This window comes from Phyllobates terribilis, unplaced genomic scaffold (assembly GCF_046119375.1).
Source record: "Phyllobates terribilis strain yellow unplaced genomic scaffold, ASM4611937v1 Scaffold_10__3_contigs__length_209671492, whole genome shotgun sequence".
In the NCBI taxonomy this organism is placed as follows: Eukaryota; Metazoa; Chordata; class Amphibia; order Anura; family Dendrobatidae; genus Phyllobates; species Phyllobates terribilis.
The window spans coordinates 50,590,875-50,879,232 of NW_027362770.1; the positions used below are offsets into that span (position 1 = coordinate 50,590,875).

Below are 288,358 nucleotides of genomic sequence, written 5' to 3' on the forward strand. Positions count from 1 at the left end.
TAGTAAAGAGACATATGAGGAGACCACTGGAGCCCAGATACATTGAACCATTCCAAGTGCTGTTAACCACTGCCACTTCTGTCAAGCTTCAAGGCAAGGGCACTTGGATCCACGCCAGCCATTGAAAAAAGGTCTTGAACCCCAGCAACAGCAAAGACGATGACCCTGTTTGTTTGGACTATGGTGATAGTACCCCTTGCCCTAACTCTCCATGAAGTACTAAAAGAGAACTGGGATAACAAACTGATAAAGCATCACCAAGTCTTACTCCAATACATGAACTATAATGACCGTCCTAAGAACTGTTGGATATGCACCCATAGTCCAATATCCTCCAATACTATGCCTTATTTAGCCATTCCAGTGACTTTGAAAGAAATGTTTTACTTAAGTAACCACACTTCTCCTATAAACATATATGATGAGATTTTCAAGCAAGATATTTGTCGGTGAACGGGATTCGTCCCCTCCAGGCTTTTATAGAATGGGGAAGTAGCTGATGAATAAATTGTTTTGTAAAATAATAAAAGGGAGGAGTTGTTATGGTTAATATTTTATATCTGCCTTCATTATTATTTAGAAACAAATATATGCTTTTCTATGTCTGTAGTCTTTGTTTAAAACTTGCATCATAGAATGTCTGGCTAAGATACTGGTTTCCTGTGAATTCCCTGACAAGAAGGTTTTACGTTGGGGCACAGGAAGTGTGATATCACTGATAGTTTACTTCGGTTTCCTATTCAGTTGCATGTAACGGTTGTAGTTCCACTTTGTCTGGCTAATAAATATGGTGAGTCTTAGCCACCTCAGACAGACTCTACCTGCTGACAGTGCATGTCGCATGTATTTTCTCTACCTTCCTTCATTGATGAATTATTTTAATTTAAATATCACTGGCAATGTGAAGACCCTTTGCTGTCTATTCCAAAGTACTCCCTAAAGAAGAAGGGTTGCCACATCATGTGTAACTCTGTACCTCAAAACATCAGACTCTCGCCTACCGTGCAAACCTTGAAAAGGAAGCTGAAGACCCACTTCTTGTGACAAGTGTACAATCTGCAGTAACCCTCACTCCAGCATACCGCTGCATGACTAGCTGTACCCTGACCTACTGTATCCTCACCCATCCCTTGTAGATTGTTTGTGCGCCCTCGCGGGCAGGGTCCTCTCTCTTCTTGTACCAGTTGATGAGTCACCGATGGTGACTCCTTTTCAGATGTAAAGCGCCACAGAATAAATGTTGCTGTAGTAGCAATAATAATTATAGTACTTGTACTCTGGGTCAATTGATGGCACTTTCCAGGTGTCTAGCTCTAATTTAATGTGTTTTGGCAGCTTTTGGCCCCTTTTGAAGGTGTTGTGTATGCATTATTTTTTCCACCATTGAATCCTTTGGCGTTCGGTAACGTTTGACGATCATTCAACGAATAAATTGGCGAATATTGCAAATTCGGCGATTGTAATCCGAATCGAATATTGAAACATTTGCTAATCTCTATCTGCCATTAATTTTTGTAAATGTGGAGAATCCTGATTGGGTCTCCATCTGCTGGGTTGACTGTAGTGTAAGAGGTTTTGGTCTCTATTATACTACTTCTACTCTAGTGAAATTGATGCCCCTTCAGTGGTGTTAGGCCCTAATTTAGGAAAATGAACACTCCTGGTTAGGTCTCCATCTCCTCGGTTGGCTGTAGTGGAAGAGGTGTCGGTCCTAATTATACTATTTCTACTGTAGTGAAATTGATGCCACTTTGCTGGGGTCTGCCAATAATTTTTGGCTAATGCGGAGAATCCTGATTGGGTCTCCATCTGCTTGGTTGGCTGTAGTGGAATAGGTGTCGGTCCTAATTATACAATCTCTACTGTAGTGAAATTGATGCCATTTCGCTGGTCTCTACCACTAATTTTTGGAAATGTGGAGAATCCTGATTGGGTCTCCATCTGCTGGGTTGACTGTAGTGTAAGAGGTTTTGGTCTCTATTATACTACTTCTACTCTAGTGAAATTGATGCCCCTTCAGTGGTGTTAGGCCCTAATTTAGGAAAATGAACACTCCTGGTTAGGTCTCCATCTCCTCGGTTGGCTGTAGTGGAAGAGGTGTCGGTCCTAATTATACTATTTCTACTGTAGTGAAATTGATGCCACTTTGCTGGGGTCTGCCAATAATTTTTGGCTAATGCGGAGAATCCTGATTGGGTCTCCATCTGCTTGGTTGGCTGTAGTGGAATAGGTGTCGGTCCTAATTATACAATCTCTACTGTAGTGAAATTGATGCCATTTCGCTCGTCTCTACCACTAATTTTTGGAAATGTGGAGAATCCTGATTGGGTCTCCATCTGCTGGGTTGGCTGTAGTGGAAGAGGTTTTGGCCTCTATTATACTACTTCTACTCTAGTGAAATTAATTTTTTGGTGCAGATATTGTTCTCCACACAGGTGTACACAGACATGATAACTCAAACTCAAAAATGGTATATAAAGCAGACTACATCTCAGCTTAAAATTCTTTGGGGCAAATATTGTTCTCCATACACGGGGAAAAAAAGGTTGGGTCAGAGCAGCTTCCTGACCCTCAACTGTACTGTGCTGTCAGGGCAAGAAGAGGAGGATGACTCTCCAGGCGAGGAATGGGATAACACATTGTATGATGATGAGGTTGTAGATCCCACTTGGTGTGAACCCAGAGGCACGCAGCTGAGTAGCTCATCTGAGGAGGTGGAAGAGGAGGAATATGAGGAGGTTTCGTTGCATCCTACGGTGCAGACACAGAGTGTTAGAACCACGAGAAGCACTGCATCCTGCAGTGACCAGCACCGGTTGGAGGCTGCAGCTCACAGGATTGGCAAGGGTTGTCTAGCATGTGCCTTTTTTCACACCGCAAATGATGAGCCAACTCACATTATCTGGCAACTGAGAAAAAACTCAGAGGGAAAAGTGCAATAATTTGACTACTACATGCATGAACCTTCACAGGGGCAATCAACATTCATTACTCTGGCAATTTTACTGTGAAAAATGAGGACCTCAACAACTGTCAGCCACCCCATCAACCGCATCTGCTGCTTCTTAGTCCTTCTCTATTACCATGCCAAGTATTGTCACGCAGGTCTCCCACCGCAGTACCTCCAGTTCTTTACCCGCTCCAGGCAGGCTGAGTGAGAACCCATCAGCTGTAACGGAAACGGATATGCCTGCTGTTTTTGACCGATTCTAGAAAAAGAGCACACCACAACTTTATCAATCCATTGTCCAGCAGTTTGTCCGATTCACCATACTCCGTGCTCTCTCAGCACTGCAGCCAGCCCTCGGTCCCTTAGTTGCGGTCATGTAAAAGATTGTTTCCTCCTATGCATGACAAAGCTAAGAGATTGAACTCCACCATCTCCAATCTGTTGGCCACGGAAATGGAGGTGTCAGGCCCTAACTTTTTGAAATGTGAACACTCCTGGTTGGGTCTCCATCTGCTGGGTTGGTTGTAGTGGAAGAATTGTCGGTCCCCATTATACTAGTTGTACTCTAGTGAAATTAATTCTTTGGTGCAGATATTGTTGTCACAGGGGTACACATGATATAACCGAAATTGGTTTTCTTAGTACTGTGGTATATAAAGCAGGCTACATTTCATCTTTTAATTCTTTGGTGCTGATATTGTTCTCTATACAGGAGTACACCTTAGTGATGAGCCAGCACTAAATGTGCTCAACTTAGTGGTTCAACGGTTTCTCAAAACCTACCCAGATCTGCCAGAGCTGCTTGTGAAAGTATGCCGCATGTGTGCCCATTTCAGAAGGTCAACTGCAGCTTCCGCCACCCTGGCAGTGCTTCAGCAGCATTTGCAGCTTCCAGCTTACCGACTGGTGTGAGATGTGGCCACATGTTGGAAATCAATGTTGCAGATGTTGGGAAGGATTTGTGAGCAGAGGGCAGTTGTTGAGTACCAGCTTCAACATACCCATTGGAATTCATGTCAGCCTCCGCACATAACAGCTGATGAGTGGGCATGAATATCTGCCATCTGTTCTGTCCTCCAAAACTTTGAGAACTCCACCAAGATGGTGAGCGGCGATGACGCCATAATTGGCGTCACCATCTTGCTTCTCTGTCTACTGAAACGCTCGCTGCTCAGAGTTAAAGAGGAGGCATTGCAGGCAGAGAAAGGAACTATACAGTGTGATGCTACACAGCCCAGCCTCATCTCATCTCAATGCGGATTGGGTGATAATAAGGAGGAGGAGAACATGGACAGTCGTCCTCTTGGTGAGGACAGGGAAGTCTTGGCTGTCTTGGAAGTCTTGATACCCCTCTTTCAGTCTGTGGGAAAGCTGTATGAGTTTCGCTTAATGATGACCTTCAGTAGCCTAAACCCTGGTTTTGCTTATGCCTGTTATTTGTCAAAACGCATTGCAAATCAGGCCATTTCCCAACTCTGTAGTCATGAAATTCAAGGCATAAAGAAAGATCTTTCTGTGTGACTAAGCACCACCAAGAAGTATGAAATGTTGGAAGGGCTGCCATTGCTTATGGAACAAGCTGCATTAGAGGACTTCCTGGGAGAAATGACAGTGGGAGTAGATACGGTTTCTCTCTATGCCAGCCCTTTTACAGACCTAAAGAATATGGCTGAGGTGAAATACAACTCTCATTGAGAAGCAGTGTCAGACTGAAGAACATTGGGACCACCAGAGGGTTTGATTCTGAGGGATCACCTTTCTCCCCGTTCAAGAGCCCCATAGCAGCTGCAACTGCCCACCGGTGAATTCTCCAGTTCTCTGGTTGACCAATCCAACCCAAGAAGCAGCCTTGGCTAAGAAAACTCTGTGTGAAGGTTCCTGGACACGCTATGGCTGCTTTTTTACTGAGGAGGAAACCAGAGAACCCGGGGGACCCCTGCAAGCACGGGGAGAACATACAAACTCCTTGCAGATGTTGTCCTTGGTGGGATATGAACACAGGACCGCAGCGCTGCTCTAACCACTGGGCCACCATGCTGCCCTCTCTGTTCTCCCTCTGATATCTAACATGCTGGAGAAACTTGCACCTACTGCTACTCAGTGTCTTCAGCTCCTTTGTGAGAAACTAATGTTTGGGCAGCCACTCAGTCTACCAAATAAAATTCCTGAGAAGGAAATTGTGGATGGCTTCGCTTCTGGTACTGGATGTACTGCTAATACCATGACGTGCCATAATTCACTGGAAATATTCCAGACTGGTTGGAGACAAGCTCATTCCCACAGAAAAGTACCAGCAGGAAGCTAAGGAGATGGTGGCCTCAATCTTCATAAAGGAGTTATGTCGTTGTCTAGGAGACCGACCACCACTGCTGTCTACCTTGTGAACATTGAAGCTTGCAAGGTGTCACGGGTTTACCGTGACAGAGAGGAGCCAGAAGACCGCAGTGTCTGATTCCTCCCACGCCTGCACTCATTAGAAGCCTTTCCCCTTCATATTAATCGGTGCAGGTTTATTTTAGCAGTGCAGGGGTTAATCTCCTCAGTTGTGAGCTCCTGGAAGCTTACCTTCATTTAGGCTCACAGCAGATTTGTCCCGTGCATCTCCCGTACTGTGTAACGCTGTACCCCAACACATCAGACTGTCGCCTACCATGGAAACCTTGAAAAGGAAACTGAAGACCCTCTTCTTCTGACAAGAGCACAATTGGTGTTAACCCTCGCTCCAGCATACCGCTGCAGGACCAGCTGTACTCTGACCTACAGTATCCTCACCCATCCCTTGTTTGTGTGCCCTCGCGGGCAGGGTCCTCACTCCTCTTGTACCAGTCGGACCCCTTTTCACATGTAAAGCGCCACGGAATAAATGTTGCTATAATAATTAATAATAATTATAGTACTTGTACTCTGGGTCAATTGATGGCACTTTCCTGGTGTCTGTCCCTAATTTGATGTGTTTTGGCAGCTTTTGGGCCGGTTTGAAGGTGTTGTGTATGCCTTTGTTTTTGCCCCCTGTCAGGGATTATGCATGCACACGATCCCGAATACTTACTACACAGCTATCGGCAAGCGAGCAGTGAGCATATGGTGTACACACCTCCGTATTCCAGCGCATGGAATATGTGTATTTGCCCGCTTATGATCACTGCCAGCTTCACGATAACCCAATTAAGATTATTCGCTGCCACCACCAATCAGTTTAATTTTTTAAAAGATATAAAATCCAATACAGGCCTGATTGGACACCTGCTTTCTGGTAGCGTATATGGCTTTGGGGAAGGAACAATTACAGAACAGAAGAAACAGAGCTATTAAATTTTATATTTAATCCAAAGGGAGACAAAACAATACAACATATACAGTTGAACAAAATAAAAGGCATTAACAGAAGAAACTTACTAGACTGATCACAAAGACAATTCAGTTTAGCTGGGGGGATTCACTCCAACTCTGGCCGTTATGGAACGGGACCCCTGCATACACAAATATGTATCTCCCAGCATGAGTATAGATCCATATTCAGCTGGATCTTTCATGTCAAAAAGGGACCCTGCCCCGACACTCCCCTGTGATGACCTCATGTGGGTTGGTCTCCACCCTTCATGGTTTTACTAAATCTCTAATTTCTGCGATAACTTCTCGCTGGTTAATCGCAGAAGTTAGCAAGTGATGCCATAATTTTTATTGCGATTTTATCGTTCTTTAGAGACCACACATGACATAACGGCTGTTGGTTATGTTCTCCCTCTAGAGCTACAGCTCACCGGCGGGGCTTACAGATAAGGAAAAATATGCATATTGTCCCTTAGCTAACACCGCCGCTAAAAATATGTGTCCCATCGCAATCGGAATTATAGAAACTCCAATATTCCATATGTCATATTGGTGCCTAAAAGTCTGCCTGATGTATGGTGATTGCAGCTTGGAATGTCCTGGCTATTGTGGAGAGTGAGATAGATTTCTTTTGAGGCTTTAACAAGCTGTTTCCTCTTTACTCAGGTGTCTATTCATCACAGGTCTCCTCTGGCAGGAGCTCCATTTGTATGGTAATTAGCCTGGATCATTAAGTTTGTGGCTTCTTTTGTACACTGCTATTTGCATAGAAGCAACTTCTTAAGAGTGTTCACTCTTTCTCACTGCCAGTGGGTTTGGGGAGGGGTGCTGAGGGGTTTGGAGGAAGAGAGGTATTTTTAATAATTTCTATGACACCCCCCATTGAATCCAATAATGTTGGTAATGTTAGGTGAATATTCGACTAATAAATCGGTGAATATTGCAAATTCAACAATCGTAATCCAAACTGAACATTGAAACATTTGCTCATCTCTACTCAGCGTAGAGCACAGGATAAATTGGAACATTTTACATAATATTTCAGATCACAATAAAAACTTCGACTCAATCCACAAAAAAAGCATGTCCCCACTCAGGTCTGTCATCTATTAACGGAATCTGCGTTATCGGGAGAAATTGCACAACAAATTTTGGGGTCCTCTTTCTCCTATTACCCTTTTGAAAATATTTTTTTTTGGGCTAAAATAACATTTTTGTGAAAAAAAAATTATATTTATTTTCACAAGTCAAAGTAATAATTTTCTGTGAAGCACCTTGGGGTTCAAGGTGCTCACCACCCATCTAGATAAATTCTTTGGGGGGTCTAGTTTCCAAAAAGGGGTCACTTGTTGGGAAATTCCACTGTTTAGGCACATCAGGGGCTCTGCAAATATGACATGACGCCCGCAGACCATTCCATTAAAGTCTGCATTCCAAAACGTCACTCCTTCCCTTCCGATTCCTGACGTGCGCGCAAACAGTAGTTTTTTCCCACTGAAACATTTGGGGGTTCAAAGTGCTCACAACTCATCTAAATAAGTTCCTTAACGGGTCTTTTTTCCAAAATGGGGTCACTTGTGGGGGGTTTCCACTGTTTAGGAAAATCAGGGACTCCCCAAATGCGACATGGCATCCGCTAATTAATCAAGCAAATTTTACATTCAAAAAGTCAAATAGTGCTCCTTCCCTTCCGAGCCATGCCGTGCGCCCAAACTGTTTTTTCTCCACATATGAAATATCGGCGTGCTCAGGAGAAATTGCAAAAGACATTTTGGAGTCCATTTTTTCCTGTTACCCTTGAGAAAATAAAAAAATTTGGGTCTAAAAATAAATTTGCGTGAAAAAAAGTTAAATGTTCATTGTTTTCTTCCACATTCCAAAAATTCCTATGATGCACCTGAAGGGTTAATAAACTTGTTTTATGCGGTTTTGAGCACCTTGAGGGGTGCAGTTTTTAGAATGGTGTCACTTTTGAGTATTTTCTGTCAAAAAGGCCCCTCAAAGTCACTTCAAATGTGATGTGGTCCCTAAAAAAATAGTTTGGTAAATTTTGTTGGGAAAATTAGAAATCGCTGGTCAACTTTTAACCCTTATAACTTACTAACAAAAAAAATGTTTATCCATGATAAAGGCTGGGGCAGCACATGTGCAAGATACTTTTGCAGACAGCCACTCACTAACCTACCAATTCATGGATGGATGGGGTGGCTGTGTAGTATTATACATGCACACCAATGGAGCTTGCATAGGGCGCCAGTCACACAGATGTGTGTTGCAGAGTGTCTGGCTTGCAGCCTATTGATGACACCCATACTATTAGATCAAGCGGGTTGCCAGCACTATATACGTGCTCCCCCACAGGACAGATGCCAAAATTCTCCCAGCCAACATTAAAGAGGCCTGGCTGCATCCTGCATAAAAATGTGCAACAAAGATGAAAAATAGTGTATAAGATAAATGCACTACATGAAGTATTGGTTGATATTTTTGGCCAAAATACACAAGCTCGCAACCCAACGTCAAGGGTCCCCATACTTGAGTCCTAGCACTAAACATTAAAAATGGTGAACATTGGACATAATTTCAAAAAACATCACAGTAAAAGATAATGCCTGCTTTGATGAATTTCTGAGTACAGATCACCATAAAAATTGTGAATTGGTCAATGAGTGTAGTAAATAAATCAATCAAGTTATAGATAGTGGAAGAGATGTACGCGACCATAATGAACACTGTGGTATAGCGAGAAGCTTGGCTGTATGCGGAGGTGAAACACGGGATACTGTCTCTTTAAATTTTCAGGTTAGTTTATTTAGCAGTCAAACTACCCTGGAGTCCATAAAGAAAAACACAGCCTATTCGGTTAGAGACAAAACAAAATACAAAAACTTGCAACACAGTCCGTATCTCGGCCAAGGTCTGGCCACTCACAATTAGCCACACACAGGTTCAGAATAGCTCGTGCTAGCTCCTCTTCTGGAGACAGATATCCCCAGGTACTGAACTCACCTGAGTGTCAGGGCTGGCTATTTAAAGCCCAATCCACTGAAAACATTCCCTTGTAAATATGGTTCTATTAACTCTCTCTGCACCTACGGTGCAGGAGAACTTGCATGTTTTCACATCACTGAGGCTAACAGTCTCAGCGACATATACCTCCCTTCTGACACACTACCAGTGACTTTGTCACAACACTCATTTCCAGCAGATGTTACCACTAATGATGCGCGAGCATGCTCGTCACTGCTTGTTATTTGCCTGAGCATCACAGTGCTCCAGATTCTCCGTACTTGGCGAGTATTTTTTTAATGTTCGGGCGGGAGCTCAAGTCCCCTCCCCACATGTTTGGTGGTTTTTAGGTAGCCAATTAACATGCAGTCATTGCCTGACAGTCCCTGTAATGCCGTAGCCATGTTGGTAACAGCATACGGCCAGACTTGGTTGATTTGAATAGCATTGCTGTATAGTACTAGCGGAGAAACTTGTTCATCTGAGATGGTCAAATTTTACTGCGGTAATAATAGTGACATTTTGTTGAAGCTGCGAAATATTATACTCAATTTATAATGGGCAAGGAGTGTGGTAAGGGACGGGGAAGTGGAAGTGATGCTGATGATGTACGCAGAGGTAGAGGCCATGGGCAAAGTGAAACTGTGCCTGCTGCGGGAGCACAGCAAACACCCACATCATGTTGACAAAGCTTCCTGTGCCACTTTCTAGTAGGGCACGGAACACCACTCGAAGCCGGACCAGGGAGAAAAGGTTGTTGGTTGGATAGCAGATAATGCTTCCAGTCAGTTTGCCACCACCACCCGGTCTTCCACACGGTCCAGTCTTAGTAGCTGTGAGTCTGGACCACATAATCCTCACCCTGATCCTCCTTCCTCCCACCATGCTGAGTGCCTGGAGACAAGTGATCCCACACTTGGACACGCCAAAGAGCTGTTCACATTTCCATTTATAGATTCTAGCCTCTCGCCCTGCCCACTTCAAGCAGGACATGAGGAGATTGAATGTAGCGATGCCCAAATATTTGATCAGCCACGGTCACAAGAAGGCAACGGTGGGAAAGTGTTCTTACTGTCGTGGATGAGGTGGATGATGATGGGACACAATTGCCAGAAAGTCAGGATTAGGACCAGTGTGCGGGCATGGAAGATTAGGTGGTGGCAATGAAGACTGACGCAACCTGGGAAAGTGACAAGCAGAGCAAGGACCTCAGCACAGGGAGGGGGGATCCATAGCACCACAACAGACAGGAAGAGGCAGTGGGGTGGCCACAGACACAAGGCGGACAACTATTCCCCAGAACACCAATACTAGGGAAGTTGCCAGTCCAACTGTTAGGTCTTCCAGAGTTTGGCTCTTTTTTAAAGACGATCCAGTTAACCCAAAAAAGGCCATTTGCAACATCTGCCATGCGAGCATCAGCAGGGCTAGCAAAACTACCAGCCTGACCACCACCAGCATGCTCAGGCACATGACAGCAAAGCACCTGACTTGTTGGACTGAACGCCAGGGTCCAGAAACAGTGTATGTGAGTGACACCACTGCCACTTCTTGTGTTGTACGAGCATGCCAATCCTCTGTCCATGACATCCTTGTCCCAGCGCAGCATTCAGTTGTCCCTATCCCAGTCCTTGGAATGCAAGCACAAGCCACCCACCCACAGGCCAAAATACCAAAACTGCCACATTTCCAAACTGCTTGCACTAGAAATGTTGCCTTTTAGGCTTGTAGAGACGGTGTTAGAACTCTCCTGTTAGGTTTTTTCTATCTTGCTGGTCACATGACCTTGTTTGCCTATTTAGTCCTGCTCCACCCTCCTGGCCTTGCTGGACATCATTGTAATTTCTACTCTTAAGTTAGCCTGGTGCTTAGTTTCCTTTCTCAGTCAGTTTAGCTTGGTCTTCGGACCTTTTTGTTCTATGTTGTGTGTTTGTCTTTTACTGCTACAATTTCTGCTAGGAGGTGCCCAACTTTATCCCAGTCCCTAGTTCTTGTAGGGATCCCTCCCTTGCATCTATAGGTCTTCGTACAGACTAGCCGATGACTTTAGCGGGTCTGATCGCAGGATCAGGTTCCCCGTTACATCGTAGGGATCTAGCTTAGTTCTATTGAAGGGACAGATCTCCTTTCTTTCCTTAGTGCTTGTAGCAGATCATAACAGACGGAAGCTTTCCGCAACCTCATGGCGGCGGCCGTCCCTTGGTACTCGGTCCCCAGCCGCCATTATTTCTCCCTGTGTGCCGTCCCCGCCTTACACAACCACGTGTCCCATAACATTACCCATGCCTTCACCAACGCAGTTACTGGGAAGATCCACCTAACCACGGACATGTGGACAAGCTCTTGTACCCAGGGACACTACATTTCCCTGATGGCACACTGGGTGAATATTGTAGAAGCCGGGACACAAGCTATCGACGCCAATGATTGCAGGCCCAGGTTCAATCAGGGTTGCATCCACCTTCTACAGCAGTTCCTGCACCTCCTCCTCCTCACCCTCTATCTCTCAAATGTCAACATCAGCTGCAAGCTGGAAGCACTGCCTCTGCCAAGTGGCAACAGGCTCTGCTGAAGCTAATCTGCTTAGGTGACAAATCGCACACCGCTGCAGAGTTGTTGAAAACTAACAAAGCACACAGCTTCCAGCACACAGACTGGTGTGCGATGTCACCACGTGCTGGAACTCCACGTTGCATATGTTGGCAAGGCTTTGTGAGCAGCAGAGGACAGTTGTTGAGTACCAGCTCCAACACGCCTGTTGGTATGAAGGTCAGCCTCTGCACTTAAGAGCTGATGAGTGGGCATGGATGTCCAACATCTGTGTGGTTCTCCATAACTTTAAGGACTCCACCAAGATGGTAAGCGGCAATGGCGCCATAATCAGCATCATCATCCTGCTTCTCTGTCTATGGTGTCTAGCTGCTCACAATTAAAGAAGAGGTATAAAAAACAAAACTTTTTTTTGTTTTTTATACCTTGAGAAAGGCACCGGTCTGGTGCAGAAGCGCGTTGGTATTAATAAAAATGGTTTTGGAATACCAAGGCTCTTCATTCCCACAGCGCAGCCCGCCTAAATGTGCCAGCTTCCATGTTTGCCAACGAGAACTTTCTATCTCTCCTTCCCATGGCGGAGAGGTCTAATAAAATGTTGCAGTACCAGAAGGCCCTTGTTGAAAAATTATTAAAAAGATTCCCATGCCCAGGAGCGTCCCCACATGGCAGACCTAATGAAGACTCCAATAGCAAACTCAGCATCTGACCAGAGTCTAGCATTTCCACTAGGCCGGGGCCTACAGAGTGATCCTCACAGATTCCGGAGAGCCCTATTAACCGATGCAAGCTGAAATGCCTTGCAGACCAAATGCCTGCTGAGTTTGACAAAGGAGATATACTGGGACCAGGGCAGGCTGTATAAAGAGACTCTCTCCCATGGCACAACAGAGCTTTGGGACTGTGAGAAGCGTCTAGTTGTCCCCTATCCATTCCGGGAACAGTTCTTAAGGATTACTCATGAGATTCCTCTTGCTGGACACCTTGGAATACAGAAGACTAAAGCCCTTTTTATTGGCCCAAAATGGGGACGGAAGTAACCAATTACTGTTGACCTTGCGCAATCTGTCAAAAAGTTGACAGATACTGCATCAATTACTGCATTGATGCAGTAATTGATGCAAAAGGAGCCCCAACCAAGTATTGAGTGCATTTACTGAACATACATGTCAGTAGGCCAACATTTTGGAATTTAAAAACATTTTTCAAGCTGTTCTTATAAATTATTCCATTTTACTGAGATAATGACTTTTGTGTTTTCATCGGCTGTAAGCCATAATCATCAACATTAACAGAAATAAACACTTGAAATAGATCACTATGTTTGTAATGACTCTATATAATATAGGAGTTTCACTTTTTGCATTGAAGAACTGAAATAAATTAAGTTTTTGATGATATTATAATTTTGTGAGAAGCACCTGTATGTACGGAGACTCCGTGAATGCAGAAATTGAGTGACCTGGCTCATGAGAATGTGATCCAGGCCCAAATCAACCAGAAGGACTGGTATGACCATAATACCAGACTGAGGCCCTATGAGGAAGGGCAGAAGGCTTAGGTGTTGGTTCCTGTGTTTCAGAACAAATTGCAGGCCATGTGGGAGGGACCGTACACTGTATATAAGCATTTAAATTATGTTAGCTATGTTGTGACACTGGATGAACATACACAGCATCAGAAAAATGTTCATGTGAATATGTTAAAAGCTCATCATGACAGAGAAGCTTGTGTCTTACCTGTCTGCAGCATGACTAGGAAGGGGTAGGATGACCTGCTGCTAGACTTGTGGCCTGGGGCTCAGTGTATGGAGTCAGCAAAGATTAGCCCTGAGGTATCTCACAGTTAGAAGCCAGAGCTACTTGGGGTACTCAGGGAGTTCATAGAAGTCTTCACAGGGAAACCTTGGAGGACTCATTTAGCAAGTCACCATGTAGACACTGGTACTCACTCACCTGTGAGGCAATCGGCATATGAGCGGCGGTGAAAGCAAACATGAAGGAACAGATCGAGGATATGCTGGGCCTTGGTGTAATACAAAAATCCCAGAGTGCCTGGGCTTCACCTGTAGTTCTTGTCCCAAAAAAGACTATACTACCTGGTTTTTGTAGATTACAGGAAATTAAGTTTGCTTACAACATTTGAGGCCTACCCCATGCTGAGGATAGAGGAGCTGTTAGAACAGCTGGCTAGTGTATCTTACCTGACCATTATGAACTTAAGTAGGGGATATTGGCAGATACCCATGACAAAAGAGGCACAAGAGAGGTCTGCCTTTTTAACATCATTTGGTCTGTTTGCATTTCTGGTGATGCCATTTGGTATGAAAAATGCCCCTGCCACCTTCCAGTGGTTGGTTAATCAGCTACTGGAGGGATTTGATGGTTTTGCAGTTGGTTGTCTTGATATAGCCATTTTTACTAATTCCTGGGAGGAACATCTTGTTCATCTGTATCAGGTGCTGAAGAGACTTAACACAGCAGGTCTGACTGTTAAGCCAGGAAGGTGTCAGATAGCCACGCTAGAAGTACAATCCTGTGAACATCATGTGGCCTTCCCCATGAACCAAGAGGCAAGTAAAGTCCTTCCTGGTACGGCTGGCTATTATAGGAAGTTTATGCCAAACTACAGTGCTCTGGCTAACCCATTAACTGACCTGACAAGGAAGAAGCTTCCCCAAATTATTTCCTGGACTTCTCAATGTGAGGAATCCTTTGGTGCCCCAGATTTAACTCGTAAGTTTGTGGTACAGACTGATGCCAGCACTTATTTGCTAGGTACGGTTCTCAGCCAGATTAACCAGCAAGGAGAAGTGCACCCAATTCTCTACCTAAGCAGGAAACTCCTGCCCTGAGAGGTTGCGTATGCCACAATTGAAAAGAAGAGTTTAGAAATTCTGTGGGCTCTGCAGAAACTGCAGCCATAACCCTATGGGCGCAACTTCACCGTGATCACAGATCATAACCCACTGAGTTGGCTCAACAGAGTAGTGGGGGATAATGGGAAATTGCTCAGAAGGAGCCTGATTTTGCAGAAATATGATTTTACAATTCAACATAAGAAAGAAATTGATCATGGCAATGCTGACGGTTTATCCCGCCAAGGGGGTCCAGAACAGTAGACGTGCTAGGGAGCTGACAAGTAAGTCAAACTCCCATGCACGTTCAAAAGGGAGGAGGTGTGAAGGAAATATATAAATCAATAAGGGAAATCATAGCAGCAACAGTTACGTTTAGTTGACAAAATGGTGAAACTTGATATACCAGTATTGTAAGCACGGATGGGCTGTTGCGGGAAGTGTCAAATTGGACACCTTAGCTCCTAGACCATGAGCTTCAAAGGGGTTAGCAAATGGTCTGTACGAGGAAGAATATTTCCTATTGTCTGTATAGAGAGAGACACAGGATATTTGAAATGCCACAACTTGACTCATTGGCCATTTACAGACAGCATCTTTTAAATAGACCAATCCAGGTCGTCTTGGAAATATGAGCCTGTGGTCAAGACTATAAAAAGCTGGGTGACACACAGACGTGTTCACATGTGGGGGGCTTAAAGGCTGATGAGCTCCATGAGTCACTCTCCTTCCCTCATGAAGACAGGCAATAACTGCAGACGGAAATGGTTAGGTATTTTCTGTTATTTCTCCCTTTTTATTTTATAACTGTTTTGCACATTTGTGCGTCTTTGTATTTTTACCTTTTTATACATTTATTGTAAGCACTGTATATTTTTATATTAAGGCTTAAAACCTTTAATATGTTGACCCTTGTTTTCTCTAAAGAACCTATAGCCTTTCAAGTGTGTGTGACCCTTTGATTGTCTAACCATAACATAGATTTCGAGGACTCATCACCCCGTGTGTTTGATGAGTGGTGTCAGCATTAAGTAATTGGGGTGTGCTGAATGTGTCGGGGTGTGGTTTATGCTCACTTCATAGCCTAAAACAGAGGTTGAGAGCTGAATTGACTTAGAGGAGATAAATTAACCCATGCAGGCACACTCCACGTCATGTGCGGAGAAGCGTGTACATGACAGCAGGGTTTACCATAAATCCAAAAAATGTGCCATGAGGGAAGGAAGAGGCCAAGTAGTTAGACTACATTGTTGAGAGAGGCGAAATTAAGCAACAAATAAACAAGGTTGAGGCAATCCAGAAGTGGCCGCAACCACTTTCCAAGAAGCAGGTGAGGGCGTTTCTTGGTGTTGTGGGATATTACTGGAGGTTTATCCCAAATTTAGCTATGATTGCCGCACCACTGATGGAACTCCTTAAAGGCATCAAATTGACTGCTGAAACAGAAATGGCATTCCAAGAGTTGAAGCTTGCCCTATGTAAATAGCTGGTCCTGGTCACACCGTACTTAAGAAAATAATTTTTGGTCCAGATGGATGCTTCAGAAGTCGGGTTGAGAGCAGTGCTGTTTCAAGAGATAAATGGTGATGAACAACCCATCCTGTATCTAAATCTGAAGCTCTCTTCCTGCGAGAAAAATTATGGCTTTGTCGAGAAAGAATGCTTAGCCATCAAATGGGCCATGGTACACTGAAGTATTACCTACTAGGCCGTAGGTTTAAACTAGTGTTGGACAATGCATCTCTAAGATGGTTAAAGAGAAAAGAAAGGAATGCTTAGGTGTCTAGGTGGATCTTATGCCTCCAGGAGTTTAGTTTCCATGTAGAACATAGACCAGGGAAGTTGCACGGTAACGCCGATGCCCTCTCCAGCATTCCCTGTTTGGTGTCTGAAGGTGCCAAAACTCCTGACTTTGGGCAGAGGGGGGGGGGGTGTCACAGGGTCACTAGCAATGTAAGTGAGAGGAGATATGTATCACAAAGATTGCTATTTTCCGTGATGTGAATACCCAGAAGTTTTTCTCCAGCATGTTATGTGCTGAGAGGGGTTAATCAGCCATGTCAGGGTTGGGCTTCTTTGTGAGTAGCTGCAACAGATGGGTGGAAGGCCACTCACCATATCTCCACCTCAATGGTGTGGTTCAGCAAGTTAAATATCCAGCCACTAAGTTTTTTTTCTCTGTATGTCTGGATGCAAGAGAGCTCCAGAGAAGTGTTTATGTGCAACTGTGCTGGCCTCTGTTCATTGTTCCTTGAGCGGGCAGCTTCCGGCAGGCATAAGGACTGTGCTACACGTTATCTTTTTTGTTTCCTGGTTTTGCCAGAAAGGCCATATTTATGTTGTTGAACCCTGCACTGTTTTATGCTGTAATTTAAATAAACCAGCACAAGGAACGTTCCTGTGTCTACCTCAGTGAGTAGCTGAGTGAGTCACTTTACCAGAGTGTAGGTAAATTATATACACACACACACACACACACACAAACACTATTTAATAATTAATGACTTTAAAGAGATTGTCCAACAATGTATTAAAATGGACTGTCACATAATTCAAATGCAAGAACAGGTTTGGACAAATCATTGTTGCACAAGGACCCAAGAGGTAAGGGGCATTTCCACCTCTAAAACATATGGAATTGTGCTTTTTGATGACCTACTGGACTTTAAAGGGTCCACAGTTTGTTCTTGCAAAGGACCCTTTTCTCTCTGTGTTCGCCAGAATGTCCTAGCCACGTGTCAGGACGGGTTGCAGTCTGAAGAAACACAGCTCCCAAGACATGCATTTTAAATGACAGCATTATATTGAAAACACATATAGTGGTGAGCTGCAGGTGAAGGGCTGTGGCTGGAGATGAAATAATTCTTCTCCTTGACTGAATGAGCACAAAGGATATTTTTTTCCAGCCTCAATCCTCTGTGAGCAGTTAACCGAACAGATTTATTTCTTGTCATGTCACACTCATCCTCCTTGGCTTACTGAGATATGTGTGTTTAGGATATAGCTCTGTCACTTGAGACAGAGGTCTCGGGAGCGGTGTTTCTTCAGTCTACAACTCGTCCTGACTTGCAAGTAGGACAGGCTGCTGCTTGAATTACATGACATGGCAATTTTATCACATTCTTGGAGAACCCCTTTAAGTTTAATGCACTTCTTGTATCACTAAATGATACAAAGTTTTGTAATGGACTAATAATCTATTGAAAGTGAATTTCAAAATTAAATAAAATAGTAAATGGTTGCAAGAGGAAATTATAGCTTTATTTTGCACTTGGACCACTTCGATATTTATATAACAGATAAAAAAAAGTATTACATTACACAAAGCAAAGCTTGATAATTTATTAGGTAGAAGCAGCTTTTTCAATGAACTGAGCAAGTTTCACATCTTTTCTGGTCAATTTCCCACAATCATGTGTTGTCAGAGTTATTTGAACCTGTAAGGACAAAGCACACAATGTTAAAATGATTTCCAACATAAAAGAAAACACACATGCATATTATATTATATATTATAATATACACACACATATGCACACTAGATTGCAAAAGTATTCACCCCCCTTGGCATTTTTCATGTTTTGCTACCTCACAAAATGGAATTTCACTGTTTAAGGGTTTGCATCAGTTCTTGTAAAGAACATTTTTACAACTGTCAATACTGGGTTTTCTTTTTATTGTGAAGCAAACAACATATGGGATAAAATAACTGAAAACTTCAGTTTGCATAACTATTCACCCCCCTAAAGTAAGTGCTTTGTATAGTCTCCTTTTGCGGTAATTACAGCTGCTAGTTGCTTTGGATAAGTCACTGAGATTTTTGCCCATTTCTCAAAACTGCACCAGCTCCTTCAAGTTAGTCTTGTTGATAGATGAACCTTCGTCCTAGTCTCAAATCACTCAATCATGTTTCACTGTGGGGATGGTGTTCTTGGGGTGATTAGCTGTGTTGGTTTGGCGCCAGTCATAGCGTTTACCTTGGTGGCCAAAAAGTTACTCGATACATTTGGAGAGTCTCCAACATGAGTAGTTGGCTAACTGAAAATGAGCCTTACAATGTTTTTGTGTAAGTAAATGCTTTTTTTCTACTGACTCTTCCATAAAGGCTACCTCTATGGAGTGTACGTCTTATTGTGGCTGTATGGACAGATACTCCAGTCTCTGCTTGGGAACTCTGCAGCTCATTGAGGGTTACCTTTGGTCTCTGTGCTGCCTCTCTGATTAATGCCTTCCATGTTCGGGCTAAGAGTTTTGGTGGGCGGCCCTCTCTTGGCAGGTTTGTTGTAGTACCATGTTCTCTCCATTTTATGATAATGGATTTGATGGTGCTCCGGGGGATCATGAGAAGACCAGCCCAGGGGGGATATGGGGGACTCGGTACCCGGGCCTTTACCTTCTTGGGATGTCACGGCGGTCGGCTCCCGGGCCCGTACCCTGGGGTCACTCTTAAAAAGGGGTTATTACTTGAAGGGATGAATAATGGTTTTTGTCTCGTGACGCCACCTGTGGCTACCGGCGCTGCTACAGACCTCTCGGGCAGATGTTAGGGCAGCTGAGTTGGTGCGGCTCTCCACAGGCAGAGCACAGCTCCAGGGCAGAGTAGGTGCAGATGGTGATGCTGGGGGTTGTAGTGCAGGAGCGATAACGTGGTAGAAATAACTGACAGAAACAGTGGGGTGCAGTCATCCGTGTTTACTCACAGTTATTAGGTTCCTCAAGTTGCACTGTACAGGTGACAGCCTCCCATGTCGCTCTGCGTTTACCAGGCAGGGGTTCAGCATTCCCTCAAGTATCTCAAGAGCACTTAACGGGACCCCTCTCTGTATGTTCCTTTCTTAGCAGACTTCCCGTGCTGGGTCTCTCCCTCCTGCCCTGCGCCCCACCACACAAAGTCCCGATCAGGTACCTGGAGATCCCTCTGGGCAACTTGAAGTTCCCGGACCTTGCTTGGTGCCCTTTTCGGCAGCTTAGGTGCGAATGTGGCAACTGCACCTTGAAAGTGCAGACGCCTCCGGTTTTCTAGCTGAGACCTAAAGTAACTCGGCTAGTCAAGGGACCGGTTCCCTTCTTGTGGCCTGATCCCTCTGACGCCTGGCAGATTCGGACATATGGGTGCCGTCCTGCACTCACCGTACCCCCTGGGATCCCTTCTGTTACTGGAGCCTTCCTCCCTTGCACCCACTCCTCTCTCAGCCTTGGGCATGACAGGCTGAGCCTGCCTTCTGAGCAGAGCTCCTGAAGAGCCTCTGCTCCTTTCACTTCTCCTCCTCTCTTACTGACTTAACTTAACCCCCTAAAAAGATGGCTTCCATATATATATATTCTTCAAGTGCTCCCCTGTTCTGCGTGCTCCACCCACACCCACTACTTGGCTCCCTCTCACTTTTTGTTCCCCCCACTCCAGCCAGGGACGGGGCAGTAGAAGAAGTACATAATGCCCTTCCAGGTGCAGGTGCTGAGTGCAGGTGTTGGGGTCCCGGGCAGTACTCCATCCTTACCTGAGAGAAGGAGATGCCACACCTCTGGGTGAGGTGCAGTACCTTTCTGGCGACTGAACCCTCAGGGGCACCACATCAGAGATTGGAATATTTTTTTAAAACCCAATTCTGCATGTGACTTATGAAGGTAAATGCTTGCACCAGAAATTTTTAGGGGCTTAATCGCAAAAGGGGTGAATACATATGCACATGCCAATTTTTAGTTATTTGACCTCATCAATTTAAATTATGCCTATATTTTTCTCATTTCACTAACTTAGATTTAGTGCTGATGCATCACACACAAATCAGATTACAAAAATATTTAAACACAGGTTGTAATGCAACAAAATAGGTAAAAAGCCTATGGGAGGGGGGTGCAAATCCTTTCGCAAGCCACTGTGTATTTGATACACTGTGGATTTTGCAAGTTTTCCCACCTACAAAGAATGGAGGTCTGTAATTTTTATTGTAGGTACATTTCAACAGTGAGAGACAGAATCTTAAAAAAATCCAGAAAATCAAATTGTATGATTTTTACATAATTAATTTGCATTTTATTGCATGAAATAAGTATTTGATCACCTACCAACCAGCAATAATTCTGTCTCTCACAGACCTGTTAGATTTTCTTTAAGAAGCCCCCCTACTCTTTACTCATTACCTGTGTCAATTACACCTGTTTGAACTCATTACTATAAATCTAAGATGTCTCAATAAATATTTTGACAATTTGGATTTCATTCCAAAAGCTCATTGTTCATCTCATCGTCCAGATTATTGCAGTATCTACAGATCTCAGCGCACATTGATGATCTTTATTCGTGTTAATTAATGAAACCGAAGAAAAAGCAATCATAAGTAATTAAATGGGGGAAACAAGGAGAGCGGAGAAGAATCTATCCATTTTTACATGATAAATGTGATATTTCCAGGATACAGTCAGAAGTACGGCTTCTGTCTGACTATAGTAAAAGCCAAGGAGGCTGATGTTTCTGCTACTCCTATAGCTGAAGCCTGCAGTGAACACTGTGCCAGTGTATGTACTGACGGACGCCGTTGCTATGCTGTGTCGGATTGAAAGTACCAGTAGTGCAGAGGTGACAAATTCATTCCGACATTTGACAACTATTCCTGTGTTGTAACTTTGCATGTGCCAACACGGGATCTTGTAAGGCTGAGCAGAGAAAATCTTAGCAGGAAGCCCTATTCCCATCTGAGCAACAAAACCCAGTAAAGTGATATCCTGAAAAAAAATGCACCAGTGGTTTATGCTCAGGTGATGGAATAAAAATGTAATGAATTACCTTGTTGTACACATTAAACCATTCTGGGTGGTGATTCATTTTCTCTGCTTGCAGGGCTACACGAGTCATAAATCCAAAAGCCTTTAGGAAAAGAAGCAAAAATTATACAGACATTAGGCGAACATAGAAACACTGTTAATGGGAGGGTTTTCTTGTATAACCGATATGTATGCAGAGAATTTTTTTTTTTCACTTAAACATTTTTTGGGGAAATTTGAGGGCTATTCTGAACTCCCAGGCTGGTGTATGCAAGCGAATACAACATAAATGGTTTCACATGCAGTGTTGAAAGCGTTTAGGGCTGTAATATATATTTAGGGGCATATTATAATCACCACTATATTATAACTCTGCTGAAATTTACAAGATTGTCATTGAATTAAGAGGACGCTCCACCTCTGGAGACACAATATTTAAAGGGTGCATTTGTATGAGAAGTTTGTTACTGCCCAATTAAAACTGTAAAAAAAACATTTATAGCTACGTTTTTACTGGAAATTTACAGCAGCATTGTAATACAGTCACTGGCCGCTTGGTTCTACTAGGCAAAACACATCACAAATATGTTTTGCTTATTAAAAAATGCACATAGCGTCTTCACAGAGAAAGATTAGTGTCTCTGATGTTACCTCTAGAACAGGGGTCTCAAACACGCGGCCCCTCCGGCTGCTTCTTGCAGCCCGCAGGCACATAGACCCCGTAACGATCGCGGCTTTCTCCAGCAGCCGCCGACATCAGCGCTGTAATGCAGTGTATTGCCGCGCAGAGACCGGCTCTCTGCACAGCAATACCAGTGTCAGCTGCCGGCCTATCAGAGGCCAGCAGCTGACCTCTACGTCCCAGCGCAGCGGCGTATGACGTCACTGCCATGCGCAGATGTCAGCTGCTGGCCTCTGATAGGCCAGCAGCTGACACTGGTATTGCTGTGCAGAAAGCCGGTCTCTGCGTGGCAATACACTGCATTACAGCGCTGATGTCGGCGGCTGCTGTAGAGAGCCGCTATCATTATGGGGTCTGTGCCTGCGGGCCACAAGTGCAGAAAGGACGCCGAGGGAACGGAGTACAGATGAGAATCTTTTTTTTTTTCTGTCATGTGAAATTCAGCGCTCAGTAAGGGGGGACGGGGACCCTGAGCGCAGCATGGGGGGACGGGGACCCTGAGCGCAGTATGGGGGGACGGGGACCCTGAGCGCAGTATGGGAGGACGGGGACCCTGAGCGCAGTATGGGGGGACGGGGACCCTGAGCGCAGTATGGGGGGACGGGGACCCTGAGCGCAGTATGGGGGGGGGACAGGGATCCTGTGCGCAGTATGGGGGGGGGGGCTGTGTGCAGTATGGGGGGGGACGAGGACCCTGTGCGCAGTATGGGGGGCTGACCCTGTGCGTAGTATGGGGGGGGACGTGTCTGCAACATGGGGACGTGGATGGGGGACATGTCTGCAAGATAAGGACCAGGATGGGGGACCATGTCTGCAATATGGGGACCATGTCTGCAATATGGGGGACCTGGATGGGGGACCATGTCTGCAATATGGGGGACCTGGATGGGGGACCATGTCTGCAATATGGGGGACCTGGATGGGGGACCATGTCTGCAATATGGGGGACCTGGATGGGGGACCATGTCTGCAATATGGGGGACCTGGATGGGGGAACATGTCTGCAATATGGGGGACCTGGATGGGGGACCATGTCTGCAATATGGGGGACCTGGATGGGGGAACATGTCTGCAATATGGGGACCATGTCTGCAATATGGGGGACCTGGATGGGAGACCATGTCTGCAATATGGGGACCATGTCTGCAATATGGGGGACCATGTCTGCAATATGGGGGACCATGTCTGCAATATGGGGGACCTGGATGGGGGACACGGATGGGAGACCGTGTCTGCAATATGGGGGACCATGTCTGCAATATGGGGGACCTGGATGGGAGATCATGTCTGCAATATAGGGGACCTTGATGGGAGACCATGTCTGCAATATGAAGGGCCTGGATGGGGGACCATGTCTGCAATATGAAGGACCTGTATGGGAAACCATGTCTGCAATATGGCTAATCTGCATGGGAGACCATGTCTGCAGGATGAGGACCAGTTCAAAAGGTGTATAGAAAATAAAATGATATCACTAAAAATGTCACTTTGTCATGCAAATAATGCGGCCCCCCAAATTAAATGTTTTTCCGTGTGCGGCCCATATGCCCAGCTGAGTTTGAGACCCCTGCTCTAGAAGATAGTATTCCTAGAGGTCAATATCAACCTTTTAAAGAGCCTTTTAGGATATAAATCAAAGTCCGAATCTTCCCTTCCCCCCAGCCAACTAGACTCCTACATTGCACTGATGAGGAACAAGAACCCTGAAACAGCTGTCTGCAATTAGGATATAAAGGCAAAAAGAGCTCCAAGTCATGTGGTAAGTCTCTGTAAAGGGTCAATGCTGACTTCTAAATTCATTTTGCAATGGCTGTTGCCATTTTGCAAATTGCAGGAGATTGCATCCACCAGAGAGGGCTCACATGACCTCGGTTTGTGGCTAGTCAGACTTTCCCACAATGTTTAATCAGCAGACACAGTTATAGCCTGTATAAAAGCAGAAGTAGGGAATGGAGCAATCATTTTGTGGATACTAGGACGGACATCACAGCTCACTTCTTGGCCATACATATAGGGAGAGAAAGCCATAAAACACTGAACAAAAAGTACAGATCATGTGTGACAGCAGCAGTGATAAAAATAAGTGTGTGAGGAATAGCCTGCTGGTTACCATTCACTTACACACAGCCATATATGTTGAGTGCACTTTATATTACTAAGGCTGTGTTTGCATTAACTTGAAAAGAGTTGAACATTCAGTCTGAGGAGGACACCTAACACGTCTTTTTCAGGGCAGTTATCGGCATTGCAGAATTTTTTTTTTCTTTTTCGTTTTTATGCAAAATATAACATTTTTATTTTCAGTGAAACTGGCAAATTAAAATTTTAAAAAATGTGCTCCTCTCCACTCGTGGACCATTAGATGGCCTACAAGTCTCCCTTAACAATTTCCGATTACGCGCAGTGTGCCTCTCTGAAGCTGGCACACGTACACCCGGCTTCAGAAGATAAGTACAGTGAGGGAAAGAAGCCGCGAGCACGTGCGACGTATGTATAGCACTGGCGATGATGCAGGCGCTTGTAAGTCATATTAACACGCCCACAGTGCATGATAACATGCTAAGTGGGCCGACTAGTCTAGGGACACTAACACCCCGTTGACTAGTCAAAGCCCTCATTTACATATCAAACAAATCTTTAGAAAAAGTATTCCTAAAGTCTATTTGTGTGTGTAATGTAATAAATGAGTCTGCCCGCACTGTTCCCAGCGCTTTAACACCCTAAATGCTGCGATCACAGCATTTAGCAAGCAGTCAGAGGGACTAAAGCCCCTCTGTCCTTGGATTGGCGCCCACACGACATCATCGTGGGGACCCGATCATTGCCATGGTAATCCGATGTGGTCATAAATACATCTGGGTCACCAGGCACTAGCAAGTTAGTTAAATCATGTGCAGTGCATGATCTAACTAACTTCTGTCTGCAGGCCTGACAGGTTATAAGGCATAGCAGTGCTCCTGCATTGCTATGCCTTATAACTGCGATCAGACTGCAGAAAGTGAAAATCCCATAGTGGGACTAAGTAAAAAAAAAAAATCACAAAATTCTAAAAAAAAAATAAAAAAAAAAATTGTACCCATAAATAAATATTATGAAAAAAATATAAACAAAAGTACACGTTTGGTATCGCCACTTCCAGAACTACCCGACTTATAGAACTAGCAGAAAAACAAGAATATATAGACTTCTAGAACTGTCTCATTAGTTAACCCCTTTAGTGAACACTGTAAAAAAACAAAAAAAACGACGCTTTATCATACCGCAGAGAAAAAAGTGGAGTAAAACGCGATCAAAAAGAAGAATGTATGTAAATATGGCATCACTGAAAACGTCATCTTGTCCTGCAAAAAAAACAGCCACCAAACCACTCCATTAGCGGAAAAATAAAATAGCTATAGCTCTTAGAATAAAGAGTTTCAAAAATAATTTACTTTTTCTATAGTTTTGTGTGAAAGCGCCAAAACATAAAAAAGATATAAATTTGGTTATCGCTGTAATCATACTGTCCTGAAGAACAAAGCTGCCTTATCAATTTAACCACATGTGGAACAGCATTTTAAAAAAAAATCCTAAATTATTGGTTTTTGCATATTCTGCCTCCCAAAAATCAGAATAAACAGCGATCAGAAAATGTGCTCGAAAATCATACCGATAAAAACATCAACTGATCCACCAAAAAACAACAAAAGAAACCCAATATAAATCTGGCATCACTGTAATCATACCGACTCAAATAATAAAGTCGTCTAATCATTTATGCCGCGCGAGGAATGGCGTAAAAATAAATAAAACCAATTCTTCACCTGCTGTTGATTTGTTCATTCTGCCTCCCAAAGATTGAAGTAAGGCTTGGCTCAGGCTCACATTTATCCTATGCTCTGCGCTGAATGCTTACACTGGGGTTTCCGTACAAATCTCTGAAATACGTGATTCAGATGGAACCCCCAGTGGAAGATTCCCTATAATGAGGCAGATGGAGGCACTGTGGATGCAGTCTGGCCTATGATCCAGAGGTGTTAGTGTTTATTAGGCGTGCATAAAAGCACTGTTCACAGTTTTGTGCACCTCTAGAAAAATAAAAAAATAAAAAAGGACACAGCTGAACAGAGGCCAGACAGAGTCAGAGTAACTCTGCTGCCTCATAGTGAATGGATCCCTCGGGGGTTTCATCTGAATCACGTCATATCGGGGTTTCCATCTAAATCTCCGAGTAAGTGCCCAGCGTAGAGCTCCGGATAAAAGTGATCCAAAATGTTACGGAAAATGTTTTTAACAAAAGCTTCAAATCAATCCACAAAAAACGCCCACACTCAGGTCCATCATTTGTCAATGGACACACAGGGGCTTCCACGTTACTAGTAACACAAAGGCTCTGGAAAAGCGAAATGGCTCCTTGCCCCCCAAAAGAAATTCAGCAAATTCTGTGCTCCCAAATCCAAATGCCCCCTCCCTTCTGAGTGCCAGTGTGCCTAAACCACATTTAGCGCATGTTTCTGTAGCGATGCGGGCCTGCCTAATTTACAGGTGCATGTCTCCAGAAACATGAGCTGGGCACAACGTACTGGTCACTACAAAGTACCAGTCACTACAATGGCAATTTGCAGTTTTCACGCAGGAACATCCACTGCAGCTTGTTTCTGGCAAACACCCATGTAGTTAAAAGCCTCACCACACCTGTAGATAAGTTCCCAAAGGGGTATAATTTCCAAAGTGGGGTCATTTGAAGGGGAATTTTGCTCTTCTAGCACCTGGGGGTTCTTCATATGGAGTCCACATACTAATTCTAGGAAAATTTGCTCTCCAGGAGGGAAATCGTGCTTCGTCCCTCCGGAGTCTCGCCATGTCGCTAAGCAGTACGGTACAGACAAATATGGGGTATTTCTACATTCAGCACCAATTGTGTGACAAATTTTGGTGCCATTTTACCCATTTCCCAGTGTGAAAATGTAAAATCTGGGGATAAAACAAAACTTTGGTGTTAAAAATGTAATTATTCTTTCTCCATCGCCCAATGGTAAAAAACTCTGTGAGGCACATGTGGTGTCAACATGCTCACTATACACCTAGATAAAATCATTGAGAGATGCAGTTTATAAAATGGAGTCTCTTATTGGGATTTCTACTGTCCTGGCACCTTAGGGGCTTTGCCAATGTGACATAGCAGCGTCAAACCTGTTGTCACGGGTGTGTCAGGTGTGACAAACAGTCACTCTAGATCTGGCTGCAGAAAGTCACTGCACTTGGCATTGCAGACGCCTTCTTGATCCTCTCATCTCTGTAGTATAGTTATATCCTTCTCTCTTTAGGACCCAGCTGCGACCTCTACCTGCTGCTAATTGACACACCCTTGATTGGTAGTTAAAAACTCTGACTCCAGAGAGTCGCAGGTGATAGCTCTATGTTCCTCTGCGCAGGCTTGGAGTACTAGCAAGTCAGCTAGTCTCGTCTTTGGTGCCCTTGGAGGACAGTTGGCATTATCTGGTGTCTGCTCAAGCTAAGTGTATCCCTTTTGTTTGCTTACCTTGTTGCCTTTAGTTTGTAGTGGGGCCTGACTAGTGCTCACCCCGTCCCCTTGCAATCTAGGGCCTAGCTCTAGAGACATTCAGGGTTTAGGTTCCTGCTCAGCGTTAGGTGCAGAACCTATATAGAGACGATAGGGTAGGCAGGTTGATATTAGATCTGACTAGGGGTCTCCACTAGAGATGAGCGTTATTCTACTCGAACTGTTCGCCAATCTCAAATTCGAGCTGTTTTGGGCGGTGTTCGAGCCGTTCGGCGAACACGAACAATTTGATAAAAATTCGGCTGTTCGAGGTTATGTTCGATAACTGTTTGTGCACCAAAATCATAACTGGATTTTTTCTCAGTAATGATGAAAATTAATGTTAATACGCAGTTTGAGTGTACAGCGGGGTGGGGGGAGGGGCAGGGGATGGATCTCTGCAGGAACAATGAAGATCTCCATTTTTTTTTCTCTTTCCCGCATTTGCAGTGGGGAGGTGCAATCTGTCAGCCTATCAGCAGCGCACACACGGAGCGAAGTGATTTTTTTCACACAAGCAAGGGCATGTGTCATTGGCAGTGTATGTCACATGTCCTTGCCCTATAAGACCAAGCCATTTTCCCCGTCGCCACCATTTTCTCACTGCTGCAGCTGCGTGTTAGACGGCACCGCTGTTGCTGTGTGCGCTATACCTTGTTAATTTCAAACCAATTTTCGCACAAATATACAGATAGCTTGGGAGTAGGGAATAGTTGTGATTGCAGTCCTTTTAAGGACTAGGTTACAGCATTTCCTACGACTTTTATCAGGCAGGTCTGTGCTCTTAAATAGATAGATTGTGGGAGTAAAGACTAATTGTAATTGGAGTCCTTTTCAGGACTAGGTTACATCAGTTCCTATCAGTTTTTGCCAGGCAGGTCTGTGCCAGTGCTGTGCAAGTTTTTTTCACAGCATTTGGCTGAATCTAGCAAAGCTAATCCTTTTTGGCCTATTGCAGAGTGTGTTAGTCAGTGGAGTAGCCTATCTGTGTTGCAAGATATACCACCTGTGTATAGAATACCAATTTTTTTACTGCACCTAGTGAAGTAAAATCTTTTGGGCATAGCATCATTCTATTAGTCCATCTATACTGACCTCCATCAGGTGGCAAATTAAAACTAATTTTTATCTGCATCTCCAGTACCTCTGAAAAAATATTTGGGCTTCTAGCTGTGTGTGGGACTTGTTGTATTAGTCCATCTATACTGACCTCCATCAGGTTGCAAACTGAATATATTTTTTTCTGCATCTACCTCTGAAAAAATATTGGGCTTCTAGCTGTGTGTGGGTCTTGTTCTATTAATCCATCTATACTGACCTCCATCAGGTTGCAAACTGAATATAATTTTTTTCTGCATCTAGCTCTGAAAAAATATTTGGCCTTCTAGCAGTGTGTGGGACTTTCTCTATTAGTCCATCTATACTGACCTCCATCAGGTTGCAAATTAAAACTAATTTTTATCTGCATCTACAGTACCTCTGAAAAAATATTTGGGCTTCTAGCTGTGTGTGGGACTTGTTGTATTAGTCCATCTATACTGACCTCCATCAGGTTGCAAACTGAATATATTTTTTTCTGCATCTACCTCTGAAAAAATATTGGGCTTCTAGCTGTGTGTGGGTCTTGTTCTATTAATCCATCTATACTGACCTCCATCAGGTTGCAAACTGAATATAATTTTTTTCTGCATCTAGCTCTGAAAAAATATTTGGCCTTCTAGCAGTGTGTCGGACTTTCTCTATTAGTCCATCTATACTGACCTCCGTCAGGTTGCAAATTAAAACTAATTTTTATCTGCATCTACAGTACCTCTGAAAAAATATTTGGGCTTCTAGCTGTGTGTGGGACTTGTTGTATTAGTCCATCTATACTGACCTCCATCAGGTTGCAAATTAAAACTAATTTTTATCTGCATCTACAGTACCTCTGAAAAAATATTTGGGCTTCTAGCTGTGTGTGGGACTTGTTGTATTAGTCCATCTATACTGACCTCCATCAGGTTGCAAACTGAATATATTTTTTTCTGCATCTACCTCTGAAAAAATATTGGGCTTCTAGCTGTGTGTGGGACTTGTTGTATTAGTCCATCTATACTGACCTCCATCAGGTTGCAAACTGAATATATTTTTTTCTGCATCTACCTCTGAAAAAATATTGGGCTTCTAGCTGTGTGTGGGTCTTGTTCTATTAATCCATCTATACTGACCTCCATCAGGTTGCAAACTGAATATAATTTTTTTCTGCATCTAGCTCTGAAAAAATATTTGGCCTTCTAGCAGTGTGTCGGACTTTCTCTATTAGTCCATCTATACTGACCTCCATCAGGTTGCAAACTGAATATATTTTTTTCTGCATCTAACCCAGCCAATAGTTTTGGCCTAATACCACAGTTTGGCCACTCAGCTCTGCTCGGTTACCATCCATTGTTTTTTTGTGCAAACAACTCCAGAGTTGTGAATTAGTTAACCACCAAAATGAGTGGAAAAAGGCCTGCTGCTGGTGGAAAGGGGAATAGGCGTGTTGGGAAGGGGAAAAAAGGTTGTGTCCGTGGGGTAGGTGTTAAAGCAACAGTAACATCTGCAGAAGAAAGACCATCTTCCAGCCAAACTAAAATGTCTACTTCTTTTAGCGGACAATGTGATAAGATCCCTTTCTTACGGCCACGCCAATCGCTACAAATTCCAGATGAGGCACAAAAACAGCAGGTGCTTCAACGGATATCAAGTGCTCCTTTAAGTGGGCTCTCCTCCACATCAACTTCAACATCACAAATACTCCAGTCCTCAAAGGTGTCACCCAAATCGCACTTGCTTCCTCACAGCTCCCAAATCTCCAGCTGCCCGTCTGAGTATGAGGTAGAACAGATGGTTGAGTCTGCAGAGCTGTTTACTCATACTATAGCCTGGGAATCAGAGGTCGACTCCAGCGCTTCTGTGAATCCAGACGAGGAAATGATCTGCACTGATGCCCAGAATCTTTATGAGTCGGATCCAGGACCAGACGCAGAAGGTTCTGACCATAATGTAGACCCTCATTCCCAAACTGTAACTCCTGTTGGTGGAGACAATGAGGAAGACGATGATAAGACTCAAATACCTGATTGGAGCGACAACTTTAGTTTTTTGTCAGGGCAGGAACAGGTTGGCTCTGAGGACGACAGGTGTGATAACGCACAGGGTGATGATGATGAGGTCGGAGATCCCACTTACTGTCAACCCACAGTCAGCCAAGAGATGAGGTCAGCAGAGGAGGTGGAGGAAGATGCTAGTGACGACGAGGTCAGGTTGCGCCTTCCTGGACAGAGACGTAGTACTGGAAGCACGTCAACAACTGCATCCTCAAACACAACTCTGCCTCTCACCACAAGTCGTGGTGGCTCTTCAGGTCGCATGGGTGCTAAGCCTTGCATAGCCTGGGCATTTTTTCAGATCGATAAAGATGACCCAACTCGTGTTATCTGTAACATTTGTCAGCAAAAGCTAAGTAGAGGCCAAACAATACATAGTTTGAGTACTTCATGCATGAACCGGCACATGGACATGAAGCATAAGTTGCAGTGGGAAGCTCAGTGTGCTACAATGCGGCCTAGCCGGCCAGGCCAACCACCGTCTGCCATATCTTGTGCATCCGCGGCCTCTTCATCCTCTGTGACTGGGGGGACAGCAGTCACACCTGTTTTGGGGCGCAGACCTGCCACCTCTTTACCCGCAACAGCCAGCGTGATTGGCAGGTCATCATTTTCTTTGGAGGTGGTAACAGCAGCTGGTGTTGAGCGCTGTCCGACATCGATAGCACCACCTTTGGATCAAGGCAACCTAACATGTCCGCCTGCATCTTCCTCACAGACCGGCAGTTTGCCGGGGACACCCTTATCAACCCCGTCTAAGCACAATAGCCAGCCCTCAATCCCTCAGATGTGGACAAGTAAAAGACCATTTCCTCCTAGCCATGAGAAAGCTAAGAGGTTGAATTTCACCATCTGCAAGCTCTTGGCTACAGAAATGCTGCCTTTCCGCCTGGTGGACACAGAGGATTTTCGAGACCTTATGTCCGTCGCAGTGCCCCAGTACCAGATGCCCAGTCGGCACTACTTCTCAAAGAAAGGTGTGCCTGCGCTCCACCAGCATGTCGCACACAACATCACCGCTTCTTTGAGAAACTCTGTGTGTGACAGGGTGCATTTCACCACAGACACTTGGACGAGTAGGCATGGACAGGGGCGTTACATGTCGCTGACTGGGCACTGGATAACTATGGTGACAGCAGGACAAGGGGCTGCTGTCCAAGTCTTGCCGTCCCCACGAGTTGTGCGTCAATCCTCTTTATGTCAAAGTTCCTCCACTGCTTCTGCCTCCTCAACCTCCTCTCGGTCTTCCACCTGCACCCAAAGCCTGTCTGGTCATGCCACAAGCTTTCTAACTGCGCAGAAGGGATCCTGCACACCTCCTTACTATGCTGGCAGTAGGGCTCAACGTCATCAGGCGGTTTTTACATTGAAATGTCTGGGAAATGTGAGTCACACAGCTGAGGAGTTGTGGTCAGCTCTGGAGAACCAGTTTCATGAATGGTTGTCTCCACTGGACCTGAAACCAGGGAAGGCCGTGTGCGACAATGCTGCAAACCCGGGTGCGGCCCTTCGCCGGGGCAATGTCACACACGTGCCTTGTATGGCTCACGTGTTGAACCTGGTTGTCCAGCAATTTTTAGCCCACTATCCCAGACTAGATGGCCTTCTGCAGAGGGCACGGTCGCTGTGTGCTCACTTCCGCCGTTCGCATCCCGCAGCTCAGCGACTTACATCTCTACAGAAGTCGTTGGGCCTGCCACTTCACCGTCTAAAATGCGATGTGCCTACCCGGTGGAATTCAACTCTGCACATGTTGCAGCGACTGTGGCAGCACCGACAAGCCCTGGTGCAATACGTTCTGACGTATAGCCTGGGCCAACGAGATTCAGAGGTGGGGCAAATCACGCTGGAGGAGTGGTCTCAGATCAGGGACCTATGCACCCTTCTGCACAGTTTTGAAATGGCGACGAAGATGTTTAGTGCTGACGATGCCATTATCAGCATGACTATTCCGGTGATTTACATGCTGGAGCACATGTTAAACAGAATTCGGAGTCAGGTGGTGGCACAAGAGGAGGTGGAGGAAGTAGAGGAGGAGGAGTTGTATGCGGAAGGGCTAACATCTGCAAGGTCCAGACGGTCGGCAGCACCAAGGCGGCAGGCATGTGAGGGTGGGGGAGATGGTTTTACCAGGGCGCATGGTAGCAGCCAAACTAGTGAGGAAGGTGCAGGAGCCCAGGAAGAAGTGGAGGACGAACTGATGGAAGACTCATCAGATGAGGGAGACCTTGATCACATTTCTGTTGTGCGAGGTTGGGGGGAGAGGACAGAGGAAGGAAGCATGATTGTTACCTCGCCACCAACACAACAGGGACTTGGTGCTCCTGGATGCGCAACACACATGAGTGCCTTCTTGCTGCACTACCTGCAACATGACCCTCGAATTGTGAGAATTAGAAATAATCCTGACTACTGGGTTGCCACACTGTTAGATCCCCGGTACAAAAGTAAATTTGCAGAAATTATTCCTGCCATAGAAAGGGATGCACGCATGCAGGAGTATCAGCAGAGACTGTTGCAGAATCTTACATGTGCTTTTCCACAAAATACCAGTGGTGCACGTAGTGAATCTCACAGTTCCAACTTGCCAACCGTGGGACCGTCAAGTGTTCAGCACTCAAACCGTAACAGAACCACAGTATCTGCTGGTAACATCAATTTTGCGGAATCATTTCACCACTTTTTTAGCCCATCCTTTGCAAGGCCACAGGAGACAAGAAGTCTGACACATAGTCAACGCCTAGAGACGATGGTACAGGAGTATCTCCAAGTAAACATTGAAGCCACGACTGTGTCACTGGACCCTTGCTCTTTTTGGGCTTCCAATCTGGATAAATGGCCGGAGCTAGCCACTTACGCCTTGGAGATCTTGTCATGCCCCGCAGCCAGCGTTCTGTCTGAACGTGTGTTCAGCGCTGCTGGTGGTGTGCTGACAGATAAGCGCACGCGGCTCTCCACTGATAATGTAGACAGACTCACGTTCATAAAGATGAACAAATCATGGATCCGAAACGACTTTTCTACCCCTGTGTCATCCTAGGGAGAGTAAAAGCTTGATGATTGTTTAAAATCACCCTACCAACCGTTTTAAGCTTTCAAATTACTAATCATGTTTATCTGTATCTTGACTGGAAAATAATTTGGGCTTTGTAGCAGTGTGCAGCACTGATCCTATTAGGCCATCTATAATAAGCTCCACCAGATTTAAAATTAAAAATAATTTTTAGCTGCATCTAGCCCGGAAAATAATTTTGGGGCTCCGAGATGCGCAAGACACATAAGTGCCTTCTTGCTGAACTACCTGCAGCATGACCCTCATATTGTCAGAATTCGAAGTAATCATGACTACTGGGTTGCCACACTCTTAGATCCCCCAAACTTTTCGATCAACCTTTTCATTTTAATAAAGACCAAAAAAATGGTCATTTTTGAAATTATAAGCATTAGCAGGTTGTTAGAAACTGAAATCAAACAGTTTTCAACTCAAAACTTTATTCTAGGTGATGTTACATTTTCACATAGGACCCCTTGTTCGAAAGGAGCTTCTGAACTCTCTCGTCCATTGAATTTGTCAGGTTTTGGATGGTTTCTGCTTCAATTGTTTTGCATGAGGACAGAATACCCTCCAAGAGCTGTTGCTTAGATGTGAACTGCCTCCCGCCATCATAGACACTCCTTTTAATGATGCTCCAAAGGTTCTGAATGGGGTAGAGGTCAGGGGAGCATGGGGGTCACACCATAAGTTTGTCCCCTTTTATGCCCATATCAGCCAGAGATGCAGATGTTTTATGTGCAGCATGAGATGGTGCATTATCATGCAGAAAAATGATCTTGCTGTGAAATACACGGTTCTTCTTCTTGAACCATGGCAGGAAGTGCTGTTTGAGAAAATCCACATACATTATGGAGTTCATCTTTAGCGCCTTCAGGGATCCTAAAGGGGCCGACAATCTCTCTCCCCATGATTCCAGCCCAAAACATTACTCCACCTCCTCCTTGTTGGCGCTGTAGCCGTGTTTGCGTGGGGTGTCCATCAACCAGCCATCCTCCACTCCATCCATCTGGACCATCGAGCGCTGCACGGCACTCATCCGTGAACAAAACAGTTTTGAAATCAGTCTTCATGTAATGTTTGGCCCACTGGAGCTGTTTCTGCTTGTGTGAAGTGGATAGAGGAGGTCGACAGGATGGCGTATGCACAGCTGCAAACCTCTGAAGGACCCTGCATCTTGTTGTTCGGGGGACGTTGGAGGCACAAGCAGCTTCAAAAACTTGTCTGCTGCTATGACAAGGCTTTTTTGCCGCTGCTCTTTCAACCTGACGTAATTGCCTGTAGGAAAGAGTCCTCAATTTGCCCTTATCAGCACGCACACGTGTGTACTGTGAATCAGCTACATACTTCTTGATTGCCAAGACACTTCATCCTGATCATTGCACAATGTTGATTGTAGTCATGCCTTGACCTAAACACTCCACAATTTGTTGCTTCTCAGCAGCCGACACATCCTTTTTCTTTCCCATTTTGGCAGAAAATGTAGGCTGCTGAATAATGTGAGAGAGCCTTCTTAAGTAGTCTTGCCTTTCATTGGACACACCTGCCAAACTAATTAGCACTGGTGTCTGCAATTGCTTACAGTGATATAAAGAGCCCTGACACACATCACCATCAATGAGTTTAACTGACAAGCAAACAAATTCTTCCCTTATCACTCCTAAACACTTTTTGCATAATAATTTGGAACACAGTGTACATGTGCTTTTCCACAAAACACCAGTGCTTCACGTAGTGAATCTTACAGTTCTAACTTGCCAACCGTGGTCTGTATGGAGTTGTTCAATAAAGGGCCCAAAATTCAGATAACATAGATGGGAGAGGTCTCTATGAATAGGAATTCCTAAGTATTTGATACCCTGTGAGGGCCAGGCAAAGGGAAAGTTGGACTGGATGGAATCCTATATGGATTTGGGGAGGGAGACATCGAGGGCCTCAGACTTCGCTGCATTGATTTTAAAATGTTACCATGTAACAAAGTGATCTATTTCAGCCATAACAGCATGGATGGATATATGTGATTGAGTGATATATACTAGGACATCATCAGCAAATAGAGAGCACTTATATTCGGTGCCTCCCACCTCAATCCACCTAATATTGGGGTTATGGCGAATTGATGAGAGCAGGTGCTCCGTCACTAGGATGTATAAGAGAGGGGACAGAGAACATCCCTGCCTTGTCCCATTGGTGATTGTGAAAGGTGATGAAAATGTTCTGACGCGCCCCCTGGGCCTTGGGACACCCGGAGCCGGACCCTTTTTGGTGGATGCTGGTGGTTGTAGTCTCCGTGGCGGCAACCCGGTTCCGTGGCTCAGGGCGGTCAAACCAGTGGCAGAACTATTTATGTGGTTTTGATGTTTAAATGTCCGACTACGCCACCCGTGGATTGCGGTCAGAGTGAACCGCCGCTCCAGGGCAGACCGCTGAGGCTGGTGTTGTGGGTGCAGCAGAGCGTAGCATAACTCCCCACGGGAGGAGTATAGCCTCAGGGCAGTGTATGCGGAGGATGGGGGTGATGGTGCAGGGCAGCAGCAGTAATGACACGGAGTCAGTGATGCAGTCCAGGGCCTTTACTCACAGTTCTTATTATCCAGACCACGTCTGCAGGTAACGGCTGCCCACGTCGTACTGTGCTCACCAGGTGAGGGGCTCAGACAACTCCCAGATAACTTTGGAGCGCTTCACAGGACCCCCTTTGTGTGTCCTTTGTCTGACCTTTCTTACCAACCCTTCTGTCCGGCTGCCTCGGGCCTCCTCTTGGTAAACTTGGCGCCAGTTTCCCTGACCCTATGTGGTGCCTTCCTAGCGGGTGTAGCGAGGGGCTGCGCCACATAAAATGTCACAGCCTCCTGTTTCTAGCTGAGGGTCGTTTCCTGCCTCCACTAGTTTCGGGGACCGGTCTCCCCCTTTGGCCTGACCTCTCCACGCAGGTGGATTCGGGCGCGCGGTGGCGACTCGCCCGTCCGCACCCCTGAGATCCCTTCGTTCCTCGTTCCTGGAGCCTTCTCCGCTCCTCTTCCTTCCTTCTCCCTCTTCCAGGCCTGGGCCTCTGTTACTAGGCCCGCCTCCGGAGCAGAGCTCATGCAGAGCCCCTGCTCCCTGCCACTTCTGCTCAGACTTCTCTGCACTGAACTAAGATGGTGCCCACCTTTTATACTCCCTTCTCAATGCACCCAGGAACTGCTTCCTCCCTGCTCCTGCACTACAGGGTTCCCCTTCCTCAGTGTTCCCTCCCCCCACTCCAGCCAGGGACAGGGACTGTCGTGCCCATCTCAGGGGCATATTGGTCGCCCTGCCCCACGGCAATGTGGTGTAATGCATGCAGGTGTCGGGTCCTGATCCACACTACATCCTTACCTGAGAGTGAGATATCACACCTCTGGGTGAGGTGCAATACCTCTGTAGCAACCGAGCCCTCAGGGTGCTACAGTTCCATTTATCTTCAGCCTAGGTGACGTATTGCGATACAGGGCCGTGATTTTGGCTATAAAAGGGTCCCCTAGACCCCTACCCCAAGCTTTTTAAGAGAATCATATATGGCGTGCCAGGAGACTCTATGGAATGCTTTCTCAGCATCCAACGAGAGTATCTAATTACAAATTTTTAACTGCATCTAGCCCAGGAAATACTTTGTGCCTAGTAGCAGGGTCTGCTAGTCAGCGGATTATCCCGGCTGTTAAGCAAGCTACACCACCTGTAGTTTGGACACTTCATTTTTTCAAAGGAAATGCTTCGGGACCACGGGATACTCAGTGAAGAGCATCAGGAGGCACCCCAAGGCATAGGGGCTGGGACTGGCAGTAGGATGCCTTGCAGTGGACAGCCGAGCTCGATCCTTATAAAAGCTTTTTAACTGCAGCAGCTTTAGTGGACGCTACTGGAGCTGGAATTACGCGGCTGCTGGCATGAGACTTGCCCTCCAATAGATCCTTGTAAATGGATTTAAAGTGTATTCATTCAAATTAGAGAGACAATTTAAATTAAAAAGCTTAGAGCTGCCTCCACCACAGGGGGGCTCGCTCGACCCACCAGCGGACAGGCACCAGTATTGGGAGAGGGGGGCTGGCCATCAGGGTTCACCGCGGCTCTGGCACAAACCCGGCGACACGGAGGTGGCACGGGCAGGAGCGGACTGGCCGTGTCGGCTTCTCACTTTTTGGATTTTAGAAGGGCATGACATGCCTATATCTGTGTCTCCCCCTCCTTTTACTCCTCCACCTCTTTTATTTTCGCATGACTATATGTACTTGTCACTTTTCCATGTGTTAGTTATGTCTTCTGAGCAGTTTGTCAGCTTTTGGACACCTTTAAAGGTGTTTTCTATGTGTTTCTATGTGTTTTTGTTTGCCTGCCATTGGTTTTAACGGTGTTCGAAGGTGTTCGACGAACAGTTCGACGAACAGTTCGGCGAACACACGGGTGTTCGACGAACCGAACCGAACTCGAACACTACGGGGGTGGCTCAACACTAGTCTCCACTCCCCCTTTCCCTAGTTGTTGGGCTCCCTTCCACCTCTTCCCATCATTGTACACTTATTCCTTCCCTCACCTTGTGTGACACCAGTCCAGCAAAATCTGGACTTCAATATGGTGCTCCTTTACTTCTGAACTTTCCTTTGTGCCTCAAAAGTAGTTTTCAACCACATATGGGGTATCGGCGTACTCAGGAGAAATTTCACAACAAATTTTGGGATCCATTTTCTCCTGCTATCCTTGTGAAAATGAAAGAATTGGGGGCTAGAACATTTTTGTGGGAAAAATATATATATATTTTTTTCATTTTCATAGATCAATGTTGCAAAATTCTGTGGAGCACCTGTGGGTTCAAGATGCTCACCACAAATCTTGATAAATTCCCTGAAGGGTCTAGTTTCCAAAATGGTGTCATTTGTGGGCGTTTTTCCCTATTTAGAAACATCAGGGGCTCTCCAAACGCGACATGACACCTGCACACCATTCCATCAAAGTCTGCGTTCCAAACTGCTACTCCTTTTATGAGCTCTGCCGTGCACCCAAACAGTAGTTTACCCCCACATATGGGATATCTGTGTAATCAGGAGAATTTGAACAACAAAGTTTGGATCCCATTCTCTCCTGTTACCCTTGTGAAAATAAAAAAATAATGCTAAAAAAACATTCTTGTGGGAAAAATGTAATTTATTTAAACAACTCTACGTTCTAAACTTCTGTGAAGCACCTCGTGGTTCAAGGTGCTCACCACATATCTAGATAAATTCCATGAGGAGTCTAGTTTCCAAAATGGTATCACTCGTTGGGGGTTTCCACAGTTTAGGCACATCAGAGGCTCTCCAAACGCGACATGGAATCCACTAATTATTCCAGCAAATTTTACATTCAAAAAGTCAAATGGCGCTTCCTCCCATACGAGTACTGCTGTGCGCACAAATAGTGGTTTTCCCCCATATATGGGGTATCGTCATGTTAAAGAGAAATTTCACTACAAATTTTGGGTACATTTTTTCCTGTTACCCTTGTGAAAATAAGAAAATGTGGGTCTAAAGTAAAATATTGCTGAAAAAAAGTTAAAATGTTCATTCTCTCCACATTCCATTAATTCCGGTGAAGTATTTGAAGGGTTAAACTTCTAGAACATGGTTTTGAGCACCTTGAGGGGTGCAGTTTTTCGAATGGTGTCACTTTTGGGTATTTTATGTCATATAGACTCCTCAAAGTCACTTCAAATGTGATGTGGTCCCTAAAAAAAAAATAGTTTTGCAAATTTTGTTGGAAAAATGAGAAATCACTGGTCAACTTTTAACCCTTACAACTTCCTAACAAAAAAAAATGGTTTCAAAAGCATGTTGATGTAAAGTAGATATGTGGGAAATGTTATTTACTAACTATTTTGTGTGTCATAGCTTTCTGATTTAATGGCAGAAAAATTGAAAAAAAATTGCAAAATTTCCCAAAAATGTCACCAAATTTCCGTTTTTTTCCACAAATAAACACAAGTCATATCAAAGAAATTTTACCACTATCATTAAGAACAATATGTCACGAAAAAAAATCTCAGAATCAGTGGGATCCGTTGAAGCATTCCAGAGTTATTACCACATAAAGGGACAGTGGAGAATTGTAATATTTGGCCTGGTCATTAAGGTGCAAACAACTTTGGGAGGTAATGGGGTTAAACCTTTCCAGACATGACCAATTTCCATTTTCATGTTTGTTTTTTGCTCCTCTTCTTCCAAGGGCCATAACTTTTATTTTTAGGTCCACAATGACGTAGGGGGCTTGATTTTGGCGAGACAAGTTCTACTTTTAAATGACATCATTCATTTTACCACATAGTGTACTGGAGCACAGAAAAAAAAATCTAAGTGGGCAGAGATTGTAAAACATAAGTAATTCTGACATCGCTTTTTGGGAATTATTTTTACGGCATACATTGTATGGTAAAAATTAACCTGGCACCATGATTGTCTTGGTCAATACGATACCAAACTTGTCAAGTTTTTTTTATTTTTTAAAAAAAAAACAGAAGTTTAAATAAAAAAATAAAAAAGTCGCAACCATCAAATTAAGACCTGTAGCAGTTACATTTTTTGATAGATGAGGGCTTGGTTTTGCAGGGCAAGATGACATTTTTATTCATAATATATTGGGATAGATCTGATGCTTTGATCGCTTCTTAATGCCTTTCGTTTTGTTTCTTTTGACGGTGTTTACAGACTGGGTTAATTTTATATTTTGCGATATTGGACTTTTTTTTGTTTTTGTTACAGACTCTGCGGGGTGCCACATATGTTGACCAATGGAATACAAGATTAAGCTCTCTAGATTGAAAACTATACTTAGAGTTCCTTTTTTACTGGCTAAGAGGAGGGACTTCCTTCTATGATGTCTACAGTACATGTCCTAACAGAACATGTGGAGTGGTGTTCTTGTCATGAGACCACTTCTTTAATACTCTGAGTATAAGATGTCCATGTTTCAAAGCTACTTTGATGGCACAATCGCTCCACACTATAGATAACAAATCAGTTGGATATTTGACAGCAGCACAATCATTTATTACAGCCCTACAACGTTATGCATTTAGGGGTGAATTTACCTTCTTAAGACTTCATTCAGACATCCATGTTGCACATACGTGGTCTATCCATTTTTTTCACAGATACAGGTACCCCTTATAATCCATGGTGCTATGTACATGGTTGTGTTTTTTCTCGAAACGGGTGTCCATTCAAGAGTCACGGAGACATGTCTTTTTTTCTGGCATCATGGATGAAAAGTGTCAATATAAGTCTATGAGTCCATGAAAAATATGTACAGTGTGATGCCTCTACTCGAAAGCCCCTTTTTACCCTGGGAGATGGGGGACTCTGAGTCGGGTCCTGTGATGAAGAGATGGGGTGCAGCCATGGCCCGGACCCGCTCCGTGCCCAGGGCCGTCACATTAAAAGAAGGATGGTATGGGCTTATCCGGGTTGAGTGGCTGATCTCGACTACGCCACCTGTGGCACCTGGTGAAGGCCACCAGCGCTGCTGCAGTCCGCTGAGGCCTGGTGTTAGGGCAGCCGGCGTTGTTACTACTCCCCACAGGCGGAGCAAGGCCTCAGGGCAGAGGGACAGGATGACGGAGGTAGTAGTCTAGAAAGTCTGCATAGTGCGGTGTGACGCAGAATAATGAGTCCGGAGGCCATAGGGGTGAACTTCCAAGGCTTTACTCACATAAGAGATGGCAGAAGGAAGGCGACTCCCTGCTCCCCGCAGAGTTCTGCGGTCACCAGAGACGAAGGGGGTCCGACAACCTCCAAGTAAGTCCAGTATTCGATCAGGACCCCGCACCAGAGTATTCCTGAACTACAGGCCGTAATCTTTCCTGTCCGTGTGTGTACATAGGCCGGGTCTCCATCTGAACTCCTCTCAGAAAAAGGGCACGGGTGGCAGCTCCGCTCCTTCCGATACCCGGTGGGATCCTCAGGGCCTACCGGGCTTTCCCGACCAGGACATAGAGTAGCAAGGTCGGGTGTCGGGGGGGAAGGTACCCCTCTCGCAGCCGACTCCCTTTGAATATATCAGGTGGCGAGGACAGGTGGCGTATACTGCTCCGTCTGCATCCTCCCTGGGATCCATTTGCTGTGGAGCTACACTCTTAAGCTCCAGGCCTTCTTGGTCGTGGTCCTTAACCGGTTTGAGACATTCCTCATCTACAACCTGCCCCTCGTCCCAAGGCCAGGGTACGAGGGCTGTGTCTCCATCCGCTGCAGGTCCACACAGGATCCACTTTCAGGGTGGGAGATCACAGTAGATGACAGCCGACAAACTTGACTAACAAGGACCAAAAACCAAGATGGCTTTTTATTAAATATGAATTTTACAGTGTCCTAAAATGTGAGTCCTCCACCCTCACCCACTAAATGGTTCCCCTAACTCTTGGTTCCCCAGTCTCTCTGTAACCAGGAGGGCAGTACCTAGTGCATTCTAGCCCCCTCTGGTGGAGAAATGTGATGTTGGATGTGAAGGAAGGGTCCTGACCATCACACTGTTCATACCTCAGAGGAGGAACACTACACTCCATTAAAGAAGTGCAGCATCCCTGTGGCGGTCGAACCCTCAGGGGCACCACAACAGCACACAGATGGCAATCCTTGTTATGTCCGTATTTAAAATTGCAAAGTATAAGAGAAGTAGTGTATTTATCCATCCGTGAAAATCAATGACGACACTGAAGGTAAAAATGGACACGGACCATACACTGATGAAACCGATACCATTTTTTCATGTATGTATTTAAACACAGACGTGTGAATGAGGTAATGTCCTGCCCTGTACCTAGTCTTCAACTGATGCGTAAACTTTACATCTAAACAGTAATCTGCACTAGTCTTTAACCTGGGGCTCCTTAGTTTACGAAGAAAAAGAAAAAAAAGTTATCAACTCACTATTGTAGACAGTGGAAATGTGGAATCCATGTGTTGATACACAAAAAAAATGGTGCCAGCTTTCCCAGTACGCAAGTTACGAAAAATAATCAAAAAAATTCCAGCACCAAATTTTTAGAAAAATTAAAAGTCTTTATTGATATAATAAAAGTCAATGTAGCAATAAATAATGAAAGTTGGGGGGGGGGGCCGGGAAGGAAAGAGGAAGATTTCTGGCGGTCCCAAACTTATTCCATTTAAGGATTATGGAGGCCACTGAGCTTTTAGGAACCTTGAGTACTGCAGAAATTCTTTAGTAACCTTGGCCAGACCTGTGCCTTGCCACAATTCTGTCTCTGAGCTCCTTGGGCAGTTCCTTTGAGCTCATGATTCTCATTTGGTCTGACATGCACTGTGAGCTGTGAGGTCTTATATAGACAGGTGTGTGCCTTTCCAAATCAAGTCCACTGAAGGAGTAGAACCATCTCAAGGAGGATCATAAGGTAATGAACAGCATGTGACTTAAATATGAGTGTCTGAGCAAAGGGTCTGAATACTTATGACCATGTGATATTTCAGTTTTTCTTTTTTATTAAATTTGCAAAAATGTCTACATTTCTGTTTTTTTCAGTCAAGATGGGGTGCAGAGTGTACTTTAATGAGAAAAAAATGAACTTTTTAGAATTTACCAAATGGCTGCAATGAAACAGAGTGAAAAATTTAAAGGGGTCTGAATACTTTCCGTTCCCACTGTATATCAAACACTCTGGCACCGAAGTCTAGTTATGAATATTGTTGCTTTTTTGTCAGGCATAGGTTCTATAATAATGGGAGGCATATCTTTGGCATCGTGAGCCCAGGACGAACGCAATGGATGTAATTACATTGCGGTGAGGCCTGTCAAACAGACCCAAATTAATATTGGTCAGATGGATGATGATATATATGCCATGTTTTCCAGCTATGGAAAGCTAAACTCATAATGGAAAATGGCATCAATATCTCCCGCCTGGGACCTCCAGGTGGGCATATATCCTGAAAATCAGGGATCCCATTTTGTTTTGGGGACCTAGCCACATTACATTGACCAGCCCCAATCTGGGGGTCACCAAGGGGAGGTATGTGGGAGTAACTTATCTGATATAAGCAGATTTTGAAATTAGAATCATTGGTCAGTAGTGGGAGATGCAACTTGCTATAGGACTGCACCATTTTCCAATGAGCAAGAGGCCAAGACCGCAGCAGAAGACAGAGCAGGAGGAGGCTCCGATTTGTCATGCTATTTAAAGTGTGTACTCCACTGCGCCTCTTGCTTGGAATTCAGATGCCTTGTCATGCAGGTGGTGCTCAGGTTCAGAACATTTATTCCTCGCTTCAGGCTCTGACGGCACAGCGTGCAAACCACTCGCTTATCAACAGCACATTGTCTGAAGAAATGCTACGGCAAGGAGCTCCTTTGAGCTGCCCTTGGTGTGCTCATTTCGTCGGCGCGGTGGGAAGTAGCAGCCGACATATTGGCTAGGGGCTGCCTGCTGTGCTTTTGCACGCTGCTCCCTTTTTTGCTGTGCTGCTGGGAGCATCACCACCTCCTCTTCCTCCGAAATGCGCACGTCACTATGATGGCCTTCCCACCATGTGGGGTCTAGGACCTCCTGATCCCCAGCATCATCTTCCACCCACTTCTCACCGCTGTCCTCCTTGCTGGTCTACATACTACAGAAAGATGCTGCAGTTGGAAACTCTGTTTTGACATTCTCCGAGATGTGCTGCGGTGGTCCACTGACCATGTGCACTAGCCCTCTCACGTACTCATCTTCCAACCTAACAAATGGTTGGGCATCAGTTCACTTAGTCCCTTCACTTTTGTGGCAGGGCCAGATGGATGGGCCACGGATCCCCAGCCAACTGACTCATCAAATAGCAGAAGAGACTTGGGGTTCAGACTGTTTGGCCGATTTGTAAGAGGATTAGGTGGAAATCTGATGACCATGGTCCTCAGGAGCCAACTCTGCACTTTCTGCAGGGGACCAGGTGGAAGAGAATGCGAAAGAATGGGAGGCACTCTCAGTCATCCAATCTAACACCGCCTCAACATGTTTTAGCCTCACCATTCATGTAGCGGTACTCGGCCCTATGAAATGAGGCAGAACTTCCTATCGCCTGCATACACCAGAGGAAGGCATTTCATTTGGGCATGTAGCAGGCAAAGAACAACCATGTCCACTGCCTGCAGCAGCTACACCACCACCACATGCAGCAACTACACCAGCACCACGATGGCCACATTCCCTATTTGATGCTCTCCTCATTTTATTAAGGGGTTTTTACGTACACTACTCCCACAGACACAGGTGCAGAGTAAATAAATTTGTTTTAATGCACACTACTCCCACAGACATGGGTGTACAGTAAAACAATATGTGCCAGTAAGTAAGTAGTATAGGTATGTGGTCTACCATTTCCAAATTAGGAATATTAAAATAGGTTTGCAAAACCTAAAAGTATTTGTTTCGGTGTATAATTTTTTTTTTCCAATTTTTTTTTGGGGGGGGGAGGAGGAAGGGGAAATATATATTTTTTTATATTCTCCTTCCTCCTTAGCAAAAATTGGTTAACCCTAAAACACTAGGTTGCTACATAGGTACATGCACAGAAAGTAATTTGTGCTAACAGCCACCAATATTGTTATTGTCAGATGCACCTAGTAAACAATTGAAAAACCTTAATTTTTTTTGTGAATTTGCTATAATATATATATTTTTTTTTATTTATTTTAACTCCCACCCAAAAGTACAACATAAGTTATGTAATCCTAAAATGTGGGGTGTATGTTGTGCGGTCGATACATTGAGCAAATAACAGATTCAGAAACTCAAGAGCGAGCCTTCTTTAAAAGATTTTTTTAAAAAAGGCAATGTTTTAAAATTAGGACAGGACAAGTACAGCTATGAAGATTTAAGCCCCAAAAGCAAGTACCTGCAACAGGCTACTGTATCCAGGTGGTGTGTGAATGGGTTTAATATTGGACTCTTATTAATTTAATTTCTGGATTATGGAGCTCTTTCTTTAGAATGTTAAAAAAAAAAAAAGTAACTTGCCTGATGCACAATGTAGCAAGCACACTGTGACACAGCATTTGATTCAGGATTTGGTATCAGTTGCAAAAATAGCATCCTTTTGGATTACACTTGTGCTTTGGGGGAGAGTTGACGTGCACCCGGCAGGTGAGCTGATTGGATTATTTTTTCACATTTTTCTAAAAGATGTTTGGAGCAACCTCCCTACAGAGTTCCTTCAAAAGCTGTGTGCAAGTGTACCTAGAAGAGTTAATTCTGTTTTGCAAGCAAAGGGTGGTCCCATCAAATATTTTTTTTATTTAGATTTCTCTCGTGCTCATTCATTTTAATTTTATCAGTTAACAAAATACAAAACTATTGACAGGTCTACTTTTTAAAGCATTCTTAATTTGAAGCATTTTTTCCACATTTGCCCAAAACGTTTGACCAGTAATATATAATATATGTGTGTGTGTAAATATACATATCTTCAATTATTTGAAAATACGGTCCCTCAACATTCCATTTGAAAAGAAAAAAAAGGCTTCCAATAGAAAAATAATGTTTGTATTCACGCTGGAAAGCAACCTTCGAGGATCAGGGGTAGGCTATTAAGTCTACGCCGTGCCCGAATGTTTGTTTACATTTGCACAGCTGCTCAATACAGCCGAGCACATGGAATTGGTTCTTTATTGAAAATGAGTCTTTTCCCACATGATCGCCACAAGCAAATAGTGTGTAATGGCAGATAATGATTTCATGCCTCTGCGTGTAGAGAACTCACAAACACTTTGTGCAGGAATGAATCAAGAGCCAATTTGCCAGGGAAGAGAAAGGGCGGGTCACCATTGATCCCAATGAAGTTTGTCATTTGTGTCAGCAATTAAAATGTTTTCCTGAATGAGACAAAACCGATCCATAGGCCACTGGGGAGTACAGGCTGCTCATTCACGGACATGACATTCAGATGCTGGCACGGATGCCTCAAAAGGACTGATCTCTTATTTTCCCACCAGAGAAGAGTTTCTTCGTGAACTTTAGTGGATGTTCAGAGAAACAGTTTAGTTTTACAAATAATAGTGCAACTTTACATAAAATGAATGAATGAATTAAGTTGTTCCAGGGAATTTTTCAGGCATCAACAAATGAAAAGAGAACCCTATAATTCAAATAAAACTCATTTTTTTCCTTTCAGGTACATTTAGCACCAATTCACAGTTTATGTAATAAGTGTATGATCGCTTGGGGTCCCACTGCTCATTATATATATAAAATATCATTATTAAAAGATTTACGGTTTTTGGAATAGTTACAAAAGCGTGTCAACTACTCAGTTGGACTGCAGTTTGTTATTAAAAAAAAAAAGAAGCACTTTACTCCTCCTCCTAAGTCCAGCGCCAAGTCTCTGCCACTGCTCACATCAATTGTCTGTTACACTGAGCTCAGCAGCTCATCCGAGGAGCTCAGCAGCTCATCCGAGGAGCTCAGCAGCTCATCCGAGGAGCTCAGCAGCTCATCCGAGGAGCTCAGCAGCTCATCCGAGGAGCTCAGCAGCTCATCCAAGCTTGTGCTGTCCACACAGGCAGAGCTTTGCTATTGTCTGCAGCACTGTCAACATGACATCAGTGATACAGACAGACAATAACAGACACTCAGAGTAGCATTAGGGTATGTGCACACGATCAGTGTTTTCTGCGGATTGGACGCAGCACACTTGCGCTGCATGCAATCCGCAGCAGCCAGATGTTACAGCATAGTGGATTGGATTTATACAAATCACATGCCCACTATGCGTCTGCAGCACACCCGCGGAGACAGACATGTAGCGCGTCTTCACAGACCACAGCATGTCTATTTGAGACGCTGGTCGCCACAACAGAAATTCTACCACCGCAATGTATAGGATGCGGTGGACACAGGTGAATCCACAGGTGAATCTGCATGCAGCACTTTGGACGCAGCATCAGTATGCTGCGTTCAAAGCGCTGCCGGAAAAGGATCTTGTGCACATACCCTTATAGACTTTGTGCTGACCTGGGGAAAGTGAAAAAACAACATTTTATTTTCTTAAAACAAACTGCAGCCAAAACCAGAAAAATACCTTAAATCAATACAACATTTTAAAAATAATAAGTTTTAGCTACATGAGTTAGATTTATGAAATGTAAATTTTTATAAAATGTAATATCTTGTGCAGACAGATTACCAGGAACAGGCAGACAAATCTGAGCAAATAAATAATATTGACATCACCATGGCACAAAAAAAAGTTAGCCCAACAAACTGCTTTTTTCAGTACCAACTTACCATCCAATGTATAAAGGATCTCTAAACTTCCCTTCAGCAGAAGAGGTAGGGAAGGTTTTAGCAGTTTAGACTTAAAAAAATCAATTTTGTTCTTGGATATGAAGTCAGCAGAGGTGACTGACAGCGGCTTTCTCATTCTCCATATTGTGAACACAGACTCTCAACTGAGGCAACTGTGTATAGGGAAGCGGGAAATAATAGTTGGCAGCCAACAGCAATCTCATGTGTATGGGCGCCTGAAGTCATTGTAATGTCACTTCACAATTTATTATTTGGAAAGTAAGAGACCGAGAGGGGCTTGTAGGTTCTTCTGACTGATGAACCACTTTCCATCTACCGCACTGTCCAATGCAAACAATGATAACTAGGGATGAGTGGACCTGTGGAAGTTCGGGTTCTGGTACCCCACCCGAACTTTATTTCAAAGTTCAGTTTGAGTACGAGAACTGTACCCAAACCTGAACCCCTTTGAAAAGAATAGGGACCCGGACTTTTGAACTGGAAAATTTTCTCTCTCTCCTTCCCCCCACACCACCCGGAACTTCGAAGATTGCAACGGCCTTCTGGGAGAAGTGCTTGTTCGACATTTAGCACCGGACACTAACTGTCCAGTAAGAACCCCAAACTTTTTGAGTTTTGAGTTTGGGTTCGCTCATCTCCAATGATAACAAGAGTGGCAACTTAGAGAGTTATCCCAACTAGCAGAGATGGAAAAACCCTATCCAAAATTTAAGCCATCATATTAGTAAACTGAAGGCTCCATGTCCTGGTGATCATCTATAATTGATGTGGGATAACATGGTGCAGTTTCTGTGAAAAGTCAGATAGAGCCGTTGACACGCTTTGTAACATTATTGGCACTGGCCAATACTTATATTGACTATTTAGTAGGTTTTTAAATATGTCTTTTATATGTAAGTAGACTATCAAGGGTCTTTTCATTTCTAAAATAATCTGTTTAACACATTTGGGAAGAAATAGTAGTAATAAAAACATCTCTAAGAAAATCAGTAAAGCTAATTCTGGATTAAAAAATTTGTTTTTAACTTCACGGTAACCACTCATGCATATTTATATTGAAAATAGGAAAGGAACATCTTGTACAGTGCGAAAGCTCCAGAGAAAACAGCAGCTCACAAAGTGAAGTTCAGCAACATTGGGTGCTCTGTGAAGTATTAAAAAATGCATTACTCAAAATTAGAAAAAGAAAAAAAACAGACACGAGTCCAAGTTCAGAAAAAAATACACTCAACTTGGAAGTAATTTCTCCCATGCAATCTCCATTAAACTCCTAAATACTTCCCCTGTCATTACATTAATTGAAAAGTATTGTATCTGACCAACCTTATGTATTTAAAGGTCTGCAACTTTCTTACTTGCTATGATACTATTGGTGATAAAAGGAAATGATATTTATGTTACACTATGTAATCTTGTTTTTATTCCTCATCAGGCAGGGCATTTATTCACGTCTTGAAATCTGATCACTAATTTGGTCTAATTGGTGATCAGGGAAACTATCTTACTATCAATTAAAGTAATTTTGAGCTTCCGGCTGCAAAACCTATGTTAATTTTGGCAGACGTCTGTGCTTCTTCAAGTTTAATTAGCAATAATGAAAATTATCAAACAGTTTTGCAGAGTAATATTATTGTCAAACACATTTATGTCATACGGCATCAACCCAAGGTTTAGTAAGATCGCGTTTGTTTGTGGGCTCGTATCCTACTTAATTGCATTTTTTAAAAATAAGGTAAGAACCTTCTGGAGAGACTTTTATTCCCAATTACTCCATAACAACATGTATGACAGAGAATATGATCATATTTGATCATCAGTAATATTGAAATGAGTTTAAAAAAAAAAAATCATCTCTTTACTATAATACTCCTCAACATTGAAATTACATCATCATGAAGGAAAAGTCATGTAATTATGGAAATCACAGGATCAATAGTCATGTCAAGTCATATGCAAATAATGCAAAATGGTAGCAACAGCCTCAAAACCTCTCAATTTATTCAGTATTGAGTAGATGATCCATGGGCAGGTATGTGAGCACTTGCATGCTTGGCATGGCATCAATGAGGTTAATGGTTGTCTGAGGAATGTTGAGCCATGCTGAATGCACTTGGGCACACAAATAGTCAAGATCCGCTGCTGGCAGATCCTTTTGCAATTGCCAGTATCCAGAATGTGCTTTCCCTCTCTCATCTGCTTTCATTGTCCACATGCGCCCAGCATCCGCCGTCCACAGCCCAGTCAATCAGGGGGGTGCAAGCCTGGGTGACTCCAAGAAATCCAGAAGTTGACAGGACATCACCGGATGTCAGTGGCGGCTGCAGTTGGGGTGACGTGATCTGGACTGAGCGAACAGCGATAGCGCCACTCACAGGCACATATGGCAGCAAAAGGCATTTACAAAAATACTTTGTTAAAAAGGTGTAAATCGATGGGGGCATTATGCAGTGTAGTGGACCACCTCTTTAATAACTTTATTGATAGTAATTCCGATGCATGCAAGCGAGTGCATTTCTGCACATGGTGCTCATACTCATTACTGAATAAATCAAAGCATCTTGAATTTTTTTTTCCATTGTTTTCATCATTTGCTTATCATTAACAGGTCTATTCATACTGTGATTTCCTTAATTTCACAATGTTTCATTCTTGGTATTGCAATAAATGACCACATATACAGAATCTTACCAATAGTAGCTCTCAATGATGCCACCCTGACAGTTTTTCTCAGATGGGGAGTAAACTGTAGTGTGAACCTACAGATACACTCAGCTGTACTGCCCTTCCCCCCAAGACTGAATCATATAGGAGGTTAGACCAGGAGATCATAACCGTACCATTACATCTCACACACGGTTTTATGAAGTTTCGCCCCCAGAAGTTCGCCCCCAGGTACATTTCGCCCCCACATGTTTCGCCCCCGGACCGGGGCGAACTGGGAGCGATATGTGCGGGGGTGAAATGTGCGGGGGCAAAACATCCTGGGGGCCAAATGCTGGGGACGAAATGTGCGGGGGCGAAATGTACCCGGGGGCGAACTGCTGGGGGCGAAACATCCAATTCCCCTCAAACACACACACCAAGAACGCTGCTCTAAGCTATTTTGGAGGATGTTCTTCTTTGAGTGTTGCTGCCTGCTTGTGATTGGTCAGCATCATACAGGGTGAAGAAGTATATGCCCACAGTGAAAACCATCTAATAACACAGACTTGGACTGACAAAGATTAGCTCATTAGGGGTCAAATACTTTGATTGTTAATGTCTCTGCAATAGACAGACTAAATAAAAAAAATATTTAAAAAAAAACTGTATATTCCGATATACATCCATTACATCGTGTGTGGAGTTTAACATACAAAATGTGGTGAAAGATCCACTTTAAAAATGACCACTTTTTGAACAAGATTGGACTATTGCATTTCAAAATGATTGCAGGTTTAATTCCACTAAGGAGTCTAAAAAATATAATACTAAAAAAAAAAAGGTTAAAAAGTATTTAAAAAACAAATTAAACAGAAAAAAAAAAAATGTGGTGAATCACTATTTTTGACCTGCAGAAAAAAGAATGTACTAGATAAAAAACCAAACATTTAGCATTCTAGTGTCCATAAAAGTCAGATCTATTAAAATCTAGAAGTATTTAAACCATATGTTAACAACGAAAAAAACAAAAAAAATCTAAACACTAGCATTGCTCATTTTTTTGTCTCTGCACTTCCATCAAAATTGCAATAAAAAGCAATAAAAACACCATTTTGGGTTACATAAAATGTTTTGATAATAAACATTTCAGTCCTTGTACAGGTCCATCAACAGAAAAATAAAAGGTCTCAGAATTTTTTAAATAAACATTCAGGATTTTTTTTTTTATTACTACTGCAATATTAAAAAAAAAGTCATAAGTTCGGTATTGCCACAATCCTACCGACCTGGAGAATGAGGTTGCCAGGTTATTTTTTTTACCACACACATTTTGTAAAAATAAAACTCACATGCAATAGCAGAAATGCATTTTTTAAAGAGAAGGTGTCATAAATAAAAAAAAAATTCTTCAACAATTGAAAAAATGTAAAGATTTTTTTTTTAAAAAAATATCATTTGTTTTTAATGCACCTGTCAAATTTTGTTTGAATGCAGATTGCACATTTTCTGTTAGTACAATAAACCTAATTTCAAGGCAGAAACATTACTGTGTCCAACAGTTATTACATATATCAAACTGAAATAGCTGTTGCAAAAACACCAATTTTTATAAAACATTAAGCTTAAGATTAATAGGGGTGCCCAAACTTTTTCATATAACTAACTGATCATTGTATGGTGGATATACTATCTAAGCCTACAGAGTGTATAGCTGTATTACTGGGAAGTTGTTGTGTGGATATATACAACTGAATACACAGTAGTTAATACAATTTCTATTACTACACCTTCTGATAATCAGTGTATTATATATACAGTACTGTATTTGCACTGTGCACTTTATTACTATACTATCTTTGCTCACATAGCCTATGTAATTTGCAGTAAAAATTCACCCCAAGTGAAATCCCCCCTTATATTACTTATTTGCTTACATCAAAACCTGTTACAGTGGTGGTGTTTTTAGATGGTTTTAATCCTTGTCACATGTTATGTTTCAATAAAATTGTACTTATTAATTTTACATTGTTAGTGTATTCTTGTCCTTTTACTACAGTCTTGTGTTAATACACAATGTAGCACCCTATATTTATATTGTAGCTGCGCATCCTATTCTGCATTCATAGTAGACAGAGCAGGGTCACACATTACACCACTGCTCCCGTAGAAGTGAATGGAGCAGGGTCACACATTACACCACTGCTCCCATAGAAGTGGAAAGAGTGGGGTCACACATGACACCACTGCTCCCGTAGAAGTGAACGGAGCAGGGTCACACATTACACCACTGCTCCCATAGAAGTGAACGGAGTGGGGTAACACATAACACCACTGCTCCTGTAGAAGTGGACAGAGCGGGGTCACACATTACACCACTGCTCCCGTAGAAGTGAACGGAGCGGGGTCACACATTACACCACTGCTCTCTTAGAAGTGTCTGTACAGAGCAGTGCAGATGGATGATTTCCCTGCTGTGCCCTGAACATGTCGGCAGTGAGCGGTGATCGCAGCCTGCACTAGAATACTGATGACAGGCTGCAATCACCCCTCCCGCAGATACTCACCTCACCTGGGATCTCCACTCCCAGGCACCATCTCTCCCCGGCTGCTCCGGTCATTGCACTCACTTAGCAGTGTGCACGATGACAGGGGAAAAGTTAAGCCTGCAGAGTACACTGTGGGCTACAAAAAGATGGCGCTGATCTCCTCCCACAGATGTGATCTGGACAGCCCAGGGGGCATGCCCAGGTCACTGCCAGAGGCTGGAGGAGCAGCCTCAATATAAGAGATGTGGCCGCTGTCCTAACGCAGACTCTTATTCCCAGGGGCTGCTATATTTGAGGTGTGTAAGTTTCGTGCTCAGACACTTACCCACCCCCAAATGCAAATGGCAGCCCCCAGTGGCTGAAATAAAAATTAATGAATAAAAAACTATTAAAGTAAAGTAGTTCATTTAATGTTGTATTAAAAATAATTGATTATATAAATCAATAATAATTCATACAAAAATACAAATCACGGCAACACCCCTTTAACCACATCACCACCCCCATTTAGATTTTTTCCCCATTTTTCAGTACATTATATAGCAAGGGTTTCATTCAAAAATATAACTAATCCTGAAAAACCCCTCTTCATACAGCTACGTTGACAGAAAAATAAAAAGTTATGGCTCTTAGAAAAGGGTTGGAAAAAAGGAACTTGCAATACCAAAAAATTGCAAGTCATAAAGGTTAAAGGGAACTTGTCAAATAAAATTCAGTACAATCAGCAGGCACCATGTTATAGAGCAGGAGGAGCGGAGTAAATTGATATATAGTTTTATGAGAAAAGATTCAGGATAGCCTTTGTTTTCATTTTTTATTCCTCTGCTATTTCTGGGATTTTTGGTCCAGTGGGCGGACCTATTAGTGATTGACAGCTTTCTCTGAATGCACATTTATACAAAGGATGCTGTCAGTCACTGATAGGACTGCCCACTGGCCCAAACATCCCAAACCAGAGTATAAATGATAAAAACACAAGTTATACTGACTTTTCACACAAAACTATATATCAATCTATGCAGCCTCCCTGCTCTTTAACATGGTGCCTGTAGATTGGGCTGAATCACGGTGACAGGTTCCCGTTAAGCTCACCATAATAAAATAAAATAATAATAATAATAATAATAATAATAATAATACAAACCTAATATTAATGGAAACAGAAACATTTTACTGTCCTTCAGCATCCACTTGACACAAGAGGAGCAGCATCCATACAGCGAGCTGTCAATATAAATGCTGTTCTACTGACACATCCTTCTTCGGGTTACAAGGAAAACATTAGTGTAAAAGCAAATTAAAGACCATCTGACATGTCCTGGCATTTACTTACACACGTCTCTGCTATGTACTGTATGGCTATTAGTTAGATTACTTATTTCCTTCTCTTACCCATTTCCCTTTTTTGTGCAGAGTTCAGTCTCCTTTCACTAGCAGACATTTAATACGGTTAAATACCCAGCTTTTCTTTTTTTTTTTTCCAAGTTATTCACAGCTCAGCGAATGAATTGAAATGGAATGTGATAAATTGATAAATAGGTAATCCCAGATTACTCACTACAATGTGTATAGTGTGGGAACAGGCAGGTGGAAGCGCTGTCAGAATTCATCATAGCGTGGACTTACTTGAACTCACACGGCATAAATCAGAAGTATTGTATTTCTAGTTTACATTTTGGAATACTGATAGCATCACACATTTTATTCTAATTATGTAAATATCTAAAAATCATTGGAAACCATTAACCCAGCATTGGAAATATTTCTATACATAATTTCTGAGTCTGATTTATAAATCTATTGATTTGCTGATGATCTAGTAGGATTAGTGGTTGGGAAAATACTATTGTATTTTTACTCTCAAGGTTAAACTGAGTGGCGACACTTTGATTGACAGGTCGCTCTGCGGCACAACTGTGCAGATCGTGCTGTGAGTGAAACTGGTGAGGAGTGATTTCAGCCTATGCTCACAGTACAGTCAGCAGTGACTGCAACCACTCTGTGCACGCACCTATGACTGAAAGTGGCAGCTTCCGGGAAAACATATTAGCTTTTTCCCAGAAGCCATGCTTTCAGGATGGTGGCCAGGCAGCATTTTAGTGCTATTTTGACCCTATATCCGAATGTAAATGGCATCTTTGGACATGACAGGTTTCTATCAACAGCTGTCCAGAATTAAGAAAAAGGGCTTCATGTTACGGATTTCATTCACAGCTTCTAACCTTTAGATTGCACAATGTGAAATCTACAGTGAAAATTTACAACTAGGGATGAGCGGACCCGTAGAAGTTCGGGTTCAACTGAACTTTAGTTTAGTTTGGTTTCAGGTAACAGAAACCCAAATAAATCAGTCAATGGGGACCTGAAATTTGGTGCTGTAAAATGGTTGTTGAAAGGGCAATGGGGCTATGGAAACTCGTTCTCGAGGCTACATAGGTCACTCGCGGTCATGTCTCACGGGCGATGACGTTACTGATGGCAACACCCATGAGACATGACCGGGAGTAACCTGTGAAGCGTCATTATCTGAACGATGCTCCATAGGTTGCAGGAGAGAATCGCTGGACATCGTGGGAACCGCAATGGCTTACGTCGGTGCTGCTGGGATTATTTTTTAATAATAAATGGGTAAACCAGGGAACGTGTGGGGGAGTCTTTATTCAAATAAACTTTTTTTTCCTGTGTGTGTGTGTGTGTGTGTGTGTGTGTGTGTGTGTGTGTGTGTGTGTGTGTGTGTCTTTTTATCTTTAAATACGAAGTTAGTAATCGGGGAGTCTGATCGATGCCTCTCCATTACTAACCCCTGGGCTTGATGCCAGCTGACATTACACAGCTGTTAAAGATAAACTGTAGCACTGCTGGTAAGGTGCACCAGTAGGGTCCAAAGCCAATGGTATAGAAAGTGAAAACTGGGCACTCAAGTAGAATAAATTTCATATGAATTTTAATTGCAGCTCAGAAGAATCATAGAACAGATGTTTCGGTCAGGTTAGACCTTCATCAGTGTGTGCAGACTGCGTAAAGGAGACACTTATAAAGTAGAAACATAAGATACTGTGTCAGGGGTCGCAATATCAGGTCCAAACATGTGGATAAAGCAAGGTGCTGGGCATGGAACGCGGTGACTGACTGAAACGTCTGTTCTATGATTGTGCTGAGCTGCAACTAAAATTCATATGAAATTTATTCCACCTGAGTGACATTACAAAGCTGCCTAAACCCCAAAAACCATTAACCCGATTGCCACCGCACCAGGGCAATCGGGAAGAGCCAAGGATGAGCGCCAGAATTGGCGCATCTAATGGATGCGCTATTTCTCGGGTGGCTAGGGGCTGGTCTTAGTTGACTTTGAAGGGGCCAATATCCATAGACCTTCTCAGCATAATAATATCAGCCCCAGCGCTCTGCTCTGCCTTAGCTGGTTATTAAAAATGGGAAAGGCCCTACATTATTTTTTTTCTCATTTATTTATTTTACACTGTCCCTACGCTAGTCAGAGGACAATGGGGGCGACACCTGTGATCCGGCGTTAATACAGGCCGGGTCACGTGATGCACTGGCCAATCACAGCCATACCAATACTTGGCTTGGCTGTACTGGCTCTGGAAGTGCCCACAACCTAAAAGCTTGTTGATTGGCTGTACTGCAGCCTTTCAACAAACTTTATTTGGCCCTCATCCTGAACATTAAAACAGACTTCCAGGAAAAAAGTCTGTGTTCGGAGTTAGGTACCTGACACTAGGTGTCCGGGATGAACCACGAACTTTACAGTTTGGGTTTGTTCATCTCTATTCACAACATAAATTGAGATGCTGTATAATTCAAATCTGCTGCACAGGTTAAATTCCACTTTTTTTTTTTTAATCGTAGCCTTGGGATGCCATTTCTTAAATGGGAATGTGTTATCATAAAATGATCTTTTGTTTAAATCAGATTTGATCTAAAAATTTATTTTAAATATACATACATTTTAAAACACACATATATTTTACTTTTCAAATCACTATCTAGGAGTAAAGAATAAATTAATCTTGCAAATTTAACACTGGTCATAAAGTCTAATATTAGACTCCTACTTCCTGTTGTGCACATGGGCACCAATTTGTATAAAAGCATAAATTGTGCATGCTCTTATCTGGGCAAAGATCAATAAAGTGAAAGGGAAGGGGGCAACTGTGACATAACGTATTGGGAATGGTAGGTGTAGCATCGGCGTCTCTGCCCCCTGACAGGTAGACGTCTTCCCCCTTACCGCCGCGATCCTGTCCCGGCGTCTTCCTGCTCTCCTGCTGCTGCTGGTGCGTGCAGCTTCCTGGGCACTGTGCTTAGGGCGCACGCTCCCTCCCTCTTAAAGGGGCCGCGCGCCGTCCTAAGGAGTCCCCGGCCAATGGCCGGAGGACTTCTCATATAAAAGGCACCTCCTCCAAAATGGAGGTGCCCGTGCAAGGTTGTAGCTCTGTGTTCTAAACTCTGCTTCAGCCCTCAGGTCCCACTGCTAGTCTGACTACCAGTCCAGTCCGCCAGCCTGACTACCAGTCCAGTCCGCCAGCCTGACTACCAGTCCAGTCCGCCAGCCTGACTACCAGTCCAGTCCGCCAGCCTGACTACCAGTCCAGTCCGCCAGCCTGACTACCAGTCCAGTCCGCCAGCCTGACTACCTGGAGGCTCCTGCTTGTTACCTGCCGTCCCTACCAGCCTGCCTACCTGGAGGCTCCTGCCAGTTACCCGTGGTGTCTACCAGCCCGTCTACCTGGATCACCCGTCAGCCTGCCTGCCGTGCTCATCTGCTGTACCAGTCAGTCCCTGCCCTCTGACCCGTGAGAGTCACCTGCTCTCATACAAGGACTGGCCCAGAGTAGCACCTGGTCCCTCTGCTCGGTCCTTCCCTGGTTCATGGAGTCGATTGAGCCGCCATGCAACCTTGCTCAGTCCGAGTTGATACCTAGTTACGCCCCTCTGGTCCCTCCTTGTACCGCAGCACAGAGGTTCCACCACCCGGATCCGTAACAGTAGGTCCTGTGTCATCTACTGTATATGTATGTAGTGTCATTGCAATCTTGTCTGTGATGATAATGATAGTGCTGAAAAGTCTTCTGTACAGAGCAGGAAGTATGACTTTACTATGAGGTCTAATGGCAAGTAAAAAAAAAAAAAAAAATATTTTTAACAACTAGTGATATGGAAAATTGAAAAACACATCAGAATTTGAAAAAATATATACATTTAATGGAGTCTGCTAGCCCATACTGACAGAATAAAGTAAATATACAGCATTGCAAGGAATATAACCTCTGGAAAATTTGCACTTTTTGTGTTCCAATTACTGAATCTATCCTGCAGAAAGTGAAGTTTAAGCAAATATGTTAGGGTGCTCAGTGCACATGTAAGTCGTGTACCAGTGGTGTTCTTCAGGGCCCTACAGAGTTACAGATGAAGAAAACTGACTCCTACACAGTTCGTTCAAGAAAAACTATTTTAACCAGACAATAGAAAACATTCGTAACATCCTGCATACATTTGCCATATGTTAGGGTGCTCAGTGCACATGTAAGTCGTGTACCAGGGGTGTTATTCAGAGCCCTACAGAGTTACAGATGAAGAAAACTGACTCCTACACAGTTCGTTCAAGAAAAACTATTTTAACCAGACAATAGAAAACATTCGTAACATTCTGCATACATTTGCCAAACGGCTGGAACCTCTGTGCTATACAGCGTGACACTCCAGAGATCTGTACTCTTTTCTCTACAAATTTGCCTATTGGCATGTCTGTCTGAACCGACCCGCTATTACCGGCTTACACACTGGGAATTGGATTAATTGTTTGCGTGAAACGTAGATAGTAGACTGAGGTACAGCACCGGAGTTTACAAACGTAACAACATTTTTCTATATTTTCCCAACCAAATCTCCCTCTCCCTTCCCGTAATGTCTTCAGTGAACTCAGAGGAATAGTCCATCTTCAGATGCATAGAAAACGCCCCAAAAATTACTGTGACGGAGGTTTAGCCGTGAGTGAAGTCTAATCACAATCAAATAACTGTCCAATAATAAAATGCTCCACAGAAACTTTCTCCTGTAACAGAATGAAGTTCAAGTTTTGGTCCGGAGTCGGTTTTGTGCCATGTTGGCACCTGAGAGTGGATTTGGATTTTTAGTTATTAAACAAAAAACGTGGCAGCAGATACGCAAGTCCTGGATGATGAAGATACCAATAAACATATTTTACATCAGTCAATTTGCTTAACTATCTGTCAGGAACGACACCAGCAGGATCATGTAATATCCCACTGCTGCTACCAACTTGTCAGGGATTCATGCACTCGCACGATCCCGATTACTCACTACGTAGCTATCGGCAAGCGAGCAGTGAGCGTATGGCGTACACACCTCTGAATTCCAATGCATGGAATATGAGTATATGCCCCCTTACGATCACTGCTAGCTCATGATAACCCAATTAAGATTATTCGTTGCCACCAATCAGTTTTAAATATTCAAATACAAGACTGGCCTAATTGGACGCCTGCTTTCTGGTAGCATATATGGCTTCGGGTGTTACAAAACAGATAAAACAGAACTATTACATTTTATATTTAATCCAAAAGGGAAGCAGTGTTTTTGAGAAAAATACAAAGATTTTACAAAGAGGGACAATAAAATACAGAATATACAGTTACAAAAAATAAAAATGGATTAATGGAAGAAACTTACTAGACAGATCACAGAGACAATTCAGTTTAGTTGGAAGGAGGCACTCCAATGGACCGTTATTGAACGGGACCCGTGCTTACAAATATGCATCTTCTGGCATGAGTATAGATCCAGGCTCAGCTGGATCTTTTATGCTGAAGGGGGGCCCTGCCCACACACTCTCCTGTGATAACTTCACGTGGGTTGGTCCCTGCCCTTCATGGTTTTATTGAAATCTCTAATTTCTGAGTTAACTTCTCGCTGGTTGATCGCAGAAGTTCGCAAGTGACACCATATTTTTTATTGCGAATTTACGTTTCTGTAGAGATCAGACATGACATGGCTGCTGGCCTTTATTTTGGTACTTTAGCGTTATAGCTCACCAGCAGGGCTCTCAGATACGGAAAAATATGCATATTGTTCCTTGGCTAACCCTGCCGCTAAAAATATGTGCCCCATCACAATCGTAATTATAGAACTTCCAATATTCCATATTCCGTGTTGGTGCCTGCGAGACTGCAGATTGAACACATATGCAAATGGGGATGTCCTGGCTATTGTGTGGGTTGAAGTAAATTTCCTTTGAGGCTTAATGAGTGGTTTCATCTTTCTTTCAATCTCTGGCCCTTTGTTGGAGTGTCTATTTATGACAGGTCTCTGCTACTAGGAGCTACATTTGTATGCTAATTAGCCTGGATAATTGAGTTTGCCTCCTCTTTTGTACACATCTGGTTGCATATTAGCAACTGGCTAGAGTGTGAGCTCTTGCCCCTTGCCTGTACAATAGTGGAGGGGGAATGAGGGCTTTGGAGGAAGAGGGAGTCCAGGGGAGAGAAAGAAATTCCTCACATTTTCTATGACACTAACTACAGGCTGTATCTCAGCCTTAGATATTTTGGTGCAAAAAAGTTATGTGAGCAGTACCAATGATGCTTGTGGCTTGAGTCCTCAGTGGCATTCTTCGTCTTACTGTGGGTCCTGGTATTTATAGTCTTTTAACAGCGTTCCTGACAGAAATCTCCTCAAATCTGGACAGATTCTGGTCACGAGCAAGTTCAGCTCCAATCTGCCGCTCCTCTGCTGTCTGTGGGATGCTCCCAGATGCAGATGCTGCTGGATCCTTTCCCGGCAGGTCCTTTCACTGTTTAGGACATCTCTAAACTGCACACAAGATGGTCACACTTCCTCTTCCTGTGTCTCATGAGTTAGACTGTAACCCCTCCTTTGACACTTCCATATGCATTACATTGTCTTTCAACAATACTTAGGCAACAGCGACATCTTGTGGCCAGATAATATCATTGTAAAGAAGCAAAATCTATTTACAAGTACAGTGTTACAGCGGTATGAATACAGGTATACGCAATTATATCACCCAGATGGATTGACACACATCTCACACACACAAAAAGGACTGGTTGAGATTGGCAGAGATTAGGGGCAACTAATGTTTGTGAGGGATAACTGTAGGGGCATTATACTGTGTGGGGGGCATCATACTGTATTGGGGCAATGTAGGGTCATCATGCTGTGTGTAGGAGAGGCAATCTAGAAGCATCATAGTGGCAGTGTGCATGTTCGGCACATCATAGCGTGTGTGTTGGGTACTGTGTGGGAACACTAGAGTGCTTCAGTAGGAGCACTATTTGTGTGGGTGCTGTGATGGTGTGAGGGGAATCATTCGGTCTATGTTCATATTTTTACAGATTTTAGGAGTGATGTCTTGTTGCTCTGTATCATTATGTACTCCCCCATACTGTGTAGTGTTGTCGGGATTTCTGTTGCCCTTCTACAGTTTGACCACTAGTTGCCGCTGTTGTTCACTTTAATTGTGCTGCAGTTTCACTCCTTACCACTGGAGGCTGCTGCTTTATTAAGATGACGGATTCGGAATCTATGGAATCCATCTTGTTTCCTGTTTGAGCCTACTTAAAGCCACATGGACCTCTCACTTATTGCTTGAGTATTGTGTCCAGCTATTAGCCTAGTTCCGGTCTCCAGCTCCTGAAAATTCTTACCCAGACTGTTCTCATTCATCTACGGATTGTTTCCTACAATTTCTTGCTAACTCCACGAACTTCTACTTCCGCTTGCTGTTCCTGCATGTGCTCCTTTGGCCACAGTAGTTCTATGCCAGTATAGTAACAAGTGTCTTAATTAGCGTTCAAAAGGTCTGATAATTGAATTAGCAAAGTTACCATCTGCAATCTGAATGTGTCCATGCCTCTTAATAAACCCCTGCTGACATTTCCTGACTGTCCATTCATGATGACTCTTGCTTCTCAAATGCCGCAAATCACCCCCTGTAGTGCATTGATTTCTGAGGCACTGTTCTCAGGTCTGGTGAACCTGGAAACCATACAACCTGTCCGTCTAACCCAGGATAAAAGAGGGGGCCTGAGGAGGACAGAGAAGCCAGTAAGATAAATCCTTTGTGGGATGCTGATGTGAAGGCCAGTGCGACTTGGAGAAACCCAGATTGCCCTGGAAATACTGCTGGAGTAGTCTATATGGAGAAGTATCTGGACTATTTCATGCTCTGTTTGCTGGATTGTTTGACTCATCTCCTGGGGCATTTATCCCGTTACTGGACTGTATCCATGTTCCTGGACAATTTTATCCTCTGTGTGGTGGATTGTTTATGGACCTTTATGGTTTGCATGTAATAAAGGTTCTTGGGATTGTTCACTCATCTCATATTCTATTGATTGTGTGATGCCGGAGTAGGACCCAGCGCATATAAAGGACTGTTTGGAGCGTATAGAGCAAGGCTGCAGTTTTAAGAAAAGTAATTTCCCTAACCTCAAATTATGTGTCCCTCTTACTTGCTTTTCATAATTGGGAAGTATGGATTAATGTGTGAGGAATAAACAATAGAGAGGCAAAGAAACAGTAACAATAATAAGCACAATAGGGTATTATCCAATTTACAGTGGGGAGACCAAAGGCAATAGTACTCACCTGGCGTGGTTGTGTGACCCCAATCACTAAAAAGACTCAAGGCTGCTGCAGACCCCCGACTGAAGAACAATTGAAATGGAATGATCAGGTTAATTCTGTGCCGCCGGTATTTCGAGGATGGAAGAGGAGAGCGGTATCCAGGAATGTGGTTTGTCAACGCGTTTCAAAGTTTCAAATTAGTTTACCAATTCTAACTTTGAAAAGCTTTGACAAAAACCGCATTCCTGGATATGGCTCTTATCCCCTATCCTTGATATACCGGCGGCACAGAATTAACCCTATCATTCTATTTCAGAAAAGAGAATAGTGTCTGTGACAACACAGCTTTTCTTCCTAATTATTCAGACATACTTTCTGTATGCCAGGAGCAATATACTTTTATTTTTATGTTGACTTTTGAACCTGTGTTCTTCTTTGGTTGCTCAACACAGATTTTTGTTCGTATAAACCTGAATGTTGATCACTTGAGGTGATATTGGTAATTGATGAATGGCTGCTATTCACATCTTATATCAGCTCTTACAACATATCGTCTGCCAGTTTTCAACAATGGATGTTTGCCAAGATATGTTAAATACCATTGGAGGGTGTTTATCAGCCAACACTGGGTGGGGGGGATGAGCTGTGGATATTCAAGCATTTTAAATTAATATCATGATCCCTGACCCTTGACCTGTGAATCATGGCTTGAAAGAACAAATGTGAACTATAAGGCTGTGTGCCCATGATGCGTTTTTAATGCGTTTCTGCAGCATTTTTGCAGCTGCGGAAACGCTGCAGAAACGCATTAAAAACACATGGTAGAAGGGCAGCAATGTTCCCCAATGATAATCCGCATGTGCTGTGCACATGCTGCGGAAATTTCCGCTGCGGATTATCATTGCGCCATTGACTTGCATTAGACCGCATGGATTACGCATCACTGTATATGTAGATGCGTAATCCAAGCGTTCTAATGTGCGGATGGTACCCGGGTGTAGATGAGAGGAGAGTCTCATCCACACCCAGGTACCATTAAAAAATCTGTAAAAATGAATAAAATAAAAAATAAATGTATATTTACCTTCAGGCGGCCCGCGCAGCGCTCCTCCTTGCTTCCCGGCACTTTGCAGTGGATTGAAGGACCTGCGCTGATGTCAGACTCATGTGACGGGTCACGCGACGCTGACGTCGGCAGGTCTTTCAATCCACTGCTGCCGGCAGCCGGGACCAAGCGAAACAAGCCAGCGCGGGCCATCGGAGGGTAAGTATATATTTATTTTTTTATTTTTACCACTCTCTCGGTCACACTATATAAATCCATGCCGTTTGCATGGATTTATATAGTGTGACCTAGTTGTCACAAGTACTTTCCAAGTGATGCTAATCGCTTGGAAAGCGCTTGTCAATCCACATGCGGAAATGTCAGTGAATAACGCTCCATTTCCGCAGGTCCCTGGCAGGAAAACGCATGTACAATCCGCATGTACAATCCACAAGCGTTTTTTTCTGCCAGGGAGATGCAGAAACGCTCAGGAAAAAATCCTGAGCATTTCTGCATCGTGGGCACATAGCCTAAAAAGGGGGTCTTTGCGACTGTTCTAATCGACACTACAGAATGACAGCTTAAGGGACCACAACCCTGGCTGGAAAGAGACGGAACTGCTCCATTGACCATTGCTGAACTCTCAGATTATTTAAAGAATCCTGGTTGGGACAATCAGGTCACCTGGCTACATAACTCAGAACTCTAATCCCGGCAGGCCAGCAAAAGGGTGAGACTGTGTAATTTTGCGCCATCTTGGATATTTTCTGGGACTGTTCTATATGTTAGCGATTGCTGGTGATTCAGTAAATTATTGCCACACTGTTTACCATCACCCTGTGTTATCTGAATAGTGTTCTATCCACGGAAGACCACGTGTCTTCACAGTGTCATACGCGTTTTTCAGGAAAATGTAAGAATTTGGAGCACTTTTGATTTGCCGCGAATAGAATTTCAGCGATTTGCTCAGCTCTAATTGAAACCAATAACTATAACTTCTACATCTCATATACCCAGACAGTAAACAGATTGTCAGCTTTGTGTATCACAATCTAACAGGAAAGCCACAATATGATGTTACAGAAGCATAAGACCGCCTGCAGTTTTCTGTGATCTTAGATGGGATTTCCAGCTATGTCTCCCACATGCCGCCGTACAATGAAGTTTCACAGATTCTCTGTTACTTGGTTGACTGAGGATAGCCGGATTTAGCCAGCCACTAAAAGATGGGAGATGTGTTTCACTGCTGGCATGCAAGCGTTCAATTTGATCATCTTGCGGTATCCCACAGGTTTCTTTTATAGTGTTTGCAGGGTCTTATGGACAACAAAAGTTATTTTAATGCCACAAGAAACCAAGTAGAAACTTGTCTGGGGATGAAAGTTCTGTTGCAGGCAACTATGTAACATCTGTCAGCGGGCATAATATCCCCATAAAAGGCTCATGTTCACTCCCTGATAACAGTATAATTGTGCCTGAGGGGCTTAACAGTTATATAAGCTTTATGTCAGACTTTCCAAGTACTTAAAGGGGTTCTTCACCTTTGGGGACAATTTTCCTTTTTGTATCTAATGCATGTATTCAGGGCTAAAAAAAAATAATTCTTGCAATTGGTGGCCGTGTGTTGCACTGTCTATCTATTGCTGCAGAATGAGTTAACTGAGAATTCCTAAGTGAACTTATTTTGATGGTCTGGCAGGAGGGTTTGTAACTCTTTTACCTGTCCATTTATGAACTCTTCTCAGCTGATTTATGACCACAAGATAATTAGAGTATATATTGAAAGGTGCACAGCCAAATGTGTATTGAGAAAAACAATGAGTGTTGAGAAGAAGCATATTGCCCTTTCCATTTCTGAGTGTGCTCACAGTGTGCGCTCCCGCATTTTTTTTTTATTTTATTGCTAGAGTAGTGCCACTAATCTAAGTTCCCTGACCTTCGTATTATACTCACCAATCGTTGTCTTCAGCTATTTCCAGCACTGCACCAGTCCCGCGCTGCCATCTTGTGACCGCAACTTTTAACCCCTTTCTGACGCGCTCAGTAATAGTACGTCATAGCGACCTAGGACTATTGGACCAGGTATGTACTATTACGGGCACTGTGATCGCGCCTGCACATAAGCTAAGCTGTGCAGGGCGATCGCTGCCAGGTGTCAGCTGATTCTCACAGCTGACACCCAGTGATATGTGCCTGGAGTGGTGCCGCACAGCTCCAGGAACATTAACCCCCAAAATGCTGCGATCAAGGAGAGGCAAGTGTGACCCACTTACCTTCTCTCTGGCATCCCGCGCTGTTTGTGCCAAGTCCCGGTAGTAGTCATGGTGACCTGATGTCTTCATGACAACATCCGGGTTACCAGGTATCAGGAAGTTACTTTGATCATGCGCAGTGTACAATCAAAGTAACTTCTGCTTGTGCTAAGCTGACATGCAGCATAGCATAGAAATGCTGCAGCATCTCTATGCTATGCAAGTGATCAGCCTGCAAAAAATGAAAGTCCCATAATGGGACAAAGTGTAAAAGTAAAAAAAAAGTGTTAGAAAGTGAAAAAAAAAATTTTAAAATTGTAAAAATATTTTAAAAAATAAAAAAAAAATCCAAAAAAATAAAAATATACTGTACCCATAAATAAATATTATGAGAAAAAAAAAAAAGAATGAAAATGTCACATTTTTTTGTTATTACTGACCTGACCTATAAAACTGTCCCACTAGTTAACCCCTTTAGTGAATACGGTAAAAAAAAAAAAAAAATGAAGCAAAAAACAATGCTTTATCATACTGCCAAACAAATAATGGAATAAAACGCAATCAAAAAAGATGAATCTAAATAAAAAATGATACAACTGAAAACGTCATCTTGTCCTGCAAAAAACAAGTCGCCATACAGCTCCATCAGCTGAAAAATAAAAAGTTATAGCTCTCAGAATAAAATCGATACAAAAAAATATTTTTTCTATAAAATAGTTTTTATTTTGTAAAAGTGCAAAACATAAAAAACTATATAAATGTGGTACAGCTGTAAAAGTAATAACCCGAAAAATAAAGCTACCTTCTCGATTTTACCACACGCGGAACGGCATAAAAAAATACCCCAAAAAAACAATTCCTGAATTGTTTTTTGTTTATGCTGCTTCCCAAAAATCGGAATAGAAAGCAATCAAAAAAAGTCACGTGCCCAAAAATGGTACCAATAAAAATGTCAACTTGTGCTGCAAAAAACAAGTCCGTACATAACTGTAGGCTGAAATATGGAAAAATGATTGAAAAAACTAGTCTTGGCAAAAAAAAGCGTCTTTTAGTGTGTGACAGCTGCCAAACAAAAACCCGATATGAATTTGTCATTGCTGTAATTGCACCGACCCGAAGAATAAAGTTGTCTAATCACTTATACTGCACAAAAAAACGGCGTAAAAAATAAACTCTAGGGTTAGGGTTGTGCTAGGGCTAGCGTTGTGACGGGGCTAGGGCTAGCGTTGTGACGGGGCTAGGGCTAGCGTAGTGACGGGGCTAGGGCTAGCGTAGTGACGGGGCTAGGGCTAGCGTAGTGACGGGGCTAGGGCTAGCGTAGTGACGGGGCTAGGGCTAGCGTAGTGACGGGGCTAGGGCTAGCGTAGTGACGGGGCTAGGGCTAGCGTAGTGACGGGGCTAGGGCTAGCGTAGTGATGGGGCTAGGGCTAGCGTAGTGACGGGGCTAGGGCTAGCGTAGTGATGGGGCTAGGGCTAGGGTTGTGATAAGGTTAGAGTTATGCTAAGGTTAGGATTTTTTCAAATGTTAAGAAAAAAAAATTGATTACGATATGGCGACTAGTGTCGCTACTTGAGTTTGCATTGGGTGCTTGGGTATGCACCGAGTATCACAGGTGGTCGAGTGACATGCTCGAGTCTCCGTCCCATATGCTTCGCAGCCATAAAAAAACTTTGCGGGGAATGCCTGCCCATGCATGAGAGATCCCTGCATGGTTCTTTTGGGTGTCTAACAACCGTAAAACTTGTGGGGCAGGGACTCGAGCATGTCACTTGAGCACCCGCAATCCATGGTGCATACACGATAGCCCAATGCAAACTCAAGTAGTGAGCACTTGCGCTCAAGACTAATGACAACTTATTCAATATGATGACCTAATGTTATCAAATTCTGTGCTGTACCTCTGGGTTCAAAATGTTCACAATACCCCTTGATAAAATCCTTGAGGGGTCTAGTTTCCAAAATTGTGTCATTAATGGGGGGTTTCCACTGTTTTGGCACATCAGGGGCTCCCCAAATACAACATGGTGTCCGCTAATTATTCAAGCAAATTTTACATTCAAAAAGTCAAATGGTGCTCCTTCCCTTCCAAACCTTGCCGTTAGCCCAAACAGTAGTTTTCCCCCACATATGGAGTATTGGCGTGCTCAGGAGAAAATGCACAACAAATTTTGGGGTCCATTTTTTCCTGTTACCCATGCAAAAATAAAAAATATAAACATTGGGGGTTCAGTTTTTAGAATGGTGTCACTTTTGGGTATTTTCTGTCATAAAGACCCCTCAAAGTTACTTCAAATGTGATGCGGTCCCTAAAAAAATGGTTTTGTAAATTTTGTTGGAAAAATGAAAAGTCGCTGGTCAACTTTTAACCCTTATAACTTCCTAACAAAAAAAATGTTGGTTCCAGAATTGTGCTGATGTAAAATAGACATGTGGGAAATGTTATTTGTTATCTATTTTGTGTGACACATCTCTCTGGTTTAAGGGCATGAAAATTCAAAGTTTGAAAACTGCAAAATTTTCAAAATTTTCGCCAAATTTCTGATTTTTTCACAAACGCAAGTAATATCGAAGAAATCTTACCACCATCATGAAGTACAATAGGTCATGAAAAAATCTCAGAATAAGTGGGATCCACTGAAGCATTCCAGAGTTATTACCTCAAAGTGACCGTGGTCAGAATTGTAAAAATTGGCCTAGTCATTAATGTGCAAACCACCTTCAGGGGTAAAGGGGCTAACTGACCAGAAGTCAGAGATAACAGTGGAAAGCTCTCAATGCCAGTCTATGAGAGCCTCGTTCTGAGAGAATTTTGGCCTATTCATCCCGAAAAGCATTTGTAAGGTCAGAAACTGATGTTGGCAAGAGAGCCTGTCTCGCAAGCTCAATTCTTGTTCATCCCAAAGGTGTTGCGGTCAAGGCTACAAGCGGCTAGTCAAGTTCTTCACCCAGCCATGCCTTTTTTTTTTACCTTTCTTTGCACACTGAGGGACAGTGATGGGAAACAGAAGTGGGCCTTCACCAAACATTGCCACAAAGTTGAAAGCATACAACTCCCTTTACTGGAACTAAGGGGACCTGACAAAGCAACCCCATAGTATTGTCCATTATCCACCAAACTTTATATGCCCAACTACATTAAGCAAACTAATGTTTTACTAGCATTTGCCAAACCCAGACTTGTCTATTACACTGCAAGATAGAGAAATGTGATTCGTCACTCCACAGAACACATTACCACTGCACCAGTCCAAAGTTAGCATGTTTTATACTACTCCATTGTGCTTGGAGATCTAGAGCTTGCATGAAACTATTCAGGCATGGAAATCCATGCAATGAAACTCCAGGTGCACAGTTTTTGTGCTGATGTTAATGTCAGAGAAGGTTAATTAATCTGCAGTTATTGAGTGAAACAGAGCATTGGGGGAGCTTTTATAAACTGCGTTCACTGCTCTGCTTTTCCCTTCATCTGGCCACCGGGCTGAGCGCATGAAGCACTTCCAACTCTGCTGAATACCCCCGAGGTCTCCACATAGCTATAGAGGGGCACGGCCAGATCCTGTGTCCTACAGGCCTTAGATTCCCCAGCCACTCATCATCCAGCACATGTTATATCAGGCAGCGTCGCCCTCCACACCTTGCCTGAGCTTAGGTTCCAGTTAGAGATGAGCGGTGTTCGACTAGAACTGTTCGCCAATCTCAAATTCGAGCTGTTTTGGGTGGTGGTCGAGTTGTTCGACGAACCCGAACGATTTGCAAAAAATTCGGCTGTTCGAGGTTATGTTCGATAACTGTTCGTGCACCAAAAGCGTGTCCTGCATGTCTGGCGCTATTTAGAGCACCAATCATGCAGGGATTGTCTGCCACTCACTGTAATGCCACAGCCATGGTGGTTGTGGCATTACAGTGATTGCCCAAATCGATGGGAACAGTGCTCACAGTGAAACATGAAAAGCCGGCAATTCAGCAGCGGCATACACCGGTACCCGTCAATTTAGAACCGAAAGAATAGAGCTTCACACATAGATTAGATAGATAGAAACATGTCAGTCACACATATAAGAAGCACAGTGACAGTGTTGCTTACTGTACTTGTCATTTAGTGTAAAGGATTTATCAAAAAAAATAATAGTGTTTTCATGCACCGTCTCTTTAAAAAAGCCGGCCGGCAATTCAGCATCGGTACCCGACAATTTATAACAGACAGAATAGAGCTTCACACATAGATTAGATAGATAGAAACATGTCAGTCACATATATAATAAGTACAGTGACAGTGTTGGTTACTGTACTTGTCATTTAGTATTAAAATAAAGGATTTATTATTAAAAAGAATTGGCGTGGGGTTCCCCGTAATTTTAGTCTCTAGCGGAGGTTAAGCAGACAGCTGGGGCAGATGTTTGAAGCCTGGGAAGGGGTAATACCCACGGAGCTTCCCAGGCTACTAATATCAGGCCACAGCTGAATACCTAGCTTTTACTAGCTATTAAAATGGAGGACCCCCCCAAAAAAATGACGTGGGGTCCCCCCTAATTTAATAGCTAGCAAAGGCTAGGCAGACAGCTGGGGGCTGATATTAATAGCCCAGGAAGGGAGCCATGAATATTGGCCCCCTCCCAGGCTAGAAACACCAGCCGTCAGCCGCCCCAGAAATGGCGCATCCATAGGATGCGCCAATTCTGGCACTTAGCCTCGCTCTTCCACGCTGCCCTGGTGCGGTGGCAGGGGGTAATAGGGTTGGGGTTGATGTCAGCTTATAATGCCAGCTGACATCAAGCCCAGGTTAGTAATGGAGAGGCGTCTATAAGACACCCCCATTACTAACCCCATAGTCAAAGTTAAAAGAAAACACAAACACCCAGAATAAAGTCCTTTAATTGAAATAAAGACACAATTCTTTATTGTTCTAAATTAAACCATACTTACCGTCACGCCCATTCCAGCTGAAGCCAACGATCTCCTGCAATAAAAGAAAAATAATAAAGCAACCTCATCCTTACCTTTCCATGGTTCCCACGACAGCTTCAGCTCTGCTACATCGAGATAACAGGCTGGACCGCAGCAGAACGCTGCCATCCAGCCTGTCATCCCGCAGACACTGAGAAGCGCAGGCATGCTTGCGCTCTGCAGTGTCTGGCTGTGACGGCATAAAGATGAGACGAGTTCATGTCCAAAGAACTCGGCGCACCTCATGCACGTCACTGACAGCGTGGGAGAATTCTCCTGCACTCAGCACTTCAGCGTGAGAATTCTCCCACGCTGTCAGTGACGTGCATGAGGTCAGCTGAGTTCATTGAACATGAATGAGCTCACCTCATGCACGTCACTGACAGCGTGGGAGAATTCTCCTGCACTCAGCACTTCAGCGTGAGAATTCTCCCACGCTGTCAGTGACGTGCATGAGGTGCGCCGAGTTCATTGGACATGAGGTTGTCTCATCTTTATGCCGTCACAGCGAGACACTGAGGAGCGCAAGCATGCCTGCGCTTCTCAGTGTCCGCGGGATGACAGGCTGGATGGCAGCGTTCTGCTGCGGTCCAGCCTGTCATCTCGATGTAGCAGAGCTGAAGCGGTCGTGGGAACCATGGAAAGGTAAGGATGAGGTTGCTTAATTATTTTACTTTTATTGCAGAAGACATTGGCTTCAGCTGGAATGGGCGTGACGGTAAGTATGGTTTAATTTAGAACAATAAAGAATTGTGTGTTTATTTCAATTAAAGGACTTTATTCTGGGTGTTGTGTTTTTTTTAAATACTTTACTAGAAATTCATGGTGGTCATGTCTAATATTGGCATGACCCCATGAATTTCGGGCTTAGGGCCAGCTGATAATGCCAAGCTGGCCTTAACCCCTTTATTACCCAGTGAGCCACCGCACCAGGGCCCTGGATGAGTTGGGTACAGCGCCAGAAGATGGCGCTTCTATGAACGCGCCATTTTCTGGGGCGGCTGCGGACTGCAATTTGCAGCGGGTGGGGCCCAGAAAGCTTGGGCCTCCCTGCGCTGCGGATTCCAGCTCCCAGCTGCCTAGTTGTACCTGGCTGGGCACAAAAATAGGGCGAAGCCCCACGCATTTTTTTTTTAAATTATTTCATGAAATTCATGGAATAATTAAGAAAAAAAGGGCTTCCCTATATTGTTGTGTCCAACCAGGTACAAATAGGCAGCTGGTGGTTGGGGGCAGCCCATCCCTGCCTGCTGTACCTGGCTGGACACAAATATAGTGCGAAGCCCCACGTCAATTTTTTTTTAATTATTTCATGAAATAATTTTTTTAAAAAAGGGCTTCCCTATATTGTTGTGTCTGGCCAGGTACAAATAGGCAGCTGGTGGTTGGGGGCAGCCCGTTCCTGCCTGCTGTACCTGACTGGACACAAATATAGGGCGAAGCCCCACGTCAATTTTTTTTTAATTATTTCAGGAAATTCATGAAATAATGAAAAAAAAATTGATGTGGGGCTTCGCCCTATATTTGTGTCCAGTCAGGTACAGCAGGCAGGAACGGGCTGCTCCCAACCACCAGCTGCCTATTTGTACCTAGCCGGACACAACAATATAGGGAAGCCCTTTTTTTCTTAATTATTCCATGAATTTCATGAATTTAAAAAAAAAATACGTGGAGCTTCGCCCTATTTTTGTGTCCAGCCAGGTACAACTAGGCAGCTGGGGGCTGGAATCTGCAGCGCAGGGAGGCCCAAGCTTTCTGGGCCCCACCCGCTGCAAATTGCAGTCCGCAGCCACCCCGGAAAATGGCGCGTTCATAGAAGCGCCATCTTCTGGCGCTGTACCCAACTCATCCAGGGCCCTGGTGCGGTGGCTCACTGGGTAATAAAGGGGTTAAGGCCAGCTTGGCATTATCAGCTGGCCCTAAGCCCGAAATTCATGGGGTCACGCCAATATTAGACATGACCACCATGAATTTCTAGTAAAGTATTTAAAAAAAACACAAACACCCAGAAAAAAGTCCTTTAATTGAAATAAACACACAATTCTTTATTGTTCTAAATTAAACCATACTTACCGCCACGCCCATTCCAGCTGAAGCCAATGATCTCCTGCAATAAAAGTAAAATAATAAAGCAACCTCATCCTTACCTTTCCATGGCTCCCACGACAGCTTCAGCTCTGCTACATCGAGATGACAGGCTGGACCGCAGCAGAACGCTGCCATCCAGCCTGTCATCCCGCAGACACTGAGAAGCGCAGGCTTGCTTGCGCTACTCAGTGTCTGGCTGTGACGGCATCCAGATGAGCCGAGGTCATGTCCAATGAAATCGGCTCACCTCATGCACGTCACTGACAGCGTGGGAAAATTCTCACGCTGAAGCGCTGAGTGCAGGAGAATTTTCCCACGCTGTCAGTGACGTACATGAGGTGAGCCGAGTTCATTGTCGGCTCATCTGGATGCCGTCACAGTCAGACACTGAGGAGTGCAAGCATGCCTGCGCTTCTCAGTGTCTGCGGGATGACAGGCTGGATGGCAGCGTTCTGCTGCGGTCCAGCCTGTCATCTCGATGTAGCAGAGCTGAAGCTGTCTGGGAACCATGGAAAGGTAAGGATGAGGTTGCTTTATTATTTTTCTTTTATTGCAGGAGATCGTTGGCTTCAGCTGGAATGGGCGTGATGGTAAGTATGGTTTAATTTAGAACAATAAAGAATTGTGTCTTTATTTCAATTAAAGGACTTTATTCTGGGTGTTTGTGTTTTTTTTTTAACTTTGACTATGGGGTTAGTAATGGGGGTGTCTTATAGACGCCTCTCCATTACTAACCTGGGCTTGATGTCAGCTGGCATTATAAGCTGACATCAACCCCAACCCTATTACCCCCTGCCACCGCACCAGGGCAGCGTGGAAGAGCGAGGCTAAGTGCCAGAATTGGCGCATCCTATGGATGCGCCATTTCTGGGGCGGCTGACGGCTGGTGTTTCTAGCCTGGGAGGGGGCCAATATTCATGGCTCCCTTCCTGGGCTATTAATATCAGCCCCCAGCTGTCTGCCTAGCCTTTGCTAGCTATTAAATTAGGGGGGACCCCACGTCATTTTTTTTGGGGGGGTCCTCCATTTTAATAGCTAGTAAAGGCTAGGTATTCAGCTGGGGGCTGATATTAGTAGCCTGGGAAGCTCCGTGGGTATTACCCCCTTCCCAGGCTTCAAACATCTGCCCCAGCTGTCTGCTTAACCTCCGCTAGAGACTAAAATTACGGGGAACCCCACGCCAATTTTTTTTAATAATAAATCCTTTATTTTAATACTAAATGACAAGTACAATAACCAACACTGTCACTGTACTTATTATATATGTGACTGACATGTTTCTATCTATCTAATCTATGTGTGAAGCTCTATTCTGTCTGTTATAAATTGTCGGGTACAGATGCTGAATTGCCGGCCGGCTTTTTTAAAGAGACGGTGCACGAAAACACTATTATTTTTTTTAATAAATCCTTTGCAGTAAATGACAAGTACAGTAAGCAACACTGTCACAGTACTTCATATATATGTGACTGACATGTTTCTATCTATCTAATCTATGTGTGAAGCTCTATTCTGTCTGTTATAAATTGTCGGGTACCGCTGCTGAATTGCCGGCCGGCTTTTTTAAAGAGACGGTGCACGAAAACACTATTATATTTTTTAATAAATCCTTTACACTAAATGACAAGTACAGTAAGCAACACTGTCACTGTACTTCGTATATATGTGGCTGACATGTTTCTATGTATCTAATCTATGTGTGATTCTCTATTCCTTCTATTCTAAATTGTCGGGTGCAGATGCTGAATTGCCGGCCGGCTTTTTTAAAGAGACGGTGCATGAAAACACTATTATTTTTTTTAATAAATCCTTTGCAGTAAATGACAAGTACAGTAAGCAACACTGTCACAGTACTTCATATATATGTGACTGACATGTTTCTATCTATCTAATCTATGTGTGATGCTCTATTCCTTCATGTCTAAATTGTCGGGTACCGGTGTATGCCTCTGCTGAATTGCCGGCCGGCTTTTTTAAAGAAAGCGTCTTCTGAGCAGTTTGTCAGCTTTTGGACACCTTTGAAGGTGTTTTCTATGTGTTCCTATGTGTTTTTGTTTGCCTGCCATTGGTTTTAATGGTGTTCGACGGTGTTCTAAGGTGTTCGACGAACAGTTCCTCGAACATCCCGGTGTTCGACGAACCGAACCCGAACACTACGGGGGTGGCTCAACACTAGTTCCAGTCTGCCAGTAGCATCTAGATCCCAGTCAAGGTGTTTTATTGTTTATCCCTGCCTTTACTGACCCGGCTTGTCTTCTCGTCCTGTCTGTTCTCTCCACTGCTGACCTTGGCTACGCATCCCGAATCTGTGCTGACTGCCCTGACCATCTGACTACGCTTCTATCTCACCCCCTCTTTGCCTCACTACCTGCTCTGACATGGGTCTTCTGCAGGACCGGACACTGCCCTGGAATGGCTACCCTGTGGCCCAGACTATCCTCACCAGAGGCTCCAGTGAAGACCAGGTAGCGTCTTAGTTACGCCCCTCAAGAGTAAGTCCGGCCAGTGGCGTACTGGGTCCACACCCATCAGGGTTACAAGTTGAAAGCGGAATATTTAGGAGGGAAGAAATGTCATGCAATGACGTCTTACAAAAGTGACATACTATTAAAGGCCATGCTGGTATCTACTGAAAGAATGGCTCAGTATAAAGAGCCCACAAAGTAAAAGCAGATGCATGGCGAGGGGATGGATTTCATACACCTGTGACAAAGAGGGATTGAATGAGAAACCTAAATTCAATTATTAAAAGGTGTCCCAATGCTTTTGTTCATATTGTGTATCATACTTGGCAACGCTCTCAAAATGCCTGTTAGGCTATGTGTAAACTGTGCGTTTTTGATGCATTTTTGCAGCATTTTTTCCACGCGGAAATGCACGAAAAGCGCTAGGTAATCCGTGTGCCAACTCATGCAATGACGAGCCTGAAGAGCTGTGCACATGATCAGGAATTTTCCTGTCAGGATTGTCATTGCGTTTAAATCTGCAGCATGTCAATTCTTTGTGCGTTTCTGCAGCGTTTTTCACCCATAGACTTGAACGGAGTCAGTTAAATCTGCAGCAAAAACGCAGTTATAACAATATTTGTGGATTTGCTGCAGATGTTTGCTGCATATTTGACTAACTCAATTCAAGTCTATGAATCAAAAAAGCACAAAGAATTGCCCGCAGGAGACTACTACTACCATCATCCGACGGCTGCTCCCACTGACAATAGTGGGAGCAGGCGTCGCTGAGGGGAGAAGTAGTCTCCTCAGCCTCTGTGCGCTGTAAAAAAAAGAAAATTAAATAAACCGATAAAATTAATACCTTATTATTCTCACCTGTCCGCCATCCTCCCCATGTCCCACGGCAATCCGATCACCCATCAATACACTGACGGGAGCACAATCGCTCCCGGCAGTGTACATCGTTGCGCTGCTGTGACTGAGTTCACCGGAGTTCATCAGCTGAAGATCAGCTGACGAGCTCCACTGCCCTCACGACATCGGTGCTGCGTGAGAATTTTCCCATGCAACACTGATGCAGTAAGTGAGGTCACCAGAGCTGGTCAGCTGATCTTCAGCTGATGAACTCAAGTGACCTCACTGCTGCAGCACAGCACTATACACTGACAGGAGTGATAACACTCCTGTCAGTGTATACAGTGCTGTCTTCTACAACAGTAACATTAGTGATTGCTGATGTGTCTCCTGTAGAAGTGACCCGGATCACCGTGGGACACTCTGGATTACATCATGACGGCGGACAGGTGAGGAATATGGTTGTTTTTTATTTTTGGTTTCTTTCAGGAGACTAGGGCTTCAGGGATTGGGCTTTAGGGGAGTATACAGTGTTTTTTTTTTATTTTTACATAAAAGATTAAAACCATGTTGAATTTTGTTTAAAATAAAAGACTTTATTCTGGCCGTGTCTGTATTTATAAAACATCAAAAACCTTACTATGGGGTTAGTAATGGGGGTGTCTTATAGACGCCCTCCATTACTAACCTGGGCTTCATGTCAGCTGCCAATACAAGGCTAACATGAACCCCAACCTTATTACCCCACTTGCCACTGCACCAGGGCAAGTGGGAAGAGAGGAAGTTAAGTGCCAGATTTGGCGCATCTTAAGGATGCGCCAGTTCTGGAGCTGCTGAGAGCTGATATTATTAGACTTGGAGGTGGCTAGTATCCATGGCCCCTTCCTTGGCTATTAATATCAGCTCACAGCTGTCTGCCTAGCCTTTGCTGGTTAGATTTTATAGGGGGGCCCTATGTCAATTTTTTTCTGGGGTCCCCCTGTAATCTAGCCAGTAAAGGCTAAGCAAACAGCTGTGGGCTCTTATTAACAGCCAGGGAACATTTTTGGCCAATGGCCCCTTCCCCAGCTACTAATATCAGGTCTCAGCAGTCGGCTTTCCCTCTATTGGTTATGAAAATGATGGGGGAGCCCACGCCATTTTTTTAAAAATTTTAGGCTATGTGCCCACGATCTGGACGTAGTAGCGCTTTGGACACAGCATATTTTTGCTGGGTTCAAAACGCTGCATTCACTTGAACACAGATAAATCCGCATGTGTTCACTGAACCATGCGGATTTATTGCATTCAATACATTCTAGTGGTCAAATTTTTCTAGTGGTCAAATTTCTGTTGCAGAGGGTAGCGACTCCACAAGTGAATTTGACATGCTGCGGTCCTGAGACGTGCCGCATGTCAGTGTCCGCATAATGGACATAGGATTTCTAGAAATCCCATCCACTAGGCTGTAACATCTGGCTGCTGCAGGTTTGATGTTGCATAAACACGCAGCTTCAAACCTGCAGTGGCTCTTGATCGTGGGTACATACCCAAACTCACCCGATTGAAATGTCATTACATGCAATGGATCTACATGTATTGACAAAACCAGTGCGGTATTAGACCACAGCGTTTTGGATGCAGCAAAAATACCACAGCTGGTTGCTGACCGTGGGAATTTAGCGGCTAATGAAACAGCTGTGAGCTGTTATTAATAGACAGGGAACATGTTGGCCTAATGGCACCTTCCTAGGCTAAAAATAGCAGCTCTTAACTGCCCCAGAAATGACATGAATGGGAATTACTGCTAATGAGTTTAGGGTTTCCGGGATGTCACTGACCTCAAACACTTTGTTTAGTGATGAAGAGGTGTCAAGCAAACACCATCATTACTAAACAAACCTGTAAGTAAAGGTTTAAATAAACACACACAGAGTAAAACACTTTATTTGAAATACAACACATTCTTTAATCATTTAGCCAATACACTCACCCCAGGTCCGACGGTAATCCGAGGGTTAAAGTGATGGCCCAGGTTTTGTTTTTTTTCCAGATATCTTTATTTAGATTGAAAAAGCATTCATTGCTGTAAAAACACACATCAAAAAAGCAGAAATTTCTGTAATCAAATCCTGAATGTGCGCATATACCCTTGGGCTCCTGGATAAAAGGGAGACCTCATGGACTTAAAAACAGGAACACAAATCTCCCTGTTGGAAAGGTTTCCAAAGCACCCTGTAAAGTCGCACTGCTAAAAGAACAAAACATGGAGGGAGCAGTATGAGCGGCATAAAGAGGTATGTGGAGGGAAAGGGGGATTGAAAAAGCAATGCACAAAGCTGCGGACATTGGAGTGATGACAAAGGAAATTTGCATTGCCCCAAGTCTACCTGCCACTGATAACTATTGTGGAGGCCAGCCAGTGGTCCTGCGAATCTTTTTGCTAATAAACATTATACCTTATATTTAAAATTATAAAACAAAGTATCATTACATGGCCAAGAAAAGGGGAAAACAACAAAGACTTTCTTTCCCCTGCAGAGCAGTATTAACACAGCTCTTTGGAAAGAGACATACAGGCAGCAGATGTCGTGGACAGGGACTTTTTTAATACAGGGAAGCTGTTGACTGATTGAACCATTTTCACATTCTGTTGCGTGCAGTAGTTCTTCATGAGGTGGGTGGTCTGCATTCTGACACGTCTTGTCAGATTTGGTTATACCTTCACAGTCTATTTCATGCACCGTGCACTTGGGTCATTCTTATGTATTTCCACCATCATAGATGGATATGGTCAGATATCGCTTGTAAAACAAAACACTTTCCCTTTGTGTACTGCTCGTTGTCTAGGAGACTGACCACCTTTGCTGTTCAAAACAGTGCTAAAAAGCTCAACAGAAAAGAGCTTGTAAGCACTGCATGCATGCTCTGCTGTCTAGCAGCGGTGGTTGATCTCCAAGGCAACGGGCAGAAAACAAAAGAAGATTTTACATTTCTCAAGTGTTTTAATGAGTAGTAAATTGCAAGGGTGCTTGTTTTTATGAGCACTATGCAACAATACCCATTGATAACGATACAGTAGGACGTCATACTTAAAGGGAATCTGTCACCACTTTGGAGTTACCAGACCTCTACTATGGCCATACAGGGTATAGAAAAGTAAATCTATACATACCTGTATGGCCCATAGTAGAGATCTGATTGTAGAGAAAAGCGCTTTAATCAATTCTTGGCTTGGCGTCCGGGGATCAACAAGCAATCCCCGCCTATTTGCTTATTATTCCCTCAAATCCCCACCTGTAAGCTTAATTATCATATTCCCCCCACCCCTGCACGTCACAGGGCCCTGACTTCCCGGGCATGTGCAAAGCGCCGCTCACATATAGCGCGCTTTGCTTCATCCCGGCCCCGTTGGCCCGTGCTCTGCGCCGCAGGTTTCTATTGTGCAGGGTTGGGGAGTCACTGTCGCTTCCCGGCGCCTGCGCAATAGAAACCTGCGGCGCAGAGCACAGGCAGACGGGGCCGGGGTGAAGCAAAGCGCGCTCTCTGTGAGAATAATAATAAGCACATAGGCGAGGATTGTTTGGCATCCCCCGGACACCAAGCCTGTACAAAATAGAATTGATTAAAGCGCTTTTCTCTGCAATCAAACCTCTAGTATGGCCATACAGGTATGTATAGAGTTACTTTTCTATAAGCTGTATGGCCATAGTAGAGGTCTGATATCTCCAAAGTGGTGACAGATTCCCTTTAAAGGAAATCTGTCAGCAGTTTCTTTGCCATTTAATCTGAAAGGAGCATAATATAGAGCAAGACAACATGATTCCAGGGATGTGTCACTTATTAGGCTGCGCATTGCAGTTTCAATACAAATAGCAAGAAATCAGCAACAATCGCACTGAGAATTTTTTAAATGATTGGTGAAATATTCTACTGTAAATAAATACAAGCAAAGCGCTGGGTAGAAGACTATCACACCAATGCTGGAGCGCGTGCTGCGCAGTACACCCTATCCTTCTGATTAAAGCGATAATTGAAAAAGACCCTGGACGGGTCAAAACGTAAAATACGACTTGTCAGTCAGTATTCTTCTACCCAGCACTTTGGTGAAATATTGTACTGTAATTAAATAAATACAAGCAATAATTTAAAAACAGTTCCCAGCACAAGTGTGGCTGATTTCCTGCTATTAGACTTAATTTGGATTCTCCAGTTCAGCCTGCATCCCTCTCTACCTAATGCTCTCTATAGTTTCAACACAATCAGTGTTTTATCAGCAGGAGATCAACACTAGAGGACTACATCTCAAGTGCAAACCAGTCAGGCTAATCTGTGTAACCCCACCGCCACCACTGATTGGCTGCTTGCTGGCAATTCACAGTGTACATAGGAATCTGCCAGTCAGGGGTGTGGGTGGGGTAGCTCTGCTACATCTAAACAGAGATTTTATCAAAACTGCAACAAGCAGCCCAGTAAGTGACACATCGCTGGAATCAGTCTCTCTTGCCCTATATTAAGCAGCTCTCAAATTATATTACAAAAGCCTGCTGATAGATTCCCCTTAACATCATACTTTGCCACAGCACCGGATTCCAGTATAGGGGGTTGTACATGGGGCACCCAGTAGCCCCAATTTTAACTCTTCACAAGAATTTAATGTGCGTCCTTACTTTAACCCCTTCAGGACCCAGCCTATTTTGACCCTAAAGACCTTGGCATTTTTGTCAATTCTGACCAGTGTCCCTTTACGAAGTAAAAACTCTGGAACACTTCAACGGATCCTAGCGATTCTGAGATTGTTTTTTCGTGACATATTGGGCTTCATGTTAGTATTAAATTTAGGTCGATAATATTTGCGTTTATTTGTGAAAAAATCAAAAATATGGGAAAAATTTTGAAAATTTTGCAATTTTCAAATTTTGAATTTTTATTCTGCTAAACTAGAGAGTGATGTGACACAAAATAGTTAATAAATAACATTTCACACATGTCTACTTTACATCCGCACAATTTTGGAAAAAAAAAAATTTTGGTAGGAAGTTAGAAGGGTTCAAAGTTCATCAGCAAATTTTCTTTTTTCCAGCAAAATTTGCAAAGCCATTTTTTTTAGTGACCACATCACATTTGAAGTCCCTTTGAGGGGTGTACATGACAGAAAACACCCAAAAGTGACACCATTCCAAAAACTGCACCCCTCAAGCTACTCAAAACTACATTCATGAAGATTATTAACCCTTCAGGTGCATCACAGGAACTAAAGCAACATGGAAGAAAAAAATGAACATTTTAATTTTTCTAACAAAATTTTTTTTCTAGCCTAAATTTTTTCATTTTCACATGGGTAACAGGGTAAATTGCATCCTAAAATTTGTTGGCCATTTTCTCCTGAGTAAACCAATACCTCATATGTGGTCATAAACCACTGTTTGGGCACACGACAGGGCTCAGAAGGGAAGGAGCGCCATTTCACTTTTTGATTGGAAAATTAGCTCCAAAAGTCAAATTGCGCTCCTTCCCTTCTGAGCCCTGCCATGCGCCCAAACAGTGGTTTATGACCACATATGAGGTATCGGTGTACTCAGGAGAAATTGCCCAACAAACTTTAGGATGCATTTTATCCTGTTACCTATGTGAAAATTAAAAAAAATAGGCTAAAAGAAATTTTTTGTAAAAAAAAAAAAGTATTTTTAATTTTTACGGATTAATTTGTGAAGCACCTGGGGGTTCCAAGTGCTCACTATGCATCTAGATAGGTGCCTTGGGGGGTCTAGTTTCCAAAATGGGGTCACTTGTGCGGGAGCTCCAATGTTTTGGCACACAGGGCCTCTCCAAACGCAACATGGTGTCCGCTAACAATTTCGGCTCAAATTGTTAGCGGACACCATGTTGCGTTTAAAGAGCTCCTGTGTGCCTAAACATTGGAGCTCCCCCATAAGTGACCCCATTTTGGAAACTAGACCCCCCAAGGCACCTATCTAGATGCATAGTGAGCACTTGGAACCCCCAGGTGCTTCACAAATTGATTCGTAAAAATGAAAAAGTGGAAAAAAAAGTATTTTTAATTTTTACGGATTAATTTGTGAAGCACCTGGGGGTTCCAAGTGCTCACTATGCATCTAGATAGGTGCCTTGGGGGGTCTAGTTTCCAAAATGGGGTCACTTGTGGGGGAGCTCCAATGTTTTGGCACACAGGGCCTCTCCAAACGCAACATGGTGTCCGCTAACAATTTCGGCTCAAATTGTTAGCGGACACCATGTTGCGTTTAAAGAGCTCCTGTGTGCCTAAACATTGGAGCTCCCCCATAAGTGACCCCATTTTGGAAACTAGACCCCCCAAGGCACCTATCTAGATGCATAGTGAGCACTTGGAACCCCCAGGTGCTTCACAAATTGATTCGTAAAAATGAAAAAGTGGAAAAAAAAATACTTTTTCATTTTTACGGATTAATTTGTGAAGCACCTGGGGGTTCCAAGTGCTCACTATGCATCTAGATAGGTGCCTTGGGGGGTCTAGTTTCCAAAATGGGGTCACTTGTGGGGGAGCTCCAATGTTTCGGCACACAGGGGCTGTCCAAACACGACATGGTGTCCGCTAACAAATTGGAACCATGTTGCGTTTGGAGAGCCCCTGTGTGTGTAAACATTGGAGCTCCCCCATAAGTAACCCCATTTTGGAAACTAGATCCCCCAAGGCACCTATCTCGATGCATAGTGAGCAGTTGGAACCCCCAGGTGCTTCACAAATTGATTCGTAAAAATGAAAAAGTGGAAAAAAAATACTTTTTTATTTTTACGAATCAATTTGTGAAGCACTTGGGGGTTCCAAGTGCTCACTATGCATCTAGATAGGTGCCTTGGGGGTTCTAGTTTCCAAAATGGGGTGACTTGTGGGGGAGCTCCAATGTTTCGGCACACAGGGGCTGTCCAAACACGACATGGTGTCCGCTAACAAATTGGAACCATGTTGCGTTTGGAGAGCCCCTGTGTGTAAACATTGAAGCTCCCCCACAAGTGACCCTATTTTGGAAACTAGACCCCCCAGGGAACTTATCTAGATGTAGTGTATGTGAGTTTGGTGTGTGGTGTGGTGTATACACCACACACACACACAAACAACCTCACATACACTACAACACACACACCAACCTGACATAGGTTGGTGTGTGTTGTAGTGTACGTGAGGTTGTTGTGTGTGTGCGTGATGTTTTGTATGTCATGCTAGTGTGGGTGAGTTCTGTAGGGAAGGTCAGGATGTGTTTAGTCCGGGGACATGTGATGAATTTTGAAACATTCATTCAAACACAGTCCCGGTTTATCAGGACACGTTTCACATTGGAAACGGGTGACCTTTCTTATCCCCCTTTTATGGCAGACCCGGCACCTTTTTCTTACCGTGACCTCACCAGGAAAATGTTGCCCTGGTACCACACGGGAGACTCGAGTTCCAGGGGTGCTGGGGCCCGCTTCTTCTTCGCTTCTAAAAATCTGGGCCTTTATCACCGCCTCCTGGAAGTTGAGGAAGGTGTTGGTGGTCTGGCCTGCACATCGTGACAGCACGTATGCGTTATACAGTGCCATTTGAACGATGTGCACGGCCAGTTTTTTATACCAGACTTTCGCCTTCCTCATCGCACTGTAGGGCTGGAGGACTTGATCAGAAAGATCAACTCCCCCCATGTGCTTGTTGTACCCCAGGGCACAGTCCGGTTTGCGGACCGGTGCTGGGGTACCTCTAACGTTGGTGGCCGTGGTGCCGGGACCATGGATTGTGGTCAAGAAAAAGACGTCCCTTTTGTCTTTGTACTTCACCACAACCATGTTGCCGCTACATTGAGCTCGGCTCTCACCCTTTGGGAAAACCTGCTCAATTAGCGTCAAAGGGAGACCCCTCTGGGTTCTGCGCACAGTACCGCAAGCGGCGGTAGCTCTGGCAGAGAGGGACTGAAATAGGGGAATGCTTGTATAAAAGTTATCAACGTATAGATGGTAACCTTTATCAAGCAGTGGGCGGCTCAAATCCCACACTATTTTCCCACTTACCTTCAGAGCAGGTGGACATTCTGGGGGCTGAATCCTCGAATCCTTTCCTTCGTAAACTCTAAAGCTGTGAGTGTACCCTGAGGCACTCTCGCACAGCTTGTAGAGCTTTATTCCGTACCTGGCCCTCTTACTGGGCAGGTATTGTCGGAATTGAAGCCTCCCTTTGAAGTGGATGAGGGATTCATCCACAGAAATTTCCCTTTGGGGAACGTACACTTCAGCAAACTTCTTGCTGAAGTGTTCTATGACAGGACGAATTTTGAACAGTCTGTCAAAATTCGGGTCATCGCGGGGAAGGCTGTCCGTGTTATCCCTGAAATGTAAAAATTTGTGAATGACCTCAAATCTTTTGCGGGTCATCACCATTCCGAACACTGGAGTTTGATATAAAATATCGGTACTCCAGTATTGACGGATTTCTGGTTTCTTCACAATCCCCATGTGAAGTACCAGTCCCCAATATTTTAACATTTCTACTGAGTCAACGGGACTCCAAGTAGAAAACATTGAATTTGGGTTTGCAGACAAAAATTGTTGGGCGTAAATGTTAGTCTGCTCCACCATGAGACTGACAATGGCCTCAGAGAAATAGACTTTGAAAAAGTCTATTTCCCTGAGGTTTGCGGTCTCAAACTGGATTCCTGATTGGGGAAGGAAATCAGGAATCCGCGGAGCGTAATTTTCAGGGACGGGGGTCCACACCGGGGCACTGGTGCTAGGTTGGGCATGACTAGCACCAGGTTGAGGGTTACTTACAGATGGCTGTGGGTCTTCTTCCACGGCCTCCGGACGATGCCTTGACCTCTGACGTCGTCTTGGTGCCGGCTCGGTGTCACTGGAGGAGGAAGAATGAGAGGAATAGAGGAACGTGGGGTCCTCTCCCTCACTATCAGCTTCGGAGGCAATAAATGAATATGCCTCCTCAGCTGAGTACGCCCTAGGGCGGGACGGGCGGGACATTTTGTGCGCTGTGGGGAAAAAAAAAATCTAAACTTTATTATTAGTATGAGTGTACGTGTGTATGTGTGAGTGCTTTGTGTAAATCACGTGTGGGGGCGGTCAGGCGCACGGGGCGCAGGAGGGGGCACGGTCAGGCGCACGGGGCACAGGAGGGGGCACGGTCAGGCGCACGGGGCACAGGAGGGGGCACGGTCAGGCGCACGGGGCACAGGAGGGGGCACGGTCAGGCGCACAGGAGGGGGCGCAGTCAGGCGCACGGGGCGTAGGAGGGGGCGCAGTCAGGCACACGGGGCGCAGGAGGGGGCGCACGGGGCGCAGGAGGGGGCGCACGGGGCGCAGGAGGGAGCGCACGGGGCGCACGAGGGGGTGCAGTCAGGCGCAGGAGGGGGCGCAGTCAGGCGCAGGAGGGGGCGCAGGAGGGGGCGCAGTCAGGCGCACGGGGCGCAGGAGGGGGCGCAGTCAGGCACACGGGGCGCAGGAGGGGGCGCAGTCAGGCACACGGGGCGCAGGAGGGGGCGCAGTCAGGCACACGGGGCGCAGGAGGGGGCGCAGTCAGGCACACGGGGCGCAGGAGGGGGCGCAGTCAGGCGCACGGGGCGCAGGAGGGGGCGCGTTCAGGCGCACGGGGCGCAGGAGGGGGCGCGCTCAGGCGCACGGGGCGCAGGAGGGGGCGCGCTCAGGCGCACGGGGCGCAGGAGGGGGCGCGCTCAGGCGTACGGGGCGCAGGAGGGGGCGCGCTCAGGCGTACGGGGCGCAGGAGGGGGCGCGCTCAGGCGTACGGGGCGCAGGAGGGGGCGCGCTCAGGCGTACGGGGCGCAGGAGGGGGCGCGCTCAGGCGTACGGGGCGCAGGAGGGGGTTGAGGAGATGGAAGAGCCAGCAGTGATCACTGGGCAGAAAGGGGGGTAGGAGCCGGCAGGCAGCAGGGGGGGTGATCACTCGGATGGCGGGGGGGGGCTGGTGATCACTGGGGGGGTGAGATCACTGGGGGGGGTGAGATCACTGGGGGGGTGAGATCACTGGGGGGGGTGAGATCACTGGGGGGGGTGAGATCCCTGGGGGGGGTGAGATCCCTGGGGGGGTGAGATCCCTGGGACTGGGGGATGGTGTTGTGATCACAGGCGCAGGAGACCACCGGCTGTCAGAAGGAGAGCAGCAGCCGGTGGATGAAGACGTGGGAGAGAGCGGAGGGAGCGGTAGGAAATTGGGCTGGGGTGGAGGGGTGGGGGGTCGGGGGCTAAGTGGGGGCTGGAGTGAGACCAGGGGAGAAACAATTACCGGCGGCAGCAATGTGGGGCGGCAGGGGATCGCGGGCGGTAGCGGATCGCAGGAAGCGGGGGTCGCTGGCGGCGAGGGTCGCTGGCGGGTCTCTGGCGGGGGTTGCTGGCGGGTCGCTGGCGGGTCTGGGGTCGACGTCGGCGGCGGCTAACCAATCTCCTCAGCATCCACGGACAGGATAGAAGCTGAGGAATTTGGTTAGCCATTTAAATTTCCTCCTCCACATCTGATTGGAGGGCTAGCGTCACATGGAGGGGGGGGGGGCAGAGGTGACACTCCCCCCAGCCAATGGCTGATGCTGTAAGCATCAGGCTATGCCCAGATTGAAATATTTCACCAATTTTCATTGGTGAAATGTTTCATTCATTCCGATTGGTAGTTTCACTAAAAGTGAAAATGAAACTACCAATCGGAGGGGTCCCAGGCACGGGGGGGTTAATCCACCCCCCCTGGGGTCAACTTCAGGTTGTCTAGTTGCATCAGCAACTGTGACACCTGAGTGACCCCGCTCGCAGGCGCTGCAGGGGCTCTTTCCCTCCATGTCACAGACGCTGTGACATGGGTCGGGAACGAACTGTTTTCCATGTCACAAACGGTGTGACACGGGTCGGGAAGGGGTTAAGCACCTACAGTCTTTCTTCAATTAATCTAGTTTAGTTTCATGAAAATTTGCCATTTTATTTGTGATTTAGACTAAAAACATTTATCCATAATGGTGAACATTTTCTTTCCACATAAAATGTGTAATCCCGTCTCCCGGCAGCCATGTGCACACCAACCATTGCTCATCTCTTTCCCTCATTACCATATTTTAAACCATTAACCCTAGGCTGGCTTTAGCTCAATCCTAAATGGTATGGTAACTTCAGAAATTGACCATGCTCTGCTGAAGCTCTGCATTATTCCAGGACTAGGTGTGACAAACCACACACTACCCCTCAGATCAAATGTCTTCAAAAAGCTTAAGTCAACTTGCAAAGTCTTTTAACTAATCTCATAATATATCTGGTCGCACACTTTCTTAAAACACCGAGCCAAAAAAACTATTCCTTGCCCAGTAAAAGATATTATGCTTGTAGCACACATCGGGCCAGAAATGTCTTATTAATGCAACCGAATAATAATCCTATTGAAACGCATTGTATGGAATCAGCCTCTCACCAGCAAGCCAAATCTACTCAGTAACGTACAAGTTTTAGGAGGCCAAGTCTTAATAGGATTGGCTGATCACTTTATGGTAACGCTGAAAAAATTATTTTCTATAAACAAAAATATTAATACTGCCACAAGTGTGTATGGAAGTAACAGGATTAGCTGTTTATTCACTACTTGTCTGTCTATATTCCCTCCATACTTAGCTACTGGAATTTGAAGTAATGCATGATGACTTAAGAATACCCCTTTATCTCCAAGATCCTATCCCAATATATTGTAGGTGTAGTAATAATAATAATAATAATAATAATAATAATATTGGCAAATACCTCCAATTAGAAATGTAGTATAGTTTTCCTGATTTGCTATGTCTCATTCCTCGTGTGCAGGGCATTGCAGGACCTTGAGTATCCATGGTTATGACCACTGACATAGTAACAGTTAGCTAGTTTCTAGTGGTCGTAACCATGGATACCTAAGGCCCTGCAATGCCCTGCACATGAGGTAAGAGAGATAGCGAATCAGCAAAACTATACTACATATCTAAATGGAGGTATTTTATATTATTACATCTACTACATATTGGGATAGGATCTTGGAGATGAGAATACCCCTTTAAGCAGTTCTGATAGCAACAGCCCCCTTCTTGAATATATAATGCACTGTATCCTCTGACTCTACAATAGGTAGAACAATATATATTTGTTTCACCTAGGGTGTTTCTTTGGGCTCAATTTTTAACCCCTTAAAGACAGCCAGTTTTTGTATTGGGGTTTTTTAAACATTCCTCCCTTCTTCCAAGAGCCATAACTTTTTAATCACTCTAATGACATAACCATACAAGTTGTAGTTTCGATTGACACCATTCACTTTACCATATAATGTACTGAAAAAAAAAAAATTCCAAGTGAGGTGAAATTGTAAAAAATAAATAACGCACAATATCCACCATTGTTTTTTTGGGTTTTGGTTTTAAGGCAATTATTGTATGGTAACATTGACATCGCAACATAATTCTCCAAATTAGCAGGATTACAGCGAGACCAAATGGCTAGTTTTTTAGTTTTCTTTTTTATTATTTTAGTGGCTTAAAAAAAATGCTAAAAAATTTTTTTTGCTTGTATTGTCATTTTTCAAAAAGCCATAACTCTTTTTATTTTTCCATTGATAGGGCTGTATAAAAGATTATTACTTTGCTTGATAATATTTTTAAATTTCACATTTTATATAGTGGACTTCAACCTAGAATTGTTTAATCACTTGTACTATAAAACTACAATACTAACCTCTTAAATGCCACTGTCAATCACTGACAGCAATATTTAGGTTTCGTGAACCTGCCTTGACATCCATGCCAGATGACCATTGGTACAACATGTGATGCGACCACAGGGTACCGATTAGATGAAATGGCAGCCGGAGGCCTACTGAGAGGACCCATGGCACTGCAGTGTTGATTCTCCTATGAAGCACATGCAAAGGCAAGGCTCTATAAGAGACCATGATTGACTTACAGTATATACTGAAATACTAGAGTATTACAGGTCAGGGTGTGTGGAGCAGAGCTTTCTCCACGCACGGCATGTGTCAGCTGTGTTATGCAGTCACCATCTGACTTTGTTTAAATTCAATAGTACCTGCAAATGTAAGAAACTTTGAATAAAACATTATCATCTTATCAGAAAAAAAGACTTTTCTCCACTTCTTTCCCTAACTGCTGCCTCTTTCTCCACTTATAAGCCACTTTTTTCCCTTCTCACTTCCTCCTACACGTCATCCACTTTAAAATAAATAAATAATTCAGTATTGTTGAAGACGAGATTAACTGCCAGCATAATGAAGTGTCAGGTTACACAGCCAATTATAATCTATGGAGAGGGGAGAAGAGGAAAAGGAGTGAGGAGCAGAGTGAAAAAAATGAGCTGGTATTTTTAGGCTGGGAAGGGGACAATGTCCATGAACCTTTCCAGCCTGATAATATCAGCTGCCAGCTTTCTGCTTTACCTTGGCTGGTTTTTAAAAAATAAGTGGTACACTACATCATTTCTTTTTTTAAATGTATTTATTTATTTCCCAGCAGCGACTTGGGAGTCAGAGATGCATCCAGGGGTCTTCCCAATGCTGTTCCTATTACATTTCAGAGCTGTTTCCATCCATTTTATCCGATTTCCTGCACCCCCCCCTTGACCCTCCTGCTAGTGTCTGCTGGAAAAACGCTCGAGTTTCCCATTGACTTCCATTATACCCGTTACTCGAGTCAAACGGGTCAGAGAGTCCGACCTGCTCTATTCGAGTAACAAGCACTGGAGCATTTTAGTGCTCGATCATCACTACTGCAGTATAGTATATTTCATGTGGCTGCAACTTCTCTGTGTGTGGCAAGTAAGGAATTAAGAGTAAGAATTCATTCTTATGTGCTAGTTTCCTCCCACCAGCTCAGAGTGGATTGCAAATTAAGAGTTAAGAGATAAAGAATGCAGAGAGGAAAACTGGTGAAAATTCTGGATATAAGTCATGTTATGACCATAAATAGTGTTATTCATTATGTGTAAACACATGACACCTTATACTGAAAAGTTACTTAAAAAGTATACTTACCCATTAATGCTCATTTTGCACACAGAAAGATTATTCACATTGCAGAAAACCTATCGGGGATTGATGGGTTACTATGACTTCCAGAGGTCTGGTGAAGACCTCGGTCGCTGTCATCTCGGTACTGCTGAGAAGCTCAGCTGTAGACTGAGCTCCATGGGAGACCGAGAACTTCACTACATTGTATCTTATAGTATGAGCAATCAAATGATCGCAGGTTGAAGTCCTGTAATTAGACTAAACAATGTAAAACAAAATTTAAAAGGTTTAAAAATATAAATAAAGTAAAACATTCAAGTCACCCTCCTGTTCACGGTAAAAATAAAGGAACAGTGAAAGAAAAAATTTGTTTTTTCTGCATTAATAAAAGTCAGATCTAATAAAATAAATAATTATTAAATTAGAATTAAACCAATTGGTAAACTGCATAAAAAAAAAAAAAAAACGTCAGCATTGCGTTTTTTTTGTCACTTCACCTAATAAAATGTAATTATCAATAAAAAAAAAGCATCATATGTACACTAAATTGGCAAAAATAAAAAGGTCAGCTCACCATGCAAAAAACAAAAACTGAATTAGCCCCACAGGTCTTGGAAAATGGAAACTCAAAGCAAAAATACAGTCGAAATGACCCAGCAATTATGTTTCCAGGTCATTTTTACCATGCAGTAAGAGCCATAAAAACAAAACCCAGAAAAAAGGGTAAAAAATAAAATGCATTTTTTTTTTTCAGTTTTTTTTTTCCAGTTTTTCGGTGCATTACATGATAAAATGAATGGTGCCAATCAAAACTACAATTCGTCCTGCAAAAAATAAGTCAGTCAGCTCAAAAATTTAAAAAAAAAAAAAAAATTTATGGGTCTTGGAAAAAGGTGCGGAAAAAACGAAAGCACAAAACAAGGGAAAACTCCTTGTTACTTAAAAGGGTTAATTTACTGTCCAGTAGGCAGGGCTTTTTATGGGATCATCAATCTTAGCTGATGAGCAGCTTTATGACAAAAGTAGTGTTTTGCCTATGCCGAAGCCGCCAGTGTCCGTCAGATAGTCTTCATCTTGCTTTGGACCTTTCTAGACCAAATGTGTCCTCAAAAGCTAATAAAATGCATTAAAGTTATACTGTGAAGAGTCCACATCGCGCCAACAAGTGCTGGAGCCCCTTTTCTTCTGCTGATGGATGGAGTTGGCAGACACTGAAACACTGATGGCCAATCCTATAGATAGAGTCATCAGCTCTATTTACACAGGGACACATCCTCAGGATCGGTGGGGGTCCCAACAGCCATATCCCCAGTGATCATAAATGAAATAATAGGAATAAATGTTGCCAAGTATTTCTACCATTATGATGTGATGGTTCGACAGTTGAAGGCCATGACTAGAAGGCATTTATAGATTTCTGCACTTGGCCAATCGGTGGCCAATCTCCTTTTACATTCTCTGCGTGATTCATTCCTTTCATTGAAACAAACAGATCTTCGGCCAAACGGTCTTGATTTTACAACTGGCTGTATGCAAATAACAGTATGCGTATTAAGGAATAACATATGAGCCATAGCTCGTGTTAAATTTAATGCAGCACAGATCTCTGCCAAAATGCTGTGATATGCCCGTAAAAAATATTCCAATTTGTTGTTTCTACATTGGATGAAACATACTGTAGCAATCTTCATAATTTATGTCCTGCTGGGACGCAATGATTTAAAGTAACATAATACAGACCAGCATCGCGGCTAATCTAAACCACCTGACCAGATAAACAAAAGTTTCCCTTTTTCTTTCTGCAGACGGTATTTCTGTTTATTGTCGTGTCATTTGTTAATTTGAAGAATCTTGCCAATAATTGCTGTCAAACCGCCGGTCGATAGGCTCAGGGTTTGTTCTCTCCCTGTGTAGCCCAGCAAGGCATGTATTGTATGTGCTCAGCTACTAGCGAGTCTACCAGCGCGCTCCATGCACAGCCAATCTCTTCTCCAAAATCCTTTGCGGTTCAGGGTAAATCTTAAGTTCATCCTCTGCAATTTAGACCAGGTGCAGTGTCATAAACTACATATTTCTGCTGACACTATGGCAGCAGCTTTTGAAAAGAAGTTATGAAGTCTCAAACTGACATGCATATAAATATTTAATGTACGTGGCAAACAAATGTCGAATGGGGAGCAGCTATCCAGAAAGGTGTTAAAAAGGGATTTCATCCACGTATAGATCTGACCCTGGTTCATCACGAAGCAGTTTAACAGAACTTCTTTTTATCCCATGTCCTTCAAGAAAATTTGCATTGACGTCCTTTGAATTCAGAACAGAAAATAGTCATTCTGTGCATAAAAATGTGTCAAGGCATTACAAGTCTGCGGCCAAGAAATAATTTCCTTGGACATAAGCTCCCAAAGATTGTTGACTGTGCTTTCCTCTGAACGCATACACAAGTGACTTACACATGTATACAATGATCATATAGAATACATTGTCCTGTCTAGCAAGTATTACATCACTTATGTGATAAAAATATTCTATCAATAGCACCACAACAGCTTTTCTCAATGAAATGCATAGGGGGTGATTCATCAAGATCAGCAATTTTCTCGCCGGTCTAGATGAGGAGGTGTTTTAGAGCTGATGTCCCAGATCCATAAAGGGGTACGCGGAGTAAAAAAATTGCAACTTTTCAAAGCATTTTGCACCAGAAATCAGGCTACAAAAGCCTTGATGAATCGACCCCATAAGGTTTGAAAATCCAAGAACTGCTTATAAAAATGGTATGGACTGTAGTTTTCCTATAAATTATGGCCTTTATAATGTGCTCTCTCTTATGCGACAAGGTGGTCACATTTGGACAATAAGATGATTTGCCTTTTGCAAAATTAAAATGAAATGTTATAGTAGTTTACTTTGACTTTGTACCTCCGTGGATTAAATATGATCAAGATATAATATTTTTATTTTAAAGCACTAATAATTCCAAAGTGCTAAATATGTGAATAGGGTTTACACAAAATACAGATATAAAATACAAATAGAGTGAATGAACTAACTGTGGCAGAATGGTAGAGAGCCTTGTACTCACAGGCTTACAATCTACAAGGTATTGAGGTATTAGGCAGTAGGTCAAGGGTGATGGAAGGTTTGAATGGATTTGGTGGTAATGGGATGATTGGCTTTTCTGAAGACATAAGTTTTAAGGTTATGTGGCACCCCAGGGGTCTGGTTTTCCACAGTAATGTAATGTTATGTCTGAGAGCAGGTGGGAGGTCCTTTGGTCAGGGATCCTGTGCATGCCACACCTCCTGCCCAGTCTTGGGAGGGGAAGAACTTCCCCTGTATAAACCCGGGGCTGAGGCAGGGTGAGTCAGACAAGGAGAGTGGAGACAAGAAGCAGCATAGGAAACAGCAGGCTTACAAGGAGTCAGGGGCTGGCAGCTGCAGAGCTTGCCCTGACTAAGAAGATTCTTTACCGGACCCGGAGTCCGAGGCTGTGGGGACTAACTCCTACCCAGCAGCAGAATCCGTCAGGCAGGGGATTTCAGGTCCCCTGGCCCAGAAGCCCGAAGGCACGGTCACACGCGTGGGACCAGCACCGCCATCGTGGAGCGGAAGCCATTAGAAGGCCCCGAGTCACCGGCCATACGGGTGAGCACCACACGGTACACTCAGGGACGTGGGCTACGTACATCAGCTTCTAGCAAGGTAGCCAGAAGAGTACAGTCAGTTTGGGAGGCCTACAACTACGCCTGGCCAGGGGAGATCCCATCTGCTCAAAGACTGACCAGGCCCCGTTTGCTAGCAAGTACTCCGGGAGGGTCTGTCGTTGTTACCAGTAAAGACCCTGAACTACACCGTACCGTCTCTGAGTGGTTCCTGCTACCCCCATCATCCACGTCGGCTGCCCTGAGGCCATACCCCTCCCGTTGGGGGTTATACTATCACGCTGCACAATCCTACCACCGGCCTCAGCGGTCTGCCCTGCAGCAGCAGCTCCCTGGCTGCTCTCAACGGGTGGCGTAGTCATCAACTATTTACTACTAATAGACTGCCGTCTAGTTTGACTCCCTGGGCACGGACCGGGTCACCGCCACGAGACTACAACCCTCCACTGATCCGGCTCCGGGTAGGCTCCCGCGTGCGCAGCGCAGCGCGACACAGGCCCAGGGGCGCGTCAACTTTGGCGTAGTCGGCAGGATCTCGTGCCCGCAACCACCGGGTACTGCGTGCCTGAAAAGCAAAGACTGTTCAAACTTACCAGTGGTGAAGATTCCCGCTATCCGTGGAGTTTTCCCGCCGTTGGACGCCATCTTGGGGACGCCGCGCGGGAAGAAGAGGGGCGTGGACTCTGAAAGCGCGCGAGAACTGAAGCCCCGCCTCACGTCCGGACGTTGCGTAAGGTCCTGGAAGGAGCCCAACAGACGCCGACGTCACAGGAGCGCGACGGAAGGTCCTCAACCCTGACGATCCACTGCGGAGCCGCGGCCTACGGAAGAGGATCATCGCAAGGTAGGCCACGGTCCACTAGGGGGGAGGAAGATGTCGGATACGGAGGAGAGCTTCACTGCCCCAACCCCCGCCAGCGCTACCGCTGCTGCAGTTATGCCCTTCACAATGCCCTATATCCCGGGAGCAGCTTGGCTACCCCAGTACTCAGGGGAGTCACATACCCTGCATGACTTTAGAGAAAAGCTGGATAGCCTCTTCCAGGTGTACCCCCTCACAGAAGAGCAAAAAGTGAGCATCCTGGTGGCCCAACTAACCGGGGCAGCCAAAAGGGAAGTAAAATCCTGGCCACCTGGGAGGAAGACTGTCGCAGGAATACTAACCCGGCTGAAGGACACCTTTGATACCCGCACCTCAGCCGAGATTAAGCTTAGATTCTACGGGTGCAAGCAGCGAGCGCATGAGAGTATAAGGGACTATGCACTAAACCTACAAGAGGCCCTGAGGGCCATAAAGCAGACCGACCCTGATGGGGTGGGAAACGAGGACAGGCTGTTGACTGAACAATTTATAGAGGGTTTATATTGCAATGCCCACCGAACCCAGTTGCGGGCAATGGCCTTACAGGATCCCCATCTGGACTTTGCACAGTTCAAGGACAGAGCCATCCGGGTGCTCCGAGAACCGGCACCAGGTGGCGTTGTGACCCACAGACGCCCCACTACCACTTACTATCAGGAGGCGGCGCCCCTGTCAGCAGGGCCTGTGGGAGCGGATGCGCAGGCTTTGGACAATGACCCGGCTCCAGACCTACACCATCAGGTCCAAGAGCTAGCTAAGAGCGTTGCTGCGCTAACCCGAACTATGCAGTCTTTACAGGTTTCCACCCCAGGGAAGATCCAGCTGGCATCCGGACCGGAGGACATCCCGTGGCGTCGACCAAGGAGGACACCACCGGCCAGAGGAAGACCCAGTGACCGATACAGCGAGGACGGACGACCCATCTGCCGCCGCTGCAATCAATCCGGACATATGGAAAGGTACTGTTCTTTAAACGGGCACAACCTGGGGTAGAGGGCCAACCCCCAGGAAAAAGATCACCAGGCCCATCGAACTGGCGCGACAGATATGTGGGAGGACGTCCAGTCTTGCCTGTGGTACTGGATGGCATTCCCATGAGTGCCCTACTGGATACCGGGTCACAGGTCACCACCATCCCGTACGTGCTCTTCAAGCAGTACTGGAATGACTCGGAGATTACCCACTACCCTGACGACGACTTGAGTATCATCGCCAGCAATGGCCAGCCCGTGCCACAGATCGGATTTAAAGAGGTGGCCCTCAAAATCGGTAGAGTCGAACTGGCCGCACAGGGACTGATCATTGTAGATATTGATAAACATGAGAGTCACCCAAAAATAACTCTAGGAACTAACGTAATTGAAAATTGTCTTGCAGAGGTGATTTTCCTTTTACAGCAGGTTGCCAAGAACGCCAGCTCCGGCGAGCAGCGGGTGCTCCAGAAAGAGATCCGGGCACTGATGCAACGGCAACAAGTGGAACTCTCCGGCGGTGAGATTGGTAGCGTAAGAATGTGTGACCCTTTCCCTATTGCCATGCCCCCAAAAAGTGAAATGATGATTTGGTGCCGGGCAGCTATTGGTCTGAGAGGAAGAGATTACCAGGCAATGGTAGAACCAGTTTACTCAGACAGTAGGCCCACCATTTTGACAGCACGGGGGGTGGTCAATGTACGCCATGGGAGGGTGCCCATTCGCATAATAAATATCGGGGAGAGGGAAGTGTACCTGCCCCGGTATGCCACGCTAGCCAAATTATATACCACTAATCAAAATTCTATACAATCTGTGGAACCCTTGCCTCCATCTCACCCGGAGGAAGGTAACGGCTCTAAGAAAGACATGGAGGACTGGTGTCAGCAACTACATTTGGGTACTGATTCCACTCCCTCACATCAGAAACAAGGAGTCTATCGGGTGGTTCAAGAGTATGAGAGAGTGTTTAGTAAACACCCGTTAGACTTTGGGCGGGTCAAGGGGGTAGAACACCGCATCCCCACGGGAGATCATCCTCCCATAAAAGAGAGGTATCGACCCGTACCCCCTGCACACTACCAACACGCCAAGGGGATGCTTCGAGACATGAAGGAGGCTGGGGTAATCCGGGATAGCTGTAGCCCCTGGGCAGCCCCACTAGTTTTAGTCAAAAAGAAAGACAACACCATGAGGATGTGTGTAGATTACCGGAAAATCAACCGTATCACACACAAGGATGCGTACCCCTTACCAAGGATAGAGGAGTCATTGGCTGCTTTAAGATCTGCTAACTTCTTCTCTACCTTGGATCTCACTAGCGGGTACTGGCAGGTTCCTGTAGCAGAGGCGGACCGGGAGAAGACCGCATTCACCACCCCGATGGGACTTAGCGAGTTCACCTGCATGCCGTTCGGACTCTGCAACGCCCCAGGAACCTTCCAACGATTAATGGAGTGCTGTCTGGGCCACAGAAACTTCGAGACGGTCCTGTTGTACCTGGACGATGTCATCGTATACTCCAAAACTTATGAGGACCACCTGAAACACCTGGCGGAGGTGTTCGAAGCTCTGGCGAGTTACGGCCTAAAGGTGAAACCCTCCAAGTGTCACCTCCTGAAACCAAAGGTGCAATACCTGGGACACGTGGTGAGCGCTGACGGAGTGGCTCCCGACCCCGATAAGATCACCGCAATTAAGGGATGGCCAAGCCCCTCCAGCGTAAAAGAAGTGCGGCAGTTCCTAGGGTTGGTAGGCTACTACCGAAGGTTTATTCCCGGTTTCACCAAAAAGGCAGCGCCTATGCAGGACCTCCTGATAGGCCAGTCCCGGAAGGCCAAGAACCAGAAGCCGCCCTTCAAATGGGAAGAGCTAGAAGAAGAGTCCTTCCGCCAGCTGAAGATGGCCCTCACGGGGGATGAAATCTTGGCGTACCCGGACTATAGCCAGCCCTTCATCCTCTACACCGACGCCAGTAACATCGGGCTAGGAGCCGTACTGTCCCAGATTCAGCAGGGGAGAGAACGAGTAATCTCCTATGCCAGCCGAAAACTGCGACCCACCGAAAGGAACCCCGAGAATTACAGCTCATTTAAGTTAGAGTTCCTGGCCGTGGTATGGGCAGTCACCGAGCGCTTTAGGCATTACCTCGCTTCTTCCCGGTTCACCGTATACACGGATAACAACCCGTTGATACACCTGGACACGGCAAGACTCGGTGCCCTGGAGCAGAGGTGGATGGCCCGTCTGTCCAACTACGAGTTCACAATCAAATACCGGGCAGGACACTCCAATACTAACGCGGATGCCCTGTCCAGGATGCCCAACCTGCCGGACGAAGGAGAAGATCCGGAGGGACTGGAAGAAGTTGAACTCCCTGCGTTCCACCGTCATGGGACTATCCAGTATTCCCACCGGGTAAGGGGTAAGCAGGCTGCTACGTTGAACCCCTTACCCCACTACAACTGGGCGGAAACGCAAGACAGCGACCCTGCCGTCCGACTAGTGAAGGAGATGCTGACTCGGCCGGAGGCTCGCCTTGAACCAGACGCTCCGGAGGAAGCCAAACAACTATGGGCGGAGAAGAGTCGACTATTCCTTTACAAGGGGAAGTTGTGCCGCAGAATGGTCAACTCCCGGACGCATGAACTACTCTGGCAAGTAGTGGTGCCACGAAGAGACGCAGCCATGGTGATGGAGGCATACCACGACGGAGCTGGACACTTCGGGTGGAAAAAGCTGGAGTTCCTGCTGCGCGAGCGGTTCCACTGGGTAGGCATGAGGGGAACCATCGAGAAGTGGTGCAGAGACTGTGGCCCGTGCAATCTGAGAAGGAAGGACCGGGCCAGCCAGAAGACTCCCCTGCAGTCCATCGTCACCCGGCAACCGTTGGAACTGGTAGCCTTGGATCATGTAAAACTGACCCCAAGCAGAAGTGGCTACGTCTACGCGTTAACCATCGTGGATCATTACTCCCGGTTCTTGGTTGTCGTCCCCGTCAAGGACTTAACGGCTCAAACAGCAGCTAGAGCCTTCCAGCAGCACTTCTGCCGTCCACACGGGTACCCGGACCAAGTGCTGACGGACCAGGGACCTGCCTTTGAAGCGGAGGTCTTCCAGGAATTCTGCAATCTGTATGGCTGCCGGAAGATAAGGACGACACCCTACCATCCGCAAACTAATGGACTTTGTGAAAAAATGAACCAGGTGGTAATGGATCTTCTAAAAACATTGCCCCTGGAAGAACGCAGTCTGTGGCCTGAGAAGTTGCCCGATCTGGTGGACCTATACAACCACATCCCGGTAGGTTCCACCAACTGTACCCCGGCTTACCTAATGAGGGCGAGACCTGGTAAGTTACCTGTTGACCTGGAAATGGGAGTCCTGACACCTGAGGACACTTCACCAGAAACAGACTGGGACACAGAGAGGCAGCAGCAGTACCGGAGAGTACAAGAGAGCGTGGAGCGAAGTCTCTGTCAGGCTAGGGAAAGACAAGAGAAGAATTACAACCAGTATGCTCCCGCTGTTCCCCTGGTACCCGGAGAGCAGGTCTTGAAGAGGAAAAGACGGCTCCACAAGTTGGATGACCAGTGGGAGGAGGACCTGTACACCGTACTGCCCTCAAGCCACGAGAACCCGAAGGTCTGTACCATCAGTAAAGACGGAGGGGAAACCACAGCCATTGTATCCCGGGACCACCTGAAGAAGTGTCCCGAACAACTGAGGAACCCTGAAGAGGAACAAGAAGACCATCGACCCGTGGGAGAAAGGGAAGATATGGTTAGTACCGTGCTCGGGGACTTCCCTCGGTCTTGGACTCAAGTCAATGGTGCAGTTGTGGTACCCGTACTCACCTTCCTCCAACCATCATCCCAAGAACCTACGGAGCAACGGGTAGAGCTGGAAGAACAGCCGGTCCAGGAGGCAGAAGACTCCACACGAGTAGAACAGGAGAATCAACCCTCTGCTTATAGTGAGCCTGCCGTACCCCTAGTGAGACAAAGAGCCGGTAGACAGCTGCCCAGTTTACCCTTGACAGCTCCTACACCCTGTAGTTCAGGGCCAGACAGTCAGCTCCGTAGGTCCACTAGGGCCACTAGAGGCCAGTTACCCGCACGCTGGAGAATTTAAAGTGTATAAATTGTTTTATTTATGTTTTTCTGTGTCTTGTTGCTTGTGTATAATTTTGTGTTTCTAGTTATTTTTAGGAAACCTTGGTGGATTTACCGGGAATCCTTGTATATAGTTGGAGCGTAACCCAGGATGGACTAGAGACTGTTAAGGACTCGGGGTAGGACAGACCCCTACCTGGTTACGTCTCCCTGTGTTGGTGAAATGGACACCTTTGCTTTTCTTCAAAGACTGCATCCGGTTGCGGACACGCCGTAACCATCTTATGTGTTTTTCTTATAGTATTGTTATTGTTATACTTTGTTATGTTTTTCTAAATGTGTTTAGTCCCGGAGTACTAAATTTCACTAGGGGGGAATGTGGCACCCCAGGGGTCTGGTTTTCCACAGTAATGTAATGTTATGTCTGAGAGCAGGTGGGAGGTCCTTTGGTCAGGGATCCTGTGCATGCCACACCTCCTGCCCAGTCTTGGGAGGGGAAGAACTTGTATAAACCCGGGGCTGAGGCAGGGTGAGTCAGACAAGGAGAGTGGAGACAAGAAGCAGCATAGGAAACAGCAGGCTTACAAGGAGTCAGGGGCTGGCAGCTGCAGAGCTTGCCCTGACTAAGAAGATTCTTTACCGGACCCGGAGTCCGAGGCTGTGGGGACTAACTCCTACCCAGCAGCAGAATCCGTCAGGCAGGGGATTTCAGGTCCCCTGGCCCAGAAGCCCGAAGGCACGGTCACACGCGTGGGACCAGCACCGCCATCGTGGAGCGGAAGCCATTAGAAGGCCCCGAGTCACCGGCCATACGGGTGAGCACCACACGGTACACTCAGGGACGTGGGCTACGTACATCAGCTTCTAGCAAGGTAGCCAGAAGAGTACAGTCAGTTTGGGAGGCCTACAACTACGCCTGGCCAGGGGAGATCCCATCTGCTCAAAGACTGACCAGGCCCCGTTTGCTAGCAAGTACTCCGGGAGGGTCTGTCGTTGTTACCAGTAAAGACCCTGAACTACACCGTACCGTCTCTGAGTGGTTCCTGCTACCCCCATCATCCACGTCGGCTGCCCTGAGGCCATACCCCTCCCGTTGGGGGTTATACTATCACGCTGCACAATCCTACCACCGGCCTCAGCGGTCTGCCCTGCAGCAGCAGCTCCCTGGCTGCTCTCAACGGGTGGCGTAGTCATCAACTATTTACTACTAATAGACTGCCGTCTAGTTTGACTCCCTGGGCACGGACCGGGTCACCGCCACGAGACTACAACCCTCCACTGATCCGGCTCCGGGTAGGCTCCCGCGTGCGCAGCGCAGCGCGACACAGGCCCAGGGGCGCGTCAGTTATATCTGAAGACTTTGATCGTGGAAGACAATCAGATATGCTGAAGTATGGAATTCCAGACAATAGGCAATAATTATATAGTGTCAACATATTCCACACAGAAGGAGGAATGAGGGCCCTGCTCACAAGCTTACAATATATAAGGAAACTGGGGGGACAAATGTCATGCACAGTGTAGGAAAGATGAAGTGCAACATGAAGGGATGAAGGGAAGGGAGCCCAGACACTAGGGAAAGAAGGAGCGGAGACCTCCTAGGCTGATCTGATATCACCCAGTCTCCCCTATATTGGTTCCTCACCAATCGCCAAACAGGAAACCTAAGCCCTGTAAATCCCTAGAGCTAGGCCCTATATAGGAAAGGGATGGGGTGAGCACTGGTCAGTCCCCACTATAAACTAAATACAACAAGGGAGACAAACACAGGGGGAAGAAACTTAGCTTGAGCCGACTTCAGAGAGATTACACCAAACATCCAAGCACCAGAGAGGAAGTAAGCATACCGCAATAGTTCCAAGCCTTCACAAGGGAACATGTGAATATCACCGGCCCCTCCCTGCAGCAAACTGAAAGTATTTAAACACCAGGCCACGGTGTCAATCAGAGCAGGAGGGAGGTAGCTGCTGAGTCCTAAAGCAAGACAGATTTAAGAAGGCACCTGTAATGCCAAATAAAGTGATCTTTTGCAACTGACACACCCGTGACAGCACAATAAGTAAAAAGTGCTTCTCATGTATGGTCCAGCAATCATTATAATAGAGGTTTTGAAATAAGCTGCATGAAGAGCCAGATTCTGAATAAAATTTAGAAAAGGGTGAACAGGAAAGTTAAATTAGAGAATTGAGGTGATAGGCCTAGTGTTTTTAAAGCACAGTTAAAAATGTGGGGGCTAGGTATTAATCAAATTGACCAGGGTAGTGCATTCCAGAAAACTGGCAAAGCATTAGAGAAGTCTTGGATACAGAAGTGGGAGGTTCGGATTGTGGAGGATGTTTAATCTTCTATCAGTTGCAGAACAAAAGTACAGGTAGGGTTATAAACTGACGAGTGAGGAGATGTAGGGCGGTGCAAAACTGTAGAGAAATTTGCGGGTGAGACAGAGATGTTCATATTGTACTCTGTAGAAGATGGGTAACCAGTGCAATGACTGGCACGGGGTGGAGTTATCAGTGTAGTGGCTGGGCAGGAATTTAACCCTGGCCACCGCATTAGATTAGATTAGCCTGGAGAGAGTTTACTAAGAGGGAGACAGATCAGTAGAGTGTTGCAGTGGTCCAGACGAGAATGAATATGAGTGATAGTGAGAAATTTTGAAGATTCAAAGGTGACAAAAGGTCAGATTCTGGAGATCTTTTTAAATTACAGGTGAAATGAGAGTACAGAATACAGAATAAAGGAAAAGTGGTGTGTCAAATATGAATAAAGGAAAAGGTTTGTGTCAAATATGACCCCAAGATTGTGAGTATACTGCTTGAGAGTTATTGTTGAACCACCCGAGGAAAATGCAATATCGGGTATAGGTAGGGAGAAAACACGAGAAGTTCAGTTTTGGAGAGATTCAGTTTCAGATAGAGGGAGAACATGATGTTTGAGACAGCAGACAGACAATCCCTGGTATTTTGTATTAAGGTGGGGTTTGATGTCAGAAGAAAAGGAGCTTAATTGAATGTCATCTGTATGTACATAGTACTGGGAACCAAATCTGCTGATGGTTTGCTAAACAGAGGCAGTGTATAGAGAGAAGAGGTGGCCAGGACTGAACCTTGCGGAACCTCGACAGTAAAAGGAAAAGGAGAAAATGAAGAGCAATTGATACAGTGAAGAGCTATGTGAGAGGTGAGAGGAGAACCAAGACAGCAGGTTCTTTGAGGCCAAGAGAGTGGAGCATAGTGAGAAGGAGCTGGTGATCTACAGTATCAAATACAGCAGAGAGACCAAAGAGAATCAGTAGGGAGCAGTGACCATTACATTTATCTGTTAGAATGTTAGAGACTTTAGTAAGGGCAATTTTCAGTAGAGTGTAAAGAGTGGATACTGGATTTTAAGGATCAAGAAGAGCGTTATCTGAGATATAGTGGATTAGATGAGAGTAGACCAAGCTTTTCAGGCATTAAGTGATGAAAGGGAGATAAGAGACAGATCTGTGTTTAGCAGCGCAACTTTGGTTAAGAGATGGCTTTTTTTTTTTTTTTTTTTTTTTTTAAAGTAAAGGGGTTATGATGCCATAGTTGAATGTAGAGGCAGAGATTCCAGAAGAGATAGAGGTTGAATATTTTAGTAAATAGGATGTTCAGAAAAATTGAGACGGTTTGGTGAGAAACGTACAAGGAAAAAAGGAGATCTTGTGAGATCATCGAATGAGTATTGGGAGATTAGTTCAGAGATGTAGGTAAATGTTAGTAATTTATCTTACTTACATTGCACATTCCACAGCGCTTTACAGACATCATCACTGTTTCTGTTAGGCCCGCAATTTAATTTCAATGTCAGTATGTCTATGGTGTGTGGGAGAAAACCTGAGTACCCTGGAAAACCCCACACAAACATGAGGAAACTATGCAAACTCCTTGCAGATGTTGTCTTTTTTGATATTTTGAACCCAGGCCCCTGGCGTTGCAAAGCAACAGTGCTAACTACTGAGCCAGCGTGCTGCCCACTTAAACTGGATTCACTGGGCAATTGGAAGCAAGTCAAGCGATTGCGAGAGGACAGAAGCAGAGAATTAGCAAGGATGAATTAATTGGGTGAATTCATTGGGCAGCAAAGTTAAGGATAGATTGTAGGGGTGCGAAAGTGCTAGTCGGGAGACCACAGGCTGTCGATATTGCAGTAGTCGAGGTAGCAGATGATGAGGTCATCTACTAACATTTTAATTAATTTTGGGTTGAAGATAAAGTGAATTTTGGATATTTTTAGTTGGCGGTGATAAGAGCTTGGATGTGTGATTTTAAGAACAGGGCAGAGTTACGGGATACGCCCAGGCAGTAGAATTGTGATACAGGGGAGAGGGAAATGTCATTTACTGGGATAAATATAGTAGATCTGGTAGAGGGGTTAAGTGAGAGGGAGAACATATGATGAGTTAAGTTTTGTTCACATTGAGTTTTTGAGGGCATGATGAGAGAAAAGAGAATATGGCAAATAGACACACTGTCCAGATGTCACTTCTCTGCTGTTCAGAATCCCAGAAAAGTAGATTTGAGTGTCATCAGCATATAGGTGGTACTGAAGCCATGGAATTTCGAAGTTGGCCCAGGCCAAAAGAATAATTAGAGAAGAGTAAGGATCCCAGGAAAAAGCCTTGAGGTACAAAAACAAAGAGGGCGAGATGAGGATGGGGTCTGTAATAAGGCGTGGTCAACTGAGTCAAAAGCAGAGGACTAGGCTAGAAGGAGGAATACAGAGTATTATGTACTGGCCTTGGCAGTTAGTATGTTGTTAATTGCTTTGGTTACGGTCTTTTCAGAATGGTGGGGATGGAATACAGATTGTAGTTGGTCAAAAAGAGTGTTCAATGAGAGGAGAGTTAAATGTGGATGTGCTATTAAAAAGAGTTCTGATGTTAAGCTCTTGACACAAGACCCACCTATTAACAGTGATGGCCTGAAGAGAAGACCCCCAAATTTCAGTGTTCGTGACAAGACCCTTAAAACAGTAATAAAAACAAAAAAAAAGCTTTACGGTTGCTGTCCAAGTGGAAGGAAGTAACCACTATGGCTGCGGTTTGGTGGACAGTGGTAAGAGCAGTCAACACAGTTGATCCTTATTTCTACCTAGTGGTACAAGCACTGCAAAATCTCCTATCTTCCATAACCATTATCCACAGCTACACAATATGAGTCATGCTAGAAAATTACTCCTATGCAGTTTTTGTGACAAGTACCATACATTTACCAGCCATATTCTAACTGCAATAAAATCCTTGTATGCACTGTGAACAAACATTGCTCGACATCTCTCTCTGATGACCCACTGAATCTGGAGCACTAATTTCACTTATTGTAGGTGCAGACTTGAGGCTGCAGCTTTCTCACTGATCTATGCACATTAGTACATTGTGGTCCCAACACAACCCCACCAGGTTTGCAAGTCTGGCCATATTCCCCATTTTACTTGGATGATTACTTATTTATTCAGCTCGTGCTTTTTCTAATCTTTACATGTAATTTACCAGCATTGCTTTGGCTCATATGAGGTTACCATGCTCTGTAGACTGTAGTGCTACTATGTACTAATGCACAAACCCTCTCAAAGCAAGATTGATGCACCTATTTTTTGTTTGCTTGACCTTTAGCACATGTTCTTGTATATAATGTAATTTGAAGATACCACTTTACACGCATAGAGTGCTGCAATCAGAAACCCAGTTGATGGACTTTTGGAACCATATCTGCACCATGCCTCTCTCAAGCTTGGTAAGAAGTAACTACCCATTATTTACCATTAAGCTACTAATTATTCATTTATGGTTCTTAATCTTGTCACATTCTGACCTGATAGTGCAAATATTAAACTTTTTATTAGACACAATTATCGCTGACAGAATTACCAAGTAGCTTTCATTATACGTCAGCAGCACTAAAACATCTCGGAATTGGATAAGGTGCAAACAAAAATAAACGAGGTCAGCTGGAGATGACGCACCCCCTGGGCCATGTTGTTAGGGATACCCGGAGCCGGATCAGATGGGGGTTGTAGTCTCCGAGTGGCTGTGACCCGGTCCGTGCCCAGGGTGTCAAACTCAGTGTGTGGCAGTCCTACAGATGTTATTAGAGTTCTTTGTGTCGACTACGCCACCCGTTGATTTGCGGTCAAAAGGCCGCCGCTGCAGCAGGGTCCGCTGAGGCTGTTGGTATGTGTGCAGCTTTGGTAGTATAACCCCCAACGGGAGGGGTATAGCCTCAGGGGGTCAGATGTAGAGGATGGTGGTTGTGAAGGTGCAGGATGAATCAGCAAGAAGACTCAGAGTCGGGCTGTGCAGTTCAGGGGTTTTTACTTACGGGTGTTCTTATGGTCACTCTGGCCTGAAGCGACCACCCGAGCCGTGCTGCGTCCACCAGGTCCTGGACTCTGCTAACCCCCAGGCAGTTCTGGAGCGTGGTCCTGAGCTCCTGTCTGACTTTCCCTCTCTTCTGGCCGTTCTCACCAGGGATCCACCTATGTCCGGCTCCCTCGGGTCTCTTGGTGGGTACACCTCCTCTGGGTTCCCTGACCCTATACTTGGTCTGCCTTCCTGGTGGATTTGGTGAGGGTCGTGGCAGATCCTGCCCACGACCTCCGGTCTCTGGCTAAGGTGTGCTTTTCTCTCTGCCAGCTTGGGATCCGGTACCCTAGGTGCCAACCCTTCACCCTGTTGTTTGTATTCTGGGGTCTTGGGGTTCCTGCTTGTTTTCTCTGGGTCCTTCTGACTCCTCTCTCTCTCTTGGCCTTGGAGCTGCTCTTCTCCTCTGCTCTGCTTCTCTGACTCAGCTCTGACAGACTGACTGACCCTGATCTAAGATGGTGCCCACCTTATATACTCCCTCTATGTGTGAGCTCAGGTGACCAACACCCAATGAGCTCCTAGCTTTACCCAGGCTGCTCCCCCTATCTGCCCCTACACTACTGGGATGTTCCACCCCCCTCCCACTCCAGCCAGGAACAGACACTGTCGTACCTGCACATTTCTCTAGTGGGAGTACCATCGGTCTGTCCCTCGGAAATGGGATGTGTGTAGTGCATGCAGCTAACTGAGCTCAGTTCCACACTCCATCCTTACCCGGGAGTGGAATACCACACCTCTGGCTTGAGGTGTAATACCCCTGTAGCAGCCGAATCCTCAGGGTGCTACATTCCCCCCTGGTAAATCACAGCACGTCCTCGGGCTGTAAGATATAAAAACATCCAAAACATACAATTTTTTTTTTTTTCATAAACATCAACATATAAACATATAAAACATCATATATATATCAGCAATAAAACGTTTTCATAAATAACATTCCTGTAAACATTCCTGTCTCTGGTTCCTCCGGTCACGGTGCAACTTGTGACCGGGTAAAGTGCGACAGTCTCTCTTGGAAGAAAACAGTTTCCTATAAAACCGGTAGGGGGCGCTTTAGGAAGCGCAACTATATACAAGAGAATATGGCCGCTCTCAGTCCTCGGCCAGGTATTAGGGAGGAATGACCGCTCTCAGTCCTCGGTCAGTGGGAATAGGGACACACGGGATTCAGTTCAATTGGCTGGTCCCAACGGGGACTATATTTTAACTAGAACAGTTCTTATACCCTGACGGGTAACTATGTACAGTCTCTCTCTACCGTACTTCAACGACGGCGTCCTCCTGCTCTTTCTTGTTGGTTGGTTTCAGTTTCAGACCCGTCCGGGTCCTCTTGCTCCTCCTCACACCGCTGCTCCTCCTCCGTCAGGCGATGCACATGGAGGGCGTAGGGTCCTTTGGCACATTTGTGCCGGGTGAAGGTGACCTCGTCCCCTACATACAGGTCACGACCTCTGTGTCCCTCCGGCAGATGGCTTTCTACGTCTCTGCGGGTCACAAAGACGTCGCCGGGGGTATGATGGTCTCTGATAAAGCCCCTGTAGCGCTGGCGTCCCTGCCCTCTGCTAGGCAGGGATGCTGCTCCCCTCACCGCTCTGCTCCGTGCCCGGCGTCCTCTCCCCGCTCTGCTGTCAGCGCGCGCTCCTTCCCGGCGTCCTCCTCCCGCTCTGCTCTCAGCGCGCGCTCCTTCCCGGCCCCTGTGCTTAGGGCGCGCGCGCGCTCCCCTCCTCTTAAAGGGGCCGCGCGCGCCGTCCTAAGGAGTCCCCGGCCAATGGCCGGAGGACTTCATCATATATAAGGCACCTCCTCCAAAATGGAGGTGCCCGAGCAATGTTGTTTGCACCTGTGTCTCACCTGTGCTTCAGCCCTCAGGTCCCGTTGCCAGTTACCTGCCAGTTTCCTGCCAGTTACCTGCCTGATTCCTGCCTGAATACTTGTTACCTGTCTGCCAGTCCGAGGTCCAACGGTCTGCCTTACTACTCCTGTCAGTCTGTCTAAAGGACCAGCCTGCCCGCTCACCTGGGAGCGCATATCAGCTACCTGCCTGCTTTCCTGAGGTCCGACGGTCTGCCTTACAACTCCGGTCAGTCTGTCTATGGACCAGCTTGCCCGCTCACCTGGGAGCGCTTCTCCGTTACCTGCCTGCTTGCCAGCCCGGAGGCTCCGTTGTCACGTGCTGTGACCACCAGCTATTCCAGACTCTTGCCCGCTCACCTGGGAGCGCTTCTCCGTTACCTGCCTGCTTGCCTACCTGGAGGCTCCGCCGTCACGTGCTGTGACCACCAGCTATTCCAGACTCTTGCCCGCTCACCTGGGAGCGCTTCTCCGTTACCTGCCTGCTTGCCTGCCCGGAGGCTCCGTTGTCACGTGCTGTGACCATCAGCTACTTCAGACTCTTGTCCGCTCACCTGGGAGCGCTTCTCCGTTACCTGCCTGCTTGCCAGCCCGGAGGTTCCGCCGTCACGTGCCGTGACCACCTGCTATTCCAGAGACTCTCGCTTGCTCACCTGGGAGCACACATCTACCATCTGCCTGCTAGCCTACCCGGAGGCTCTGCCATCACAGGTCGTACCTACCCTTTACCCAGAGACTGCCCTGATCACTTGCCGTATCTCCCTGTCCGTTCATCCAGAGACTGCCACCCGCTCCCTTACAAGGGCCGCCCCCTTGTATAGTAGCTCAGAGGTTCCGCCTCCCAGACCCGTTACAGCCCCATCCGTGCTGCATATTGAATTTTATCACAGTCCCGGTGGAAGGGGGACCATGAGCTGCACGGGGATTCCTCCTGGTCCGGCTCTTCTGCTCCGCGCTCCTTATCTGCGCTTGCTGTTCCCGGACCCGCCTCTCTCTCCGCTCCCTCTCGAAGACCTCGAGCTGCTGCCGGCAGCACTCTGCACGCTCCGCTGCGGCCGCCCGAGTCTCCTGAGTGAACCCCATGAGGTCTTCTCCGGTGGGGTCCCACTCGAACTGGATCTCCTCCAGTGGGGGCGAGGTCCTCCTTACGGGCTTCGGAGCCGGAATCAGGGGCTCGCACATGGGCCTTGCTCTCTGGAGTTCCAGCTGAATATACTCCTGGGGCCATACAAAGGGCTGCCCATCCGGGCACGTGTGCTGGGCGAACAGGTCTTCACCCAGGTGCGGCACTCTAGATGTTGAGGGCGCGTTGATGGTAGCGGCGCCCGGGTTGACCAGGCCTTGCGACCAGGCTTGGGGCACCCTAAAGGCAAAGGGCACCGTAAGAACGGCGGCGCCCTGGGTTACTCGGCCCTGCGACCAGGCCGGTGGCTCCGCGGAGGTAGGGGGCGCTGTTGGTATTGCGGCGCCCGGAGGTACTAGGCCTTGCGACCAGGCCGATGGTATTTCCTGCTTTGCCGCGCTCAGGGTCGAAACGCGTGACGTCACAGGGGTCGCGGCCACGGTTACTGCTTGAGGCCTAGTCTGCGGCGGTGACGATGCAGCGACGGGCACGGCAGGGGGAACTTCGGGCTCTGCGACGGGGAGCTGGGGCAGGCACGCGGTTTCCCGGCTCGGGGTAGAGACGTCCCCTTTACCTGCCTCCGTCCGTTCAGCTCCCTTCTCGGCGCCGTCTCCTGCCTTCATTCCTCCTGCGCCATCCTCAGAGGCGGTCTGTCTCCTCGTCTCGGGCGGCGTGCTCCGCTGACGGGTTTCGGTCTGCTGGGCCATCTCTCGGCTCCACTCCGTCAGCGTGTCCTGCTGCACCTGGGCCATCCTCCGTGCGAGGCCCTCCAGCGCGGTCTGTGCACACTCCCGGTCTCGGGGGAGCTGTGCTAGGATCTCCACTAAGCCTAGTGGGGTTGTTGCTTGCAGCAGGCTCCTGACCACTGGGTCGGTGCTGCCTGTCTCTCCCTCCATCTCCGGGTACGCTTTCTCTGGACTCCTCTCCAGACTTCTTGTCTCCGGGTGCGCTCTCTCCAGACTCCTCCAGGCGACACCCATCTTTGCTCTCTTGTTCTGTCTCCGCCCACATCGAGGGTGGTCCCGGGGCAACTTTGTGATTGTCAGTTCCAGGGGCAGTTCTCTCACGCTGATGGACACTTCCAGCATCACAGTCTCTGTTGGTGGGCGCGGTTTCCGCTTTTGGCGCCATTCTTCGACCTGGCCCACGATGGGAGGTGGCCTTTTGCCACCCTCTGGCACGCCCATAATGGCGTCCGCTCTTCCAAGGCGGGAAATCTTCGGAAATGGCGGGAATCGTCTCCCAGTGGCGGGAAACTCCATGGATGGCGGGAAAAAGCTGCAAATGGCGGACAACCGGCGGGAAACGACCTGTGATGGGGTCCGTTGGCGGGGACCCTCCGGAACCGGCAGGAGACTTCTTTTTGAGGTAACGGTGAACTTTTCTTCAGGCACGCAGTACCCGGTTGTTGCGGGCACGTTATCCTGCCGACTACGCCAAAGTTGACGCACCCCCTGGGCCATGTTGTTAGGGATACCCGGAGCCGGATCAGATGGGGGTTGTAGTCTCCGAGTGGCTGTGACCCGGTCCGTGCCCAGGGTGTCAAACTCAGTGTGTGGCAGTCCTACAGATGTTATTAGAGTTCTTTGTGTCGACTACGCCACCCGTTGATTTGCGGTCAAAAGGCCGCCGCTGCAGCAGGGTCCGCTGAGGCTGTTGGTATGTGTGCAGCTTTGGTAGTATAACCCCCAACGGGAGGGGTATAGCCTCAGGGGGTCAGATGTAGAGGATGGTGGTTGTGAAGGTGCAGGATGAATCAGCAAGAAGACTCAGAGTCGGGCTGTGCAGTTCAGGGGTTTTTACTTACGGGTGTTCTTATGGTCACTCTGGCCTGAAGCGACCACCCGAGCCGTGCTGCGTCCACCAGGTCCTGGACTCTGCTAACCCCCAGGCAGTTCTGGAGCGTGGTCCTGAGCTCCTGTCTGACTTTCCCTCTCTTCTGGCCGTTCTCACCAGGGATCCACCTATGTCCGGCTCCCTCGGGTCTCTTGGTGGGTACACCTCCTCTGGGTTCCCTGACCCTATACTTGGTCTGCCTTCCTGGTGGATTTGGTGAGGGTCGTGGCAGATCCTGCCCACGACCTCCGGTCTCTGGCTAAGGTGTGCTTTTCTCTCTGCCAGCTTGGGATCCGGTACCCTAGGTGCCAACCCTTCACCCTGTTGTTTGTATTCTGGGGTCTTGGGGTTCCTGCTTGTTTTCTCTGGGTCCTTCTGACTCCTCTCTCTCTCTTGGCCTTGGAGCTGCTCTTCTCCTCTGCTCTGCTTCTCTGACTCAACTCTGACAGACTGACTGACCCTGATCTAAGATGGTGCCCACCTTATATACTCCCTCTATGTGTGAGCTCAGGTGACCAGCACCCAATGAGCTCCTAGCTTTACCCAGGCTGCTCCCCCTATCTGCCCCTACACTACTGGGATGTTCCACCCCCCTCCCACTCCAGCCAGGAACAGACACTGTCGTACCTGCACATTTCTCTAGTGGGAGTACCATCGGTCTGTCCCTCGGAAATGGGATGTGTGTAGTGCATGCAGCTAACTGAGCTCAGTTCCACACTCCATCCTTACCCGGGAGTGGAATACCACACCTCTGGCTTGAGGTGTAATACCCCTGTAGCAGCCGAATCCTCAGGGTGCTACAGAGACATTGGGGCCAATTCATCTAAGCTTTTACACTAGAAAGATGGAGAAAAGCTTTGAAAAGTTGCAAAATTGTTGCACAATGTGGAATTTTTGGCGTTTTCATGTTAGTTTGAATTAGCTCTGTCAAAATAGGTAGAGCCAGGGCAGGATGGTGGCGTGGTCACAGCCCTCTTTAAGTTCATCAAAAATGCCAAAGTTTTGTATGCCAGAAATGCTACTCCATAGCTTTTCTGGCATGGAGCTCGCCACAGAGGGGATGTGCGCCTCTTAATGACTTTAGTGCACTTTTTTATTTTAAGCAAGATTGGCGAGGTGCAAGTGAGCACTATAAAAGTCTTCATTCCTTCCCCCTCTGTATTTTCTGATTTGGCCAACAGTAACACAGTTACACTTGTGAGGTGGTTTTATAGCACAAAACTTGATTAACTCAATGGACTACACTATTGTTGCAGCCATGGCCATACACAACCTCCAAACTGTTTAGTATTCTGGATACAAAAGTAGGCTGCATCTTCCCCCAACACTTTTGACCCCGTTGTATAGCACTGCATTTTCCAACATTTAGAAAAAATTTTAAAAAAGTAATGGTAGAAAGGCCTTAATTATAGAATGTTTTTATTCTTATGAAACTCGCTAAAATGGAAGAAAATTAAAATTCAATATTAGTATCAGTCTAATTTATATAAATCAAATAATCACCATTAAAACAGAAATCTACAAAGAAATGTTCTCTGTCTCGGGAGATAAGCCATGTTGCCCCCACCTCCTTCTCTTCACTGTCTTGTGTGTGGCTGAAAGACAACTGGCTGCAGCAAAAGTCCTATGTGCAGAGAGACAAGTTCTCTGCAGGATTTCTACAAAATGGACTTTTAAAAAGGACCATGTAAGAAATGCTGCAGACTTACAAACAGTGAGATTACTATATTTCTTATACCTACAAAAGAACAAGGAGCTTGACAGCCAGAATCAAGTAAAATATACAACTTTTATTGGATGACAATATACGAGTATAACACATAAAAAAACAAAAGGTGGACACCACATAGAGCTATATGGAGAATAGTAATAATCGCTGCCGATAATAAATGTGCAACAGAGAATATATATAAGTTCTAAGCTCAGATATCAAGGGGATCTTTCCCTATGAGCCAGTATACAGAAATATAACAAATCACACCAAAGTGGGATCAAAATGAATTCACATAAAAAGCATCCACTGGCAGGAAGATGGATATAATAGTATTTTAACAATAACGAGGCCAAATGCCATTACAATATTACATCAGAATACAAAGGATTCAAGTCCACATGCATGCAATGTTATACCCACGCGGGCTAAATGGAGATCATACTGATAGGGACAGAATAGTTTGTGTGCAACAAAAAAGGCAGGTTGTTAAAAGGACATTAATAGATGATCAAATTATCAAAGAGATATGAAGGATGCACACAGAAACCCCAGAAATCCCACCGGGGATAAAGAAGGATCCTGTACGGAGCATTATATGGGGCCCATTGTTCTGTACGGAGCATTATATGGGACCCATTGCTCTGTACGGAGCATTATATGGGGCCCATTGTTCTGTACGGAGCATTATATGGGGCCCATTGTTCTGTACGGAGCATTATATGGAGCCCAAATTAAAAATATGCAATAAAAAGATGAAAAACAGGGTCATTGACGCAGGTTGCGTGCTGGCTTATTTTGGCCAAAATATCGACCAATACCTCATGTAATGTATTTATCTTATACGTTATTTTTCATCTTTTTATTGCACATTTTTTATCATTTGTAGGATTCAGCCAGGCCTTTTAGTGTTGGTTGGGTGAATTGGGGGCGTCTGTCTTGTGGGGTGTACATATATAGTGCTGGACAGCCCGCTTGATTTAAAATTATGGGCGTCATCAATAGGCTGTAAGCCAGATACTGTGCATCATACCTATCTGTATGACTAGCCTCCTATGTAAGCTCCATCTATATGCATTTGTAGTACTACACAGTCACTCGCCTATCTGCCAATTCATGGAGGGGTTGGCTGTCGCATCAGTATTCTGCATCGGTGCTGCCCCTGCTTTTATCATGGAGGTGTGCTGCATCCTGCATGTGCTTTGATAATCTGACCTGGTATTGGTAATACTACAAATAACAACGGGTTCTCACATTTCCCAGGTGAAAGGTCACTGATTCAAATCGAGGAGCAGCCATTTAGAATATTTTCCAAGGAAAGAGAAACAGCATCATCCAGCTCATCGACAGCGGTCTCTCGGCCAAGCACATTGCCAAACTGCATCACGTGAGTGCCATGACAATTGGAAGAATACGAAATGAAGTCCTTCATCCATTCTAAAGCCAAGAGGTGGACGTCCAGGCAAAATATTGGAGTTAACAAGGTCTATCAGTTCTGGAGCAAAGAACACGGCAGTGGAGGTGGCTCGTATGCTTCGACAATAGTGAGATCACAGACATCCATGCAAGTGTAGCACCCTGAGGATTCGGCTGCTACAGGGGTATTGCACCTCAGCCAGAGGTGTGATATTCCACTCCCGGGTAAGGATGGAGTGTGGAACTGAGCTCAGTTAGCTGCATGCACTACACACATCCCATTTCCGGGGAGCAGACCGATGGTACTCCCACTAGAGAAATGTGCAGGTACGACAGTGTCTGTTCCTGGCTGGAGTGGGAGGGGGGTGGAACATCCCAGTAGTGTAGGGGCAGATAGGGGGAGCAGCCTGGGTAAAGCTAGGAGCTCATTGGGTGCTGGTCACCTGAGCTCACACATAGAGGGAGTATATAAGGTGGGCACCATCTTAGATCAGGGTCAGTCTGTGAGACGTCGGTCAGTCAGTCTGTCTGAGAGCCTGAGAAGCAGAGCAGAGGAGAAGGAAGAGGGACCCAGAGGCGCAGGAAGAGGGGACCCCAAGAGCCCATAAGAGAGCTAATAGGGTGAAGGGTCGGCAACAGGGTACCGGATCCCAAGCTGGTGGAGGCTACAGCACTAATCCTCAGCCAGAGACCGGAGGTCGTGGGCAGGATCTGCCACGACCACCCACTAAATCCACCCGGAAGGCAGACCAAGAATAGGGTCAGGGAGCCCAGAGGAGGCTTGACCAACAAGAGGCCCGAGGGAGCCGGACTTAGGTGGATCCCTGGTGGGAACGGCCAGAAGAAGGGAGAGTCAGAAAGGAGCTCAGGACCACACTCCGGAGTTGCCTGGGAGTTGACCGAGTCCAGGACCTGGTGGACGCAGCACGGCTCGGGTGGTCACTGCTGTACACAGTGACCCGAGCAACACCAGTAAGTAAAACCCTGGAACTGCATTTTATGCCTCTGAGTCTCTTTGCTGCACCTTCACAACCACCATCCTCCACGGCTGACCCCCTGAGGCTATACCCCTCCCGTTGGGGGTTATACTACCAAAGCTGCACACATACCAACAGCCTCAGCGGACCCTGCTGCAGCGGCGGCCTTTTGACCGCAAATCAACGGGTGGCGTAGTCGACACAAAGAACTAATAACATCTGTAGGACTGCCACACTCTGAGCTTGACACCCTGGGCACGGACCGGGTCACAGCCACTCGGAGACTACAACCCCCATCTGATCCGGCTCTGGGTATCCCTAACAACATGGCCCAGGGGGCGCGTCACAAGCACTGTGCGATGCACGTTACACAAGTTTGGAATGGTCGTCTGAAAAAACGTGAAGAAGCCTCGACTTCAACATGGTCATAAGAAGCTTCGCCTCGAGTTTGCAAATAAGTACGAAAAGTGGACCGTAAAAGATTGGAAACTGGTGATTTGGAGCAACGAGACAAAAGTCAATAGCTTAGGCTTTGATGGGTGCAAACGGGTCCTGGAAGAAACAAGGGTAAAAGGGGCTAACGGATCAAGAAATTGAAGGAACTGTCAAGTTCGGTGCAGGAAGCCTGATGATATGGGGGTATTTCACAGCCAAAGGTGTTGGATACTTGACCAGGATCGATGGTGGTCTCAATGCTAAGCTATATATGAGTATGCGACAAGACTATTTGTTTCATACACTCGAGTGCTATGGGTATGAACAGGAAGACATAGTATTCCAGCAGTACAATGACCCAAAGCATATTTCAAGATTGGTGAATAAATGGTTTAATCACACGGAAGTAGAGGATCTGGTTTGGCCCCCAGAGTCCCCAGACCTCAACCCAATCGAACATTTGTGGGTAGAGTTCAAGAAAAAGCTATATACATACCCAAGTGAGTCGACCAGTATGCATCAACTTTGGGAACATGTAGAAGAGACCTGGGATCAGATTTCGTTCGAGACATGCTTGAGTCTGATCGAGAGCATGCCCAGAAGGATTCAGGCTGTGTTAAAAGCCAAAAGGTGGATTTACAAAATACTAACAAAATAATAAAAATTAAAAATTTAAGTTTTTAGGAGCAAAACAGTAACAATGCAGTGACATGACATGAATCTGCATAACTAATCATATGCTAAATAGTTGGATGTCAAATTTATGTATGAAATAGCCAAGATGATTGTCTATAAAATGATGGTAGTCTCGCGTTGGAAGCAGTAGTGAATGGTGAGATAAGGATCCTGAAAGTCAATACATTGTTACCCTTTTGCTCATCACTGTATATGGGGTCCAGTATTCTGTATGGAGCATTCTATAGGGCACATTATTCTGTATGGAGCATTATATGAGTCCCATTATTCTGTATGGAGCAATATATGGGGATCATTATACTGTATGGAGCAATATATGGGCCCATTATACTGAATGAAGCAATATATGGGGACCATTATACTGAATGAAGCAATATATGGTGCCCAGTATACTGTATGGAGGACTACGTAGAGCCCGTAATATGTAAAAAACAGAAAATCATATTGTAGGATTTTTAAATAATTAAACTGGATTTTAAATTGGATTTTATTACATGAAATAATTATTTGATCACCTACCAACCAGTAAAAATTCTGGCTCTCACAGACCTGTTAGTTTTTCTTTAAGAAGCCCTCCTGCTCTGCACTCATTACTTGTATTAACTGCACCTGTTTGAACTTGTTACCTGTATAAAAGACATCTGTCCACACACTCAATCACACTCCAACCTCTCCACCATGGCCAAGACCAAAGAGCTGTCTAAGGTCACTGGAGACAAAATTGTAGACCTGCACAAGGCTGAGATGGGCTACAGGACAATATGCAAGCAGCTTGGTGAGAAGGTCAGAAGGGTGAGAAAGGTCAAGAAACAGCCAGGAACTACATGGGAGGATCGGGTCAATGACCTGAAGACCCGTTTGAAGTTTGCCAATGACCATCTGGATGATCCAGAGGAGGCATGGGAGAAGGTCATGTGGTCAAATGAGACCAAACTAGAACTTTTTGATATTAACACCACTCGCAGTGTTTGGAGGAAGAAGAAGGATGAGTACAACGCCAAGAACACCATCCTACCCATTAAGCATGGTGAGGGAAACATCATACTTTGGGCGTGTGTGAAGACCTGGGGTCTTCCATGGGCTTAACACTACTCAGACAACACAGGGTGAGGGTAAAACAGCATGGCAATACTTTATTAAATCACAAAACAGGCAATAAACAGAAAAGTCCCAGCAAATACCCAAGATGGTACAGCATTACACAGTCTCACCCTTCCGCTGGCCCACCTGGGATAGAACAGTTGTGACTTTAGGACATCCAGGGCCAACTACCTCCACCAGTAGCCCCGGGCTTCTGGCGGGCTCCCACAGAGAGGAGATAGCGGCAAGCTTAAGAAGCCGACAGTCCATCGAGGTACAAGGCCAGGAGATCCGAGGGTCCCACCCTGGCCTCTCCGAGAGTTTCATGGGGCCAGGTAACCGGCTGGTCCCAATCTGGCTTCTCCGAATGTCTCCATGGGTTCCAGGTGTCCGGAGGGTCCTCATTTGGCTGATTAAGATTATAAGATGCATAGTCACAGGGTGCTTTTCTGCAAAGGGGACAGGACGACTGCACCGTATTGAAGGGAGGATGGATGGGTCACGTATCGCAAGGTTTTGGCCAAGAACCTCCTTACCTCAGTAAGAGCATTGAAGATGGGTCTTCCAGCATGATAATGACCTGAAACACACAGCCAGGGTAACTAAGGGGTGGCTCCGTAAGAAGCATTTCAAGGTCCTCGAGTGACCTAGCCAGTCTCCAGACCTAAACCCAGAAGAAAATCTTTGAAGGTAGCTGAAACTCAATGTTGCTCAGTGACAGCCCCGAAACCTGAAAGATCTGGAAAAGATCTGTATGGAGGAGTGGATCAAAATCCCTGCTGCAGTGTGTGCAAACTTGGTCAAGAGCTACAGGAAACATCTGACCTCTGTAATTGCAAACAAAGGTTTCTGTACCAAATATTAAGTTCTGTTTTTCTATTGTATCAAATACTTATTTCATGTAATAACATGCAAATTAATTATGTAAAAATCATACAATGTGATTTTCTGGATTATTTTTAGATTCTGTCTCTCACAGTTGAAGTGTACCTATGATAAAAATTACAGACCTCTCCATTGTTTGTAGGTGGGAAAACTTGCAAAATCGGCAGTACATTATACTTCTAGTATATATACTTATTTTCCCCACTGTGAGATAGAGATAAAGATATAGATACATATATTACACACTCACATATACACACATACATACATATAGACATACATATACACAAGGAAATTAGTGGGGATCTGCATATATTTCTGTGTGTATAGTTATAGAATTGTGTATGTGTTGTTGAGCCTACAAAGATATGTGGCCTGTCCGGCTGCCGTGCCCTCCTATTCGGTCCTCTGCACAGCTCTCTTGCCTCTCCTTTCATAACTGCACACACAATGTCCTCTTCTAGTATCGTCACTCAACACTGGGGCTTCCAGCATCACAATATGCATCGCCTGAGGAGAAGACTACTAGGTCTTGGGTGAAGCATGCTGTGACGCAAGAGGCCTTCTCAGTAATGGACATGGACTTCCATTGCCCCCACCCTGGATGTGTCCCATCCATTGTTCCTATAGTCCCTACCCATCACCCCCCCCCCCCCCCCCGTACACGTGCTTTGGCAATGCTAATGTTTATTTGGTCCTGCCAATAAAGCTTCTTTGAATTTGAATTGAATCCCCAGTGCAGAGTGAAGATACAGGAAAAGGACACCATAAGCAATGATGACAGAAAGGAGAGGCTGGAGGGAGCTGCAGCGATAGGACAGGTGAGTGTCAAGGTATTTTTTTCACCCTACATTTATTATGCTCTGGAGAGGCCCCCAGAACATAACAATGAATGTTCACTTTACAAAATTTGGATGCAAAATTAATTTCCTAGCTAAATTTGATCTGAATCAGATACACACACACACTATATACCCCCTTACACACATGTATACAGTATATACACAAGGCGCACTTGCATAGATAGTATATACACACACACTGCATACATGCATAAACAGTATATAGACACGCTTCATACACAAGTATAAATTGCAATCCATGTCATCCCAGTCACTCCACTGTAGATAACCCAGATTTTTTTTCCCAGGCACTAAAAGAGAGGCTTATGCATGGTAGTGACCCCAAGGGTTGACACAGTTACATGATTTATTACTACAGAAACAATGTCCATTACATATTTTGGACCTCAGTACCCCCCTCAGCGGCTGAATGATCTAGTGCGTTGCAGATTCTCATTTTGGTGTAATCGGTTATCCAACCCACACAATTCTCAAGATATTCCATATTGTTTTCTGAAATCTACAGCAGTTTACGTCCAGATGACAGTGGGTCTTCAGTCTTAAGGTTCGTTGATGCAAACCGATCGGCAGCATTAAACAACTACTGATCGCGGTCGCTTAATATCCCATTTACACAGGCAAACAGCTTTTAATAATGTGCACTGAGCGATTTGTAACAGATCTTAGGTTGCCCATTACTACCCCCAGTGAAAGTCCTGTTTACACAGGACAATGTGCTGCCGAGAATGATGAACTTTTGTGGTGCACCAAAGATAATTTCTTTCTAGACTGCAAGATTATCGTGAAACGAGCATTTCTAGGGACACTTTTTCACTATAATCTCTGTGAAAATGCACCTTTACTCACAATATTGTAATTTATCGAGTACTTTCAGAGGCTAAACTACTTTTCATGTTACAATGGGAGGAGGACATTCAACACACTGTCTGCTGAAAACTGGCCTATATGTTGGGATGTTCTTAGCAAGGGCAGCTGGCAGGTCTCACTTGTAGACCTAGCTTTAAAAATACTATATAGGGCCTATTTAGTTCTAACTAAACTTCATGCCATAAACCTTGAAGTTTCTCCTTCACGTTTTTGAGGCTGTTCGATTGGCTGCCTCTCTAAGGGTTTAAATGCAAATCATTGCATGGTCGATGAATGTTAGCAAGTGTATTTATAACTTTACCTTGCCTGAGAGCAAGTCGTCCCCAGACTGTACTACCAGCTTTATTGGCTTGAATGAAGCTCATTCTCGTGCACCTCGGCCCCTTGCAGAAAGTATGAAATAAGCAAGATCTCCTTGTTCAAATCCACAAGTTAACCTCAAATGAATAGCAACGACACGGGCCCATGGAAAAAGAGCTGTTTTACTGAGCAGTGCGACCAGGGGCTTGTGGATATTTCCTGATGAAATGTGCTGGTTCTAATATTTTTAGCTCCTGTTAACAGTACTGCCTGTCATTACATGGAGAACCTGTGACTATCCTTCCAATAGCTTGCTCGGGGAATTTTAATAGGAGCAGCGGGTGAGGTTTTCAACCACTGGTTTGAGGCCTGTCAGTACCAGGGATGCAAAAATATGGAACGCTACAATTTAGAAACCAATTTGTCTGGAATATGGGCAGCTCTGTAAAATAAATTATGATGTAACCATTTTCAATGCCCAACTAACAAGATCCCTCCTTTTATTACAGTAACATGGCCGGGTATAGGCTTATTCTATAAATGGTTTCCATATATATCAACATCATTTTTTAAAAAAAGCTTTGCAGGATAAATACTGTTTATCCTTAGACAGATTTATATTGCTATTCTTCTGCATGTGGCTATAAAACCTAATCAAGGACTATTGAATATTTGCCTTTTTAACCTTCCGCTTTTATGGCAATAGTTAAATTGACAACCCTGTGTATTACATGCATATTTAATACCAAAATAAAAACCAGGCAGCATGGACAAGCAGTCTGTATCACAGCAGTTGTGTTCATTTTATGGTACTTAAAAGGAAAATTCCAAGCACAAAATGCATTAATACACAGACGCCTCTGAGTATAAGTGCAGCATTAGGAACAATGCAGAGATCATAAACTGCTCCTCGTTCACTTTTTTATGGTCCCTATTCAGAATAATAATTTATTAGGTAAAGCATCATACACCAGAATTTTACTTCGTCCAGATTTCCATATAATACAGCTGAAAATTGCAGCGTAAACGGTGATTTTGTGGAAAATTTGCCTTTGTTTTCCCCCAATTACTTTAATGCTTCTAGAGGCATTGAGAAACCTGTTGCTCTGGAATGTTTTACATAGGACTATTTTTCTTCAAGGGGAATGTCTCACTTATTTATTTTATTTAACCCCTTTATGATCAGCCAGGTTTTTTTTTGTTTTTCCTTTTTACCGCTCCACTTTTCAACAGCTATAACTTTTTTTTTTTTTTTTTTTTTTTTTTTTACTGACGTGGCTTCATGAGGTTTTGTTTAATGCTGGACAAATTGTATTTTTTAGCACTGCTTTGTGTTTCATATAAATTACTGTGTAACTTAACACTTTTTTTACATGCAAATATTAAAAAGTAATTTTTTGTTTAGTTATTTTTCGTTTATATTTTTTTTTACTGTTCATGATTCACACCAAATAATTTATTGAATGAACTCTACGGGTTCTTATGGCTAATATGTGTAGGTTTTTTTTCTTACATGTATGTATATAAAGTGTATTTTAAATTGATTGCATAATATAATAAACACTTTATTTTTTAATCTGTTCCCCAAGAGACCAAAGAGATCTGAGAAAGTTTTTATTTTTTACTTTATTGATCAATTATTTCCAGTGTAATTGGGGCACCCATAGGAGCCCCAGTAACAGAGAAAAAGAGTACCCTTCTTTGCCATGTGTGTCTGCTGGGACCCAGTACAACAGCTATATCAGCAGACACCTGGCGATCATGTAATCACTAAGTCCTGCAAAATCATCAGTGGTGCTAATGCTTCTGCACACTGTATAGCGCTCAGTGAGCACCATGTAGCTGATAAAACATAAAACAGAACTTGTAATAAACCCTTTTTCCAGGATGTCCCTCCTGACAGCACCACCAGATGGTCGTCCTTCTTATCCTGGATAGAGACAGGAAACACAGAAGACCACCCTTCAGTGTTTTTCCTGTCCCTATCAGGGACATGATGCAGAAGATACCACGTATTTCAAAATTTCATGGAGGCTCAGGGGCTGAGGGGGGTTTCAAACCTTATCTTCCCTGCTGGAAGAGTCAGGCGGATATCTCCTAAGGTACCTCCGCAGATCGGTCGAGCTTGGTGCTCCCGGGATCAGCCTTATTCCTCTCTAGAGGGCTCTGGGTTCTTGCTGCCATACTCACATCAGCGAAAGGTGACCCGGGCGGCTGGACCACGTGGGACGCGCTCCGGAGGCTTTCTGGCGGGGGTGCGTATAGATCTGAGGACCCACGTGGCCAGCGTGCACTTCTGAGCGCGCGCTCCCCGATGACATGGACTTCCAGGGGCGGGTGCTCTGGCCGGAAGTTGCGGTGCCAGCCGGCACTTTTGGGAGGACCAGCAGCCCCTGCATCCCGGCGTGCATTCCAGCTTGGAACGCACATGGCGCAGGGCATAATCCCAGGACACGGTGGTGGCCAGCGTCCATATGAATAAGGCTTCCGGTCCCTGGAGGAACAACACTCTTTGCGCTCTGGCGTGCGTTCCAGTATGGGATGCGCAGGGGGGAGGGGATAGACCCCAGATGCAGTGGCAATGGACCTAATCTCCGGGATTGGCAGCAGATGGGGCTCAGAAGGATCTGACAAATCAGATGATCTGAAGCCAGGCGAGGCAACTATTTAAAAGTGCTAAAGGGTTAGCTAGGCTATCAGGCTTACTTTATCATGGAGGGCCAGAATGCTAGCAAGTCTGAGGTTCAGTCCATAGAACCATCCCTGGATCACGTGAGTAGGACCCAAGCAGGATCACCCTACCCTTCTGTCGTAGCATAGCCTGCATAGAGTTTATATTGTCTTTTAGGACAAGGAGACACCTTGGTGTTCCAATTCAGCTACTAGAAGGAAAGCTACCAGATGTACTACTTGTAACATTAGACTACCAGGGAACTACAGCAAGAAGCTCTGTGAGGATGTAGAACGAGCAAGAAAGCTTGTAAAAGAACTTCAACATGACGTTTCAAGGATGGAGCGAAACTGCCATCTACTGGCCAGAGGCAGTCAAGCGGAACCAAAATATACAAGGGAAGTTGCAGGGAGGGCAGATTCAGACACTGGACACGATCAGGTGACTTCCAGGAAGGAGTTCAGAGAGATACGAGGCCAGCGTGCCAAACCTGAGGGGTCTTTGGCGCCAAGCAGCAGAGAGGAGCAGACGTGCTCCCTGCGTCCTGAGAAACCCCGCATGACAGGCCAAATCCAGAGGCCTGAGAGGTGCTCCAGCCGGGCACCGGTAAAAGAGCTCCGGATCCCTCACAGTTGTGACTCGAGCGCTGTGCCTGCTGAGGATACTAGGAACCTGATCGCAGTGCTGAGTGAGTTCGCGGAACCCGACGTCGGCCGCCGACAGACGAGGCCTGGACCCCCCTATCCAAGGCTCGAGAGACTGCCTCCAACGGCCAAGCAGAGAGGAGCTGCATACGTGAGCAGGGCCTTCACTTCCACTGCTCACCCACGGTACCGGGGACAATTGGGTTTAAGTACTCAGGTTGGGAGGGGAACGGTTGGAGCTAAAGTAGCACAATGTGATTTAATTGAATTCATCCAGAAAGAGACTCACGGCCTAGCGGGAATAACCGGTGACCCCCGCTAGGGCCAAATTCGCGGTTAAAGAACTTGTGTGGTGTCTCTCATGCTTGAGGGCATCACCTTACTTTAAGAGACTGCGCCTTATTTTAGGAGACTGCGCCTTACTTTGAGAAATTTCGTATTTTTTTGATATTTCAAACCACTGTTCATTACCCTTGTTGCTAATCCCTTGTTTCAGTATACCTGTTGTATAAAACTGTTTACAAACATCTCTGACTGTTCTCGCCTTGTGTCTCTGTGCGTTGCATTCTGGCACCTGCATTACATTTGGCGTAGTCGGCAGGATGCAACATTCAGACGCAGAGATGGCAGATCAGTCTGTGGTTGGGTCCGGCCGGAGCCATATACCCCTGGGGGCTATGCTCAGCCATCTTCCCAAGTTTACAGGGGATGGCATGTCACTTTGGGACTGGGCAGAAAGACTGAGAAGTATGCTATGTATGTATCCCCTTGACCCTCTAGCCCAGGCGGAGCTGGCCCCCCTAACCCTTGATGGAGAGGCCCGACAGACTGTGATGTACCGCCCACCTGGGGACCGTGACACCGTGGATAAAGTGATGAAAATTCTAGAGGACATGCACAGTGACACTACAGATTTGGGACACTTGCGCTTACGGTTGTTTCAGCGGGTCCAAGGGGAAAATGAGACAGTAAATCAGTATGTTCATGCATTACAGGAAGTGACGGCCCATATCACTAAGAAAACTCGAGATGGGAACCGGGGACTGGGACCATTGGATGAGGTGTTGCGTGATCAACTGATTGCTGGCTTGAAAGACCCTTCCCTGAGGCAGATCCCGAAGGAGCGGCTGCGATTGAGCCCTGATATGGGCTTCCTGGAGGTAGGGGCTGAAGCTAGAGTCCTGGAGAGAGAAGTTCCTGTTCTCAAAGCCACAGTTAGAAGTCATGAGGCAATTGCTCCTGGATTCACCAACCAAGAGCCTGATTGGGTACAGGAAATAAGTCAGGAAATTCGAGACATTCAGGGTGAGCTGAATTCTGTTAGGAAGACTCCTACTGTCCCCTTGCCGACGGACCGTACTGCTCAACGCGGACGGAGACCAGAACGAGAAAGACGTTCCTCTCCGGCCCCAGCACGACATGTACCCAACCTATCGGCAGAACGAGGATCGAAGTGCTGGACCTGCGGAGGTAGGGGGCATATCTCCAAAGACTGTCCCAACCGAGAAAGGAGGAGGAGGGGACAGCAGTTAAACTAAAATGCCCCACGGTTGTGGAGCATATCGTGGGGTCTCGAGCTTCAGAGAAGAGGGAGCTCTGAAGACATTGTCTCCGAGAGGCCCAATATCTGGGCTGAATTCAATGGGCAGCAGATCCACTGTTTGATGGACACCGGGTCTCAAGTGACCACTATGCCTGAGACGTACTTCGAAAGTCACTTTCCTGAAGTCGCTCGTTCCTGCCGGGAACCCACTGTCAAACTGGTGGCGGCTAATCAACTACCTATCCCAGTAGCGGGAGTAGTATGGATGTCCGTGCGGGCATGTGGAAAGGACCTCGGTCGAAAAGGGATCGTACTGACCACCGTGCCCGGAGGCAATGGGCCCGTTGTAACCCTGGGCATGAATGTGCTGAAAGAAGTCGGACAGTTCCTGGCTGAGGGCTGTAGCAAAAACAAATGGACCCGCGCCACTCGAGACCCAGCTAACAAGAGAGTATTCCAGCACCTCGTGCGGGTCAGTCAGATTCAAAAGTTGCCCACTACCTCCCAGTACCTTGGTAAGGTATCGATACCGCCCGAAGCCACAATGACACTGCCGGTGGGACAGACTGTACTCACTTTGCCGGTGCTGGCACATGAGTCCTTAGAGGGCGTGGACATTCAAGTTGAACCAATGGAGGGATAAGAAACGCCCTCTGGACTCCTGATTGCTCAAACTCTGGCCACCGTGCGGCACGGTTGAGTACCCGTGCGCTGCATGAATTTAAGTGGCACCAGTTTACAGTTGTTGCCCCGACAAGAGGTGGCGCGAGTGTGCGTAATGCCGGAGCCCCTTACTAGAGCTGACGCTATAGGGCTGGCACCTGTGGAAGGAAAACCATGGACCCTAGAGGTGTCCCTCAATAGCCAGGAACATGGAAGAGAACCGTTGGCTGGACGCCACCTCCTGGAAGAAATGGAAGCTAACCTGACTGAGTTTTCTGCTGGACAAGTAAGGCAGATCGAACAACTTCTACAGCGATATCAGGGAGTGTTTGCACAGCATGAAGATGATTTCGGGTGCACTCAGGACTTTCAGCACTAAATACCCTGCTCCCATCCGAGAGAGATATCGGCAGATCCCGCCTCAAATGTACCAGGAGGTGAAAGAGCTGTTGGCCCTCATGTTGCGGAACGGTGTAATCCGTGAAAGCCAGAGCCCCTGGGCGGCTCCGATCGTGCTGGTCCGAAAGAAGGACGGTACCCTGAGATTCTGTGTGGACTATCGAAAGCTGAATGCCTGTACAGTACGGGACTCCTATCCACTCCCCCGAATCGAAGAGTCTTTATCTGCACTAGGGAGCGCCAAATTCTTCTCCTCCCTCGACCTGGCCAGTGGCTATTGGCAGGTCCCAGTAGCTGAGAAGGATCGTCCGAAGACAGCTTTTGTTCTCCCTATGGGCCTGTTTGAGTTCAATCGAATGCCGTTCGGACTAACAAATGCGCCAGGAACCTTCCAACGGCTGGTGGAGAGATGCTTGGGGGACCTCAACTTTGAAGCCACTTTAATATATCTGGACGATATAATTATCTATTCCGCAACGTTTGAGGATCATCTCCGCCGATTGGAACAAGTGTTAGAACGGCTGCAAAGGCACGGCCTGAAAATTAAGCCTCGTAAGTGTCGTCTCTTCAAACGAGAAATTGAATATCTGGGGCACACTGTGTTCAGTGCAGGGGTGCACCCCACTGCGGAGAAAGTAGCTGCCATGCAGAAGTGGCCCACGCCCGCTAATCTAAGGGAACTAAGGGCATTCCTGGGGCTTGCTGGACACTACCGCAGATTCATTAAAGACTTCGCTAAGATTGCGATCCCGCTCATTGAACTGCTGAGAGGAACAGCCGGGGGAGCCAAGCGGCAGCCCATTCAGTGGGGCCCACGACAAGAAGAGGCATTCCGAGCATTGAAAATGGTGCTAACAGATGCCCCGATTCTGACCTACGCTGACTTTTCACAGCCTTTCATGTTGTACACTGATGGAAGCTTGCATGGGCTGGGAGCAGTGCTGGCTCAAGTGCAAGGAGGAAAAGAGCGAGTGATCGCGTATGCCAGCAGGTCACTCCGAGATACGGAGAAGAATCCAGACAGCTACAGTTTGTTTAAGCTGGAGCTACTGGCACTGGTGTGGGCCATGACCGAGAAATTTGCTGAGTACCTGTCAGGGTCAGAAGTGCAAGTGCGGACAGATAACAACCCTTTGGCCCACTTGGAGAACGCCAAACTGGGCGCGTTAGAACAGCGGTGGGTCGCAAGGATGTCCAAATTCCAGTATAAAATCGCCTATCGGTCCAAGGCCCTGAACACACATGCAGATGCCCTGTCCCGGGTCACTCAGGCAGGGCCGAAGAAGGACAGATGAGGAGCTCGAAGGCGACGAGATCCCGGATTTCAGCCAGTTCGCCGCTGCTGTGGTCGACGCCCAAGAGACCAAAGAGGAGCCGAGGCCCACTCAGATTCTGGGCCATTAAAGAGACGAATGGATACATCTGCAGCAATCCGACCCGGAGCTAGCAAAGTTGAGAGAATGGGTCGCCCTTAATCAGAGACCCGACCAGGAAACCAGAGCCGCTTCACTTCCAACTACCCTACAAATACTAGGCCAGTGGGAGAGGCTCCTCCTGAAGGATGGCTTGCTATGCCGAAGAATCCAGCTGCCTCGAGAGTTTGATGTTACCTGGCAAGTGGTACTTCCAGGAGCGCTAGTAACACAGCAAGTCCAAGAAGCAAATAGAAGAGGTGCTCACTTCGGAGTAGAAAAGACCTTCCGGTGGTTGCAACGGCTGGTGTATTGGCCTCAGCTGTGACAAGAAGTCGAGGGGGTCTGCTGAACATGTCGCCAGTATGAGTTGAACAAGCCCCCGGAGCAAAGAGCTCCCATTCAGACCATCCGAACTTCTGCCCCCTTGGAAGTCTTGATGATTGACTACTTGATGGTAGGAACTTCATACAACGGTTATGGACACTGTTTAGTCATGACTGATCACTTCACCGAGTTTGCAGTAGTGACGTCCACTAAAGATCAGACGGCAGAAGCCGCAGCCAAGGCCATCTGTCAAGATTTCATCCGGATTTATGGGTGCCCGAAGCGAATACATTCTGACCAGGGGGCCTGCTTCCAAGGACGAGTGATGGATGAGCTATACCGCATCTATGGGATCGACCGTTCCCGGACAACGCCCTACCACCCGCAAGGGAACGGTGCATGCAAGCGCTTTAACTGAACCCTGTTGCAAATGTTGCGAACACTGGAAACGGACAAAAAGATGAAGTGGCCCGAATTCGTGTCCGAGCTGGTGTGGGTGTATAATAATCGAGTTCATGCAACCACCGGCTATACCCCCTACATGTTGCTGTTTGGAAGAAGTGGCCGAGAAATCACCGAACTGGAGCTAGACTCAGAAGACCCCAGTCCGGGCAGTAGCCCAAGTACCTGGATTCGAGAACACCAGCGTCGACTCCATACCGTGAGAAGACTGGTTGCTCAGAAGTTTCAGGAAGTAGAGCATGCAGTTCAGCCCCCGACCACAGGTGGATCGCTTCAGCGAGGAGACCGAGTGCTGGTGAGGGCTAAGCGATTTGGGAGTAAGCTGGACCATCGTTGGGAGGCAATACCATATCGGGTGGTGAAGAAAGTTCACCCAGACAACCCAGTCTACGAGGTTAGGCCCGAAGGGGATGACGCCGCGACATCCAGGGTGTTGCACCGTAATATGTTGCGACCTTGCTCCTCTGAAGCAGAAGTCTGTAACGGGGCTGGGCCCTCAGACATGTTGGCTGAAGTGCCACATACAGGAACCTTGGGGGATGAAGAAGGGTGGGCCACAATGCAGTTGGGCCCGTCAGAACCGTTGGTGCCACTCCCGAGTGGAAGTCAGAATGAGTCAGGAAATGATTTGCAATCCCCAGTAGTTGATTCCTCGGATCTCCCGGAGTCTCCTCCGCAAGAAGAGCCCCGCAGAACTGAGCGGGTTAATGCCGGAATTCCTCCTAACCGGTATGCTCAGGAAGAGTTTATCTGGTCTCGAATCCAACAGAAAACGTCTGAGCTTGCACTGCCTGGAAGGAGACATCAATTCTGCGAGGAGTCCACTCGCCCGAGGACTGGCGAGCAAAAAGGAGGAAGGAATGTAGAACGAGCAAGAAAGCTTGTAAAAGAACTTCAACATGACGTTTCAAGAATGGAGCGAGACTGCCATCTACTGGCCAGAGGCAGTCAAGCGGAACCAAAATATACAAGGGAAGTTGCAGGGAGGGCAGATTCAGACGCTGGACCCGATCAGGTGACTTCCAGGAAGGAGTTCAGAGAGATACGAGGCCAGCGCGCCAAACCTGAGGGGTCTTTGGCGCCAAGCAGCAGAGAGGAGCAGATGTGCTCCCTGCGTCCTGAGAAAGCCCGCGTGACAGGCCAAATCCAGAGGCCTGAGAGGTGCTCCAGCCGGGCACCGGTAAAAGAGCTCCGGATCCCTCACAGTTGTGACTCGAGTGCTGTGCCTGCTGAGGATACTAGGAACCTGATCGCGGTGCTGAGTGAGTTTGCGGAACCCAACGTCGGCCGCCGACAGACGAGGCCTGGACCCCCCTATCCAAGGCTCGAGAGACTGCCTCCAACGGCCAAGCAGAGAGGAGCTGCATACGTGAGCAGGGCCGTCACTTCCACTGCTCACCCACGGTACCGGGGACAATTGGGTTTAAGTACTCAGGTTGGGAGGGGAACGGTTGGAGCTAAAGTAGCACAACGTGATTTAATTGAATTCATCTGGAAAGAGACTCACGGCCTAGCGGGAATAACCGGTGACCCCCGCTAGGGCCAAATTCGTGGTTAAAGAACTTGTGTGGTGTCTCTCATGCTTGAGGGCATCACCTTACTTTAAGAGACTGCGCCTTATTTTAAGAGACTGCGCCTTACTTTGAGAAATTTCGTATTTTTCTTATATTTCAAACCACTGTTCATTACCCTTGTTGCTAATCCCTTGTTTCAGTATACCTGTTGTATAAAACTGTTTACAAACATCTCTGACTGTTCTCGCCTTGTGTCTCTGTGCGCTGCATTCCGGCACCTGCATTACAAGGACTGTATTGCTAAAATTCTCAAAGACGAACAAGCCTCAATCCTAACCAGTTTGAAAGATATAATTAGGGAAGAGGTAAAGAGTACAGTATCTGCCCTTATGCCAACGCAGTCTCCCTAGACCTAGGTGGAATATGGACTCAAGTTAAGAGGAAGGGGAGTTAACCTACTACTCCGACCATGAGACAGACGAGGGCGAAAATCCCACTGCATTTCTACATGAGGGGAAAATGAAATACCCGTTTTCATCACAAGATACAGATGCACTCCTACAGGTTGTCATAGATAGAGGAAACCTCTGAGCCACTATCCATCCAGGATGAGATGTTTAGGGGCCTAAGAGTCCGCTGAAACAGGGTTTTTCCGGTAAATAAACATATCTGGGCAATGATCCTGGAGGAATGGGAAGATGTGGGGAAAAAGTTGGTTACCCCAAGAGATTTTAAATCTCTCCTTCCCTTTGACCAGAAGAGATCAAGGTATGGGAAGAGACTATACCAGTAGCCAGGGTAGCTAGGAAGACAAATATTCCCTTTGAGGATTCTTCCAGTCAAAAGGATCCAATGGATAAAAGATCGGAGGACTTTCTTAAAAAGACCAGGGAATCCTCCTCGGCCATTATTAAAACAAATATTGCTGCTACTTCTGTCACCAGATCAATGACTCTTTGGGTAGAGGAGTTTGGAAATCACTTAAAGAGCAAAACTCCTAGAGAAGAAATATTGAAATCACTTCCCTTGCTGAAGAGGTCAACAGATTTCATGGCAGATGCCTCAGCAGAGTCGGTGCGGTTTGCCGAAAGAAACAGTGCACTGTCTAATGCGGCAAGGAGAGCTCTCTAGCTTAGAACATGGTCAGGTGATACACATTCAAAAAATAAATTATGCTAAATTCCCTTCTCAGGCCAACAGGTGTTTAAGCCAGTCCAGGATGAACTTCTAGAAAAAGCTTCCAATAAGAAGAAAGTATTCCCTGAGAAAAAACCAAGGAGGATGCCTTCCTTTCAGAAGACATGCTCTCACCCCAGACAGGACTATAGAGGAAAGGGAAAATCAGGAAGGTAGAGCTACCCCAAAGGCGGTTGAGGAAGATGCTCCTTTCATAACCAAGGATCCAGCACCAACAGACAATGATACCAGAGGAGTAGGGGGAAGACTTCAATATTTCTCTGGAGGCTGGCAAGAAATAACCAAGAATCAATGGATACTGCAGACAGTCTCTCAGGGGTACAGGATCGAGTTCACCCGTACACCTCCTGAAAGATTCTGCCTAACATCCGGCCAATCTCCAAAAGGACCATCAGAGGCTCTCAAAAGACGTAAAAAAACTCATGCATTTAGAAGTAGTAGTACACGTACCACGTGCCCAACAATATCAGGGCCAATACTCAAGTCTATTCTCCAGGAGGAGGGTTCCGAGCAATAATCAATTTAAAACCACACTAAATCAGTGGGTTCTTTACAAACAGTTCAAGGTGGAGTCCCTAAAATCCATCATACCTTAAATAAAGAAAAATTCAGTAATGAGCACGTTAGACCTAAAAGGTGCCTATTATCATGTCCTCATACATCCGTCATGCCAAAAATTACTCAGATTCACAATAAAGGACCAGGAGGAAATACAACATGTTCAATTCCGATGTTCGGTATCTCCTCCGCAGCCCCGAATTTTACGAAACTGATGGTAGAGATAATGGCTTTTCTAAGGCAGAAAAACATCATAATCATCCCATATTTAAACGACCTGATACTAATAGCGGACTCTCCGGACCAGATGAGTTCCCATTAGTGTTAAGCGAGCATGCTCGACACTGCTCGTTACTCGCCCGAGCATCACGCTACTCGGGATGTTAAGCGAGCACCAAGCATTTCCGGGTTACTTGGGCGGGAGCTAGGGTCTCCGCCCTGCAAGTTTGGCGCTCTTTACAGAGCCAATGAACATGCAGGGATTGCCAGCCAGTCACTGTAATGCTACAGCCATGTTGTCTGTGGGCATTACAGTGATTGGCTGGCTGCACAGCGTCACCTCGAGTATTTAAAACCGGGCACCGCCATCTTGGACACAGTCGCTCCGGATCAGCCAGTGTAGGGTCAGTGCTGCTGAGTTAGGGAGAGATATATAGTGCGAAATAGGTAGTGTAAGGTCTCTAAAGCCTGCCAAATCAAACAAACAGTCCTTCTCAGGACTAATATCCATCCCAGATATCAGGCAGGCAGGCAGGCTGTATAGGAGATGCAGTGGTTATACCAGCAAATGCTGCAATACAGTCCTGTGTGCTCCTGTTGGTCAAATTGCTAGACTTATCACCCCGGTCTCAGGGGCAAGGAAAAAATTTTTTTTTTAATCTAAATCCTGTATTTTTTTTTTTCCTCAGTCAGACTGTACAAATACCCGTCTTATTAACCTTTTGGTATTTTTTCCCCCTCCCCAAAAAAAATTGAGTGTGTCTGCGACTGTTCAGACACCAATATATCTGTTCAAAAGAGTCTGGTGTAGGCCAGAAAAATAGAACTGTGGTTTTGCAGTTCCACGGGTCAAATCTCTGTATTATCCTGTTTTGGGAATTTTTTGATGTAAAAAAAAAACAGTAATAGTGTCTCCTTGACTGGTCAGACACCAATATATCTGTTTAAAAGAGTCTGATCTAGGCCAGAAAAATAGAACTGTGGTTTTGCAGTTCCACAGGTCAAATCTCTGTATTATCCTGTTTTTGGCCTGTTTTACATAAAAAAAACAGTAATAGTGTCTCCCTGTCTGTTCAGTCACAAATATATCTGTTTAAAAGACTCTGGTGTAGGCCAGACAAATAGAACTGTGGTTTTCCTCTTCCACGGTTCTAATCTCCTTTTTATTACCCTTTTTCCATTGATAGTGCGAGTGTAAACTATTTTACTTCATTTACAATGCGCAAGGAGCGTGGCAAGGGACGTGGAACTGGACCTTCTGGTGATGGTGCGTGTAGAGGACGGGGCCGTGGCCAAGTTGAAAATGTGCCACAACCAACAGCCACATCTTCTTGCTCCCACTTCTTGACCGAATTACTAGGGAAGCACACTACAACACCAGTATTGCGAACTTGATCAGTGTGAACAGGTTATTAATTGGATAGCAGCTAATACTTCCAGTTACCTGGGCACCACCACCTCCAGTCTGTCTTCCACACGGTCAAGTCTTAGTAGCCATGAGTCTCGACCGCATACTCCTCCTCACCCTGATGCTCCTTCCTCCCACCATGCCGAGAGTCGTCAGACAGCAACTGATCCCACACTTGGACACTCTGAAGAGTTGTTCACTGGTCCATTTCCATATTTGGGCCCCTCGCCTGCTCCGCTTGAAGTGGTGGAAGAGGAGATCCCATGTAGCGATGCCCAAATATTTGAACAGCCACGGCCAGAGGAAGTCGACGCTGGCAATTTGTCGCAAGAGGTGGACGATGACGAGACACAATTGCCATGAAGTGAGGAGGAGGATCGTGGTGCGCAAGTGGAAGAGGAGGAGGTCGTGGATGATCTAGTAACTGATCCAACATGGCAGGAGGACACGCAGAGCGAGGCCAGCAGCACACAGGGGGAGGGAGGCAGAGTACCCTAACAGGCAGGAAGAAGCAGTGTGGTGGCCGCACACAGAAGGCGGGCAACAGCTCCCCGTAACACCAACACGAGGGACGTTGCCAGTACAACCGGTAGGTCTTCCAGAGTCTGGAATTTTTTTAAAGACTCTGCTGATAACCCTAAAAAGGCCATTTGTACCACCTGCTATGCCAGCATCAGCAGGGGTGACAAAACTACCAGCCTGACCACCACCAGCATGATCAGGCACAAGGCAGCAAAGCACCAGACTTTGTGGGGCAAACCCCAGGGTCCAAGACCAGTGTCAGCGGGTGTCACCACTGCTTCTTCCGCTGCTGTGCGTGTAAGAGAACCCCCTGTTGTGTGTGCAAGGCAATCCCCTGTCCATACTGCATGCAAAGATGCCCCCTCCTCTCAGTCTTCACTTGTTATGGCAGTTTCTCAAGAAACAGCATCAACGTCCACGTCCCACCGCAGCGTTCAATTGTCCATATCCCAGAGCTTTGAACGAAAGCACAAATTCGCAGCTAACGCCCCACAGGCCACAGTCCTAAATTCGCACATTTCACGACTGCTTGCGTTGGAAATGCTGCCTTTTAGGCTGGTGGAGACGGAATCCTTCCGCAACCTTATGGCGGTGGCCGTCCCTCGGTACTCGGTCCCCAGCCGACACTATTTTGCCCGGTGTGCCATCCCCGCACTACACAAGCATGTGTCCCAAAACATCTGCCGTGCCCTCAACAATGCAGTTACTGGGAGAGTCCACCTGACAACGGACATGTGGACAAGTGCTTGTGGCCAGGGACGGTACATCTCCCTGACGGCACACTGGGTAAACATAGTGGAAGCCGGGACCCAGTCGGACCTTGGGACAGAACACATCCTCCCCACACCGAGGATTGCGGGCCCTATGTCAGTCAGAGTTGCCCCCACAGTGTACAGCTCCTGCGCATCATCCTCCTCCTCCTCCTCCTCATGTTCAGCCTCCATCTCAGATATCACCACATCAGTTACAAGCTGGAAGCACTGCAGTACTGCCTCAGCCAAGCGGCAACAGGCTGTGCTGAAACTCATAAGCTTAGGTGATAAACCTCACACTGCTTGTGAGTTGTGGACAGCTGTGAAAGAGCAGGCAGATATGTGGCTGAGACCGCTGAACCTACATCCCGGCATGGTCGTGTGTGACAATGGCCGTAACCTGGTGGCGGCTCTGAGGCGAGGCGAGATCACACACGTACCATGCCTGGCTCATGTGCTTAACCTCGTGGTTCAGCGGTTTCTTAAATCGTACCCCGAGTTGCCAGATCTGCTCATCAAAGTACGCTGCCTGTCAGCTCATTTTCGGAAGTGGGCTACAGCTTCCGCCGCCCTTGCTGTGTTGCAGCATCGTTTGCAACTTCCGGCACACCGACTGGTGTGTGATGTCCCCACACGTTGGAACTCTACCCTCCACATGTTGAAAAGGATTTGTGAGCAGAAGAGAGCAGTTGTGGAGTACCAGCTGCAACAAGGCCGTCGATATTCAGGTCAGACTCCACACATAAGACCTCAGGAGTGGACCTGGATGTCTGACATATGTACCATCCTGACAAACTATGAGGAGTCCACAAAGATTGTGAGTGGCGATGACGCCCTCATTAGCATCAGCATGCCACTTGTCTGTCTTTTGCAACGCTCTCTGCAGAGAATTAAAGAGGAGGCATTGCAGCCAGAGTATGATGAGATGGATCAAGAAGCGGTAATGGGCGATTACACACAGCCCAGCCTCATTTCATCCCAATGTGCATTGGGGGACAATGAGGGAGAGGAGGAGGAGGAGGAGGAAGAACAGGAGCTGGTATCATGCGCTGTAGACGGTAGTACCTGTACAACTGTCATACAGTCGGTTCAGCGTGGGTGGCCTGAGGACAGGGGGGAGGAGGAGGAGAGCATGGTCTGTCATCATCTTGGTGAGGACACAGAAGTCTTGCCCGTTACCAGTCTGGCACGCATGGCTGACTTTATGTTACGCTGCCTTAACCGTGACCTTCGCGTTGCCAAAATGTTGGGTGACAGTCATTACTGGTTGGTGACACTTTTATACCCCCACTACAAGGAGAACTTTCACTCTCTTATTCCTGAGGTGGAGAAGTCTACAAACATGTGGAAGTACCAGAAGGCCCTTGCTGCAGAACTGTTAAAAATATTTCCTTCTGAACATGCTAGCGGCAGAGGTCACAGTTCGCTGACCAACCAAGGCGTACAGGCGAGAGAGACGCAACTCCAATCCAGCAGAGGCAGGGGAACACTGTGAACATTCTGGGACAATTGTCTGAGACCCGCCCAGCTTACAGGCCCTGAGGCGCGGGGTACTCTCACAAGGAGTAGAAAGTTTAAAAAGATTGTGAGGGAGGACCTTGCCGACCATACCAGCATCCTCCATGATTCCTCTGTGCCTTTTAATTATTGGGTATCCAAGCTGGACACTTGGAATGAACTCGCTCTGTACCTTGGAGGTCCAGGCCTGCCCTGCCGCTAGCGTGTTATCGGAGTGTGTTTTTAGTGCCGCTGGGGGAATTATAACTGATAAGCGCACTCTCCTGTCAACTGACAATGCTGACAAGCTGACCCTTATCAAAATGAACAAGGGCTGGATTGGGCCAGACTTCTCATCACCACCAAATGACAGCAGAGTAACATAAAGTCAAATCCACTGTGTTATTTCGGGAGGTGTATTCCCATGCACCGCACACATGGGTACACGCTTCCTCATTTCGGCTTTTTTTTGCTCTTCTCCTTATCCTCAGCCTCCACCACCACTATCCCACCAGGGTGACCGTGGTCCGTGTTGCCAGCATTGCAAGTTCCTCCATCCTAATTTTTGGCAGCTTTAGCTTGGAAGGCATAGGCAAAGACTATGGGAGACCCACTCCCCAATAATGGGAATAATGTTTTTAAGATGCTTTACTGCATGGCTCTTGTAAGGGGCATTAAATCATCTTGTTAAGCTACTGCGACCTCCACCGCTCTTCCAAGAGGCATTAAAACCGTCTTGTTAAGCTACTGCGACCTCCACCACTTTTCCCAGGGGCATTGATATTGTCTTTTTATTCCACTGCGACCTCCACCACTCTTCCAAGGGGCATTTAAACAGTCTTGTTAAGCTACTGCAACCTCCACCACTCTTCCAAGGGGCATTAAAACTGTCTTGTTAAGCTACTGTGACCTCCACCACTTTTTCAAGGGGCATTGATATTGTCTTTTTATTCCACTGCGAACTCCACCATTCTTCCAACGGGCATTGCATTTCCTCCTAATTTTAGTCAGCTTTTCCTTTTCAATGCATAGGCGAACACTAAGGGAGACCCACTCCCCAATAATGGGTAGAAGGTTTTTAGTATGATGTAATCCACGTCTGTTTCAAGGGGCATTGCAGTTCCTCAATTTTTGGAAAGCCTTCCATTCACTGCTTAGGCCAACAGTGCACAGGAGACCCAGCTGCTATAAATGGAAAAAACGGTTTAGATAAGGCCCTCTGACCTCCATGTCAGTTCCAAGGGGCATTGGAGTGCCTCGAAATTTTTGGTAGGCATTGCACTCACTGCATGCCCTATAACTGTGTAGCCGAACCTCTCCTTTTGGTACAGAAACATATCCTACTAGACATGTGTGGTTGACTGGCCTGATATTGATGTGAATGATCCCTGTTCCTCCTGCTCTTTCTCCTTTGCCACCACCTCATCCATCATTCATCACCTGAAGCTTTGTTTTAACAGGAGTCATAGAACTGGGATAGTAGCAGGAAAACATCCAGAAATCCTCTGAGGAGGTAGGATATGCGCCAAAACGCTGACCACCTCAGGCCTAGCCGCTACTACATACATGCGCTTGCATTCCAAGAAAACAAAGCAGATGCTAACTTCTATCATCATCATCATCATGCTCCTCACCTTGGCACTCTCAACTCCCCTGATGGAGAAGCCAGGGCCCACCGGAGGAGTCTGGTTCTCTGGTGGGCTCGTCCAATGCTGCCCTAAAGCAGGCCGGGCTAAGAAAAGTGTGGGGGGATGTTCCAAGGAGAAATAGGGGCAGCTGGGGACCGTGTGTGGACACCCGGCCGCGGGGTGGCTGGGGTCAGAGTATGGACACCCGGCCGCCCCCTGGCGGCTGGGGACCGAGAGTTGACACCCGGCCGCCGGGCGGCTGGGGACAGAGTATGGATACCTCGCTGCCAAAGCAGCCATGAGGTAGTGGCCAGCTTCGGCCTCCTCCAAACTAAAAGGCCCCATTTCAAGTGCAAGCAAGCTAGCAGTATGGTATTGCAGCCTGGGGGTGAGTGGGTGGCAGGCTGCATACTTGCACTTGCATTGCAAGGAATGGGGGAGGTACAATTGAACACTGCCCTGGGACAAGGACTCGCATGGGGATAGTTGCAAGTCTGCATCTTCTGATGCGGAAAGGATCACTTCTGATGGGCACACTTTTAGGCAGTGACCTGGGTGTCAGAAATGCTTCCAGGGGTCTTCCCCATGCTGTTCCCATGTCTTTTCAGCACTGTATGCATGTGTCACATAGCACATGGCCAGATAAGATTGTAAAATGTTAAAATGACATTTCCCGGTGAATGCATTTGTCACGGTTGAAAGCAATACAAACGTGCAAAAACGCATAAAAAAATGCTACTTGCGAACATAGCCCAAGGTGTGGAGGAGTCTTTTTGTTTTGGGTTATTTATTTTACCTTATACACAAGTCTTTACCCTGGAAAGGAAGTTCCTTAACATATTTCACAGGAAAACCGTTTCAGTTTCGTTTTTGAACGTTTTATTGTGAGCCCGTTAAAGTGACTTAATACCTCTGACCACGTTGTTGACAGCAGTGACCTGGGGGTCATAAATGCTTCCTGGGGCGATGCCCATGCTGTCCCCATGTCTTTTGAGCACGGTCACTATCGTTTTGGGCACTTTTTAGGCTTTCTACAGACTGCCGGGGGTGCCGCCGCAAAAATGCTCGGGTCTCCCATAGACTAACATTGGGCTCGTTGCTCGGGTCGAGCACCCGAGTATCACGGCGAGCTCGTCCCGAGCGTCGAGCACCCGAGCATTTTAGTGCTTGCTCAACACTAGTTCCCATCTATCCACAACTATTACAGTTCTGGAAGGTCTAGGATGCTTGATAAATCAAAAAAAATCAAAACCCAAACCAGAAAAGAGGAAGATTTTCCTGGGAGTTCTTCTGGATTCCGAGCTGAAGTACTCCTTCCTGCCTCTACACAAACAGGAGGCAATCAGGAGAGAAATTCAATCCATCCGGAAAAATAAATGGATCTCGATAAGGAAAGCAATGAGAGTCCAGGATTTGATGACCTCATGTATCTCCTGCATCCAATGGAGTAAATTCCATTCAAGGACCCTACAGCGAAAGATTCTAAATAGAGATGAGCATTGTTCGAATCGAACTGTTCGCCAATCTCAAATTCAAGCTGTTTTGGGCGGTGTTCGAGCCGTTCAGCGAACACGAACGATTTGAAAAAAATTCGGCTGTTCGAGGTTATGTTCGATAACTGTTCGTGCACCAAAATCATAACTGGATTTTTTCTCAGTAATGATGCAAATTAATGTTAATACGCAGTTTCAGTGTACAGCGGGGCGGGGGGAGGGGCAGGGGATGGATCTCTGCAGGAATAATGAAGATCTTCATTTTTTTTTTCTCTTTCCCACATTTACAGTGGGGAGGTGCAATCTGTCAGCCTATCAGCAGCTCACACACGGAGCGAAGTGCTTTTTTTCACACAAGCAAGGGCATGTGTCATTGGCAGTGTATGTCACATGTCCTTGCCCTATAAAACCCAGCCATTTTCCCCGTCGCCACCATTTTCTCACTGCTGCAGCTGCGTGTTAGACGGCACCGCTGTTGCTGTGTGCGCTATACCTTGTTAATTTCAAGCCAATTTTCGCACAAATCTACAGATAGCTTGGGAGTAGGGAATAGTTGTGATTGCAGTCCTTTTCAGGACTAAGTTACATCAGTTCCTATCAGTTTTTGCCAGGCAGGTCTGTGCCAGTGCTGTGCAAGTTTTTTTCACAGCATTTGGCTAAATCTAGCAAAGCTAATCCTTTTTGGCCTATTGCAGAGTGTGTTAGTCACACCTAGTGAAGTAAAACCTTTTGGGCATAGCATCATTCTATTAGTCCATCTATACTGACCTCCATAAGGTTGCAAATTGAATATAATTTTTTTCTGCATCTAGCTCTGAAAAAAAATTTGCCCTTCTAGCAGTGTGTGGGACTTGTTCTATTAGTCCATCTATACTGACCTCCATCAGGTTGCAAACTGAATATAATTTTTTTCTGCATCTACCTCTGAAAAAATATTTGGGCTTCTAGCTGTGTGTGGGACTTGTTCTATTAGTCCATCTATACTGACCTCCATCAGGTTGCAAATTAAAAATAATTTTTATCTGCATCTAGCTCTGAAAAAATATATTTGGCCTTCTAGCAGTGTGTGGGACTTGTTCTATTAGTCCATCTATACTGACCTCCATCAGGTTGCAAATTAAAAATAATTTTTATCTGCATCTAGCTCTGAAAAAATATATTTGGCCTTCTAGCAGTGTGTGGGACTTGTTCTATTAGTCCATCTATACTGACCTCCATCAGGTTGCAAATTAAAAATAATTTTTATCTGCATCTAGCTCTGAAAAAATATTTGGCCTTCTAGCAGTGTGTGGGACTTGTTCTATTAGTCCATCTATACTGACCTCCATCAGGTTGCAAACTGAATATAATATTTTTCTGCATCTAGCTCTGAAAAAATATTTGGCCTTCTAGCAGTGTGTGGGACTCATTGTATTAGGCCATCTATACCACCAGCTTTTAAATTAATAATAATTTTTAGCTGCATCTAGCCCTGAAAATAATTTTTCTTCCCAATAGTGGTAGCAATAGAAATATGGGGCGCGCTCCTGGCTTACAAAAACATACGCTTCATAACAAAAAACACCAGCCTAGCGCACTGCATTAATAAGATGGCATCATCGTCTCTCCCAGTGCTAGGCCTACTACCCAGGCTAGCATTCCTGTGCCTAAAACACAATGTATGGGTCCGCGCTAGCCACTACGCTGAGGGGTCTAAAGCTGCTGCTAACGCTTTATAACAATTCAATTGGCAGATTTTCACAGAGCTCTTCCACAACGCCCACCCATCGGGCAACAGTTGCCCACCTTCCCTATGGGATCTAGTGGCGAATAGTTGATGCCATTAATCTGAGCGTCAGTTGCCCCGTCGACGTGGCAAGCATACGGTAAGGCAGGGTAAGAGTGGACATGACTAGTAGCAGGCAGACGGGTTGACCAATGTGAACAAGCCAGATCACAAGTCACCATAGAATTTCTCCACCAGCTAATGATGAGGGGCATATCAGGGGCGTCAGCGCAGCGGTGTCTGACCGGAGTAGCATTTCACTTCCAACTACTGAATTGGGGAGATGCGACAAAGATTCATCATCAGACAAAACATAAAAGGGTGGAAAAGGGGTCAGCCAAGTCAGGAATGTAGACGTCCCGTCCCGTGTCACTAAAACTGATTTCTCACATCATATCCCTAACACCATTAACATGACACTCACAATTTGAAGCAACACTACTGTCTACTGCACTTGTGATCGCCTTCTTCGGGGCGCTATGCATAAGCGAATTAGTCCCTCAATCCAAAATTACCACCAGTGGAGGCTTATTACACCAGGACGTAGTCATAGCCAATAATGCAATACGTCTACGCATACACAAATCGAAAACGGTTCCAGCGGGCAGGGGCACTTGGGTACTTCTACAACCCACAAACGGTACACTGAGTTGGGTAACAATAGTAAAAACATATCTAACCATCAGATCACAAAGTAATTTCTTCCTATCACACATTGATGGAACGCCATTATCAAGATACCAGTTCCAAGCTATATTTAATAAATGCATAACATTGGCAGGGAACCACCCCAAAGATTACGGGACACACTCATTCCGCATAGGCGCGGCCACGGAAGCAGCAAGAGCAGGACTGTCAGAAACGGAAGTTCAGAGGATAGGGAGATGGCGATCCACGTGTTTGGCAAGATGCATAAGACCGGACTTGTTATCCTAACGTGGTTTGTTTCTTTTACAGGTGACGCTAAGGCAACAGTGTGGGTCATAGGCCACTCGTATATATATTGGGCAGAAAAAAGGGCGAAAGTCCGCCCAGGCAGGAGGAAACTAGAGTTTCATAACACATATTTCAACTGGAGAGGTATTCGAGGCCTGCTATGGCCACAGGTACTAATGGAGGTAATCAAGGTAGGGAGAGAGGCAAGATGTCCGGTCATCTTAGTTATACAGGCCGGAGGAAACAACCTAGGTCATCACAAGAGCGCATAACTAATGGCAATATTGAAACTAGACACTGAGCGCTTCAGAGAATTTTTCACAAAACTAGCTATAGTATGGTCAGAGATTGTGCCGATAGCGGTATGGCAAGGTGCGCGAGACATCACGGCCATCGAACGGACAAGGCAGGTAATAAATATTCGGATGGCAAAATTTAGAAGAGACAGAGGCGGTGTAGTGGTACGACACCGACAACTGGAAGGAGATAAAGCAGGCCTCATACGGCCCGACGGTGTTCACTTAATGGATATTGGACTGGACATATTCCTGTCAGGACTCCAGGACGGAGTGGAACAAGCGTTAAGACTGATGGGTGGGGGTCAGAGTCCTGCATACGAGTACGCAGGATCCTCCGTGGCCTGGAAATAGAAAGGACATGTTGGAGAGTTACACTTGTTGGCCAAGTTGCCAGAGTGGAGACCCAGGGCATGCTGCAACAAGCTGAATTATTTTAGAAATAAAATGCCCTTCTAATGGAATGAGTATGAAGAGTTAATAAAGCTGTGACCGATCCTCACCCATCCAGTTGTAAGAGTTACATTATTGTATTGTCAAGGAAAGGGGGGCGGTAGGGGGGCTGAGCGTCTGGGTTTGGTTGGGGGTCCCCACAGTCTGCCTAGGCTAGATGCATTTAAAAATTCTTATTAAATACACAGGCGGTGCAGCTTGCTTCGCAGCTGGGCTACTACGCCCAAAGTATTGCCTAGGCTAGATGCAGTTAAAAATTCTACGCTGACTAGCAGACACTGAAGATTTGGAGCAGACCTCTGAGTAAACAGCTCTTCAGACTCAACCATCTGTGTTACCCCAAGCCATAGTGTATGTAGTTTCTTACAGTTAAAAGGGGGGGGGGGGGAGCGACCCAACCCACCTGGAATTGACGATGCCAACGTCACGTAAGACACAGCAAGGGGACTCCAAAAAGAGTCTCCATTTTTTCCAAAAATTGTGGCACAGACACCACTTAACCCTAGAACGCATACCTGGGGCCTCGCAGTCCCGCCCTCTTAATTGTTTTCTATTTTCTGCAAGATTACTTTAGTTAGAATTTTGAAACTCTAGGTATTCTTCATGTATATAGTTGTTTGTCATTTGAGTTTGAGTTATTCCATATTATTTGCACACAGGCCTAAAAGGCCCCAGGTATATGAAAGTGTAGATTTTTATGGTCATGCGTTCTAGGGTTAAGTGGCATCAATTGCCCCACAGTTGCTTAAAACAGTTGGTGAGGTGATATTACCGAATCCTCAAGCTTTTAGTCTCCCAAGGATAACACAGGGTTAGAAAAGTCCTTGCGAATCCATGATTTGTTCATCTTTATCAACGTGAGTCTGTCTACATTCTCAGTGGACAGCCGCGTACGCTTATCTGTCAGCACACCATCAGCAGCGCTGAACACACGTTCAGAGAGAACACTGGCAGCAGGGCATGACAAGATCTCCAAGGCGTGAGTGGCGAACTCCGGCCATTTTTCCAGATTGGAATACCAAAATGAGCAAGGGTCCAGTGACACAGTCATGGCTTCGATGTTCACTTGGAGATACTCCTGCACCATCCTCTCTAGGCATTGACTATGTGTCAGACTTCTTGTCTCCTGTGGCCTTGCAAAGGATGGTCTAAAAAAGTGGTGAAACGATTCCACAAAATTGCTGTTACCAGCAGATGCTGTGTTACTGTTACGGTTTGAGTGATGAAGACTCGACAGTCCCACGGTTGGCAAGTTAGAACTGTGAGATTCACTTCGTGCACCACTGGTGTTTTGTGGAAAAGCACATGCAAGATTCTGCAACAGCGTCTGCAGATACTCCTGCATGCGTCAATCCCTTTTTATGGCAGGAATTATTTCGGCAAATTTACTTTTGTACCGGGGATCTAAGAGTGTGGCAACCCAGTAGTCGGGATTACTTCGAATTCTGCAATCTGAGGGTCATGTTGCAGGTAGTGCAGCAAGAAGGCACTCATGTGTCTTGCGCATCCAGGAGGACCAAGTCCTTATTGTGTTGGTAGCGAGGTAAGAATCATGCTTCCTTCCTCTGCCATCTCCCCCCAACCTCGCACAACAGAAATGTGATCAAGGTCTCCCTCATCTGATGAGTCTTCCATGCCCATCGCCAGTTCTTCCTCGGCTCCTGCACCTTCCTCAACAGTTTGGCTGCTACCATGCGCCCTGGTTAATCCCTCTCCCCCACCCTCCCATGCCTGCTGCCTTGGTGCTGCCAACCGTCTGGACCTTGGAGATGTTATCCCTTCCGCATACGACTCCTCCTCTACTTCCTCCACCTCCTCTTGTCCCACCACCTGACTCTGAATTCTGTTTAATGTGTGCTCCAGCATGTAAATCACCGGAATAGTCATGCTGATAATGACATCGTCGTCAGCACTAAACATCTTCGTCGCCATTTCAAAACTGTGCAGAAGAGTGTGTGGCGCCCCTGAGGGTTCAGTCGCCACAGAGTTACTGCATCTCACCCAGAGGTGTGGTATCTCACCCTCAGGTAAGGAAGGCGTATGGCTCGGGACCCTAACACCTGCATCCAACACATACCCGCAGTGGGGGTAGGGCGAGATTGCTCCTAAGGGAGAGCACAGTCCCAGGTCCCTAGCTGGTGGGAGGGTCCTATGTAGTGGGTGCTTAGGGGAGCAGCTTAGGGGAGCACATGACAGGGAGAGTATAAATATGAAGCCATCTTAGAAAGAGCAAGCCAGTCAGAGGAGAAAAAGTGACAGGAGCAGAGGCTCGGCATGAGCTCTGCTCCGTAGGCGGGCCTAGCCTGGGAGGCCCAGGACTGAAGGAGAGAAGAGAGGAGTGGGAGCAGGAAGGCTCCAGGAACCGAAGGGACCCTAGGGCTACGGGCCGTGCAGAAGGCCACCCGTACTCCCGCTGCTACCAGGAGGTAGAGGGGTCAGGCCAGATAAGGGGAACCGGTCCCTCAACTAGAGGAGAAACAGCAAGGCTCAACTAGAAACCAGAGGCTGCAGCATTTCATGTACTGCAGGCAAAAGTCCACACCAATCTCACTAAGAAGGTAGCCACATAGGACCCAGGGGACGGAACACAAGTCGCCCGCCAAGGCCCGAGGATACCGGATAAAAGTGTCACAGGGTGTGAGGTGCAGGGAGAAGGCCAGAGAAAGGATACACAGAAGGGGGTCCTGCTAAGTACTCCGGAGCTATCTGGGGGTGGACTGAGCCCCTCACTGAGTATGTACAGCACGACGGGTGAGATTGCTCTGGTACCTGTAATCTGGACTGCAACAACTGTGAGTAAAGATCTTGGGACTGCATCACACGGACTCGGTGTTCATCACTGACTCCCTGCACTACAACCACCATCATCCACCCACACTGCCCTGAAGCTACACTCTTCCTGTTTTGAGTAATAATACCATTGCTGCAAAACCACCAGCTTCAGAGGACTGTTCCACAGCGGCGGCCCCTTTGGCCGCACTCCACAGGTGGCGTAGTCGGACATTATAAAATCCATATATACAAATTACCGTTGGATTGACCGCCCTGGGTCACGGACCGGGTCACCGCCACAGTGACTACAACCTCCAGCGTCTACCGGCCCGGCTCAGGGTACCCCACGGCCCAGGGGGCGCATCAACTTCATAGGTCCCTGATCTGAGACCACTCCTGCAGCGTGATTTGCCCCACCTCTGGATCTCGTTGGCCCAGGCTATACGTCATAACGTATTGCACCAGGGCTTGTCGGTGCTGCCACAGTCGCTGCAACATGTGCAGAGTTGAACTCCACCGTGTCGGCACATCGCATTTCAGCCAGTGAACTGGCAGGCCCAACGACTTCTGTAGAGATGTAAGTCGTGGAGCTGCGGGAAGTGAGCACACAGCGACCGTGCCCTCTGCAGAAGGCCATCTAGTCCGGGATAGTGGGCTAAAAATTTATGGACAACCAGGTTCAACACGTGAGCCATACAAGGCACTTGTGTGACATTGCCCCGGCGAAGGGCCGCACCCAGGTTTGCAGCATTGTCGCACACGGCCTTCCCTGGTTGCAGGTCCAGTGGAGACAACCATTCATGAAACTGGGTCTCCAGAGCTGACCACAAGTCCTCAGCTGTGTGACTCACATTTCCCAGACATTTCAAAGTAAACACTGATGCTGTTGAGCCCTGCTGCCAGCATAGTAAGGAGGTGTGCAGGATTCCTTCTGCGCAGTTAGAAAGCAGGTGGCATTACCAGACAGGCTTTGGGTGCAGGTGGAGGACCGAGAGGAGGTTGAGGAGGCAGAAGCAGTGGAGGAACTTCGAGATAAAGAGGATTGACGCAAAACTCGTGGGGACGGTAAGACTTGGACAGCAGCCCCTTGTCCTGCTGTCACCATAGTTACCCAGTGCCCAGTCAGCGACATGTAACGCCCCTGTCCATGCCTACTCGTCCAAGTGTCTGTAGTGAAATGCACCCTGTCACACACAGAGTTTCTCAAACAAGCGGTGATGTTGTGTGCGACATGCTGGTGGATCGCAGGCACACCTTTCTTTGAGAATTAGTGCTGACTGGGCATCTGGTACTGGGGCACTGCGACGGACATAAGGTCTCGAAAATCCACTGTGTCCTCCAGGCGGAAAGGCAGCATTTCTGTAGCCAACAGCTTGCAGATGGTGAAATTCAACCTCTTAGCTTTCTCATGGCTAGGAGGAAATGGTCTTTTACTTTTCCACATCTGAGGGACCGAGGGCTGGCTGTTGTGCTTTGACGGGGTTGAGAAGGGTGTCCCCGGCAAACTGCCGGTCTGTGAGGAAGATGCAGGCGGACAAGTTAGGTTGCCTTGATCCAAAGGTGGTGCTCTCAATGTCAGAGAGCGCTCAACACCAGCAGGTGTTTCCACTTCCCAATGAACTGACGACCTGCCAATCACACTGGCTGTTGCAGGTAAAGAGGTGGCAGGTCTGCGTCCAAAAACATGTGTGACTGCTGTCCCCCCAGTCACAGAGGATGAAGAGGCCGCGGATGCACAAGATGGGGCAGGCGGTGGTTGGCCCAGCCTGCTAGGCCGCATTGTAGCACAGTGAGCTTTCCACTGCAACTTATGCTTCATATCCATGAGACGGTACATGCATGAAGTACTCAAACTATGGATTTTTTGGCCTCTACTTAGCTTTTGGTGACAAATATTACAGATAACACGAGTTGGGTCATCCTTATCGATCTGAATAAATGCCCAGGCTATGCAAGGCTTAGAGCCCATGCGACCTGAAGAGCCACTACGACTTGTGGTCAGAGGCAGAGTTGTGGTTGAGGATGCAGTTGTTGACGGGCTTCCAGTACTCCGTCTCTGTCCAGGAAGGCGCAACCTAACCTCGTCATCAATAGCATCTGTGACGCCCCGCTGCGCTTGGTATCACAGATCCTAGAAGAGTGTATTGATGGAATCCTCCACAAGAGGCCCCCATAAACATTCACACATCTCCACCTTCCACCTCAGACCAGCAGAGGGAGCCTGTTAGGGATATAAATAGGGAAGGTGGAGCTAGGCAGTTCAGTTCCTCTGAAGAGTTCCTGCAGTAGAGAAGCCTAAGAGAGGTCAGTCTGCAGTGGAGCTCAGTCTAGTCTAGAGAACTCAGTTAATAGTTCAGCAGTGGAGCACGAGGCTCCTGCTAGCTAGATTCAGGGAGCCCAGATAGAGCTTAAGGTGTGCCGGCGCCATAAGATCGGTGAAGCGCGGCAAGCTGCCGTTAGTGTGTATAGCCTAGTGAGGGCCCGAGTAGGCCGAAGGCGAGTGGCGAGTTAGTACATAAGGGGCAGAGGAGCTTAACCAGCTCACCCCGAAGCATTTACCGGACACCGGATCCGAGCTTACCGGAATCTCTATGACCCAGTAAGGCATAACCGGAATCCCTGGAGAACTACAAGTCCCAGGATCGCTAAGGTGCTGATACATAACAGAGCCAGGAGACGCTTAGGCCCCGCATACTGGGAGCGTGAACTCCAAGAGAAGGCCCTACCACAAGGTCAGGCAGCGCAGGACAGAGACAAAGTTAGGCCTAGCTCCAGGCAGGTCAGAAACTTACTACGCAGAGGCAAGAAACAGGAGGCCCTACACCCGCTCATTGGGGAGGATCCTGATATGCACCCTTCACCCTACAGTGCTCCGGGATGTGCCTGAATTTCCTCCAGTAAAAGGTACTGAAGTGACTACAGTGTCCGTTCTTGTTCTTGCTCTTACCCAGCTGGGTCTCGCCTGTCCTGCATTCCCCCTGCATACGCTGCCCTGAGACCTAGCTCCACCTGTGGGGAGCTATACCATCGAGCTGCCTTATCACGGGCCTCAGTGGACTACTGCAGCGCTGGTGCTTCTCACCAAATACCACAGGTGGCGTCACGAACTCTTATAAAATTAACAATTATTCACCCTTTTAAAGGGTGACCCCAGGGTACGGGCCAGGGAGCCGACCACCGTGACATTCCCAAGGCCAGGCAAAGGCCCGGGTGACCTCATCGACTGGCTGACTGTGGGTTGACAGTAAGTGGGATCTCCAACCTTGTCATCATCACCCTGTGTGCTATCACACCCGTCGTCCTCAAAGCCAACCTCTTCCTGCCCTGACCGAAAAGTCAAGTTGTCGCTCCAATCAGGTATTTGAGTCTCATCATCGTCTTCATCATTGTCTCCACCAACAGGAGTTACAGTTTGGGAACGAGGGTCTACATTATGCTCAGAACCTTCTTCATCTGGTCCTGGATCCGACTTATAAAGATTCTGGGCATCAGTGCAGATCATTTCCTCATCTGGATTAACAGAAGCTCTGGAGCAGACCTCCGTTTCCCAGGCTATAGTATGAGTAAACAGCTCTGCAGACTCAACCGTCTGTGTTACCCCATACTCAGACGGGCAGCTGGAGACTGGGGAGCTGTGAGGAAGCAAGTGCGATTGGGGTGACACCTCTGAGGACTGGAGTATTTGTGATGTTGAAATTGAGGTGGAGGAGAGCCCACTTGAAGGAGTACTTGATATCCGCTGAAGCACCTGCTGTTTTTGTGCCTCATCTGGAATTTGTAGCGATGGGCGTGTCCGTAACAAAGGGATCATATCACATTGTCCACGAAAAGAAGTCGGACATGTTAGTTTGGCTGTAAGATGGTCTTTCTTCTGCAGATGTTGCCCCCCCACCCCCACCGCGGGGGGGGCTCGACCCACCAGCAGACAGGCACCAGTATTGGGAGAGGGGGGCTGGCCGTCAGGGTCCACCGCGGCTCTGGCACAAACCCGGCGACACGGAGGTGGCACGGGCAGGAACGGACTGGCCGTGTCGGCTTCTCACTTTTTGGATTTTAGAAGGGCATGACATGCCTATATCTGTGTCTCCCCCTCCTTTTACTCCTCCACCTCTTTTCTTTTCGCATGACTATATGTACTTGTCACTTTTCCATGTGTTAGTTATGTCTTCTGAGCAGTTTGTCAGCTTTTGGACACCTTTGAAGGTGTTTTCTATGTGTTTCTATGCATTTTTGTTTGCCTGCCATTGGTTTTAACGGTGTTCGAAGGTGTTCAACGAACAGTTCGACGAACACACGGGTGTTCGATGAACCGAACCGAACTCGAACACTACGGGGGTGGCTCAACACTAATTCTAAAATCCTGGGATGGCAGAACAGCGACACTGGACAGCAGGATGAGATTATCAGAAAAAGCAAAACAGTCTCTATCCTGGTGAACAATTCCAACAAATCTCGCAGGAGACAGACCCTGCATTATCTCACCTTCTGAAGACATCACTACAGATGCAAGCCACACTGGATTGGGAGCCCACATAGAAGGCTGTTCTCTTCAGGGAATATGGCCTGCAGCAGTAAGAGAAAGATCTTCAAATTACAAAGGGCAGTGTGGGAAGAGTTACACAGATGTCAGGCGCATCTAAAAAATCAGCACATCAAAATATTTTTGGACAATTCGACCACAGTCTCCTTCCTCCATCAGGGAGGACCAAAGCACTATCATCTTCAATCGATATTGGAAAGAATATTTTGTTGGGCAGAGGACACGGTCAGATCAGTCACAGCAGTACACCTAAAAGGAACAAGAAATCAGGTGGCAGGCTTCCTGAGCAGCCTAACAGTTCAACCCTCAGAATGGTATCTAAACAAGGAGGTTTTTCTTCAATTGACACGAAGCTGGGGTATTCCGACAGTAGATCTCTTTGCCTCAAAGGAAAACACAAAACAAAGGGGTTCTTTTCACTAAACCCAAGGGACAATCCAGCTGGAATAGATGCTCTGTCCCAGAGATGTCAGTTGGATCTAGCATATGGTTTTCCACCACTCGCGTTAATTCCAAAAGTGTTGAAAAAAATTCAGGAAAACCAGGCCACGGTAATTTTAATCGTTCCCTACTGGCCCAAGAGGAGCTAGTTTTCCCTGTTGAGGAGCATATCGCTAGAAGACGACATACTCCTGCCTACAAGACAGGACCTTTTGTTTCAGGGTCCGCTGTACCATCAGAATCTGGAGATGTTACGTCTTTTGGCCTAGATCTTGAGAGGGAGATCCTAAAATCAAAAGGAGTCTCTGAGACATTCATTTCCACAACGCAGGGAAGCAGGAAGTCAGTCACTTTGGCCATCTAGCTCAAGATCTGGAATAAGTTCTCTTCCCAAAGTAAGACTCCAGTTTCCATCGCTTCAGGCCCAGATATTCCAGGGATACTAGATTTTCTTCAAAAAGGATTTGATAAAGGACTGAGACCTAATACTTTAAAGGTACAGGTATCAGCCTTGGGGTCAATCTTTGACTATCCACTAGTAAATCACCCTTGGATAGTCAGATTAATTTAAGCTATTACACAGCTTAAACCTACAATAAGGAGCTCGGTACCCCCATGGGACCTCAATCTAGTATTAAACGCTCTATGTACTCTATGCAAGAAACCATATGAGCCTTTAGATCAGGCAGAATTCAAATTCATATCCTTAAAAGCTGTTTTCCTTGTTGTAATAACTACCGAAAGACTCCGTGAGATCCAGGACCTTTCTATTAAAGATTCATACCTGAAGATCCAGGAAGACTCTTGTCCCAAGATTAGACCCAACATTCCTACCTAAGGTAGATACCGATTTCCACAGAAGTCAGGAGATTGCTATAATTTTGGCAGAAGGCAGGCAAGACAATCAGAAAGAACTTTTTTTTCCACTCCTTGGACGTTAAAAGAACAATTCTACAATATCTGAAGATCACGGAAGATTGGAGAATAGATTCAAACCTTTTTAGCCCATTTGGTGGAAGAAACAAAGGAAGGAAAGCCTAAAAATCTACGCTCGCTAGGTATATAAAGTCAACAATCAACTCAGCTTACATTGAAGTAGGACAATCTCCCCCGGAAAACATCAGAGCTCACTGAACAAGAGCAATGTCTGCTTCATGGACAGAGAGAGCATGGGCTTCTGTGGATCATATCCGTAGAGAAGCGACCTGGTGTAGTCTAAATACTTTTTGTAGACATTCCAAATTGGACATTCTGTCAAATCAACATACGGCCTTTGGGAAGAAAGTCCTCCAAGCAGTAATCCCGCCCTAAAGGAGTTATTGGATATTTCTCCTTGTGGTTCTGTCAGGCGTGACGTCCTGGAAAGTAGGAATTAGTCCTATCGGTAATGGTATTTCCAGGAGTCCATCATGACAGCACCATTACATTCCCTTCCCTTTGATTTCCTGTCTGTTACATGAAGTAAACGTGTATGGAAGGAAATTCAATAAACACATTTGTAGCATTTATCCTGGTGTGGTACTTGAAAAGTCACTGGAGGGTGGTGGTGGGGAGGGGCTATTTAACCTCTTCTGTGTTTCCTGTCCCTATCAAGGATAAGAAGGACGACCTCTAGGTGGTGCTGTCATGATGGACTCTTGGAAATATCATTACCGGTAGGACTAATTCCTACTTTTGCCTTCTCAGAATTCCTGGGTGTGTGACAGCCAAGCACTAGACCTGCTTCCTGGTAGACTGCAGGAGCTTTAATCCTGCGACACAAATTTACAAGGGTGCAAGGGTTAAAGCCCAGAACTAGGCGTTGTAACTTTATGCTACTTCATTCTTATGAGGGTGTAATTAAGCTTAAGGGGGTGGTCAGGAATCAAATTTATTTTTATCCTAAATCCCTACCTATTTAATGCCATAATCTAAACTATTTTCTAATGTACTTGAACTGAAAATTCCCTATCTAATATATATAATTGTCTTATTCTGTCTGTCTGTCTGTCTGTCTGTCTGTCTGTCTGTCTGTCTGTCTGTCTGTCTAGGAAATCCCACATCGCTGATTGGTCAGGCCGAGGCCAATCAGCGACGTGGGATTTCAGAACAAGATGGTGGCCGTTAGCGACTCATCCTCACACCCTCACCCACCCTCACACACCCACCCTCACACGCTCTCACCCTCACACGCTCACCCTCACCCTCAGACGCTCACACTGTGCTAGCCGGTCATCTCCCTCACACGCTCACCCTGTGCTAGCCGGTCATCTCCCGGCTGCTCGCAGCAGAAGTACCCCGACCGGCGGCCTCGCTCCCCGATCCTCCAAAATTCATTAGGGGCCCCGGGGGGATACATTGGGGGGTTAATTTAAAGTAGTGCACAACCCATTTAAACACTGCTTCGCTGATTATGCATGCGTCCAACCGGGCGCGACTATTCTAGAACAGTGGTCCCCAACCTTTTTTGCACCAGGGACCGGCTTGAAGCAAGATAATTTTTCCATGGCCCAGCAAGGAGGGGGTGGGGTGGGCGGGGCTTTGGTCATATGGGGGCGGGGTAATGGAGGGATTTGGAGTTTAGTGCATACTTATCATATAGTGTAGACCAGGTCCCCGCCAGGAGCTATGCCGGGAGCCCCACATAATGTGCTGTGCCAGGAGCCGCATCACTGAGGCCCCATCACACCCTGCAGCAGGACAGGGCAGCTGTCCTGACAGCTGCTGTTCAGCTGCATTTACTTCATCCCAGGGGCGGACACAGACTGTAGTGGGCCCCTGTGCAAGAAATTTTTGGGGGCCCCCCCGCCCTTCATAAGGCAACAAAGTTATGTAAACATAACCCCCCCATGTGCATCTCTCACCCCCGTGCATCTCTCATCCCTCTCCGTGCATCTCTCATCCCCCTCCGTGCATCTCTCATCCACCCCCCGTGCATCTCTCATCCCCTCCCCGTGCATCTCTCATCCCCTCCATGCATCTCTCATCCCCCCCGTGCATCTCTCATCCACCCCCCGTGCATCTCTCACCCCCCCCGTGCATCTCTCATCCACCCCCCGTGCATCTCTCATCCCCCCCATGCATCTCTCACCCCCCCGTGCATTTCTCACCCCCCCGTGCATCTCTCATCTCTCCCCTCCCTCCCATGTGCATCTCTCATCTCTCCCCTCCCCCCATGTGCATCTCTCATCTCTCCCCTCCCATGTGCATCTCTCATCTCTCCCCTCCCCCCCATGTGGATCTCTCATCTCTCCCCTCCCCCATGTGCATCTCTCATCTCTCCCCTCCCCCCCATGTGGATCTCTCATCTCTCCCCTCCCCCATGTGCATCTCTCATCTCTCCCCTCCCCCCCATGTGGATCTCTCATCTCTCCCCTCCCCCATGTGCATCTCTCATCTCTCCCCTCCCCCCATGTGCATCTCCCATTCCCCCCACTCCTAGTTAATTGTATTTAAAAAAAAATAAAACTTGTTATACTTACCCCCATGCGATCCCTGCAGAATCCTGGCGCTCGTCCAAATCGCTGACACCAGGTTCTCCTGACTTCCGGCCATGTGACGGCGCCGTCACATGACCGGAAGTCAGGGGAATCATGAAGGTGCTGCCGCAGCAGCGCAGCGCTAAGATGTCCCGGACCCGGCGCTTAGCATGGGGCCGGTGGCACTATGAGGAGAGAGACGCACAAGAGGGGGGCCCCTACCGGCCGGGCCCCATACTGGAGTCAGGGCAGTCATGCCCTGATGGCGGCCCTGCTGGAGGCTGGAGGGGCCCCCTCTCCCCGCGGACCGGCTGAAAAACCCCAACGGCCCGGTCCTGGTCCGCGGACCGGCGGTTGGGGACCTCTGTTCTAGAATACCCGATGCGTTAGAATCGGGCCACCATCTAGTACTTTAATAACGATACTATTTTTTTATTGTTTTTTTTAAAAAACTTCTTCTTTGATGACACTTTGTTTGAGAATCTCAGTGCATACTGGGATACTGAAACTAAGAGTCATAAGGGGGCAGAGGCTGCGGTCACTGCCACAGCATCTACCCCCTCCATGTAACTTCATCATCAGTGGCGCTCATTTCAGGGGCTGGACTAGCCCTGCTCTTTCCCTGTACGATGTGCACAATGACCGCGCTCTCGCTCCCCAACTCAGATCAGCAGTAATGAGCCAGCAGGAGAGAGAACTAAGTGTTTGTTGTAAGACAAGATGAAGGGAAAAAAAGGGGGTCCACCTTCAAGATCCAATTGCAGATAAAGGCGTGATTTTATTGTTAATTCATTAAAAAGATACACAAATTGAAAAATTAAAATAAAAGGGGAGACCTCTGTGAAACCTACTTATTTCGTACGCCAAATGTTCTTAATCCTTGATACCAGGATTAAGAACGTTTGGCGTTTGAAAAGCATAGGCTTCATGGAGGTCTCCTCCTTATGTTATTTTTTAATGTGTATGTTTTAATGGATTAACAATAAAATTATGACTATCTGCAACTGGATCTGGAACCTGGACCCCTGTTTTTCCTTGGACTTGCATCTACAAATGCTGAGTAGTGGTGTGGACTCTTGCTTCCTCAGTATTCGGAACATATTTTGCTTTGTTGCAAACGACCCGGCATGCAAAGAACAGTGCCACTGTCGCAAGTGAAGTCGTTCTGCGGGGCAGAGCTGTTCTTTACAAGCAGGGTAGTCTTACAACACCAACTAACAGTGCGCTCCCTGCAGACTTGTTACTTCTGCTGAGCTGGCGAGAGAGTGCACTGTCATTGTGCACATCACACAGGAACAGAGCAGTGACTAGTCCAGCCCCTGAAACAAGGCACCACTGATGAATCTTTGATTCTTTAATAGGGCAGAGGCTGTGGCAGTCCATCAACCAAAAGAAGACCAAAGTCATGGTGTTTCAGAGAAGGAACCAGAACAAAACCCCTACTCCCTCCCTCACATTAAATGGCTTCACGCTGGAGAAGAGCAGCAGCTATACCTACCTCTGTCTGGAGCTAAGCCAAACTGGGAGCCTCAAGCAAGCAGCAGAAACCGTGAAAGGAAAAGCATGCAGAACCTTCTATGCCATCAAAAGACAACCATACCACCTCAAACCACCAGTGAGAGTCTGGCTCAAGATATTTGACAGCGTCATCACTCCTATACTGCTCTACGGCAGCGGAGTATGGGACTCAGAGATCTAGCCAGACCAGACAAAGTGGGATCTCAGCCCAACTGAAGTCTTCCACCTGGAGGAGTTCGGCAAATATCTCCTCCAGGTCCATCGCAGCACCTCAAACATAGCCTATAGGGCTGAGCTGGGCCGATTCCCCATTTGGCTCACTATACACAAGAGGGCGCTATCACTCCAGGCACACATACAGAGCAGCAACCCCAGCTCCTACAATCATAAATCCCTGCTGAGCAGGAGCCCAGAGCAAGCCAGGAACCCTGGCAGCCAGTCCAGCCAAAGTCAGTAACACACCCTGACAAAAGGCCAAGGGACCTCGGAGAGCTGCAAAAAGCAATACATGAAGGAATGGAAAAGTGAACTAAAGAAAGCTCAGAAACTCGCCATCTACCGGTCACTGCAGAGGGAGTACACTTTGGCCCCGTATCTGGAGAGGTTACACCACCCCAAAGACAGGCAGACCCTGAGTCTGTACAGACCGAGTGCCCACAGACTAGAGGTGGAAACAGGGTGGCACCGACAGACATACAAGCCGCGGGAGAACAGACTGTGCTAGCGCTGCCAACAGGGGGCGCTGGAAGATGAGGCACACTTCCTGCAGCACTGCAACAAATAATCAGCAGTGAGGGCCTCCCATTTCCAGAGACTTTCCACTCACATCCCGGACTTCCCCCAGTAGGATGTGGAGTTTCTTTTCCTCATCCATGGATGGGAAGAGGAATCAACTGTGTAGATCGCCTCCCAATATGTCACAAGCTGAGAGGAACGCAAGACTCCCGAATGGTTTATTACTGCCCAAATTGTGCCCCCCCAACATCCCATCCCCACAAGCCCCCTCCCCTGTCACATTTATTTTTTCTTGCTTTGGCAACACTAATTGTGTTTTGGTTCTGCCAATAAAGCCTATTTGTATTGTATTGTATCTATCACTAAATAAGTGGTCATAACCATGGATATCAAAGCTACTGCAATGCCCTGCACATGAGGTAAGCGACATACCTAATGAGAAGAACTATACTGCGTGTATAATTGAAGGTATTTGCTATTATTATTATACCTACTACGTTATGGGATAGGATCTTAGAGATGGGAATAACCCTTTAAGGCTCATTCACATACAGTAAAAACGGACCGATTATTCTGATCAGAGTGTTGTCTGAGTGTCATCTCGTATGTGGAAAAATAAAAAAAAAGTTTCTCCACTTTCTCCATTCTGACTAATTATTCTCCAGGTGGTATGAGCTCCCGGAACACAGTAGGTACAGTAGTATGCGGTGATATATTAAATAACCAAAGTTTATTAACATAGCATGCAACGTGTTTCAGCTCTTATGAGCCTTCTTCAGGTATTACATATAGGCTACTACTGCTTTGTGCATTTTATATATAAAGAAAGTCAGTGCATATCATTTTTGGGCGTTTTTTTACCAAGGTTTTAACTCTTTCACTCCCATTTTATCAAGAGCTTTACAAGCATAGAAGTATAAACATTAAAAACTAATCAGAATGAATCCAATTTAAAAAAAAAAATTTTTTTCATTGTCATGTATAAAGAAAGGGATAATACGAACAGTACAATAGAAATATTTAATCTATCCAATTACTCATTAAAAGAATCTGAGAAAAGCATTCTACAAAAAGGATTGGGCTTCTGTCCAACACAGAGGGCAAATGCATTTGATCTATTCATTGATTTGAACAGTTATATGCGCAAATTGACAATTGAACGACATTTTGCCATTCTAAAACGTACAACAGGTTATAAAGAACAAAATGGGAATGAAGTTACAGATGAAACAGATAGGACAAAAGTAACAAATTGTGTACATAAAAAGGTTTGCTCTAAATCAAGATTTAACCCCACGCATCATCGTGGTAGTAATTTGAATACGTTCTACTCACTAGTTTTGGAAGAGTTCCAGAACCTAGAAAAAGATATAGCTGGAAATAAAAGGATAGAAAATAAACTGTTAAAAGGAAAAGCCGTATGTAGAAAAAAACACCCACGAAAAATGAATATTTCTAGAGATGAAAAAATAGCAATTAAACAGTTAAAAGAGAATAAAAAAATAGTGATTAGGGAGGCTGATAAGGGTGGAGACATAGTCATACAAAATCGTGCCGATTACCTAAGGGAGGCATACAACATACTCTCGGATGAGAGATACTATGGGAAATTGGATATAGATCCCTCAAAAAATTTTGAGGATTATGACAGCCTGATTAATAATGCCTTCAAACAAAACATCTTAAATAGAAAAGAAAAACAATTTTTAAACAAATAAACACCCGAATAAGGCCCTATTTTATCATCTACCAAAGGTCCATAAAGACCTATTGAATCCACCAGGGCGCCCGAATTATATCAGGCATAGGATCTCTGACCTGCTACCTGTCACACTACATAGATCTGTTCTTACAAGAACAGGTCAAGAAATTACCATCTTTCCTGCTAGATTCTAGTAAACTTGAATGTAGAAGTGTACTCTAATCTAATATAGAGCATGATTTGTGTATACAATTAGTTGCATATTATTTATCAAAAATAACTGATATGCCAGAAAAACAAAAGGGTGTTTTTGTTGGATGGTCTAAAGTTTATTTTGGGGCATAATGTGTTCACCTTTCAGGAACATCAGTATATACAGCAGTTTGGCACCACAATGGGGACTCTGGTAGCCCCAAGTTTTGCAAATTTGTTTATGGGGAACTTCGAGTCCACATCGCCAATCTGCCAGCCGCCCTATTGCCATCATATAACATATTATCGCCGCTATATAGATGACTAGATCCTATTTTGGAAGGGTGACGAGAAGGCGGCACAAGAGTTAATTAGAGCAATGAACAGGAATACCTGGGGTATCCCTTTCTCGGCAGAGTTAAACAAAGAAAAAATAAATTTTTAGGACCTAGAAATTAGCCATCAAAACAATAAAACCATTACAAAAACCTTTTTTTTTTTAAAAAAAAAAAAAAATGATACTAATGGCTTTTTGGATTATCGCAGTTCCCATTATCCTAAATGGAAACAAAATATTCCTTTTAGTCAGTTTCGCCATATCAGAAGAAATAATACCAATGATAAAGACTATATAGAACAATCTAAAATATTGTATAATAGATTTATGGATAAAAAATTCCCTAAAAAACTTGTTATGGGGGCATTTAGATCCAATTTAGAAAAAATTCAGGATGAATGCCTCAGCAGTAAAGGGGTTAAAGAATATCAAAAAACAAAATCACAAAGGGGAGGAAAACACATATATTACTTACCGGTAATGTGTTTTTTCGGAACCCATGACTGCACAACGAGAGAGGGGATCCGCCCTTCAAGGACAGGAAACCTTCAAGACAAAAAGGGCGGCACCTCAGTGGATTACAGAGCATGAGAGGTTAGAACACATAATTTTATTAACCATAAACGAATTTCACCCATGTGAATACTCAACACCCACCAACCGGAAGGTGAACACCATAGTGATAGGGAGGGAATGTAAAGGTGCCATCATGGGTTCGGAAAAAACACATTACCGGTAAGTAATATGCGTGTTTTTCTGTCACCCATGACGGCACAACGAGAGAATTACAGAGAACTAGGTATGTAAGGGAGGGACCACAGCCTGCAGAACCCTTCTCCCAAATGTGAGGTCAGAGGAGGCAGAAAGGTCAAGTCTATAGTTATTATAGAAAGTGGATGGAGAAGACCATGTGGCCACCTTACATATTTGCTCAATGGGCACGTCCGCTCTTTCTGCTCAGGAAGCAGCCATGCCCCGTGTAGAGTGGGCCTTCAGATTGTTAGGAGGATCTCTGCCTGATCCCGTATAGGCCATCGTGATGGCTTCCCGGATCCACCTTGATAGAGTGCCTTTTGAGACCTTTGATCCCTTTCGGGAGCCCTGAAAGGAGACAAATAGAGCCCTATCCTTCGTCCATGAGCTTATGGATGCTAAATAATGTATAAGGCATCTCCTGACATCCAAGGTATGAAATCTTTCCTCCTTGCTATTTTTTGGATCAGGACAAGAGGAAGGTAGGGCTATCTCCTGAGACATATGAAATTTAGAAACAATTTTAGGAAGGAAAGCAGGGTCTGGTCTCAAAACTACCCTATCGTCTAGCACTAAGGTAAAAGGTGGATCTGCAGACAAAGCCTGTAACTCCAGAAGTATTGTTTTTAGGGTGAGTAATTTTATGGACCCTGAGCTAAGGGGCTCAAAGGGAGAACCCCCACCCCCCCAAGGGAGAATTCCTGAGATGACAAGAACTTCTTCCAGACTCCACTGTAAATTTTAGTAGTGATTGGTTTCCTACTACCTAGAAGAGTAGTAACTAGATTCGTTCGATGAGAAACCAGACCCTCTAGCAATGACCTCTTAAGTTCCAGGCCGCTAAGTGCAATCCTTTCACCTGAGGATGGAATATAGGACCTTGAGCAAGAAGGTCGGGAATCTCTGGAAGAATCCAGGGGTTCGTGACTGACATGCTTCTTAGCAAAAAGAACCACGGTCTCTTGGGCCAGAAGGGGGCTATGAGGACCACTCGAGCCTGATCTTCCCGGATCTTCGTCAACACTGCTGGAATTAGGCACATTGGGGGAAAGGCATAGGCCAGACTGAAATCCCATCTGCACTGGAAGGCGTCTACTACTAAAAAGGGTTTTCCGTGAGATTCAAGGAGCAGAACTTTTTTAACTTGCTGTTCTGACGGGTCGTAAACAGGTCGACCTCTGGAGACCCCCACATGGCCACTAGCTGGCGGAAGACTGAGTGATTTAGAGTCCATTCTCCCTGCAATAATGGCCTGCGACTTAGAAAGTCTGCCTTCGTGTTGTCCTCTCCTCTGATATGAAGGGCCTTTAAAGAGAGAACTTTTCCTTCCACTAGAGAAAATATCCTCCCCGCAATCTGCATTAGTGATTTTGAGTGAGTTCCCCCCTGGTGGTTTACATATGCCACCGTGACCTGATTGTCGGACAGAATTTTTATGTGATGTCCTCGTAGAAGGGGTAAGAAGCTGATAAGTGCCTTCTCTACTGCTCGTAGTTCCCACATGTTGGAAGACTCCAGACTCTCCTCCTCTGACCAAGTCCCCTGTATCGGGCGGTTGTCTGGGTGCGCCCCCCACCCCCTGGGGCTGGCATCCGTAGTAATCACTCTGGTAAATTGGAGAACCAGGGGACACCTGTCTGGAATGTGTTTGTCTCTAACCACCAATAAAGAGACTGAATTACATTTTGTGGGAGTGTTAACCTGCCCTCCAGATGTCCCCTGAGGATGATTTCATTCTTTAGGAAGTCCCATTGCAATTCTCTTGAATGAAATTGGGCCCAGCATACAGCTGGGATGCAGGAGGTGAGGGACCCCAACAGAGACATGGCCCCCCCGAGAGTCATTACTGGGTCTGTTATGGCTGTCGAGACTAAATTTTTTATTTTCTCTCTTTTCTGCTCAGGCAGGTGGCATTTCTGTCAAACCAAATCCAGAGTAAGGCCTAAAAAGATCTGAGTTGTATGCAGGATCAGTTTTGATTTTTCTAGGTTTAAACACCATCCTAAGTTTTTTTAAGATGGTGCACACCTGATCCACTTGGGCCAGGCAGTGATCGTAAGTTTTGCCCACTATTAGGAAGTCGTCCAGGTACGGAATGATCAATCTGTTTTCCTCCCTGAGATGAGCCGTAACTTCCGCTATAAGTTTTGTGAATATGCAGGGCGCCACTGCTAGGCCGAAGGGAAGAGTTCTGTACTGGAAGTGCTTGACGACTCCCTGTACAGTTACGGCTACTCTGAGGTATTTTTGAAAGTCGTGATGGATTGGCACATGGTAATACGCATCCTCTAGGTCCAACACTGCCATGTAGTAGCCGGGGAATAGAAGGCTTATCGTTGATTTTATTGTTTCCTTGAATGATGGAATGTTCAGGAATTTGTTTAGGCCTTTCAAGTTGAGGATGACTCTGTATGAATTGTCTGGCTTCTTTATAAGGAACAAGGGAGAATAGAACCCTCTTTCTTCTTGTGGTCATACCTCCAGCAAGACGTTCTTTTGCAGGAGACTTGAAATCTCTTCCTCCAGTGCCCGCTGTTCTGGTAGAGAGGATCTTATGGCAGTCGGGATAAATTTCTCTGGTGGGTTCCTCAGAAATTCCAGTTTTAAACCTGATTTTACTAAATTAAGGATCCACTTGCTGGAAGAGATCCTTTCCCAGGCTGGAAGGAAGAGAGAGAGCCTCCCTCCCACCTGGGATAGAGCATCATTTTGGCGGTTTGCGACTATCCTGGGAGGGCCCGCCGAACAAAAACCCTTTCCCTTTCCTGGAACGATCCTCCCATCTAAAATGTTCTGTGGACGTCCTTCTGAGGACAAATTTCTTCCTCCGAAAGGACTGCTTAAAAGTTGAGAAGGAAGATTTAGGAAATCCTTTTTTGTTGTCACCTGCTTTCTCCAGAATTGTGTCAAGACAGGCACCAAAAATAAAATCTTCACACAGAAGAGAACATAGCTTTCCTTTCGTTTGTATGTCCCCGGGTCAACATTTCAGCCAGACTGCTCTACGGCTGGCATTAGACAGGGCCGCAGATCTTGCTGCTAATCTGGCAGAATCCACAGCGGTGTCCGATAAGAAGGCCGCTGCTCCTTTCAATACAGGTAGAGAGGCCAGAATGGAGTCCTGTGACTCGTTGTTCTTAACCTGGTCTTTTAACCTGTCTAACCAAACCATAAGAGATCTTGCGGTACAGGTTGCTGCTATGGCTGGTTTCAATTCCCCTGCTGATGACTCCCAAGTACACTTAAGGAAGGTATCTACCTTTCGGTCCAGTGGGTCCTTCAGCATCCCTGTGTCTTCAAAAGGGAGAGAAGATCTTCTAGAAGCTTTGGATACCGCAACATCCAGCTTCGGGGCTTTATTCCAGGAAGCGGTATCTTCCTCACTAAAGGGATATTTCCTTTTGAAAGAGGATGGAAGGGGACCCTTTTTCTCCGGCCTATCCCACTCCTCCTGATAAGTCCCTGCACCTTATCATTAATCGGGAAAACTATGTTTTTTCCGATCTAAGGTACCAAACATAATATCCTGTACCGATTTTTTTTACTTCTGGTCAACTAACCCCATTGTGGACCTGACAGCTTTTACTAAGCTATCCACACTTTCCAGGGGAAAACAACGACCTGTACCTGCCTCGCTATCCGAAGAGGAAGAGTCAGTGGAGTCATCCAGTATTCCCTTGTCGGATTTAGAGTCTGAAAGGGTGGGTGGGGTTTTTGCCCTAAGGGTCTGGGATGCTTGGGAAAACGACTTAAATGATTTTTCTACCTCAGACCTAATAAGGGCTTTTAGATTTGAAGAAAAATCCGGGGTTCCTTCCGAAATGGTTTCCTCAATACATGGCTGGCATAATCTTTTGGGTCAGTCTTTAGTCAGACCCCGTTCACACAGGGCACATACTCTGTACTCGGATTTCTCCGTACATTTTTTAGGGACATCCTGACCATATAAAGGAGGAAGGAGAGGGGGAGAGAGACAAAACAGAAAAAAGTCTACATTAATATGTCGACTTTCACGTAGCTCACTCACCACCAAGTAGATAAAGACAGGGTACCGGAATGGGAGGCAGGACGGTATCAGATACTTCTCCTCAGGAGACCGTGGAATCATCGATCCTGCAGGAGCTATGCTGGCTGGATCTTGAATCCCTGGTGCTGCGAGTCCCAGAATGCCCACTGCTCCTGCTCTGCGGTGGACGCTGCTCCTGGGTGCGCTTCTGGCGCCGAGGCTGCCGCGGCTGCTCCATCTCCTCGGGCTTCTGCAGCTGCAGCATGGACTGCTGCTCTTGCTGCTGATACGGTGGGGAGGGCTGCTGTGAAACCATTACGGTGCACTGCCCCTGCCTGGCCAGTGATCTACCCTTAAGTACCCTTACTGTGCCAGGGAGATCACCGGCCGGCATCCCCGCAGCTTCCGGTAGCTGCCCCGAAAATTACATCCGGGGGTCAGAGGTCCCGGTGCGCGTTATCGGGGCGCGACTTCCGGTTTCGTCACTTCTGGTCGCTCCCCGTGACGTCACATCCGGGACGCGGGGTTTGCTGGCTACCATACTGTGTAGGTGCCGCAAACCCCCGCCCGCACGTGGGGAGACCACATGTCGGCGCCCCCCGCGGCGCTTCCAGGAACCACGGGACCGGCCGCAGCAGAGACTGTGCCCGGCCACCACCGACCGGCCCAGGTAAGCTTGAACTTGCTGCTGTCGCTGCCGACAAGAAGGAAGGTCCCCCATCAAGGACAGGAAACCACTGCGGCGCAGAGAGGCGCCACCCTTTTTATCTTGAAGGTTTCCTGTCCTTGAAGGGCGGATCCCCTCTCTCGTTGTGCCGTCATGGGTGACAGAAAAATAGTGGGAAGTGGTGATATAATTTTATTACTGCCTTCAACAGTGACAACATCCAAATAAATATTTTAAACAAATATTGGTATTTGTTGAAGAATGATCCATTTTTAAAAAATTGTATACCAGAGAAGCCCGGGATTACTTTTCGCAGGGGTCATACAGTTAAGAGTATTATAGCACCAAGCAACCTCAGAAAAACATCGAACGAGGGACAAAAACTAACAAATAAAGAGAAAAAAATTCTCTAAAAAAATATGGATGTAAAACCAGGGGTGTATAGATGTGATTCTAAGAAATGCTGTAATTGTAACATCATTGGACATAATAGCAGATTCATTACATCCTTCTGCACTGGAGAGACGTATGAAATCACACACGATTTAACATGTGATAAGGACTGTGTCATATATGTGATTATCTGTGCCTGTGGACTACAATATGTGGGCCGCACAACACAATCCTTGCGTGCCCGCATGAATGGCCACAGGAACAATGCCAAAAATGGAATATTAGAACATAGTCGATCTAGACACCTATGTTTAAAACATAACAATTTTATGTTATTGTCACCCCAATTGACAAATAAGAGATGACAATGAAGTAGGTGGGGGAGATGACAATGGTGGATATATTTTGATTGGTGCGTGGCTAATAGTATATTAATGGTGGGGTACATATCTGTATTCAGGGGAGCAGTGCGGGGGAGACACATGTATGTATGTATGTATGCATGTATGTATACAATGTAGGGACCTTGTTATTTTTAGGGTTGCGGTGATCATCGTGAAAAGACGAGTCGTGGCTGGGAGATGTCGACATGAAGGTCTGACCAGATGGAGAAGCAGCAGCAGAAACCGACACTAATCAGATGAGCTGTCAGCGGTAAGTGCCTGGATGTAAATTTTATTCTGTATCTGCACTGTGTGACTTGGAGCGATAATGTTACATGTAAAATCCCTTAGGCAGCATTCTCATATTTGTGTGATATGTCTGTGTGCTGCCAGATTTTTTTATCGGACGGCACACTGACTCATACATTATTACGTGCCATCCTCTCTAGTTATATATGGTGCCGTCTCTTATTATATAGCTTATTCTGCTGTTATGCACAGTGCTGTCCCTTACATAGTGTAGTCTTGTTATTTTTGTCAGTCACAGCGCCCTCTACTATTACATAGTCATTTAATATCTAACAACTACTGATAGAGGAGCTGGTGAGGCAGCATCTGACCAAAAGAATAGTCCATCAGAAAAGAAGCTTTCCCATGCTCCATCAGCTGTCATTGCATTATATATCTAACAAGAGAGGACGCTATATAATAAAAAAAACTTGGCTCTATATTATCCGATATGTAAGGGACGTTGCTGTACATAACAAGAGAGGGCACTGTGTAATAAGGGGCAGCAATATACATAATAAAGGAGACTACGTAAGACAGATAGATATAGATATCTTTATCTATCTGTAGCTTTGTCGCCATAAAAGAAGGAGGGCCCAGACACATTTCTTGCACAGGGGCCCCCAAGCTGTCAGGGTCCACCCATGGGTATGAGTGATATGAGCAAAAATCACGGAGAGCCTTGTATGCAAAAATTGGATGTGTGAATGAGTCCTTAGAGAGTGTTTCAACTCTCCTCTGATTAATAAGGACATACAGGAGAATTAATCTCCTGAATGACATATGCATAGTGCCTTACAAACAAGGGTAATTATTAATACTGTATTAGGCATTGATTACCTATTTACCAAACAAGTATGAGAAGGTAGTAGGGAAGGATATGTTAATAATACGGCACCCAAAAGATCACTTTCCTTTCGATACCATATTCATGGATGAGTGAAAAAACTCCTTCTGAAATAAGAGCAATACAGAGAAACATTAAGGGGCCCATAGACTTCCATGGATGACAAATAATGGAACTGTAGAAATCAGAACTTGTATTAAGCCATAATGCAGCCTTGTGCCTGAGGCCTAAAGTTTGTTACTTGGTAAATTTTTTTTTTTTTTTTTTTATATGCCGCCTATATTGGATATATCCGGACTTTTTTTTTTCTTATAGGAGTAAAAAGAATAACCTGTACAATTTTAAAATTGACTGTCCGCATTGAATTTTGCAAATTCCGAAAGCATCTTGTGATGAAATAACATTAACAAGGGTTGTCAGATCTGCAGTGTACAAGCTGAAATGGTGCCAAATTCCATGTTAATGGGAATACCTGGTGTTAGCATAGTGTTTGACCCATGGCTATATTTATTTAATAGACCTATAAAGGGCATGCCGGTAAATTCCTAACACTTCATTATCAGTGCTCCGACAGCAGAGCTATGTGTACCCCGAGAAATTCACAGAAAAACAGGGCATCAGTGAGTTACTGTATTACAGTCAAAATATGGTTAATACACAACATCAATCGATTGACCCATTGCTAAAAATATAGGTCCACCATTGTTTCACAATGTAACAAATAATCATCAAAAGCAGCTTTAGACTGGGTGCACACGATGCAGTTTTAATGCGTTTTCGTGACGGTATTTCCTCCGCGGAAACGCATTAAAACCGCTTGGTAAAAGGTCTGTCATCTATAGCAATGATAATCCTCGTGTGCTGTGCAGATGATGCGGAAATTTCCACTCGGGATTATCATTGCGGCAAAAAAAACGGCATAACAAATTCAGGCGCGATTCCGTGGGGAATTCGCGCCCATTAACTTGCTTTGAATCGCAGCAAACCCGCATTTATAATATCTATACATGCGGATTTGCTGCGTTTCAATGAAAATCAGTAGGGGCAAAATCGCACCGGAATCGCGCTGCGGCTGGTACCCAGGTCAGGAGAGGAGACTGCTATTCCTCTCATCCGACCGTTGCTCTGGCTGATAACAGCGAGGGCAGCGTGGATGGGAGGAGCAGCAGTCTGCTCTTCCCAGCCCGCGTACCCGCGGTTGTTAAAAAAAAGCATAAAAAAGTAAAAATAAAAGAAAAAAACTTTATACTCACCTGTCTGGCGGCCCCTGCTGTCCTCCTCGTCCCTGGCAGCGGTACACTGCAGGGCGTGGGGCACTGCCAGGACCTGTATTGATTTCACTGATCACCTGATGGTCATGTGACCATCAGCTGATTGCTGACGCCGGTAATCAGCTGATCGGTCTCATGACCGATCAGCTGATGCTCACCATGGGGATATCCACAAGAATGTTCCCACGAACTCTAGCTCACCGGGGCTCATAAGCTGATCTTCAGCTGATGAACCCCAGTGACCTCCTGCAGCCTGTATACTGACAGGGGGTGATTTTACACCCTTGTCAGTATACAGTACTGTATTCTATAGCTGTGACATCAGTGATTTCTGATGTCACTGCTGTAAAAGTGACCCGGATCATCGTGGGACACTCATTGGCAGGACGTGGACTGCGTTGTTGACAGCGGACAGGTGAGGAATATTGTTGTTTGTTTTTTAAAAAAAATTTTCAGGAGATCGAGGGCTTCACAGAATGGTGTAAAAAAAATTGTAGAACAGTGTGTGTTTTATTTCATTAAAATACTTTAATCTGGCTGTGTCTTTTATTGAAGAAGCGTCAACCATTTTACCATGCGGTTAGTAATGGGGCATCTAATAGATGCCCTCCATTAGCAACCTGGGCTTCATGTCAGCCGCCAATACAAGGCTGATGTGAACCCCAACCCCATTACCCCACTGGCACCACTACAGGGCAGTGGGAAGAGCGAGGCTAAGCGCCAGATTTGGCACATCTTATGGATGCGCCATTTCTGGGACTGCTGAAGGGTGATATTAATAGCCGTGGAGGGGGCTAGTATTCATGGCCCCTCACATGGCTATTAATATCAGCCCGCAACTGTCTAGTTTAGCCTTTGCTTGTTAGATTTTATAGGGGAATCCCATGTCATTTTTTTCTGTGGTCCCCCTATAATCTAGCCAGTAAAGGCTAAACAAACAGCTGTGGGCTGATATTAATAGCCAGGGAACATTGTTGGCCAATGGCCCCTTCCACAGCCACTAATATCAGCCCCCATCGGTCGGCTTTCCCTCTGCTGGTTATAAAAAAAGACGTGGGAGCCCACGCCATTTTTTCTTTAAGTTTTAGGCTCTGTGCCCACGATTCGGACGTAGCAGCGCTTTGGACACATTTTTTTGCTGCGTCCAAAACATTGCATTCTATTGAACGCAGGTAAATCCCTAAGTGTTCACTGTACCATGCGGATTTACTGAATTCAATACATTCTAGTGGTCAAATTTCTGTTGTGGAGACTAATGACTCTACAAGAGATATTGACATGCTGCGGTCCTGAAAGACGTGCCGCATGTCAGTGTCCACGGGTGGTTTGCAGCCTCTGATGCACGCATAGTGGACATGGGATTTCTAGAGATCCCATCCACTATGCTGTAACATCTGGATGCTGCGGGTTTGACGCTGTATAAACACGCAGCGGCAAACACGCAGCGGCAAACCTGCAGCAGCTACTGACCGTGGCCATGTACTCAAACTGACCCGCAGCGTATCAATTTCTGTAGCGGACACGCTAGTCTCCGCTGCAGATTTTGACCGATTGAAGTGTCATTATATGCAGTAGATTCACATGTAATTACAAAAGTGCAACATTAGAACTCCGCGTTTTGGACGCAACATCAGCTGAGTGCTGATTGGGGGGGCGTAGCGGCTAACAAACCAACTGTGAGATGTTATTTAATGACCAGGGAAATGTTTGCCTAATGACACCTTCCCAGGCTGAAAAAAAAAACAGTTCACAGCAGTCGCTTAAATTACATGAATAAAAATGCTAATGAAGACTTTGTGAATGGGACTAGCTGACACCCAGCTCTTTTGTTTGGTGATGTCAAGGTGTCAATCAGACCTTTTCATGACCAATCAAAGTAAAGAAACACATAGACACAGTGTAAACATTTTATTTGGAATACAACAGACCCTTTCTTTAATCATTTAAATGAACCAATATACTCACCCCAGTTCTTATGGTAATCAAAGGGTTTAAGCAATGTCCCCCCCAAATAACTATATTTAGCTCCAAAAATCATTCATTGATGCTCAAAAAGGCTTCAAAAACACATGTAAAAATGCATGTAAATCCACATGCGTTTTTTTTCTGTCAGGGAGAGGCAAAAACACTCAGGCAATTTCTGCTTCAATTCCTGAACGTGTGCACATACCCTTGTAGGGTTGCTGCCAGTTGGGTGGAAAAAAAGCATGCACAATAACAAAACATTTCTCATTTGTATAATGCTAAATTTACAATTTGTCAATTACGATCACGTCATAGGATAGGATGCATTTGCCATTGACAGCCATTTAATATTTCATAGGACACAGTGTAACTGCTGCATTAATAAGAGTAAAAAAAAGCGCGAGAACTCTGCCCACAAAGAACGTAATACAACAATGCATACGGCACAGCGTTCAGTAGTGAACATTGCAAGCACACAGTCTAAAGAAGAATTAAAGGTCCAGCGGCAGGAAAAAAGGGAGAGTCTTCCAAACATTGCGGCCCCTGGGAATCTGTGCATGGCCTGATTTATGGGCACGTTGGCCTATACATGGGTAGATTTCACAGGAATTTATTCCAAACATAGGTTGAATTTAGTCTAGATGGAAGCACAACCTTGCAAAGTGGTTTCAACCAAGTACACAAGAGCAAGTTTCTCTAGTCCCTTTCTCTACAAGCCAGTAGTCTAACATGTTCTGGCCACAACTTAGTAGCAGGAGAATGTGTCCACAAGCACCAAAGCCAAATCTCCAAGCTGTTTTGGAGGTAAGATTTAATGACTTCTGGATGGAGAGGAGCATTTCTATTAAGTACAGGTTGCAATGTTCTCTCTTTTATATATAAAAAAAAGTGATTTTATCAAGTTTGTGAAATACAGTAACAAAAATGTAAAACTATGACATTTCAAATAACAGAGTATACAAATAAAAAGCAAGTTCAGGGTGATCCACTCGCTGCTTTACCAAAAAAAATTGCTGTAACTTCTAGAAGAGACGATCTATTGTACTGTAATTTGGACTGTAGATACCTTGGTTCATGAGAAACCGAGGTTTTCAAGTTGATGTTGAGAATGTCCATCGTTGGCATTCAAGTACGCCTGCACGCGCCGTTCCATATTATTGGATATATTCTGCAGGATGTCTGGGGTCGTAGCCTGAATTTCTCGCTATTTTCTCTCAGAGTGCCTGTAATGTTCGTTGCTTGTTACTGCATGCTCGACTTTTCAAATGACCCCAAAGGAAAAAATCCGGTGGTCTTAAATCAGTACAGTGCACCTTGTGAACATACCCTTAGAGAACTAAAGCAAGAGCCATTATCACCAAGAAAATGTCTGGACAAGAAAAAAAAAATTCACGTGAAAGGTGAAATGCAACATCTAATATTTAATAGTTATAACTCTTTGTCATAAGACTTGAATGATTCTGAAATTTGCATTACATCAAGATTTGCCAGTGAGCTGAAGTGGGATTGGATTATGTCACACAATGAAGGGCACAATGCAAAAGTTATATCTGAATGGTTAAGGAAATGTCCTGAAACAAGCTTCCATTCACTGAAAATAGTTATTGGTAGTGTTATTGTATACTATCCATTTTACATATGGACAGCACAAATATTTTAGTGTCAACAACTTCTCAAATGCCAATCTATGGAAAGTGGAATAACACATTATTTTCACAATGTAAAAACCCTACTGCACTTGCATGTAGCTTTGGACGTTGAACACTTAGTATAGTTGCTAACTATACATTCCTGTCCTGACATTACTGTACCATTCATTATTATTCGGTCTAACAATTAACATCTGTTTAAGCACACATTGTTTCATTAAGAGGGAACTAAACCAGTAAAACACAAGCTCCATGTGCACCAGTAGATTATATGGCTAACACTCCATTAATATTTGATTATTAACCAAGTCAGATTTTCACATTTCAACTAATGACCTAAGATTTTTTCGTTTCCAGAACAAATGGTGTGAAACATATGATCAATAAATATAAAACACGCCCTTTTCCCTATGTTCTGAAAGACTTTTGACACTATTAAATTCCAATTTATGATGCATTGCACTGCCTATATGAAGTATTATTTGCAGGTTGTTCTTCACGTTACACTATGCAACAATTAATAAAAGTGTACAGACTTTGGCACCATAAACCATACATTTTATCACTAATGTCAAGACAAAAATTAGATAACTGAAGAGGTGACAAAGAACGACTTGGAAATGGCCAAAACTATCTGTACAGTATTTGCTGACATAAATGCCCAAAGGATGCTCAGCTCTAACTATTGGCCCATGGAAACAATCAGCAGCTGACCAAGCAAACATTCGGCTGATGGCATCTTCTACGTGGTCTAACAAAAAACAAACGTGTTGTCTGCAGCATAGCTCTCTGTGCAAACAGAATGGGGACTGTTCTTCCCAGTACAGTTTACATTGGCCCTTGTTAGATTGTCCAACTGTTCCCATTATGCGTAGAAAACTGCAGAGTTAAACAGGTTGTCCACTACTTTATCATTGATTGCCTATCCTTAGAATAGCCAACAAATAAAGTAGTACTCTGCAACGCTAAGTATGCAAACATGAAATTTGAATTGCATTACTGCTCTAGAAAATAGAAATAACTGAGAAATTTTAGCATTATTTTTTGATATTTCTATCCTTAGGATAGTCACCAATATCTGATCGGTCGGGGTCAAACACTCGGCACCCCCACTGATCAGCTGTTCTTGGAGTCGGTGGTGTTGGCCACCGGCTGGAACTGCTCGATTGTAGAGCTGTACTATATTCTGATAGTGGCGTGGCCAGGTACTGCACACCCGCCTCTTATTAATTTGAATAGGAGGAGGATGTGTAGTACCTGGCCGCTGCCACTATCCCACTATCCGATGAGATGATGGAGCAGCTCCAAAAATTGAGCAGCTCCAGCCGGCGACACCGAGCGAGAACAGCTGAACGGTGGGGGTGCCAGGTGACGTAACATGTCATCAATGATAAAGTAGTGGACAACCTTTTAATACATAAATGTAATGTTTATATTCTGATATGTAAAGACGAATGGAGGCAAAAGATGGATTTAGGAAAGGCAGACAAAACAATATATACTCCTCCACACTGAAACTGCAAACACCAAGAAGGGAGAGTTGTGGAATTATAAAAATCACATAAGTTATAGACATGCTAATGATACGCAAATTATGAAAAAGGGAAACAAAATTTTCAAGTCATTTCCATTTATTCAGTATCAGCACCATGCCCAGAAATCCCAGCACTTACACACTTTGGTATGACATCAATGAGGTTATTCATGGTTGTCTTAGGAATGTTCTACCATGTTAAATGCACTTAGGCAAATCATCAAGATCGGCTGCTGGCAGCTTCCCTTTGCAATTGCTGGCTAATGAAGTCCAAGATGTGCTCGATGAGAGACAAGTCTGGAGACGCTGCAGGCCATATGTGATGTTTAGGCCACACAAGCTGCTCACATTAGTGCAAGCAACATGCGGCCTGGCAATATCCTGGTGAAAAGCGGCTCCTGGGACACTCTGGAAAAATGGTCATATCACTGATTCAAATAACCATCTGAAAGCATTCAAAGGCGTGTAAGTGCATGTGTGTCTGCAGGTGTACCAAGTGAGCATACAGCGTGTTTAGCGCTTACAGAACATGGCGCTCAACAATAAAACATCTGGTGAAGAATAGTTCTAAGGGTCAAAAAAGCTTATAGCAGAGGAGGAGAGGCGATAATGCTTTGCAATGCTGAGTAGACCATTGTATCCTAGCAGTTACATGATTACATTTAATCATTAGAGATAATAATTAAAACAGATTTTAAATTAATTAAAAGTGTTCACGGTAAAAAAAATAAACCTCTGATACAAAATGCTTCTATTTTGCAAGCGTTAAAACAGAAAAGCATGAATATATGTTATCCCCCAATTGTAATAACCGATATAATATCATTAAAAACATTGATTTTTTCCTATCTTCACTCGGTTAAATATAACATTGAACGTTAATCAACAATATATGCACCCAAAATGGCACTATTAAATAAGAATCACTTGTGTCACAAAAAAACAAACCCAAAATCCGGTTACATCTACAAAAATAAAATGTTATGACAGCTACAGAAAAACTATTTTTTTTCCATGAAATGTTCTAATTTTGTGCAAAAGCAATTACAGAAAGGAAAAAGAAACCGGACCCATTGAACAAAAAGAAGCCTAACCTGGCATCTATGCCACACTGTAAACAGGAAAATGCAAAAATAAATGTGGAATTTTTTATTTTTTATTTTTTTTGAGGGAATAAAACAGCATGTTGCTTTTGAAAAATACTGCTTGTTCTGGAAAAACAAAAACAAAAAAAAAACCTATTCTAACGTTGTACGGGAGGCCACTACTCCAACTTGCAGAATAACATTATAGCACAATTTTATATTTGACTGTTGTAATGTTTGTGTTTTAGGAATAGAGGCTTAATGCAGATAGCCTTAGTGTGTCCTGGGTCAGTTTGTACCTGAAATACTGCCACCAAGTGGTTGGATGAACACATGATACTCCAAGACATTAGGTATTGTATTTGGGCCAATATAGGGAGGACTCGACACCTAATTATAAGTATATACTGTAGAGGACACTTTGGTCACGCTCACTGGCCGGACAGATTGAGGGGGAACGATGTCACACGTCACACACATCCTTACAGATACTTATAGTGTCAATCAATTCTTTACCCCACCCCTTATTTAACGCCATGTTGGGCTAACATATAACCTCTCTACAGTTTTTTTTATACGTCTTTGTTCTTTTAGGCCTCATTCACATTTCAGTATTTAAAAACAAATGTGAAAAAATGGTACTGGTGTCATCAGTGTCTCAGTGTGTCCATTTTTACCACCCGTGTGTCATCCGAGTGTTATTTTTCACCATCCGTGTCAGTGTTTTTCATGGTGGATACCTAAATAAATGACAAAGCTTCTCCTATACATTGCAATGTGAAAGACGGACAGCACACGGATTGTACACTGATGCCATCCATGTGCTGTCTACGGGTTTGTGAAAAACACGTACTTGTATTGGCCCTTTTAATCTGGATGCGGGAAAAAAAACACAGACATGTCTCCGTGAGTTTTGAACAGACATCTGGCCATGAAAAAACACAGAAATGTGAATAGCACCATAGATTATAATTGGTACGTGTTTCCATGGAAAGAGCGGATACAACACATACTTGCAGCTCAAACAAGTGAATGAGGTCATAAGAATGTAAATTCACCCCCAAATGCATAACCTTGTAAGACTGGAATAAATGATTGAGCTGCTGTCAAATATCCATCTGATTTGTGGTATCTATACTGAGGAGCGACAGAGCCATGAAAGTAGCTTTTTTCCATATGCTGAGCTACCCCTACCAGTGGATAACATCTCTATTGATCTGGTTGAGGACCTTGCTCCAGGCTGCTGTGCAACAGCACTCACCCCCTCTTATCTACAGCTAAAAGGACCATATATGCACGCACCTACTAGAATAAAGACCTGGTGTTTAGTGGCACTACACATTGAAATTTATTACATGAGGTAGAGTCCATATCTGACATGTTTCAGATCCAAAAAATGTTCTGTATTCTTAAAGAGCCATCATTGAGGACCATGTGTTCGATATCAGAAATTTTAGACCTACTGTCTCATTCGCATATTTCTTTATTATGAAATAAAGAAAAAAAAAAAAACATTGATATGTTTTTATTAAGAGACCAATTTATAAATTTGAACAGCTAGTAGAATCTACGCCATGATAAATTGCTGGGGTTCTGAAGGCCAAAGGAGGTTCTATTCACTACAGATGTCTCTAGATATAATATAGCCTACGTCATCATACATAAGATGAGGATTCTTATATGGCAAAGATGGTAGACACGTGTAATTACAGACTATACAGCATTTGTGGAACAGCACCTGGTTGCTAAAACCTTACTTGTGCCTCTTTCACACATCCATGTTTCGAGTACGTGTGGTGTCCGTTTCCACACGTACTGGAGATACTGACACAAATGAATGGGTCTGTGCACATGACCATGTGTCCGTAGGCAAAACACGCTGACATCTCCCTTTTTTTACTACACATCTGTGTGTCATCCGTGCTGTGCACATGCTGCAGAAATTTCCGCTGCGGATCATTGCGGAAAAATACGCAGCATGTCCATTAATTTTGCGGACACGCAGCGTAATCGCCACCATTGACTTGCATTGGACAGCGTGACATTCGCATCACTGCATCTGCACATGCGAATATCACACGGTTCAATGTGCGGATGGTACACAGGTCTGGAGAAGAAGATACTCTCACCCACACCTGGGTACCATAGTACCTGTAAAAAAAAGAATTGAAAATAAAAAACAAAGATTATACTTACCTTCCGATGTCCCCAGGCCTCCTTAGTGATGCGTCCGGTCTCTTGTACAACTCGTGGTGGTGTGAAGGACCTGCCATGACGTCATTTAGTCATGTGACAGATCACGTGACCGCTTAAGTCAGCGGTCGCGTGACCTGTCACATGACTCAATGACGTCACCCCAGGTCCTTAAACACCACCGCGACCCATACAAGAGACCGGACGGAGCGGAGATAATACTGGGAGCCATCGGAAGGCAAGTATAAATTTTTATTTTTTACCATTCTTATTCTTTTTTTTTAACTATTTCTTGGTCACACTATATAAATCCATGCCGGCTGCATGGATTTATATAGTGTGACCAAGTTGTCAAGCACTTTTCCAAGTGATGCTAAAATAGCTTGGAAAAGCGCTTGATAATCCGCATGCAGAAATGCATGCAAAAACGCTTGACAAACGCTTCTACCTGGCGGGAAAAACGCATGTAAAATACGCATGCATTTGTCCTGCCAGGGAGAAGCGGAAAAAATATGCAGCATTTCTGCATCGTGGGCCCATAGCCTTAAATTTAATTCCTTAAAGCCATTGTCACCTGAAAAAAAATAAAAAACAACCATAATACTCACCGACATACTGTAATCCATCTGACCAACAATTCCGCATCAGCATCTGTAGTGTCTTGAGGCAACCGCACACATTGAGGAGAATGACTCACTATCACGCGGGCCCCTGAATTGCGCCTAGCTCACAGAGTGACAGGACACTGCTCAGTGAGCTCAGCGAAGGACAGGGTCCCGCTTGCTGCAGAGCATCATTGTCATGCACAGTGTGGGAAAGACTAAGTGCAACACGAAAGGGATAAGGGGAAGGAAGCCCAGACACTAGAGAAAGGGGGAGTGGAGACCCCTGGGCAAATCTAATTACACCCTGCCTACCCTATCATCCCCTATATTGGCTCCACGCCAGTCGCCGAGCAGGAATCCTAAGCCCTGTATATCCCTAGAGGTAGGCCCTAGATAGGGAGGGGGTGAGCACTGGTCAGTTCCCACTATAAACTAAAGACAACAAGGGAGACAAAGGAGGGAAAACTTAGCTTGAGCAGACACCAGAGGGATAACACCAAACGTCCCGCTGATTTCCAGGCACCGGTACTTGCGATATGGATGCAGCACATGGTTGCCACATGTATCATACACACGGACACATGTACACACGGACATCTCCCATACTGTTTTTTCTAGTACCGGAATTTTCTGGACGTGTGAAAGACCCTAGCAAAGAGAAGTCCAGCCATCGTAACTCAACATCATTGATGATATACTGTACAATACATGGGAGCAGTGGATTCTAAACCAGGGTCAAAATACATTTATGACATGTAAAAAGTAAGAGAATTTCAATTATATTTTTACAAGTTAGAAAAAGAAAATATTAAAATGTAAATCCCAACACCCCCCATGACCCCAATATGCCCATTTACTGACTTGTGAAATAAAATAACAGCAATCCTTGATGGGTTAAAACGAAGCAGGTGACACCTTTATGCTATAGCCGATACCCTGCTACAATGGCCATAAGCAGTGTTGGCACCAATGGCCATTTAACCCCCTTCATAATGAGGGAAAGGACATCCTCTTTAACCCCATCTGCACCCCGAAAGTCATAAGTTACTTACCGGTAACGGGATTTTTTGGAGACCATGACAGCACCACGAGAGAGGGGATCTGCCCACCAAGGACAGGACACCTACAGGCTTAAAAGGGGCAGCCCTCTCTCGCCTCAGTTTGGATTACAGAGCATTGAGAGGACCACTAGGTTAGTAGACATAGCAAACAATCATAAAAATAATATTTTTATACAACACCACTAAGTGAGAAAATTTTAATTAATAGATGAGGAGTGCTCCCATAAAGTGAAGGGAGGGAATATAAGGGTGCTGTCATGGTCTCTGAAAAATCCCGTTACCGGTAAGTAACTTATGACTTTATCGGTCGACCATGACAGCACCATGAGAGAATTGCAGAGGTGAAGTCTAGGGAGGGACCACAGCCTGGAGTACCCTTCTCCAAAATGGGAGGTCAGATGAAACACCCAAATCCAGTCTATAGTGCCTATAGAAGGTAGATGGAGAAGACCAGGTAGCAGCCTTACATATGTCTTCCATCGAGACACCAGTCTTCTCCGCCCACGAGGTCGCCACTGCTCGGGTAGAGTGAGCCTTCAACCCCTGTGGCGCTTCCCCCCCCCCGCTGGAGATATAGGCTAGAGTAATAGCTTCCCTGATCCACCTAGCTATGGTGGACTTAGCAACCTTAAGCCCCTTTCTAACCCCTTGGTAGGAGATAGTTCCTTGTTTATCTTTCCTGAAAGCCTGGGTGACCGAAAGGTACCTAATCACACATCTTCTTACATCTAAGGTATGGAATTCTGCCTCTTTTTGGTTACTTGGATTAGGACAGAACGAGGGTAGGATTATTTCTTGGAGTCTATGGAAACGGGAAGCTAATTTAGGGAGATATGCTGGGTCAGTTCTAAAAATTATTCTATCGTCCAGGATCTGAGTGAGTGAAAGGTGAAGCTGAAGACAGAGCCTGGATGTCATTAATCCTTCTAGCTGATGTTAAAACAGCGCTTCTAATAGCTCTAAGGGAGATGGACTTAAGGGATGCTGAATCTATTGGTTCAAAGGGTGAACCAGTTAATGCTTTTAGAGCTAAATTTAGATCCCAGGGTACTAAATTGCTTTTGATAACAGGCCTGGGTCTAAACACAGCTTTGATAAAGCGAGAAATCCAGTAATTTCCTGCCAAGTCAGTTATATAGGGCACCTAAGGCAGAGACTTGGACTTTAAGGGTACTTGTTGCCAACCCCAACTCGAGGCCCTTCTGTAAAAGCTCTAAAATTTTACCAATTGGCGCCCCCTCATTAACTATAGAACCAGAGAAAAACAAAAATTTCTTCCAAGTTCTAGCATAAATCCTGGTAGTGACAGGTTTTCTACTACGCATTAGTGTATCCACTAGGTCTCGGGAGAATCCTTTGCGTTCTAACTGAGACCTCTCAAGTTCCACACCGTCAAGTGGAGGCCAGGAGCTTGAGGATGGACTATTGGACCCTGGCCGAGGAGATCCGGAATTTCGGGTCGGATCCAAGGATCGGAGATGGACATGTTCCTCAGGCATGAGAACCAGGGCCTCCAGGGCCAAAAGAGGGCGACCAGAAAGACCCTCGCCTTGTCCTCTCTGATCTTCCTTAGGACCATGGGAAGAAGATTCAATAGGGGGGGGGGGCATAGGCCAGACTGAAATCCCAAGTTATTTGAAGAACGTCCACTGCCAGGGGGTTTTCTCTGGGATTTAGGGAGCAAAAGAGCTCTGTCTTTCGATTTAGCCTTGTGGCAAAGAGATCTACCACCGGAAGCCCCCATTTTCGGACTATTTGGGAAAAAAATGTCCTGCTTTAGTTCCCATTCGCCCTGCCTCAGAGAAAAACGGCTTAAGTAGTCTGCCTTTAGGTTTTCTTTTTCTTTGATGTGGAGGGCCATAAAAGGAAAGGAGATGGCATTCCGAAATCTGAAAAAGATGATCCGTCACTCTCATCAGTGATCCAGAACGTGTACCCCCCTGATGGTTCACGTAAGCTACTGCTATTCTATTATCTGAAAGGATCTTAACACATTCTTATCATGAAGGATAGGCAAGAAATGATTAATCGCTTTATCCACTGCTAGCAGTTCTTTAGTGTTGGAGGAAAGACCCTTTTCAGCATCTGACCAGGACCCCTGGGCAACCATATCCCCCAGATGGGCCCCCCACCCACGGAAGCTTGCATCGGTTGTAATTATCTTAGTGACTCTAAACACCCAGCAAACTCCTCGTGACAGGTTCGCCTCGTTCACCTACCACTGTAAGGACTCAACTGATCGGGGTGACAAGGACATTCATCCTTCTAAGTGCCCATCTAACAAAACCTCATTATGTAGAACGTCCCATTGTAGAACCCTGGAGTGGTATTGTGTCCACAGAACCCTGGGAAAGCAAGATGACAGGGTTCCCAACAAGGACATCGCAGCTCTAAGGGACATGACAGGGTTTGATAATGCTTTCTCTACTAGAATTTTAACCTTTTGTTTTTTGGCTTCCGGCCCAAACTTTCTAAGATGGAGGATACTAATTTTAGGTGATTATCACATTGGGAGGCTGAGTCTCCAACTATCAAGAAATCATTCAGGTAAGGGATAATTAAAATATTATGTTCCCTAACATGAGCCATGACTTCCGCTATAACCTTAGTAAATACCCTGGGGGCTATGGCCAGACCGAACGGTAAGGCTCTAAACTGGAAATGTTTAAATTCTCCATCTATGATCAAAGCCACCCTAAGGTATTTCTGGAAATCCATATGTATAGTTACATGGTAATAGGCGTCTTTTAGATCTAACACTACAATGTAACAGCCTGAAAAAAGTAACTTTATTGTAGATTTAATGGATTCCATCTTAAAGGAGGGAACTAACAAAAACTTATTAAGGGCTTTAAGGTTAATGATGCACCTAAAAGAACCGTCAGGCTTAGAAACCATAAAGAGAGGCGAGTAGAATCCTAGCCCCTTTTCTACTGTCGGGACTTCCAATAGGACCGCCTGATGAACCAAGTTCAGAACTTCCACTAGTAGGGCGTCTGCTCTAATACTGAGGAACGGTTTGGGGTCAAGAAGAATCTCCCACGTGGAATCTGTCGAAACTCGAACCTCAGACCCGAACCTACCAGATCAAGGATCCAGTTACTAGTAGAAATTTTTGTCCAGGCAGGAAAGAAGCCCAACAGCCTCTCCCCCTACCTGGGCTGCGAGTCATTGACTCGGTTTCCGGGGCCCTCGGTTAGAAGGAGAAGAGCCGAATAGGAGCCCTCTACCTTTCGGTCTGCGGTCTTCCCATTTCTCCTGACCCCTCTGCAGTCTTTTTCGCAGAAACCTTCTCCTATGGAAAGGACGTTTATAAGCGGGGATAGACAAGCTAGGGAAACCTTTCTTTTTGTCACTAGCTTTATCCAGAAGTTTGTCCAGAACAGGCCCAAAAAGATGCTCTCCTTCACATGAAATAGTACAGAGTCTCGTTCTTGTCTTATTATCACCTGGCCAACATTTAAGCCACAAGGCTCTACGGGCTGCGTTGGACATGGCGGCTGACCTCACTGCCAATCTGACTGAATCTGCAGAAGCATCCGCCAGGAAGGCTGCTGCCCCCTGTAGGAGTGACCTATTTCATAAAATCTCCTTCCTGGGGGTGTTATTTCTCAGATGGGATTCAAGTTGGTCCAACCATATCATTAGGGACCTGGCGGTACAAGTAGTGGCAACTGCTGGCTTTAAGGCCCCCGCAGACGTTTCCCAGGTCCCTTTGAGAAAGGTGTCAGCTTTCCTATCCAAAGGGTCCTTAAGAGCCCCCATATCGTCAAAGCGGAGAGAGAGGATCGCCTAGATGCCTTAGCTATAGCCACATCTATTCTTGGGGCTGAGTCTTCAAAGGGGTATTTTCTTTTAAAGAATGGAGGGAGAATACCCTTTCTCTCTGGCCTTTTCCATTCTCTACGAATCAAGTCCTGAAGTTTATCGTTAAAGGGAAAACTTCTTCTTTTCCTTTGCCCCAGCCCCCTGAACATTACATCCTGGACTGATTTTTCTGGTCTGGCATCTGTAATACCCATGGTTGAGCGAATCGCTTTAATCAAACCATCAACTCCATTAAGTGGGAAACAATGCTGACCCACACCACTGTCTGAGGAAGTGGATCATGAAGATGCTGAGTTGTCCGAGTCCAACACATAAGCCGACGACAGGGAGTCATCAGAGGCTGGGGAGATCTCACGGTCTGTATCCACCTTTCCTTTAGTCTTTTTAGAGAGGACTTTACAAATTTCAGACTTGACCAAGGTTTTCAATCCTGAGGCCAAACTAGGGGTCTCCTCTGCTAGCGTCTGATTTATACAGGACTGACAACTTTTTGGGATACGAGTCGGGAAGGACGGTGTTACACAATGCACATTGAAAATGCTTGGTCTTGGAGGTAAACTTCTTCTCCTTCTATTTTTAATAGGGGAAGGGATACTCCATTACTAAGTGAACTTTCTCGAAGATCACTTACCCGGGCGGCTCAAAAGGGCTGGTACCGATTTGGAGGAAGGACCCTTCTCAGGCGGGGGATCATGCCTGGGGGCTGCAGATTTGTCCATCCTGCTGGAGCTGTAATGACTGGACTTAGATGCCGAACCTCATTTTCCTGAGGAACGGGCATTACCAGTAACAAGAGGGCAATGCACTTTTTGGAGCTCCCCAAACAGCCGCTGAGATGGTGGAGATGACGGCTGCTGAACTTGCCGCTGCTGCTGCTCACTATCAGACTCCATGATAGGGAGAATGAAGCTGGGAAGCCCCGAACAGTGGAGCCTGGGCCAGTTAAACAGCATCTGTTCCACCCTTCCCTCAGCCACCTGATTTTAATCAAATATATCTCCTTTTTTTTTTCTTTTTTTTTTGTATCGCTCCCTTCAGGGACGACGCCGCGGTTAATACCACACTTACAATTAGATGCACGTGACCGGACTTCCGGGTCCCGGTCATGTGACCGCCCCGAGGCGCAGTGACATCATCAGGCCGCGACTCTCAGGAGGAGGCCGGAAGTGCGCGCCCCCACGAGCCTCGCGCCAGGAAGTTCCAGCCGCCACTGCTCCAGGTAGGCTCTGCTAAACCAATGGGCCTGCTACCCCAGATCGGGGCACAGCCGCCCGAATATCCAGAGTGCCGACCTCCGCCGGGTGTCGATGGGGACGGCATCCCACGCAACACGCATCTTCTTCAGGGCGATGGTGGGCCTGCCACCCCAGATAGGGGAGCAGTCCCACTGCAGTCCGGATCAGTCCAGGGGCAGACCCCCCCACAGAAAGGGTCGCAAACCTGGCTGAAGCAGATGATGAAAGGGCTGCCACCCCAGATAGGGGCGGAGCCCACTGCTTATCCAGATGCTGGAGCTGCCAATCCCAGATAGGGGTGCTGCTCGACAGCTGTCACAATCCAGTTCTTCCACGAGTCTGCTATAGGTTCCCTCCATCAAGGACAGGAAACCAAACTGAGGTGAGAGAGAGGGCTGCCCCTTTTAAGCCTGTAGGTTTCCTGTCCTTGGTGGGCGGATCCCCTCTCTCGTGGTGCTGTCATGGTCGAATGATAAAATGTGATTTTTGTGATCCATGGCAATGTGAGCTAAATAGCAGCTTTGTTCTCTACCAGCTATGGTGGCCTGTTTGGATGTTTGCAGCATTTTAGTGGAAAAAAATACTTTTTAATTTCATTTTGTGTTAATGCCTGTGGAGCACCTTAAGGGTTAATAAATTACCTAATGGCTGTTTTTAAAACTCTGAGGGGTGTGATTTTTGAAGCCATGTGACCATAGGCAGATTATAATGAGGGCAATCTGGCCTATCGCCCAGGACCCGAGGCTCCAGGGGACCCATGATAATGATTGCACTCATTATAACGTTGCGTGTGCTGCCAATGCGGTGCACATATCCCATCAGGCAGGCAGGGTCGCTTCCCCAGCAGCTGTGCAGGGCTGCCTGCTTCTTCGGCCGGGCGAGCACTGCACCTTTACACTTGCTTGTGTGCTGGCCTGGCCGCGTCACAGCTAGCAGACACGGCCCTGTGCGTGGCAGTGTCTGCTAAAGTGACATCACGCAGTGCGCCCTGAACTTCTGCTTCCCAGCGGAGAGGAACTGAACATTAGCCACATACCAGTTGTGGGGGCCACATACCGGGTATGGGGGGGCTACATGGAGGCCACATACCGGGTATAGGGAGCTACGTGCGGGCCTCATACTGTATCTAGGAGGCATGTGGGGGGCTTGTACTGTATATAGGGAGGTATGTGGGGGCTCGTACTATTTAGAGGGGGATTATGTGGAGGCTCATTCTGTATGTAGAGGGCTATATGGGGCTCATATTGTATGTAGGGGGCTCATACTGTATATAGGGGAATGTCAACATACTTAATTGTGCCAAGTATTAAGTAATACAATTAATATAAAAAAAATCATTATAATTAATATGTTAATATTAATATTTAGAAGAATTAATTTCAGCCTATTGGTTCGGCCTCCACAACCGTCACGGGCTCATGTGAAGCCTTGGGAAAATTAATCTCCCTCCTCTGATCTATTTTATATAGCGCTATGTTAGGCATAGTGCTGTACACAAGGGAAAAAACTTGTGCTGGGCGCCACTATCTGTCTTTTTCCATCTACAGATGTGCACCAGAGCAACTGTATGTTACTCACATGACCAATCACATGATTTATCAAAGGGGATCATGTGACATGTCACGTGATACTTTGGGTACCAGGGGGGGGGCCAACACCTTCTAAATTGCCCAGGGCCCTGGCTGCTCTTAATCCACCCCTGCATGTGACTGAGGTTTTCCAATATGTAGGCCCTTCAGTCATTTGAAAACTAAATAGGTCTTGAATAATTGGAAAAAAAAAAAAAAAAAAAAAAAAAACACTGCTAAACTTTGAAACCTTCTAAAATTCGAACAAAATATAATAAAAATTATGACAAAGTAGACTTATTAACTATTTTGTGTGGTATATAAGGATATAAATATTCAAAGCTTGAAAATTGCAAGTTTTAGTATATTTTCGTTAAGTTTCTGATATTTACCTAAATAAAAGCAAAACACTGACCTTAGTTTACTACTAATAAAGTAAAATGTGTCATGAATAAAAAGTTTCAGAATAACGGGGATATGTTGGAACAATTCCAGAATTACTAACAAAAAGTGAAATATCAGATTTAAAAATAAATTGGTTTGGTCAATAAGCGGGAAATATCTAAAGAACATCGTCCCAATATCTAAAGTTGTGTTGAACATGTGCATGCCTTCATGGTCCCCATCCTCCAATGGCTGCTGTTAGATAGATTGTCTCAAGCTACTTGTTCCATGAATTTGCTCATGGGTTTAGTCAAGTGCATTTCCACCATAAATGCTAGTGCGTGTGTGAAGACCCGGGGTCTTCTGTGGACGTAACGCTACTCAGACAACACACAATACTTTATTGAACCACAAAGCAGACAATAAACACATAGAACAGTCCCAGTAAATACCAAAGATGGTACAACATTACACAGTCCTCACCCTTCCGCTCCAGCTGCCTGGGATAGAACAGCTGCGACTTTGGGACTTCCAGGGCCAACTACCTCAACCAGTCTCCCGCTGCTTCTGGCGGGCCTCCACAGAGAGAAGGTAGAGGCAAGCTTAGGAAGCTAGCAGTTCCTCGAGGTACAAGGCCAGGAGACCCGAGGGTCCCACCCTGGCCTCTCCGAGTTTCCATGGGGCCAGATGACTGACAGATCCCAATCTTGCTTTTCCAAATATCTCCATGAGTCCCAGGCGACCGGTGAGTCCCTCCTGGCAACGCCAAACAACATATCCATGGGGCCAAGTGACTTCATCGTCAGAACCTTGTCTCCCCAAATGTATCCATGGGCTCTGTGATGGTCAATGGAGCAGATCCGTATCTTTCCAGTGAGGGCTATTTACCCTTAGACTAGAATCATGTAGAATCCAAATCTGTGTCTCTATGGGTGGAGCCGCCATGCTATACATCTACTTTCCTAAAGGGTGTCTCTCATTCTCCTTGCAAAGTCTTTCTGACTCTCGGTCTCAAGTCTGACTGCTACAGAAGCACATGTCCCTTTAAATAGTTACAGTTGTCCTTCAAGTACACATTTACAGGTAAGGGGTTAGGGAAGGCAGCCTCATGTCTCACTGTTTGAGCATACAAAGAATTTGCTTAGTTTGTCCTCCTGTCTTGTAAGTCAATAAGCCACAGGATCCACAAACGTTAATCAACATAATTAGCAAACATTCATTGTTACAGAATAAAAGAGGAGACAACAATCAGGGTTAAACAAATACTGGTTTGTTCTTCTTTACACATAGATTTACAAGTCAACAGAAACACAATAGTGTATTTCTCTTAGATTAACAAATCTAAATGTTTAGTTTATTAAGATTATAGGCTGTATCTTCACAATATGTAAGCCAAAATAGTGTCTAACATGTGATCACTTGTATATGCAGTAGTACTGTGTAATACGTGCTATAGACATTTTTATGAGGTCTACACAAACTAGAACACAGCATGCCTTCAAAGAAATTGAATAAAGATGTAATGCTGTCAGTGGCAGAAAGCACACTAATATTCAGTGAGTCACAAGAGACGTCATTTCTGATTGGACACATTGTTCTTCCTCTTCATTTCACCCAGATCATCAAGAATTCTTCCAGGTACATCTTCACAAGTTTGCCATACAGATATTTGGCTCCTCACTTTGGCAGCACATTTTCCCCTGTATACAAAGACAAGCTTCACATAGTGCCAAACACTGTGCCCACTGAATAAAATACTGCCACACATTGTGCTCCTGAAAATAATACTGCCATATACACTGTATCCCTTAAACATAGTATTACCACACATGGTGCCCCTAAATATAATATTACCACACACTGTGCCCTTTAAAAACAATGGCTCTTTACACATGGTGGCTCCACTTTTACACATGGTGGCTTAGCTGGTACAAGGTATTTTGGTGCCATAAGCAGACAAAGTCAATGGAGACAACCCCGTCCCAAAGCAAGGGAATGAGTCAGACACTAAGGTAGCAGGACAAACAAGGAAATCTCACAATAATAAATAGATCCCCTCCTACAATATATAGTATACACATACAGGGACAGAGGGAGCAAAAATTATCAGAATCATAAAAATATTAAAAAAATTTACAAATATATATAAAATGGTATGCAAAACATAATCATAAAATGCAGAAGAGAGAGTATAAACAAAAAAATGAATCAATAAATCATGGAACAGACTCAAGAGGCATAACATGAAAGACTATAGACCCCAAATAATTTAAATTCCATGTAGGTAGTCAAATCACTGCACATGACACAAGCATAGGCAGGACAAATCAAGGTAAAAGATGGTGGTATAATAGCCACATATATATCTCAGTGTCAATATATTATACGGTGTCGGAATCGGCGCATGCGCATATCACGCTATCCGGCGCCATTTTACTGAAGACACATTTGCAGTCTGTCTTCAGCAAAATGGCGCCGGACAGCACGGTATGGGAACGCGAGTACTCCTGCACCATATTCCTCCCCCGGCCTCAGGCAGAACAGGACGCAGGGCTGGAGCACAGGGAAGAAAGGTGAGTATAAGTGCTTATTTTTGTGTGCGTGTGCAGCGTGATAGAGATGAGGGGTACCATACATACCAGGATGAGGGGGTGCCATGCATACCGGGATGAGGGATGGTGTACCATGCATACCAGGATGAGGGGTGCAATGCATACCAGGATTGGGGGGATGAGGGGTGCCATGCATATCAGTATTGGGGGATGAGGGGTGCCATGCATACCAGGATTGAAGGATGAGGGGTGCCATGCATACCAGGATTGGGGGATGAGGGGTGCCATGCATATTAGTATTGGGGGATGAGGGGTGCCATGCATACCAGGATTGAAGGATGAGGGGTGCCATGCATACCAGGATTGGGTGATGAGGGGTGCCATGCATACCAGGATTGGGGGATAAGGGGGGCCATGCATATCAGGATTGGGGGATGAGGGGGGCCATGCATACCAGGATTGGGGGATGAGGGGGGCCATGCATACCAGGATTGGGGGATGAGGGGGGCCATGCATACCAGGATTGGGGGATGAGGGGGGCCATGCATACCAGGATTGGGGACCATATACCAATAAAAATGCTTGCATAGTGTGTATGCAGCTAATTCATACATCAGATAGATGATGCACATGCCAGAGTCTAGGTAGCAGGAGCCCTATTGCATGCCTCTTCCGATGTAACAAGTTCTGATAACCACTTCTACTAGATTTGCTGGTATTTTTTGGTGAAAAAAAGTAACAATAGTAAAAAATGTAGTGTACTTTAGGGTGAGGCTCAACAGGGAGTGCAATTTAAAAGTTTACTATGGAATTATTCATTGTTTATGGACCATTTATACAATACAAGGGACAAATAATGATATTCATTCCTGTCGCCCTGTATTTTAACCCCTTAATGACATGGGGCGTATTAGTACGCACCACGTCATCACCCCGTTTAGCGCAGGCTCCAGCGCTGAGCCCACACTGACACGTGCCCGCAACAGCCATGGGTGGAATCGCGATCCACCTGCGGCTGTTAACCAGTTAAAGGCCGCTGTCAATCTCTGACAGTGGCATTCAACACCGCTGCGCCAGAAGCGAGTCATTGGCCCTGCCCTTCCGTGACCCCGTCACATGATCGCAGGTCACCGATGGGTTGGCATGACAAACCGGGGTCTGTAGCAGACCCCTGTGGTTGTCATGTCCAGATTGCTATAAGTGCCGCCTAGCAGTCGGCTCTCATAGCAAGTGAGCACATCTGCTGCATACAGGCGATCTGCTGATCGCCTGTATGTAGCAGAGCCGATCAGGCAAGTGCAGATTTTAGTGTACCATGGAGACTATTGAAGCAAGCAAAAAGTAAAAAAAATGTTTTTAAAAATATAAAAAACAAAAATATAAAAAGTTTAAATCACCCCCCTTTTGCCCCATTCAAAATGAAACAATAAATAAAAAATAAAAAAACACATACACATATTTGGTGTCGCCGCGTTCAGAATCGCCCGATCTATCAATATAAAAAAAAGAATTAAAGGGGTATTCCCATCTCCAAGATCCTATCCCAATATGTAGTAGGTGTAATAATAATAATATTAGCAAATACCTCCAATTATAAATGTATAGTTTTTCTGATTCGCTATCTCTCTTACCTCATGTGCAGGCATTCCAGGGCCTTAGGTATCCATGGTTACGTCCACTGATATAATGATAGTTAGTTATCTAGCTGCCAGTGGCTGTAACCGTGGACCTAAGGTCCTGTAATACCTGCACATGAAGTAAGTGACATAGCGAATCAAAAATACTACATTTCTAATTGGATATATTTGCTAATATTATTATTATTATTACACCTACTACACATTGGGATAGGGTCTTGGAGATGGTAATACCCCTTTAATCCGATCGATAGAAAGCGTAACGAGAAAAACAATTTGAAACGCCAGAATTACATTTTTTTGGTCGCCGCAATGTTGTAATAAAATGCAATAACGGGCGATCAAAACATTAGATCTATCCCAAAATAGTATCAACAAAAATGTCAGCTCAGAACACAAAAAATAAGCCATCACCCAGCCCACAAAAAATGGAGACGCTGCGGGTCTCGGAAAATGGCGCCATTCATTTATTTTATTTTTTTAGCAAACTTTGGATTTTTTTTCCACCACTTAAATAAAAAAGAACCTATACATGTTTGGTGTCTACAAACTCGTAATGACCTGGAGAATAATGATAGTGGGTTAGTTTTAGCGTTTAGTGAACGTGGTAAAAAAAACAGCAAAATTGCATTTTTTTTGCAATTTCACCGCACTTGAAATTTTTTCCCCGTTGTCCAGTACACGATATGTTAAAACCAGTGATGTTGTTCAATAGTATAACCTGTACCGCAAAAAAATAAGCCCTCACACGGCCATACTGACCAAAAAATAAAAAAAGTTATGGATCTGGGAACAAGGGGAGCAAAAAACTAAAACGCAAAAACGGGAAATGCTCCAGTCATTTAGGGGTTAAATGTCAGACCCAAGGACAGTCATGGAAACTATATTGCTTAACTATAATAGGGGATGCTTGGTTTCAATTAAGGTGTCCAACATTTGGCAAATACCCTAATGGAAACTAAACAAACCCCATTATAGATAAAGGGATACATATGAAGGTTGTTGCGACAGTCATGAGACAAATACAGCTTGCACAAAACTGATAGTGGCTCTGCTGATGTATTCATATACTGATTGTGGCTCTGGTGACATTCACGTAGTGATGATTGTTCTGGTGCTGCATTCATGTACTTCTGATGGTTCTGGTGATGTATTCTTGTAGTGATGAGGAAACTGGTGATATATTCATCACCAGAACCATCAGTACATGAATACAAAACCAAAATGATCATCAGTTCATAAATAGAACACCAGACCCATCAATAATACATTAATATGTCCTCTGAAATGAGGGCTGCCACTAGGAATTTCAGGGCCCCATACTGGCAAAATTTTCAGGCCCCCCTGAGACTCCGCCCAGGCTCCACCTCCATCCTTCAAACCTTCCATAGTCCCACCGCCCAGTCTTGGAAAAACTCCACTTCTGCATCACGTCCTCACCAATCACACATTGACAGTTCTCATTGAACACCAAATCACACACATAGCCAGCAGCTTTTGTTTTGGCCAAAAGATTTCTTAAGCTGCTTCCAGGACAAGGTAGACTCTTCTGGCCAGATCCTACTCTACTCTAACCTATTAAACATTTCTTATAATACCCAATACTCTTAAGTATATTTTTCTTTAAGGGAATGTGTCACAAAGTTTTTTAATATGACTAATTCCACGTACAAGGGACAAATACTGTGACACCATTACCAGACCACATATTACCACCACATAGTGACTGAATAATGTCACATACAAGGAACAAATACCGCCACACCATGGCCGGACCACATATTAACATGACATAGTGACTGACTACTACAATACTGATTATTAATAAAAAAAACACAATACTAATATTACCATAAGTGCCATTATACACAGGAGCTCTGCACATAATATACAGTGTATAGTGTCAGTGTACAGGTAATACACTGACATCTCTAGGTGAAGTCCTTCATCTTCGCTTTTTTTGTGCATCCAACACAGACCGCCACCACTTCCTCCATCCAGGACACGTCTCAATGTAGTAAAGGGCAATAAAGGAGGATTCTTGCAGGATGTGTCAGAGATGAGGAAAGGCTGCCATCTGCTGGCCAGAAGAAATAAAGCGGAACCAAGTTATGCCAGAAGAGTTGGTGGGGGAAGAGATGCAGATGCTGCACCTGATCAGGTGACCTCCAGGAAGGATTTCCTGGATATAAAAGCCTAGAGCGCCAAGACGCAGGGAGATTTGGCGCCAGGCTGCAGAGTGGAGCAGAGGTGTTCCAGAGGGACCGCAGATCCCAGCGCGGCAGGCCCCAGCCAGAGGCCTGCGCTGCAGAGTCTGATGACGCCTGAAGTCCTGGACTCCTCACAGAAGCGCCCGGAGCCCTGCACGTGTGGCCCAGAGTCAGGACCTGTGCCCCACACAGAGTAAATTCCTGGGACCAGACGCCGCCCGTAAAGAGCCAAGGTCTGGATCCCCGTACCCCAAGCGTGAGAGACTATCGTCGACGGCCAAGCCGAGAAGAGCTGAGAGAGGACTGCGACAGGAGAGACGCACCAGCAGTAGAAGAGAAATCGCGCAAGTGAACAGGGCGGTCACATCCAATTTCCACTCACAGTACGGGGGACAGTTGGGATTAGGATTTCAGGTTGGGAGGGGGCCATTTGGTGCGTGGGAGGCTAAATGGGAGCTGATAGACTTTATCCGGAAGAGACTTGCGGCCTAGCGAGAATAACCATTGATCCCCGCTAGGGCCATACAAAGAATTCACGTGGTGACTCCCACGACTGGGTGCATCACATTTATGCAGAGAACTTTACCCTTATTCACTGAAACAGTTTCTCATTGTTATTCCAAGTTGTTATTATCCCTGTTACTAACCCTCTTGCATAATAGTTGTTATACATATAAAGTGTTTTTAGCAATCCCTGACTGTTCCAGCCATGTGTCTGTGCGCGTTGCATCCCGGCACCTGCATTACATTTGGCGTAGTCGGCAGGATGTAACATTCAGATACAGAGATGGAGGCCGAGTCCTGCAGGGGACATATACCCTTGGGGGCAACGATCAGCCACCTACCTAAGTTTACAGGGAGCAGACTGAGAAGTATGCTATGCATGTATCCCCTGACCCCTCTCGCACAGGTTGCACAGGCTGAGCTGGTCCTCCTAACCCTTGATGGAGAGGCCCAGCAGACTGTGATGTACCACCCACCTTGGGACCGCGATACCGTGGAAAAAGTGATAAAAATATTAGAGGACATGCACGGTGACACCACAGACCTGGGACACTTACGTCTGCGGCTGTTTCAGCGGGTCCAAGGGGAAAATTTGACCATAAACCAATATGTTAATGCATTGCAGGATGAGAACCAAGGACTAGGGCCATTAGACAAAGTGTTACGGGACCAACTGATTGCAGGCCTGAAGGACCCCTCCCTGAGATTAATTCTAAAGGAGCGACTGCGTCTGAGTCCTGATCTGGGCTTCCTGGAGGTCGGGGCCGAAGCTAGGGTCCTGGAGAAAGAGGTTCCTGTTCTCAAGGCCACAGTCCGGAGCTCTGTAGTGACTACTTCTGACTTAACCCACAAAGAGCATGACTGGGTACGGGAGATACGTCAAGAGAGCCGGGATATCCGAGGTGAGCTGCACGATATTAAGGGGACCGCCATGGCCCTCTCCTTGACAGACCGCACAGCCCCACATGGACAGAGGTCAGAGCGAGAGAAGTATTCCTACCATACTCCACCACATCGTGTACCCAGCCCGTCAGAGGAGCGAGGGCCGGAGTGTTAGACCTGCAAAGGCAAAGGACATATCTCCAAATACTGCCCAAATCAAGAATAGAGAAGATGGGGCAGCCTTTAAACTAAGGTGCCCCATGGTCGCCCGAGTCTCAGAGAGTGGAAGGGGGAGTTTTGAAGACATTGTCTCAGAGAGGCCCATCATCTGGACTGAATTTAATGGGCAACAGATTTCTTGTTGTTTAATGGACACAGGGTCTCAAGTGACCACTATGCCTGAGGCGTATTTCCAAAATCATTTCCCTGAAGTTGCTCGTTCCTGGAAAGATCCCACTGTCCGGCTGGTGGTGGCTAATCAATTACCTATTCCAGTAGCGGGAGTAGCATGGATGACTGTCCGGGCGTGCGGAAAGGATCTCGGTCGAAAAGGGATAGTGTTGACCATGGGGTCTGGAGGTGGAGGACCTATTGTGACTTTGGGCATGAATGTGCTGAAGGAGGTCAGACAGTTCTTAGCCGAGGGCCTCCACAAATACAATTGGACCCGTGCCACTCGTGATCCGGCCATCAAGAAAGTATTCCAACATCTCGTGCGAGTCAACCAAATTCAGAGCTACCTGCTGCCTCCCAGTATCTCGGTAAAGTATCGATACCGCCCGAAGCCACATTGACACTGCCAGTGGGACAGACTGTACTCACTATACCAGCACTGGCACATGTATCCGTAGAGGGGGTGGATGTTCAGGTTGAGCCAATAGAGGGAGAGGAGGCTCCCTCCAGACTCTTAATTGCTCGCACCCTAGCCACAGTGCGGCAGGGGTGGGTACCCTTACGCTGCCTCAACCCAAGCGGAGCATGTTCACAGTTATTGCTCTGACAAGAGGTGGCTCAAGTTTGCATAATGCCTGAGGACCTCACCAGAGCTGACACTATAGGACTGACACCTGTGAAAGGAGTACCGTGGACTCTAGAGGTGTCACTCAACAGCAAAGAGAATGGGCGAGAACCATTGGTTGGACCCCATCTCTTAGAGCAAATAGAGGCTAACCTCACTGAGTTCTCAGCAAGCCAAGTCAGGTAGGTTGAGCAGTTACTACAGCGGTGTCAGGAAGTGTTTGCCCAGCATGAAGATGACTTTAAGTGTACCCAGGAAATTCAGCACAAAATACCTACAGAAATTGCTGCTCCCATTCGAGAGAGGTATCGACAGATCCCACCTCAGATGTATCAGGAAGTGAAAGAACTGTTGGCTCACATGTTGCTAATTGGCGTGATACGCGAGAGTCAGAGCCCCTGGGCAGCCCCCATCAGGTTTGTCCGGAAGAAGGATGGTACCTTAAGATTTTGTGTAGACTACCGTAAACTTAATGCATGTACTGTGCGGGACTCTTATCCCTTACCCAGGATCGAAGAATCTCTATCAGCACTGGGAAGCGCCAAATTCTTCTCTTCCCTCGACCTGGCTAGTGGCTATTGGCAAGTCCCTGTAGCTGAAAAGGACCGCCCGAAGACAGCTTTTGTTCTCCCTATGAGTTTGTTTGAGTTTAACCGGATGTCGTTCGGGTTGACAAATGCGCCAGGGACATTCCAAAGACTGATGGAAACATGCCTGGGGATCTTAACTTTGAAGCCACTTTGATAGATTAGATAATTATCTATTCTGCAACATTTGAAGACCATCTCCGCCGACTAGAACAAGTGTTAGAGAGACTTCAGAGACATGGATTGAAGATCAAGCCTCGCAAGTGTCATTTATTCAAGCGGGAGATTGATTATCTGGGACACACTGTGTACAGTGCAGGAGTGCACCTGAGCGCAGAGAAAATAGCCGCAGTACAGAGGTGGCCCACACTCACCAACCTGAGGGAACTGAGGGCATTTTTGGGGCTAGCCGGATACTACCGCCGATTCGTGAAAGACTTCACTAAAATTGCGGTACCACTCAATGAGTGGCTAAGAGGAATGGCGGGGGGAGCCAAGCGACAACTTATTCAGTGGGGCTCATGACAAGAGGAAGCCTTCTGAGCATTAAAGATGGCACTAACGGATGCTCCATTTCTGGCGTACGCCGTTTTTTCACAGCCCTTCGTGTTGTACACTGACGGAAGTTTGCATGGTCTGGGAGCAGTGTTGGCACAAGTACAGGAAGGAAGAGAATGGGTGATCACATATGCCAGTCGGTCACTGCGGGATACAGAGAAGAACCCAGACAATTACAGTTCATTCAAACTGGAGTTACTGGCATTGGTGTGGGCCATGACCGAGAAATATGCGGAGTACTTGTCGGGATCAGAAGTACAGGTGTGGACAGACAACAACCCATTGGCCCACCTGGAGAATGCAAAGCTGGGCACGTTGGAACAGCAGTGGGTCGCGAGGATGTCTAAGTACCAGTACAAGATCTCCTATCGGTCTAAGGCCCTGAATATGTATGCAGACGCCTTGTCCCGGGTCACCAAAGCGGGGCCAAAGAGGGACAGACGAAGAGCTTGAAGGCGACGATATCCCGGATTTCAGTCGGTTTGCCGCTGCTCTAGTAGACGCCCAGGAGGCGGAGAAGAGCCTAGATCCACTCAATTCTAGGACGATCAAGAGACGATACATCTACAGCGGTCTGACCCAGAACTGGCGAAACTGAGACAATAGGTCACCCTGGGGGAAAAGCCCGATCAGGAGGCCAGGGCTGCTTCGCTCCCAACTACCCTACAAATCTTGGGCCAGTGGGAAAGGCTCTTCCTGAGGGATAGCTTGCTATGCCGAAGGATCCAACTACCTCGAGAGTTCGATGTTACCTGGCAAGTACTGGTTCCAGAAGCACTAGTGGTACAGCTGGCCAAAGAAGCTCATGAGAGGGGCGCTCAATTTGGTGTGGAGAAGACCTTCCGGTGGTTGAAATGACTTGTGTACTGGCCTCAACTGCGGCCAGAAGTTGAGGGAGTTTGCCGAAAATGTCGCCAGTGTGAGCAAAGTAAGCCCCCGGAGCAGAGGGCTCCTGTTCAGACCATCCGAACTTCTGCACCCTTGGAGGTCTTGATGATTGACTACCTGATGGTTGGAGTGATGGATGAGCTGTATCGTATCTATGGAATCAATAAATCCTGAAAAACGCCATATCACCCCCGAGGGGAATGGGACCTGCAAACGCTACAACCGTGGAAGAAGACAAGATGAAGTGACCCGAATTTGTGTCTGAGCTGGTGTGGGTGTATAATAATCGAGTTCATGCAACTACTAGCTACACCCCTTACATGTTGCTGTTTGGGAGGAATGGATGAGAAATCACCGAACTGGAGCTAGAATCAGAAGACCCCTGCCCAGGCAGCAGCCCAAGTACCTGGATTCGGGAGCACCGACGCCGACTTCACACTGTGAGAAGGTTGGTTGAACAGAAGTTCCGGGAAGTGGAAAATTCAAGCCAGCCCCCGACCTCGGGTGGACCACTCCAGTCAGGAGACCATGTGCTAGTGCGAGCCAAGCAGCTCGGAAGTAAACTGGATCACCGTTGGGAGGCGATACCTTATCGAGTGGTGAAGAAGGTCCACCCGGATAACCCGGTCTACGAGGTCCAACCCGAAGGGGATGATACCGCGGCATCTAGGGTGTTGCACCGTAACATGCTGTGGCCCTGCTCTTCCGAAGTGGAGGACTGTCACGGGACTGAATCTCCAACTGAGGTGGCTGAGGCACCACAAACAGGTGCTTTGGGGGATGAAGAAGGATGGGCTACAGTACCGTTGAGTCTGCCAGAGTTGCCAGTGCCACCCTCAAGTGGGACAGTGAATGAATCGGGAGGCGATTTGCAATCCCCAATGATTGATTCTTCAGGAACTCCAGAATCGCCTCTGCAGGAGGAGCTCCGCCGGACTGGGTAGGCTAATGCCGGAATCCAACCTAACCGGTTTGCCCAAGAGGAGTTTATCTGGTCTCAAATTCAACAGAAAACAGAAGAGTGCTGAACTCTTGTCTGACTGAACTTGTGCTGTCTGAAAGGAGACGTCAACCCCGCAAACAGTCCACTCGCCCGAGGACTGGCGAGCAAAAAGGAGGGAGGAATGTAGTAAAGGGCAATAAAGGAGGATTCTTGCAGGATGTGTCAGAGATGAGGAAAGGCTGCCATCTGCTGGCCTGAAGAAATAAAACGGAACCAAGTTATGCCAGAAGAGTTGGTGGGGGAAGAGATTCAGATGCTGCACCTGATCAGGTGACCTCCAGGAAGGATTTCCTGGATATAAAAGCCTAGAGCGCCAAGACGCAGGGAGATTTGGCGCCAGGCTGCAGAGTGGAGCAGACATGTTCCAAAGGGACCGCAGATCCCAGCGCGGCAGGCCCCAGCCAGAGGCCTGCGCTGCATCAGAGTCAGACGCAACCTGAGAAGTGCCCGGAGCCCAGAATCAGGACCTGTGCCCCACACAGAGTAAGTTCCTGGGACCCGACGCCGCATGTCAATAGAATTCTGGATCCCTGCACCACAAGCATGAGAGACTACCGTAGGCAGTCAAGCCGAGAAAAGCTGAGAGGACTGCGACAGCAGAGACGCGCCAGTAACAGCGGAGGAATCGCGCAAGTGAACAGGACCGTCACTTCCAATTTCCACTCACGGTACCGCGGGGACAGTTGGGATTAGGATTTCAGGTTGGGAGGGGGCCGTTTGGTGCGTGGGAGGCTAAACTGGAGCTGATAGACTTTATCCGGAAGAGACTTGCGGCCTAGCGGAAATAACCAGTGACCCCCACTAGGGCCATACAAAGAGAACTCACATGGTGACTCCCACGACTGGGTGCATCACATTACATAGTAACATAGTCTTCCTTCAACCTTAAAAACTAAAACTAAGTCCATCTAGTTTAACCCATAGCCTAACTTGTTGATCCAGAGGAAGGCAAAAAAACCCATGTGGCAAACACTAAGCTCCACATTGGGGAAAAAAATTCCTTCCCGACTCCATACGACAATCAGACTAGTTCCCTGGATCAATGCCCTATCAAGGAATCTAGTATTTATAACCTGTAATATTATACTTTTCAAGAAAGGCATCCATGCCCTTCTTAAATTTTAACAGTGAATCACTCATTACAACATCATGCGGCAGAGAGTTCCATAGTCTCACTGCTCTTACAGTAAAGAATCCCCGTCTGGGATTATGATTAAACCTTCTTTCCTCCAGACGTAGAAGATGCCCCCTTGTCCCCGTCTCAGGCTTAAGCGTAAAAAGATCAGTAGAAAGGTCTTTGTACTGTCCCCTCATATACTTGTACATAGTAATAAGATCACCCCTAAGCCTTCTTTTTTCCACAGTAAATAACCCCAAGTGTAATAACCTGTCTTGGTATTGCAGAGCTCCCAGTCCTCTAATAACCTTGGTCGCTCTTCTCTGCACCCGCTCTAGTTCAGCTATGTCTTTCTTATACACCGGAGACCAGAACTGTACACAGTATTCTAAGTGTGGTCGCACTAATGACTTGTATAGAGGTAAAATTATGTTCTCCTCATAAGCATCTATGCCTCTTTTAATGCATCCCAATTTTTTATTTGCCTTTGCAGCAGCAGCCTGACACTGGCCACTAAATGTGAGCTTGTCATCCACCAATACACCCAGGTCTTTTTCAGTGACAGTTTTGCCCAGTGTTTTACAATTAAGCATAAAATTATACATCCTCTGCCCAAGTGCATTACCTTACATTTATCCCCATTAAAGCTCATTTGCCATTTATCAGCCCAAGCTTCTAGTTTACATAGATCCTCCTGTAATATAAAATTGTCCTCCTCTGTATTGATTACCCTGCAGAGTTTAGTGTCATCTGCAAATATTGAAATATTACTCTGTATGCCCCCTACAAGGTCATTAATAAGTATGTTAAAAAGAAGGGGGGCCCAATACTGACCCCTGTGGTACCCCACTGTTAACTGAGACCCAGTCTGAGTGTTTTCCATTAATAACCACCCTTTGTTTCCTATCACTGAGCCAATTCTTAACCCACATACATATATTTTCCCCTATCCCCAATGTTCTCATTTTATGTATCAACCTTTTGTGTGGAACCGTATCAAAAGCTTTTGAAAAGTCCATATACACACCATCCAATGCATTTCCTTGGTCCAGTCCAGAACTTGCCTCCTCATAAAAACTGATCAGATTAGTTTGACAGGAACGGTCCCTCGTAAACCCATGTTGATATTGGGTCATGAGGTTATTCTTCTTCAGATACTCTATCATAGCATCTCTTAGGAAACCCTCCAGGATTTTACCCACAGTAGAGGTTAAGCTTACCGGCCTATAATTTCCAAGTTCAGTTTTTGTCCCCTTTTTGAATATTGGCACCACATTTGCTATATGCCAGTCCTGTGGTACAGACCCTGTTGTTATTATGGAATCTTTAAAGATTAAAAATAATGGTCTATCTATGACATTACTTAATTCTTGCAGTACTCGCGGGTGTATCCCAACCAGGCCCGGGGATTTGTCAACTTTAGTGATTTTTAGACGCCGCCGTACTTCCTGCTGGGTTAAGCAAGTGACATTTACTGGAGAATTTTTGTTATCACTAATCATGTTTTCTGTCATGCAATTTTCTTGTGTAAATACGGTTGAAAAAAAATCATTTAGCATATTGGCTTTTTCCTCATCCTCATTCACCATTTCACCCAGACTATTTTTAAGGGGGCCAACACTGTCATTTTTTAGTTTTTTACTATTTATGTAGTTAAAGAATATTTTGGGGTTATTTTTACTTTCTCTGGCAATGATTCTCTCTGCCTCAATCTTTGCTGCCTTGATTTGTTTTTTACATAATTTATTTAATTTTCTATATTTATTTAATGCCTCATCACTACCTACTTGCTTTAGTTCTCTAAATGCTTTCTTTTTGTCACGTATTGCACCCCTTACAGCTCTATTTAGCCATAGTGGTTTCCTCCTATTTCTAGCATGTTTATTCCCAAGGGGTATATATTGTGCACAGGTCCTATTCAGGATGTTAATAAAGGTCTCCCATTTGCTTTGTGTAGCTTTATGTCTCAGGATATCGTCCCAGTTTATTGCACTAAGATCGTCTCTTAACCGTTGGAAATTTGCCTTCCTGAAGTTTAGTGTCCTTGTAACCCCTCTACTACACATCTTATTAAAGGTTACATGAAAACGTATTATTTTGTGATCACTATTACCCAAGTGACCCCCAACTCGTATATTTGATATGTGGTCTGGCCTATTGGTTAACGCAGAGAACTTTACCCTTATTCACTGAAACAGTTTCTCATTGTTATTTCAAGTTGTTGTTTATTATCCCTGTTACTAACCCTCTTGCATAATAGTTGTTATACATATAAAGTGGTTTTAGCAATCCCTGACTGTTCCCGCCTTGTGCCTCTGTGTGTTGCATCCCGGCACCTGCATTACAGCTGGAGAAAATAACACACAGTTATCTAAAGCAGCTTCCAGAGCATATTCCCCACTTTTTCCCCAACTTCTACACTACACCAGATGAAGAAAAAAAGTGACAGTCTCGCCCTGCACAGTAACAGGACCCCCCCCTCACTGAAAACAGTATCTTCAAAAATAAAAAATACATAACAGCAGTAAAAATATCCCTTAAATAGCCCCTACAGTAATAATGTCCCACATCCTGCCCCCATGTGACTTGATCCTGCCCTCATGTCATGTCTCAGCTCACCCCTCCCCCATAGGTCTCAGCTCACCCCTCCCCCATAGGTCTCAGCTCACCCCTCCCCCATAGGTCTCAGCTTACCCCATGTCTCAGCTCTGCACCCCATGTCTCCAACAAAAAAAAAAATTCTCCTTACCTTGCTGCTGCTCCAGCGACGACTCTCCTTCCTCCTGATGTGAAGATCGGACACCAGCCAGTCACAGGCCGGAACTGACATCATACGCCAGCGACATGCGCGTGACTTCAGCTGCTGGCCGTTAACTATTGCCGTGCGGGAAAACTCCCGCACGGCAATAGCTTTAAAGTGAACCTGCGTCCGAGCGAGGACGCAAGTTCAGTTCCCTGGAGCCCGGTGAGCAGAGGGGGGGCACCGTTCGGGCTCATACGCCAGTAAGGGCAGTAATGCCCTGATGGCAGCCCTGTCTGAGCTAATCATTGCATATCTAGCCTCTTCTGGCCATGGCCAGGTCTCTCTCCTATTGAAGGACACAAGCGACGTGATGACATCATTGCTCCAAATGCATCAAAGAGAAAAAGTGTCAAATTGTAAGTTAGGGACTCCCTTATACCTACCAGTTCTGATTATTCAATTTTTAAAAGGACATGGATACAGTTGAGTGAAATGAGGATAGATTCAGGATCCATTTTCTCCCTGATGTCTCGCAAGGTGTGGGAAAGACTAAGTGCAACACGAAAGGAAGAGGGGGAGGAAGCCCAAACACTAAAGAAAGGTGGAGTGGAGACCCCTAGGCAGATCTAATAAAACCCTGCCTACCCTACCGTCCCTATATAGGTTCCACACCTATCACCGAGCAGGACCCTAAACTCTGTATGTACCTAGAGCTTGGCCCTAGATAGGGAGGGGAAGGGGTCCGAACTCATCAGGCCCCACTACAAACTAAATACAACAAGGCAGACAAACAAAGGGGATTAACTTAGCTTGAGCAGACACCATAGGATTAACACCAACTATCCTCCAAGGGCACCAAAGAAGAAGCCAGCCAACAGCTGTTGCTCGAAGCATGCACAAAAGGTACAAAGAAGTATGACTGGCGATTGCCTGGAGCAAACTGAGGGTTTTTAACACCCATGCAAGGGTGTGTCAATCAGCAGCAGGAGGGAGGTCGCCGCTGGGTCTTAAAAGCAGAAGGATTAAGAAGGTGTCTGCAATGCCAAGCGCAGTGACCTTCTACAGTCAGGTCAAGAGTTACTGTCTATTACACCTGACACACTCGTGACACCCGATCGACTAACCAAACCAACTGTCATATAAAACTGGCTTTGAAGAACCAGAAAATACTGTCTGGATTCCCCTACTGTGCAGCTTTTATGTGATTTAATCTCCTATAATTTTTTCATAAAAAATACAGTATTGAAGCAAAACACAAAAGAAAATTGAACGAACCTTAAGAAATATTTGAGAATTTTTCACTTTTGCTTGAATCTATTGCTTTTTTAGGGCAGAGGACGCGAATATTGTTCTCCCAAACTCCATGTCAATAATGGTGAGGAGTCTGTAGGATTTAGTTTTATTTATTTTAAAACTCTCCCTATTGTCCTACCAATCACTGCAAAAATTAAAAAAAAAAAAAATTGCACAGAAATTGAGGTCTATAAAAATGCATTGAGTAGCTTGCTATATATAAAAATGAATTGAGTAGCTTGCTATATATAAAAATGAATTGAGTATCTTGAAAATCTCTTAACCATTCAAGTCAGCAAAACTTCAAAAAGTCAAAGTTACATTTTTCATTATACAATAAACCTCTTAAAAAAGCTTCTTATTACTCTGTTGAAGAAAAAAAAAATCTTACTATGAAGTCCGTGTATAGCCTTAGCCAAAGAATGTTTGACGTGAGAAATTAACCAGGGATTTGTTCTGATTGCAATATCCGCTTTTTCCCCCTTACATAAAAAAATAAAGTATTCACCGTACAGAACTTTTTCTTGTTTTCTCTGGATATATACAGCATGAAAATAATAGCAAGACTGAATACGTTTTCTGAAACTCAACATAAAAGCCTTGTGGAGAGTGACACATCGGCTCCGGCATGTTAAGGTAAGGAGGCTTATTCGCCATGCAATGCTCCTCTGGGAAATTTAATATGCAAATTGCCTCTTCAAAGAAAAAGAGAACTTGAACTCTATAGCGCCACCTACTGAAAGCAGCAATCCTACAAGTCACAATCAACCCTTTAACGAGTCGTGCAATATGACTTAGGATAAAAGCCAAATCAGAATCTCAATTTGCAGACACTGTGTTTCGGGCTGTTGGCCCTTGTCAGTGCAAAGTATGAGAACGGATTTGGCTAGGCGAGATATTAAATTTCCCAGAGGAGCAGTGCACGGCAAATAAGCCTCCTTACCTTGAAGTTCCAGAGCCAGTATATCACTCTTCACAAGGAGAAACGTTACCCCTTAGACCTCAGTCCAGAGCCTCTCACCTAGCCAAATCAGTTTTCATACTTTGCACTGATGAGGGCCAACAGCCTGAAACACCGTGTCTGCAAATTGAGATTCTGATTTGGCTTTCATCCTAAGTCATATTGCACGAGTTGTTAAAGGGTTGATTGTGACTTGTAGGATTGCTTCTTCCAATAGGTGGCGCTATAGAGTTCAAGTCCTCTTTTTCTCTGAAGAGGCAATTTGCATATATAATTCAAAAAATTTCTTGCCAAACGAGTGTAATACAGAAAGAACAGGAATAACCTGCTGAAAGGACAAATATGACAGTGACAAATGTGGCAAAATATTGACAAGCCACAATTATACTCAACAATTGAGTTGTGCAGGTCATACCACCTTTAACTTTTGGCAGGGATCAGATTTCTAAAAATGTACATTTCTTTCGGTTTCGTCTATTCCTATATTGTATTATCTTTAGTGAAACATTAAAATAAAAAATGAAAAATTTTATTCAAATTGGGCATTATAAACAGGTAATGGATTGGACCCAACTCTTTATACATATTACGGAAACTTTTTTGGAGGACAATGTGGATCCACAATCTTTAAAAGTGTAAAACTTGCCAGACTAGATGAAAAATCTAAAATATATCTACAGTAATTAGATTTTCATGAATTGCAAAAGAAAAAAATTTACATGTGTCTTCACTGATGAACTGCGGCTCTGCCAGCATTTTTTTTTTCCTGACGAGCAGATGTAACATTTTAGCCAATGTGATTGTTTGTGGAAGGAATAATTCTGATCAAGAAGTAAAATGCAGCCAATGCAGGTCCTGCGTTCTATCACTTGTAATCTGTTCTGACAGGTCACATTAAGTGGAGATTCCTACTGTGAAGAGCGCAGATGTGAAGGGTCAGCGCCAGACTGATGAATCAAAACTGTTAAAAGTGTAAAACAGAATGTATCAAGGGTTAAAAGACGCATTGGATAGATTAACGGATGACCATTACAGAGATTGACGTGCTTTGATGGATAAGTAGTGGATGCATTAGATACATTTACCTTTTCAGTCATTATATGTCGGAAGACAATTTTTATTTTTTATTTTTCAATTGGTATTTTGCAACGGCAAGCTATCTAAATGAGAATTAGGCTGTAATATTGAGAGTTAAAAATAAAAAGAATATTTCTAAAATGTATTTTTATATTTTTTTTTAATAATGAAGGCATGAATACAGGTCAGTCTTTCCAGAAAATAGAGATGGAAATAGCACCATATAGGAAGCAGCTTGGTACTTTGTAGATCAGTATGCCAAAAATACCTTACAGACCTCAAGGATGTCATAGCTGATTACAGAAACCTTACAACCACCCCTAAATTGCTTGAAAGGCAAGAGTGTTCCTTAAAATGGTTCTAAATTGCTGCAAATCAAGATATTTTGGGAAGACAGACTGCAGATTAGACTCATTTCCCCCCAAAACTGCAGTGCAGACCAGTCAGATTACTGCAGCAAGAGGGAGCCTTCTGGTTGGTGCTGATTACAGACAGGGCAGATGAGCCTCAACGACGTCTAATTACATTGTAATCGGATGAAGCAAAAACATTCCAGTTCCTTTTTAAGAAAGAAGACCGCAGTCTTACTGGAAGTCAAAAGCACAAAATAAAGGTTTGATGCCCCAACATTGACCACAGAGTAAAGAAAAATATTGCTAGGGGATTTATCGATTTGCCATGAGTCCTGGTTACGGTACATTTTCTACATTGGCCACTTTTTACATTTTTCCCCAAGCTCATCTTTCTGCAGAAAATAAAAATGTACAAATTGATGCTAATAACTTTTTCCCCACTCTAGAGAAATCTAAAAAGGCGGTGATATGAAATGTTAGAGGCATTACACACAAACTGAAACCTAATGCTGTCAAGGAATATTTACCGACCCGTTTGTCTTTTAGAGACCCACCTCACTAAAGAAGCGAGGCTACTGGATTAAAAAATTAGATTCCAGACTTAAAGGGGTATTCCCATCTCCAAGATCCTATCCCAATATGTAGTAATAATAATAATAATATTAGCAAATACCTCCAATTTGAAATGTAGTATAGTTTTTCTGATAAACGGTGTCCCTTACCCCATGTGCAGGGCATTGCAGTCGCTTAGGTATTCATGGTTAAGACCACTAACAATTGACTGAGTGGTCATCATAACCATGGAAACCTAAGCTACTGCAATGCCCTGCACATGGGGTAAGTGACATAGCAAATCAGAAGAACACCATTACATTTCTAATTGGAGGTATTTGCTAATATTATTACATCTACTACAGGATCTTGGAGATGGGAATACCTCTATAACTGTAACATTATCACTTCCACGATAGATGTGGATGGACAATATATTTTATTGGCATTCAAAACTTAGGACATCAAACCACCATATATTTCTCTAGAGCTGTTCTATCCATAAAATCATTTCCACTAGGCAGAGCCAATTCCCCTGTCTTCATATTGGGTAATGTTACAGATAATGGGCTAGTAGATGTAGATTTTCTGGTTCCCAGTCCTCCAGAGAGAGGACAGCTATGGAAGAAACTAGATTTCTTTGCTATTTGAAGGTTTCGTAATCCTGAAAATCAACATTTTTTTTTGTTTATCTTTAGTTAGCTCTTAAAAGGAGTTGTCTGGCCTTGGGCTACAAGTCTGCAAACTTGTGAATACTCACATCGCACACTACGCGCTGTGAGTGACTATTCTCTGGTCCACACGCCGGGACCGTGTCCACAAGTATGTGATTTGCATACTTGCATAGATGTGTGCAGCCTCAATCAATGCAAGTGTATTGAGCGAGCTTGGGCTTAGAATGTGGCCGGAAGTAGGAAAATTGCAAATTGCATACTTGAGGTCACATGACCGCCCACTACCGACACCGGAGAATCCTGACAGCGAGCTGTGCACGCGATGTGAGGATTCACAAGTCTGCAGTCACATAAAGAGACAGCAAACATGTAGCCTAAAGCCAGACCAACCTCTTGAAGGTTGTATTTGAGAACAATTTGATTATCATGGAATTTCTTATATCTTTACAACAAGAACTATTTCGGACCACTATCTAATTCTAACTATGTTGAAATTCCAGGAATTATCTAAGAAGCAAAAAAAGTAAAAAGGTTAAAGGGAATCTGTCACCCCCCCTGGGCAATATCAGACCTCTACTATGGCCATACAGGTAATAGAAAAGTAAATCTATACTTACCTGTATGACCCATAGCAGAGGTGTGATTGCAGAGAAATCTGGTTTTATAAAGTCAGTTTTCCCTCCTATCTGCTTCGTATTCTCCTAAATTGCAACCTCTATGCTAAATTACCATATTCCCCCCCTCCCCTGTACGTCACAGGGTCTTGCTCTGCCTCCCCTCCCGCGCATGCGCAAAGTGCCGCTCTCATGGAGCGCGCTTTGTTTCCCTCCAGCCCCGTTTGGCTTCATACTGCCAGCGGAGCAGAAGTCTCAGTGACTCACCGTCGCTTGCGCAATACAAGGCTGTGGCGCAGTACGCAGCCAAACGGGGCCAGAGGGAAACAAAGCATGCTCCATGAGAGCGGCGCTCTGCGCATGCGTGGGAGGGGAGGCAGAGCAGGGCACGTCACAGGGTCTGTCACAGGGCACTGTGATGTGCAGGGGAGGAGGAAATATGGTAATGTAGCACAGAGGCGGCAATTTAGAGGAATAGTAAGCACACAGGAGGGGTTTGTTTGGCGTGCCCGGACGCCAAGCCTCTGGAAAACAGACTTTATAAAACCAGATTTCTCTGCAATCAGACCTCTGCTATGGGCCATACAGTTACGTATGGATTTACTTTTCTATACCCTGTATGCCCATAGAGGTCTGATATCGCCCAGGGGGGTGACATTTCCTTTAAGCACATGTGGCTTTGGGTTATCGATGATCACAATAATATCCTAACAGAAATTAAAAATATTCTGTGACATAAATATTTCATTCTCTATCAAATATATGAGAGAAATTCTATATTGAGAAACATCATATATTTAAAAAGATTTGAGGAAAAACTGAACAAGACATGCCAAGACAGACAGACCTCTATAAGTGGAAAATGTTATTCATCTCTCCTGCTACTAGAGAGGTTTGTAAAAATTAACATTCATAGCATATTGTACATAACATACTATAACATCCTGTACTGTGCAAAGCCTTTCTAGCATAAATAGGAATCAATTCCTCAGTCAAGAAAGAACATAAGGCAAATTCTTGGCCAATTTCATAAACAAATCAGAGAGGTTCGATATATTGCTGCCCTAGAATCACAAGAAGAATTAGAGATTAGAGAAAGACACCACAAGGAAATGCAAAAGGATCAGGCAATTCAATTCAAATTGACTGATCCTTATCAAATGTCAGGAAGCCCCCCAACACTTTAGTTGGGAGACAGATGTTGCCAAAATCGGAAGGTTTGGCCAACTTTTAATCTTCTAGTGCCTGAAGTATTAGAACAGAGCCGATCTGATGTATCTACTGTGTATTGGGGAGCTCCAGAACTGCACTCACACTCAGAGCATTGTCTCTCATACTAAAAGAATTGTCTACTAGAGGACAATTATTCCATCTCAAAGGCCGCAAGTTGCAGAATGAAATTAAAAAAAAAAAAAAAGCCACATGACATAATATCACATGAACACCAAGGTGACACAGTGCCATCAGATGAACCACAAAAGGAGAGAACCAAAAGAAAAAGCAGCACAAGACAATTGGAATAGTAGTATAGAGGGGGAAAAAAAAGTTATTGAAATAAAGAGGAATGCATTTGATCCAGACCTTTATCTGCAACTTTCATTGCGCCAATACCTAAGAAGTTGAGGGACAATATTTCCCTATGTTATAGTCTGTAAACATAAGAACCACGCTGGTCTGGGAGGTAAGAATTGCATGCTGTAACTTGGGGCAATTCCAATATGGTTGTTGTCCCTTATGGTTTTCTTAGGTTACGTGCACACAATCAGTAATTGCTGCGGATTGTATGCTTGCGCTGCTTGCAATCCGCAGCAGCCAGATGTTACAGCATAGTGGATGGGATTTGTACAAATCCCATGCCCACTACGCGTCTCCGTGCACCTGCGGATCACCCGCATACACGGACATGTGGCGCATCTTTACAGACCGTAGCATGTCAATTTCTCTTGCGGAGAAGCTAGCCTCAGCAAGAGAAATTAGATCACTGTAATGAATAGGATGCAGTGAATCCGCATGGTTCAATGAACACATGTGGAATCACCTGTGTGGAGCTTTGGATGCAGCATAAAGTATACTGCATTAAAAGGGCTGACAGTACCAACCGTGTGCACATACCCCAATAGCTCCAGTTCTAGCTCTCTATAGAAAACCACAGCTTTTATTTTATATCCAATCTGCCCACGCACATGAAAGACTGAATGACACGTCTGACGTACTTGAACCGTAAAGGAAACCTGTCATCAGAACTTTGCTAAGTAAACTACATACACTGTCAGGGGGGTGACATTACCCTGATTAAAATGATACCTTGGTTGATGAAATACATCCTGTGGTTCTGGTTTAGTCTGTATTTGTAGTTTTCAGTTAATTATATTCCCATGCTCCAGGGCGGCCTGTGGTCTAGGCATTATGTGGTGCTCTTTTCTCATCCTTATGAGCTGAAATGACAGGTTACTGAACCTTCACGGACTGCCTCCTATATTAAATATTGTGCTTGCGCAGTTCATAGTGTTGTCTTGGGAAAAAAATGTAACTACAGCAAAATGGCGCAGTAGCAACTATCGCTTGCCTATAGCTGCTACTGTGCAAGTACCGCCGGCAGCGCCATTTTGTTCGAGGAAAAAAAAATTGCCTGCAGCAAAATGACCCCACTGCCGGCTCAGTAGCATCTAAAGGCAAGATGCTACTGTGCATATGCACCCGCCAGAAACAATTTGTTGTAGTTAAGAAAAAATTAAGACCACAATATGAACTGTGCAAGCGCAGTATTGAAAATAGGAGGCAATCAGTGAAGGTTCAGTGAATTGTCATTTAAGCCCATAAGCATGAATAAGTAAGCAGAGTACCAAATAAAGCCCCGCCAACAGGGCGTCCCAAAGCACAAGAATATCATCTCCAAACTGCAAATAAAGCTTAAACAACAAGAACCACAGGACGGATTTCATCAACCTAGGTATCATTTTAATCAGTGTAACAGCACCAACCTGACACTGCATGTAGTTTACTGAGCACAATCCTGCTGACAGGTTCATTTTAAGGCTATGTTCACACGTTGAGGAAGAATTTCCACTGTGGATTGGGTTACAAATCCACTACAAAGAATCCTCAAACAGAATCTGCATATGTTACTTTTATTTCATTGTGGATTTGGCTGTGGATTTCACCCCAACTTCCTTTTCAAAGTACTGGGTAGGGTGAAAACCGCAATGAAAACCTGCATAATAATGAGCATGTTGCAGATTTGAAATCTCCATCTTGCCTTCATTTTCATGCTGATTTTTTTTTCACGGCATGAGACTGGAATTTTGAGAAACTCATTTACTGAAATTGTTCTTTAAATTGCTGAAACTGGCAGTGCAGAATCCGCGACATGTGAACTTGGCTTTAGTCACCAGAGCACATCAGACAGTCAATCATGTATATGTGCCGATTTTAATGGATATGAACTAAAAACTAACACTTGATATTCCTGTATGGATTTTGTTAACCTGCAACTAGGTTTAAGCTTTGACAAAGTGTTACATCTAGTTACAAAAAAAATTCCCAACACAGTGTTAATTATTTGTCCACTAGGTGGTGCCCCCTGCTATACGAATTATGCATTGCCAACTCATGTTAATACTTATAAATGAAAAATGCTAGAAAATAAGCTCATCTGTGTGGAATAACTGAAGACCATATGTTTTAGTGCAAATTTATGAAATATACTTAAGATACAATTTCCTTTAGTGATTGTCATAATTAACCACATCTCTGTAATAGGTTCTGTTACATATAAAAGATGATAGGATGGTGACGTTACAGTGTAGACTTATTAAGCCGATCAAAGCCCTCTGGGGTTTAAATAAGGACAGCGAAAAAAAAAAATGGCCTGAATAAAAGGTCATAGGAGACCCTTCAGCAGTAAAATATTCTGCAGATTTAGGCATTACCCAATCCATTTTTACGTCTCCTGACATGTAATTGCAATGCTGGACTGTAATAGACGCTGACCTCTGACCTGTAAATGGCCAACATGCGGGTATCTTCATGACGTCCACATTTTAGAATCTGGGTTGCTTTTATGGCTCTTGCTAAATATTAGCATCTGTAATACACTGATATGACTAGGAAATGGGGTAATACAATTTATGATAGATAAGTGTAACTCATCCAAAAAGTAATATAGGTAGTGTGACCATGTAGGTTAAAAAGGTATCTACCATGATAAATCTACCATAACATCAGTAATTGAGAACAGATCTAGATTTCGGCATATTTAAAGGGATATTCTCAAGTATGAAAGTTCTCCCCTATATGTGGTGCAGTGGATAACTTCCTGATCGGCGGGGCCCCCAACGATCCCAAGAATCAGGGCTCTGAAGACTCCTGTGTGAATGCAGCAGAGGTCGATTCATGCGCACTCACTGCAGCTCTGTTCATTCTACTGGAAGTGCCAAAATCCGCCAGGCACATCACTTGGCGATCTTAAATTCTCCCATTAAGAATGAATGGAGTGGCAGTGCACGTGATCAACCTCCACTGCATTCACACGGGACTCTTCAGAGGTCCGGCTCTTGGGATCAGTGGGGGCCTCAGCAGTCAAACCCCCAGCGATCAGGAAGCTATTCTGTATCCCACTGACACGGGATAACTTTCAAACTTGAGAACACCCATTTAGTAAAGTAATCCCAAACAATGGAGGTTATAAGGGCTGGCGAACAACATCTAAACTGCAAAAAGACCATAAATTCCCATAACCACATTGGACAACGATGTTTAGAAACCATGTGCAACCAAGAATGGAGTTGCCCAGAGCAACTTTTTATTTTTCAAGCGCAGCTAAACCACCCATCCCATCTCATCAGTCCCTTTGTTGATATCCTGTTCCTGTACAGTCTCCCATTTTCTTGGTACCAGGCACTCCTGTAGAGTAACAGGATGAACCTAAATGCAGTGCCGTCTCTCCAAATGCCGAGGCTTCAGTATGTGAGGCATTGCCACTTGCCAGGCAACACTAGAGGCTGGTGGCCATGTAGAGATCTTTGGTAACCATTCTCTAAAGAGCTGGTACCATAAGGGTGGGACTACACGATGACTCTGGCCATGACACCGGTGGCACGGCCAAGGACCGCTATGTGTCGCTGGTACATTGCAGTGCAATACAAGCAAAGGTGGTCACATAACGATCCCTATGGTGTTGTGACTGGGACAAGTGGCGAAAAAATCCAACTGGAGTTGAATTTTTCATGGTACCCTTGGGGTTTCGATGCAACCCTGATCACTTTTAATGTGCAGCAATGTAGCAGCAACACATAGCGATCTTTAGTTATGTGACCTGTGTCATGGCCAAAAGTCGTCATGTAGCCCCAGCCTTAATGATCTGTGCATGGGGATTGTAGTGACAACACAAATCTTGTACTCCCTACAATCCTGAGCAAATATAGTAAAACATTGAATATAAATTTGTTAATGCATATTAATAAAATGACGAAAAATAGTAATATAATATATATACCCTCGCAACAAACAAACATATCCTTAACCCAGATGTGCCATTGTGAGACTCTGCATGGTTATCAGGTTCCCAAACATTAAAAGGAATCAGTCTCCAGGTTTTTCTTCCCCATCTGAGAGCAGCATATTGTAAGTGCAGAGACCCTGATTCCAGTGATGTGTCACTTACTGGGCTGCTTGCTGTCATTTTGATAACATCATTGTTTTATCTGCTGCAGATCTAGCAGTTCTCTGAATGCTGCACTCTGTATAGCCCCGCCCACACCACTGATTGGCTGCTTTCTGTTCATTTACAGTGTACATAGAAAGCTGCCAATCAATTGTGTGGATGGGGTAATACAGAGCTCATGTTTACTAGTCCTCTAGTGATAATCTCCTGCTGATAAAATAGTGATTTTATTAAAACTACACTAAACAGCCCAGTAAGCGACATCACTGGAATCAGGGTATCTGACATTTTCAGAGGAAATTGACTCACAGGAGTCAACTGCTGGGTAAGGCCGGTGTCACACATCAGTATACGGACCGCGATGCAGACTAAGGGCGCTGCGATCAGGTCAGGAGACCAGCAGCCAGACCATGCATTGCAGTTCAAGTACAGATCGTAAAACACACAGGCCTTAGATGTACTTGGGCAAAACAAAAACTTCAGTCCAGAGCACAGGCTCTTCTCTGCATCCAGGTGGTTATTGTGATGGGTTATTGCGGTGGACAAGGTCCTAGTAATGGTGTAAAACACTTTGACAAGTTGCAAAACGTTTGCGCAACTCAAGGTTGCACAAAAAAAGTGGCAACTTTTGGTGTTTTCATGCTGGTTTTTTCCTTGCTCTGCTAAAAATGGGCAGAGCTGCGGTGGGAATGAGGCATGGCATCACAGCTCATCTAATTCATGATCTGCGACATACATTATGTCAGAAGTCTTACTCGTGTCAGCGACTGGAGGGGTGCATGCAACTTTTCAGACACGCCTAAATACTTAAGAGGCGTGTGCCTCTTAATGAATCAAGAGCGCCTAGCAGCAGGTCTCCTCAACAAGACCGGTGTTGTTTATTCTGGTTTTAATGAATCGGGGTCTTTGTCCTCCTACTAGGATGTTGTGAGTGGTTTCCTGACACACTTGAGGCACTGTGATACAAAAGTATTGCAGTGTACTATATCGCCATTCAAATCCTCTATTTTCTATAACGTGTTTAGTAATCATTTGTCATCTTGTAAAATATAAAAAAATCTTAAAAAGATAATTTCCATAAATATGTATAACATACAAACACGTATAAAGTAAAGGGGTTTTCCCACAAACAAAAGTTCATTTTAATCAATAGATTTTGGAATAATAATGACTTCCACAATTGGATGTGTTTAAATAAAATGTCCCTGTGCTGAGATAATCTTATAAATGTTCCCCTGTGTAATGTCTGTCTGACCGTACAGGGATATGGTCTGATCATACCACAGCTCCTGGGCAGGGGAGGAAGCAAAAGAGTATACAGACATTACAGCAGGGGATCACAGATTATTATTACCCAACATGTTTTAGATTTCTGCCAACCATGATCCCCCATCCCACGGAAAAACAGCAACTGACAGATTCTATTACTTATAATGGAGTTTGGCAGAGTTTCAGAGAGTCTTAGTGGACGCCTACCATGGCTTTTTAATGTAACAGGACTCAGTCCACTGGGTAACCATAAATAACTGGAATTTCTGCCCCCTCAGGGGTTGTCAGCTTGCCGGTCAGCCTCTTTGTCCTCGTGGCAAATGTTGGATAATGGGTAGGTGAATGGCGGGGAGGAGAAGAATCCCAACATGTATAGCTCCGGAATGGATAGAACAGGATTGCACAAGGCTTTTGTTTTTTTTTTATTATTTTAGGAGTACAATGCTTCACTAGGTAGCCATTTCAATAGGGTAAAATATTTACAAGAAACCATTTATATACTGAACTACTTTCTTATAAAAGATTTGCAGTAAATGACATCGAATAGCAACCTGCTCATAAAAGAAAGAAATTCGAAAGCGCTAAACAATGTTGTACCCCTCACTTCAGTGCCACTGATAGGTTTATGGCTATTCAGAGGATCATAAAACACAATAACGTCGTTTTTTTAACTTTCAACTTCATAGTCACCCGGCACAGGACTGGATGCCTCTCAGAAAACTGGAAATCAAATTAAACATAGACTTTTTTTGAACAGTCATGACAAGCCTAATCCTCCTTACCATGTAAATTTATGGTAAACGGCTGCAATATCAGGCACAGGTGTTGCTTTTAATATATGGGGTGCAGCTGGCTGGGAATATCAGTGCTCACAAGACTGAAAATGACATCACTATCAGACATGAAAGATAGAAAAATAATAATCCAACATTTTGTGCTATATATATATATATATATATATATATATATATATATATATATATATATATATATATATATATATATATATATATATATATATATATATATATATACATACATACATACATATACACATACATACATATACACACACATACATAGTACAGATATTCAGGTTAAAAATGAAAAAATTAAAGGTGGTATAAGGTGAAAATTCCCCAAAAATATTAAGATTTTGTATGCTTCTCATTGTTCAGTCTGAAAACTTTTGGAAGTAACCCTATAACTGAAATTACTTCAGGTCGTTAAACAATGGTTCACGTTTCACGGTTTGTCTGTCGACTTTCACTTGATCTGCTTGAACTTAGAAAATTCTCCTAAATCTGAAAAGTTCACCTTCACAACCCATTTTTCTTTAATAGGTACAACGCTTCCAAAATGAAAACACTAAAAGGTCTAATTTTGTGTTTCCATGGTAACAGACTACAAATAAACTCTCTGTGGTCTGATTCTTTAACCATATTGCCATCTCTCCTACAGTTTGCTAACCTAACAAATGTAGATTAAAATGGATTATAGGTGCAGACTCCCGATTGTAGTATAAGATTCCTAAAACACGAAAGACTTTGTAAGCAGTGACCACAACTACACACTGGCCTGCCTAGAAGTAGACAGTTTGAGACTGTTAGTGAAGTCTGTTTGCAAACTTGCTTAATTTTTCATTTTACTTGGAAAAAACCCCTCTCAATCAGTATGTTTGCCCCCAGTAAAATAACAACACTTGTACTCACCTCCGGTGTCGTTCCAGTGGTGTCGGCACCTGTCCTCTCGGCAATCACATGACAATGTCATGCCAATCAGCAGCCACTTCTCTCTCCCAGCGCTCACTTCCTCTGGGATGTATGCGATTTGTCCGATGGCAGGGAAAGTGGAGTGGGTGCTGACTGGCTGCACGGATCGCGTGAGGTGGCAATGTCACACGATTACTAGTGCAGACATGGCTGGAACGGCGCCGGTACAGGACGGGAGAATAAGTGTTATTATTTTACTGGGAGCAAACACACGGATTGAGAAGGGTTTGTCCAAGTAGTGGACAACCCCTTTAACATTACAATAGCGCATAACGGAGTGGTCTTACGGGTGGAAAGTAACAGCGGAATACAAGGCTTGCCACCAAATTTCCCCTTCGACCAGACACTTCCCTCAGTTACAAGCCACACACCATCCCCAAGCTTCTCCGAAGACCCTGATTGTATGTATGGATTTTGGGGCTATGCCTGTTGGTATGTAATAGAAGGAGAAAAGTCTATCAGCGAATCAGTGCGAGATGTATGTAATAAGGAGAAAGAGCGCCATCTGGTGAGCATTTCAAGTTTGGACGCTGGACCCAGTCAGGTGACCTCCAGCAGAGAATTTCAAAATTTAACAGTCGAGCGCGCAGTGCCTGAGGCGATTTCGGCGCCAGACACAGGAAGAGACGTGACGCAGGCCAGACGCGCTGAAGGAACCAGTGGGGTGAGAGACCCATAAGGTAAGATGGGTGGCTGCCGGTGAACGAGTGCGGGATTCAGCGCAGCGGTCCCTCGGGTGTCATGGCTACGGAAGAAGACCGGGACTTGGATACGACATTAAGGAAATGTATAAGACCCTTCTACCCACGACATGGTAAACCACCCTGATTGATAGGACAAAGAGGATAGAAACGAGTCGTACAGGAGAGATCACGTCAGCAAAAGCCGAAGAGTGTCATCACTGAACAGGGCTGTCACTTCATTCGCTCCCTCACGGTATCGGGACCAATCAGATTTAGGGTATCAGGTTGGGAGGGGGACGGGTGAGGTGGAACAAGCCAAACGGGATCTAATGGACTTTGCCAGAAAAAGACTTAAAGACCTAGCGGGAATAACCGGAGACCCCCACTAGGGCCATTTGCAGAACCGATGGACTTCAGTAATTAATCCCATATTTGGGCTAGATACAGTATTTTAGAGAAAGATTTTATTGTTATTGCTATTGTAATGTATTGTGTGTTATTGCTATTGTTATTGCTATCGTGATATTGCTCTCATTACTAACCCCTGTTGCAATTCCTGTCTGCTTTGTTTAATATATATACATATATAAATTGTTATTTATAGCTATTTGACTGCCCTCATTTTTTGACTCTGCACATTGCATTCTGACACCTGCATTACATTTGGCGTAGTCGGCAGGATGCAACATTCAGACGCAGAGATGGGGGATCAGTCTGTGACTGGGTCTGTCAGTGGACATATACCCTTGGAGGCTATGCTCAGTCACCTTCCCAAATTTACGGGGGATGGTACATCACTATGGGACTGGGTAGAGAGACTGAAAAGTATGCTACACATGTATCCCCTTAATCCCCTAGCCCAGGCTGAGTTGTCCCTTTTAACCCTTGATGGGGAAGCCCGACAAACTAACGTACCGCCCACCCGGGGACCGTTACACTGTAAATAAAGTGATCAAAATTCTGGAAGACATGCACGGTGATACTACGGATCTGGGGCATTTACGGTTACGGTTATTTCAGAGAGTTCAAAAGGAAAATGAGACTATTAATCAATATATTAATGCATTGCAGGAAGTGACAGCCCATATCATTAAGAAGGCTCGAAATGGGAATCAAGGACTGGGATCATTAGATGAAATATGGCGTGACCATGTAATTGCTAGCATAAAAAACCCTCCCTGTGACAGATCTTAAAGGAGAGGCTACGCCTGAAGCCCGGCCTAGGTTTCTTGGAGATTAAGGTGGAAGCTAGAGTCTTGGAGGAAGAAGTTCCTGTTCTCAAGGCCAATGTCAGAAGTCATGAAGCAATAACCCCTCTTCCGCCCAATTCTCAGCGCGCTGCTTTCAGTCAGTTGCCCGATTGGGCACAAGAGATACGTCAAGAGATTTGAGACCTTCGAAATGAACTTAGCACTACTAGAGAGACCCCTGAAGCCGCCTTGTTAATGGACGACTCTGCCTCACGTGGATGGAGACGAGAGCGAGGAAGACGTTCCTATCAGGTTCCAACGAGTTGGACCTGTGGCGGTAAAGGTCATATCTCCAGAGACTGTCCAAATAAAGAAAAGAGGAGATGAGGGCAGCCGTTAAACTAAGATGCCCCACGGTCGTGGAGCATACCGTGAGGTTTCAAACTTCAGGGCGTGTAAGGAGAACCTCTGAAGACATAGTCTCCGAGAGGCCTATTATTTGGGCTGAATTCAATGGACAATGAATTCGTTGTTTAATGGACACTGGGTCTCAGGTGACCACTATGCCTGAACCGTATTTTCAAAGTCATTTTCCAGAAGCTGCTCGTTCCTGGAAGGAACCTACCATCAAATTGGTAGCGGCTAACCAATTACCTATCCAGGTGGCAGGGGTAGTATGGATATCGGTCCAGGCATGTGGAAAGAACCTCGGCCGAAAGGGGATAATACTGACCACAGGATCTGGAGGCGACAGGCCCATTGTAACCCTGGGCATGAATGTGCTTAATGAGGTCAGACAGTTCTTGGCTGAGGATTTTGACAGAAATAACTGGACCCACACCACTTGTGACCCAGCCAGCAAGATTGTCTTTCAACACCTCATACGAGTCAGTCAATTTCAAAACTTGCCTGTTGCTTCTCAGTATCTTGGTAGAGTGTCTATGCTGTCTGAAGCTAGTGACATTGCCAGAGGGACAGACTAATACTCACTCTGCCGATGCTGGCACATGTATCATTAGAGGGTATGGACATTCAGATAAAACCAATAGAAGGGGAAGAGGCGCCTGCTGGACTTCTGGTTGCTCGCACACTGGCTACCATGCATCAGGGTCGAGTACCCTTACGCTGCATTAACCTAAGCCTTCAGTTGTTGCCCCGCCAAGACATAGCGCGGGTTTGCATAATGCCAGAGGACCTAACCAGAGCGCATGTTATAGAGTTGGAGCCCATGGATGGAGAACCATGGACCCTAGAGGTGTCCCTTCACAGGCAAGAAGTCAAAAGGGAACCTTTGGCTGGGTGTCGCTTCTTAGAGCAAATGGAGGCTAATCTCACTGAGTTCTCGGCTGGACAAGTTATGCAGATTGAGCAACTTTTACAGCGTTACCAGGGGGTGTTTGCACAACATGAAGATGATTTCGGGTGCACTCGAGATATTCAACACGAAATACCCACAGGAAATACGGCTCCCATTCGGGAAAAGTATCGGCAGATCCCACCTCAAATGTACCAGGAGGTGAAAGAACTTTTAGCCCATATGCTGCGGAATGGTGTAATTCACGAAAGTCAGAGTCCTTGGGCAGCTCCTATTGTGCTAGTTCGAAAAAAAGATGGTACTCTGAGATTTTGTGTAGATTATCGGAAATTGAATGCATGTACAGTGCGAGCCTCTTTACCCTGAATAGAAGAATCTCTATCCGCATTAGGAAGTGCTAAATTCTTCTCTTCTCTAGACCTGGCAGGTCCCGGAAGCTGAGAAAGATGGTCCAAAAACTGCTTTTGTTCTTCCTATGGGTTTGAGTTTAACCGGATGCCGTTCGGGCTGACAAATGCACCAGGAACATTTTAAAGATTCATGGAGAGATGCTTGGGGGACCTCAACTTCGAAGCTACTTTAATTTATCTGGATGATATAATTATTTATTCAGCCACGTTTGAAGATCATCTCCGCCGACTGGAACAAGTGCTAGAACGACTTCAGAGGTATGGATTGAAAATCAAGCCTCGTAAGGGTCATCTCTTCCAACGAGAAATTGAATATTTGGGGCACACTGTGTATCCCACTGCTGAGAAAGTAGCTTCAGTGCAGAAGTGGCCCACACCAGTCAACTTAAGGGAGTTGAGAGCATTTCTAGGACTCGCTGGATATTACCGCAGATTCATAAAAGACTTTGCTAAGATTGCGGTCCCGCACAATGAATTACTGAGGGGAATAGCTGGAGAGGCAAAGTGGCAACCTATTCAGTGGGGACCACGACAAGAAGAGGTTCGAGCATTGAAAATGGCGCTAACGAACGCCCCAATACTGGCCTATGCTGAATTCTCACAGCCTTTTGTATTGTACACAGATGGAAGTCTACATGGACTGGGAGCAGAGTTGGCTCAAGTGCAAGAAGGAAAAGAGTGGGTGATAGCGTATGCCAGTCGGTCACTTCAGGACACTGAGAAGAATCCAGATAACTACAGTTCGTTCAAACTGGAGCTACTGGCGCTGGTATGGGCCATGACTGAGAAATTCGCGGAGTACTTGTCAGGTTCAGAAGTACAAGTGAGGACGGACAATAATCCTTTGGCTCATTTGGAAAACGCAAAGTTGGGTGCATTGGAACAACGGCGGTTTGCAAGGATGTCTAAATACCAGTATAAAATGGCTTATCGGTCTAAGGCCCTGAACACCCATGCAGATGCTCTGTCCCAGGTCACTCAGATGGGGCCGAAGAGAGATATAGATGAAGAGCTGGAAGGTGACGAGATTCCGGATTTTCGTCAATTCACTGCAGCTGTAATCGATGCTCAGAACTCCAAAGAAAAGGCAAGGCCCACTCAAATCCTGGGTCACTCAAGAGACGAGTGGATACAGTTGCAACAGTTCAACCCGGAGTTGGCAAAGCTTAGGGAATGGGTCGCTCTAGGTCAGAAACCCGACCAGGAGGCTAGAGCTGCTTCACTCCCAACTACCCTACAAATCTTAGGTCAGTGGGAAAGACTCTACTTGAAGGATGGCTTGCTATGCTGGAAAGTCCAGCTACCTCGAGAGTTTGACATGACCTGTCAGTCCCAGGAACACTAGTAACACAATTAGCCCATGAGGCTCATGAAAGAAGTGCCCACTTCGGCGTGGAGAAGACCTTCGGGTGGTTACAACGACTGGTAAATTGACCCCAAATTGGCAAGAAATCGAAGAAGTTTGCCGAAAGTGTCGGCAATGTGAGTTGAGCAAGCCCCCTGAACAAAGAGCTCCCATTCAGACCATCCAAACTTCTGCACCATTAGCGGTTCTGATGATCGATTATCTGACGATCGGAACTTCATACAAAGGCTACGGGCATTGTTTAGTAATGACCGATCACTTCACCAAGTTTGCAGTATTGACACTTATTCGGGATCAGACGGCAGAAAATGCAGCCAAGGCCATTTGTCAAGATTTCATTCGGATATATGGGTGTTCGAAGCAGATACATTCTGACCAAGGGCCCGCTAGAGCCATTTGCAGAACCGATGGACTTCAGTGATTAATCCCATATTTGGGCTAGATATATTATTTTAGAGAAGGATTTTATTGCTATTGTTATTGTGATGTATTGAGTGTTATTGCTATTGTGATATTGTTCTCATTACTAACCCCTGTTGTAATCCCTGTCAGCTTTGTTTAATATATATACATATATAAATTGTTATTTATAGCTATTTGTCTGCCCCTATTTTGTGACTCTGCGCGTTGCATTCTGACACCTGCATTACAGGTAGAGCGTCCCAACATCCCACACAAGAAGCCTTACAGTAGTGAAGAAAAACATTTTTCAGTAACCCGCTTTCCAGAGTTAATGAGGTCCCCTCTGTTCCTGATCATAGATGTTCCGGGAAAGTTGGCAGATGTGCCAAAAATACCCTTCCCTATTCATTGAATGATCCAACTTGGGGGGCTTAAGTAATATACTGTACATCATTTTTACTACTAGGTCAGCACTTTTTTTAATTGAGAAAATATATCAAAAGTAGGTGTAAACAATCATTCTCTCTTTTCCAAATGGCTATCCTGTATTGGAGAATATTTATGTGGTATTTATTTAAATTTTAGAACAAAAACATAATAAAAGTATATCCGCCATATCATATAAGCCAGTAATCGGAGAGAGTGCTTCCAGTGACACAGGACTATATTACTGGAACAGCAAGATGTCTTATTCTTCATTCATGAAGCCCAGATATACATGACTGTGCTGTAAACTTCCCCTCAGCTGTAATGCGTATATTTATTAAACTGCTATTAGGGCCACCATGTAAAACGCTTTGCGTTCCTATAATGAGCCCGAAAAAGTGACGCCTTGAAAAAGAGGTTTAATAATATAGGGATTCAGAATGGGTTTCTTTTCTTTGGCATGCGGACGAGTAGTCGGCTCATTTTATAGAGTTACCACGGCTTTGGAAAGTATAGATTTTAACACATCTTACATATAATAAGAATATTTTGTATTATATAATAATGATCATAATAAAAGTAGCTATTAATACTGGGGTATAGTAAACTGGTCCTCTAAAAATATGATCTGAGAAGCGGTAAATATGTCGCACATTAAGGCCTTAAAAAGAGACAGTAAAATAAAAAATATATATATATACATATTTATATTTTTTCTGAATCTTATTATATTTCATTAGAATCTATTGGAATAAAAAAGTCAACCTTCATCAGCTTTAGAAATCCAGGTTTGGGCAATATGGCAAAGCTAAACTGGAAAGCCAACTACAACTTAGTCCTTCCGCCAGAGATGTGCAGACAACGGAGACCAGGGAAGAGAATCCCAACCCCATTCAGCAGGGTTTACTACTGAAGTATTTACCAATACGTCCCAGGTAAGAAAAAAAGATGGATCCGGTCTTTCAGAAACAGCGCCACCTATAGCCATGTGTTGTTACTGGTAGCGAAACTCAGCCCCACTTAAGTTAATAAAGGTGAGCTGCAATACCATGCACAACCCATAGTCAGCGATGGCACTTGTTTCTAAGAGAAAGCAGCTATGTTTTTCAAATTCTGGATAACCCCATTAAGGGGCCCTTTAAAAGGATCACTGATCAGCCGTATGACCATTCTTAAGACCCGGAAATGTATCTACCCGAGTGAAAAGACCATATAGGCTACTTTTAAATGGCAGTATTTTGTCTTAGAAACACGGATGAAAAATGTAAGGCAAAAATGGTACTGTGTGAATGTGGCTTTAAGATCAGTTATACACAAAAGTATCAGTAAAAACTTATAATACAGATCCGCAACACAGATGCATTATAGATTCTATTTTATCAGCATGTCATCAGTTTTGCATCAATATAAGGAGGTAATGGATTTATGAAAGACCACTTACTGTTCCCGTTCTCTGATCATGTCATTCAATCTTTAACTCCAATAGCCATACTGGGAAATGTCTTCATATACATTAATTTATTTAACTTCATAAATCTTCAAATGAAAACAAACTGTCTTTCACAGGCAAAACAGTATAACATAAAATAAAAGTCTTTCCGGTGTACGGGCTCACCCGTCAAGGGTAAGTGCACACATGTTGTGTTTTTTCTGCACCGAAATCTACTGATAACTTTTCTCTGGCAGGAGATCAGCTGCGTCAAAAACGCAGATTTAGCTGCGTTTTTTTGTTGCGTTTTTGCAGCATTTTTTTCACTGTCCTTCTGTCTCCATTTAGTAATGCACATAAAGTTCTGTGAAAAAAAAGGACTCCCATTCTATTGTGACATCAAAAAAGCTGCAAATACGCAGCAAAATACGCAGGTGCGTCTTTTGGTGCGTTTTTGCAGCTTTTTTTATCCCCTTATTACTTCCTATTGGTGAAAAAAACTGAAAGAAGTGACATGTCATTCCTTTCAGCTTTTTTCTTATCACTGAAAATACGCAGAAAACAAAAAAGCAACATGTGGGAACAGTGAATTCTGGTTTCTCATACACTTTGCTGGTACTGCCAGACGCAGCTGAAAATTTACATAAAAATCTGCTGCAAATACGCAGCAACACACAACGTGTGTGCACTTACCCTTACAATAGTCTCCAAGATTAGTCAGTCTTAGCTGGAACTGAGAAGAACGGAGGCAGTTGAACTGCCCTAAATAATCCTCTAATCAGGGAGATGGAGATATGGGAAGAGGCAGTCCCACCCAGTTCTTGTGGCCGTTCCTAAAACCTTTACCCAAAATCCAAGCCTGTTTAAAAAAAAAAAACTCTCCGTACTAATGGTGCTGGAGCCTGCTTTTTGGGCTCACATCACCTCAGTGACACATATCTCCCATCCAGGACCTCTCCAGCTGCCACCTTACAATATGTTTTTCATTCCGTCTCATTGCCACAGGTCTATAACATCCACCCCTCGCCATGCAGTCTGCCTTTAAAACATTAGTAAAAGAATGTTTTTTTCTAAAGAGCTCACCAAAACTAACGTGGTCATGTAACTGGAAGTCACTTTTGAAACAAATCAATTTATGAAATTATTTCCCTTCTAAATATTTCATGAACCCCATTGAAAAATGGAAGTGTTTAGGAACCACAGCTACTCAGTCAAAGTTACAGAGTGGGCGATGCCAAGTGACGTTAGTGTATGAAAGTCACCAACAATCTGCTAACTCAATACACGCAGAGTTAAAACCTCCTATAACATTAACACAAAAACTGTGCGCTGGGAGCTTCATTACATGGGCTCCTATGGAGGAGCAGCTGCATGCAAGCTTTACATCATCAAGCACAATGCAAAATATCAAAAGGAGTACTGTGAAGTACACTGTCACTGGACTATGGAGCAGTGGAAGCATGTTCTGTGGAGTGAGGAATCACGCTTCTCTGTCCTACGGTGTAATGGATGAGTCTGGGTTTGATGAATGCTAGAAGAATGTTACCTGCCCAACTGCATCGAGCCAACTGTAACAATTTGGTGGAGGAAGATAATGCTATAGGGTTATTTTACAGAGGCTCTTTAGTTCCAGTGAAGGAAAATCTTAAAAAGGAAATTTGTCACCAGGTTTTTACCAATGCATCTAAGACTGGCATAACATGCAGACAGAGACCCAGATTATAGCAATATATCACCTACTGGGCTGCTTCCTGTAGTTTTCATAAATTAGGTTTTATCAGCAGGAAATCATCAGTAAAGGACTAGCAAACCTGCTGCCATAGAGTCCTCCATATTCATGCGCTTTGTATAATCCCGTCCCTAACACTGATTGGTATATTTCCGCCTATGCACAGTGTACATAGAAAGCTGCCAATCAGGGTTGCGGGCAGCATTACACAGACCTCAACATTCAGAGAGGTTGTAGATCTGCAGCAGTTAAGACAGTGATTTTATCAAAATTACATCAAGTAGCTTAGTAACTGACACATTGCTGGAATCAGGGTCTGTCTCCATATTATGCTGCTGTTAGATTAAGGGGCAAGAAACCTTGTGACAGATTCCCTTTAATGCTTCAGCATAATACCAAGACATTTTGGACAATTGTAATCTTCCAGCTTTGCTTTAACAGTTTGGGGAAAACCATTTTCTGTTCCAGGATGACTGTGTCCCAGTGCACGAAGTAATGGCCATAAAGTCATGGTTGGGAGAATTTGATGTAAAAAAAAAAAAAAAAAAAATGACCAACCACACAGAGCCCTGACCTCAACCCCATCAAACATGTGTCACCCAGGGGGATATAGGGGACTCAGTACCCGGGCCTTTTACCTTGCTTAGGATGTCATGGCAGTCGGCTCCCGGGCCCGTACTCTGGGGTCTTTCTTGAAAAAGGGTTTTTTAGTGTATGGTTTGTTTCGTGACGCCACCTGTGGTTTCCGGTAATGGTTACCGGCGCTGCTGCAGACCTCCGGGGGTGATGGGATGGCAGCTGGGGTGTTTCTGCTCCCCACAGGCGGAGCGGGCCCCCGGGGCAGAGTTGATGGAAGGGATGCAGGTGAGAGATGGCCAGGTCAGGGGAATGACGGACACGCACACAGGGGATTCGCTTCAGTACCTTTACTGGTGTAACGGCAAGTATGGTCCAGGGTACTTGCTAGGAAGGGTGCACTCCAGGACTTCTCCCCAGTGACCGGGTATGAGGCCTCCTGATCCATGTCTCCCTCTCTCTAAGCTTCTAGCCAGCCTGGAACTTGGCCTAGCTTCTGTGTTGTGTTGCTCTCTCACCTGACTGCTTGGTAGTAGGACCTTTCTTTGGCAACCACTATCCCTAAACGCCGGGGCCTTCGTAGTTCCTAGTCCTGTTATTGCTGGTAGCTTCAGGATGACCAGGGGTCTGGAAGCCTCCTGGTATGCCGGTAGTCCCTACTGGGTATAGAGGACCCTGTAGGCGCGGACCGGGTGTCCAGTTTGTGTCTTGGGGTGAGCCTATGATGCTCCTCTGCCCCCTCAACTCCTCTCCGCCTCCGGCCACACTAGGGGCCCTCAATACAGCAGCAGACGTGCTGCGTCTTCACTGATCTCAGTGGCAGCACACTATCTGACTTTCTGACTGCCTAACTCCACCCTCATATTATATATATATATATATATATATATATATATATATATATATATATATATATATATATATATATATATATATATATATATATATATATATATATATATATATATATATATATATATATATATATATATATATATATATATATATATACCTAACAGAGCTCCCTCTGGTGGTATGAGGTGGAAGGGTGGAGGTGTTTATTTGTAGTGAGGGCCTCTTGTGGAGAAGTCCATCCATGCACCCCTTTGGGTCCTGTGGTACCTGTAGTAGCAGGGTGCCACAAACACCTTTAGGATGAACTCCAATAGAGATTGCTGGCACTGCCCTTTTGTCCAACATCAGTGTCTGAAAGGACAAATGCTCTTCAGAATAAATAAGTAAAATATCCCATGACACTTGCCAAAATACTTGTAGAAAGCCTTCCCAAAAGAGTAGAAGCTCTTTCAGTTTCAAAAGGGGTGAGGGACTAACGCCATATAAATACCTCCAGAGTTAGTAAAGAATCTAAAAAGCTCCTTTAAGTGCAAGATGTGGGTGTTCCAATATTTAAATACAAATAAACTTTTTGGACAAAAGTTGGTAGACTGCCCACAAAATGCCAAACTCTGCTTGAGTTTCTTATTTTCCGAAAGGAAGCGTAGCTCTGCAGCACAAACAGCTGCTCTAACAACTGGAAAAAAATTAAAATAAAAACAAATTTACAAGCATGCATTGAGATGGAGATTTCAACAGTACTCTCTTTTGTCTATTTTTGTACCTTAACCCCATTTATTTCAGCTGTAATACCACACAGCCCACATACCTGAGTGGCATCATTTCTACAAAAAACACATTTCCCTCTTTTTTTCTACTGAATATTAAAATACATGGAATGTTTTCTGTAGTTTTATAAGATCTTCAATGCAGATCCAATCGGTTTCACCACCTGTTTATAGTCCCAATCTTTCAGACAATATCTGGGTCAAACCTATGATATGATGTAATTTGTAGCGTCCAAACTTTCAACAGAGATCAGCAGAAAGAGGGATGATTTCATGTTGAGATCCCATGCTCTTTATGAAATGCCTTCATTACATCCAGTCCTAGAAGCGCCTACAACAAAACACAATCATTCCTCAATTTACAATTCCCCTCCATCCAGCAGAACGGCCCTGCGTACATCTGAAAGTGTTTTCCTACAAATACCTCCCAATGTCCATGATCTCAAGGCCCTGATCTTCTCCATGATTCCCATCTGCTGATGGGGTGTACAGAGCTTCTGAGTCTGGCAGGCATTTCAATAACGACACAATTTTCCATGCGTGTTATCAATGAGCGGTCAGAAATGAGCAAAACGCAGTCATTTAATTGGCATCACATGTGAATCACAAATGAAGAACACCCTACTGTATGATCACTGTCATGGAGTCATGTATCGCTGATTGTAACTGATACCGTGTCCTTAAGTGGAACCAGCGACTGACGAGGAGCCACATGGCACAGCTTTACACATACCCGGGTCAATGTGCAGGCACCAAACACTAGCTTTACCTTTTCTTTCCCCTTTTTCAGCATTCTGTATTTTTGAGAATACTCAATATACTAAGAAATAATAATTATACATATGCCAATAAATTATTTATAATATCAATATTACAATTCTTCATCCCATTAAGGAATAGAAATGGCACAAACCCCCTAATGTTAAGCTATGGTTTCAGAGTAAGTAGCCGTATGAGCACATGATAAATAACACTATTTGGCTATTATATGACTTTCATCCTGCATTTAACCAGTTTTCCATTGAGTATGTTCTATCACTAATTTTCAGTTGTTTCTGGGCTGCTGAGAGGAGACTGTTAGAATATATGATATCTATCATACACAGAGACATGAGGGATTCCTGCTCTCCAGTCTCTTTTAGCATATATCCTGAAGCAGTAGCAGCATGGAGGACAATACAGCAGTACTAAACAGTGCAGCTGTGACTCCACCTCTGGGGTGAGATAAAACACCTACTAGAAAACAGCAGTGTGGTCTGAAGGTGTCTCTCTGTCTCTGTACACTTCCCTCCCATGCACACCTCCACTCCATCCAAGATGGGACTCTGCTGAGCCCTGTTCTTGGGATCCATAGTCCCATTCTTGAAATCACTAGGGACCCAGTATGTTATTGCTTCTCTTATGCATGGGGGGATAAACTTTTCATTGTGGAAATACCCATTTAACAAGGTCACCTGGTTAAACGTCTTGAAGGCAAACTCTTTGTATATGGCATCCCTGGCAGTGATTTCTGCCCATCCTAAAGACTGGAGTTCCTGGATGGCTTGTGTTCTTTCCTCTGCGGTCAGTAAGTGAGCCTCTGATGTCTGCCAAACATAAATTACAATAAAAAAATCAATTAATAGAGTGATTGACCTACTGAGGATGCATTCGCACATGCTGGGTTGGTTGCATTTTTTTTATTTGCTGCAAATAAACCAAAATCACAACTGAAAATACAGCAAATTTTATTTTTTCTTAACAGAACTAAAGCCACTGCCGCCCAGGGGTCAATGTCCTCTTCTGCACCATTACCTCTGTGTGTGAAAGAAAAACTAACTACAAAGGGGTTTTCTAACAGATACTGCTCATCATCTGTCATCGAGAAAGGTGAAAAATGTCTGATCACTGGGGACCCAGAGCTGGACCCCACTGATGACTAGAACAGGAGTCCCAGGCCCCCCATAACCACGAGGAGTTGTTTAAATGAGAGGTTATCAAGCACGTGCCTAGGTTTACCAACAGTCATAGTGTAAATCTGCCGGGAAAGCAAAATAAATGCAAACACAAAGATGCTGCTCCTTTGGGGATACCTGCCGGTACCAAAAGAGAAGACCTCCCGACTGTCATTCACAGGACCCCCCAGAGAGGAGAAAGCAAAGAAGGGGGGTGACATTTGCACCTAGGTATATGATTGATAAGGCCAGTGATGGGCTGCAGTAGTCATGTACATGATGATGGGAGGTCTTTACTTTTTTTAGTGTAATGTGCATTTATTTTTCAAAATTCCCACTAATTACACAATATTCAAAAATCCTATAGAACCCTCTTTAAACTATTCCTGATATAGGACAAAATAATATGCCCCATGGTGGGTGCTGGTGTATGGAGCAGGTCTATCTATGGCACAAGCTAGCACCTGCCTCCTACAGCCGCCAACTGTACAAGCAATCAAATTATTGCATGCTCAAGTCCTGTAAGCGGACTAAAAAATGTGAAAGTTAAAAGAAAGTTTTCAAAACATGAAGAAAAAAAAAAAATTACATACACACACACACGTTTGAATTGACCCCCTTTTCCCTGATTTTAAAATAAAGAGAACAAAACACATATTTGCAATGACCGTATTCATAAAAGTCCGATCTTTGAAACGATAATTAACTCCTATAATAAATGCCATACAGAAAAATAAAGTTGCCTTTTCATCAATCTTGCAGCACCAAAAAATGGAATAAAAAGTGATCAACTTGTCTTATGTAACCCACCAATACAAAGTACAGATCGCCATGTACACTTTGGGCAGCCCTGGTCAAAATTACTGTTATTGTGAACAGGTAAGCAAGATGTGGATGAAATGATCTCTAAAAGGCCTAAAGTTAAAGATGACATATTTCATATATGTATCTCACACACACACGTATATATTTTTTTCATCCTTTACATTTTACAAGTTACAAAAAGGAAAATGGGCCAATTCAAAAGTTTGGGCACCCTGCATGATTAGTATCTAGCAGCATCCCTTTTGAAAGCATCACAGCTTGTAAACACTTTTTTGTAGCCAGACAAAGGGTCTATCAATTTTTGTTTGAGCGATTTTCATTTATTGTTCCTCGGAAAATTCTTCCAGTTCTGTGAGATCCATGGGGCGTCTCGAATACACGCAACACATGCGGGGATTGCCGCAGGAACTCGAACATATTATTCGAGCACGCCAGAGATACTCGGATAGCACGACATCAGAGCACTCTTGCTCGTCACTAATCATTATCCATTTGTAGAAGCCATCCTCTTTTTAACTTCAGCTTTTTTACAGATGGTGTTATGTTTGCATCAAAAATTTGTTGAAATTTTATTCTACCCATTCTTCCCTCCACCCGTGAAATGTTCCCTAGGTCATTGGCTGCAATACAACTCCAAAGCATGATTGACCCTCCCCATGCTTAACGATTGGTGAGCTGTTCTTTTCCTGAAATTTTGTGTCTTTTTTCTCCATGCATACCTTTGATCATTGTGGCCAAGGAGGTCTATTTTAACCTCATCGGTCCACAGGGCTTATTTTGAAAATGCATCAGGCTTGTTTAGATGTTCTTTTGCTGACTTCTGATACTGAATTTTATGGTGAGGACAAAGGAGAGGTTTTCTTCTGATGACTCTTCCATGAAGGTCATATTTGTGTAGGTGTCTCTGAACAGTAGAACAATGTACCACAGCTCAAGTGTCTGCTAAATCTTTCTAAATGTCTTTTGCAGTCAACCGGGGGTTCTGATTTGCCTCTTTAGCAATCCTACAAGCAGCTCTCACTGAAATTTTACTTTGTCTTCCAGACCTCATCTTGTCCTCCACTGTTCTGTTAACTGCCATTTCTTAATTACATTTCAAACAGAGGAAATGGCAACTTGAAAGTGCTTTGCTGTCTTCTTAAAGCCTTCTCCTGCTTTGTGGACCTCCACCATTTTCATTTTCAGAGTGCTATGCTGCTGTTTAGAAGAACCCATGGCTGCATTTTTTTGGAACAAGGTTAGAGAAGGCTGGATTTTTATGAAGCTGGGAAATTTGCACCACCTGGCCTTTCCTAATGATGACAGTGAACAAGCCATGACCCTAACGGGCTAATTAAGGTCTGCAACCTTGGTAAAAGTTATCTGAATACACAAATCTCCAAGGGCGCCCAAACTTTTGCATCAACCCATTTTCTTTTTTGTAATTTTTCAAATGAAAAAATATTTTTTTTTTCTAAAATACAAAGGCAATGTGTCAACTTTAACTTTTAGAGATCATTAGAGATCAACAGTAATTTTGACCAGGGGTGCCCAAAGTTTTACATGCCACTGTACATTTAACACAGATTGAAAAATAAAAAATAAAAAAAGTTATGCCTATTGGAAGAGATTGAGATAAAAACAAAAGAGCAAGAACGAAAACTGGCCATGGAGGTAACGGGTTAAACTAAAAGGGATTCCAACCTAATGAATTTGTCCTGGAAGCGCTGCAGCCTGCCGAATCCTAAAGCCATGTTCACAATGTCTTTTTTTGGCAATCAAAAATGTCTGTTTATTAAGTGGAAAATGCTTCAGGAATTGCTCAGATTTTTTTTCCTGGCGTGTTCTCAGCATTTTGTAAGCCTCAGCGTTGTTGTTTTTTTTTTTTTTTTCCAAAGTATTTTATCCAGCGGCATTTTTTTTTCCCCTCAGTGTTTTTATTGCCATTTTTCTGACTTTTTTTTTTCTTAGAGCCATTAAGCCATGAACCAAAAGTTTCCTACTTTTGTGGCAAAAACATTTTTGAAAAAGACACCCGGGTCTCTTCCAGATATGTTTTTAGAATTCACATTGTATAGTGTGTAGCATCTTCCTAGTGGAAAACACTAGACTGGACATGTAACTTATTTCAAATGCTTCTTTTAAAAATAAAAAACTCAAAGCCTGATTGTATGAACAGCCATTAAAACAGACAGGACAAGCATTTTTTCTAGTGCTTTTTGTGGCGTTTTTATGAACATAATGTAAACTTTGTGTAGTATGAACACTGTCAGGATTTGGAGCTACCTGCCAGTTCCAGTGGTCGTCATGTGACCACAAGTATACATATTGCACATGAGCAATTACGTGACAATTGCTTGAACCAGCAGACAGAGCCAAATCCTAAGGCCACGGTCCCACTATCACAATAATATAATAATAATAATCTTTATTTATATAGCGCCAACATATTCCGCAGCGCTTAACAATTCACAGGTTCATGTACAACAGTCATAAGTAACATAGCTAAAGATAATACAATAATTACAGCAAAAATAATGACGACCCTGCTCCTAAGAGCTTACAATCTACAATGAGGTGGGGGTGACAAAGTACAATGGCTTATTTACAAGGATGGTCCAGCCATCTTGAGGGGATGAGGGATAGATAAAGGCAGCATGAGCTCATCAACATCCAGTATCTGTAGTGCTTTTTGGTTCGGTGGAGACTTATGTTTGGAGAAATAAGGAATGGGCTATAAGAATATAAAAGGACTTTGATTAGGGAACGTGATAGGCCGCCCTAAACAGATGTGTTTTTAGGGAGCGCCTAAAACTGTGTAAGTTCTGGTTCATCCTAATTTCTTGGGGTAGAGCATTCCAAAGAATAGGTGCAGCTCGGGAGAAGTCTTGAAGCCGGGAGTGGGAGATACGGATTAGTGCGGATCTTAGTCGAAAGTCGCTTGCAGAGCGAAAACGGGTAGGCCGATAAACAGAGATGAGGGAAGAGATGTAGGGGGATGTCACACTGTGGAGAGCATTGTGGGTGAGAACAAGCAATTTAAATCGGATCCTATAATTCATGGGCAGCCAGTGCAATGACTGGCACAGAGCGGAAGCGTCTGAGTAACGATTAGCCAGATAGATGACCCTGGCTGCAGCATTAAGGATGGACTGGAGGGGGGAAAGTCGAGTGAGGGGAGGCCAATTAAGAGAGAGTTACAGTAGTCAAGGCGGGAGTGGATCAGGGCAACAGTGAGGGTTTTTGTTGTTTCCAAGGTGAGAAAGGGGCGGATTCTAGAGATGTTCTTCAGGTGCAAGCGACAAGAGCGGGCAAGAGATTGTATGTGGAAGGTGAAGGAGAGATTGGTGTCAAACACAACGCCCAGGCAACGCGCCTGCTTGCTCGGCATTATTGTGGTGCCACACACGGAGAGAGAGATGTCAGATTTGGAGAGGTGAGTAGACGGCGGGAACAGAAGAAGTTCAGTTTTTGAGAGGTTGCGTTTCAGATAGAGAGCGGACATGATTTTAGAAACTGCGGCCAGACAGTCACTGGTGTTCTGTAGTACAGCGGGGGTAAGGTCAGGGGATGAGGTGTATAGTTGTGTGTCATCAGCATAAAGATGATACTGCAAACCAAATTTGCTGATTGTCTGTCCAATTGGGGCTGTGTAGAGAGAGAAGAGAAGAGGGCCAAGGACTGAACCCTGAGGAACCCCAATAGTGAGAGGAAGAGGGGAAGAAGTGGAGCCAGCGAACGATACACTGAAAGAGCGGTCAGATAGGTAGGAGGAGAACCAGGAGAGAGCAGTGTCCTTTATGCCGATTGAGTGGAGCATAGAGAGTAGGAGGTGGTGGTCAATGGTGTCAAAGGCTGCAGAGAGGTCAAGAAGAATGAGCAAAGAGTGGTCACCATTACGTTTTGCTGTCAGAAGGTCATTGGTTACTTTGATGAGTGCAGTTTCTGTAGAATGTAGAGGGCGGAAGCCGGACTGTGATGGGTCTAGAAGAGAGTGAGTGGAGAGGTAGCTGGTAAGGCGGGAGTAGACCAGGCGCTCCACGAGTTTAGAAGATTGGAGACTGGTCTGTAGTTTGTGCAGGAAGGGTCAAGAGAGGGCTTTTTTAATAATGGAGTGATGATGGAGTGTTTGAAGGAGGAGGGGAAGATACCAGAAGAGAGGGAGAGGTTGAAGATTTTAGTTAGGTGAGTAGTGACGACTGAAGAAAGAGACTGGAGTAGATGTGAGGGGATGGGGTCAGTGGTGCATGTGGTGGGATGAGAAGAAGAGAGGAGCCTGGAGACTTCGTCTTCTGTGACTGGGTCAAATGTGGAGAGGGATCCAGAGGGGATGTGGGGGGGGGGGGGATAGGAGTCACGGCACTTTGTGGCTGGGAGCTGATTTCCTGACGGATGGTGTCTATTTTCTCTGTGAAGTAGGAGGCCAGGTCCTCAGCACAAATGTCCGTGGTGGGGGCCTGCGCTTTAGGACTGAGGAGGGAGTGAAAGGTATCGAAGAGTTTTTTGGGGTTGTTGGATAGTGAGGAGATCAGGGTGGTGAAGTAGGTCTGTTTGGTGAGGTGAAGGGCAGAGTTATATGTTTTTAACATAAATTTGTAGTGGATAAAGTTTTCTGGTGTCCGAGTTTTCCTCCATAGGCGTTCGGCACTTCTGGATTGCTGGAGCATTGCTGGAGAAATCGGGTTTGCGGTGTGAGCCAGGGCTGTTTTACTCTGTGTTTAGAGGTTCTGAGGGAGAGGGGCGCTAATTGGTCCAGCATGCTTCTGAGAGTGTCATTGTAGTGGTTTACAGCCAGATCAGGACAGGAAAAGGAGGAGATTGGGGACAGTGATGAGTGAAGGGAGTCTGTAAGTGTATGAGGGTTAATGGCTTGTAGATTTCTGAATGTGTGATAGGTAGGAGTGTGCTGGGGCGGGCGAGGCTTTGTGAGCGTGAAGGAGAGATTGTTATGATCAGAGAGGGGAAGAGGGGAGTTATTTAGGTGGGGGATTGAACTAAGCCGGACAAAGACCAGATCAAGGGTGTTTCCATCTTTGTGTGTCTCAGAGGTTGAAAGCTGTGAGAGGCCGAGAGAAGTGGTTAAAGATAGAAGCTGGGATGCGGATGAGGAGGTGGGGCTGTTTATGGGGATGGTGAAGTCTCCCAGGATAAGGGTTGGTAAATCTGAGGACATGAAGTGCGGCAGCCAGGCAGCAAAGTGGTCAAGGAACTGGGTGGGTGAGCCTAGGGGACGGTATACGACCGCTACTCTGAGGGAGAGGGGATGGAAGAGCCTGATGGTATGTACCTCAAAAGGTACATTACACTCGGACCAATGTTAATCAGTGAGTGACATCTCATCTGCAATTTTTTTCTCAGCTGAAATCGGGCTGAGAAAAAAAAATTGCAGCATGCTGAGATTTGCCACATATCTCGGACGAGACTCGCCAATGCAAGTCAATAGGTGCGTGGAAAAAAAAAATTGCACGGCACTCTGACCATGCGAGTGCCATCCTATTTTCATGCACCAGTCTCTTTAAAAGCCGGCAATTCACCAGCCGGTGTACTGTAAAATCACAGCGGTATCCAACAAATTAGAATAGAAAGAAGTCCGCTGCAGAAATGCTTAAAAAACGCTCGGTAGAAGGTCTGTCATGTTCCCCAATGATAATCCGCATGTGCTGTGTACATGCTGCGGAAATTTCCGCTGCGGATCATCATTGCGGAAAAATCCGCAGCACCAATAACTTTGTGGAAGCGCGGCGTTTTCGCCACCATTGACTTGCATTGGAACGCATGGAATCCGCATCACTGAATCTGCACATGCGGATTCCATGCGTTTCAATGTGCGGATGGTACCCGGGTTTGGAGAAGAGGAGACTCTCCTCCTGATCCGGGTACCATAGTACCTGTAAAAAAAAGAATTAAATAAAAAATAAATATTATACTTACTTTCTGATGGCCCCCGGTGTCCTTTTCTCGGCTTGCCAGCAGCCTTTAGTCTACCGCAAGCTGCCGGCAAGCCAGGACAAGGACACCAGGGGCCATCAGAAGGTAAGTATATATTTATTTTTTTATTTTTTAACATTCTTTAAGGTCACACTATTTAAATCCATGCCGATTACATGGATTTATATAGTGTGACCAAGTTGACAAGCACTTTCCAAGTGATGCTAAAATCGCTTGGAAAGAGCTTGACAACCCGCATGCGGAAATACATGTGAAGAACGCTTCACATCCGCTTGTCCCTGGCAGGAAAAACGCTTGTACAATCCGCATGCGTTTTTCTGCCAGGGAGATGCAGAAATGCTCAGGAAAAAATCCGGAGCGTTTCTTCATCATGGGCACATAGCCTTAAGGACTCTTTACTTTGTTTTGCCTGCACAAAAGGCCCTTTGTTTTTCCTTTTGTTTTGCTGGGTTTATGAAGCAATAAACCAACACAAACACTTAAAGGAACATGCCTCCTGTTTGCTTTCCGACACACCCCAAGTGAGTAGAAACCCCACAAGTGGTGTTAGACATGCGTGCAATGTTCCCATCAGATACCTCTGACCGCTACAAGCAGGACTGCATGTCTTGGGTAAAGGCTGACAGCCAGCAGGGGACACCGGGCAGCATGGAGGAGCTAATAAAGCAACTGGTGCAAGCAAATCTCCAGCAGCATCAACAGCAGCAGCAGCAGATGCAGCACAAACAGCAGATGGAGCTCCTAGCTAGGGTGATCTATGGCAGGGCAACCGCCCCACCCCCAAGTCCAGGTGAGGATTCACACCTCAGGAAGATGGAAGAGGAGCGTTACAGAAAATGAGCCTGGCGGGTGACAGAGGCCTTCCTGATTGTGTTTGAGAGGGAGAAACTTCCGCCAGAGCAGTGGGTTCAGGTGCTGGCACCATACTTGACGGGGGAGCCCCAGAAAGCTTACTATGACTTGGCTCTGCAGTACGTCAAAGAAGTACAGTAAACTCAAAACTGAAATTCTGGCGCGCTTTGGGGTGACGATGACTGTCAGGGCACAGCGGGTCCACCGCTGAGCGTATTACCGGGACAAACGCCCTCACTCCCAAATGTTTGCACCTGGTCTGAAAATGGCTGCAGCCGGAGTCCTCTACACCTGTGCAGTTGGTAGAGCGAGTGGTATTAGACAGGTTTGTGCATTCCCTGCTGAAGCTAATACAGACCCGGGTTGCCCAGGGTGATCCCCGGAATGCGGATGAACCGGTCGAGAGAGAGCAGGGGATTGAAGGCTCCTTGGGAAGGCAGCCCACTACATACTGGGGGTCCCAACAGGGGGCAGAGGCCCAAAAGGGGTTGGGGCATCCAAGGTCCAAAGGGGCAGGTGGGTGGTGCCCAAGGTCCCTACTGGTGATGTGATCTGCTGGAGGTGCCACCGCCCAGGCCATATAGCCGCCCGTTGTCCCCTGACCCCCGAGCAGATGGACTGCAGCATAGGACGCCGCTGTTCATATTATGCATATCCAGCCTGCAGTGTGAACTGTCCACCCAGCGAGGGGCCACAAGCATGTCCCGTGAAGGTGAATGGGTGGCAGGTAACGGCACTGCTAGACTCTGGGAGTCTGGTGACCCTTGTGAGGGCCACCCTTCCTCTCCAACTGATCCTGGGGAAAAAATGTCGGTGTATGGTGCATTCATGGTGGTGCAAGGGACTACCCCATGGCCAGAGTGGACATTGAAATGGCCCACCGTACTGAGTCCCACAAGGTCGGCGTCGTTCAGGACTTGTTGCACCCCATCATTTTAGGCCAGGACTTTTGTTTATTTTGGGAGCTGTGGGGTAAGGGTTCCTGGTTCGCTGGCTCGGATAAGAAACCAGTTAACCCTGTTGAGTTATCACCACACCCAGAGCCAGACGGGTTTCCCTTTTGTGTCCTTGAGGGGGATGAGGAGGTAGTGCCCCAAGTCTGACATTCCTGAGTTAGGGGTGACCAGCGAGAATTTTGGGTCTGCCCAACATAGGGACCCAACTCTGAAGGAAGCCTTTAATAATGTCACTGTCATAAATGGAGTTGCACAGGAGCCAGGGGCTGACACAAGGTTTTCCCAATTTATGATGAGTGGGGAGTTGTACCAGGTCACGAAAGTGAGGGAGGAGCGGGTGGAGCAGTTAATAGTGGCGGGCCCCTATAGACGGAAGGTGTTGGACATGGCCCATTCACTTGGGGGGGGGGACATCTGGGAGTAGGAAAAATGCAGGAACGGATCGTGCAGGGGTTCTATTGGCCCGGATGTCACTGGGAAATATTGAAGTATTGCAAGCCTTGCCCTACGTGCCAGTTAACCGCCCCCACCTCTCACTTTCGAAGTCCCCTCGTGCCATTGCCCATTATTGAAGTGCCGTTTGAGAGAATTGCCATAGACTTGGTTGGTCCCCTGGTTAAATTTGCTTGTGGTTATCATATATTGGTTATCCTGGACTATGCCACACGCTATCCTGAAGCGATTCCACTGAGAAACTCCTCTGCAAAGAGTATAGCCCGCGAGTTCGTCCACGTTTTTTCCCAAACAGATTTACCAAAGGAGATCCTGACCAGCCAGGGAACTCCGTTTAGGAGTAAGGTGAAGAGGGAGTTATGCAAAGTCCTGCAAATCTCCCAACTGAGGACTTCAATATACCATCCTCAGACAAATGGCCTTGTCGAAAGGTTTAATAACTCTAAAGAGTATGCTGAGGAAGGCCATAGAAAAGGACAGTAGAGACTGGGACTGTCTCCTACCGCATCTGTTCTCCATCAGAGAGGTTCCATAGGCCTCTATGGCGTTCTCGCCATTTGAACTGCTGTATGGCCAACATCCGTGGGGTCTCCTGGCTGTCGCAAAGGAAACCTGGGAAGCCGAGGTCACGCCCCACAGGAGCATCATCGAGCACGTTTCTCTGATGCAGGAGAGGATTGCGAAGGTGATGCCCATCGTAAAAGAACATCTCCAGGCACAAGAAGCTCAGACTAGGGTCTACAACCGGTCAGCCAGAGTGAGGCAATTCAATCCGGGACACCGAGTTCTCGTGCTAAATGGCTTATACTCCAGACAGATGCCGGTTTAGGAGTAGTCCTTTCCCAGGAGATACACGGGAGGAGCACCCCATCCTCTATCTTAGTAGAAAGCTATCCTCCTGTGAGAAAAATTAATCGGTCATAGAGAAGGAGTGCTTGGCAATAAAGTGGATGGTGGACACCTTACGGTACTGTTAGGTCAAAAATTTAGATTAGTATCCGACCATGCCCCACTCAGATTGATGAGGAAAACAAAGGGGGAAAATGCCAGTGTCACCTGCTGGTTTTAGCCCTACAGGACTTCATCTTCCATGTAGAACATAGAGCAGGGAAGCTACATGGTAATGCCAATGCCCTCTCGAGGAGCTATGATTCATGTCAGTCCACTTGGTGCATCAGCTCTCCAAGGTGTGATCACTCCTTTTTAGATGCAGACTAACTAGCAGATCTAATTTGATGCAGGCGATAGTTTTGGAAATGAAAATTTACAGGGTGATTCCACAATTTTTTCCTCAGAATTGAGTGATTCCATAATTTTTTCCCTCTGCTTGGTCTGAAAAAAGTTACCATTACTGAGTACCACATCTTTTTTCTTGATTTCTTTTAGTGCTTCTTAAAGCCATAAATTTGCCATTTGAAATGACTTTAGTTTTGTGCCATGTCTGTGATCTGCTTTTTTTCAACAACATTAAACAACTGAATGAACATCCTCCAAGCCCGGTGATTCTATAATTTTTGCCAGGAGTTGTACTAAAGAAAGTTTTTTCTCTCAGCTTCTGCACTTCTTTATATTATTGTGCAGAGGATCTAAAAATCTTTCTGTCATTTTGGCCACTGTTACATAACAGTATTTTAATATTTTGGATTCATATTTTTAAGCCAAAACCAGTAGTGGCCCCTACCAGGCCCAGCGTCAGCACCCGAGTGAGTGCCGGGTCCCTGAGCAGGCGGGGGGGACCCCTCACCATCGGGCACCCCAGCGCACTATGGGGCCTGTGAGCGGAGGAGTCAGGTGCCAGCACCCGCGACTGCCTCCCCCAACTTGCTCAGGACCCTGGAACTATACTTACCTCTCACCGTGCCTCTGCAGCAAGCCCTGTCACTTCCGCGTCTCCCGACTGTGACTCCTCAGGTCATGGGGCGCAATGACGTCTTTCCACAGCACCCTCTACTGAGCAGTCACAGTGCGGCAGAGAGCGCGAAGACAGCGACGCTGAGGAGTCTGGAGTAGAGCAGCGACAGCAGGAGAGGTGAGGTGAGTATTTGATTTTTTTATGTATGGATGCATGGGGCATTATATGGGGGCCATACAGCATGGGGCATTATATGGGGGCCATTATTCTGTGTGGAGCATTATATGAGGTCCATTATTCCGTATGGAGCATTATATGGAACCCATTATTCTGTATGGAGCCCATTATTCTGTATGTAGCATTATATGAGGTCCATTATTCTGTATGGAGCATTATATGGGACTCATTATACTGTATAGAGGACTATACTGTCCGGTCTGCACTGTGCTCTGCGAGCATTCACAGGTTTCTGAGCTAGTGTATAATTTACAATAGATATAACTCATGTAATGTAAGAAGTGAAATCTTTGGCCTTGTCCTATATCTATATTTCTCTGCTGCATCTGTGCGTCATGAATCGTGGTATGTGATAAGGGGACCCACTGAGACTCTTTCGCCCCTGGTCCCTACACAGAGAAAGGGTACAATGGAAAGAGGTGTATTACTATGCTTTAGATATTTTCCATTTCCTGCTGTAGAGTGTTGTTCTTAAATATGACCACTAGATGGTGCTATATTACCATCAATGTATTTCTCTAAGCCAAACCTATCTGAAGGTCGGGGAAATCCTCACAGGTTAATAAATACAAAATCTAAAAACCTGATCAAACGAATGAGGATCTTTTATATACCTTGATCCTCTAGGGAAAAAAAACCTGAACCAATCTGCTCTTTGATACATTCAAGCGGCTGTAATGGAGAAGCAGGCTATACAGTTTTGCAAAAAAACATGAAAACCTGCATGTAAGTACTTTACTTATTATTTAAAAAAAAAAAATACATTACTGGGAATAAAAAAAACAAAACCTTTAGCACCAAACTTCATTCATCGGCTGAATAATCGGCTGTACAAATTTTTCAATCCACACCATTTCAATTTCTGCTGTGGATTTTAACCTTTGCGATGTAGAAGGTGAAATCTGCAGCAAAATCACAACATTTCTGCAACTAAATCAGCACCAACTGCTGTGTATTTTCCAGCAAAGCATTTTTTCATTTGCAGAGCACTTCACGTCTTCTGCAACCAATTTTAAAGCGCCTGAAAAGATCGCAACTGAGCAGCAGTAACCACAAATTCTAATTGCTAATTGTCATGCTGCCCCTGTACTAGCAACTTTATGGCCACGTTCACATGTTCAGTATTTGATCAGTATTTTACATCAGTATTTGTAAGCCAAAACCAGAAGTGGGTGATAAATACAGAAGTGGTGACGTGTTTCTATTATACTTTTCCTGATTGTTCCACTTTACATAGAGTTGAATGGTCGAGTTTCATCCGATATATGGAAGAGACTACAATTTTTTTCACGCATTGGGTCAGTAAAAAAAAAAAAAAAAACACTCATCTGAACAGCCCTATTGAATAACATTGATCCAAGTGGTATCATTTTTTCCACAGACCGCACTCAAACCAAAAACATAGTCGTGTGAACACAGCCCTAGTCCATCCGTTGCAGGATTTTGTGTTTTTGCAGTGATCAAAATAGAGCCTCACCATTTTGAATGATCCAGCAAAACAATGTGGTTTCTTTGCCACAATGGTAGAAAACGCAACGTGTGAACACAGCCTAAACCATGGCGATTAGATGTGAATCACAGCAACGGGCAGTAACTCACAAAAAGGTTCCCATTAGTGATGAGCGGAAGCGCTCGTTACTCGAGTTTGCCGAGGGTGTTCAGGTACACACCGAGGTTCGCGGGTGCTCGAGTGAAATATTCAAGTCCCCGCATGTTTCGCTGCTGTTAGAAAGCCAAGAACTTTGGGGAGTACCTGAGCAACCGATGCAAACTCGAGTAGCGAGCACTTCCGCTCCTCACTAGTTACCATGACTCAGCTGCGAGATGTATGCGCCTGAAGGTTAAGTTCACACGTTGCAGATTTGGAGTGGATTTCTAAACTGAAGCATTTCTCCATCCACGTAGATTTTCCGCACTTATTCACGTGCATGCTTTTTGTGGAAATTCACAAAAGAAAAAAAAATTAACAAACAATGCCAGGCCAGAGTTTTAGCCTCCAGATTTGAAATTAACGGGCATAGCTATCGGGGTTCAGAGGCTACACTGCCACCCACGCTCAGGATTCTAAGGGGCTCAGAGACCCCTCTACCATAGACATGGATGCTTTGTGACCATGGGCATACCTACAATCTCCAAACTCCACCTACCTATGAACATTTACCTGACTCACGTTACAATGGGCGATTTCATTACGGTTTTATTACTTCGGTTGATACCAGCACAATAAATTAATGTCTTCCACTTGTCCGGAGACATCAGATCAGCTTAAGGTGATTTTTTTGGCAGCTCACACAGTCATTGGTGTTCATTAGCTCACGGTTGTGTAGCAGACACGGGAGAGCAACCTAGCCATACTCACCATCCTTGAGTAATGTTTGGTCAGGGCTGATGAGATCACTTCCTTACTGCACACAGGATGGAGGAGTCGGGCTACAAGCCTGCCAATGTCTCTTATAAACAGGAAGCTGCCCATGGCTGATCCTGATCCTGGGCCTGCACTCACAGCCCCTCCAAGCACTGTGCTTGTGCTCACACGTGTATTCAATGCACAAGGATCTGGAGGAGCAGGAGGTGTGACAGAGGCTGCAGGAAGTACCTGCCCCCTCCTCTCTGCTCGGAAGAGCGAAAAGAATGCAGGATCCACAATACTGCGGCTGGGATCACACTCAGTCCGTCTCAAGAGTAAAGACATACGACAAGTTTCCTGTAAGAGCAGTGAGACTATGGAACCCTCTGCCACATGATGTCGTAATGGTTGATGCACTACGAAAGTACAAGGAGGCCTAGATAACTTTCTGGGACCTTGATCCAGGGAACTAGTCTGATTGCCATACGTCGAGTCAGGGAGGAATTTTTCCTCTAATATGGGGAAATTGACGTCTGCTCCATGGAGTTTTTGTCTTCCTCTGGATCAGTGGTTCCCAGGCATGTCTTCTAACTTGAGAGCCCATTCAGCCCTGAGAGATGGTCACAAGCCACATCCACTGCCCCTCACCCCCATAGTAGTGACACTCAGAGCCCATCATAACTGGTGTGATGATAGCCAAAGCTTGCTCACAGAAAGCTAAGACCTTGTGCCACCTCCCATATATACAATATACTTCCATCCAAGGGTTCGAACTTGTAGCCTATTTGGTATTCATGTATCGTGCACACTCCACTCACATTGTATCCAGCTTCAAGTATCATCCTATCTCCAGCTTACAATATTTATTTCTCTCCCTCGCCAGTATATATGCACATCCGGATCTGTTCTTCTATGCAGGGGTACACACAAAAGTCACCATTTGGAGACCTTTTAATAACTGGTTGCTTAACCTGGCGCTAATGCACCGAGCTGGCAGACAGTCGCATGCCACACATCACAGGCCCGCGAGCCACATGTGGCTCCAGAGGCACAGGTTGGGGACACCTAATGTGGACCAACATGTTAGGCTATAGGTTGAACTTGTGTCTACCTTCAACCTTAAAAACCACTATACTAAGTTCACACATGGCCAGTTTGTTGTAGAAATTTCTGCTGCAGATGTTTAGGACTCAAGGTAAAGTAACAACTGATTTATACAAATCCCATCCCGAAATAGGAGAGGATTCCCTATAGCACCAATGACTATATCCTGAAAGAAGAAGCGACTTGTGTGCAATGCACCTGAAGACAAGGGGCATGAAGGCTGGATGCTGCCTGCATCATTCATACTATTAACTAACCATACATAGTATTTATATATTCTAACTTTGTACAAGAACAATCTGGAAAAGAGGTGCATCAACTTTTAGTTTAACCCCCTTCATGACATGGCAATTTTCCATTTTTTTCCTCCCCCTCTAGTAAAATCCATAACTTTTATTTTCTCAATCCACCCGCGACCGTTAACAGATCCCGCCCATCGGTGCCCCTATCACATGATCACAGGGCACCGAGGGGTTGTCATGATAGCCTGCCATTGTGAACCTCCTATGAATGCCGGCCCGTAGCCGTCGTTCATAGATCACGATTTACAGCATTCCGGAATTTATTTTTTTTATGCTGTTCACCGTGTGGGAAAATAGAGAAGGCAGCTTTAGTCTTTGTGTCAGTACGATTACAGCGGTACCACATTTATATAATGTTTTTATGTTTTGCCGCTTTTACATAAAAACTATTTTATAGGTAAAACTTGTTGTTTTTGCATCACTTTATTTTGAGAGCTTTAGCTTTTTTTATTTCTCTGCTGATAGAGATGCATAGTGGCTTATTTTTGTAGGGACAACATGATGTTTTCAGCAATATCCCTTTTTTTTCTATTCAATGTTTTGATCGCGTTTTATTCCACTTTTTTTGGCGGTATGATGAAAAACCATAGTTGTTTTTTTGCCTATTTTTTCATAATTTTTTTTGTTTTTGTGTTCATTGAAGGGGTTAACTAGTATAATAGCTTTATAGATCAGGCCGTTCCGGACATGGTGATGCCAAATATGTGTACTTTATTTTAAGTTTTTACATAATAAAAAATTACACCAATAAATAGGTATATTTAAATTATTTTTTTTGGTGATATTTAAAAAAAAAAAAATCATTTTATTTAGTCCTATTATGGGACTTTTACTTTTATTACTCTGATCACTGTTAAATACATTATACTTGTCGATGCTACACTGAAGGAATGACCTTTTAGACCATGCTCCTGATGACCTTGGGTTGCCTTGACAATGATCGGCAGCTCGTCATGATGTTGCGGGGATGCCGATCGCGTAGCAGTGGGAGATTCCCCCCCCTGACTGTGACAGCCATGGCTCTGCTATCAGTTAAGCCGAGCTCCCAGCTGCGATCGTGTGGGTTTGCTCCCTCCCAATCAGGACTTATAGGTACGTTAAATGTCGTGAAGGAGTTAAAGAGTAACCGTTCATTTATGAAATAAAAATTAAAGTAATAATACACATGAAAATGCGAAACTATGTAATATTTCTTAGCACAGAAATTTGCTTCTTTCTTGTAGGAAACCGCTTTGGTGGGTACTGCACTCGCAGTTCTCTGTCCCTCTCCCTCATGTCTCAGTGGCCTGTCAGGCAGAGACGGGGGGCACGCAGAGACGGGGGGCACGCAGAGACGGGGGGCACGCAGAGACGGGGGGCACGCAGAGACGGGGGGCACGCAGAGACGGGGGGCACGCAGAGACGGGAGGCACGCAGTGGGTGGAGAATAGGGAGAGGCCAGGAGAGCTGTGCCCACCCACCGTGCAGTACCCACTCATTGTACTTAAAACACATTATCATTCAAATTAAACTATGGATTCTACAAGAAAGAAAAGGATTTAATCAGCATTAAAGGGAAGCAGTCACTATGAAAATGTTTCCCAATCTGTAGGTCCCATGTTATAGAGCAGGGGGAGCGGAGCAGATTGATAGAGTTTTGTGAGAAAAAGATTCAGTATAACCTGAGGTTTAATCATTTAATCCTCTGCTCATTCTGGGATTTTTGATCCAGTGGGCGGTCCTATCAGTGACCTCTGTATGTATACTTATACAAAGAAAGCTGTCAATTACTAATAGGACCGCCCGCTGGATCAAAAATCCCATAAAAAGCAGAAGTTTATAAGATGAAAACACAGGATTTTACTGAATCTTTTCTCAAACAACTATATATCAATCTCCTCCGCTCCCCCTGCTCTATAGTATGGTGCCAATAGATTAGAATGAATTTTCATGGTGACAGGTTCCCTTTAAAGAACCTTTACATACATGCGCCTTTAGTATGGGGTATAAAATCTTAATGTCAGGATCTCTTTGAGGGCTTGTTCACATGACCATATTTTTGATCCAAGTGCTGTCCGTGAAAAAAAAACAGACAGCACTGGGATCAATGTTATTCAATGGGGCAGTGCAGATTGATTTATTTTACTCACTTATATAGCGCCATTAATTCCACAGCGCTTTCCAGACATTATGAGCGATATTTTTCAATGACTGAATCTGTGTGATAAAAAAAAAATCGCAATTTTCAGTCAGTGTGCCGTCCATGTGGATAATGTAGACGGCAAAATGACCCATGATAGCCTAAGGGCTAGTAGATGAGTGATTTCCCACATTGTGGCAGGCAAAGGTGTGGATTGTTCTGCTAACAAGACAGTGCTAGTGGTAATGACAGGCAGTGAGCACGGAGCTGCACACTAACCCAGATACGGTACAACTGCAGTCAGCCAACCCATAGTTAGAATTTATACAGTTCTCCCGATGTTCATGTGATGTGGATGGGCACCCTGGATTCTACTGTAACAAGTATAGGGACAACATTTGGAGACTCTGTAAGCAGTAGTGTCAGTCAGTGGTAAGAATTTTGGGGGAAGGTTAGAGGAAAGAGTACACGAGGAAATATTTGAAGTTGATAGGAGGATTGCTATTGGATTTCAATCTGGATTTATTAACCCCTAGCCAGTGTGACATATTTTCATCACAGGTCAGGTGGGGCATATGGAGCGGGCACAGGAGCGGAGCCCGCTCCATGCATGGCACCTGGTGACTGTCACAGAGCTAGCACTTGCCTCTAACTTCAGTAATCTGTCTGTTGAATAAGATAAATATTACCCCACAATCTTCCCACACTGAGCTTTACCTTTTTTACATTTTTGTACTCAAATAAAAAAAAAATAAATGAAAAAAAATTAAATCCGACATTTTAAAAAAACAAAACATGAAATACTATAAAGTTTCAATATTTGAGTCATATATGGGCAGCATGGTGGCTTAGTGGTTAGCACTGTAGCCTTGCAGCACTGGGGTCCTGGGTTCAAATCCCATAAATGACAACATCTGCAAGGAGTTTGTATGTTCTCCCCGTGTTTGTGTGGGTTTCCTCCGGGTTCTCCAGTTTCCTCCTACACTCCAAACTAATACGGATAGAGAATTCATATTGTGAGTGCCAATGGGGACAGTGATGATGATGTCTGTAAAGCTCTGTGGAATTAATGGCGCTATATAAGTGAGTAAAATAAATAAATATATTTAGCACTAGGAGGTCAGTGTATTATACAGTTGGGTAGTCCTTAGAGCGGCAGCACGTAATGCTACCTTTACAAAGTAGCAGGCAGCAAGGTACAGACGTTTCCTCACAAGAAAATCCATTTTCATATTGACCCGCACCACTCAGCTGATCAGAGTGGGGTCTTTCATATTAAATGGGATGTCTGATGAGACAACCCCTTTATGAAGGCCCTTCTCAAAAAGTGTATTGCAGAGGTGAAGAAAATAAAATTCTATGTCCAATATATACAATCGGAAAATGGAAAAACACAATATTAGCAAACAAAAAGCATGGTTTTATTCTTTAATATTTACAATGCGTCTCAAGAAGAGATCAGACCAAAATAAGTACACCGGCTCTGGTTGTTCTTGGAGCATTGAAAGGATTTTCTTTCCGCATAAACCAATAATCAGGTCCAAGTGCTCAAGCGCAACCGCGCTGCGGTGAAATGAATGGGAGTTCTACAAAGTAGTAAGTGACAACGTCCAGTGATCCAATGTTCAGTGTGTACGTATTCAAACAGCATGTAAAAAACACTTTAAGCCAAACGCTATCCGCTGAGAACAATATCAGCAGCAGTAACCAGTCCTGCGGTGTTTCATCAGAAAATCATTCCTGATGTTCGTGTTCTTGCCCCGGTATAAGCCAACGAATCCGATCAGTTTGCATAGTGGCATATACAATAAAGGACGTCACATAGACTACAGAGAAAACAAGGAGCCAGTCTATTCCCGCCTGAGGAGTGCTGGGTAATGGACCTTCAATGTCGGCCTCTGTGACAAAAATATCCGGTATTGCTTCAATTCCTGGAAGAAATATTCAGATCGTTAGAAGCCAATCATTAAAATAAAGGAAAGTGGAAATAAAACCGGTAAACTGTAATGTCCTGCTCGATTACATCAGAGATCACTAGACTGGACGACTCTAAAGAGCAAATGTATAAATACCACTATTTGTATTTTATGTAACACACAAGGGATTATTGTCACCTGTAGCAATGGGATTAAATAGCAATGTGACTGTGTTCCCCAGATGAAGCTTGTATGCGAAACGCGCAATGTGTGCTCACACTCCCACCTGGTAATTTACACTGCTGTGATATCTTTATCTTTTTGTACATATATATCTGTATTCATTGCACTATACATTGACCCTTGTATGTATATAAAGTATCATTGTTTCTATTTAATACTTTGCCAGGTAGCCACTTTTTGTCCTGGACTTTCTATCTCTATGCAATAATTATGCAGATTTTTATCGCGTTTACTAACAAAGTTTGATGCAATAAAAAAAAATGTAAAGTATTAATGTTTAATTAAAAGAGTGTTTATTTTTAATTGTATAAAATATGAAAAATTATATTTAAAAGTTTTGATATTTTCTACTTTGAAACACTAGGGGGAGCAGCTGCTAACATTGGTCATGAAAACCCAATGCAGTGCAAGCTCGCATTACGACGGCAGTAAATGTGGGTGGGATCTGCTCTGTGTGTCTGATGTCACCCCACCACTTTTTAGGTTTTGCAAAAGGATAAGAGGTTAAAGCTCAGGCTCACAGTGCGGAGTTATGTTCTGTTGGTTACTGCAATGTGATACTTAGGCTAAGTGCCCACGTAGCAGATTTGTTGCAGAGCGTTTTTGCCTCTCTCAGGCAGAAAAAAAATGCATGCAGATTTACATGCGTTTTTTCTGCCAGAAAGAAGCGTTTTTTTCAGCGTTTTCGCATGCGTTTTTTTCAGCATTTTCGCATGCGTTTTTCCAAGCAGTTTTCCAAGCGATCTTGAGCATCACTTGGAAAAGTGCTTGACAAGTTGGTCACACAATATAAATCCATGCAACCGGCATGGATTTATAATGCGTGAACAACTGATGCGTTAAATGCTGCATCTATAGAAAAAAAAAAAAGAATTAAAACGTTAAAAATAAAAAAAAAAACCTGTATACTCACCTCTCCGGTCTCCTCCCGGCCACGTCCTCTCTCCTCGGGTTTCCCGCAGTGTACTGTCAGGACCTGCGGTGACGTCATTTAGTCAGCTGATGGTCACGCGACCATCACCTGACCGCCGACGTCAGCGGTCGTGTGACCATCAGGTGACTAAATGATGTCACCGCAGGTCCTGACAGTACACTGCGAGAAACCCGAGGAGAGAGGACGTGGCCGGGAGCAGACCGGGGGCCGCCGGAGAGGTGAATATACAGGTTTTGCTTATTTTTAACTTTTTTATTTCTTTTTTTCACCGCATGGTAGCTGGGATGAAGAGGAGTTGTAGTCTCCTCTTCATCATGGGTACCACATGCACCGCGATTACGCTGCAAATTCACGGCCAGTGAATTTAATTGAAACGCAGCAAATCCACATATACCTGCGGGTTTGCTGCTTTTCAATGTTCCTCAATGGCCGCGAATTTGCATCGTAATCGCGGTAGAAATGGTCATGCTGTGTTTTTCAACGCAATGCGAATTCGGCGCGCAAATTAGCGCATCATGTGCACAGCACATCCGAATTCACATTGCTTTGCATGGCAGACGGTTTTACAAGCGTTTTCGCAGCAGTAAAAACGCTACGTGGGTACTTAACCTTAGAGGTTGACATCATCATAGAAGACCGCAGGCAGTGCCAATTTTGGGAAACTCTTTACAATATAAAAGTAAATGATATTAAAAAACAAAATGAATGTCAATCATATATAGAGCCATATCCTGCACACAGTGACCTTGGGGCTTGTCATATATAAAATGGCTTAAAAAAAACAGCCATTAGTTTGGAATGGTATTAAAATAATAATGTCTTACTTTTATGGGAAAAAAAAAATCACTTGAATAAGTTAAATAAGAAGGTTACAGCTGTTACATGCATTAAAAAAAATTAATGCTCAGTAAATTTCAGAATGCATCTGGGGAAATGGTTAATATGTAGATAAAACTGAAAGTACCATATTTTTCGGACTATAAGGCGCACTGGACCATAAGACGCATCACAAATTTTGGGGTAGAATATAGGAAAAAAATATTTTTTATAAGATGGGGGGTCAGTCTTATAGTCTGAATAGGTATCTTACCTGGGGGGCGGTGGAGCGGGAGTCACAGGAGGCAGGGTCCTTCAGGAAGCCGGTGCTCCAGCAGCGGGGAGTTGCGGTAGTGGAGCAGGATCGCAGGGCCCTCAGGAACCTGGCGGCTGCAGCAGAAGAGGTGAGATAGCTGAGGGCCGGTGTCTGGCTGGGGGCCGCTGTCTGGCGTGGCAGAGCAGCGTGTGCGGCTTTACGGGTGTGCTGCGGTGTACATGAATATGGCCGCGCACACCGGAAAGCCACACACGCTGCTCATCGGCCCCCAGCCAGACACAGGCCCGCAGCATCTCAACTCTTCTGCTGCTGCCGCCGCAGGGTTCCTGGAGGAGGGAGGGAACGGAGGGCCCTGCGATCCCGTTTTACCACCGCCGCAACCTATCAGGTAAGCTCTACATTCGGACCATAAAACGCACCCCCCATTTTCCTCAAAAATTTGTGTCTTATGGTCCGAAAAATACGGTAATTGGATTTGGTGGTACACTGTGAGGGCCTTGTCATAGTGGAGTCTCTGGCTGTGTGAATGCTGGCACAGCACTCAGTACGTTCAGCCTATGATCGCTATGTACCTGACTGGTTGAATATAAAAGACTTAAAGGATTCCAGGTTCCTTTCACTGTGGTTAAACCGGGCCATTGGTTTTGCGCCTTGGAAGAGCAGGATGTTAGGGACAGCAACTGTACCGAATCTGGTGGAGAGGCTATGAGAGAAACAGTCGCTACGTTAGAAATGAGACAGAAGGACATCAAAAAATCAGTTACAGCATGAAATGCATAGTGACAACGTAACAAAAAGATGCAATAATATGCATATCATTATGAGAGCATATTCACAAGTGGCAGGTTTGTGAAAGGGAATCAATACCATTCATTTAAATGGGGCTGTTTCAGTGGTCAACAAATGGATTTCTCTAAACCCCATTCAGGGGCAAAAAAACTCCAAAACTAACCTGCTGAGCATGGCTTTACCCTAAGGGCCCCATACACATTAGAGAAGGTTGTCCTAATCCATCAGTTTAGGACTGCCCACCCACCATCTCGCCCTTTGTGATGTGGAAGAGAAGGCTCTGGTGAATTTCAATGGCGATGGTTTTGTTGCAGCCATCAGAGTTGTCTGACAGCAGGTTACTCCACTCTTCTAATAAGAACACGTGCACACTCGCACTGAACCAAGTGTGTGTATGTGGGGGCAGGGGGGTTGCCACGGGAGAGACAACAGTCAATGAACACCTATTGTACAACATACAGCTATGAAAACCTTTGTCAATAAAGGGAACCTGTCTCCAGGTTTTCCCAAGAAAGTACGGCCACCATCTTTAATGCCTCTGTTGCAGCATATTAGTAAGCTGTATATAAGGTTCTAACCCCTTCTGTGTAGCACAAAGACATTTTATTATCTGCTCATACGGTGCGGTCTGATGGACATCGCTGGTCTTGCTTCGGTACTTCCTCTCTGGTTTCTGGTTGCGATCGCCGCGCTCCTTCCCTGCTTCATGTGGATGACGCATCCTATGTCATCCGAACAGTGTCCCCCAATCACGCTCCTAAGGGAAGAGCACAGTACTGTAATGTGCATGTGCTGGGAGAGGCCGAAGAGCGCTGATGACCCGGATGTAAAGCCGGCGCATGCACACTACAGTACTGTGCTCTGTCCTTAGAGCAGAGCGATGTACATCTGTGCAGGAGCGCAACTGGGGACACTGTGTGGATGATGTAGGACAAGTCATTCACATAAAGCAGGGAAGGAGGACAGTGATTGCGAGGAGAGAGGAGGCGCCGTAGCAAGACCAGCGATGCCCATCACACCACACCGTATCGGGGTATAATAAACAGTATTTTTTTGTGCTATTCAGAGGGGACTCGGGACTTGCATACAGCTAATTAGAATACTGTGATAGAGCCTTAAAGGTGATGGCCGTACTTTATATTGGGAAAACCTGGTGACAGGTTTCCTTTAATACAGTGGACTTTCAGTGCCTGGCACGGTCTCCCAGAGGGCCCAAGACTCGTTTGTATGTTGTAGAGTTGCCCAGGAACTTTAGTTAATAGCAGCCCCTGCTTTACACCCATATGCCATTAAACCCATTAAAGGGAAATGCTTGTAAATGCATTACTATATAACTTCGCACCATGCAGTTACATGGGGAGAAAATGGTCGCTCCCCGCCCTGAACCACAGATTATTAGATGGTTATTTCACTTTTTACCACTGCGCTCTGGTGAAATGTAAGGTTTTCTTTCCCAGGTATTTGGTAGTATGCTGTAAAGAGCCAAAGCACCAAATTCATCAACTTTATGACCTAATTTTTTTTAAAAAAGTGGAAAAAGTGAAGAAACGCAATTCACTATTAATAAAGCCACATGTAGCTGTACGCTTTCTATCAGAAGTGCAGACACAATCCATACCTGCTGTGCTGGGAAGCATCCAGTGCCAAAAACTGCAGGGTTGGGAAGGCTCTAGGCAAGGCATTGAAATGAGGCGCGAGGTCAGCCGAAAACTGACACCAGGGGGTAAAGAACAAAACCATAGAACATTCACTGCTGTTTGGATTTAGAAAATCCATAAGGTCCTAAAGAATGAAAAAAAAAATACCCATTATATAGTATAGGAAATGTTACCGACACATAACCTAAAACAGTGGTTACATTGTGCAATGAAAAGTTATACAACTTTCTAGCATACTTTGCTTTCAATTCCTTCCCATTTTTGAGATTTTCATTGGATGTCCAGGAATATAATCATTCTTGGCTGGAAAGGCATAAAGAGCTAGAGCTGCTCATCAGTGAGGATTCTGTACCATTCCTGCATCAGGCACCTCATCAGGGGTTTGAAGGAGCTGAACGCCAAATGTTTACCTGTGAATAGGAGGCTGGCTTAGCCAGGCCCCTTCACACACAGGTCTGAGGATATGTTGACCGGATCCTGTGTTATCTACAGTATATAGAGGTGTTATCATTACTAGGTAAGGAGACTGGTGAAAAGTCATCAGTGCAGAACAGGGCTGTGGAGTCGGTAAGCCAAACCTTCAACTCAGACGCCTCAATTTCCATGACACCGACTCCACGACTCCCTCATACATGGCTCATGTTTAAATGATAAATTTACAGTAGGACATTTTTCTCAGCAACAAATCTAGAGCCTTAAATCAGGAATAGGACATTTCATAACTTTCTCAAATTCTTATGAAAAAATATTCCCCACAAACTGCATTGAACTACTGTACCCAATTTATTATATATTTTAGGAGTCTGAGTCGGTCCATTTTATACCAACTCCACAGCCCTGGTGCAGAACAGGAAGTTTGAGTGTAATATTAAGCTTAGTTACCTGTGAGAAAATTACAAGATTTCTGATGCTGATACATGCTGCCCGATCTCAGCGAGGTATGTTTGACTCTGAAATACTGCGGCACATGGCCAGAGACCTATCCCTCGGGTAGAAGCCGCCGGGGACCCGCCTGTCTCTCCTGTAGCTTGGTTCCCAGCAGCTTCTAAAGTATGTTTTTCTGTGAAACACCAAAGTGTTTCAGAGTCAAACATACATGGCTGAGATCATAGAGTCAATGCCTGATACATGCTACATGACCCACGGGTAGCATGCATCAGCTGTCAGGTTCACTTTAAAGAGTAACCGTCCCTTTCATTTTCTTTCAGAAATTATTAGTGCATGTGAAAATAAGACTCTGTAATATATCTTTTTAGCTAAATCTGCTTCTTTCTCCACCAAGACTGATCATTCATTATTAAATTCTCAGTTCACTGGTCAAATCTGTATTCAGTGAAGAGAGGCTTTCACATTACTGAGAAGACCAGATTTTATTCAATCTTCAACAGCGTGAAAAAACTCCACAAATTTTTCCTCTTAAATTTACATTACTGAGATAGGAGATAGAGAATTGTATCTGGATACAGCAGGAGAGCAGAATAACTGTCTCTAGCTCCTCCCTCTTCTCTCCATAGAATCTTATTAGCACCAACTGCAATCTCAGTAATGTGAAAATCTTCACTGAAAATAATTTTTTAAGATTGAAAGAGCAATCCAGGAGGAGAAAAAAAGCTAATTTCTCTGATAAGATATATTACTAAGTTGCTTATTTGCATGTGTACTGCTAATTTGCTAAATAAAAATTAAAACAGTTACTCTGTAAAAGGGAACCTGTCACCAGGTTTTCCCCATATAAAGTACGGCCACCACCATTAAGGCCTCTTTCACAGCATACTAGAATGCTGTAAAAAAAGATCTCCAAACCATTATGCAGATCCTAAAAAAAAAAAAAAAAAAAACCCTTTTTTTTTTTTTTAATATACCGACACACTGTACGGTCCAGTCTGATAGGCGTCTCTAAGTCTTGATCCGACAACTCCTCTATTCCTATAATGGCCATCCTCCAGCCTGCTTCATGTTGATGACATGTCCTACATCATCCACACAGTGTTCCCCAATTCTGCCCCTGTGCAAGCTCCCTTCTCTCTGCCTTGCCAAGGGCAGAGCCCAGTACTGTAATGCACAAGTGCCGGGAAAAGCCAAAGAGTGCCAATGACCCAGAAGTAAAGCTGATGCATACGCACTACAGTGCTTTACTCTGCCCTCAGCAGAGCACACTTGGGGGACACTGTGGATGACGTAGGACGCATCATCCACATGAAGCAAGCTGGAGGACGGCCATTGTAGGAAGAGAGGAGGTGCCGGATTAAGACCAGAGATGGCCATTATATGGGGAAAACCTGGTGAAACGTTCCCTTTAACATAACTCATAGAATGAAAAAAATAGGTCATTTTTGATGAGAAGCAATCTGTATTTTTTTGTGGACTATCCCTTTAACTCCAAGTACTGACATCCAGCGTGTCTGACAATTGTTTTTCCATCTGCCAGACTCTTTGGTACAGATGGGCAGTTCCCAAGACATTAGACTGTCCATTGTGACTTTCAGATACCGGATCTCTTCGGTACAAATAGAGAGGGGATGGGAGGGGGGGGGACTAAATTACTTTCCGGTAAAGTGATTTTTCAAAGCCCATACCAGCACCACACAAGAGAGGGGATCCCCCCCATCAAGGACAGGAACTACTAAAAATAAATAAATAAAAGGGCAGAGCCTCTCCAGTGCATTAGTTGGGTTACAGGGCATGAAAGGACCTCCAAGATACACACCGTCACCAGAAATAACTACAACACCCTCTAGACTATACACCTAAATCTTTATTAGTGCACACCAAAACTAGTGATAAGTTGGTGGGATATAAGGGTGCTGTCATGGGCTCTGGAAAATTCATTTACTGGTAAGTAATTTCATCTTTTCCCTTCCCCCATGACAGCAACACAGACCTCCACTTGTAGAACCCTTCTTCCAAAGGATAGATCAGCAGAGGAGGTCAGATCAAGCATTTTATACTTTCTGGGACTGATGCATGACTAGAGGAGTAGGCTATCCTATTGGCTTCCCTAATCCATTTAGCTTGGGTACCCCTAGAGACTTTAAGGCATTTCCTAGAGCCCTGATAGGAAACAACGACTGTCTCTTCCTCCATTGCTTCACTATAGACATGTAATTTATTAAAGACCTTCTAACATCCAGTGTGTGGAATTTTTCCTCTTTTCGGTTCCTAGGATTAGTACAAAAGGAGTGAAGAATAATCTCACTCCTATGAAATTTCATGGCTACTTTCGGAAGGTAGGCCAGATCTGATTTTATAATAATCCTAACTTCCAAAATCTGTGTAAATGGGAGATTAACTGACAAGGCCTGGATATCACGGACCCTACAGACTCAAGTCAGCACTACCAGAATTACAGTCTGTAAGGTAAGATTTTTAACAGAGGACTCCTCTAAAGGTTTAAAGAGCGGGTTGGCTAACGCCTCCAGCACAAAGTTCAGATCCCAAGGAGGAATCTTCAGACTAGGGATTGGCTCAGACCTGTCACATGCTTTAATAAACCTAATAATCCATCTATTGCCGGCCAAGTCATAGTAATAGCCACGATGCTGTTGTCTGACAAACCAGGGGCTCCTACCCTATACCTAACACTAGGGGTGCCCTATCTATCCCTGTTCCCCAGGTTACTTCAGATGGTGAAGATGCTGGGGCCACGTGTCTTGCTGTTCTCCTGCATCAGCCCTTATCTGTTCCCTCCCCCACCCAGGGATGTGGAATTTAATAGTGTATGTAAATACACCAATCAGACAAACAAGGAAGGATGTACAGGAATAAAATAAAATACCAAACACAAAATATGCACTCAGACAACAGAGGGAGATACCAGAGGGATGAGGAAGGTAAACAAAAATAGAAGAGGATGGGACTTTGCACACAACCAAAACACCAAGCATCAGTCACAGAACAGCTCTCCTTAAATGCCTCTATCGAATCCTTCACTCCTCACCAGGCAGTACAAGACTTAACACTGGCAATGCAGATTGCCAGCGCAGAGACTACATATTAGAGGGGAGTGGCTGATACTGCTCAGCTGAGAACTTCCAAGAACAGACTCAAAGCTGAGCAGATTAACGCCTGAAAGAAACAAGCACCATTTAATAAGAGGGAGAAGTGCTTCTATTCAATGCAGGAGTACGTAAATTCAGCCGCTGCGGTCTTCTGGCTCCTCTCTGTCGCAGTAAACCTGTGACAAATACAACACCCCTAGAACCGAGATCTGCACTTTATGAGTGCTAATGGATAGCCCAAGCCCTAATCCTTTCTGAAGAAATTCTAGAATAGATTTAATCGGAATTTCCTCACCAAGACTTTCCCTTGAACAAAACAGAAAATTTTTCCAGGTCCTATAATATTTTTTTGTCGTTACCGATTTCCTGCTCTTAAGTAAAGTAGATACTACACTTTGAGAAAAGAATCTCTTGATTAACAGTGACCTTTCAAATTCCAGGCTGTCAAATAAAGGTCTGCTGCTTGTGGATGCCAGAACGGACCTTGGATGAGTAGATCCAGGATCTCTGGAAAGATCCATGAATTGGAAATAGACTTCAGCCTCATCCATTAAAATCACGGTTTGGACCAGAATGGGGGCTATCAGGATCATCCTTGCCTGGTCTTCCTTGACCTTCCTTAGAACTGCTGGGATCATTATTACTGGAGGAAAGACATAGGCTTAGGAAGTATGCCCTTTCTTTAACTTTTATGTGTAACGCTGGTATACGAACAGGAAGGCTTTGGAGAGATGAGAGAAATTTCTCCATCGCATATTTCATTGCCAGAAGAAGTTCTTTCATGTTCGATGAACTTCTCTTTTCGTGTTCTGACCAAACACCCTGAACTACACAGTCTCTCAGACACGCTCAGGGCTGTGGAGTCGGTAAGCCAAACCTACAACGCCTCAATTTCCATGACACCGGCTCCCTCATACATGGCTCATGTTTAAGTGATTAATTTACTGTAGCACAGATTCTTCTCAGCTAAAAGTCTAGACCCTTAGATCAGGAATAGGACATTTCATAACTTTCCCAAATTCTTATGAAAAAATATTCCCCATAAACTGCATTGAACTTTTGTACCCAATTTATTATCCATTTTAGGAGTTGGTCCATTTTATACCGACTCCACTGCATCTGTAGTTATGACATCCATAATCCATACCCATGGGACTCCTACTGACAGATTCTTTACGCTTAGCCACGATAAGAGCATTGGTTGTCACTGAAGAAAGACTTGGTTTTCCTTTCAAACACCCGCTGAGCTGTCTCTCGCCTATTAGTATCTCTTTCTGCAATTGTTTGCTATGCAGTTGGGCCCATAGTACTGCTGGGATACATGAGGTCAAGGTCCCCAACAATGACATTGCCCGAGTGTCATGGTAAGATGGTTTACTGCCGCTGTTACCAAGGCCACCACTTTTTGCATTTTCTCTTCTAGTAAGAAACAAGTCTGACTCACTGATTCTAAGATAAGACCTAAAAAAAAAAGACATCAAGTCCAAAAGAAAGAAGAAGCAGCACTCACCGCAAGATGCCAGTGTGGAGTCCTTTATTCTGGATTTGACATAGCGGTGCAGCGGCTGGTTGGGTGGTGTGGAGGTGAGAAGTGGATGACGGCCGTTTCGAGCACTGACTGCGCTTCCACGGGTCCAAATAGGTGAGTGCTGTTTTCTTCTTGTTGGATTTGATGCACAATTCCTTTACATACAGCACTGCCCTACATAGATTGCCTAAGGGCTAAGCAATCTGATAATAGGGATATCAGATTTCACAAAATTTTTTCATGTGTACTGGTGCCGGTCAGCTTCTCTTGGACGTGAACCTTAAAAAAACAACTTTTGATGGAATTAGCTTTGATTTTTTAGGTTCAGAAGCCCAACCAATTCCTCCAAGATGGCTCTGACCCTTGCTAGTTGTAAGTTAGTGTTCTACCAATTTGTCAACAATCAGGATATCGTTCAAGCACGGAATTATTAGAGTATCCTGCTCCCAAAGATGCGCTGTCATTTCATCTATGATTTTCGTAAATACTCTAGGGGACATGGACAGCCAGACTGGCAAGGCCCTGAACTGAAAATGCCTGACCTTTTTATTTATGAATAAGGCCATCCTTAGAAATTTCTGGTTTCTTGCATGGAGAGGAACACGGTAGAATGCATCTTTCAGGTCCAGCACCCTCATGTAACAATTTTGAAACAGATGTCTTAGAGGCGATTTTATTGAATACATTTTGAAAGGTCGATACATCAGGAATTTGTTCAGATTCTTCAAACTGATGATGGTTCTGAAGGTGCCATCTGGCTTCTTTATCAAGAAAAGGGGGGGAAATAGAATCCCCTTTTCTTCTTCTTCCAAAAGGTACCTCTATGAGAACCTGTTTCTCAGCTACATTTAAAAAGTATGCTTCCGGCGCCAACTGTTCGTCCCAAGATTTCCAGGGGGATGCCACTGCAAATGTTTGAAAGGTCTGAAATTCCAACATCAGGCCTGATTTCACTACATCTAGAATCCATTCTTGCCCAGGAAGGGAGGAAAAGGGAAAGCTTTCCCCCTACCCGGGGCATGGAGTCACTGAGAAGACTCCCCCCCCACCCCCCACACACACACACACACACACACACACACACACACACACAAGGAGGGACCCCCAAACATGAATCCTATTTTTTCCTCTTCTGTCTTCCCATTTTACTTTATCCCTGGGAGATCTTTTCCGGCCGACCTTCTCCTCTGAAAGGACCATTTATACTCAGGAATGGACAAACTGGGAAATCCCTTTTTCTATCACCAGCTTTGTCCAGAATGTCATCCAGAACCTGACCAAAGAGCTACTCTCCATCACATGGAACGGAATATACATTAGTTTTAGACTGGCCATCCCCCGGCCAACATTTGAGCCATAGCGCCCTATGAGTGGCATTAGAGAGGCCGCTGACCTGGCCGCCAGCCTCCGAGTCTGCTGATGAATCGGCAAGAAAGGCTGCTGCTCCCTGCATCAATGGTAGATTGGCCATTTCTCTATTCAATTGAATAGGAGGCGGATGTGCAGTACACTGCGGTGGCCACTACCACTTGACGGCAGAGCCCCGCAGGTGAGCACTTCTGGCCGGCGGCCGCCGCCACTGATGACAGCTGATCGGCGGGGGTGCATTCATGCCCTATCCTAGGGATAGGGCATCAATGTAAAAGTAGTGGACAAACCCTTTAAGATAAAAAAAACCACACAAAGAAAATGATGGTTAAATGTTACTTCATGACATACAGAGCCCCATGAAAAAAACCTCCCTCTTTTTACCCCCAGCCAGGGGCGATAAAGCTCAAAGCACCATGTCATGGTTCACACTGGTCACATATTGCTTCAACACCTTAACCACAAGCATCTCACAACCACGCCAAATATATAATATACCTCATAAACCACGTCTCCAGATCAAGTCTTCCTATGATAACGATCAATTCTGTATCATACCTGAGAAATATTAAGGATTTGCAAAGTAAAGTTCTCCATATTCGTGATGTTGCGGTCCTCACAGTTGACTTTTAGAGGTTTGCTGCTATCTGTGGTATTTGAGTCTGTGTCTGCAGCACTGGCGTCCATATTTTGGGTTTGTTCCTGAGACTGGTCATCCGAATTGCTGAGTGAATCATCACTGGAGCCACATTCTTCACCACCCGTCTCCGTGTCACATACAGTATTTGCTCCGGCTCTGTCCTTCATAACCCTGGGCAGCATGGAAAGTAGCACGGCAGGGTCCGTCTGGATGTCTAAACTCTGCATAGCATCAGCAATCTCAGCCGTCTTGTACTGAACAGCTCCTGTACTACGGCTTTCTTCATACCCCTCATACCCCACTGTTGTAGGTATGGGACTTGAGTTCTGAAGGATTTCTGATGGATGATCTTCTTGATACACATCTTCACCTTGATTACCTGTTGGAAATAAATGTATGATGAAGCCATACTTCTAGTGATAATCACTCATCTTTCCAGAGAAATCGTTACCGCCTGTGCCTTCTATCAACCTTCTTATATTACATATCACACATATATCAGATGGTTACTGCTACACAGTGTACAATATATACACGCAAGCTATTACAACACCAAGAAGGAAAAGTAGTGGAATTACAGAAATCGCAGGATCCATAGACATGTTAGTGATATGCAAATCATAAAAAAAATGGAAAAAATGTTCAAACTTCTCGACTTATTCAGTACCGAGTTGGAGTGCCATGTGCAGAAATCCCCGCACTTACACCTTGGCTGCTATCAATGAGGTTATTAATGGCTTTCTGAGGAATGTTTTACCACGCTGAGTGCACTTGGACACAGAAATCTTCAAGATACACTGCTGTCAGCTCCCTTTACAGTTGCTGACCAATGGCGTCCCATATGTGCACGATGGGAGACAAGTCTGGAGACGCTGCCGGCCATGGTAGCACATTTAGGCCACGTGGGCTGCTCACAGTAGCACAAGCAACATGCGGCCTGACATCGTCATGATGAAAACCGGCTCCTGGAAAACTGGAGAAATGGGCATACCACTGGTTCCATGACCAAATAAACATAACAGCAAGTTGTTAGCTGTTCACCACTAGGTCTACATATATCATTGCACCCAAGACGAAGGTGTGACGCATCGCTAAAGAAAATAGGTCTCCATTGCCATCTTGCTCTGCACCATGCTAGCCGTTAAGAGCGGTAGCGTGCGGTCAATGGACACCTGTAGCTGGACATCTGGCACAAACATGGAAGCTCCTTCGGATGGTTTGTGTAGACACTGTTTGATGACTTCAGATTGGTAAGTGATGTTAAATTTCACCTAAAATACAGAACAGTTTTATCGTGGAACCAGTAGTACAGCCATTTCTCCAGTGTTCCAAGAGATATTTTTCAACATGACAACGCCAGATCACGTTACTGGTGCTACTGTAAGCAGCTTGTGTACCCTAAACATGCTACCATGTCCTGCAGCGTCTCCAGACTTCCATCGAGCACATATGGGAAGCCATGAGTTGTCAATTGTAAATGGAGCTGCCAGCAGTGGATCTTGACTATTTGCTCAATGGCAATTATTCCACATACAACCATTAAGAACCTCACTGATAGCAGCAAAGGTGTGTAAGTGCATATATTTCTGCACATGGCACTCATACTGAAAAAAAACAAGAGGTTTTGAAAATGTTGTTTCTATTTTTTCATCATTTGCATATCATTAACATGTGCATCAATTCTGTGATTTCCATAACTCTACTTTTCCTTCTTAGTGTTGCAATTTCAATGCGAAGGAATGTATTACCTACTCCATGCACCCTAATGTATTAGTGCATCCCAGTCAGAAGCTGAGCCCGACCCATACTGCACAGATGCCAGCTGTGTTACATAGCTGGCATCTGCCTAGTAGCAGTGACCAGATTGCAGCTGTTTAACCATTCAGAAGTGACTGTCAATCACTGTCCGTAACATTTATAGCCGAGCTGCCAGTCCGTGTGCCTTTACTGGATTTCTCTAACCCTCCACATTTCAGAGTAAAATATACCTGGCTACAATCGCACTGCCAGGCTTGGAGTCAGGCTACCCATGGGTCAGGCAGATGTAACTATTGGAAAAATACAGTAGCTAAATAATTGTCTGAGGATGAACCACCAGCTTATATAAAGCTACAGAAAATAACAATGGCTGGGAATTGAAACTTATCCTTTAATAGATCATATAAAATAGTCAAAAACTGATCTATTGATAAACAAGTTTATGGAACAATCTCACCAGATTTATGCAGAAATGTTCACAAATGTTCCCAATAGGACCCTCACACATCTGCTGAGATTGCTCCATAAACTTGTTTATCATTACATGTCTCCATGCAATTGACCATTCCTATCTGTGTGCCCAAAACAAATAGCACAAACCAGTAACCGAAATTGATACACAGGAACAACAGCATCAGTTTCAAATGGGTGCCCTAGTAGGTGTGTGTATATAATAGATAGATAGATACACTGCTCAAAAAAATTAAGGGAACACTGAAATAACCTCATTGAATACTTTGTTCTGTACAAAGTTGAATGTGCTGACAACAAAATCACACAAAAATCATCAATGGAAATCAAATTTATTAACCAATGGAGGCCTGGATTTGGAGTCACCCCCAAAATTAAAGTAGAAAAACACACTACAGGCTGATCCTACTTTGATGTAATGTCCTTAAAACAAGTCAAAATGAGGCTCAGAATTGTGTGTGGCCTCCACGTGCCTGTATGACCTCCCTACAACGCTCCTGATGAGGTTGCGTATGGTCTCCTGTGGGATCTCCTCCCAGACCTGGACTAAAGCATCCGCCAACTCCTGGACAGTCTGTGGTGCAACGTGACGTTGGTGGATGGAGCGAGACATGATGTCCCAGATGTGCTCAATCAGATTCAGGTCTGGGGAACAAGCGGTCCAGTCCATAGCTTCAATGCCTTCATCTAGCAGGAATTGCTGACACACTCCAGCCACATGAGGTCTGGCATTGTCCTGCATTAGGCCAACCGCACCAGCATATGGTCTCACAAGGGGTCTGAGGATCTCATCTCGGTACCTAATGGCAGTCAGGCTACCTCTGGCGAGCACATGGAGGGCTGTGCGGCCCTCCAAAGAAATGCTACCCCACACCATTACTGACCCACTGCCAAACTGGTCATGCTGAAGGATGTTGCAGGCAGCAGATCGCTCTCCACAGAGTCTCCAGACTCTGTCACGTCTGTCACATGTGCTCAGTGTGAACCTGCTTTCATCTGTGAAGAGCACAGAGCGCCAGAGGCGACTTTGCCAAGAGTCCTGCACGGTGTTGGGCTGTGAGCACAACCCCCATCTATGGACGTCGGGCCCACATACCACCCTCATGGAGTCGGTTTCTAACCGTTTGTGCAGACACAAGCACATTTGTGGCCTGCTGGAGGTCATTTTGCAGGGCTCTGGCAGTGCTCCTCCTGTTCCTCCTTGCACAGAGGAGGAGGTAACAGTCCTGCTGCTGGGTTGTTGCCCTCCTATGGCTCACTACACATCTCCTGGTATCTGCTCCATGCTCTGGACACTGTGCCGACAGACACAGCTACCCTTCTTGCCACAGCTCGCATTGATGTGCCATCCTGAATGAACTGCACTACCTGAGCAACTTCTGTGGGTTGTACTGTAGACACCGCCTCATTCTACTGTACCTCTAGGGGTGAGAGCAATGGCAAAATGAAAAAGTGACCAAAACAACAGCCAAAAAGGATGAGAACAGAGAAATGGTCTGTGGTCACCACCTGCAGAACCTCTCCTTTATAGGGGGTATCTTGCTAATTGCCTATCATTTCTACCAGTTGTCTGTTCCATTTGCACAACAGCATGTGAAATTGATTCACAATCAGTGTTGCTTCATAACTGGACAGGTAGATGTCAAAGAAGTGTTATTGACTTGGAGTTACATTGTGTTGTTTAAGTGTTCCCTTTATCTTTTTGAGCAGTGTGTGTACATATATATATACTATTGTGCCTGTGTATCAATTTCGGTTACTGTTTTGTGCTATTTGTTTTGGGTCCTTTTGACAAGTTTTGACTGTTTTATATGACCTATTAAAGGTTAAGTGTTAATTCCCTCAGATGTAACTAATGACAGGTCCCCTTTAGAAGATGGGTATAATTATATAGTGCTTGTGAAAACATACAAATTTCCAATATAAACCTATTAAACCGCTGCCCATTCCCCATTACAATTGCACAGGTACCGGCCGCCGCTTCCTCTCGTCTCTATAGAGCTTGATGGCAGTGGGGCCACCGAGATCTCTGGAGCGCACTCTTTACTCCAGATCTCAGCTGACTTCAGTGCCACTAACACTGCAGAGGAAGAAAGACTGCTCATACAGCAGCCTCAGCGAGGGCTGAGCTCAAGTCAGAGGCCGAGCCATGCCACAGGCCCAATGTCAATCAGTAAACTAGCACATGTCAAAAAAACAAAATTTAGTCACTCCAAAGTCAATATATATATATATATATATATATATATATATATATATATATATATATATATATATATATATATATATATATATATATATATATATATATATATATATATATATATATATATATATATAACACTATGGAGTCTAGACACAATGAAATTTAAAATTACAATTTTCATTGAATCAGACTAAAATATTACACAGAAACAATTAAAAAGTTAAGCAGGAAAATTTCAGCTAACCAAGGTTATACATATGGGGCTCAGTCCAAAGGTTCACTCATGTGAGAAAGAGTTGAGGCATGTATTAAATACCAATAATCTAGCTATTGGTAATCAAAGGGGGTTTTTTGGACAATAGGTGCTGTCTCTATTTAAAAAAAACCTTTACAGCCTGGGGCTTAATAGTACGCACCAGGCTGTAACCCTCGGTTCAGTGAGGGCTCCGGCGCTGAGCCCTCACTGAACCGGGCACATGTCAGCTGATTTATACAGCTAACATGTGCCCGCAACTGCCGCGGGTGGAATCGCGATCCACCCGCGGATGTTAATATGTTAAATGCCGCTGTCAATCTCTGACAGCGCCATTTAACATCGCCGCGCCGGAAGCGTGTCACTTACCCCGCCCATCGGTGACCCCGTCACGTGATCGCGGGTCGCCGATGGGTCAGCATGACAACCCTGGGTCTGCAGCAGACCCCAGTGGTTTTCATGAAAAGATTGCTATGAGCACCACCTAGTGGTCAGCGCTCATAGCACAGGAGCATTTCTGCCACATAGAGGTGATCTGTTCATCACTTCTATGTAGCAGAGACGATCAGACAAGTGCTACTTCTAGTCTCCTATGGAGACTATTGAAGCATGCAAAAGGTGTAAAAAAAAATGTTTTAAAAATATTAAAAAATATATAAAAGTTTAAATCACCCCCCTTTAGCCCCATTCAAAATAATAAAAAAAAATCCCACCACATACACGTTTGGTATCTATCAATATAAAAAAGAATTAATCCGTTCAGTAAACAGCGTAACGAGAAAAAAAATTCTAAACGCCAGAATCACGTTTTTTGGTTGCAGCAACATTGCAATAAAATGCAATAACGGGCGATAAAAACATCGGATCTACCCCAAAATAGTATCAATAAAAACGTCAGCCCGGCGCACAAAAAATAAGCCCTCACCCGGCCCCAGATCCCGAAAAATGGAGACGCTACGGGTCTTGGAATATGGCACCATTATTTTTTTTTATTTTTATTTTTTTAGCAAACTTTGGATTTTTTTTTCACCACTTAAATATAAAATAACCTATACATGTTTGGTGTCTACGAACTCGTAATGACCTGGAGAATAAGAATGGCAGGTCAGTTTTAGCATTCAGTGAACGTGGTAAAAAAAAATAAAAAAATAAAACATCTGTGGTATTGCACTTTTTTTTGCAATGTAACCGCACTTGGAATTTTTGTTCCCATTTTCCAGTACACGATATGGTAAAACCAGTGATGTCGTTCAAAAGTACAACTCGTCCCGCAAAAAAATAAGCCCTCACATGGCCATATTGACCAAAAAATTAAAACGCTATGGCTCTGGGAACAAGGGGAGCAAAAAACGAAAATGCAAAAACGAAAAATCCCAGGGTCCTTAAGGGGTTAATGAACAGGGAACATAAAGTGCAAATGCCCTATAAAGCGTCAGTGCCAGCAGCATAAAAAATATTGCCTAGATATTCCTGTATAGCCTTGATAGCCCTAATAGAGAAGTTGGTATGAGTGTCAGATTTATCAGAATTAATCATAGTAAACTACATAGGAAGACAATGCCCGCAGCAGAGATCTAACAACTATATGCCCAGATGATATCAATACATCTATTACTTACAACCAAAGGAGGGAGAAAGTGACCCAGTGATCCTGGTGCTGCACCCCGATAACACCGTTTCACCACGCTACAGCCAGGAACATCCAAACTATATTTATATGCTGCTGACACTGACACTTTATAGGGCATTTGCACTTTATGTTCCTTGTTTATTATATAGAGACAGCACATATTGCTATTGGTACTCCCTGGGCTTACAGTTGTTAGATCTCTTCTGCGGGCATTGGCCTTTTCACGTAGTTCACTATGATTAACGTATTTTGACAAAACAGCATTGGATCTGACACTGATACCAACTTCTCTATTAGGGCTGTCAAGGCTATATAGGAATATCTAGGCAATATTTTTTAAGCTGCTGGCACTGAAACTTTATAGGGCATTTTCACTTTATGTTCCCTGTTCCTTAAATAAAGACAGCACCTATTGTCCAAAAAAAAACATTGATTACCAATAGCTAGATTATTGGTATTTAATACATGCCTCAACTCTATTTCTCACATGAGTGAACCTTTGGACTGAGCCCCATATGTATAACCTTGGTTAGCTGAAATTTTCCTGCTTAACTATTTAATTGTTTCTGTGTAATATTTTAGTCTGATTCAATAAAAACTGTAATTTTAAATTTCTTTGTGTCTAGACTCCATTATACCCCCTAGTGTTGCCTATAATGGGGGAAGTGTGATAACCAGTGTCAATCAGGCAGGAAAAAGAAAGAATGGGGAGCGGAGCGCTCCTGAAAGAAATGATTGGACCAACTCACTAAAGGGTGACCTCTCTGGCTGCCAACTCTGGATGGCAAGGTTTATAAGGAGGAACACTTTGGATGGTACTGTATATAGGGGAACATTCTTAAGGCAGGCTGTTGGTTTAACTGTTTATAGCGGCATGTTCTATATAGCACTACTTACAGGGGGCACACTATGAATGGCACTGTTTCTAGGAGCATGCTCTGTGTAAGGCCACGGCCCCCCTATCAGTATTCGGTCAGTATTTTTTCTCAGGAGCCAAAACCAGGTGAAGAACAATCAGAGAAAAGGTATAATAGAAACAAGTCACCAATTCTGGATTAATCACCCACTTTTGGTTTTGGCTCCCACTCCTGAGAAAAAATACTGACCGAATACTGATAGGGGGGCCATGGCTTTATGGCTTACGCGGGGGCCCGCTCCGCCTAGCGTCATACACGGGGGCCCGCTCCGCCTAGCGTCGTACACGGGGGCCCGCTCCGCCTAGCGTCGTACACGGGGGCCCGCTCCGCCTAGCGTCGTACACGGGGGCCCGCTCCGCCTAGCGTCGTACACGGGGGCCCGCTCCGCCTAGCGTCGTACACGGGGGCCCGCTCCGCCTAGCGTCGTACATGGGGGCCCGCTCCGCCTAGCGTCGTACACGGGAGCCCGCTCCGCCTAGCGTCATACACGGGAGCCTGCTCCGCCTAGCGTCATACATGGGGGCCCGCTCCGCCTAGCGTCGTACACGGGAGCCCGCTCCGCCTAGCGTCGTACACGGGAGCCCGCTCCGCCTAGCGTCATACACGGGAGCCTGCTCCGCCTAGCGTCATACATGGGGGCCCGCTCCGCCTAGCTTCATACATGGGGGCCCGCTCCGCCTAGCGTCGTACACGGGAGCCCGCTCCGCCTAGCGTCGTACACGGGGGCCCGCTCCGCCTAGCGTCATACACGGGAGCCTGCTCCGCCTAGCGTCATACATGGGGGCCCGCTCCGCCTAGCTTCATACATGGGGGCCCGCTCCGCCTAGCGTCGTACACGGGAGCCCGCTCCGCCTAGCTTCATACATGGGGGCCCGCTCCGCCTAGCTTCATACATGGGGGCCCGCTCCGCCTAGCTTCATACATGGGGGCCCGCTCCGCCTAGCTTCATACATGGGGGCCCGCTCCGCTTAGCGTCATACACGGGAGCCCGCTCCGCCTAGCGTCATACATGGGGGCCCGCTCATCCTAGCACCGTACGCAGGGCCAGCTCGGTGTAACATTGCTTACAGCGCAGTGTATGGAGGCATCAGAATGTAAATAAGACAGTGCGGTCAGTCTGAGGGAACTTATGTGCCTAAAACTATAGAGTCTCCCCATCCACAGAGGAGACCCCCGCCCCCAGCTGCAGTCCACAGGGGCCACTATATATGTGTAGATATGATGGCTGCAATGTTTCCAGCGGATCCCCTCTGCCTTCAGCACTGACAGAAGTCTCTCACCTCTAGCGCCCAATGCCAGCCACAGGAAGTACACGCCACATATTATCACGACACGCACTGGGAGCCCCATACTATCCCGACTATTTCATCTCCATACAGACATTTCTGCGTTCCAAGCAGACTCCTACCATTTCCGGGCTCCGCACATGACACGTTTCCGCCGGAAGCCCCATGATTTGTCCTGACAAATCGGCAAGCTGCCATTTTGTAGGAGTCTTTGCATAAAGATCACGAGAAATCTACGGTAAAATGGCCGTGCCTTCGCCTCTAGGGTGACAAAGCGAGTCAATACCTAGCACTACCACATGAGGGCGCCTGGAGCCTGTGTGATGTGAGCACCACGGCTAAGAGACTCGCCGTACAGCTGCTGGCCCGCACTGTACGAGGCTGGCGGCTGCTGAGGGCTGCAGGTTATACACATAACATCGCTAAAATCCAATCCGGACGTATCAAGGCCCCAGACGATGTATGATGAGCTGCGGCAGTCAGTTATGGGGAACTGGAAGAGCTCGGTGTGCACAACACCAGCTGTGTATAATGGAACTGCCGACTGAGACAGGAAATTATGAGGCAGCCAATGTCAGGGCCACCTAGATTACACCCCTAATCTCCCCCACACAGAAAGAGGGCCCATATGGAAGCGCCTTACTCGTCACGGGACAATGTCTCCTTTATGGCCACTGAGACACACACACACACAGTATGATGTTCTCCCAGTACAAGCTCCCACACAAAGTGTGATGCCCCACCGTCCGATCCCCTACATGCGGTGTGGTATCCCCACCGTCCGATCCCCTACACGCATTATGCTATCCTCACCGTCCGATCCCCTACATGCGGTGTGGTATCCCCACCGTCCGATCCCCTACATGCGGTGTGGTATCCCCACCGTCCGATCCCCTACACGCATTATGCTATCCTCACCGTCCGATCCCCTACATGCGGTGTGGTATCCCCACCGTCCGATCCCCTACATGCGGTGTGGTATCCCCACCGTCCGATCCCCTACATGCGGTGTGGTATCCCCACCGTCCGATCCCCTACATGCGGTGTGGTATCCCCACCGTCCGATCCCCTACACGCATTATGCTATCCTCACCGTCCGATCCCCTACATGCGGTGTGGTATCCCCACCGTCCGATCCCCTACATGCGGTGTGGTATCCCCACCGTCCGATCCCCTACATGCGGTGTGGTATCCCCACCGTCCGATCCCCTACATGCGGTGTGGTATCCCCACCGTCCGATCCCCTACATGCGGTGTGGTATCCCCACCGTCCGATCCCCTACACGCATTATGCTATCCTCACCGTCCGATCCCCTACATGCGGTGTGGTATCCCCACCGTCCGATCCCCTACATGCAGTGTGGTATCCCCACCGTCCGATCCCCTACACGCATTATGCTATCCTCACCGTCCGATCCCCTACATGCGGTGTGGTATCCCCACCGTCCGATCCCCTACATGCGGTGTGGTATCCCCACCGTCCGATCCCCTACACGCATTATGCTATCCTCACCGTCCGATCCCCTACATGCGGTGTGGTATCCCCACCGTCCGATCCCCTACATGCGGTGTGGTATCCCCACCGTCCGATCCCCTACATGCGGTGTGGTATCCCCACCGTCCGATCCCCTACATGCGGTGTGGCATCCCCACCGTCCGATCCCCTACATGCGGTGTGGTATCCCCACCGTCCGATCCCCTACACGCATTATGCTATCCTCACCGTCCGATCCCCTACATGCGGTGTGGTATCCCCACCGTCCGATCCCCTACATGCGGTGTGGTATCCCCACCGTCCGATCCCCTACATGCGGTGTGGTATCCCCACCGTCCGATCCCCTACATGCGGTGTGGTATCCCCACCGTCCGATCCCCTACACGCATTATGCTATCCTCACCGTCCGATCCCCTACATGCGGTGTGGTATCCCCACCGTCCGATCCCCTACATGCGGTGTGGTATCCCCACCGTCCGATCCCCTACATGCAGTGTGGTATCCCCACCGTCCGATCCCCTACACGCATTATGCTATCCTCACCGTCCGATCCCCTACATGCGGTGTGGTATCCCCACCGTCCGATCCCCTACATGCGGTGTGGTATCCCCACCGTCCGATCCCCTACACGCATTATGCTATCCTCACCGTCCGATCCCCTACATGCGGTGTGGTATCCCCACCGTCCGATCCCCTACATGCGGTGTGGTATCCCCACCGTCCGATCCCCTACATGCGGTGTGGTATCCCCACCGTCCGATCCCCTACATGCGGTGTGGTATCCCCACCGTCCGATCCCCTACACGCATTATGCTATCCTCACCGTCCGATCCCCTACATGCGGTGTGGTATCCCCACCGTCCGATCCCCTACATGCGGTGTGGTATCCCCACCGTCCGATCCCCTACATGCGGTGTGGTATCCCCACCGTCCGATCCCCTACACGCATTATGCTATCCTCACCGTCCGATCCCCTACATGCGGTGTGGTATCCCCACCGTCCGATCCCCTACATGCGGTGTGGTATCCCCACCATCCGATCCCCTACATGCGGTGTGGTATCCCCACCGTCCGATCCCCTACATGCGGTGTGGCATCCCCACCGTCCGATCCCCTACATGCGGTGTGGCATCCCCACCGTCCGATCCCCTACACGCATTATGCTATCCTCACCGTCCGATCCCCTACATGCGGTGTGGTATCCCCACCGTCCGATCCCCTACATGCGGTGTGGTATCCCCACCGTCCGATCCCCTACATGCGGTGTGGTATCCCCACCGTCCGATCCCCTACACGCATTATGCTATCCTCACCGTCCGATCCCCTACATGCGGTGTGGTATCCCCACCGTCCGATCCCCTACATGCGGTGTGGTATCCCCACCGTCCGATCCCCTACATGCGGTGTGGTATCCCCACCGTCCGATCCCCTACATGCGGTGTGGTATCCCCACCGTCCGATCCCCTACACGCATTATGCTATCCTCACCGTCCGATCCCCTACATGCGGTGTGGTATCCCCACCGTCCGATCCCCTACATGCGGTGTGGTATCCCCACCGTCCGATCCCCTACATGCGGTGTGGTATCCCCACCGTCCGATCCCCTACACGCATTATGCTATCCTCACCGTCCGATCCCCTACATGCGGTGTGGTATCCCCACCGTCCGATCCCCTACATGCGGTGTGGTATCCCCACCGTCCGATCCCCTACATGCGGTGTGGTATCCCCACCGTCCGATCCCCTACATGCGGTGTGGTATCCCCACCGTCCGATCCCCTACATGCGGTGTGGTATCCCCACCGTCCGATCCCCTACACGCATTATGCTATCCTCACCGTCCGATCCCCTACATGCGGTGTGGTATCCCCACCGTCCGATCCCCTACATGCGGTGTGGTATCCCCACCGTCCGATCCCCTACATGCGGTGTGGTATCCCCACCGTCCGATCCCCTACATGCGGTGTGGTATCCCCACCGTCCGATCCCCTACACGCATTATGCTATCCTCACCGTCCGATCCCCTACATGCGGTGTGGTATCCCCACCGTCCGATCCCCTACACGCATTATGCTATCCTCACCGTCCGATCCCCTACATGCGGTGTGGTATCCCCACCGTCCGATCCCCTACATGCGGTGTGGTATCCCCACCGTCCGATCCCCTACACGCATTATGCTATCCTCACCGTCCGATCCCCTACACGCGGTGTGGTATCCCCACCGTCCGATCCCCTACACGCGGTATGGTATCCCCACCGTCCGATCCCCTACACGCGGTATGGTATCCCCACCGTCCAATCCCCTACACGCGGTATGGTATCCCCACCGTCCAATCCCCTACACGCGGTATGGTATCCCCACCGTCCAATCCCCTACACGCGGTATGGTATCCCCACAGTCCGATCCCTTACACACGTTATGGTATCCCCACCGTCCGATCCCCTACACACAGTATGATGCCCCCACACACGGTATGATGCCTTCACAGTCAAATTTCCCACACACACAGTATAATGTCTTTATGGTACATTCCTCTACACACGGTATGATGTCCCCACAGAACATTCCGCCACACAGTATAATTCACCCCCAGTCCAATCCCCAATACACAGTAAGGTGTTCCTATAGTACTTTAAACAACACAGCATTATTTCCTCCCAGCACATTCTGCTCCCCCCCACACACAATATGTTGTTCCCACAGTATATTCCCCCACACGGTATGATGTCTCCCCTGTACATCACCCATTTGCAGTATGATGTAATTCCCAGTACATCACCCCATTCACAGTATGATGTCCCCTCAGCACATTCCCCCCTATAGAGTATAATGTTCCCACAGTATATTCCCACACACAATATGATGTCCCCTCAGTACATCGCTCCATTCACAGTATGATGTCCCCCAAGCACATTCCCCCTTACACAGAATGATGTTCTCACCAGTATATTCCCCCCACACAGTATGATGTTCCCACAATACATTTCCCAACACGGTATAATGCCCCCCAGTACATCACCCCACACAGTATGATGTCCCTACTTTACACCGCACACCCTATGATGTCCCCAAATTATATTCTTTCACATACAGTATGATACCCCCACAGTACATTCCCCCTGCACAGTGTGATACCCCCACAGTACATTCCCCCTACACAGTATGATGCCCCCACAGTACATTACCACATACATACAGTTTAATATCCCCATAGTACAGTATATTCCCTATCACACACACAGCCTGTCATCCTCATAATGCCTGCCAACACACAGAAATCCTGTGGGATCTCCTCCCAGACCTGAACTAAAGCATCCGCCAACTCCTGGACAGTCTGTGGTGCAATGGAGCGGTGGATGGAGCGAGACATGATGTCCCAGATGTGCTCAATCGGATTCAGGTCTGGGGAACGGGCGGGCCAATACATAGCTTCAATGCCTTCATCTTGCAGGAACTGCTGACACACTCCAGCCACATGACGTCTGGCATTGTCCTGCACTCAGAGGAACCCAGGGCCAACCGCACCAGCATATGGTCTCACAAGGGGACTTAGGATCTCATCTCCGTACCTAATGGCAGTCAGGCTACCTCTGGCGAGCACATGGAGGGCTGTGCGGCCCTCCAAAGAAATGCTACCCCACACCATTACTGATCCACTGCCAAACCGGTCATGCTGAAGGATGTTGCAGGCAGCAGATCGCTCTCCACGGCGTCTCCAGATTCTGTCTCGTCTGGCACATGTGCTCAGTGTGAACCTGCTTTCATCTGTGAAGAGCACAGGGCGCCAGTGGCGACTTTGCCAATCCTGGCGTTCTGTGGCAAATGCCAAGTGTCCTGCACGGTGTTGGGCTGTGAGCACAACCCCCATCTGTAGATGTCGGGCCCTCATACCACCCTCATGGAGCGGTGCGGTTGGCCTAATGCAGGACAATGCCAGACCTCATGTGGCTGGAGTCTGTCAGCAGTTCCTGCAAGATGAAGGCATTGAAGCTATGGACTGGCCCGCCCGTTCCCCAGACCTGAATCCGATTGAGCACATCTGGGACATCATGTCTCGCTCCATCCACCAACGTCACGTTGCACCACAGACTGTCCAGGAGTTGGCGAATGCTTTAGTCCAGGTCTGGGAGGAGATCCCACAGGAGACCATCCACAACCTCATCAGGAGCATGCCCAGGTGTTGTAGGGAGGTCATACAGGCACGTGGAGGCCACACACAACACTGAGACTAATTTTGACTTGTTTTAAGGACATTACATCAAAGTTGGATCAGCCTGTAGTGTGTTTTTCCACTTTAATTTTGGGGGTGACTCCAAATCCAGGTCTCCATTGGTTAATTTCCATTGATGATTTTTGTGTTATTTCGTTGTCAGCACATTCAACTTTGTACAGAACAAAGTATTCAATGAGGTTATTTCATTCATTCAGATCTAGGATGTGTTATTTGAGTGTTCCCTTTATTTTTTTGAGCAGTGTACATATAAATGAGATCTCCTTTGAGGTGTCCTTTTTCTAAGCTAAATAAGCTCAACTTTTCCAATCTCTCATCATGGGAGAAGCCTTCCATCCCCTATAGTAATCTTGTTGCCTGGCTTTAAATTTACTCTAAGGGCTCATGCAGATGAGCGTATAAATCGGATATGTGTGCTGTCCGATTTTTTAAATCAAATAGCACAAGGACAGCACACTGACACATGTTATTCAATAGAGCTGTTAAAACAAATGATTTTTCTCAGCCAGACTGTTCGTTAGAAGAAAGTAGGCCCACTACAATTCTTTTATTTTCTGATTTTTGGATGAGATGCACCCATTCAAGTCTATGGGTGCCTAAAATAAAAACGTATCCCACATTGAATATCCAATTTTTTTGGATACATTTCTAGGAAAGTGTATTTGAGCATGTATTCTCTTTAGTGTAAATGTATGAAAACAGGTGGCACACATGAAAAATAGTTGAAAAGCGTCAGTTTTCTGAATGAAACTTGAACAATATCCTGTTTAAAATGTGGAGCCCAAAACTGGATCTCATATTCTAGATGTGGCTTCACAAGTGATTTACAGAGGAATAATACATTTGGAGCACAGGATTATCTCTCTTTTTATACACACTAAATTCTTGTTTGCTTTTGCAGCTGCTGCCTGACATTGTGCACTGCTGCTCAGCTTACTTGTAACCAGAATACCCAAGTCGATTTCCATTTAATGTATATACAGCAATAGGATTACTCCATCCTAGGTGCATTACTCTACATTTATCAATATTAAACCTCATTTGCCAAGTGTTTGCCCATTCAGTCATCTTATCCAGATAGTTTTGCAATATTATACAGCCATGCTCAGCTTTTATCCTACAGAGTTTTGGGTCATCAGCAAAGACTGATCTTTACTCTCAATCCCATCCATGAGATCATTAATAATGAGATTAAAAAGAATTGGTCCCAACACAGATCCGTGCGGTCCCCACTGCTGACTATATCCCATTTAGAGAATTTATCATTTTTGACTCTTTTTCCTGTCCCTTAACCAGTTTTCTTTTACCCAGTTACCTATGGTTTAGATAGTGTTTAGAGGGTGACAGACTCCCTTTATATGGTTTTTCCCAAGTTCACCCTTTAGGAGCATGGCTACCCAGCCTCCTCACTTCCTGATTGCTGAGGGGTGTACATTCCCGTTTGAGTGCAGGTTCAGGGAAGCACTGTCACACCGCTGCCCTGAACTTGTGCTCTCCCCGTGCTGCTATACAAGGCAGCCATGTGTAAATTGAACACTTACATTATTTCTATCTGTTCACAGAATTAATGGCTCTTCTACACCTTAGTGGGATATATACTAACTCCTGTTGCATCTGTTTAAAGCAAGGGCAGGGAACCTTTTGTCTGCCAAGGGTCATTTGGATATTCATACCATCCTTCGGAGGCCGTACAAAATGATCAATTTGAAAATGACTCTGATATTTAGTCAAGCATTTAAGTAACTCATCCCTAATGTGATGGTTGGAGCTGCTTCTCTTTGATGTAGCTGAGATGTTAGGTGGTATGGATGATGTTGCTATTCTTAACTGCTTTTGGTGATTTGCGTCGGTCTGGAGCGCAGACGCCTCTTTGCGATAAGTTTTGTAAAGCACTCGCAGTGGTAAGTTGTAACCAACATAGATGTGTATGTCAATGTATATGTCACTGCAGGTCTCCTCACAGTGGTAATCCATTACTGCTCACATATTGTTTATAGAACTCAAGCAGTGGGAGATCTGCAGTTTACATATCATAGGAGACACCAAGACTGCTATATATACATAGCCAACAAAAACTAGACTGTCGTATATACACAACATAGGAGACACAGAGATTGCTATGTATACATCACATAGGAGACACAGAGATTGCTATGTATACATCACATAGGAGACACAGAGATTGCTGTATATACATCACGTAGGAGACACCAGGGGCTGGGGCATAGACCTCATAGAAGACATGGGGATGCGGTGTAAGCATCATAGGAGAAGCTGGGGCTGCCGTTGGTTTTTCTTTGGGAAAAGGAGAGCATAGCGCACTAACTCCGCCCACAGAGTATGTCCAGACACTAATACTAGTTAGTGTCCAGAAGTAATCTTTCATTGCACGCAGCTTTTAGTAGTGAACACTGCATGCATGTGCTCTCGCAGAGCAAGAATAAATTAAATGGCCGGCCCTAGCACTGCAGTCCTCAGGAAGCTGGTTTCCCACACCTGGTTTAAAAGCTTCTGTCAGTGTCAAAACTATTTCAACTAGTTATACAGTTCAACAGGAGACTTAGGTTTCCCTTCTTTAATTGTACAGAAAAATGGTTTTAATGCATATACAAATGAGGACTCCTCGGTGCACCCTTTGGTGTGGCCAAGGGCACAGTGCACCACTCTGCCCACTCAATCAACATGCCATGCACACCTTCTGCCTGTCCACAGCGGTGCTGCCCGAATTGAATTCCAGGCCCTGAAGGTCCTCACTGACACTGCAGGTGCCAGACAGGCAAGCTCACTGTAATCCCTCTCCTGTCTGCAGCAGCTGCTCGCTACTGTGTGACCCTGTATGCATAAAGTCAATGCCACAGACCAGCGAGAGGAACAAGTGCACGCCTGCAATAACACTGTGCATTTGGGCTTAGCTAGTTTGCGTAGAGTCTGTACAGAAGTACATGGCTGGGGATTTAATTCAGGCAGCATTCGCTCTAGGCAAGCGAGTGTTGTCAATCAAGGAATGTTTGCAGCATGCTGGTTGAGTGGATGGAACAAGTTCTTGGTCAAGTCAGTGGTGGACAGAGGAGCCCTCATTTCCATATGCAATAAAACCATTTTACTGGAAACCTATACTGCAGATGAGTGCTATAGGGACTATGTCCCCTGTAGGACTGTATAGTTAATGTAAAGGGAACCTGTCGGGTCCGATAACAATATTAACCTACAGATATAGCATGAATCTGCAGGTTAACAGGGTTATTAAAGTGCCTAGTCGCAGTACTGAAAGAAAAGCACCCATGAGAAAATTAGCTTCCTCCGGGGAGCCACCGGCTTTCAGTCATGCAGGCGGGATGGAGTGGCTTCACAACTCAGAGTGGCAGCTGTAAGCACTCCCTGGCACTGACTGACAGCTCTGCACTGACGCGCAAGTGTTTGGGGTACCAGGTATGGGTGGGTGGTGTGGGATTCTCGCCACAGCTTAATGCTTTCCAGGCTTTATGCCTAAATTGAGTGATAAGTTGTACCAGCTCTGATTGTCCGTACTCTTCCCTGAGTTTAAAGGCAGTTCTGAGGTCATTTAAGTGAGACTGGCCACAGGTTACTTGGATGACACTGCCAACCACGCCATTTAGAAGAGCATATTTAAACAAATAAGAAATTCCAGCCCCAGTGATGACGGGTCTTGGAGACGTGACTACTGTAGCAGTGACCCATCACCACCACTATGGTTGACTACGCAGCCACCGATTCACTGCAGCAATCACAAGTAGACAAGGCACTGTGCAATGGCAGCCATTCTAAAGGGGCTGTTTAGAGCCCCATTTTCGGAACTGGTTTGGATTGTAGACCGCCCTTTGGATGTGATAACTTACTGGGTGAGGATAATCCCTTAGTGAAAACCCTCATAGAATGATGTCCATTTGTGTAACTGTCCATGTGATAAGGTCCTGGCTATATAGGTATTGTACGCAATAAAAGACTACAGACACAGGAGCCATAATTGGGAATGTTTATTGACTGTTAGCTTAAAATTGGGGGAAAAGTATATTACAAAATATATTAACAAAATGCACAACAAAATGAAATGGCATGATCAGTAACTCACCAATTATGGGTCCAAAAAAGAAACATTGCAGCTCCCAATACACTGAAGTGTAAAGATATACACATACATACCTGATTTACAGCTCACACAACTCCACGAGAACATAGGAAATGATGACCCCATTCAAATAATAGCACAACTATACTCATGTGCTCATAGTTTTTATCCGTGAATGTGCAATTTTACTTATGTTATATATACTTTAAGATATAGCATCTATTCAGTTCTCTACAGCATTCACAGAGGCTTGATAGAATTATTAAAAAAAGGAAACGATAAGCAAGCCAGAAATGCGGAGGGAATAAAATGACATATTTAAACAATATTTCATCAAGCTCGATTCATTCATGTTCTCCAAGATTGTTAAAGAAGCATCCCTGCAGAAACACAACTTTCCATCACTGCGCCCCCAGCTGATTGTCAATCACACTCAGGATTTCATATCTGCAGTACATATCTCAAACACCACTTTAGAATTCACTGTGTTCTCCTGCTCTATGCAGCTTGAAAAAAAAATCTTTAGATGTCATTAAAATAAAAATATATACAATTTACTCACTATCCAACCTCCATTGATTTTCCCGATGGCCTAGGTTTGATTCTGGAGACACGTTTTCTTGTGCTGATACAAGAAAAGCGCCAAGTGTGAAGGGGGCTGGCTAACTTATTTCAGTAGCTAAACCAATTGATTAGCAAGCACTAGTTCAGCAGCCACATCAGTAGGCTCCCATCTGCCAGCATCCATGGTTCTTCTTTTGATTAGCTAGCCTGGCACAACGTTAAATGGGCATCATGCCCCAACGATGATGTCGTGCCAGGCTGGTTAATCAAAAGAGGATCCAGGGATGCAGTCAGGTAAGAGGCAGGTAGCAGGGCTCCTGTCCAGCGGCCACACATGAAAGGGGTACTCCCATCTCCAAGATTCTATCACAATATGTAGTAGATGTAATAATAATATTAGCAAATGCCTCCAATTATAAATGTATAGTTTTTGTAATTCGCCAAGCCTCTTTCCTCATGTGCAGGCATTGCAGGGCCTTAGGTATCCATGGTGTGGTAGGTCGACTTATTCGGCATCTTAAAGAGGTAGACACAGAAACCGTTTCTATTTAAAGTCTGGCTGGTTTATTGCAATCCTCATAAACCACATCACAGAAAACTTAAATACAGCCTTTGTCCGGCACAGGGTAAAACAAAGTAACAAGTCCATACAATAGTGCTGATTAGCCCGCCTGGCTTAGAGTCCAGCTTCTTAGTCCCTTAGCAAAGGCACTCAAGCCAGGAGATCTGCACACCTCCATACACACACCTTGTGTGACACAAACCAGGTCTCATTTTATCCAGTGAACCACACCCAGGGGTGGAGATATAGTGAGCAGCCGTTCAGCTGCTCATAATCAACCTGTCATGGCCAATTAACCCCTTTTAGTCCTATATGCACTAAAGCATTACTTCAGGTTTATCTCTCATCCACAATGTGTCTAACAGCCACCTTACAATGGTTACGACCACTGATATAGTGAGAGTTAGTCAGCTAGTTGCTAGTGACATAACCATGGATACATAAGGTCCTCCAATGCCTGCACATGAGGAAATACATAGTGAATCAGAAACTACTACATTTCTAATTGGAGGCATTTGCTAATATTACTATTAATACACCTACTACATATTGGGATAGGATCTTGGAGATGGGAATTCTCTTTTAATGACATGGCTGCTGGACTGGGTCCTGCGAATCAATTCAGACCATCTCTAGTGACAACCAATGCAATGAAAAAGAAGGGGGCTGGCTTAGCAGTACAAAATGAACTAGTAAGCCAAGACCCTTCTCACACAACTGATGCACTGTTACGAGAAGCATTCTTGAGTCAAATTCAAGCCAGACGTTAAGCTACTAGGACCTGCACCTTTGTTAATACTAATTAGTAAAGTGTACAGATTTATATTTTAAAATCCTAAAAACATCTAAAGATCTTTTTATTATAGCTGGACCACCCCTATTATATCATGAGGCTTCACAAAGCATCACGTCAGTAGAGCCAGTAACTTCTCTGCCTGCGGGAAGGACAGTGTGATTATTCTTCCTTCTATATTCTCCTAACTAAACTCTGAGACCTTGGGAGTCATGGAGGAGGAGCGGTCATCTTTTTTATTATAACCGTGTGACAGGAGCTGTCTAATCATCATCAGTAATAGGCGTTTGTGTCCACCTTGCGGTGAACCTGAGTGGTACAGTTCATGCAGCTTCATCATATAGGAGGTTCTCATAATTGAGATGGCGAGGTGTGTAATGAGATCTAAGAATGAATCCATGAATTTTCAGACAAAAAGGAACAACGGAATAAGATAATACTAGTTGAATCATATATTGGCTGACTAGTTACAAAAATGAAAAAAAGATTTTGCATTGTAAAGCATCTTTAATGACTTTGGAAGATGGTCCAGAGACTGCTGGGTTCAAACTAAGCTAATATGCTGAATCCAGCACGGATAGATCTACAAACCATAAAGATACTACTTGCCCTGTTCTTGGGTGAACATTGCTCCCTCCTGTACGGTTCAACCAAAATTTGAGAGGTCTTCTAAACTGTATGGTCATCCTGTGATTGCAAGTACCAAGGTTTGTTATGGGCTATAGTATAATAAGCTCAGCACAAAATGAAGACTTAATAAGTACCACAAATTTAGTTAAGGAGAAAAGAAATCACCACCATATTCTGTATGCTGTTCTCTTGGTTTTCAAAGTATTGCTGCAAAAAAAGTAGCAATTCATTTTATTGCTTCCTTTACATAAATCAGCAATTCTACAGTAAGCCTGGTCAGAGGTTAAAGGGAGTCAGTCAGTAGGATCAACCCCTAAGCCGTCTATATGGGCATGCCGGTCATAGGAAGATGAATAAAATTATATTTTGTTATCTGCGATCCGATATTTTATTCCAGAGAAATCCACATTTTTCTTATATGTAAATGAGCTGTTCAGGACTATGGGCCGGATACTGATCTGCATGAAAATCTGCCACCAGAGCTTATTTTAAAGGGGGTGTTATCGGTGTGAGTCATATAATTGACACTTTGCCTTATAATCAATCATTCACAGAGATGCAGTGAGATTAGAACTAATACAGTACAGCAGAGCTAACAGTACAGCAGAAGTGAACTTGGTTTCATTACAAAAACATTTGCAGCTGCAGTCCTCTCAATGCTTCAGCTTCCATCTAGCAGGCAGCCAGTGTTGGCGAAGGCAGGACAGCACAGCTGACAGCAAATGTGCTTGCTGTGTTTGAGGAGACAAGGCTCAACTCTGCTGTACTGAGTTAGTTATAATCAGGCAGAGCTCTACAGCAGAACTAACAACGTTATGACTGGACAAGTGCTGCTGCAAATGTTTGTAATGAGACAAAGTTCACTACTGCTTTACAGAGTTAGCAGATCAAGTAAAGTGCAATAAAAAATGTTTAAGATTTTGCATGCATTTTATAAAAAATAAATAAAAAAACGTAAAAGGGGTCATAAGTAATTACTTTTGTTAGAACTGTTGGCTGTTTCAGCCTCTGGTTATTCCTCCTGTTAGCACTGACCGGGCCATGTCAAAGTGTTCAGGGACACGACTCATTGGCAAGGAAAATTGTAAAAAATAGTAGTCAATGTATCAATACATTTCCAGGAGAAATAAGAAAACACTAAAGGCCCAATTAATTTTTGTATTTGTGCCTTTCTTCTGTCTAGTTTTTATTATTCTTCTTCTAATTTGCACTTTTTATTTTAACTTTTCTATATGGATTCACCTGTTGTTGTTTTTTTTTAATGTTTATCATTGTGGAAAGAGTTTGGGGTTTCTAAAGGTTTTTGGCCGATTCAATTTCGACTTAAGAAGTCACATCATTGCATAATCTCAAGTCCCCCTTGGAGTGATTTTATGTACACCTGTTAAGTTTTTCAAATTTTTAGTGGAACATGTAACTTTTTGTGCTAAAAAGTCGCAAAAAAAAAATTAAAAGACAAAATAAAAAGATATTTTTGATTTTATGCAAAATTCATTAACCACGTGCGCCATTTTGAAGAAATGTCCAAGAATAAACAAAAATTACTTTTTAAAAATCCCCTTCGTAGAGGAGAAATGCTGAGTCTAATACAATATCATGTCAATAGAATTTACATTAATATGGAAATAATTGGTCATTTGCGATAAAAGCGGCTTCACAGAAAAAAAAAAGACATATACATGACATATACTTATTATAAATAATGCTCACAACACAATGATGGCGGTTGTATTCCCAATGATAGAGATATGAGGACAACAGACTATTTGAATCCATTCAGCTGCCAGACGGTGATAAAACAAAGAAGACATCCAGGCAGGCAGGTAAGTACTGGTACTACTGGGAAGTGTGGTCAGCACGTGAGGTCGGAAAGCACATTTCCTTAGTTGCATGTGACGTGATAAAGGTCCAGACTGTACACATGAACAACTGTAAGTCCAGACCATTGTGTCCTATGCATCGCTGGCACACATGAAGGCTTGCTGCTTTTTTCCTAATAAGAAAAGCATGAAACATGATACACATTCTTAATCAAAAAAAAAAAAAATAATTAAATCCCTTTTATCAAAACACCAATGGAATTTCAGCTCATGCTAGATGGAGTAACACAACCATTCACACAGGATTGGTAAAGTACCCACAACAACAGTGCCCTATGCCCGCCTAGGAATACAGTGCTGCTGGGCAAGGTCTTCAACTTCTACATTAATTTGACTTAAAATGTGACCCTCTAGGATTATCAGCTCGGGAATGTAAAACACAAGCGAGTTTACCCAATTTATGATCATGTAATTTCTCTTCCCTTTAAAAGGGCTGTCCAGATGAAACTTGAAGCACCACTCCAGGGGGTTTGTTTTTATTCTTCAGCGCTGGAGTGGTGCTTCTAATCTAAGGTTCTTTCCCTCAGTCTTATACTTACCCGCCGGCGTCTTCACCTTTTATTGGCGCCACTCCAGTCCTACAGCACCATCTTGTGACAGCAACTTCTGACTGGCCAGAAGGTGGCGTTAAAGGTCACAAGCTCTCAATGTAAGTCTATGTATGAGAGCCAGAATAAGGATCTTATAGACTTGTATTGAAAAGTGACGTAGGGCTCGCTCCAGCAAAACACTGGAATGATCTGGCAGGTCACAAACTGCTGGAGACCGATGGGAGCAGCGGTGATAGAAGGTGATAAGTATGAGAATAAGGGAAGGGAACTTAGATTACAAGCACCACTCCAGCGCTAAAAAAAAAAAATGCTGGACTTGTGCTTTAAATGGTAATTGCAAAAAAAGTACAAGAATGTATGTCACGACAGCCAATGGAAGGATCAATAGAAGTTGACATATGACTGGATAAAGGGGTTGTCCCATCTCAGACATATATGTGATATATCTATCTACAGGACGCATACATGGCAACTCCCATACAAATGAATGAGAGCTGCACATGCACAAACACCTTTCCATTCCTGGTGGCTTGTGATGTATCTCTTTTGAAAACAGGGTCCCGAGTCCCACACCCCTCTAAAGTTAAAAAAATATATATACACAGTACTTTCAACTGATACAGTTACGGCCTAGAACTTTAAAAGAAAAAAAGGATGATCTGGCAATAGGGATGCAGTGACAGTAGGAAACCCTTGTCTGACACCACCGCAGAAGAGAAACCCTCTCTGTGCAATACATGGGACCTGTATGTTATACTGTCTAACAATCCTAAACAACCATTATTTGACTTAGATTATATTTTTAATCACATTTTTCAGACCAATTTAATACAGAAAGTAAAAAAATTCAAAGAATTCTCAAGCTTTTCAGCAGCGTGTCACTAATGTACCCACATCTGGTAAATGTGCGGAGGTCACTACAGGAGGAGCCGCGCTGTCCACATCACCTTTAATTGATTTTAAAGTGCCGAGAAGTTAGCGACTATTGTTTTTCACTGGTCATTCACGTTTATAAACATTTGACATAATGAACCTCTCCATTGATGAGATACGTGATGGACTAGTGCAAAAAGCGTGCAAGGCAGATGCCATAGGGAACAGATTCCTAACCAAACTAGTTGAGCATCAGCTTCTTTTTTTTTTTGTCTGCACTGGCATTTCTAAATCTCTGCCATTATTTACTTTGGATAAAGCAAAAAAAGTTTTTAAAAAAGCAGGCAGATTTATATACAATACATGATAAGGGCTTTGACCTATGTACATTACACCATTTTCCAATTTCAAAGTGCTATGAAAGAGTTTCAAGGGAATCTGTCAGCAGGTTTTTGCTAGGTTATCTGAGATAAGCATGATATAGGGGCACAGATCCAGATTCCAGCGATGTGTCACTTACTGGGGTGCTTGGTGCAGTTTCGATAAAATCACAGTTTTCGCTGCTGTAGATGTAGCAGTGCTCTGAATACTGAGCTCTTTCAAATCACGCCAACACCACTGATTGGAAGATGCTAATCAGTGTTGGGACGGTGTTACAGATTAGGAGGACTATATGGCACAAGACCACTAGTGATAATCTCCTGCTGAAAAAAAAACACTGATTTTATTGATTGCAGCCGGGTAAGTGATACATTGCTGGAATAAGAGTCTCTGCGCCTACATTATGCTGCTCTCAGATTAAATAGAAAAAAACCTGCTGACAATTGCCTGCTCTGCACGTAAATAATGAGGTCTTAGCCACATGTGTAAGCTGTATTTTACATTTTTTTGGCTACAAAACGTACGCTCTGAAAGTGAACTTACTCTACATCAGACAGTATTTGGTATTATCCTTCCACTGATCAGTTTAAATGTTATTTTATGGCCTTGTTATCATTGGAGAACAGAACTGTTAATGCCACAAATATAATGTTCCTACATAAAGAGATCACGGTAACACTGCATGCAACAGTTAATAAAAAAAGGCAACCCCTTTTTGCCGCAAAATAAGTTACACAAGCCAGCAAAGAGACACATAAAAAAACAAGGTAAAAGATACGAATGCCACAGGGCACAAACTCAGAGAAGTAGATTAAAATATTCCTGTAAAAGTGTGAATATGACTGAGAACAGTGTCTAGTCTAAACTTTAGATAAAACCAGGTGATCATACAAACATTTGAGAATTCCTCCTCTGTACTTCTGCATACACACATATAAACGGTGACGCACGTCTACTCGACAGGATGTTTGACGTTTGTGTCCACAACAGAATGGAGTCCCCTGCTAAGTGCTGTGGGGTAAGGAAAAGCTGCATTGTTGCTTGTGTAACCTAGATTGGAAAGCCGTGATAGAGCTTTTATGCTACCTGGAGGTCTCCCTGGGCTGACTTTGTATCCAGCGGCTTTGGTTGTGCCCAGTGGTCTGCCAGGACTTGTTTTAAAGCCAGCAGCTTTGGTGGTTCCCAGAGGTCTGCCAGTGCTGGTTCTGTAACCCGCCAATTTGGTGGTGCCAGATGGCCTTCCACGTTTGCCAGCTTTGCCAAGGGTCTTCTTTTTCTTTAAATCACTTTTTGTGTCCAGGTCCCTGTCGCTTGTGGTCTGCAAATGAGCCTCATTGATGGTTTCCTGCGTCTGACAGGAGATATTCTTGTGGCTAACAGTATGGCTGTATTTACTTTGCTGAGTGGCGTACAAGCCAAATTGCTCCACACTTCTCATGCTGTCTTGACCAAGGCAGGAAGACTTGCCGCTTCCACAAAAAGCCACACTGTTATTTGCAACCGGACGCATCATTTTCTATTAGGAAAGAGCAAACAAACCTTGTAATAAGCAAGTCACACATAAGCAAGTCACACACAGCCACCCCAGTTCACCCATAGAAGGCAAGACCAATAAAGAGATGACTCCTGTACTAACAGCAAAGCTGCAGATAGCGGGAAAACGCTGTGTATTGTGTGAAAACCCGAATATATTCCCACACCACACTGCATAGATATGCCGTAGGGATGGCGTGTGCTCAAGAGCGGTGTCTGCGCCACCCTTAGATGCTGCGGTTAATCGTGACTATGGCATCTAAGCAGTATACCAGGAAAGAGGAACCATATGGCAGTCCATTACCCCCCACCACCACATGACAGTGCAAGCTTAAGTAGTGCAGTGTATTATGCAAGTGATCAAAAAAAGAAATAGTAAAATGGTTTATAATAATGGGTGGAATGTCGGGAATGGGCTTTTTATGAACACTTCTTCAACGATTATTGCACTTTGTAAAACGGATTAGGCTAGTGCATACTGCAATATCTTTCACATGAACCATCAGTCCATGTGGAAAAATGACTGGTGTGCACCGAACCATAGGTTATTGGGTCACTTTGAGGTCGGTCACATACATAGACAGAACACTGACCGATAATACGGCAGTCTGAACCTGCCCTAAACTCAACCACTCAGTTTTTGTAGTTAAGTGAACACTAAACAAGAAAAATGCACAGAATTAAAATAATAACCCAGCACTTCCTCCCTTACTCATGGCCATTACCTTGGGCCTATTCTGTCTCATATTGTAATATATATAAAGAAGTCCTCTGCGTCTCAGCAGTAAAGAAAAAGAAAAATCCAGCTTCCACGGAATTAAATCTTCTTTCTTTACTTAGTTCACTAAAAGTGGGGACAGGGGTACAACCACTGGGGGAAGTGTGAGGGGAAAGGAAACACAACACATTAGACGCGTTTTGAGCACATTACATGCTCTTCAACTCCGTGTGGTCAAGAGCATGTAATGTGCTCGAAACGCGTCTAGCGTGTGGCTTTTCCTTTCCCCTCACACCTCCTCCCAGTGGTTGTGCCCCTGTCCCCACTAAAAAAAAAGAAGATTTTATTCCGTGGAAGCTGGATTTTTCTTTTTCTCCATTGTGTGCCGTGTCTGGCAGGGACACTATCCATGCTTCATACCACGAATTCGGGACCTCAATTAAGGGTGAGCTGATTACTGCTTGGTTTATATGCTATTGCAAAGAACACATATTGCCCTTCGGTATTACAGGGCAGTTAATTGGTGACTGCGATAATCTGCTTTGACAAATTTATTTCATATGTATAAATATGTTTAAAGGAACACTACAGGAAAAAATGAAGTGCTGCCATATGGCGCCTTTCTGGGGCATTTTTGAATTTCGAAAATGTACACCACCCGCTCAGACCCCACAATAGTGCACTATATGGGTATGTGCCCACGATGTGTCCAGGCCTGCCTCCCAGGCGCCGCTGAAGATCCGCCGCCAGCTTTCGCTCATCTATGCAAATGAGCGGCGCCATTTTTTTTTTCCACCTGCGGACTTTCCTCATAGGAGGTTAGATCTATGGGGAAAGCCCGTATGCGGACCCGCTGGAGAAATTGACATGCTGCGGTCAGAAAAATGCGCCACGTCAGTTCCGCGGGTGAGCCACAGACACAGAGGACATGGGATTTCTACAAATACCATCAACTATGCTGTAACATCTGACCGCTGCGGGTTTGACACTGCATAAGTCCGCAGCTTCTAACTCGCAGCGGCTCCGGATTGTGGGCACACAGCCTATAACTTCTCACTGTAGTCTTCCTTTAATATCTCCATGCCGAATCGGTACTGCTGGAAGTCACCTAGTAATAGAGAGCAAGTCAGTGGTAGAGGTACATACACAACACTGAAATTACAACATCAAGAAGGGAAAGTCGTGGAATTAAGGAAATCACAGGACCGAGAGACATGTCAATGATATGCAAAGGATGAAGAAGAAAAAAATGAAAACAAAATGTCAAAAACATTTTCATATTCAGTATCAAGTATTAGCACCACATACAAAAACACTCGCATGTACACACCTTGCCTGCTATCAGTGAAGTTATTTGTGGTTGTCTGAGGAACGTTCGGCCACACTGAATGCTCTTTGGCAGGTCATCAAGATCCGCTGCTGGCAGTGCCCTTGGCAATTGCCAAACAATGATGTCCCAGATATGCTCGATGAGAGACAAGTCTTGAGACGCTGCTGGCCATGGTAGTACATTTAGGTCACACAGGATGTTCACAGTAGCACCAGCAGCACGTGGCCTGGCGTTGTCATGTTGCTCCTGGTACACTTTAGAGGCATGGCCATACCACTGGTTCCATGATAGATACTTTCTGTACAGAAAGTATAATTGGATGTCACCTACCAAGTCTAAGACATCAAGCGGTGTCTACACAAACCATCGGAAGACGTTTGCAAGTCATTGGGCTATAAGTCAGATGTCCAGCTACAGATGTCCACTGACCCACACCACAGCTCTCAGATAACAGGGAGCAGAGCAAGACAAAAATGGAGACTGGAATAGAAGCCTTTCCTCTTCAGCGATGAGTCCTGCTTTAGTCTTGGATGTAATGATAGCCAGATAATAGTGTGGAGACCACAGGGCAACTCCATGAAAAGCCCTTTACAGGGAAAAATCACACCAGTTCTACTCCCGGGATTATAGTGTGGGGTGGTATAACGTAGAGTAGCCGGACCCCACTTGTCTTCAATCCAGGTGCACAGCTCAGCATTAAAGGGAATTTGTCACCAGGTTTTTACCACCTAATCTGAGAGCTTCATGATGTAGGGGCAGAGACCCTGATTCCAGCGACACGCATCACTTACTGGTCTGCTTAGTGTAGTTTTGATAATCTCCTGCTGTTAAAACAGTGATTATTAGCGGACTAGAAAAACTGCTGCCATGTAGTCCTCTATATTCATGAGCTTTGTATAATCCTGCCCCCCCCTCACTGATTGTCAGCTTTCTGTGTACAATGTACATGGACAGAACATTGCCAATTAGTGGTGTGGATGGGGTTATATACAGAGCTCAGGATTTAGAGAACTGGCAGATAAAATGACAGCAAGCAGCCCAGTGATATTTCGCTGGAATCAATGCCCTCACTTTATGTGACTCTCAGATGGGGTAGCAAACACCTGGTGACAGATTCCCTTTAAGTGAATTGGCTGTGAAACCAGTTCTATGGCCAGTTCTTCAAAGTGTCCTAGGTGTCGTTTTTAAACATGACAACACCAGGCTGCATGTTGCTTGTGTTACTGTGAGCAGCCTGTGTGGTCTAAAAATCCTGTCATGGCCTGCAGCGTCTCCGGACTTGTCTCCCATTGATCAAATATAAAGGTAGCTGCCAGCAGTGGATTTTGATGATTTTTATCCCTCAAATGTATTCAGCATGGCAGAACATTCTTTAGACAATTAATAACCTCATTATAGCAGTGAAGGCATAGGTGGGTGCGTGGATTTCTGCAAGTGACGTTCATACCTGACACTGAATAAATGGAGATCAAGGGCTATCGATCCTGTGACTTACATAATTCCACAACATTTCCTTCTTGGTGTTGCAATTTCAATGTTGGAGGAGTGTGTATTACTGTATGTGGCGATACCAATTGTAAATGAATACAAAATAAAGAATAGCAGAAACAAACAGCTGATCCTCCGATCGGTAACCTGCCTTGATATTTTGTTCATCCAGAAAAAATGGATCGCA

The 288,358-nt window shown here is 45.2% G+C and overlaps 3 protein-coding genes across 8 annotated transcripts in view; all 3 read right to left on the reverse strand.

The window, feature by feature from the left end:
- Positions 1-17,937: 17,937 nt before the first annotated feature.
- PCBD2 (pterin-4 alpha-carbinolamine dehydratase 2) lies at positions 17,938-241,090 on the reverse strand. The gene is made up of 4 exons (XM_073649546.1): positions 240,853-241,090; positions 226,911-227,042; positions 21,481-21,561; positions 17,938-18,133 (listed from the first exon to the last, which is right to left on the reverse strand). The coding sequence occupies exons 1-4, from the start codon at positions 240,964-240,966 to the stop codon at positions 18,041-18,043; spliced, it is 420 nt and encodes a 139-aa protein (XP_073505647.1). The 5' UTR covers positions 240,967-241,090; the 3' UTR covers positions 17,938-18,040.
- A 4,674-nt stretch (positions 241,091-245,764) lies between these two features.
- On the reverse strand, positions 245,765-267,212 carry TXNDC15 (thioredoxin domain containing 15). Its single transcript, XM_073649277.1, has 5 exons — positions 267,048-267,212; positions 258,451-258,911; positions 250,959-251,122; positions 249,124-249,254; positions 245,765-246,296 (listed from the first exon to the last, which is right to left on the reverse strand). Exons 1-5 carry the CDS (start codon positions 267,115-267,117, stop codon positions 246,100-246,102), a joined length of 1,023 nt encoding a protein of 340 aa, XP_073505378.1. The 5' UTR covers positions 267,118-267,212; the 3' UTR covers positions 245,765-246,099.
- A 13,666-nt stretch (positions 267,213-280,878) lies between these two features.
- Positions 280,879-288,358, reverse strand: part of CUNH5orf24 (chromosome unknown C5orf24 homolog) — a 34,818-nt gene continuing 27,338 nt past the window's right edge. For 3 of the 6 annotated variants that reach the window (XM_073649548.1, XM_073649550.1, XM_073649549.1), the window contains 2 exons: positions 288,323-288,358; positions 280,879-284,618 (listed from right to left, as the gene is read on the reverse strand). The exon at positions 288,323-288,358 is cut by the window's right edge and continues 202 nt beyond it. In XM_073649548.1, the coding sequence (XP_073505649.1) occupies positions 284,055-284,618; positions 288,323-288,358 (600 nt within the window). In that variant the 3' untranslated portion in view covers positions 280,879-284,054. The remainder of the gene's footprint in view (positions 284,619-288,322) is intronic. The other 3 variants (XM_073649553.1, XM_073649551.1, XM_073649552.1) reach the window with 2 other exon arrangements.

What these genes read in the sequence shown, in the direction of transcription:
- PCBD2 (XM_073649546.1), bottom strand. Translation starts at nt 240,966, where the DNA reads ATGGGCAGCTTCCTGTTTATAAGAGACATTGGCAGGCTTGTAGCCCGA. An exon ending in CCAAACATTACTCAAGGATG is followed by an intron (nt 227,043 to 240,852) that starts GTGAGTATGGCT and finishes TATGTTTGGCAG; the next exon opens with ACATCAGAGGCTCACTTACT. An exon ending in GGTTTAATGTGTACAACAAG is followed by an intron (nt 18,134 to 21,480) that starts GTAATTCATTAC and finishes TTGTCCTTACAG; the next exon opens with GTTCAAATAACTCTGACAAC.
- TXNDC15 (XM_073649277.1), bottom strand. Translation starts at nt 267,117, where the DNA reads ATGGGGCTCCCAGTGCGTGTCGTGATAATATGTGGCGTGTACTTCCTG. An exon ending in GCTGGCATTGGGCGCTAGAG is followed by an intron (nt 258,912 to 267,047) that starts GTGAGAGACTTC and finishes TATTTCCAACAG; the next exon opens with GTAATCAAGGTGAAGATGTG. An exon ending in GATGCTTCCCAGCACAGCAG is followed by an intron (nt 249,255 to 250,958) that starts GTATGGATTGTG and finishes TTTCTCTCATAG; the next exon opens with CCTCTCCACCAGATTCGGTA.